General features: G+C 40.1%; 11 protein-coding genes, 2 long non-coding RNA genes, 2 other non-coding genes and 2 pseudogenes across 24 annotated transcripts in view; 9 read left to right on the forward strand and 8 right to left on the reverse strand.

Moving 5' to 3' along the window:
* Positions 1 to 4942, forward strand: part of LOC120620883 (C-C motif chemokine 5) — a 5244-nt gene extending 302 nt beyond the window's left edge. Inside the window, exons 2-3 of the mRNA XM_039885936.1 lie at positions 1019 to 1130; positions 4487 to 4942. Of these exons, the coding sequence (XP_039741870.1) occupies positions 1019 to 1130; positions 4487 to 4574 (200 nt within the window). The 3' untranslated portion in view covers positions 4575 to 4942. The remainder of the gene's footprint in view (positions 1 to 1018; positions 1131 to 4486) is intronic.
* Positions 4943 to 7056: 2114 nt separating this feature from the next.
* HEATR9 (HEAT repeat containing 9) lies at positions 7057 to 26587 on the forward strand. The gene is made up of 15 exons (XM_039885937.1): positions 7057 to 7360; positions 16134 to 16183; positions 17235 to 17413; positions 17654 to 17780; positions 17990 to 18046; positions 18240 to 18296; positions 18976 to 19033; positions 19404 to 19534; positions 22805 to 22987; positions 23379 to 23471; positions 23580 to 23699; positions 24847 to 24920; positions 25383 to 25434; positions 25883 to 25969; positions 26204 to 26587. The coding sequence occupies exons 1-15, from the start codon at positions 7273 to 7275 to the stop codon at positions 26585 to 26587; spliced, it is 1740 nt and encodes a 579-aa protein (XP_039741871.1). The 5' UTR covers positions 7057 to 7272.
* Positions 21253 to 21371, forward strand: LOC120621311 (uncharacterized; annotated as a pseudogene).
* Positions 26588 to 33383: 6796 nt separating the features above from the next.
* On the reverse strand, positions 33384 to 59088 carry TAF15 (TATA-box binding protein associated factor 15). Its single transcript, XM_039885938.1, has 16 exons — positions 58936 to 59088; positions 52666 to 52705; positions 51175 to 51223; positions 51008 to 51092; positions 50821 to 50923; positions 48697 to 48890; positions 47666 to 47687; positions 41135 to 41169; positions 40479 to 40511; positions 39147 to 39256; positions 37999 to 38128; positions 36286 to 36378; positions 35561 to 35642; positions 35360 to 35448; positions 35016 to 35238; positions 33384 to 33715 (listed from the first exon to the last, which is right to left on the reverse strand). Exons 1-16 carry the CDS (start codon positions 58940 to 58942, stop codon positions 33676 to 33678), a joined length of 1335 nt encoding a protein of 444 aa, XP_039741872.1. The 5' UTR covers positions 58943 to 59088; the 3' UTR covers positions 33384 to 33675.
* Positions 54167 to 58929, reverse strand: LOC120620887 (uncharacterized). Its single transcript, XR_005658022.1, has 2 exons — positions 58664 to 58929; positions 54167 to 58549 (listed from the first exon to the last, which is right to left on the reverse strand). It is a non-coding gene; the product is annotated as an uncharacterized LOC120620887 (long non-coding RNA).
* An 8433-nt stretch (positions 59089 to 67521) lies between the features above and the next one.
* LOC120621361 (uncharacterized) lies at positions 67522 to 67652 on the forward strand (annotated as a pseudogene).
* A 426-nt stretch (positions 67653 to 68078) lies between these two features.
* MMP28 (matrix metallopeptidase 28) lies at positions 68079 to 89742 on the forward strand. Of its 4 annotated transcripts, XM_039885941.1 has the most exons (8): positions 68098 to 68524; positions 77951 to 78030; positions 78255 to 78442; positions 83460 to 83684; positions 85671 to 85916; positions 87271 to 87420; positions 87740 to 87907; positions 88759 to 89742. In XM_039885941.1, the coding sequence occupies exons 1-8, from the start codon at positions 68414 to 68416 to the stop codon at positions 89151 to 89153; spliced, it is 1563 nt and encodes a 520-aa protein (XP_039741875.1). In that variant the 5' UTR covers positions 68098 to 68413; the 3' UTR covers positions 89154 to 89742. The 4 variants fall into 4 exon arrangements, with proteins under 4 accessions (XP_039741877.1, XP_039741878.1, XP_039741876.1 ...); XM_039885942.1 differs by lacking the exon at positions 83460 to 83684 and having other exon boundaries at positions 68094 to 68524; XM_039885943.1 differs by lacking the exons at positions 83460 to 83684; positions 85671 to 85916; positions 87271 to 87420; positions 87740 to 87907; positions 88759 to 89742 and adding an exon at positions 81157 to 81582 and having other exon boundaries at positions 68079 to 68524.
* Positions 89743 to 90384: 642 nt separating this feature from the next.
* Positions 90385 to 95254, reverse strand: CUNH17orf50 (chromosome unknown C17orf50 homolog; the record flags this gene model as incomplete). Its single annotated transcript, XM_039886515.1, has 4 exons — positions 90385 to 90718; positions 91095 to 91258; positions 91332 to 91644; positions 95185 to 95254. Coding segments are annotated over 4 exons (582 nt in total), but the record flags the coding sequence as incomplete, so codon positions are not given.
* Positions 94938 to 103999, forward strand: GAS2L2 (growth arrest specific 2 like 2). The gene is made up of 6 exons (XM_039885939.1): positions 94938 to 96074; positions 97568 to 97809; positions 98720 to 98827; positions 99947 to 100043; positions 100662 to 100911; positions 101438 to 103999. The coding sequence occupies exons 1-6, from the start codon at positions 95690 to 95692 to the stop codon at positions 102990 to 102992; spliced, it is 2637 nt and encodes an 878-aa protein (XP_039741873.1). The 5' UTR covers positions 94938 to 95689; the 3' UTR covers positions 102993 to 103999.
* RASL10B (RAS like family 10 member B) lies at positions 103981 to 114712 on the reverse strand. Of its 2 annotated transcripts, none has more exons than XM_039885945.1 (4): positions 114481 to 114712; positions 111373 to 111735; positions 107248 to 107372; positions 103981 to 106486 (listed from the first exon to the last, which is right to left on the reverse strand). In XM_039885945.1, the coding sequence occupies exons 2-4, from the start codon at positions 111586 to 111588 to the stop codon at positions 106216 to 106218; spliced, it is 612 nt and encodes a 203-aa protein (XP_039741879.1). In that variant the 5' UTR covers positions 111589 to 111735; positions 114481 to 114712; the 3' UTR covers positions 103981 to 106215. The 2 variants fall into 2 exon arrangements, with proteins under 2 accessions (XP_039741879.1, XP_039741880.1); XM_039885946.1 differs by lacking the exon at positions 114481 to 114712 and adding an exon at positions 113085 to 114312.
* Positions 114713 to 121370: 6658 nt separating this feature from the next.
* On the reverse strand, positions 121371 to 223798 carry AP2B1 (adaptor related protein complex 2 subunit beta 1). Of its 3 annotated transcripts, none has more exons than XM_039885947.1 (22): positions 223537 to 223798; positions 218640 to 218700; positions 213805 to 213910; positions 209409 to 209544; positions 205034 to 205279; positions 193694 to 193884; positions 191443 to 191664; positions 190788 to 190908; positions 190564 to 190659; positions 184730 to 184845; positions 182776 to 182941; positions 181489 to 181587; positions 175699 to 175958; positions 169829 to 170021; positions 158455 to 158496; positions 157494 to 157640; positions 156204 to 156349; positions 149513 to 149642; positions 133944 to 134028; positions 132952 to 133038; positions 126810 to 126964; positions 121371 to 122032 (listed from the first exon to the last, which is right to left on the reverse strand). In XM_039885947.1, the coding sequence occupies exons 2-22, from the start codon at positions 218674 to 218676 to the stop codon at positions 121958 to 121960; spliced, it is 2856 nt and encodes a 951-aa protein (XP_039741881.1). In that variant the 5' UTR covers positions 218677 to 218700; positions 223537 to 223798; the 3' UTR covers positions 121371 to 121957. The 3 variants fall into 3 exon arrangements, with proteins under 3 accessions (XP_039741881.1, XP_039741884.1, XP_039741882.1); XM_039885948.1 differs by lacking the exon at positions 223537 to 223798 and adding an exon at positions 223348 to 223522 and having other exon boundaries at positions 121571 to 122032; XM_039885950.1 differs by lacking the exon at positions 158455 to 158496 and having other exon boundaries at positions 223537 to 223793.
* Positions 223799 to 225935: 2137 nt separating this feature from the next.
* On the reverse strand, positions 225936 to 226054 carry LOC120621199 (5S ribosomal RNA). The gene has a single exon (XR_005658096.1). It is a non-coding gene; the product is annotated as a 5S ribosomal RNA (ribosomal RNA).
* Positions 226055 to 228725: 2671 nt separating this feature from the next.
* On the forward strand, positions 228726 to 232345 carry PEX12 (peroxisomal biogenesis factor 12). The gene is made up of 3 exons (XM_039885956.1): positions 228726 to 229452; positions 229760 to 230313; positions 231113 to 232345. The coding sequence occupies exons 1-3, from the start codon at positions 229327 to 229329 to the stop codon at positions 231510 to 231512; spliced, it is 1080 nt and encodes a 359-aa protein (XP_039741890.1). The 5' UTR covers positions 228726 to 229326; the 3' UTR covers positions 231513 to 232345.
* A 776-nt stretch (positions 232346 to 233121) lies between these two features.
* LOC120621374 (Z30 small nucleolar RNA) lies at positions 233122 to 233218 on the reverse strand. Its single transcript, XR_005658138.1, has one exon. It is a non-coding gene; the product is annotated as a Z30 small nucleolar RNA (small nucleolar RNA).
* Positions 233219 to 239174: 5956 nt separating this feature from the next.
* On the forward strand, positions 239175 to 249869 carry LOC120620893 (protein SLFN14-like). 4 transcript variants are annotated; one of them, XM_039885952.1, is made up of 5 exons: positions 239175 to 240432; positions 241327 to 242460; positions 243655 to 243783; positions 244735 to 245446; positions 247384 to 249869. In XM_039885952.1, exons 2-5 carry the CDS (start codon positions 241401 to 241403, stop codon positions 248213 to 248215), a joined length of 2733 nt encoding a protein of 910 aa, XP_039741886.1. In that variant the 5' UTR covers positions 239175 to 240432; positions 241327 to 241400; the 3' UTR covers positions 248216 to 249869. The 4 variants fall into 4 exon arrangements, with proteins under 4 accessions (XP_039741886.1, XP_039741889.1, XP_039741887.1 ...); XM_039885955.1 differs by having other exon boundaries at positions 241388 to 242460; XM_039885953.1 differs by having other exon boundaries at positions 239175 to 239703; positions 241388 to 242460.
* Positions 247137 to 258007, reverse strand: LOC120620895 (uncharacterized). Its single transcript, XR_005658023.1, has 5 exons — positions 257637 to 258007; positions 254314 to 254570; positions 253592 to 253754; positions 248006 to 248089; positions 247137 to 247684 (listed from the first exon to the last, which is right to left on the reverse strand). It is a non-coding gene; the product is annotated as an uncharacterized LOC120620895 (long non-coding RNA).
* Positions 256167 to 277932, forward strand: SLFN11 (schlafen family member 11). Its single transcript, XM_039885951.1, is given in 6 exon segments — positions 256167 to 256314; positions 265579 to 266642; positions 267449 to 267577; positions 274775 to 275498; positions 275706 to 275905; positions 275908 to 277932. Coding segments are annotated over 6 exon segments (2814 nt in total). The 5' UTR covers positions 256167 to 256195; the 3' UTR covers positions 276486 to 277932.
* The last annotated feature ends 10426 nt before the right edge of the window (positions 277933 to 288358 follow it).

Below are 288358 nucleotides of genomic sequence, written 5' to 3' on the forward strand. Positions count from 1 at the left end.
TCCCAGATGTCCAGTTGTCCCTGATAGATCCTTAAGCCACTTCATGGCAGGGACCCTCTGATTAATTTTCTGTATCTTCAGGGTCTACACCCCAAGCCTGCATGTGCTCACTGAGTGTGGACTGATACTGGGGATATTGGTAGGCAGGGGCAGCTCAAGCTGACCTCAAAACATGACTGACTCATACCTAACACTAGCAAGGTTTCTAAGAAACTTATAAGCACCTAAATAAAACCCTCTTGGGTTAGTCATATTTTCCGCCATTTCATAGATGGAAAAAAATAGGATTTGGGAAAGGATAATGAAAGCTAATTAAATACCTACTATGTGTCAAATATTATGCTGATTGTTTTACATGTATCATCTTATTTAATACAACTACTTTTGAGTGGCTGTCCTTGACTTGTAGATGGGGAAACAGGCTAAGAGAGGTTAAATAATTTACCGAACTCACACTGCTAGGAAGTGGGGAAATTAGTGTTCAAATCCAGTTCTATCTGGCTCTTAAACTCTCCTACTCTAGCAACTGTCATTTCCCAGGGTCACCCTGAATTAATTGACCAAAAAAAAGTTCTCCTTCTCTGTTACAGGAGTCCTTCTTGCTATGCATCAGCTAGAGGCTCCCAGAATCCCATACATATCTTCGGGCCCCTCTTAGGGGTCCTGGCTGAGCCATGAAGTCTGAGTTTTGGAAACCTCCCCCAACCCGCCCTAGGTCTCAAAGAAACTAAATTCTGAGTCCACTGAAGATCCTAGGAGGGCAAAGATAAAGGCAGAGGGCCCGAGAAAAGTCAGGAGGAGGCCCAGCATGTCCTGAGAGTCAAAGGCATGGGGTTATGATATAGAGGGAAGGATACAAGCTAGGCTCAAGGATTAGGTGAGAGATCGGGGGGATCCTCTCTGTCCTCTGTTGGAATCCCCACTCTGTCGCTGGAAGACAAATAATATAAAGTACGCAGCACGATAGCCAGTGTGTACTGGCAATGAATACAGGGGTCTCCTTCCTTCCCTCTCCCAGATGCCTCGGACACCACACCTTGCTGCTTTGCCTACATCTCTCGCCCACTGCCCCGTGCCCACCTCCAGGAGTATTTCTACACCAGCAGCAAGTGCTCCATGCCAGCAGTCGTGTGAGTCTCAGTCCTGCAGAACCCTCTAGGGGGGTGAGGAAGGTGCACATTTTGTTGCAGAGCCAGTCCCCCCAGGAGCCCTCTGAGAGGATGCCCTATCCACTCTCACCCATTCTCCAGCTGCATAAATAGACATGGCTCTTCCTTCTCTAGCTTCGGATTCCCCAGCTAACACATGAAAGGATTAGACAAGGTGTTCTTGGAGGATACTCCCCACTCTGATGGACTAGGTTAGGTCTCTAATCTTTACGGGTGTGATTTTTACTTCAACATCGTCTGCAATGCCCCTACATGAAAAAATTCAACTCAGTCATTCCTTTCCAGTTAAGAACTCCACAGTCCCCCATATGCACAACCCATCATTAGTGATAGTTGCTTAAGAAATTTAAGACAATAGAGACTTAAAGAATTAAAATAGGGCAATCATGAAGTTTCCTATATAATGGTAAAGTGTTTTAATCCAAAAATTCCCGTGACACTGGCAAAGTTATAGGTATTCAGAGTTGGCCTTTGGTTCTGACAAATCCTTCAAAGTATGGTGGTAATTTTAATATTACTAATTTTATTTCTGAAAACAAATATTTTTCAAAAGAAAAAAGTCCTTCTTTGAACACTTATGGGCAGGCAGAGATTAGTAAACTATCATCCTTGCCCTTAAGTGTCTCATAATCTAATAAAAGGATAAGACAGACATAGCAATAATAAGGGCATCCTGCATAAGAACATTACAAAAGGAGGGAGAGAACACACCCAGCTTCAAGAGTGTGTTCTCTTCTCCTAATTATCAGGTTGAGGGACTTGGGTATACCAGACAGAGGGGATGTCACCAGGGATCTCCTTTGGTTTATGTAGAGTCTCCATGTAGTAAAGCACTTAGAGCTTAGAGTGTCTGCACAATGAAGCCAAAGCGTTTGTGCTATCAAAGGTGGAATGAGTTGGAACAGGGAAAGCCTAGAAAAAAAGGGGTCGAGTTATGAGGCTGTTTTTGTTATCCATGTGATGGCACTGAAGGCTGAACAGTACCTGAAGGGAAAAGGAAAGACAGGGTGAGAAAACTGCAGAGTTGGAATTAGCAAGTCCTGGCAGATGATGTGAAATCAGGAGCAAGAATGAGAGAGGGGTTGAGGGTGCCACTGAGGTTTCAACCTAGTTGACTGGAGAAGTGTGGAGCTTCCTGAAGTCTTGAGGAATAGCTGTTTAAAGAGGAAAGAGCCAAGGTGCCAGCAAGACAACCCTGTGGAACTGTCCAACACGGAATGAGAAACAAAGGGTTGGTAGCTGAGGAAAGGGTGTTGGGCTAAAGATATGACATTCTTTTATAGGAGGAAGGGGTGTCCCAATATGAGTGGCAATCGAGCATAGTCTTGGCTGGCTCCAGAGCTAATCTCCCTTCGTTAGAATCCCAGGTCTGTCAATTGGTAGCTGCATGAACTTGGGCCCATCACTTAACCTCTTTGAGCCTCAATTTCTTCACTTGTAAAGTGGAGTAAAATAGGATTATTTCCCCCACTAGGTCGAAGTGAGAATAATAAAATGAAAGATAAAATTAGAATATTTCCCGGTACACAGTAGGTGCCTGGTGAGTATTAACTTATCATCATTGTTTTTCTCCTCTTCTAAATGTATTATTATATACATAGGTGACAAATGAAACTTGATGAGTAAATGCAATTCATTCACTAACTCATTCAATAAACATCCATTATACCCACTGTGTGCCAGACCCAGGGTCAGAGACTTGGGAAAGCACACGGAAGAGAAAGGGGCAGCAACTCTGAGCAATTCTCAGGGGGAAGGTGAAGGTAGAGGCTCCTAAAGAGACCAAGAGGGAAGAGGGGCAGGAGAGAAGTCAGGCAAGTAGAAGGTCCCCAAAACGGGGGCAAGGAGAGAAGCCTTGGCAGGGAGGGACTGTTCTCCAGTATCGCATTCTACAGGAAGGAGGAGGAAATGGAAGCCTGAGCAACTCTAACCCCAGAAGTTGGTTCCCCAGCCTTTTGACTTCCTGGCCACAGGCCAGGGGGGATGAAAAGAGAAGATAGTGAGTCTTCAGGACTTCCTGTATGACACTTGGTTTAACAAGGGTAGACTGGGTCTAAAGCTCTCTCACCACCCCAAATAAGAAAACAAACAGTAGGAGGCACAAGAGCCCAGAATACCTCTTATGTTCCCTTTCTCTTCTTTGCAAGTCAGGGTGGGAGAGAGACATCACATGGTTCTGAGTGATACTCAGAAAGGGGAAGCAGCTTCCCTGAGAGCAAACAATATGCACGATAGAGCACAAAAAGGGAGAGGGATCAAGAAATCCTCATTCTCCCCAGACAACATAAGCCTTCACTTTGTCTGAAAACATCCTAAAGAAGAAGCCAAAATGAGAAAGGTCCAAATAGGCAGAGCTAGTCCCAAAGTAACATGTTAAGTGGAAGCAGTGCTATCCAGGCCCAAGATCTCCCCTAAATAAAACCAGTCTCCCAGTAACAGATGAGGCAGGCAGCCAAACTGAGCCTATGATTCCCGGCCTTTTATACTTCCAACTTATACTATCAATACCTGTGGAGATAAGGCCTCTGGCTCTCATGGGCCTACGCATTCTGGCCAGTTAATTGCTAGAGGTGCTTTGACATTGCCAGTATCTCAGGACCCTTTGAGCCATGATGTCCTGTACCAGGATCTTATGTATCATGTTGCTCTGATCCACTCTAAAGCAGAGGTCCCACAGTATTCCAATAACAACACATGTATGATACTTTTAAAAACTACTGCACACATACTGTCTCATTTGACCTTCACAATAATTGTACAAAATAGGAATTATTTCTATCCACATTTTAGAAGTGAAATTAAGACTCAAGTTCATGTCCTTCTTTCATTCACCCATGCATGCAAAGGTGGATTCATTTGTTGACTGTCTACCCTGTGCCAAGCACTATGTTATCCAAAGTCACATATTCTTTGTCTCCCACTTATTCAGCCATGACTTGGCTCCTAGTGGACATCTTTTTTTCTCTGCATCTTGAGCACCCAGCACAGGGTCTGAAACAGAGGAAGTGCTAAGAAGAGGACAGTGGTTGACCTGCTCGACCTTAGGCGTCTCAGGCCCCGCATTCCCTTAGCTCTCCAGGCTGCATGTGTTTGTGTGTGGGTTAAAATGCATACAAATCTGCTTTTGGCTTAGAGCCCTTTGAACCAATAGAAGAGGAAATACCTTTCCCTTAAAAGCCACAGATACGATCTTACGAAGCTCCAAAAATGACCTACCCAATACTATCATCATTTCTCTTTACGACTCAATCAGTTTCATTTCCAAAATTGGCTGTCCCAGCACTCACCAAGTCTCACTCTCTTCTCCTCTCCCACAGCTTCGTTACCCGAAAAAAACGCCAGGTGTGTGCCGACCCAGAGAAGAGATGGGTACGGGAGTACATCAACTCTTTCGAGATGAGCTAGGATGGACGGCACCTTGAATTTGTGCAAACTTTCCTATTGCTTATTCCTCTTGTCCTAACCAGCTTAGGGGGCTTCTCCTACTCCCATCCACTCATTGGAGGGCGCAGATAAAAGCATCCCCCAATGGAAGCTTCCAAGAGCTCCTGAGGCTCTGTGTTGAGCACAGAAGTCTCTAAGCTCTGAGCTTCAGGCTCTTCAGCTCGGCATGGCTTTGCAAACAAGAAGGAAGTCAGCATACCTCCAGAGGCAAAGAAGGGAGAAAAACTGGGTTTCTATGGTAACATCCCATCTTAGCCCCTCACTGGGATAGGCTGACTAGCAAAAGTGAAAAATCAGCTTTCTATTAAAATTCTCAAAGCAATTACAAAGTTGGCTTCTGGTTTGATTTAATCCTCAGGAACCCTCCTTGAGCACTAAGCATGCAGGCGTCCGGGGCTTGTACACATCTGGTGTTTGAGGGCCATGGGGGTCATGGTCCTAAACGGTGAGCAAGGCTGGGAGTACAAGCTTTCTGAGAAGGGGCATGGGCAGGACAGAACAGGTAAAGTAACTAGTGGCTTATCCACTCTGAGGGGAAACAGCCACTACATCGCCACCCCCAAGTCCCCAAGAATTTATCTCGCTCCCCACCACAGCACCTCCCTGTTTCCTCAGACCATGGTGGCCCTGCCACCCACTCTGTTCCCCTTCCACCCTAGTCTACCCTATACCTTATCCCCAGTGGGGGATACCCTACACTCTGCTCCTGCAATGGGATTTCAGGTCAATCTCAAAACACCTCCCCGTTCTTTAAAATAAAGAGAATAAATAAAGAGGTGGGAGTACTCCCATCTATGTGTCCCTTCATGTGACTATATATATGACAATATATATTGTCATAATTATAGCTAGCATAACTGAGCACTCATTATGTATCAGGCATTATCAGCCTCTTATATTCATCATCTTTTATCCTCACAACCCTTTGGGGTAGGTAGTATTATTAACCCTGTTTACAGTTGGGAAAACCCTTGGCAAGGAAAGAAAATAACTTGCCCAAAGCCTCAAAGTGAAAAAAAAAAAGAAGGTGGCGGGTAGGCAGGTTACAATTAACATTAAACCCACCAGGTCTAATATGAAAGCTCATGCTTCTTTTTTTTTCCATCTTTAATTTGCAAAATTTCAAACCTACAGAAATTTATAAGAATACACCTAAATACCCTTTATCTGATTCAAATAGTAATATTTTACCATATTTGCTTTATTTATGTGCATGCGTGTGTGTATATATCTCTATATACACATGGTTGGTGTATACATTTTTTTCCTGAATTTGAGAGTAAGTTGTAGATGTGGTAACACTTCATCCCTAAGAATTTCAGTACACATCGCACACTCAGGAAACTTAACATGAACACAATATTTTCCAACTGCAGTCCATGATCTATTCCCTATAATTATCCCAATGTTCTTTATAGCTATTTTTTTTTTGCCCAGGATACAACTAAGTACACAAATTGAATTCAGCTGTCATGTCTTTTTAGTGTCCTTTAACAGGCTTTTTTTGTCTTTAAGTATGTTGATATTTTTAGCAGTTCAAATCAGATTTTTGTAAAATATTTTCTCATTTGAATTTGCCTGATTATTTCCTCATAATTAAATTCAGGTTAAATAATTTTGGCAGGAATATCACATGAGCGATGCCATCTTTCCCAATGCAACATACCAGGGCACATGATGTCAGGTTACTGGTGGTAATGTTAAGTCTGATGAGTTGGTGGCCCATGTTTTCTTGCTACAGTGAGCTGTCTGCTGTGTGCCACGCACTATGCTAGGCACTGGGGAGTAGGGGTGAGAGTGGAATACAGAGATGAATGGGCTATGAGCCACAATCTTAACTTTTAGGCAGTTCACAGTCCAGTGAGAAAGAAGGATGGACCAGATTAAACATATAAACAGATAAACACTTAAAAGGAAGCAACTATACAAAAGGCTGTAGTCACATCGTGGGTAGGGAGACTGCACCTGAATGGAATGAGGCAAGGTGCCTGGGGGAGAAAAGAGATTTAAAAAATGAGGTAACATGTAAGTAGAGTTTGAAAGATTTGAGAAACCATTTAACAGGTGGAAAAGAAAATGAAAGTCCTGACAGGTAGAGAGATCAGCATATGTAAAAGTAGGAGGTATGAATGGCAGCTCCTTACCACAGTTAAGAGTTCAGTCTCTTGCTGCCAAGAAGAGGGGTGTATGTATAAGAGGGGCTTTCTCATCCCTGCCATTTTCCTGATGACTAATCCTAAGAACATCTCCTGCTCCTAACATAGGCTTACATGAGCTTGAGATTCACAAATGCTTTGACTTTCCTTTTGAATTTATGCCTCACCACAGTCCCTCTAGTTAGCCACACAGGCACAACTTTCCCACTTTTCAGATCAGGAAACTAAAGCTCCCAGAGTTAAAATGACTAGCTCAATCTACAGGCCAGTAGATGTTAGGGCTGGGGCTCAAGGATGGAACTAGAGTGTTCTATTTACCTAGGCAATCTGGTTGCTCAGCACTTGGAATTTTCTATCTCCAAAAGCCCAGACACTTAATCAGCACTCCTTGTGCCATAGAAGACAAGTCTCCCTGAGCTCATCCCCCACTCTCCCAAAGGTCCTGTATTCCACCACCACTACCACAACCCTGCCCAAGTTCCTTCTTGCCCCACCAGAAGAGGATGGCCTATGAAAAATCAGCAGATCTCTTTGACATCGCCAGGTCAATGTTCAAGTATCCATGGCTGGAATATCCAGGAAGGACCAAAGGTGAGCCTGGAATGGACAGGAACAGAATCAGGGTCAGGGTCCTAAAAAGGAAAGCTCCCTGGCTCCTGGTCCCAGGCAGGGGTCTAGGTGAATTCAGCAAATCCATGGGAGGGCTCAGGGCAGGGCCTTGGACACTTTGATGGCCCTCAGGGTAAGTCTCAGGGCCCTTTAAGGTGAGATAGCTGTGTGTTTCCTTAGCTTCTGCTCCCTGATCTCTACTCGACTCTCATACCACCAACTCTTCGCATAAATAATTCCCTGTGCCTACTACTCTTTCCTCCATTATCTAACCCTTACTTGGAATGAAGACTCAGCTTGTGTACAATCCCTGGGAAACCTTCCCTGATCCTCCCACCTGTGCCTTTATCTGTCTTCACATCTTTCCCTTTGTTAATCATTAATAAACAGTTCTGTCTCAGCTAATCCAGTGGTTCTCAGGCAGTATCTTGTTAGAAATGCAAATTTTCAGACTCCACCCCAGATCTAGTGAATCAATACTTTGCAGGTGAGTCCCAGAAATCTACGGGTTTTTTATTTTGTTTTTTAAATTTAAGTTGGTATACAATTTTATATTAGTTTCAGGTGTACAATATAGTGATTCAACATTTATATACCTTACAATGTGATCACCACACTAAGTCTAGTAATCATCTGTCACCATGAAGTTTAACAAGCTCTCCAAGTGATTTTAATGCACACTCAAGTTTGAGAACCACAAAACGAGACCAGTGGTTTTCACAGTTAGCTGCACATTAGAAGCCTCAGGGGAACTTTCTAAAATATCTAAAATAGGCCTTTCTAAAATATCTAAAATATCTAAAATTTCTAAAATAGGCCTTCAACAGACACATAAAAAGATACTCAACATCGCTAATCATCAGAGAAATGCAAATTAAAACCACAATGAAGTATCACCTAGCACCTGTCAGAATGGCCATCATCATTAAATCGACAAACAAGTGTTGATGAGGATATGGAGAAAAGGGTGCCCCCATGTGCTGTTGGTAGGACTGCAATTAGTACAGCCACTATGAAAAACAGTATGAAGGGTTCTCACAAAATTAAAAATAGAACTACCTTATGAACCAGCAATTTCACTTTTGGGTATTTATCCAAAGAAATCCAAAACACTGATTCTAAAATATATATGTACCCCTATGTTCACTGCATCATTATTTACAATAGCCACGATATGGAAGCAACCGAAGTACCCCTCAATAGACTATTGGATAAAGAAGAGGTAGTACATACATATAATGGAATATTACTTGGCAGTAAAAAAAGAATGAAATCTTACTATTTGCAATGACATGGATGGACCTGGAAGGTATTATGCTAAGTGAAATAAGTCAGACAGAGAAGATCAAATACCATATGATCTCACTTATATGTGGAATCTAAGAACAAAATAAGCAAACAAAACAAACAGACTCATAGATTCAGGGAACAAGATGATGGTTGCCAGATGGGAGGAGAGTTGTGGAGTGGGGTGAAAAAGGTAAAGAGATTATTAAGTACAAAATGTTAGTTACAAAATAGTCAAGAGGATGTAAAGTAAAGCATAGACAATATAGCCAATAAGATAGTAATAGCTATGTATAATGATAGGTGGGTACTAGACTAGTCAGGGAGATCACTTTGTAAATTATATAAATGTCTAACCACTATACTATACACCTGAAACTAATATAAAATAATACTGAATATCAACTGTAATTAAAAATTTTTTAAAGGGAGGAAAGTGAAGGGAAATAAGAAGTTTGAATTTCCAGGTTAAAACAAATAAATCATGGGGATGTAAGTACAGCATAAGAAATATAGTCAATAATATTTTGATAGCGTTTAACAGTGTCAGATGGTTACTGGAATTATGATGATCATTTTCTTTAGGTATATAAATGTTGAATAACTTTGGTATACAGTGAAACTAATATAATATTGTATGCTAGCTATACCTTAATAAAAATCTTTTTAAAAATAAAGTTCTCACAAAAAAGGTAACTATGTGAATGATAGATTGATGGTGGGAATCTTTTCACAATGTACACACACATCAAATCTACATTGTACAATTTAAATATATTACAACTTATTTTGTCAATTATACCTCAATAAAACTGATAAAATAAAAATAAATACAAAAACACAATACAAGGATCTTCGGAAACATGGTGGAGAGACGTCCACAGATCTCTCCCCTTGAAACAACAATAAGCTGAACATCTAAAACTCAACTAAAAACACCCAAACTGCACACCAGCATATCTGAGCATGGGATGTGTGCATAAGAGATACAACAGGTTAGAGCCCTAGGTGTCAGGCGGTGGACTGGAAGAGATAAAGAAACTGTCTCTCCCAGTATCTGGAGCTACCTGTAGAGGGAGGGGGAGGGGAGAAGGAGCAGCAAGTTCCCTGAACAGCCCTGCCTGGGAGTGCCGTGAGCTCCCCGCAGCTAGCAGCAGGGCCCAGTCATCAGGGCAGAAGGCAGAGAAGCGGGAAAGCAGAAAAACTACAGTTGATTTTTACCTGCTGCAGTTGCAAAACCGAGGCTGAGCCATAACCCCCTACCCCCGAACCAGAGGGCCCCTCCCCCCAAACCCTCCAAGACCAATCACCACAGAGCCCCAGGGGAATCTGAGCAAACGCTACCAAAACTGTTGCTAACATTGACAACCACTGAAACTAAGGGTAGTGAGTGTGATTAAATATTAGAAAATAAAAAGGCATTTTAAAAGCTTTATATAAAGCAGGGATCCAAGAGGCTTAGATACCACCTACTGGAAACCAAAAGAAAAGCGCCTTCTTTGCAACAGGCTAAAAGAGACCTTTATATAATAAATATTCTTTTTGGAAAAAAAGCAGAATACATTTCCATTAAAGCCCAGGCAGAGAAATAGTCCATTAAACACCATGAACAACCAAGATGAAGAAAAAAAAAATCTCCAGAAAATAAGCTTACAGACATAGAAATATGCAATTTAAATGACAGAGAATTCAGGGTGATACTTCTGAAAAAACTCAGTGAATTCTGAAATGAGTTATATCAACAATTTCAGGAATTAAAAAAACACCGAGATGAGCAGAGCAGAGATTGAAACTCTCAAAAAAAAACCAAATAGAACTTCTGGAGATGAAGAACACACTGCAAGAGTTGAAAAATGAAATAGCAAGCTTAGGAAATAGAGTGGACCAAATGGAGGAAAGGATCAGTGATATCGAAGACAGAAATCTAGAAATAAATCAAAAGGAAGAAGAGAAACACCAAATAATGAAAAATAATAAAAGAGAAATTCAAGAACTAGTTGATACCATGAGAAGAAACATAAGAATAATGGGCACCGTCAAAGGTGAGTGAAAGGAGCAAGGACTAGAAAGCATTTTCAGACAAATAGTGGATGAGAATTTCCCAAATCTAAGAAATGAGCTGGAGCTTGGAATTCAAGAATTCAACAAAACACCCAATTATCTCAACCCAAAAAGGCCTTCACCAAGACACATCGTATTAAAATTATCAAAATCAATGAAAAAGACAGAATTCTTAGGGCAGCCAAGGAAAAGAAAATGGTAATTTATAAAGGAAAACCCATTAGATTATCAACAGATTTCTCAGTACAAACTTTACAAGCCAGAAAAGAATGGAATCAAATATTTAAACTATTAAGTGAAAAGAACTATCAGCCTAGAATAATGTATCCAGCTAAGCTCTCCTTTAGAAATGAAGGAAAAATTAAGACCTTTCCAGACATACAAAAATTGAGGAATTATCCACTACGAGGCCTGCACTACAGGAAACACTAAAAGGAGTCAAAAAAAAAAAAATAAATACATAATTAGGAGTAAAGAGACTATCAAGCAAATAGAAGCAGAGGAGTGCAACCCTTACTAAGAACAGGGCATTATAAGTTTAAATAATAAGAAGAGCATTGTTATAACAAGATAGTAATGAATATTCAGCATACATAGGGACAAACTGAGACAACACTGACTGAAAAGGGGAGGATTCAAAGATCCAAATTCTCAAAGGGCGATGGAGATAAGGCACATGCAGAAGACAATGGACGACTGTATCTATATAACTATTCTTTACATATTCATAATGGTAACCACACACCAAAGATTTAGCACTGAAGTATATAACATAAAAGAAGAACCAGAGGCAAAACCCACAAAAGCCAACCAAAATAAAGAAAACCGAAACACAAAGACAAAAAGCAATGGAAACACTGAGCAACCAGAAAACAAAAGATAAAATGGCTATAAGAAGACCTCATATTTCAATAATCACCCTAAATGTAAATGGACTGAACTCACCAATAAAAAGGCACAGAGTTGCAGAATGAATCAAAAAACAAAACTCAACCATATGCTGCCTCCAGGAGACACATCTCAGCTCCAAAGACAAAAATAGACTCAAAGTGAAAGGGTGGAAAATGACATTTCAAGCAAATGCCATTCAGAGAAAAGTGAGAGTAGTAGTACTAATATCAGATGAAATAGACTTCAAACTAAAAAAGGTAAAGAAAGATACTGAGGGACACTTCATAATGATAAAGGGAATCATGCGCCAAGAAGAAATAACACTTATTAATATCTATGCTCCCAATCAGAAAGCCCCGAAATATGAAAAGCAATTACTAACAGAACTAAAGGGAGAAACAGACCAAAACACCATCATAGTAGGGGACCTAAATGCCCGGATATGGACGGATCATCCAAACAGAAAATCAATAAGGAAATAACATCCCTAAACGACACATTAGACCAACTGGACATAATTGACATTTACAGAGCCTTCCATCCCAAAACAGCTGTTTATAAATTCTTCTCTAGTCCACATGGAACGTTGTCAAGAATCGACCACATACTGGGACACAGAGATAGCCTCGACAAATATAAGAGAGTTGAAATCGTACCAACCATATTCTCTGATCATAATGCTTTGAAACTAGAGATCAGCTGCAAAAAGAAATCAGGAAGAACCACAAATACATGGAAATTAAACAACATGCTACTGAAGAATAACTGGGTCAGAGAAGAAGTAAAAAGGGAGATCAAGAGATACATAGAAACGAATGATAATGATAGCATAACAAATCAAAACTTTTGGGACACAGCAAAAGTGGTCATTAAAGGAAAGTTCATATCATTATAGGTCTATCTCTAAAAATAAGAATGAACCCAAATAAACAACCTAACACTTCATCTTAAAAAACTAGAAAAGGAAGAATAAATGAGGCCTAAAATTAGCAGAAGGAAAGAAATCATCAAAATTAGAGCAGAAATAAATGAAGTTGAAAACAAACAAAAAAAAATAGAAAAAATAAATGCAACAAAGAGCTGGTTCTTTGAGAAGGTTAATAAAATTGAGAAACCCCTGGCTCGACTCACTGAAGAAAAAAGAGAAAACACAAATAAACAAAATCAGGGACGAAAGAGGGAAAATTATGACTCACATCGCAGAAATACAAAGGATCATACAAGAAAACTATGAAAAAGTATATAACACCAAATTTAATAACCTAGAAGAAAAGGACCAGTACTTAGAAAAATACAACCTTCCTAGACTGAATCAAGAAGAACTGGAAAATCTAAATAGATTAATTAGCAGTATGGAAATTGAAACAATCATCAAACACTTACCAAAAAATTAAAAGTCCAGGACCAGATGGCTTTACCAGTGAATTCTACCAAACATTCAAAGAAGATTTAATACCTATTCTCCTCAAACTCTTCCAAAAAATCAAAGAGGAGGCAATACTTCGCAACTCATTTTATGAGGCCAATATTACTCTGATACTAAAACCTGGTAAAGACAACATAAAAAAAAGAAAAGTACAGACCAATATCTCTCATGAAGACAGATGCAAAAATCCTAAATAAGACACTGGCGAACTGAATACAGCAACATATTAAAAAGATCATATACCACAATCAAGTGGGCTTCATCCCAGGGGCACAGGGATGGTTCAACATATGCAAATCAATTAATGTGAAATACCACATAAACAAATTAAAAAGTAAGAATCATATGATCATATCAATAGATGCAGAAAAAGCCTTCGACAAGATACAGCATCTGTTTATGATTAAAACACTTCACAAAATCAGTATTGAAGGAAAGTATCTTAACATGATAAAGGCCATATACTTAATGGTGAAAAACTAAAAACCTTCCCTCTAAGATCAGGAACAAGGCGAGGCTGTCCACTTTTGCCACTGTTATTCAATAACATTGGAGGTCCTAGTGAGTGCAATCAGACAAGAGAAAGATATAAAAGGCATCCAAATAGGAACCGAATAAGTCATACAGTCACTATTTGTGGATGACATGATTCTCTATATAGAAAACCCTAAAGACTCCATAAGAACACTACTAGAAACAATAAGCAAATACAGTAAAGTCTCTGGATACAAAATCAACATTCAAAAATCCATAGCGTTCCTATACTCTAATAATGAAGTGTCAGAAAAAGAAGTGGAAAAAGTAATTCCTTTTGCAATTGCAACAAAAAAAATAAAATACTTAGGAATAAATTTAACAAAACATGTGAAGGACCTATATAATGAAAACTACAAGACCCTATTAAAAGAAATTGAAGAAGATACAAAGAAATAGAAAGATATTTCAGCTTCTTGGATTGGAAGAATCAACGTAGTTAAAATGACCATATTACCTAATACAGATTTAATGCAATCCCCATCAAAATCCCATCGGTGTTTTTTTAAAAAATAGAACAAAAAATCATCAGATTTGTATGGAAGCACAAAAGACCCTGAATTGCCAAAGGCATCCTGAGAAAAAAGAACGAGGCTAAAGGCATTATTCTGCCCAACTTCAGATTATACTACAAAGTGACAGTAATCAAAACAGCATGGTTTTGGCAGCAAAACTGACACACGGACCAGTGGGACAGAATTGAGAGTTCAGAAGTAAACCCATATTTATACGGGCAAATAATTTTCGACAAAAAAGCCAAAAACATACAATGGAGAAAGGAAAGCCTCTTCAATAAATGGTGCTGAGAAAACTGAAAAGCCACCTGCAAAGGAATGAAACTAGACTGTTGCCTATCACCACACACCAAAGTTAACTCAAAATGGATTAAGGACCTGAATATAAGACTTGAAATAATAAAATGTATAGAAAAAAACACAGGAACGAAACTCAAGGACCTTGGACTTAAAGAAGATTTTATGAATTTGACCTCAAAAGCAAGGGAAGTGAAAGCTAAAATAAATGAATGGGACTACATCAAACTAAAAAGCTTCTGCTCAGCAAAAGAAATCATCAACAAGGTAAAGAGACAACCATCCGAATGGGAAAATATATTTGCAAGCAACACCTCCGATAAGGGCTTAATATCCAAAATATACAAAGAACTCATACGACTCAATAACAACAACAAAAAACATATGATCCAATCAAAAAATGGGCAGAGAACAGACACTTCTCCCTAGAGGACATACAAATGGCCAACAAATATTTGGAAAGATGCTCAACATCACTAGCTATTAGGGAAATGCAAATGCATATGAGATACCATCTCACACCTGTTAGAATAGCTATAACCAACAGGACAAGTAATAACAAACATTGAAGAGGATGCAGAGAAAAAGGAACCCTCATACACTGCTGGTGGGACTGCAAACTGGTACAGCCACTACAGAAAACAGTAAGGAGGTTTCTCAAAAAACTAAGAATTGATCTACCATATGATCCAGCAATCCCTCTACTGGGTATTTACCCCAAAGACTTGAAAACCCATATCTGAAAAGATATTTGCACACCGATGTTCATAGCAGCATTATTCACAGTGGCCAGGACATGGAAGCAACTGAAGTGTCCTACGATAAATGATTGGCTAAAGAAGCTGTGGTACATATATACAATGGAATATTACTCAGCCATAAGAAGAGATGAAATACTACCATTTGTGACAACATGGATGGACTCAAGATAATCATGCTAAGCGAAATAAGCCAGATAGAAAAAGTTGAAAATCACATGATATCACTTATACGTGGGATATAAACCTAAAAGCAACAAATGAACAGGAGAAACAGAGACTCATGGACATGGACAATAGACTAGTGGTTACCAGAGGGTAAGGGGTGGGGGAGGAGAGGGTAGGTAGATGGTTAAAGGGGGTCAAATATATGAGGGTGGGGAGATGAAGTGGGTAAAGGGGATCAAATATATGGTAGCTGAAGGAAACTGGACTTTGGGTGGTAAACACACAATAGAATATACAGATGTCAAATTATAATGCACACATGAAAATTATATAATTGTATTAACCAATGTTACCCCAATAAACTTAATAAAAAAATATAATACAGTATCTAGGCCATTTCTTCAGAGAATCTGATTCAATTAGTCTTATGTAGGGCCAAGGCCTATTAAAAGTCTCTCCCGTCCAAAATTTGAATATGCAGCCAAGGTTGAGAACCACCCTGCTAGACCAGTGTTTCTCAAACTCAAGAGTACATAGAAATCTTGTTAAAATGAAGATTCTGATTCAGTAGGCCTGGGGTGGAGCCTACGATTCTACATTTCTAAGAAGCTCCCAGGCTTTGGCAATCCTGCTGTTCTGCAGACCACGTTTTGAGCAGCAAGGTACCGGAAGGTCATAAGCCCCTTAAGGACAAGAATTACGCTTTTTGTACCTCCCTAGTGCTTGCTACTAGTGTTCACTAAATGCTGAATAAATAAATGCCTGGATGGATGATTCTTTAAGCCATCTTTGTAACTGCTGTCTCATTTGAACCACAGAACTCAGAAAAGCCACAGCTCCCGTTTACCTGCCCTTGTCCTGCCACCAGGTAAGACCCCTAACTTTTGCCACTCTGGGAGCTTTATTGAAGTAGGAGCATCAGCAGACTGTCCCTTCACATTATGGCCACTTCACAGAACTGTAACAGCCACCCTCAGGGCTACTACCAACTCTGTATGACCTTGAACAAGTCACTTTCCCTCCTTCAGCCTCAGGAGCTTTCTCTGTCACAGGCCAATCTTTGCCCCGCTCCCTTTGTAGAGTTGCTATGAGGTAATACCTGTAAGGCCTGGACTACGCAGGCAGTGCTTAATAATGAGTCATTTTATTAATTAACACAGGGATCCTCATAGTTAGTTGTCAAATAAAAATACAGGGTGCCCAATTAAATTTGAATTTCAGATAAACAATAAATGGTTTTTAGTATAAATATGTCCCAAATGTTGCATTCGTTACCTAAAATCCAAATTTAACTGAACATCCTGTTTTCTACTTGCTTCGTGTTAACTAAATCTGACATCTCTACTCATTGTGAGTTGAAGACCCATCTTCTGAAATCATGACAATCACTTGAGAACTTATTATGATCTTCTCAATTACCAAATTGGGAACCATTGCCTGAAGCCCCTCTTGCTTTGTTGCTCAGAGATCTGTTATAAAGACAGGAAGGAAGGCTTGAGAAGAGATGGGAATGAATTCTAAGCAAATCTTCAGAGAAAGCCCCTGACCCACTCAAAACTTCTCCACTATAATCAGAGCTGTGGGTTCACAATTGTTTAAAAGAGAGATTACTTGAAGCCTTTTTTTCCAATGAAACTATTAAGTTCAATAGGGTGGAGAATGATAACTGCTTCCCTGACACTTAGCACAGTGCCTGGCACATAACAGATACTCAATAAATATCTCTTGAATGCCAGAATGCAGTGAGAAAACTTGCCCAGGTCACACGGTGGGATAGGAGGTAGCTGTGACTCCAGTTCAGATGAGAGACTGAATGATGGGCATCTCTCTCACCTAGTCTCTTCTTACCCTTGCTCTTTTCCTGACTGAGGACTATCCCCTGTGACTGCTCTGCCACTCACATCCCTACCCCACTCCAGATGCCAAAGGAAGAGTTTCCCCCAAGTCCGGAGTGCTGGAGGCAACACCCAAGCAAGCCAAATCGGTGCCTGCTGCTTCAAAAAGCCGAGATCTACACACACTGGCACACCCCTGTGTACAATCAGCAACAGGAACGAGAGACCCAGAAGATGTTGCAGAAAATGAGAGATCACCCTAGGTATGCTTTGCCCCTCCCTATTCTCCACAACCCTCCACACCTTCTAGGAAAAAGAGGAAAGAAAAAGAAGGGGTGTGGTGAGGGCAGAGACAAAGTCAGCCTACAGATGCCAGAGGACCCTGAGGTAGAAGGAGACTCATCTGTCTTCTGGTTCCGCCTCTGATCTGGGCTGAGGACCAGGGGCAGAGGAGAATTTGTGAAGTAAGGGAACCAAGGCTGCCTGTGCAATTTCTCATACAGGTACCACAAAGTGGGAACCCCCATCCAAAAATTTCATCTTCCAATGATCAAGTTGACTACAAAATCTCAGACAAGATACAAGACTTTACATCCTACTGGGGACCCCCTGAAGTGGCAAAGATTAAAGGTCAGGGACCATGGTGGGAGGATGGGGAGACTCCCTTCCTGTGGGTACCCTTACCTTGGGCTCACATCATCCTTCAGCCCTCAATCCCTGCCTGCAAAATGAAGGAAGGGGAGGGAAAGGGATTGAACTGGATGAGCTCCTTTCAGTGTGAAGTTCTACAACTATATTTATCCCTTTCTTCTTTTCCACTGGCTTCCTTGGATGGGCAGGAACTCACAAAAAGCCTAAAATCTCCCAAAGAGGATGAACAGTTCTATGCAGCACAGGTGAGAAGTGGCAAGGGTCAAGGAACATGATTGCAGGTAGGCGTTAGTTAAGCTGGAGAGTAGAAGAGATGCTTGAGGTGGAGGGTGGGGGTGGAGTGTAGTTCCAAAAATAAACTCCAGATGTGTACAGAGGATGATAACTCCTGGGGTGGTGTCCAAGTTCTCTTCCTTTTCCTCTACCCTGATCTTGCAGGCTCTCGGGTGCCTGGGCATCAGTGACAAGTTTGTCATGGAGGCACTATTGAAGGTGGTGAGTCTGGGGCTACATCGAGTTCAGGAGAGGAGGGAATAGAGTCTGAGGTGTGTACAGCATGGGCACATGGGGATAGATAAGGCTTACCAGGGTACAAGGATGGTGGGTCAGATCCAATGAGGAGAGAGCTGCCAGTGTGCAGCATGTTGCCATCTCATGTTCTTGGCTTCTTTAAAGGGCAGCTTAATCTAAAAGGATGGGACAGGGGAAATCTGAAGATCCCCTTTGTCTAACAGAAAAGACACTCAACTGAAAAGCCAGGAGAGAACTGGGACTGAGTTCATTCTCTACCTTAATTGAACCAATGCCCCATGTTTATATGCCAATTTATAGGGGAGCGCATGCATCCTTCTCCATAATCACATTTAAACTTTACAATACTAGGAATAGGTAGTAGTATCTGCATTTTTCTAATGAGAAAATGGATGCTCTGAGAGGGCGACTTGCCTGAGGCCACGTGGCTACTAGACACCAGATAGGTATCAGAACAAAAGTCTTACTCCCAAGTTGTGTTCCTTCCATTGTACCGTTCTGGCTGTATTGTGTTTGAGCACAGATAGGTCACTCTTTAGGACTCAGTATCCTCATTTGTAAAATGAAAAGTTAAACTGAGACTCTTAAAGCTCTGACTTCCATCATCTTATGGCATATTTCCACCACCTGCCTCTTAAATCAGGCCCAAACTAGTCCAAAGAAAGTGAAGTATGAGGCCTGTCGAACCCTGGCCATCCTGGGTGAGTATATCTTCTCCCTGGGTGGGGTACTGGAGAGGTAAGACAGGGGCCAGAGCAGTCACTTTCCCCTTTGGTTAAGGACAGAGGGGAGTGGAGTGTGGCATTTCAGCATTTTGCAGGGTCCGGGAACTATGCTAGACACTGTGTGGCAGAGAGAGGAAAGTGAAGTGAAAAAGGAGATTGAAGGGAGGGAGGAAGAGAGGGGACTCCTGGAATTGCAGTCAAGCTCAGCCAGCTGCTCTGGTGGCCTGGGAGGATGTGCAACACCTTAGGACCTAGTACTTGGAACTTCTTTCTTGAGGGCACAGTGAAGTCAAATGGATCCTGGCAGAAAGGAGCAGCCCCTGATCTGAGGACCTTCCCTGTCCAGGTTGCCTGAATAAGCACGTGATCCAGGCTCTCATCAAGCAGTTGAAGGGGCAAAATGAGGGGCAAAGGATGGAAACTCTGACGGGGCTACGAGTGGCTCTGAACTCCTGGGCTGCTATTCCAAAAGATAAGGTGATTGGGAGATCAATAACTGGGGCAAGGTAGGACAAGGTAATTGATGGTGTTGGCTGGGAGTTAGGTCAGGAAGAAGGTAACCTAGCTCCTAGCTTCGATGGGGAAGACATTGTCCTGGGGAGTTCTCTGAATAGAAGCATTGGTATAGCCACTTACCAATCATGCAACTCTGAAAAGCCAATGTTCAGAGCCACACGGTTTGTCCATCTCTAAAATGGAGATGATAATTACCTATAGCACTGTTAAGATTAAACAAAATAATGTATATAAAGTGCCTAGTTCAACGCCTGTGCTCTTTAAATGATACCCATCATTATTATCATCCCTAAAATAATTTACTAAAGGAAAACCTCTATTTTAAGAAGGGCCAGGGACCAAGAGAGTCTGCTGTCACTACTTGAGATTTTTGCCTTTTAGGGTCCTCCTAATTTGACCCCGTCACTCCAAATGAAATAGAATTCATCATTCATCCATTTACTCAACATGTATATATTAAACAGCTATCAGATGCAAGGCACTATCCTAGGCCCTTGGGATACATCAGTGAACCAAACTCTGCTTTTGTGGAGCTTATATTCTAGTGGGGGAAGAGACATAAAAACTGATTAACTTAATTATATAGTATGTTAAAGGTAACAAGTATAATAGGAAAATTATGTGGATGGGTGAGGAAGATCAGGAATGCCAAGAAGGGATGGAGGTGGGATGCAACTTTAAACATGGATGAGAGGGAAGACCTCATTTAGGTGTCATTTGATGATGTGTGCCTTGCAGACACCTGAGAGAAGGCATTCCCTGCAGAAGGACCAATCAATGCAAATACCTAATGCAAGAGTATGCTTGGCATTGTCAAGGAACGGCGAGGAGGCCAGTGTAGCTGAAGCGGAGTGGAAACAGAGAAAGCAGTAGGGAATGAAGTTAGGTCAAAAAAGTTAACAGGAGACTAGATCATATGTGGCTTTCTGGACTGCTTTAAGTACTTGGGCTTTTATTCTGAGTGAAATAGGGAGCCATTAGAGGTTTCCGAGCAAGACGGTGACACGATCTAACTTACATTTCAAAAGGTTCACTCTGACAGCTATGTTGAGAAAAGATGGGGTAGGGAGGCAAGAGTAGAAGCAGAGACCAAATTAGGGGCTACTGAAGCAATCCTGGTGAGATATAGTGGTGGCTTGGACCATGGTGATTGCAGTGAAGTGGGTAAGAAGTTATTAAATTCTGGATATATAAAAGTAAAATTGACAAGTTGAATGTGAGCTATAAAAGACAGTGTGGAAACAAGGATGAAGCCAGGTTTTTGGCCTAGCAACTAAAGGATAGAGTCACCAACTAAGATGGAGAAAGCTGCAGGTGGAATAGGTTTGGACAAATTATGTTTGAGATGTCTATTGGACCAAGGGAGACAGCAAGTAAAAAGTTAGATAAACAATTTGGAGTTTAGAAAAGAAATCTGAACTAGAGGGAAAAAAATTATGAGTTGTCAGCATATAGATAGTATTCAATATCATTCGACTAGATGAGATCACTAAGAAAAAAAACAAGAATCAAGCCTTGGGGTACCTCGATGTTAAGAGATCAGAGAGAAGATGAAGAACCAGTAAATACTGAGAAGTGGCCAATAAGTAGGAAGGCAACCAAGAGTGTGGTATTCTGAAAATCAAGTGAAGAATATCTATCAAGGAAAGGAGACAAATCAACCCTATAAAATAAGAACTGACTATGGCCATGCCACCCTGAACAAGCCCAGTCTCGTCTGATCTTGGAAGCTAAGCAGGATCGGGCCTGGTTAGTACTCGAATAGGAAACCACCTAGGAAGATCAGGTGCTGTCAGCATAAAAAATAAAAAATAAGAGATTGTAAACTGACAAGGTCATTGCAATCTGTGAGGTCAACCAAAGGTTGCCTCACCTAAAATAAATAAATAAATAAATAAAATAAAATAAGAATGGAGAATCGATACACGAATTTTAACAATGTGGGACTCATTAATAGTATCTTAAGAATTATCTTGGTGCAGTGGTGGGGGTGAAGGCCTGACTGGAATGAGTTTAAGAGAGAATGGGAGAGAAGAAATTAGATACACATCAAGAAGACACAACTTTCCAACTTTTGCTGGAAAGAGTTGTAGTTAGCACCAAGGATAGATTCTAGAAAAAAGAAAAATAACAGCATGTTTCTTGCTATGGGGTAATGATCCAGTAATTAGAAAAATAATAATTTTGAAGGCAGTGGAAAGAGTTGTGCAATAATGTTCTTTAGTAGGTGAGGAGAAATGAGATTTAACACACGAATGGAGAGATTGACTTTAGATAGATGGTCACAGGCCATAGTAACAAGTGGAAAGGAAGAACATATGGGTGCAGGCATTGAAAGTTGGATAGAAGTGGTGGTAGGTGTCTATGGTACTTCTTTTCTAGTTGTTTTATTTGTTCGGTAAAGTAGGAAGCAAGGTCATCAGCTGAGAGTAAGAATGGAGGAAGAAGTATTAGAGGCACCAGAAGAAAGGGTATGAATTGAGAAGGTGGAAGAGTTGCCCAGAGAAAAACAGTATGATTAGTAGGCGGCATGAAGGGTCTACATGAGGTTTGTGTTTATACATTTAAAACAAGATCAGTCATCTTAAATGTGTTTTTCTCCAGGAAGTACAGGCACCAAATGAAGAGTTGAATAAAATGAAGAGAGTGGGTAAAGTTGCTGAGTGAGGCAGGGAAGTGATTATAACAGGACCATGGAATTTAAACTGGGTAAAGAGGGAAGAAAGGGAGGAACCGTGAAACAGTGCTCAATGACTGTTAGTCCTTGTGGAGTCCAACAATTGATGGCATTGGGAAGTGAGCTGGAAAAATAGGAGGCGATGATCAGAGAATGCGATCCATGAAATGGAGATCATGGAGATGTAATGGGTAATGATAGTCTCTCTGGGGGAATTAGTGGCTGACATAGAGTGGAGGACAAGGTTATTGGAGGAAAGGACCTGGATCAATGACATGTATATATATTTTTAACGCCAGGAATTAAGACAGCAGAAGTGTTAGAGTGACATTGATCCATCCACAAGATAAAGTCATAGAGAAATGAGATGATATGACCTAGGAGCAAATAGATGAGAGCAAAAATAAGGGGAAGTAGGTAAAATAATCTGATTTGACATGAGATTCATTTTAGGGAGGAGGGAGAATGGTCTGGAAGCAGCAGTAAATTGCCCTCTTAACAAAGCCTGGCTGAAGATGCACCCCTGCCCATTTTGCCTCCTGTCTTCCCCTCAGAGGACTCAAGTCGGGGATGAAGGGAAGTTGGTGCCTGTGCTGCAGATGCTGATACAAAAATCATCAAATGAAGCAGCAGTGGAGGCAGCCCTGTGCTTGGGTTTCCTGAGACCCTGCAACAACACAGCCCAAGAATTCTTGCTGCAGTGCCTGTGTCAAGGGCCCATGACCCTGAGGATAAAGGTGCGAAGGGCAGGAGGCTGGACTCCCTGCGGAGCACTGGGGATACAGAGGCCAGTACTGATTTCCATAAGGTCTAGACCCTGTCTTCCTTATCCCATAGCAAAGAAGCTTCAGCAGAGAACAATGCAGGTCTTCTGTGTCTGTCAATATGTGTGTGCATGAGTATGGGGTCATGTGGACATAAGTGTACATGTGTCTATGTATATTTGGTTTGTATGAGTATTCATTTATGTATGTGCATATATGAATTTATGCTTACTCAAGAGGCCAAGAGGCAGGAAAAAGGGCCCCACCTGTTACCCACAAGTTCTAGGCTCAGCCCTCAAGTCTGCCTGACCATCCAGATGCATCTTGGCCTTGTACACCCCACCCACCCTGCCAACCCCCATAGGCACTTAGGATGCTGGTCAAGATGATGCGTGTACACTCAGCCACAGTCATCAGAGCCATCCTACACCAATTGTGCCATTCCAGTGTCCTTGAGGTAAGCCCTAAGGCCACCTACTACCCCTTTCCTACTCTAGCACTAAGACAGGGTTAGAGGACGAGAAAGAAGTCTATCTTTCATGCCTCCCCCTCCCCTTCCCCCCAGCACCGCTTAGAAGCCACCCAGATGCTCAAGACCATTGGGCTGGAACAGATCCAAACACAGGGTCTGGAGGCACTTGTATTTGACCTGCTCAGCAAGAAGATATATAATGAACCCTTTTTCGTAAGTAAGACCAAAGTCCCTAAGCCCAGGCAGCCCAAAGCTGTCTCATCTCCCTTCTCTGAGGACCTCCCCTGGCTTGACTCCTACCACACTGCCCCACGAAGTATCACATTCATCCCAACTCACTCTCCGTTTCCCTAATACAGCCCATGTTCTCAACCACCTTCCCTTTAACATGAGGAGGGAGGGATAACTCAGGGCATTTTAAACTGAGGCAGTTCTCTCTCATCCCTCCCTCCTCATGCTATTCAGGTGAAAAACTGCCTCATGCTATTTACCACCACTGATAAGTAACTCCTTTCTCCTTTGGCCTATTAAAATATGATTGCTTCAAGACAAGTCCCAACAACAAATTCTATGGGAAGCTTTCCCAAATCACCATAAACAAAATCATCGCTGCCTTCCTCTGTATTCCCTTGCTTTTATCTTTGTAATAACTCACTACAAAACCAGCCACAGGATTTCTAAAGGTATTTTTCTAAAATGTAAATCCAGTTGTGTCTCACCTCTGCATAAAATTTTCAGTAATTCCCTAATGCCTTCAGGATGTCTTATATTGCCCTCACCACTCAAGGTCTGCTTACCTCTCTAGCTTCATCTCTCATCACTCTCTCACTCAGAGCTACACACCAGCTATGTTTAGGATGACCCTGTCCTGATTTATACCTGCTGTCTCAGCGTAATTACTCAAGTTCCCCACTTTGAAGAGTCCCAGTTTGTTCACCCAGCTAAACTGAACTATTTTATGTTCCCTAAGCTATGCACTCCCTCTTCCCTCCAGGTTTCTATTATATATGTTCTCCCCTCTGTCCGGAAAATCACTTGCCCCCAGTCCTCTCCCTGGTTAACTCCCACTCACCCTTCAGATTTCAGAAGGAGGCATCAATCACCTCCTCCAGGAAATCTTGGTACCCAGACTGAGTTAGGGAAACCTTCTATGTGCACCCTGCACTTAGTTCAGTTGTAACATTTATCACAGTAGTGTAATTGCCTATTCACTTGTCTGCTTCCCCCACCAGACCATGAGCTCCTCCAGGCAAAGACTGTATGTAGCACAAAGTAAACATTCAATGCTTCATTTGTGAAGCAGTTAAGGATATACCCCTGCTTTCCTTCTCTTTGTTGTCCATTCTTAATCCTTCTTTAGGCCATGAGGCAAGCTGTGGCTGAAACTATGGAAGAGCTCAAGATGAAGCCTATGATGATGAACTTGGTGGAGGCGTGAGTGGCTTGGAATGGGAGCTGCCAGGACCAAATCCTAAACTATGGGTCAGAGGATCAGAGAGCTAAGAACCTGATACCAGGTCTCAGCTCTCGCCTGTGGCCCTGGCCTAGTCATTCTTTGACCCCTGGGCTTCTCTTCACCTGTAAAAAGGGGCTGATAACACCTACCACTCAGGGTTGCTATCAAGCTCCAATTAAGAGGAGGACATGAAAGAGACTTGTAAAAGGGAAAGTTCTAGACAGATGTGAGTCCCGATTGCCATTTAGCGCCCCTCGCAAATTATAGTACCAGCCTTTCCTCTCCCAGCTCCTCTCCTGACCTAAGAAACGAGGGAAAAATTAATGAAATTAGCATCACTCATCAGTCTTATGCCCATCTTGCTCTGGGCTGTAATAAGAAATAACCAGCCTTCTTCTCCCTACCCATTAATTGGATCAAAACACACTCCTTCTACACAGGCAACTGATGAACTCAGATGCCACTGCACGTCAGGAAGCCATCGTCTCCCTGGTAAGGCCAGCTCTGCTTCTCTGACCAGATGTGTTGATGGCAGGGGCAAGAGGCAATTGAGCAGAGTTCCTGAGGGGAAGAAATGGCTGTAATATTTGGGGAGGTTGTTTGCTTGCTTGTTTATATTACAATTCCAGTCCCACCAGGAGTTCAGAGTAACCTTTTCTTCAAGATTAGAGGTAGGTGGGATAAGGGACAGGAGATGGGTGTGAGGGGTGTTACTTTGATATTACAGAAACTGTCTTGACTATACTGGGTGAATAATGTGCACTGGAACCCAATGCAGTGGCACCAAAAAGCAAGTAAAGAGATCCCTCAGCTGGGAAGCCACATGTCCCTCTCTCTCCAGGCCAGAGGGTCATCACAAGGGGACTAGAATGGAAAAGAGTATAGATGGGGCATCTTCCTAGGGCTGGCTACTTAGGCCCTCTCCTTCTGCTTCTGCCAGGGTGTCCTGGGGATCCGCAGCCCACAAGTGTTCCACTTGCTCCTGGACATGCTAGATGAGGAAAAGAACCAGTCTGTGAAGAAAAGTGTAAGGCATTCCTGCCCTCCTCTTCCTCTTCTCAAACCCTCCTCCAGACCTTTTCCACCCAACCTTACTTACTCTTTGTCAGGAGGGAGAGAATGAGCCCTCAGACACTGTCCCTTAACCTCATTCCTTGAGGCCACTGTGGCCTGTGGCCAGAGATCCTCTTCCCTTGGGTGCCCCCTCTACTTTAAGCCTTAGCCTGAAGTGCGCCGCCAAAAGGCCTTTATTTCAATGCAGCTACAAGAAACACTCATTCTTTTGGCCTCAATTGATCCCTGGATCCAAAACAAGCTGAAAAACAAGGTTCTCTTAATATATGAGGCACCTAAGACCAACGAGAAGGCAGAGCCTACAAGGTTCCGGAAAAAGCCTGAGAACCCAGAAGAGTTAAATATCCAAGACTTTCGACTTGCACAGCTGAACCCTTTGTTTATTGCAAAGTCAATTGCCGCATCAAACCAAGAGAAAAAGTTGAGTGACCAGAAAGGGTTTGCCTACTACCTCAACTCTGCCTTCCCACCCTGTTTCTCTAAACCACAAAAACACAATTCACAGGCCACAGGGCCCTGGGTGCCAGAGATCAGGAAACAGCTACAGATCCTTGCCAAAACCTCCAAATAGGTGTTCTTTGGGCCTAGCCCCACTCAGTCCCTTAGGATGCTTCTCAGGCTCCTCTGAGAGAACAATCTCTGCTTATTTTCCATTAATAAATATCACTCTACCAACCACTGCAGTTCCTTTCATCAGAGGCTGCACTGAAACACAGCCTTTGTTGAGTGTTCCTTCCACACAGCCACATGTCCTTTTCATGAGGGGAGAGAGAGAAGGACAGAACCAAATCTGCTCTGAAGAGTCAACGTGCCTCCCTAAATCAAGCCCTTGTCTATGCCCAGAATTTAACAACAAAGCTAGAGTTGAGCCTCTGCCGGGGAAGGGGTGGGGTGCTGAAGGGAAAATAGGAGAAAAACTGAAAAGCTTGACTCAGGCCATTTCCTCCTACTGGCCCAACTGCCCCCCCTCCCAGCCCCCACTAGCTCCAACCGGTAGTCAGTAAATAACTAGGCTATAGTCAAGACCAACCACCCTCTCTGCTGTCTCTTCTCCTACACCTGCTTTCTACCTAGCGTGGGGCCATTCCCTTTGACAGACCCTATTTATTCTCTTCAACAGCCTTAGTTTCTCCCTGCTGTTTACTAAAGGTTACAGTTTCCCTTTGCCAGTAAGACCTGCCACACCAATCCCAACAAGCTATGTCCTCCATCAAGGGAAAAAAAAAAGCCCAGACTTTGGAGTCAGACAATCTGAAATCTAATCCTAAGATCGATCACTTACTTGATCTTTGACTTTGGACAAGTTACTTAATCTTTCTGACAGTTACTCACCTACAAAATAAAGAGAATAACATACTATTTCAGAAAAGTCTTATGAGGATTAAACAATAATATAAAGCCTAACAGTGCCTGGCATAACAGTGAACACTCAAATGTGAACTTTTCTCTTTTCTTCCTCTTTTTGTTGTTGTCATGTGAGCCTGTGACAACCAGAGGTTAAAATAATCCTGCTACCCCTATCTATGTCCCAAGTCTTATTGGAGTGACCTAATGAGAGGTCAGGTTCTTCCCAAGCAAAAGACAGATCAAAGTAAAGTAGATGCTCCCTTCCACTTCCTCGCACTCCAGGTTCTATAGTAGTCCGAACAGTTATTCTGAATCCAGCATGGTGTGTCACTCAGATTTATCTCCCCACTCGCCCCACCACTTCCAGATTCATGTTTTGCCTCACAGACTTGTAAGAAAAACAAAACAAGTAGTTTCTCTATTCTGGAGCATAAGCAACACTGCCTGTAACAGCATGGCACAAAGAGCAAAGACAGGAAAAATGATCTTCCTCTCTTGCCCACTCTGCACCTTAGGGCCAATAAGCGATACAACCCAAATTTCCCCGAGCCTTAACAGCCCATGAATACAAAGCAGGCCTTATTAACTACTTAATTCTGACTCTCAACTCCTGTAAAATCCTGCCCACAGATCTCCAACCCATCTTCCTCCATACCTCTGGGTCCCTCCCAGAGGATGTCTTATTACTTGGCTGGATACCAGTCTCTGCTCAGAAGCACCTCAATCCTAATTTCACCAATCCTCACCTGAAGATTTAAGACATCACTGAGCATAAATGTCTTCACAGAACACTCACCATCTAGTACACCACGGGTATACTACTGGAGCCTTCCCAGTACTAAGGCTACCTAGATCCAATGCTCTTAGAAACATGCTTAATCCAAGCTGTGGCTAGTTTCTCTTAAAGGCCTGAAACGCCCACTCCTCTCAGCCACCAGGATCTGCTGGGAATGATCTTTGGACACTATCTAAAATATAAATTCCCCGCTTCTCTCTCCTTTCTAATGGAGTCTTTTCCCCTCTGATGGGGAAAAAGAAAAAGAAACCTCTACACCCTCGACCTCTTCTCAAACATTCTCCTCCATCTATGCTGTAACTGAAATCTGGCTCTCTTGAACAGGCCTCTTCCTGAAATCTCAGGTGTGCTCTTCCACTTACATTCCTTTCCAACGTCACCACTGTCATGCACCTTCATTAACAAAACATTGTTTCTCTGAGGGTCTTGGCTCTCCAACCAGCTACATCATCCTTCTGGTTCACTTCCCTATTTTCTCTCATTCATTGCCTAAACTTTAGTCTTATCACCCTGATGGTATCCCTTTGGACAACTATCCAACACCCAACTCCTCAGACCTTGATCTCAACTAAAAGACTTTTCCCTTCCATTCTCTTCAGCTACCCAATTCCCTAGCCACATCTAGCCCTTGTCACCCCTAGGAATTGCTTCATTTCCAAAATCTTGAACATATACTTTCTGACCCAAATCATCTATCTATCCTTTTTTATCCCTGCTACCAGTTTTTTTTAATCTCATCAATAACATTAAGTTCTTGACTTCCCTATATTCTTCCTGTTAGCTGCCTCTTATTTTTTTTCCTCCTACTCAGCCTGGACTCCATCCATCAACCACCATCCTCACTAGTCTCATACCTAATCCTGAATCAAACTGCCTGTCCCTATAACCAGGCTGCTGATTAAAGCTGGAGAAAAAGCACACATCCACAGACTGGCACCCCAAATTACTTACCTCCTCCCTTAACTGAGCCCTTATTGTCTGGCAATTTTATGGATTCCTAGCCACAATACTTTCCCACTTCCTACAATGGTTATTTCAAGCCTTCTCTGTTATCCTCGAATTTCCTAAAGTATCTTCAAACTTTCTATCATACTACTTCCCCAACTCTCAATAGACCATTATACTTCCTCCTAAGGGAAAAAAAGGCATCAGGGAATTCCCTCAACTTCCTACCCCCTCTGCTATGTGATGTAAGAGATAAGATCTTGAGCAAGTTGTCCAACTCCTCAGTGCCTCTGTTCCTCACTGTAGCCTCTGGAAAGTCCCTTCCTGGTGGCAATCAGAATCATTTATACCATTCACCTCTTCCGTGAAACATTCTCTGTACCACCTTGCCTGATGGTATGGTTGTGAGAATTAAGAGTTAACACATATAGACATAAATTGCTATAACAGTGCCTGGCACACACTAAGCTTCGAATAAATGATAGTCATTTGTTACTGTTAACGTCTGCACCTATCCTTACCCTCCAATTACAATGCAAGAAGCATTCTCCTCTTCTAAGGCAAATCCTCCAAGAGTGTTTTGGATGCCATTCCTTCATGGAATTTGAGTATCAATTATCCCCATTACAAATAGTACAGAAACATGCTTAATTCTCACCCATCTTAAAAAATAACCTCCCACAAACCCATATCCCTGTCTACATGCCCCTCTACTTACCTCACTCCACCTCTAACAACCCTTCATAATCAAGATTCTTAAATAATTGTCCATATTACCTGTCTCCACTTCTCCAATTTCTATTATTATCCTACTTCAGTTTGGGTTCAGAATTCAATTCTCTACCAAAACTGTTTTTGCCAAGGCAGTAGTTCTCAACAGGGGCGATTTTGCCCCCCAGAGGGCATTTGACAACATCAAGAAACATTTTTGATTGTCACAACTTGGGGCTGCTACTGGTGGTGTCTCATGGTAGAGGCTAGGGATGCTGCTAAACATCCTACAGAGCACAGAGCAGCCACCCACAACAAAGAATTATCCAAACCAAAATAGTAGTACCAGGATTGAGAAATCCTGTGCTGAGATAATGTACAAACTCCATATTGCTAAATATAATTGCTATCCTATGACTTGGCCTGGCTGGAGCATTTGACGTTATTAGCTTCTCCTTCTTGAAATCCACTCTTCCCTTGGGTTCCACCACCACCTTACTGGTCATTCCCAGTCTGTTTCAGGATCTTCTTCTGTTATCTTTTAAATATCAGTATTTCTCAAGATTCTGTCCTAGGCTCTTCTCTCTCTACATACTGTCTCCCAAACCATTAGAATGAACTGGGGCCCTTTTTAGAATTCCCAGGTCTCACTCAGTTCATTGTTTTGGAGCCCAGTCATCTTTATATTTTAAAAAACTTAATTCTAGTATTTAGCTAGGATACTCTCATCACTTTACTATTTATATATTAATGACTCTCGAATCTGTATCTGTAATAAATTCATTCAGTCAATATTCATTGATTACTTACTCTGTGCCTGTTACTGTTCTAGCCACTGGGGTAGAACAGTGAACAGATAAGGTTCCCTACTCTTCTGCAGCTCATACTCTAATGGAGAGAGAAATTAACCACCATAAAAAGATCACTTCAGTGATAAATACTTTGAAGACATTAAAAGAGGTTATGTGAGAGTGACTGAGAAGAGGCAGTATTTTAGATATAAAAGCCAAGAAAGACCTGGGAGAAAGGGTGGGAAGGAAGACTATGATCCTCCATTGTAGTAAAAAGGAGTCAGCCATGTGACTGAGGAATCCCTAGACAAAGCATATACAGAAATACTGAAGCAGAACCATATTTGGTACCCTCAAAAATGATGTCCAATGTGGTTAAAGCAAGGTAAGTATGAATGTTATATAATGAAGTTGGAGAGGTAGACAGGCCAGATCCTATGGAGCATCAGTCCCTAACCCTTTTGGCACCAGAGACTGGTGCTCCTATGAGAATCTAATGCCTAATGATCTGAGGTAGAGCTGAGGCAGTGATACTAGTGCTGGAGAGCAGCTACAAACACAGATGTAGCTTCGCTTGCTAGCCCATCATTCACCTCTTGCAGTGCAGCCTGGTTCCTAACAGACCATGGACCAGTGCCGATCTGCAGCCCAGGGGTTGGGGAGCCCTGCTATAGGGCTTTGTAAGTCAGGGTCAGGAATTTAAAGCCTACATACAAGAGAAGTCAAGTTGTATGTCACTGAGTTTTAAAGAGGGATGACATATCGTCTGATTAACATCTTTACGATATCATTTGACTGCTGTATGAAAAATAGATTTTAGAGGGGCAAGATTGTGTAGGAACATCTATTAATGGGCTGTTGCAATTATCCAAGACAGAGATGACTGCTGATTTGTACCATGATTGTAACCAAGAATATAAAGATGGTTTCAGAATATATATTGGAGACAAAAGGACCTGCAGGTACGGGATGAATAAAAGAGAAATAAAGTATTAAGTTTTTGATCTGATCTGATCTGAGAGGACAGTGAAGACATTTACTGAAATGAGAAAGACAAGGAAGAGAGAAACTGGTGGGGGAGAGAAGGTCAGAAGTTCTGTTCAGTCCAGATGCAGTTGACAAAAAAAAAAAAAAAAAAAGCCAACCTAAGTTCTGTACAGTGCATCCTAGTGGAAAGGTCAAGTAGGCAGCTGGGTATAATCCAGAGTTAAGGGGAGAGGTCAGGACTGGAGACATAAATTTGGGAGTCATCACTGTTTAGATGGTATCTAACGCAATAACCTGAATGAGTTTGCCCAGGATAAAAGTGAGTATAAATAAAAACAGGGATTGGAACCCCAAGAAACTTACAACACATAAAGGTCAAGAAGAGAAGTTAGTAAAGACAGAAAGAAGTCAATAAGGAAGAAAATCAGGGAAGCATAATGTTGAATGTCACTCTTTTCTGGGAAAAGATTTACACATCCAACAGATTTACACATCCAGCTGCCTATTGGATGTCTCTGTATTTCAGCATACCCAAAATAATTCATTCCCCTCATCTTGCTCCCAAAGCTGTTCCTTTCCCAGTGTTTCATATTTCAATGAAGAGCAGCACATCCACTCCCTTGCCCCGGCCAGAAAACTGACTCTTCCCTCCCCACTATTTCTAACATCTAGCCAAATTGTCAAATTCCCCTCATTATTTCTCAAATCTATTTAGTTACCTCCTCCTCATCTACCCAGTCTCTATCTGAGCTCAGACCAATATCATTTCTCGCAGGCTTACCATTCAGTTTCCTGTCCAGCCTCTCCACAAGGCGGCCATAACTGTCTTTCAGTTGATGCCACTCAGATCAGCCCACTCTCCTGCTTAAAATCTTTTAATTATTTCCTATTTGGAGGCAGGGGGAAAATGAAATGCAAGGACCTTATCGTAGAACTTATTTACCTCTCTAGTCTTAAATTCTGCATGCCCATCCTTCAACTCCTCCCTCCAATCGCAATACACTACGTACACTTCTCAACCACAGAACCTATTCCTCTCCTCCCTCCCAATTTATTTGTTCATGGCATTAGTTTTCTGCTGAAAACACCATTTCCTTACCCCAGCCTCTTGGCCAATTCCTACTCTTCCTTCCTTAAGACTCGCCAAGCCTTCCCAAAATCCCGTGACTGAATTGTGTCCTTCAAATCAGCCCTCAAAAGCATGTTTACTCTTATCGAAGCACTTATCAGACTATACATGTTGCGTGTGCTTGATGGGCAACATATTCAACATCTGGTGCAATGCCTATCCTAGGCTCTTGGTAAGGGTAGGAGAAATAGTTCTTTAATGAATACCAAATAACACATCATGTAAACTGTTATCTAAACCCTAGCTTATTTAAATCCTTATTCATCCTAACTAGCCCTTAGACCTCCAAATTTCCAATATCTAGAACACTGCCCTAAATAAATGGTTCTCATTTATAAACTGAAATTAAACTGTATCAAAATCGCCCGGTAAGCTTGACGGAAATAAGGATTCCAGTCCTACCCCCACACACCTCCAGTAAGTCCTGATCCAACAAATCTGAGATGAGGCCCAGGAACCTTTAACTGACAACTTTCTCAGGTGATTCTGACGTGCAGTTATTCTTAAACACTACTATTCTAAACAGAGTAGAAACTCAATAAATATTGTTGAAAGTAACATTTTAATTTAATGACATAAAATTCTTTCCTAATTCTTTAGGGTTAGAATCTGCTGTAACTGAATCCTAAGTGTGATGGAACAATGCACTAATGTACAAAAGTCCACAAAACAAGCAGCCTTTATTGCAGTATTACAAAACACTTTCCATTTTGGCAATATTTTACAACGCACTTAGCTTCAAGGATTGGGAAGGAGAGATTTGGAAACTAAAGGAGGAAATTTCAACGGACATTTCTAAAAGAAAAAAATGTACCAACCCTCCCACCCAAATAAAATTCCAAATGTCACTTAATTTCACTACCCAAGAAGAGGCCACGAGGAAAGCAGCAGGCAAAACTCTGGCAATTTCACTATGGATCATGTCAGAGACAAAGGAACATTCAAAACAGTCATCAGTACGGTCGGTTGCGCTGATCATTTCTGTAGTCGTTTCTAGGAATGAAAAATAAAGAGCCAGACTAAATTCTAATTTTGTACCAAAGAGGAGCATTAAACACTTCAGGATACTAGTGACTGGTATCAGTTCAATTTCTGTAAGGATGACACACCATGCCTGATTTCTCTCCTAGAAGGTGCTTAATGAATGTCTAATTTATCAGCTCTGGGACCCATGAAGTTCCTAGAAGCTTTGCTATCACTCTGTCAAAAATTTTCCACCTAGCATAAGAACTCCAAACCACTGTGGCATTTCAGGGGGTCAGAGAATGTGCTAATTCCAGCACTCTGAACAGAAGAGTAGCATAATGGAATAAGCAAACAAACAGTTTTGTTAAGAATTCTGATCTGCCACTTACTGTGTGACCTTGGAAAGTTACTCAATGTTTCTAACTCTGTAGTTAGAAAATAGTAAGGTACATTTACTTCATGGGGTTGACAAAAGGACTAGAACTAAAAAATATAAAAGACACTTTCACAGGATTTGCCACATGACAAGAAGTGTCAATAGATGATAAATTACTAACAGCTAGCAATTACACAGTGCTTACTATGGGCCAGCAACTGTAATAATCTCAATAAAATTCCACGAAGGCAGTGTTATTAGCCCCATTGTACAGATGAGAGTACTGATGCTCCAAAGGGTTAAGTAACTTGCCTAAGGTCACACAACTAGCAAGCTGTGGGGCCGAAATTTGAACTCAAGACAGTCCGTCTCCAAATTCTGTGCTTTTAACCACATGCTATACTAATTCTCACTATTCTGTACTACCTCTGGCACACGAATGCTTAGTATAATAATTGAATTTATTTAATATCACTGGTTATTCAGTTATTTTTCTACCTCTACATCCATGTGCACAACACACTCCCATTAGTATCATCAGTGATTTTCATCTGGAAAAAGTATTATCAAAATCTCCAGAAAAACTGCAGAGGAGCACCAGGTGATGTGAAAAAGCATACCCCTATGAAAGGTATATTCTCCCCCATCACTTAGTGATTGAGAACCCTTGATTTACAGTTTCAAGTTACCTCTTAGTCTCAATTATCTTTAGCTATGAGGAAGAACAGAAACATACACACTCATACAAATATAAAAATTTATGAATAATCCAAAACAAAATTTTAGAAATTGCTAAGCAGGGAACCAACTGGATCTTCTCCGTTCTAAATGACAGAATTGCCAATGGGAAATTCAAGTTCCAAAAAACTAGACAATAATAAAATGTGACATAAAGGGCTCAGACCCTAAAATCTAGGAGCAGTGAGGTAAAAACTACATTTTAATACTCACCTTCCTCCCATTTTGCCTCCATAGCCACCTCGGTCTCCTCCATAGCCACCTCCGCTCCTGTCTCCTCCATAGCCTCCACCACTCCTGTCTCCTCCGTAGCCTCCACTTCGGTCTCCACCATAGCCGCCCCCGCTTCTGTCTCCACCGTAGCCGCCTCGGTCTCCACCTCTGCCCCCACGACCTCTGTAGCCCCTCTCTCCACCGTAGCCTCTTCCCCGGAAATCTGCAAGATAGAAATGCAAACCAATGAGGCCAGCAGAAAAATGTAAAGCTTCCTTAATGCTAGTCAGAAGATAAATACCATGTAGATGCTATTAAAAGGCTGACCCAAAAGGCTGACCTACCTCCTCCTGAGGGACGAGAGTCTTCTGGTCTGGGCTCATTGCACTGATTGCAGGAATTCCTTCGAGCAAAGTTCATATTTCCACATGACCTAAGAAAGAAAAAGAAAATGCTCAATAGTTTCCAATGGATTCAGAACCTCCCTTGCACCTTTAAACTTCAATCCCAACTCCTACTCCCACCAAAGTAACTAGAATACTTACGGATTAGGGCAAACCCAGTCCCCACTTTTGGGGTCTCCACCTCTTCCCTGAAAGCCTCCACGACCTCTATATCCTCCACGGCCTAGGGCATAAGGGAGGAGGGGAAAAATCAGCCTCAGACACTAACAAAGCAGTGTAAAAGCACCAAAGAACTAAGAGCAAGTGCCCACCAATAACTGGGCAGCCCCCCAAATTAACCCATTATGGTAGGCCTCTGTGATTTTGATTTGTAATAAGGGGCTTTACTTATTAAGTGTAAGAAATGTGGGAAAAGAACCCCAGACACACATTACAGTGCAAAATAATGCACTAAAAAACTTTTCTATAATACCCTTAATCTGAGAATCTCAGTGATGAAGGTTATATGAATTTAAGAATTAGACCCAATAGAAATGAACAAGCTGGCAGTAATTGTATCAGAGAACTTACAGATTAAGTATCTAATTAGGTCATTTAGATAATTCCTCCCTGATTTACAGGTGAATAACAAATTGCTATACAGCTTTCCTAAGAGATTTCTAGAACCATCTCTCACTACTCTTGGGTTAATATGACACCTTATTTACCTAATCTCCTACTTGGTAGCTACACTCACTTTAACATAGAAGGAGAAAGACCTTGAGAGAAAAAGAGGTAGTAGCAAATTCACATAATAGAGACAGAACATGGACTCAAATTGAAACCCTTTGTACAATATCCAGGCCAGTGAGCAACAAGTATCTTACCTCGCCGCCCACCTCCACTTCCACCTCCTCTCATAAATTCAGGTCTTCTGGTGGCAAAGGACACTTTAATGATGTTGCCATGGAATTCCTTCCCTAAGAAACAAGAAAATGGTTTTTAAGAAATGCTACTCCACAACTGCATTTCTCAACAAAAACGTTAAACTACCTTGGATATTTTTAATTTCAGAGGAATAAATGACATGTTCTCACAGAAATTCAAACACACTAGTGTTCTCAAAGAGTTATTAGGGCTAAAAAGTGACATCAACTACTGGACAGAGCAGATCTATCACTGGACAAGTCATTTCTTAATAAGTAAAAAAATCCTACATCTAACATTTTTACATAAAAAAAGCCAAGTGCAGAATGTGTGTAGTTTGCTACTATTTGTTTTATAAAGGAAATAAGTGTACGTGCACGCATGCTAACATGGGTGTACATGTTTACCTATATATGCTTGTATATACACCATCTATTGTGCTTAACTCTCAGTAAGGAAAACAAGATCAATGGGTGTCAAAGGTAAAAAGGAAGCTCACTTTTTATTATATACTCCAGGTACTGTTTGAAATTTTTTTACCACACGCAAGTAGTATCTTTAAAAATAATGTGTGCATATGTGCTTACATATATGCACACATACACATAATCTGCTCCCCTGGGACCTTAGAGAAATTCTTCTTTTTACTTAATACTAAATAAGAGAACTGATATATAATAAAAAGGTCTCCAAGGAGTCATAAAATGGTTATAAATACAGGAGTCTTGACGTCCTGATCAAAGCCCTAATTATTGTGGCTGGTAACTTTCCATAATGTCAAGTGGTATGACATATACTTTACATAGAAAGCAATTCATGGATAAGTACTTTAAAAGCTGTACAAAGACCTGGTAAGATCTGACTATGGAGTTAAAAGTTTAAAAGGCCATATGCCCTATGGGCAAATGGCACAAAAATTTTTAAACATACCATAAGCAAAAAAAAAAATTGCCTTATGATTCACTGAAACTATATTAAAAAAAAAAAGGAGAAAACTGAGGAAGAATGGACCTAGCCTTCAAGAACAAAATGATGGCGCCTCATGGATTAGTGCAAAACAATAAAGAACATGAAGGTTAGGACACATAAGGTATCACAATCTCATCTCTGAAGAAGAAATGCAATTATGTTTTAGAAGACATAAATGAATTTATGATAACATGGAGAAATGACTATGTTAAAATGTTAAGTGAAAAGTACATGATACAAAACTACATTTGGAGTATGATAAACTACATGTTAAAAAGCTGGAAGGAAAGGTAGTAAAAAGTATTATCAGTGGTTATCTCTGAGTAGAGGACTATGGTTGATTTACTTCTGCTTTCTCATAATTTCTTATTTTCAGGGAAAAAAAGTCTTATTATTTCTTCTAAGTATGTATTAACTTTGTATCTGAAAATTAACCTAAATTTAAAAAGAATATAAAGTCAAGCAGGCCAATCCTCTACATCTATTATCAGGGTGGCCTCAAGCACAAGGCATGATATAAGGAAATATTCTAGACTAACAAGGAGAGAGCTCATCTCATTTATAAAGGTATATAAAAACTTTGGCCTGTATTCTTAATATCTACAAGTAAACATGAAAATAATCACTGTCAAAACACGTTTTGACTTCAAAACTAGAAAACATTTAGCCAAACTGAATGTTGAAACTATATGAGAGGGGTATACCATCAAACCAGTCAATGGCTGCCTTAGCTGAAGGAGGGTCATCAAACGACACTGTTGCCTCCCCTTTTGGCTTCCCCGTGTCCTTGTCTGTGTACAAATTTATCATTGGTTTTCCAGTCTTCTTGTTTGTCTGAGGAACAGACAAAATGGTGTTAGCATTTTAAGAAAAAGTAATCAGGAACCATATGATTTATTTTTTAAAGGAATTCACACATCCATATTACAAAATACTGTGCACCTAATATACAACATACAAATAAAGTTATCTATAGGTTCTGAAAAAGAAAATTCTAAGACGCATTCAGTGAAAACCAAGCTATAAAAAATGATACATGTATACTGTTTTATCTATGTTTAATTTCTTTAAACTTCATGTAAATATATACCCTGCAAAACAAACAAAAAAGGCCAGGAAGAATGTTCACTAAGCAAATCAATAGATTATCACTAAGGAATACACACTAAATTTGGCTGCAATGGGAGTAGAAGACAAAGAAGAATTTTTGCTTAATCAGCATTGTAAATACTTTACATATTTCATGCATAATTAATTCCTTAAGAAAATTTAAATCCCCAAAGAGGAGGGAAAATGAGTAATTCAGAGACACCAAAAACAGGACAATTGCTAACTGATTTCAGGAAAATGCTACAGTCTATTAACACTGCTCTAAATGCTGCTTCCTAGCTGAAGAGATGAAAAATATTTGCATGAAACAGTGCACATAGCACTTAAGTAAACAATAAAGTTATAAAACATTCCATATTGAGCTAATATGTATCACAGACATGAAATACCAAAATAAAAAGTTGTTACTAACAACTTGAGTTTATATATATTGGTAATCTATAAAATGTCACAATCTTATTTGATTCTCACAATTTTAGAAGCTGGGCACAGACTACTTTTAGAGCCCAAAGACTGAAAGCTAAAGCTACAGAAGGCTGTGTAAAGGTAAACACAAGCAAGAAATAAAATCTTCATGTATTTAGCAAATTTAACAAAGGCCTACAGACATGGATAAGCATATGCACTAGGGAATTTTAAGAGACAAGCCCTACTGTGTAGGCTTATTATATAATCCATGTATCTTAACCAGAATATGTTGATAATTATGAGATTTTCAACATAAGCCATACTTTTCACTCACCTTGATAATTCCTATCTGTTTAAAGAACTCCCCAACTTGATCTGTAGACACACCCTCCCCAAGTCCTTGCACAAAGATTGTGTTGTTATCTGAATTATCAGATTCTGAATCTAAGAGGAAAAAAAATATGGTTAATTTACATATTCTTTAGTTTTACTACATCCTGCTTAGTAATCAAGAACAATAATTTACTTTCCAATATACAACTGTTTCTATGACCAAAAGGAAAAAGGACCAATAAAAGAAAAATCTTATATAAACATGCAAAGTGGTCACAATAGTTATTTGGTCAATTCTTACAAATAAACTTAAGGTAAAGTGGATCAAGTCCACACTATATGAAATACACAAAGCCAATTAAGGGATATCTTACAAATCTCACTCTTTAAATTCAGATACAGGACTAAAGCTCATGAAGAGAAGAAAGTTAGTTTATAAATTAGCACTCCTTTCTTTGGAGAGCTTTAATTCTTTACAGCTAATCTATACTTTAAAGGCTCTCAAGTAGAAATGTCCCCAAATTTGACACTTTGGACTTCCAAGCAAGCCAAGCAGAACTGTTGGTTTCCCATTCATTGCAACAAGCTTTGTATATACCAGAGGGTAGGGGCACCTTGACACACACCTTACCTTACACGCACACTTTTGGATTAGTACAACAAAGTAAGAAAGATGTACAAAAATTCAGTCCATCAAGGGATAATTCAGAAATTGCCATCCATATAGAATACTTTGGCATCTTAATAAAAACAAAAGTTCTGATTTCAATATATATTAAAATTTTTTGGCTCAAATAGATTTTTAATCTCTAACTCATAACTTTCAAAAGGCTCCATTTAGCCTTGAATTTCATTTAAAAATAAAAAACCACATGAAATTAGTGACCTCTGCCCAGAGTCACACAATTCTCTTATGTATGAATTCAGATTTCTTAGGCCCCCTAAGGAGACTACCAATCTAATGTAATATTTTCTTAAACACAGCTTCTCTACTTCTAATTCCCCAATGATACCAATTGTCTCAAATGTGACTTGCAGTAATTAAATACTACTAATTAGCAGTACAAAATCAAGTATTTCTTCACAAAAGAAAAAAGCAGAGCATGGGGAAGCACAAACATAGCAATTTTTCCCAGCGAACTTTCCAATCGATCTCCCTGAATTTTTCTTTCTGATATGTCTTTAGAAGTAAAGCTCCCCGGGTCTGGCAGCACTATCAAATTAAATCTTCCTTCTGTTCTAACTCCTCCAAACACACACACTTTTCCCTTGAGAAAAATGGAAAACTAACATTCTCTTAAAAGGCAAAGTTACAAACTGCCATAAACCTTACCAGCATCTGGTCTGGGTCCATAATCCCTATGACCTAAGGGGAAAGAAAAAAAAAGAAAAAAAAAGCTATTTAAGGCAACTCATTAGAAATCATTTTTTAAAATAGTAATAACCAAGGCATGAAAAAATCAATACTTCCAAAATCCTTGAAAGTCAACCATCATAGATTTACAAAGTAAATATATAAATTAAGTTTTATTAAAAGTTTAAGAAATCAAGATGAAAGTCAATATTTCCTTAAACTTGTCCCAAACGGTACCTGCCACTTTGACATTATGCTAATATCACTTTTGTTAAGCTCTGGTTGTGAAGGCTGATTGGAAAACCCTAGCGATTTTTAAAACACCATGTCAGCTACCTTTATAAAAAAAGTATTGTCAAAACCCAGTGACAGTCTCATTCATTGGTCACCAGACTCTTACATGCAAATTCACTGTGTAGAAATCCATTGGACTATCTGAAATCAACTGTGACTTTTTAATGTTTTCTTTGATATATATACATGTGTATATATATATATAATTTCTTTTTAAAGCACACAACACACACCAGCCTCAACACAGTAAGAAAGGGCTTAGACTGCATCTGCGGGATATTGGTGGCTTTTAGATTTATATAGCATTTCCACTGAAACATTTTGGGATACTCAGCACTTACCACCAAAATTTTTGAAGCCACCGCGGTCACCACCACTGCAGAGGAAAAATTGAAGAAATGATTTCTTCCTTAAGTCTCTAATGTGCTGAGCCCTGGGCTCAATCTACACTTAACTGTCACAAGTAGAGCACCTAGGAAAACAGTAGCACCTCTAACTTTCCAGTAAATTCCATTTCATAGACTTCAAAATGTTGTTTTTACCTAAGTGTTTTCCCCAGGATCTAATTCCACAAGGGTGTCTTTTCAAATGTATTACAGAACATATCTACTATACTCTTTATTTAAAATCTTCCCAACCCCAAGCCAAAGGGATCCTATTCAAATCATAACTTAAAGCTGTGGCACAGAATGAAGAATGCTAAACTAGAGAAAACACTCTTTCTAGGGGAGTATTTTTCAAACTATGAAAAAAGGAAAAAGAATGGAAGAACAATATAAAGCAAGGTTAAGATTTTGATAGCAAAACAGAAGTAAAAACTTAGATACTATGTTCTATTGTGATACCAAAGAGTGGGTTTAATGAGATGATGAAAAAAAAGTGAGGCACAAATATACATGAAAGTAAGCCTGAATGTCTTAAAATCTCAAATCATTCTGAAAACTGATAAAAGGAGCACTAAAAAAAAAAAACCATGACTTAAAAATTGCCCTCTTACTTCATACCCACAAAAATTTACTAGATCTCTTCACATCAGAGCTGAGGTTCATGTTGCCAAATGTTCTATACACCAATCAGTAGTCCATATCAGAGACAGAATACACATACTCCAAAATGTTGCCATTTCACACAAGAAAATTACTTTATTTGACAAACTTCCACATCAGCTGACTCAAGAGTTCTTGCGTACGCAGCTTTTATATAAGAAATCTAAGATCTCTCTTATCAAGAAACTCTTTAAACCCCCATATATTAAAAGCTTGTTTCTCTGGAATGAAGTAATCCTTTAAGATTCATATGCTGACATGGAAATAAAAACACCCAGTTTTCAGATGATATCTCATCTACTACTACTAATCTTCTATAAACCAAGAAAATAATCCAATATACTAATGTCTCTTCATTGCTTAAAAGCCTCTCCTTTAGTGATAACCATGCCCTCTAGATGGTTTTTCTGAGCCATCCTGAGAAAAACCACTCTGGTTAAATGAGAAAGTAGTCTTTCTTTATAATAAGTCTATTCTACTACCTTCATGTAAAAAAAAAAAAAAGCTCCCCTTGCAACCAGTTTAGATATAGACACATGCATCCTAATTTGCTTTTTAGTCTATTTAATTTTCAGGAAACTTAAAAAGGAGAATAAGGCTTTTTCAAGGTTATGTAGACAATATGAAGCTCAGGTCCTTCATCTACATGTAGTTCCCTATTGATTCTCTAGGATGTCTTTCACCACAGTACCCAAGCCCTACCTACACTTCTGAATGACCTGTATATCACTGCTTAAGTCTTTAAAAAGAAGGGGAAGCCCTTCTCAAAGTTCTTAAGATTAAACTGCTAAAAATCTTATTAGGAAGCATGATATCTCAAGTTTCTTTCAAGATGATCATTAGAATTGCAAAAAATGATGAGAAAAGAACTAATGAAATTATTTAGTCCACATTCCTACATCAGGAGGTTAAAGTCCCCAAAATAAAGTAGATTTTTAAATAGGAAATTTTCACAAGTGTTGGCAGAGATACCCCTTAATTATTTTGCTGTCATCTTAACCAAGCATCAAACTGTATATGTGGCCACAAGGAAGGAAAAATATTCCATTTCGCACATCGGCCTACTTCCTACAATTTCTATTCCAGCCAGCAATATAACTTTGAACAATTTTTTAAAAAGGACATACCCACTGCAAAATAAAAGAGATATGAAACAATGACATTTGAATAGGTTTATAATTTCCTATTCCTCTATAGAATGACATTTTAACTTAAGTCATCTTTATTGAGCATTTCCTTTGAAAATACAGGAGTTGAAGATTTGAACACAATAGGCATAAATATGGAAACAACATAGTACATTCACAAAAAGTACTAGTCTTCAAACTAAGAGACTCAAGGTATAGTCTTAACTATCACTAGTCAATCTTAAAAATTTGAACCAGTCATTAATCCTCCCTAGGCATGAGATTCCTCTCCTCTACAAAATAAGGTTCTACTCAAAGGGCCATCCATGGAATGGCAGCATAAGCAGAGCCTGGGATCATCTCAGGAAAAAAAAGACCTTGGGCCTCATCCCAGACCTACTGAATCAGAATCTGCATTTTAATAAGATCCTTAAGAAATTCCTATGTACATTAAAGTTTGAGAAGCACTAGTCTAAATGATCTATAATTCTATGCAAAGCTTTCATCTAAATTCAAATGTTTCGATTATTTTTTCTTTCCTTATTAAGAAATTCCCTATTAATTATAGTATAATCCTTTATTAGGAAATTTATTATATTAAATATAGTAAATAAACTTCAAGTAGTACTCACTATTAAATAGTTAACAGAAAATGGACCTACAATTAAGAATATTTCTTTCAAAACTGCTTATCAAGTTAGAAGTTCCTTTTCCATATACTAAGTTAAGGCCTCACTAGCAAATTAAGACATGAATGTAGGTGAACATCTGAGTCAAGACGTTGCCACAACAAATTTTTCTCCCACAAAAGGAAGCAAATTTGTATACATAAATAATTCCTGAAGAACATTTTAAGGTGAAGTAGTAGAAGTATTTACTAGAGTAGAGACATAATATAAGCATACTCAAAATTTAAAGCTGAGTGCCCTCTGCATAAGAAAACCAACTGAATTTTTGACTCAGCTACAAAAATGGATGTCCCAAGTTCAAAAGCACAATGAGCAGCCTACAGTAAGGTAGACTCTGAGGGATCTTGCACTGTTACAACATAACATATTAAAGAGAAAAAGACAGTTAAATGTCAGGCGCTTATCAAGAAACTTCTTTGACAGAATCTCTATTCCCAATCTTTAATTTTAAAATCTAAATACATCTATTCAAGTACTAAAACTGCCAAGAAGCAAAAGGACAATGCAGGAATCTTCATTATCAAAAAATCCAGTATCTTAAGAGAAAAAGGGACCTGGCTAAAAATTGAAATAGTTTAAAAGAAAAAAAAAAAGAAAAACAAAACCTGTGCTGTGCTCAAGTTTTCATTCTAGTAAATCCAGAATACCATTTTAGGGGTATGAAGAAGACCATCATTAATTGCAAAGATAAATGACTCAATGGATTTAAATACCATTCTCAACAGTAGCTGCATTTATGTTTCACTTTCTCCCATGTCTTGTATGTGTGGTAAAAAGGCTTTCTGGATTCAGAATTTACCAACATTTCAGGAGGCCAGGAATCTATCATTCTAGAGCTGTACCATCCAAAATAGTATTCACTAGCCATATGTGGCTGCTGACCATTTGAAATATGGATAGCAAATTGAGATGTACTCTAAATGTAAAACATGAAATGGATTTCCAAAGTTTTAGTAGTGTGAAATAAAGAACGTACACAAGATAATTTTATACTGATTTCACAATATTTTGGATAAATTAAATACATTATAAAAATTAATTTCATCTGTTTGTTTTTTCTATTGGGCAGCACTGTTCTAGACTATTACAGAACACATGTACATTTTTAAGAGAGCTAATCAAAAACTCTTGTAAAGACAACATTCAAATTTCAAAATAACTTTTAGGCTTGAGATACTAAAACCTGAAACAGCTACTGAACTTGATTGACATACCAAATGAAAAAGTTATGAATGAAGTTCTGGCAATTTTCCAATGCATTCATCACAATGCTGAATTTAAGAACAGAATTTATGGACTTAAGCTTCTAGTCCACTAAGAGGTCAGCAATCAATTTTAGATGACACTTAGAAATTCAATCTTTTTTGCTGCAACTGCTTTTTCAAAGAAAAATATTGTTTGCTATAGTCCCTACAACCTTCATTTCTCTTCCATATTTGGAAAGCTGACAGCTTCCTTTTTCTTTCTCTAGCCAAGCACCCATACAACCTCATCTAAGAATGTCCCACCCACACATCCCACCCGCACCCACAAACTATGCCCCGTTCTCTTCAAATATAAATCCAATTAATGCCAAATATTCTTCATACAGCCCCAAAAGGATCAAATTTTCAACCTTGCTATTTTTTAAGAAAGATGAATAAAAACACAAATGCAAGTATTGATGAAGACTAACAAAAAAGGTCTGGGTATTTTTGGTATTTAAATGTAAAACCGCAAGTGAAAAAATTCCTAAAACTGGGCATTTTTATTCAAATTCAAAATACTTTACGCCATAAATAAGCTAAAAGCACATCTTGAGCAAGATATTGTGACACATGAAAATGATATGAACTGCGAATTTCGGTTATCCATAAATGAAGTTTTATTGGAACACAACCATGTTTATTCATTTATATACTGTCTATAGATGCTTTGATGCTACAAGGCCAGAGTTGAGGAGCTGCAACAGAAACGGCATAGTCTGCAAAGCCTAAATTACTATGTGGCCTTTCACATAAAAAGTTTGCCAACCCAATATAGAGAGTAATCACCATAATCCATATGGAGTTCTAAAAAAAGCCTTTTATGAACATCCCATTTATTGGCTTGCGGGGAAGCCAGGTAGATAGCAACTGGACAAAACCCCTCCTCCAATTCTACCCTGACTTGAATCAGATCAGCATCATTTTGACTTAATACATAGTGGGTCCTACATACAATTTTGTCTGAAGAGGTTCTAAGGCTAAATAAAAAGATATGAAAATCAAAAACTTAGTTCGTGAATCAGTGTATGGGACAAAAATTATACTGAAATACGTTGCCAGTTATAAAAGTGTTTAAAAATGGGACTTCCAGGTTGGTTAACCTATGGACCTTCCCTCTTTTATCAGGAAGATCATTTGAGGTCTTTTCAACACTCTGATTCTAAGATGAGTCATCTCTCAGAAATGAAAATATATTTTTAAAGACTTCCCTTCTACCATTCAGATATTGTCATAGTTTAACAGATGATGTTTAGGATATAATTATAACGTTCTTATGAAGAAAATTAAACATATGATGTACTAGAAAATGTACAGCATTCCAAGGCAGCCAATTATCCAAAACATAGTAACTGGAAATTTAAATACACCTGTTGGTTATCTTGTTTGGGATTCTGTTTGAGGTAGGACGGAGGCTATGAGATAGAGTAAGTGCCATGTCACTTTACATTCTTCATTTATATCCACATTTTGACAGATTGTTTTTTGATAATGAAGAGGCACATGATATATTTGTTTTACGTTAATAATCTGACTTTGACTATCAATCAAAAGGCTCTTAATGGTCAAGTCTTATAAAAGGTTACTAAGTATGTTTAGACTTTAGTTTTGCCATTCTATCAAAAAGCAATGTACACTAAACATAAAGAAATACAAGTCAGTGAGATAAAATTCCTAGCTCACTTGAAGAAATAAGTGCTGTGTGTAACTGGTTGCATTCCTCAGGGTCACCTCGAGACAGACACTCAGTCCCTAAGGAGCAAGAGTGAACTGGTAGATATATTATTAACAGTTGTCAGTTAACAGGCCACTGACAATTTCAATTCCCAAGGAACGCAAATTATCTTTAAAGCTTGTGTATTTTACACACAAAATTTAAAATCTGCAGATTTCTTCTGAGGACAATAAATGTCAACTACTTTTTCATTCTTCTTTTTAGAGCCAAAGTGCTCAATTTAGAGATATATTTAACAGTAATTTTGAAACCAACTTTCGTAACATATGTCATAGTAAATACCAAAACCTGGTAATACTAGCAATGGAGAAAAGAAATGCTGAATTAAAAAAAGTCATTCCTTTTCCACAGCTTAGTCTAGACAAAATACACAATGGTAAGTGATTCTGCACTATTTATATTATTTACTTAAAGAGGGACAAAGTAGTTTGGTTACATAAAATCATACTCTCTTTGCCAACCCTACTTTTATACTCTGTTCTTGCCTAATATTTTCTCTTCCCAAGGGGATTCAAGATTAAGGAAAAGCCTCTCTGCCCGCTAATCTACAATTAACTTACCTTTTATTTTTACATACAAAACATTTGGATTTCCCAAAGTCATCTTTTAAAAGAGTTTAAGAGTCTAGAGCTCTGGCAGGTAACACATAGTTAAGTGGTTTAACCACAACCACAGTAGGGGACTTTTCTCCACTGGTGGTTAATGTATACCATGTAAATTAAGTGCTAACATAAGACTATTCTGAAGTGATTTAGATAACATCTTAAGACTGAAAATAGATTTTGAATTTCTGCCCTCCTCTACAACATAATCTCTTTAAGCTTCTTATCTAAATTAGATGCTGGAATCAAACCAGCTAAGTAACACATACACAAAGAAAAAAAAAAAAAAAAGAAAAGAGAGAATGTAGATATCTATACCTAAAAACTTACCTTGATACTGTCATAGGACCTCTTCCATCCTTGTCATATCCCCCACGCCCTCTACCTCCTCCCTGTGACCCGCCATATCCTCTATTATCTTCTCCATACCTACTCACATCACGACGGTCATCTACAAAAAAAATACATACATAAGTAAATTATTATCATGTCTGACACAGGCTTCTCATAACAGAATCTTAAATGGCTCTTTAGGTCATACATCATGTCCTTTGGAAATGGCACATGGACACAAGAACTCAAAGGCAAGTTATCATAAAACCATCTGGAATTAAATGTATTTAAGAATTCCATCTTTGTTAAATTCCACTGCTAAAGTGAGACAGCAAAACGGTGAGGTGGATTATCAACATTTGATGTGATGATAATGTGGAATAGTTTACATTAGGTTACAGAACCCTAATAAATTAGATGAAAAGCATAACCCCAATCTTAAAAGTTATTACCTTCTTCACCTCAGAAATATTTAAATGCAAATTAAGCATGGGCAAGGAATAACTGGATTTCCAAACTCAAGAGATACTTAAAACATATATTCACTTAAGATATTCAGTGAATGAACTTCCACTTTTACTCATTCATTTATTTGTTCAATTATTCAACAAATATCTATTGAGCACTTACTATGAAACAAGCTCTATCCCAGGCAATGAAGGTACAAAAATGAGTAAGACAGGACCTTTGCCCTTGAAGCATTTTCATGGCATGGATAGATTTCTAAGTATTAGTGGTATATACAAAGTGCTAGAGGAAAACAAAGTAAAGAATGACTAGCCCTTCTTAGATGAAGTCAGAGAAGGCTAATACAGGATCATAACTTCCTCGAAGCAAGCAGACCACCACTACCAAAAGAACTGGAAGCAGCAACATTTGTCAAGTGATCAGAGTTGACTGAGACGGCAAAGGAAATTTATGTAATCAGCCATGGAAAAGTCACATGACCATTCGGGAGTCTAAGAAGTTCAGAAATAGAAATCTAATAAACTGGTTTTGACGGCCATGAGAGAACACTCAAATTCTTACAAACGGTTGAAATCTTATGTAGGTTTTTTATACAAAACTCAGTATACAAGTAATTCTTTAAGCAGAATAAAGAAAAATAAGAGGTCATTATATCTTACCTTGTGTGTGGTGGCTGTAATTTTCCCTTTGTGAATGGTAGGGCTGCTGGTTTTGATTATAGGAATCATGCTGCTGATCATAATTTGATGGCTCATCATATGAACCTTGATGTGGATCATAGCCTGACTGTTGGTCATACGAATCTTGTTGACCATAGTCTGACTGGTCATATGAAGGCGCTCTTCCACCTTGGCTAAACAGAAATCAAGAACTTGAGAGATTTTATAAAAGAATTGTGTTCACTGTAACAAGTCAACTGAGGCTGATATAAAATGCCTGACCAGCTAGACCTCAACCATATTTATTATTTTCTGATGGAAATCTTTTAGTCTTTTATCTACAAAATCTTCTCGCCAATAATCTTCAATTTCACTTTCACTGAAGAGATACATTATGAAAAAAACCACGTGCACCTTTGAAAACATCACTGAAGCTAAAAATCACTATGGTTTTTACATCTCCTTGAATTTAAAAAAAATTAAAGATGCCATAAAGTACAGTAATATGTCTGATTCTTTAACGAAGATACCACAAGTACTGAGTCCTTTTAATAGTTACATGTAAAGGCTCTTTGTCCCTAAGTTTAACAATGTTATCTCAGTATTTTGGGGACTATTTTCTTATAATTATCTTTAGATTCTACAGTACATTCTTCTAATTACTTCAATAATAAATTTTAAAAAACAGTAATCATTCAGATTTTTTAGTCTGAGTAAAAGAAATTTGCTTTGTGATCCCAGTTTTTTTATCTGAAAAATTCAAAAAGAAAATTCTAAGTATGATCTGAGGAATATGACTATCAATTACCGGCTCTCAGGATGGAACACTTAATTGAATCTGAGTTCTAATTTTTACTTTTAAAAAAAATCTCATAACTGAATAGTCACATCTTATTGTGTCAGATGATCCAATCAATACGTCCCCCAACTTCCTACCCAAATCACATCACATCAATAGTCAGAACTCTAACATTTCGCTTTAAAATGGCTGGCACACCAAATCTAACATTTCTCTTTGGTCTACATTTATGTCATACTTCCAAAAATATATCCTTATAAAAGGATTCTCCTTAAATTTAAAACTAACCAACAGGGCTTGAAGAGTTCTTCCTTCTAATGTAACATGCTTTCTGGATATTACTCTCTACATTTGTACTCACTTTCTAATTTCAAACCGCTCTAATTTAATCTATAAGACTGACAATTTGACCTCATAAATCTTTCTTCAACACTTTTAATTAAATTTCACTTAGAATAATTTTCTTCACTGCAGAGAAAATACTAGTGACCTCATTGTTTGCCTCATTTTTTAGCTGTATAACCCAACAAGCTATATGATTTTAACTTCTCTTTACCTTTATAAAATGGAGATAATTACTGACACTATTTTACAGTGGTGGTTAAAGATCAATTAAATTAGAAAATGCAAAAGCATTTCACAAAATGTAAAGCACAATAAAAAGTTGCCATTAAAATTATTTTTTTCTATTAATTTTTATTATGATGACATTGGTTAATGAAATCTAGTAAGTTTCAAGTGTACAATTCAACAGTAAGGCAAATATATATTGCACTGTATGCTCACCATCCATAGATTTCTGTCACCACATAGCTATTATTAAAATTAATAACAAGTACAAACTCCTCAAATCTAAAAGTTAAAGAAACTATACAATCTGTAAACTTGCTGGTAAATATTCACATACCTATATTAATAAAATATATTTTAGGGTATGTGAAATATGTGGGTAGGTTTTGGAACTTTTTTTAACATTTTTGTCCCTGAAAAGGTAATACATTAAAATGGTTAAAAATTAAAATAGACATAAAAGTAAGCAATGAGAAGTCTTTTATAAGCAGGTTTTTATTTAATATCAGGTATAAAGAGAGTTCCATATTTTTTTTTAACATTTAAATCATATTAAAAATTTTACAAATAAGTATCAAATAACAGTACTGACAATTTCTACATTCTTCCTAACACAAAACTATAAAATTCATACTCCATCAAAACTTTTCTGAAAAAAAATGTTTAAAGCTAGGAGTTTGTTGCTGAAATTTGTTTACTACCCAGTGTTATTTCCACTGCCCAACACAGTCTCAGTATTTTTACTGTTTTCTTACCCTCCTGGTGATTCCGTGTTTTGCTGTCCCTGGTTATTATAAGATTGCTGGCCATAGGAGCTCTGCTTTTGATTCTCATAACCACCGTAGGATTGTGAATAACCTAAAGATTGGATGGATATACCTTTTAATAACGGTTCTGATTTTTAAATTTGTAAAGTAGCAAATTTAACAAAACCAGTCCAACCTGATTGGCTTTGTCCATAACTGGAATAGCCGCCATAGTTCTGTCCATATGACGAATCAGTAGTTTGCCCATAGCCAGAATAGCTCTGAAATTTAAGTAAATAAAAGTTTCATCACCCACTTGAGATAAAAATAACTATAAAAAACACAATTTATATTTTAACCTACTTGTGGTGCTTGTCCATAACCTTGATTGCCTTGATTTCCGTAGGAATAACTGTAAAAGAAAAATGTACTACTTGAAAGAAATGTGCTAGGATTTAAAAGCTTAAAGAACCCTATCTTTATTTTCAACTTTCAACTCAAATACAAGCTTCTTTCGAGAAAGTGTCAATCCGCCTGTCTCTGAATTTATACTGAAAGGTGATAATCAAAGACAGTTAACATAAATGAAGTCACTCCCAGACCTCTTGCATGCCAAACATCAAAGTTTCGCTTTTACAATCCCCCACAAATAAACAAAACTTCACCAGAGCTAGAAAATCCAAAGAGATTATGCTTTGGGGTTAGAGATAGGGAATGACTACAAAGCAGCAAGTCCCATAGCAAATATCTGAAGCAGAAAAATGATGGCCTTTTAATTTAATCACTTTAATCAATTTAGCTGTGTTTTGATAGATTAATTTCTTCCTACCATTTGCCTTATATCTACCTTTAACTTTGTAGAAAAGGCAGAGGGTGGCACTAAAAGTCCAACTTTGCACCTCAGTAATTAGAGGCATGTACAGCTTCACAGTACTATCAAAGAATGAAATTATTTTGCATTTTGTGTCGTAGCATAGACTGCTATAAAGTGACTAAATTACCTTCCTCAGATTTGAATTCTTTAATTTTACAGCACATAAGCTCTAACAAGTCAAAAACATATTTTCTGAATACTTGCCAAATAAAAATAAAACATCTGCAAAAAAATTTTTGCCATTTTAGAGCTATCAAGTGCTAACAGAATTTAACTTTCTAAAATCTATTTCACTGAATAAACATTTGCTAGTTGCCTACTATGAGGTTAGTACTATCCGGTAAGAATAAAAATGTCAAATCTGTATTTATGAACCTTAAAACTTGATGACAGAAGATATTTGAGATGCTATTCTGAATATCTCACTGAGCTGCAAAACGTTTATAGTATAAATTAAAGGCTATATTTCTGGTAAGCAAGAGAACTCTACTGCATGTAAACATTCATATTAAAACGGACTTCTTTTTATTGTTAGCATGATAAAGAGTCTTTAAAAAATATTCAACATTTCTATTATAGTACTTCTAGAAAATCTGTTCTCCCTTAAAAATATTAGCTATTACATACAATAAAAAAAATGCTTTTTCTAAGACCCTGTTATAGCTGAATTGCTAAATCCTTTTAATAATTTTTTTTTAACTTTCCCAAAGAAAACTATCTTTAGAATACCTATGAAATTTTATTTTTTAATCTCTAGGGGACATCTGATTATTTACTGATTCACACAGCCTTTAAAAAAAAAAAAGGAAGAAATATGTTTCACAGAACCTATTTACAAAGGCTAACTCTTTCTCCTTGACAAGCTAATATTTAACTCTCTTAAGACATCTAGATACCAAATCTAAAGAGAGACCTGACTGAACTCATCTTTTTTTCTCAGTTCTTTTTCATGGCATTATTAAAACATATGTATACTTTACCTTTGCTGCTCACCCCCAGATTGACCGTAACTTCCAGAATCTAAAACACATAAAAAGAATTTTAAATCTGATTTAACATTATGCTTCCTTCAAAGGCTGACTTTAGATCTTACAGATGAAATGTAATAAGAAAATGTCATAAAAAGGAACTATGGAAAGAAAATCTACAAGTTAAAAATACTGTGCAAGAAGAAATCTGTACAAATATTTGCTGTTTACAGTAACTACGTCTTTGAAAACTACACACATGTCCTGACGGTCACAAGAACCAAGTGAACAAATGTGAAACAATCAGTCAAAAATCCATCCTATTAATAAAAACTCAAAAGCTCAAGTTCTACTATCTTTATATACAAAAAGACATCTATTAAACTTAATCAGGGCCAAAAGGGGGATGACGCACTGACAAGATAAATATCCAGGATAACATTTACTTTGCACATCCTCCCCTGCCCAACATGCAAACCATTCCCTTGTAATGGATTGCTTTGGCTGTGGCAACAAAAGATCTGTGAAGATTTGGTAAGAGTAATTGTTAGTTGTTTAACCACACTGATATACTAACTCATCAAAACCTACTTCTAGTTTCCTTTTTGGCAATAAAAACTACCAAGGCAGGCATGAATTGAATAATATGCATCAAAAAACAGGAAAAAAGTTTGAACTATGAGCTTTTCTCAATACTTCAAAAATGTGTTATATCAAAATTTTCTGAATAAGCTCTATCCTTTAGGATTCTACTCAGAGTCAAATGAGTAAGTTTATTACTGATGAATAAGAGTGATATTATAAGAAATACTTCCAACTGCAAAAAAATGACTGAGTCTCACACTACTGACCATTAGGCCCAACCTCACCCAATTTGAAACAAAACCATTTGTTGTTAGACTGTTATGAAAACTCACCAAAAATCAAATCAGTGACTTTTTCATTCAATTTGTATAAAGCTACAATTTGAAAACACTGCCATTGACTTTAAGTGAGTGACATCAAATTAGCCCCTTTTCTGCAGTAGAGAGTATCTCCAATCAGACTAAACAAATTACTTTTTTAAATCCACAATTATAAGCATTTTGAATGCAATCCTGACACCAACTACTTCTATGAATGTGAAGGACATAAGGCTACCTTAGATGAAAAAGAAAAACTGCATCAATGCCATGCCCATGATAAAATGACTCTAGATTTACAGCTAACCACCAAATAAGAAAAATATGAAAAGGATATAGACTCTAACTGGACCACAGAAATTATTTTTATCTATCAAATAGGGAAGGAAATTAGCTTCAACCAAATCAAAAACTGTAAAGGATTATTGAGGGGTTCGGGTAGAACAAATGAGTAAAACTTAAGATGCCCTGAGGACACATGAAACTTTAAATTACATCCGAAGGCATGAATGTAGAGTCCAAGATCTGTGTCTATCCCTCAGACAAAATTATAGACATACACGACACATAGGTCACGTGACTCTGGCTCAAATCCTGTAAATACTGAGTCCTTAACTATAACTGAGTCACTTCAGCCCTCTGAAATTGTCAATCTGACTTCTTTAGCTGGCTAAATAAGCTTATTAACCAGTAAGTCTGACCCTTAGTATAAATACTTGAGAAAGCACAGATGGTTTATTCTCATCAAAAAAAATCATTTAAATATTATTTATGGCATTTCAAACAAATGGTCATTAAGAATACTTGACACTTGAGCCTTGTATCTGGACCCATCAATTATTTAGAAGCGCTTTTATTTCCTTCTGCATGTTTAAGGTTTTGTTTTTGTCTTCTCATTATTTTCCATTGCAGCCAGAAAAGGTATTTTCTGTATTACTCTTGATATTTGTTAGAATTTGCTCTCATGCTTTTCCCCTAGTAAATATTTTATTTGCATCAATGTCTCCTATGTGCTTAAAAATAACTGTGTATTTTCTAAATGATGAATGAATTGTTAAACCTATATGATGCTTGTTAGTTGCATCGTTCACCTCTTACTGTTTGGTCTGCATGATCTATTAATTACAGAGAGAGAGGTATGTTTTTAAAAATTCCGTTTGACTAAAGAGTTATTTGGTTTGGTTTTGGGGGGTTTTGTTTTGCTTTCTATATTTTGGTTATAATGTTAGGCACATAAAAGTGCAGATTTACATCTTCCTGAATTTCCTTTTAACATTACATAAATACTATCATTCAAAATGTCCACTTTATTCTGTTAACAACCTTTTGGTTGTTTTCCTGGCTAACCTTTTTCTATCTCTATAGTTTTAACATTATGTTTTAGGTATGTCATTTCTGAACAGTATATAGCTAGATCATTTTTTCCCAATGCGAGAATCTTTGTCTTTAAACTGGTGTTTTGTATATTTACTAGTTATTTTATTTATTTCTACCTGCCTATATTGGACTTTCTACTTAACAGGATTTTTATCTTGAAACTCCGTTCCTGCCTTCTATTGGATTTTTACCCCTTTTCCCACTGTTTTATAAGCAATACATTAAATTTCTGTTATTTTAATAAGTTACCATTCATAATTTTATTCAAATTAACATGAATTCTTGGCAAAGTTCAAAATGATTAACCTCCACTAGAATATAAGAACGTTAATAACAATGCCAATCACAGCCCTCACCTATTATTTTGCTCCATTTTCCCCATCCTTTTGCTTCCACTTTTTTAAAATCTCTAAATGTAATCATTTTAATCTTGTGTTCCAGTCATTTGCTTTTTGTTTACTGTTTGCCTCCTCTAGTTTTTTCATCCTACTCCTCCCTTCTGAGTTTAACTTATTTCAGCAAAGACATGAAAGTGGCAGTCTTAGTCTTTTTATTTGGGTAAAAATTACGAGGTCAATGGTTACTCTTTCCTGTAAATTCCAAGGATCATTTCACTATTTTCTGGCTTCTTATAACTTTCAGGTGTATCAATCTTATCATTTCTTTTCCTCTGGTAGGTCTGTTATTGGTATTCCAATACACAGTTTCACATCAGTGTATATACGTATAAACTTTTACGTCTGTTTGCAACTACTGTGTTGATGCAAAAAATTTATCAATTTTGGAAAACTATCAATTATTAATTCTTCCATTTTTTTCCTCAAATTCAGATGTATGACAGGACTTTTCAATCTATTTCTCATGTTCTTTAATTTTTTGTTTTTATCTTTAGCCTTCTGAATTGAATTCCGGGTAATTATATCACATCTTCCACTTCATTATTTCTATGTGCAATACAACTTACCCACTTTTTATATTTCTAGAAGTTATATTTGGTTCTTTTCCAAATCTCTGTAGCCTTTTCTCATAATGTCTTGCTCTGAAAGTTGGTTCCCTTTAGGTTTTTAATCATTATAAATATATAACATTCACTTTCAGGGTATTTATTTATAAGAGGTTCTAATCCCACCTGTCACTCATTTTCATGAAATGTTTCGAGTTCTACAATATTTACTGTGAACTCATCTTTCCCAAGCATATGACTCCTTGTTGACCTAGAGTGTGGATTTCTCCCAGAAAAGTTTTTCATTTGTTTCTACCAAGAACCCCAAAGGTATTACCAACTCAGAACCAATTTTTACGTTAATTACTTGGCTTAAGGTTCTCAGATCCCATAACTAGCCTATGTACATCCAACTGTATGAAGCACAGGTCCACATTATGAATTCTGAACATTTTTGTTTCACTTAGGGCCCAGGCTTCCTTGTTATCTCTTAGGCTGGTACAAAAGTTTTTTCTAGTTCATTCCTTCACAGAAGATAGTCTTTCAAACATCCAGGTCTTACATAAGGGTCTCCACTCCCATTACCTGGCTCTCATGGTCTCAAAGCTCTCCTGTCCTTAGTTTTAGTTACTTGGGCAATAAAATCCCAGATTCTAAATGATGAGACCTATACCCTCCTCCCCAAGGCAACCACCAAGTTAGCTCTGTGCCTACCATTCTGACTTCTACTTTATTTCTGGCAGCTGCGGCTTGCCCTTTTTTTCTAAGTTCTTGCATCTTTAGGTGTTTGTAGATACAGAGGATTTTCAAGTTATCTTGGTCTGACATTATCACTGAAATGAAAAGTATCTAGACTTTGTAACTTTTATATGTATAATTGGTATTATAATTTTAATTTGAAAGGAGTCAGATAATTCACATTTGTAAATAGTACTTGGAATGTCTGAGAGTCTGACATTTACTACTTTATTGATTACATTAAGTGTTTATATGTTATTAGGTTTTATAATTCTGCCCTGTCAGGCATCTGGAGTGGTTGAGTCAATATGATAAATTTCTAAGTGTAGTTTGGAATGTTTAAAGGACTTAACCTAACTTAATGCCATTAGCTGTTGAGGGAATGGACTTTACTGTTAAATTTATTAACTTAAGCATTCACTGAAAAACAAGTCAAAAGCATTACTCCTATTATTATACAAAGTCAAAAGTATTATTTTTTATACACATTACAAAATGTAAATATATAACACTAAAAAGATTCTACTTTTAATTTAGAAACGATGTTATTAAATCATTCTTTTCACAGGTGAAAGCCAATCTTTGATATTTAAAAAAAACCCTCAAATTAAAAGTGACAAACATCTAGTGTCCTAGTAATTTGAATATCAGTACTAACAGGTAAACCAGCTCACATACTAATTTGACACAATGAAAATCCCAAATTTTACAAACAGTAAACCTCTAAAATTTAATTTTCCATAAAAGCTACCTAGTCCTATAAAATTAAGCCATCATTTTATACCAACAATTATGTTAAAAATCAAGACAGGCCAAGGTTTTAATGAGCACTGTTTCCACTGAAAGCCATAAATTTCGCCATGAGAATCCAAGAATTTTTCTTTTTAACCATGGATGGGTTACACATCTGCCTGAGGGTGTACTTCTATGTACTTCTGTGGAGCTTTACCAGACTTCATTCCAAATTATGCACCTGGTAAAATATGTACCAATGTCTACTTCGGGGTAAGGAACTATTTGTTTGAGGATTAAATAAATGGAAAGAAACATTAAAAATGCCCCTCTCCCAAAAGATCAATATTCTGGCTTAAGATCAATGTTAATCTAAGGAATGTTTATCGTTCTTCTGTCCATATCCTATAGTTTGGTCGCTTCTTAGCCTACTGCTTTCTTTTTGGTCACACATTTCCATCCTTCTGCAAGAATGGATTACTGGGGGCTTTTATTTAAATATCAACAGGCTCTCCCTTAAAAAAAAATGTAAAGATTCTGTCAGAAGTCATTTTCATCCCAACCATATGGCTTCAAGGAAATGTTCTCTTTTTCCACCTGAAAAGTGGTATCTAACTTTCATGGTTTCTAGCAAGTGGTTGTTGAGTCTTTGCAGCCAGTGATGCACCCAACAACAGAGGACCTTGTGCGGTCAGCTAGTAACTAAATTATGAGAACACACATGTTCCAGACTTTATATTCTGGGTTAGCAGGATCTAAACTGGCTGTGATTTAGAGACCAATGCCTCTTTTCCTCTTCCACACAATGGGGGGGGACTCTATCAATTTAAATGCTTTATTGAAGACTGCCTTTCTTTGATATGTTTTAAGGTAAACGCCGTATGTACCTACAGGAGCCTGTCGATAATAGAAAAAGCTCTTTTAAGCTCTTGCAGGAGAGAAAAAACTGATGGGAGAATGACAAAGGGTGAAGAGGAAGCTGAATTATATGCAAACACCCCCAAATGGAATTCGGGTAGTTACGACAGAGGGAATGAAGATAAGCAGAATTTCGTGGAAGGCAACGTCCTTTTGAAAGGGCTCCCAGGGCGTCAAGGCCTCCACCTGATGAATGGGTGAGTCAGAAGGCCCAGCTCCACTCCGTGGATGGGGAAACTGAGGCACGAGGCGACGAGACGACTGGCCCGAGGCCTCGCTGAAAGATCTGAGGCGGACGGAGAACCAGAAGCACGGATTCTCTCAGGCTGATGCTCTAATCACGGGCTCCCCCCACCCCGCCCTTGTGATGGCGTAGACAACCTCCGCCTCCGACTCACACCTTGCCCCGGGAGCCGCACGTCGCCTCAGGTTCCAAGGACAGGATCAAAACACAGAGGGCCGAAGCGCTCCCGCCGTGATTTGCAGACGGAAAGCGTTGAGAGCGTGCGTCCCTCCAGTCCAACATGGCGGCGGCAGCGTCCGTCCCCCCACCCCCCAGCCTCCCTCAGAGCCGGAGGCTTTCCCTCGGGGCCTTCCAGTGGGCGGGAAGACGACCCATCCCCGCCAGCACCCTTCTCGCCGCTGCCGCTGCTAGCTGAAGGAATCACCTACCCGACATGACTAACGGCTGCGGCGCGGAGCCCACACAGCCCGCCGAGAACAAGGAATACGAGACCCAAGCGGCGCAGCGGCCGAAGATGTACTGAGGTCGGCGCGGCGGGCTGAGCCCGACTGCGGGGCCTCGGCAGCCAATCAGAAGACAGTGGGCGGTACCATGGAGTCACTGCAGGAGGGGTGGTTCTGTACTAGTATCAGCCTCCGAATCCTGAGGACTTCAGAATCCCTCTCTGTTTGCCCCTCCGCGGACGATACCATTATTGAGAGGGAACTGAGGAGAGAAAGTACCAATGTCGTGATCGGGATGGGGGAGGAAGCCGAACCTGCTTGCTCCGTCCTCATCATTTACAGTCCTATTTCTCATTTTATTGGGTCTGAGAGAGTTTGAGGTTAGGAAGCGAAAGAAGATAGAACTTATAAACACAAACTATTTGGTTAAAAACGGCCTATCTTCCCCTAAAATTTCGAATGGTATGCCCTAGTTCACTCTACTTGGACTACCGCTTGAGCCGCCTGGGGGCGTCAGGAATCGACGAGCTCGGCAGCGCGAAGTCGTGATGAGCTCAGGTGCCTGATCGCTTCCCGGTTTGTTGTAACTGCCTTGTCAAGTAAAAAATAGACTACAAGGTGACACTAAAACACGCGCGTGCATTAAAACGAAATCGCACACAGACCGGCTACTAAGATGAGGTGCGATGGGGTGTAGAGCTTCAGTTTTCAGTGCTATCATCATACCTTACATCATCTCATTTAATTCTCACGACAGGTAGATGAAATGTTATCCTCACGTTACAGAGAAGGCAGAATTCACCTGCTTTAGGTCGCACAGCTAGTAAATGCACAACGTGGAATTTGAATCCTAGTAACCAGATACCACTGCCTGTGGGTTTAACCATTACACTGTACTGCCTAGAGGGAGCTAGAGCTCTGGAGTGTGAGACAAAACTGAATGTTCAAAGAGCACACAAGAACATTTTTTCCCCGAGGGCAAGATGACATCCGAGGCAAACCATAAGTGGTGAGCAAGAGTTGACCAAGTGAAGTGGGGGAAAGTGCTTTGGATTAGTTGCAAAACAAGTAATTCAATATGTTCCAAGTTTACCTGAGGGGAAGGGGTGGCGGGTGAATGGTAGTAAATGAAACCAGAAAAGTAGCTGAGACCTTGTAAAGTACCTGAGAGTCTGTTATCGTGAAGACAGTGGGAACCCCTTATCGGAGGATTTTAAAAGAAGATTAGATTTGCATTTTCAGGCCTCAGTACCAAGAACATACAAAGATGAAAAGTACCTAAAAACAAGGAGACCAATTAGGTGGCCAGTGCAATCATTCTGGTAAGAGATCGTAGCGGCATGAACTTAGGTTGTGGCTGTGGAGATGGAGGTAAGTGAAGAGATCCCCGAGATACTTAGGCAGTAGACTGGACCAGACCTGGTGAACAATTTGGGTGGGAGAAGCTAGCAAAGAGAAATCTGGGGTGAATTCTGGGTTTCCCACTTAGGCAAGTGGACAGATGGCATGTCATTCACTGTGATAAATGACAAGAGGAGGAGCAGGCTGGGGTGGAGGTGAAGCAATATGTCCAGAATTAACGCCTTCAGTTCAGAAAAAAAGCATGAGGTCATCTCTCTTCATTATACCAACAATAATTGTGCCTTCAGCTCTGGATTTAGAGGGTCACAGAGCTCTCTGGACAGGTCAAAACAAGCAAGGCTAAAGGAATAAAAATTCTTTCATGACTAAAACAGTTTAGCTGTTCAGCTTATATGTTGAGGAAGGCAACCCAGTAGAGGAATAAGCATGTGCGATAGATAGCAGGAAGGAATTGGGTTATTGAGAGGAGAGACTCTAGATTGTTCTTTTTAATATTTTAGAATCGGGATTTCTTTTAAAAGGACAGGAACACAAAGTATTGCTCATCATTGACTCCTTAAGTTTATACCACCATTCATCTATTCATTCATTCATTCATTCATTCATATATTCTTCATTCAACTGCCATCTGCTCATTCAACTGACACCTACTAGGTGTCAGGCCCTGGAAGGCCCTGGAAATAAATAGGAAGCACCGCAACCCCTCTTCTCCAGAAACTGCGATCTCAGAACAGGGACAGTATAAATCTGTGATTCCAATCAACTACTAAACATGCTAGAATTGGAGGATGCAAAGGGTGCTCTGAAAATACTGAGGAAGTTCATCTAGCCCATGTGAAGAGTGGAGTGGGCATTAAGGAAGACTTCCTGCAGGAGATGCCTCTTAAACCGAGCTTTGAAGAAAGAACAGGAATGATCCAGGGAGTGTATATCAGGAACAGCGTGCTCCAGGGTTAGAGCTGTATTTGTGAAGACTAGGAGAGAGCAAAGTTCTAGGAATTTAGTCTGGCTGGTCTGTAGAGTTGCAGGAGTGTGAAGTGGCGATAAATGTAGTGAAAGAAGTAGGCAGAATCTGCAGCTTGAAGGGCCTTTGTGTGCCTTGTGGAGGAGGAGGAGTTTGGATTTTAAATTTAAAACCATGGAGAACATCTGAGGAATCTGATCAAAGGAGTGACGTTTAGTTTTCTATATCCACTATCTCTTTTAATCTTCTGGATGCCCTATGAAATAGGTATTGCTGTTAAGCACATTTTGTAGATGAGAACTCTGAAGCTCAAGATGAAATTCTTTATCAAACCCAAGCCTTTGGACCAAGCCAAGTGTTCTTTTTACAGTATTCCTGGTCTCCCAAACTCGAAACAGGTCTCCTCCCAGGTCTTCGCTGCTCTGGGGTTTTATTCCAAGGATCCTGCTCTGCCGCAAAGGGACTCACACATTACTCCTATGCCCTCCTGCCCTCCAGGTTTTTGCCTGGGCATGATTATCTGCAACAGACTTCACCCAGTTATTCTTCATGCTACAAAATCCTGCTCCTTCTACCTCCACTATCCTGTCTCAGTCTGTATATTTAGGGAAAACAGCAGGTACATTTTACATATCAGCTTTAGCAGAATGTATCTGCAAAGATCTTGGTACTGGGTCTGTTTGCCCCTGATCTATCATCATTCGTCAAGTCCTCACATGGGGAGCTGATCCCTGCAGATTGCATTTCAGTTTCAGAGATTCCTTCAGGCGGTAGCTTCCAACTGAAATCAGCCAATGGGTGTCCTGGTGGGACATTAGATGATAGAAAAAGAGAGGAGCAAGGGGTATTTCTTCCTATCCCTCTCTTCCGTGGTGGTGGTAGTGGAGGATGTCTCAGGCAGCTGCTGTTTCCTCCAGAGCTCCAGTTTCCATGACTTACCCTGGCTCCTGGGCTCCAGAAACCCCACTCCTCCGTTTATTTCTCCAGCCTATGGCTGGTAGAGTCTTCTAGCTATTGTTTAAAAAAGGAAAGAAAGAAAGGAAGGAAGGGAGGGAGGGAGAGAGGAAGGAAGGAATAACAGGCCCAAACAGTCACTTCTGCTAAGCCATGTCACCAAACCAAACTTAATAACTAACCTAATTGCAGTTTCAGCCTCTCCCAGGAGTATTAAATGTATTAAACCAATACATTTGAAATTTCCTGATCCATGCTAGTGAAGTAATCTGCCTGATAAGGCCCCCTGCCTTTCCCTAAGGGAAGATGTCTATGCCTGAAATAATTCACTCTTAATTTAGGTCCACCCTCTTTCTTCCTATAAAAAGGTTTGTACAATTCATTGGAGTGCTCTCCTGGTGATTCATGAATTGCTTAATAAAACCAATTAGATCTTCAAAATTAACTCAATTAAATTTTATTCTTTAACTCTATTGATAATTTCTGAGTTGCCTCCGTTCCGTTTGACTTCCCAACCCTTCCACCGCCAGGGTAGGGCCTTGTAGGACCCTTTAAGGACTGTGAGTGAACTTAAAGTGAGAAGGAAAGCCATTAGAGGGAGCCACTTAGAAGTCCTGCAGGAACTGGCCTGGTTTTTACCAGGATTACTCTGGCTGCTATCTTGAGAATAGACTGTAGAGGGCAAAAGAGGAAGGAGGGAAAAAGGTCATTGCTCCCATCAGAGTAAAAATCAGATAATGATCTTTTGCCTCTTTTGAAATTCTGTGGAACTCACAGTTATACCACAAATTTCAACGCTTGCCTCCCTAATTAGAGGCCAATTTATTCTCTAGTTGCGTTGCATCGTCCATCTCTGAACCCCTCAGTGCCTCAAATAGTACCTGAAATAATGGGCGCTAAAAGAAGGGGGGGACCTTGTTTTTAATGAATGAATAAATTTTTTAAATGGCACAACTTGTCTCTCTCACTTGTCTGTAAACTCCTGAAGCTCAAAAACCTTATCTAGGCCTTTCTTATGTCTCCCAAGTGTTCATTGAGTGTTTGTTGAACGAATGACAGCCTGCTCTGTGCCAGGTGCTACAGGCAGTAGTAGCCATCATCATCACCCTCCCACCCCCACCCGCCTCAGAGGCGTCCCTGGAGCCCTGCTCCTCCAGCCTTCCTAGAGAGCAAGGCTTCTGCGAAGATTACCCTGAGGTTCCACTTTGGCAGAGGAATGCTCCTTGTAGGTGACCAGTCTACCCTGTCCTCTGGACAGTGGCAGGCACTTCCTGTTTGGGGTGGAAAGGAACCAGACAATTTCCTGTTAGCAGGTCTTTTGAGCACAGCAGCAGATGCCGATTAGGTCCTGGCCCAGCCTTTCAGGTCAGATGCCTGGCAGTTAGATAGCCTTTATGTGGAAAGGAAGTGGGGCACAGCGCCAAACTGACCAGGCTTTTATTGTGCTCCTTGCAAGTCCCCTGGGTCCTGGTGTGAGTAAAAAACAAACCAGAAGAGGCTGACGCCCAGCAAATCGTGATGAGGGTTAGGGGAGCCAAAGAGCACTGCCTGGCAAGGAGGTGCTCATGTAATTGTCCTAGGGCGGGCTTGTGTATGTTGTCTGGATGTGAGCACACTCAAATGTGAACCTGTGTAAAGAATACATGTGTGTATACTTGTGTCTGTGCACCCACTATCTAGCACTTGATAAAATTTAACACTTAATAATTGTCAAGCTTGCTCCCCACAGCAAATTGGAGCACTAAAAAAGGCAGGAGTTACTGTTGTCCCATTTTAAAATGGCAGAAACTCAGTGGTTAGTTGACTTGCAACTTTTAAGAGAATGCGGGAAAAAAAATCAAGATTCAAACCCAGGTCTGTCTTGCTGCAATGTTTTTTTTTGCTTTTTCTACTTCCATATGAGCCTATGCATATATGCATATGTACAAGGGGGTAAATAGGGAGATATACTTGTGAATGTGACCCAGACTGATGAGCCCGCATCCGTATGTGCTAGAGAGAAGAAATTTCTCTTCTAGAGGCAGAAGCAATTGTTAGAAAGTCAGGGCTTCTGGATTGAATCACAGCTAAAAATGCACAGAGGTTATGGTGAATAATGAATACAAATGATCATACCTAAAGTTCTCACAACTTTGTGGAAAGCCTCCTTTCAGCTCTTCCAAGCTAATCTCATATCCTCTTTATTCCTCTTCTCATTCCTATTATTGTGGTTTTTGGAGGTTGATCATTCTATTAGTGCCTTTCTCCAGACCCCAGAATTCCTTCTGATAAAATCTGCTTTGTGTTATGCACACTTCCTGGGAAGGAGGAAAGGGCAGAGACAAAGCTGATTGTTCCTCATATTATGAAAAGAGAAACTGAGGCCCAGAGGGGCCTTGTCCAGGTGGACACATCCTGCCTGATTCAAGGGGTCCTGGCCAGCTGTTGCCTTCTGTCAGAGAAGAAGGAATGACCCAGGCAGCTGCCAGCTAGGGCAGGCAACATGCCCAAGCCCTGGCATGAGTTCCACAGAAGTCCTGTCCACTCTTGAATGGCTGGGATGCAATGTGGATCTGAACCAAGTCTAATGCAGGAGGGAAAAGAAGCAGCTCTCGTTGAAGAGGAGGTGTGGAGAGGACTGCCAGCCCAGCTGCGTCAGGAACCTGCCCAGTCAAGATAGAGAGGGAAGGAGAAAGCCAGACCCTTGGAAAACCTAGTGCTTTCTTCCTCTTGAACATTGGTATCTAGTATTTAGTGATTAAGTGGATCTGGAGTAGGGCTCTGGAATCTGAATTTTAATATGTACCTCCACATTAAATTTGACTTGAGGTGAGAAAGTATAGTGTTTAAGGGCCTAAGATCTGGACTTACACTCCAGGTTTGAACCCTGGCTCCATTACTAGATTTGTGACTTTGGACAAGTAATATCTTTCTGTGCCTCAGTTTCCTCGTCTTTATGATGCAATAAGAATACTTATAATAGTAGCTTTCTCATAAGGAAGCTGCAAAGATTCAATGACATAATTTATGTATAACACATATATGGCACATGTTAATTTCTCAACAAGTATTTACCATTATTACGGTTCTAATATCTTATTCCCATCCCTACCAGAGGAAAGAATAATGGTATTGAATTAATATAGCAATTTGTCAACACAGTATTGTTTTAGATGTGGATGATCTTTGGACTGAGCTTTGAGAATCCCTTCTCCAAAGTCATTCTCCTCCCATCGCTCTTCTGATAGCCTGGCTGTGGACTGAGCTTCTTCCAATAAACTACCCAGCCTTTCTCATCTTCCTTTCCTCCTTGATCCCTCTCTCACATAGCAAGCTGCCTTCCTTCTTCACCCCATTGAAAGCTATTTGGCTCAGGATGTATCCTGGAAAATAGAAACAAGCAGCAAGCCAGTTGTGGAGCTGTATAGGCACCTGTGTTCCTGAGAAGATCACAGAATTTGGTGCTCTGAGATTTATGACTAAGCTTCAGAAGAAGAAAGGAACTGAAGCTTCTGTTACCCAGGTTCTAATCAGGGAAACATGCTGTCTTCCTGAGAAACAAAGACATCCTATGCAAAGCATAGTTGAAGTTCAATGGTGAGTGTGTAGGTGAAGGAAGCTCTGTTCTGCACAAATTCTTGCAGGCACTTCCAAGTCTGGATGGCATCTCCAAGTGACCATAAGCAGAGGTGGAGTGGGGAGAGGTAAGGATGAGATGAAATAATTTAAGGACTCAAAAGAAGAGCAAAGGAAATCAACTTTCAAACAGCAATGGTACTAGTTTTTGAGGTCCAGGCACCAGGGCTCGCCTGGGATGCAGAGAAAGGCAGGGTCAGCTCTCTAGGTGGTTGAGCCTGTCACTCAGCCCTCCAGAGAATTACTGCTTCCTGCCTTCCCCTCTCCTCCCAATGTAGCTGAAATGGAGAATCCTTGGGGTGTGCTGGAGGAAGGAATGGAGAAACTCTTCCTGAGGTAAAATTTGACAGCTCTGGGTTTGACTCCAGCTTGGTCCACAGTGTCCCTACCAACTGGTACTCAGAATTCTCTGCCCCAAAGCAGTCATATTTGGCCTATCAAAATCCAACTTTTAGTCAAAGGCACTGTATACCATGTCATACTTGCAACCTTCTGACATCCTCCCAAACACACACACACACACACACACACACACACACACACACACACACGGTTGCCTGATTAAATAGAGGATACCAAGTTAAACTTGAATTTCAGATTAATGATGAATAATTTTTTAGTATAGACATGTCCCAAGTATTGCATTGGCACATACTTATTCTAAAAATTACTCATTGTTAATCTGATACTCAAACTAACTAGACATCCCTTTTTTTTTTTTTTTGACAACTTGTATTTTTATTTGCTAAATCGAGCAACACTACCCACTCCCCTTCAGCATCTCCCTCTTCCAGGCTTTCCACAAGACTTTGCTTGAACCTTTAGCTGTGTCACAGTCTGTTCTGTCCTTTGCTGAGAACCTTCTTTCCAGAATGTCCAAATAGTCTGAAAGCTCTCAAAGGGTAAGGCGCAGGCCTTGTCCACAATCTCTGGGGCTTCGTTCTGGACAAGGAGGGATGTGCCATTGAAAGACACCTTTTTCTTTTTAGCTGCCAGAGGAGTGTCTGTTTCTAATTGGTTCGCTCAGGATGAATGACCCCTTTCCATTGGTTGGTTGGGAGGTGGGTGGGGCCTACTGCAATTACGTCACCCACAAGGAACACCTCTTTCCAAGAAGGCTGGCTAATCAAAGAAGGGTCTTTTAAAATTCCTCCACCAGAACGGCCCCTTTTTCTAAACAACACAAAAGCATTGTGTGCTACTAAACCTTCTGAGGCCCTAAGCCTTAGGATAAAAACACCACATTACATCTGCTTAGCACTTTATAGATTCGAAATTACTTTTACAGTACATCAATTCTTCTAATCCACACAACCTCCAGAGGAGGGTATCACTGTGCCATTTTTATTTTACAGATTAGCAAATTGAGACTAATAGAGAGACAACAACCTGCTGGCAGTTACTAAGGCAGATAATGAAAACAGTTTACTTTTGCTCAGTGCGAGTTTAGCTAAGGCTTTCACGTAAATCCTTCCCCCACACCTTTACTACGACTGCGTGGGATACATAAAGCCAGGCACTTTACATTCGTTTTCTCTTAATCTACGAGCAACACTAGGAACTAAATATCATTTGCTCTCATTTTATTGATGAGGAAACTGACGCTCAAAGTAGTTAAATCCTTTGCCAAAGGTCACAAAGCTTGCAGGCTTCCATTTATTAAATGCGTACTTCATAGCTTTGTGCAGTGGCAATATCATAGCCAATGAGGTTTATCCGAGGCATGATTATTGCTAATTAAATGTGTACTTCATAATGCCAAGCACGGTGCTGAGTCTCTTACAGGCATTATTCTCTCATTAAATGCTCCTTACAATGACTTGATGTTGGTATTCTTATTATCCCCAGTTACTGATGAGAAAAATCGGTTCAGAGAGGGTGAGTGACTTCTCCCAAGACCACACAGCCAGCAGGTAGTTGAGGCAGGATTCACAAGAAGCAGATCTGAAACTTAAACTCAATTCTTCTGACCACAGCCCGAAACTCTTTCTCTCACACCCAGAGTCTCTCTCCCTACTTGCCTGCTTGAACGATCAATGACCCTCAGGCCAAGACCGCTCTTATAGAAGTCTTAGGTAGCCACAACCGTCAGGAGAAGACCCTTCTTCTCTCCCCTGCCCCCTGCCTTCCCCCGCCACCCCGACAGATCCGACTCAATTGGAGGTGGCAGGCGAGAGAACGGGTCCTCAGGCACGCGGAGAGGCGGTGCCGCTTGCGGAAGAGGCTCCGGGACCTCTGCGCGTTCCAGAGTGGGGTGGGTGGGGCCGCAGTGCCCGGCTCCCGCCCCCTCCTCCCTCCCTTCCTCCCTTGCCTACTAGGTTTCCAGGCCGGCAATCCACTGAGCAGGCACAGCCGGAGCTGCACGACCTCGGACCAGCTCCCGGCGAAGCGCGGCAGAGAAACCTCCCAGAGCGCGAAGCCCCGGCACTGGCAAACTCCTGGAACCTACTCACCTCGCGCCGAGCTGGAGCATCCGCGGAGCCCCGGGCACTGCGGACCGCGGGGCAGTTTTCCCCGCGCGCCTCAACTCCCCACCTCCCCGCGCTCCGCCGCAGGGGCTGCGGCGAGATGGCCGCGCGTGTTGGCCTCCTGCTGCGCGCCCTGCCACTGCTGCTTTGGGGCGGCCTGGACGCCCAGTTCGCGGAGCGCGTAAGCCAGGAGCTACGCAGGGAGGCGGAGGTAAGGGGTGTGTGCGGGTCGGAGAGGGTCCGCGTGCTCGAGACCGGCCAGAACTTCGCCTTCAGGCTACCCAGCCGTTCCCATCTGAGCTGACAATCTGCCTTACCCTCCCCCTGTCCTCTGCAACCTTCACACTTGCACACAAAGGGCCTGGGGCAGCATTCTCCCCACTTGGCAGGTCTGGGACCACACAGGCACATTGATTTGCATCGATTTTCCGGGACAAGGGCAAGAGGGAGAGACAAGATGGGACGGACAGGCAAAAGTTGAGAGAGATAGGGAGTCCTTGCATCCCAGTTTGGCATGGAGCCACTGTTCCTCACCTCTTAGGCTGGGGAGACTTGGCAGTTCATTCATCAGATGCCCAGAGCCCTCCACGAGTGTCAGACACTGTAGAGGCCCCCAGACTGGTGCGGTGGAGAGGGTTCTGTTGACGGGGCTGGAATACCAGTAACAGAACTGGCTTCCTGGGTGGGTGCTGCCTCTGGGGCTGACCAACTTGGGCAAGTCAGTGCCCAAGCTCAGAACAAGTTACCTCAACTGTAAAATGGGTGAGAGTGGTATACTACTCTCAAAAGAGTTTCTTCTAAGGAGCTTTAAACAGTGCTTCTGGACTGAACTTGAGAATAGGGGGTGGGGAGGTGGAAGTGAACCTTAAAGATTTCCCATTTCATTTTCCTCCTTTGGAGTCAACTGCTTGCTATAGGTTGCAGCTTTTTGCGAGGTAGTAGGGGTGGACTTGGGCATCTATTTTCTGGATTAAGGTGATCGTAATAATATACCAGTATCATTTCTTTCTTCCCCAAAGATGGATCTCTGTATTCTTAGCTCTTCTTAGGAGTAGGACTGGGGTCTCCACTATTTTAAGGAAAAGAGATGTGAATAAATTCTAAATTACTGAGCCTGGCACTCTGCCCTAAGACTCTTCCCCCTGCCCCTTAAGAGCATCATTTCTGCTCTAAAACTGCCAGTTGAGAGCTTCTCAGTATCCTCCCACTTGCCTTCTTTGGAAGAGACAAGCTGAATTTGAGAAGCCTGCAGAATGAGGAGGGCCCTCTGAATCTCCCTTCCTTCCATCAATCAGCCAGTTCCTACTACCGCTCTGGAATATCTGAGAATGGCCCTGCTTCAACAAGGAGGTCCTCTCTCAAACTCCCTCACCACCTCCCCTTCCAAGCACTGGTCTTTTGCTCTGCGCTCTTTACTTTTGCAATTTCAAGAATCACTTTGTTTCTCTGAACTTAGAATCTTACAACATCAAGTGCAGAGTCCTTGTGGGCCCAGGAAAAAGCTTCAGTCTGCCAAGCCAAGTCTTGTTAAAAAGTCCCACTCCACCTCCCCCCAAGTACAGGTCCCAGGCAACCCTTGGCCAGAAAACAGAGACAATATCTCTGCCACCCCTGCCTGCGGTGGCCCAAGATGAAGAGAATTTCATCTTGGGGTGTACTTGAGAAATGTAAAATTTAGCAGATTAAGTCTCTTTCAGTGTATTTAACATAAATGGGGGAGGAGGATTTTTAACTCTGAGAACGAGAAACATTCTAAAAGCATAAAAACTCTGGAAATGTGTTATAGGTGTGTATGTGTCCCTATATGTCTATGTACATAGGTATGCATTTATGTGCAAATTTGTCTGTCAGTATATATATATGTATTTCTGTATATGGTCAATTGCGTGGGTTTCAGTGTATAAAAGGGGTTAATAATAACTATTTCACAAGATTATTGTGTGGTCTCATTAAGATCAGCACAGTGCCAAGGAAAAAGAAAGAAGTCTATAAAAGAAAGTTGCTCTCAATATCGTTGTTAGTATCTTTATCATTATTTTAGAGAACGGAGCTGCAGATTAAAGTCCTGGCTTGGTGACTAGCTCTCCTAAAACAATAACACAGGGCAAAATATGTAAGGCAACTATTTTCAGCATTGGACAACAGGCGGCACAGGGCTATAATTCCTGAGATGGTGTTGCAGTTACTTTGGCTACATTACAAATTGCCCTGAAACTTGGTGAAGTAAAACAACCATCTATTACATTCATAGATATTGTGGAGCACATCAGGGCAGCTTGTGTCTGCTCTGCAATGTCTGGGGATGGAATCATCTGAAGGCTGTTTACTCACCTATCTGGTAGTTGATGTTGGCTGTCAGCTGGGGGCCTCAGTTCTCCACGTGGGTCTATCCACATGGTCTCTTCTCTCCATGTGGGCCAGTTTGGGCTGCCTCAAAACATGGTGGCTGGGTCTCAAGGATGAGTGGAGTGGAATGTGGGAGAGAGAGAGAGAGAAAGAGAGAGAGAAGTTGTGTCCTCTTTATTACCTAGACTAGGAAGTTGCATAGCATCACCTCTGCTGTATTCTGTTGGCTGAAACAGTTGCACGCCCCAGATCACGGGGAGGGAATATTGTGAGAAAAATATGGGAATAGGAGCTACTGTGTGGTCATTTAGGGAACCACAGCCATCCGTATAAGAAAACCGCACAAAGTGAGCCCTAAGATTACTCCAGCTTTTTGCTTGGGTGTAATTCCCTGATTGCAGTGCAGGGAGCTAGACCCCAGCAAAGCACAGCAGTCCTGCTGAGCTCACGGGCAAAGGTCAGAGTTCAGGACATAGAAGAAAAGAAATAATAAAAACAAGATGTATGACCTTCAGCTAGTCCCTTCACTTCTCCAGGCTGCAGTTTCCCCTGTAAAATAAGTTAAATTTCTTAAATGACTTTTAATATTCTCTCTAGCGCTAACATTCTTGGGCTTTGGTGTGTTTGTATGCCTATGCCTTTGTGTGTCTGCTTGCGTGTCTATGTCTGACTGTCTGGATGTGTCTGTGTTCCCATGTCTCTGTGTGTATCCCTGTACCCTGTGTGCATGTGTCCCCTGTGTGAACACAAAGTAATAAAGTTGAGGGCTTTCCAGAGTGGGCTTTGCCTGGGAGGAGACTGCTTACAAAGCTGCATTATGAACAAGGTCATTGTTGCCCACTTAGGAAAACTAGGGCTGCTCACAACTCTGGTGAGTAGGAAGGGCCTCTACTGCTGAGTTGCAATATTGAGAGTTAATGAATGACATAATCACCCTGGCCCCTCTCCTATTCACAGCCAGGCCCTACCCTGTTCTTGGGCGACACAGACTATCCCAAGGGATCCATCTGTGATGCTTTGCTCAGACCTTCTTTAGAACAACCAGGCAGTATGTCTAGGACCTCCCTTCCACTGTTCTCCTGCTCAGCTATCCTGATGTGCTGTACAACAAGGAGCCGGGGAGTTTGCTTCTCCAGGGAGACACTGGAGCTTCTGTAAAACATCCACCCCCAATGCTGTGTCTGTTTCTCATACCCCAGAGCCATTCATTTGACTTTTTGTGAGTCAGAAACTCAAAAGCCCGGGTGTGGAAACCGTTCCCAAGAGCTCAGCTTAGTGACTCATGAGTACAAGATGAATAGAAGTGCAGAAGAGGCTCTGAAGGGTCCCAAAGGACCGTAAGTTGGTGGAAAAGTAGTTGGCAAGCCAGCTTGAAAATCAAGAAATCTAGTGAATCTGGGTGGTAAAAGCAGAAATAAAAAAGAGACAGGTAGTTAATTCTCCCTAAACCCAGCCTTGGTTAGGGCATTATTTTGCACCTTAAACTTAGCCTCACAAGCCACGTGAACACGATGGATCCTGACAGCATGGTTATTGGATGGTAGAAAAAGCACAAGATGGGGTCTGGATGGCGGCTGGCCAGCTAACATTTTCCAACTTTTTTAAAGATGGAAAATGAAGGAGGGAGCAGGGATTACAGTAAGAGGTATTTAGGTTACACCCAGACAGAACTTTGTGAATATGAGACTAGGGACAAGGGAAAGGAGGAGTAGAGAAAAGGAGTCAGAGAGAGAGAAGGTCAAACCTATACCCAAAATAATGGAAAGAGGCTGAGCTGGTCCCACTGCCCTGAGGCCTTCAGTAGACCTCAAGGGTCTGAGAGCAAAAGCAAAGCATCCTGAAAGCAGATGTTTGTCTTTGTGAAGGAACATGCTTCAGTCTTGGTGAATACCTGTGGCTTGTCAGAAATCTGGTTTGAGGTGTGATGAGAGGTCTGAGCCCGGCCTCTATTGAAAGCTGAATCTGCCACCTGAACAGCTTCTTCCCTCTGCTCTGCCCCTAGACCTGCTTATAAAGGAGACAGAAGGAATCCAGTTAGAAAGACCCCCAGTTTTGCCTTTTTCTTATGTGAGGGCCATCTCCCACTGGAGAGAGCAGCTCGGCCCCCTGCTATCTCAGTCTTAAAGCCTCTGAGTCACTCATTTAAATGTGAAACAAAACATCCTGGATAGGTGTCAGCATAGGTGTCAGAGTATTCAGACTCAAGTATGGTTCTGTCACTCACTGAGACTCCTTACCAAGGTACTACACTCCCCTGAGACTTATTTTCTTCATCTTGAAAATGCCTATGTTCTTGCAAGATAATTGTGAAACTCAAAGAAGGCTTAATCCCCTTAAACGCTCTACAATAGTCAAAGGCTCACTGTGCTCCTGACTACCAGAAAACGTTTTTATTTATAGGACACGCGAGGAAGAACGCCAACTATCATCCCTTGCATCTTGACTTGGCTTATAATGTAAAAGATGTATTGGGTGATAAACAGTCACATAGAGTCACGACGGAAGACTAAAATCATAAGGAAAAAATATGACATGGAATAAATCATAGGTAAAGCAACATGGTTTCTGTGTAAGCTTGCCATTTTGCAATTTTTAAATTCCTGGTTTCATTTTTGCTGCTGCAATTCTTTGATATAGAGTGTGTCTGTCACAGCCACTCTGTGGACATGAGACTGGGAGCTGTCCTTCCTAGACTTCCAGCAAGAAAGCTTTGTGACTACAGAGGGGAAAATAATGTTTTTAATGGGACAATTATCATAAAGCGTTCCCAAATCATCTTCCTAATGGATTTTCACAATTCTCCAATAAGAAACATAAGCAGTATTCTTACCCCCATTTTATACTTTAGGGCACAGAGAGGTGAAATAACTTTGTCATAGTTCACACAGATAATCAGTAGTAGACGCAAGGCTGTAATAATAGACAGACCTGGAATATAACTTAGCTCTAATCCAACCTCCTCGTTTTATGGAAGAGGCCCAGAGAGGCACAGGACTTGCTTAAGGAAACATAACTAGCAGCAGCACCAGGAATAAAACTCAAGATACTCCGTCCAGTGCTCTTGCCCTGCCAGACCAGTGACTCAGAGTTCCTGACTCAGGCCTGGATTCATTTTGCTACACCTTATTGCTAGTCTTGCCCTGCTCAGAAATGGCCAGAATTTCCCCTTCCCTCAGGCATTAAATGGGCTGGGCTCTACACACCCTCCCATGACAAGTCAGGACAGATGCAAGAATAGAACCCCCAGAGTTCCGATTCCATTCAGCTTTCTGGGTCCTGGGAAGAACTGTTTTCATTTTACCCAGGCACCACAGCCATTCCTAGGGCTTTTCAGAGGCGACTCCCCAGGAAAATGGCCCCAGCCCTGACCAAGTAGGTGAGGCAGGTTGGCATCAGCTTTTAGGCCCAGGCATGGTGAATCACCGAAGGGGCACAGCCCTCCCACTTCCTCTCCACTCAGCTCAAGCCCTGAGCTCCCCAGGAGAGAAAATGGGTGGAGAACAGGGAACAGAAACCTGGTATTTGAATTGCAAAGCAGAGGGGAGGAGCCTGTGTACTACCTCCGCGAAGGAGGAACAGGTGACCAGCAGTGGAGCTCAGAGAGTCCCTGAGAGAACACAGGCCCCCAGGAAAACTGCAGTTAGGGACAAGCTGGGATGAGAATGAGAGCTCCATCTCCCAGTCCTGTGTCTTTTCCTGGGATCCCTTTGCCACACTGCCCCCTACCCCACACCCCAGCTCTGATATAGACAGGGTTTTTCTCTCACTTTTGCAGGGGAAAACTGAGGCACAGCAAGTGGACTCACAGAAGAAGGTTAGGGAGAGCTCCAGGAGCAGAGGGTGTCCCAAGCCTGCCTCCTCCTCACCAGGCACATGGGTCTGCCCACTCAACAGAACTTTGGAGCACTCAACACTGATGATATCAAGGGGAACTTACTTTGTATTAAAAAAAAAATTTAATATAGATATATTAAACATAAAATAAGTATAGGGGAGTTCTTAAGTCCTTATAAGCCCCATGATAACACTTCAGTGCTTTTATGGAAATATACAATGTCAGATTCTTAACATTTATTTTTCTCATTCTTTCGGTGTCTCTTGGCTGGTGTCCTGGATGTGTGCTCACTGCCTCCTGGGAATCCAGCTATGCCTTGCAACCAACAAGGTCCTAGAGACAAGTCAGGAGAAAGGCTCAAGACTTCTCCTCTGATGGAACCCTAAAAAAGATCTCCACCCTCATCCTACCCTGCACAACTACCTTGTCTTCCAAAGCACCAGGCACAGGCCCAGCCAGGAAACAGGAGACGCCGCTAGTCAATTTCCCCTCCCTCTTCCCCCTCTGTCCAAGGCTTCATCGTTCCAGAACTGGAGCCAACAACCTGATAAGGTCTGGGTGGGTTTGTGGGGAGAAGCACAGGGAGTGCCAGCCTGTTGGCCTGTGACCCCATCTCTCCCAAATCACTTACTTAGCAAAACTACTTCTAAAGAGACATTAATTCCCTGACTGCCCTTAAAAAGCCACTCTCTCCATCCTCACCAGGGGAAAGGGAGGAGGCTAGGCAAAGAGCCAGGCACCTGGCTGGGGTGAGGCAATTCTGGGAGAGAGCACCTGAACTGAGAACAGAAGTGTAACTGCCTGTTCAAAGCAGTTCCCGTCTTACAGATGGGTTGCGTTCCAAAAGTCTGTTATTAATTTTCCCTCTAAGATTAATCAACTAGATCAACTGTTTATTGAGCATTTACTATATGCCAGGCACTATGCTAGATGTGCATTGCTTTATTTAATCCTTCGGAGAATTCTGTGGAATTACTCTTGTTCTCACATTATGGATGAGAAAATGGAGGCTCAGAGAGGTTAAGTAATTTGTCCCCGGCCACCCAGCAGAGTCAGGGTTGGGAACAGATTCTGAATTCCAAGCCCAGTGGCTATTCCATGATGCCACACTATGCTGAGCAGCAAATAATCTTTCAGATAAAGCCACTAGAACTCCTTTAATCCATTATGCATCCCAAAATAGTGTACACGAGAAAAGGGAAAAAAGAAAACAATAGTGCTGAAATTCTAATAAATTATTGCAGAAAAACAATAAAACGAACTTGGAAAGTTCTATTGTCCTAGCATAATGGTTCCTTATGGTAAGTGGCTTTATTGAGAAGAGGACATGGAGGTCATTAAAGATGGATGCAGTGAAATCCACCAAGAGGAAGCTGGATACTTGCAAAGGCTCAGGGGCTTGCAGATCCTGGCTCAGTGGCTTGGAGATCCTGGCTCAGTGTCTAGTTTCAGTCCCATTTTGTGCCTTTTCCTTGAGGCAGCAGCTATGATTGGAGTTGATTGGAGTTAAGAAATACAGAAAAGTGACTAAGAGAAGAAGTAAGACAGAAAATTATTTATGTTTAGGCAACACAGCAAGGAGTGGTAAAAATTAAGAGATGATGTGTGTCTGTATGAGAATAAGCAGCTGAGGTGACATTTTAAAGAAGCGATTCATGGGGCTTAATCAGTGAGAAGGGCAAACAGCTAGCCTACAAGTACATTGTTTCCCCCTCAGGGTAGGACTGGTGACAGGTAAGGACAATGAGTCACACACTTCTCTCCACTGTCTTTCAAGAACTCAGTTCTTGAGAGAGCAGCTTCCAGGTATATGAGGGCAGGCAGTGAGTAAAAGGCACTTGGATGGTGGGACCTTCTCCTTATATTGATTTTCCTAGGAGATCTCATCCAGGTCCACAGCTTCACATCATCTATCTACAATGCTAAGAGAGTCCAGCTTCTCCCCTGAGCTCCGAGATCATACAGCTAGTGCCACTTGGCATCATCGAGTTAATCCCCTCTTCTCCACCCCCGCAACCCCAGCTGTTTCTCCCTCAGACGTCCTCGTACAGTAAATGGCATTACCTTCCAAGGCAAAAATTTAGGAGCCATCCTGGATTCCTCCCTTTCTTTCATTCCCCACAATTAATCCATCATAAAGATGAAAATAAAACTCACATTTCTTACGCTGGCTGACAGTCCACCTCTCTCTTTGACGTCATTGCGTGCCCTGCTGCTTCTCATTCACTGCTCCGGCCTTCCTTCTGTTCCTTACATACACGTCATTCCAAGCTCAGGGCTTTTGCATTCGCTGCTCCCTCTGCTTGAAACTCCCTTTCCCACCTCGTTGCAACGTCCCACCTAGTTATTTCTCATTCTTTAGAACTCAGATCAAACATCAGCTCTTCAGAGGGTCCTTGCCTGACCTTTTGACGTAAACTTTCTTTCTAAATTATTCTTAATCACGTCACCCGGTTTCTTTATTACACCAAAACGCTCTCCTTTATCTGTTATCTGTGCTTTTATTGTCCGTCTCTATCCGTATCAGCACCTTAAGGGACATCTCGTTGACCGCTGTACCTGGCAAAGTACGTAGTACATTGCATGAATTAACAAACGCATGAATGAAAGGAGAAAGTTGCAGGATTCTGATTCAAAAAGTAGTTCTCTAGAGAGTTAAGTGTTTATATAAATCATAGGGTTGAGGGCAAGTGCATTTGTTGTTCTTGAGCCTTAAATACATCTGCATCTGGGGAGAGGAGAATTGTTCAGGAAGAAGCCAGAATTAGATAAGTAATTTTCAGTCCATGCATCCCAGAGCCTGCAGGTGATCAGCTCAACTCCCCATCAAAATGGGAAACTTCCTAGAGAGGTGAATTGTATCAGGAGCAGAGTCGAGGTATATGAATAGTGCATATCTACATAATGCATATTATAATAGCTACTCTGTATGGAGCCCCCACTAGGTGGCGGGCACTTTGCTAAGTACTTTATATTCACTATTGTGTTTCTCACACGTACATACACATACACATAAAAAAAATCCCTGTAAAGCAGGTTTTGTTTCTAATCCTATATTACAGATGAGAAACCAGGGGTTTAGAGAAGTAGCTTGCTAACTGGGATTTAAACACAAGCCAGCCTGACTCCAGAGCCCATAACTCTCCTGCCCAGCATGGCCTGCCAGCTTCCTGACAATGCCATGAGATCCGCAGGGTAGGGACTGCTTGGCTAGTTTTAGAAGTAAGGGAGCTAGGGTTCAGAAATATTGAGTGACTTGCCCAGCTAGTCATCTCTATGGATTTGCCTAACACTGAGTTTACGTCCTTCTGACTTTGATCTCAAGACTTTCTGCCGTATAGCTCATAGACCCTGTTGGGACAAGGGGTGAGACCAGCATGACATATATGCCATGGAGACCAATGTGGGGGAAGGATGCCACACAATAGGAACAGCTGACCTCTCTCTCTCCCCCAGGCATTCCTGGAGAAGTATGGCTATCTCAGTGAACAAGTCTCCAAAGCTCCCACATCCATGCAATTCAGCGATGCCATCAGGTAGGGCGAGGGATAGAGGGGACTTGTGAGTGATGGGGTATAAGCTTAGATTGCCTCCTCCCTCCTGCTAGAAGGCTGGCCTCCCACGTGTTTCCAGAGGGTCATGCTCCATTGCTCCCTTCCGCCCCAGTCCCAGCCTCCTGCTGTCTCCAGGGCAGTTCCCTGCCCTCACTCCTACCACTCACCCTCCTTTTGTGGTCCTTTATCTCAATTCCTCCTGACAGGGAGTTCCAGTGGGTATCCCAGCTGCCTGTCAGTGGTGTGCTGGACCCCGCCACCCTTCGCCAGATGACACGGCCTCGCTGCGGGGTTGCAGATACTGACAGTCAGGCTGCCTGGACCGAGAGGGTCAGTACCCTGTTTGCTGGTCGGAGGGCCAAAATGAGGCGTAAGAAACGTTTTACAAAACAAGGTGAGCACTGTGAAAATCTAGCTAGGCTGCATTCTTCACCGTCCTGAAGCCCCATGGCCAGAAAAACTGCTTGGCCTAAGGCAGGGGAGGGGAGAGCAGTAGACAAATAGAACCTCTCCAACTTCAGGGCCATGTTGGCGAAAACGGACGTTTAAATCATAATTATACCTATGCTGATGAATTTTCATTGTACAAGTATTTTTCAGAGCAAACCTCATCAAGCCCACTTAATTCTTTGATCAGTTTGCTATACAGGGCAGTCAAATTATTGCCAACATTTTTCCTGTATATATTACTGCAGTTATTTTCATTAGAATTGATTCTTTTTCATAAGAATTATTCAACAAAGATATAATTCATCAATCAGTTTTATTTTGTCCATGGCACATTTTTAACAGCTTTATTGAAATATAATTCACATACCATACAATTTACCCATTTAAAGTGTACAATCCAGTGGCTTTTAGTATATTCACAGAATTGTGCAACCTTCACCACAATCGAATTCCAGAACATCTTCCTCACTTCACAAAGAAACCCCATGCCTATTAGCAGTCACTCCCCATTTCCCCTTCCCCCCAGCTCCTGGCCACCATTAAACTCCTTTCTGTCTCCATGGATTTGCCTCTTCTGAACATTTTATCATTTTATACACTACAGATCCTACTGTTGTGGTTTTCCTTCTATAGTTTTGGGGGGTTTTTTCCCCTTTCTCCCCCCTCCTCTTCCTCCTTGTTTGACCAAATCCAACCTTCCAGGGTCAAATGTTACAGATCTAAGATTTATAAAGATATTTATTCTTCTGTCAATTCTTCATCATTTACAAGTTTTGCTCTGTGTAATTTTATTTAAAAAATTTTTTTGTGTGATTTTAACATCTTGATTTTTTTAGTAAGTCTAATTTTCTCTGATCAATTTTTTTCAGTTTTCAAGATTTCTAACAAGATGGGGTTGTTTAGTCAGGTTTTCTTCAATAATTAATTTTACCGTGAGCACTTTGGGCTATTGCCTCTTTGAATTTGCATTAACTGCTTTTACCAACAATATTCATTGTGAACAAGACAGAAGGCGCATAATTTGTTTTTATTTCTTAGCTAATTCAAAAGGAAATTGCGGATATTTCCCCTCAGCTGTTAGAGGATAGCTTTTTCCAGGTGTTTGCCAGTCCAGTCCACCCACTCCATCCCCAGTACTGACTGCTGTGTTTCTGGGCAGCAGAGGAGAAGGACAAGATAGAAGGGAAGAGCAGCGTGAGCAAAGAGACCCTGGTAGAGCAGGAAGAGCAGTGTTCCCGGAGCTGGGGCTCTAGGTTCATCAGCTGTGTGACCTGAGCTGTCACTTTGCTCTGTTTCCTCATCTGAGACACAGGCCCCTTCAGGTTGCAGAAGAGAGATGGACCCTGTTTACCAAGGGGAAAGGCTTGTGAGAATACAGTGGGAAATGGGGCAGCCCCAGACACAGACTCAGCAGTGGCACTTCCAGACTGGAGATGGTCTCATGGAGAATTGGGATGATACTTCCTGGACGTTCAGGATGTGACCTGAGCACTCGGGATGCTTTCTTCTGGCAGCATCTCATCTTTTCATGCCCAAAGGAAAACTCCGATGGAGTCTGTCACTGTCCAATTCGGAGCATCTCTTTTGGAAAGAGAGTTGGGCTAAGGTACCTCCCAGGCAAGTGGCCTCACCCCCACCAGCAGAGCCCCATTTCACTGTCTGGCACTGACCCCTGGGCCAGACAGCAGTGGCCAGATTAGACAGAGAATTTCCCTCTTGGTCACAACATGACCCACGGCAGCTTCACTTCCTTCACCTCCTGGGTGGGAAGACATAACCTAGAAAGAAGCTGTGGGCTTGGCAGGCACTGAGCACTTCCTATGCCTTAGGAAAGAAAATGTAATGATAACAGTTAAACTGAACATTTATGATGTGCCAAGAATGGTTCTAAGTGGATTAACTCATTTAATCCCATAACGACCCTATGAGATAGGGTCAAACCTTTATACCATTATAATCCTTGTTTACAGATGGGCAAACTTATGAACAAAGAGCTTAGGCAACTTTCCCAGGCAGGGCCACATAGCCAGAGTATAGCCAAACCTTCTTGTTGGGAGGATTAAGTGAGATTCCAGATGTGGGAAACCCCAGAATATGGGTAGGTGCTTAAAAAATGATGTGGATTCCTAGGCCAGTGACTTTTCACTATGTGGGTGAATGCTATTCTGATGAAGCTGGGCTCTAGGGTACGGCTGCCAGATAAAATACAGGACTCCTGTTAAATTTTAATTTCAGATGAACAACAAATAATTGTTTTGTTTTTATATACTTATACTAAGAAAATTATTTGTTGTTTACCTGAAATTCAAATGTAACCAGGCATTCTGTATTCTAATTTGCTAAATCTGGCAACCTCATTCCAAGTGTCTTCTCCCCTCTGTGCATGCAGGGCTGATTTTTCAATCTCCCATGCTCCCTCACAGAGCTGGTTGGTGGGGAGCATAGGGGTGCAAATGGGGTAGAAAGGAGGAAGGGAATGGATACTGAGCACCCAGCACATGTCAGGCAGCTTCCCATTGCTATTTCATTTTTACCATGAGGTAAGTCTTATCAACTCCAACTTGCAAATAAGGAAACTGAGGCTTGGAGGAATTCCATAATTTATTATGAGAAGTTGTAAGTAGAGGTACTAAATTCCAACTCTTGTTCTTTCCACAGCATTAGTTGCCTATTGGGAGTCACGACTCCAGCCAACATCCTCCCCAAGCAAAGAATCTAGCTCTTCTCCCGCCCTATCTCCTTGTCCTTTACGGTTCCCTTTTTGAATTTTGGAGCAAATGCGGCAGGGGGCGGGGCGGCATGCAAGGTGCTAATGTGGCCTAGAGATCACCATGGAAACCAGCCCTGCATGGCCAGGAGTTTGGGATGGGGCCTGAAGTGGCCGGCCTGCTTCAAGGACATAAATCTAGAAGACAGGGGAGGGGGCGCAGCCTGCTATCTGGAGGTTTCTTTCTTCCTGGCAGGCACACCAACAACCCACCACCCTGCTCCCCTCACAAGGAAAATTAGTCATTTTCTCTCAACTCCTGTTCCTAGTTGTCCTCTCTATCCTCCCCCCTCACCCTGCAAACACGCGCGCGCGCGCACACATGCACGCACACACACACACACACACACACACACAGTTTCACAGAGAATTTTTATCCTGCAAGGTGTCACCTTCACTGGCTTCCTAGAGTGAGAAAGAGAATTGCCCACCTTCCCCATTTCCTGCCCTTGGAGTAAGGGGCACCTTAGCTGGAAAGAATCAGAAGGAGCTGCCTCATAGTTTTCTAGAAGCCTGAAGGTTGGTGAGGGGGGAAGCTGGGAGTCATTTACCCACAGTGGAATATGAAAGCCCAGCACCCAGTGCCCAGCAAAAACTTATAATGCACTAGAAGCATTACTGGCATATAGTGAACCCTTGGGCGGTGCCTCTGGATGCCTGGCCTTTCCTCCCTTAGAATCCTTCCCTCTTCCCTCCCTGAGGGCTGGTCACTGGCTGGGAGGGGTTGGGTGGCTGCCAGGCCAAACAGGCCCAGGGAGGCAACATTGCCTTGAATGGAGTTTGGCTCAGGGGTGGGGAAGGGACATTCCCCTCCCTCACTTCCACGGGGGATGGGGGAATGGAAAGGGCTCTTTGCTCTTGTGCTAAGACCCTCCCTTCCATCTGGAGAATTTTAGCTCACACAGAGACCCTGCTTTGACCCAAAGGAGCGATGTTTAGGCAAATTTATAAGTCTCAAGCCTTAGTAAATGTGCCTGCTTTTCTGTGTGGTATAGTGGAAAGTGCACTGAATTAAGTGTCAGCATCAGTCTGTGACCCTGGGGAGGTCCCTTCCCCTGGTCTCAATTTCCCCAAAATAGAGGAGAGGTTGTGTAAGGAGATGGCTAAACTTCCATGATTTCAGTCCTGCTGGTTCAGGCAAGGACATGCCCGGGACAAAGGGGCAGGAGGCCTGAACCTTCAGCTGCCCCACCGAGGGGAGAGGGGGCTGTGCCCTCTGGCCTGGTCTCCTAGCACAACCAGTCCTGCCCTGCCCACTTGTTACCCATGCCCCAGGGATTAGGTCCATTTGGGAAACTGAGACTTGAAAGACAACATGATTCTTGTGTGCTTCTGGGTATAGAAGTTCTGCCTTCGAGCTGTGAGTTTTCCACCTGTGACCACGATCTCAGCCCCTGAGCTCACAGAGCTCAGAAATGGTCTGTGAAAAATAGAATAGGGGCCTTCTAAGCACCCTGGTCCTGGGTGTGTGGTGAGCTGCAGCTGGACCCAGACTAGCTGACCTGGGGCTCTGGCAAGAGGCCTGCGTCTCAGGCCTCCGGAAGGAATTGTGGTTTTGGACAAAGGAATAGAAACACTTAACTAAGTGGAGATGGAAAAATTTCTCTTGGTCAGTGACAAAACACACCCTTTGTTCTTATTTATTTTCACCTCAGAGCTTTCTAGAGTCCCTGAGGAAGTTAAGGGGAGGGTAAAGGGTCAGGGAAGGATCCCAAATAAATGGATCTTGTAGTTCCTGGTCAGTGCAGCCTCCAGGCCCTGGAAAGGGAGGCAGCAGGAGGGGTGGAGAGGAGGGGTTAAGGGGCAGCCATGGCTGGGACCATGGTGGGTAGAGGCTGGGATTTGCTGCCAGCAGCAAGAGGTACAGAGTGGTTTTCAGGCTCAGCCCAGGCTGAGGAGAAGAAAACCCTAGACCAGAGGGTCCTTCAGGTCGGAGGCTTTTCCTGGACAGAGGTCGCATCTCCCTCAGGCCAAGCCACTAGACTGGGGACTCATCGGGATAAGTGTAGTCCTATCTGTCTAAGAGCAGTGTCTCCCCAACCAAGTAGGGGGCTTCCCAAGGCAAGGGCTATGTCTTACCTACCAGATTAGGGGCTCCTTGAGGGGTAGGCCTATCTCCCCATCATATGTGTCCCCAGGAACCAGCCCCAGGCTTTGCAACAGGTATGACTGATGCAGCCTCTCTGGGTGGCAGGCAACAAGTGGTACAAGCAGCATCTCTCCTACCGCCTGGTGAACTGGCCCCAGCACCTGCCTGAACCAGCAGTTCGGGGGGCCGTGCATGCCGCCTTCCAGCTGTGGAGCAACGTCTCAGCACTGGAGTTCTGGGAAGCCCCAGCCACAGGCCCTGCTGACATCCGCCTCACCTTCTTCCAAGGGGACCACAACGATGGGCTGAGCAATGCCTTCGACGGCCCAGGTGCTGACACAGAGCCTCTCCCACGTGGCAGGAGGGAAACCCAACTGGGAGAGGTAGTCTGTGGAAGGCAATGGAGCATTCACTCTCTCTGTGACCTTGGCCAAGCTGCATCCCCCTTCATTCTCCTCATCCATAGAATGGGAACAATGTCCCTGCCCTATTATGTACCACATGGCTGAAGGGACAGTGAGATGAGGTTCTGCATGCAAAGTGCTTTGCAAACTCTGAAGAGTATTGTCTATTCTGGGAGAAACTTCTGAGATCCTGTCATCCATTCCTTGCCTCTAGACAAGCCTGTGCCTCTCTTATTCTCCAGAAGTGGATGTTCTGCAGACCAAGGATCTAAAAACATCCAGAGGCCACCACTATCCTACTCCTGCCCGCCCCCTACACACAACCATAGTCATTGCCACAGGACAAAGGCATTCTACACCCTGCCTGCCACAGAAGCGCTTAACGTAACCACAGCCCAGATCAGAAGGTTTTCCTGTTTGCCCCCAACCTGAAGGCTTCTGGCTGTAATTTAAACTACTTTCCTTCCATTTTGCCCAACTTGGGACTTCAGAACCTAAATTCAGACTATCTATACATCCTTTTAATCCTCTCCATTATTGAGGAAAGAAACCTGATCAGACCCCTTCAAGTAGGTACTTAAGCCCTTGTATGGCTTGGGAACATGGGTCCCCACTTTCTTGCCTTCTTCTGCTTTCCATCAGGCCCACTCAGAACAAAGCCCACTTCCAGGACCTGCTGCCAGGACCAGGGTAGGACTGGGAGAAATCTAGGCTTTTCAAGAATCCACATGTAGGACACACATGTGTTTGCATGTAACTCGTTTCACTCATGATATCTACATGAGTGAGATGTTTATATTCATACCACCCAGATGGAACCTGATAGTAAAGAGCGCTGGACTGGGAGTCAGCTCTCTGATTTGGGACAGTTGTTTTGTCTTTTTGAGTTTAGTAGAAAACCTGTCCATCTGTCTCCCAGGATTATTGTGAGAGCTGAACAGAAAGGGCTAACATTGCTCAAAGCACATTCAAAATAAGAGGTATGTATTCCTCCTGCACATGGCCAACTCTCCATGGCCCATGAGGCTCTCCTTTAATGGCAGCCTCCAGAACTTTGTTGGTCTCAGTTGGCCTGGGTTCCAAGAAGGCAACGCTGGAGGGACCCTCAATAGGCTTCCAGGCTGACATTATCACAGTGCTCTTTGCTGACCCATGCCCCTGCAGAAAGTGAATTGTGAGGGGCAGGGCCCTGAAAATTGCATAACTGATAAGCTCCATCTGGGGCATGATACAAGCTTGAGAATCATTGATGCAGCCCAACTCGCTCTGTTCACTCCTATTACAAGCTGGGAGGTAGAGACCCACAGAGGGGCCCTGGCAGAAGCAAGGCAAGAATATATATACTTTTTATTAAATTCTTCATACACATAAACACAGCCAAACCCAGATCAAGAAGCAAGTTTATCAACAGCTGAGAAGGTCCCATCATGCCCCATTCTTGCATAACCATTATATCGACTCCTACATCTTTTTGAAAATCATTCCTATGTAGCATTTGTTATGTGGTAGGGACTAAGCATTACATGTAACATACACAGATACGTTCCTTTTTAATCCTCAGAACAACCCTGTGAGAAAGAACTTCGTTATCATCACTCCCATTTCCACGTCAGGAAGCTAAGACTCGGAGGGGTCAAGCTACTTGCTCAAGGTCACACAGCTAGTAAATGGTAAAAACAAGGTTGGAACCCAGGCAGTTTGGCCCTATGCTGTATGTACAACACTCTGTCTCATAGGTGTCAATACCCCACATCCTGGTCATGTGTTCACTGCTTCTGGCAGACTTAATTACAAGGGAAATTATGCAGCAGAAAACAGCCACACATTCACCCGAATAGCATTTGCTCCGGGCGGTGGGAACTTGGGGGCGTCTCAGGAGGTGACTCATCCTGACCCTCTGCGCCGCCTGCAGGGGGCGCCCTGGCGCACGCCTTCCTGCCCCGCCGTGGCGAAGCGCACTTCGACCGAGACGAGCGCTGGTCCCTGAGCCGCCGCCGCGGGCGCAACCTGTTCGTGGTGCTGGCGCATGAGATCGGCCACACGCTCGGCCTGACCCACTCGCCCGCGCCGCGCGCGCTCATGGCGCCCTACTACAAGAGGCTGGGCCGCGACGCGCTGCTCAGCTGGGACGACGTGCTGGCGGTGCAGACCCTGTATGGTGAGCCACCCCGACTCTCCTCACCCGCTGTGCCCACCACCGGTCCCATCCCTGCAGTACTTGAGTACCCGCTCCTCAAATCGGATCCCCCGTTCTAAGCGCAGGAATCCGCCTCCCGCGTTACGTAGGTCCTTCCAAATTCTGAAGCCTAAGGCTGCCTCCAATCTGAAAAACGTCTGGTTCCTTTCCCCTCCATGCTTACCCTCTGTCAATCCCAGCCAATTCCTGTGCAGTCCTCCTTTGCGTTCCGATTCCGATTCCCAACTCCTGGCCTCGGCGGTTCCTCTCACATTCCTGCCCGGTCACCCGGACCGAATAATCGGTCCCACCTCTTCCCCATTCCCGCTCCTAGCTGCGCTTTCTATCATCCTTCCCCTCCATGACGCTGATGCGTATTAACCCCAAAGCCCGGCCTCTGCCTGGTAGTGGACTCAAACAGGGGATTCTCCCCCTGACTAAACTAACTAGCGCTGCCACCCAGAGACCTGCTTGGACTCCAGGCCCCACACAGCGCCTGGTCTACCTCCCTCAGCGTGTATGGTGTGGTGGGCAGGGCCAGGAGCCCTGAGTCCAAAGTATCTGTTCCATTCCTGATTAGTAGTTGCTTTGGGGCAAAGCATTTCCCCTCTGAGAGCCTTCAGTTTTAACTTCTGAGAAAATAGATAATAATTGAGGTCCTGCTTACCTCACAGGGCTGTTGTACTAGTGGGTATCAACATGCTTTGTAGCTTAAGAAACCCACACAAATGTAATAGTGACAGCTGCTATTTCATGAATGTCTACCATGGGCCAGGCGTTTAACTCAGTCACAACACACTCATGATGTATCTTTTTGTCCACAGACAAGGAGAATGGAGATCAGAGAGGACAGGCAACTTGTCCGAGATTACACAGCTAGGAAGTTACAGTCTAGGATTCAGGAGCTGGTGCCAAATTCTAAGCGTATTGGACTCTGCCTCACTCTCATAAGTGAAGTATAGTGATATAATTTATAAGTGGTATAATTATCACAGCATGGGCCCCTAAACTCTGCCTTCATGCCATCTGCTTTGTCCAGGACTCAGAGAAGAGGACCCTCTGTGCTTCTTAGTTCCAAACCCTTGTTTGGTCCCCTGCTCCAATTTTATCTCGGTAGGTTCCTCTTTCTCAGACTGTTCAATAGGACAGGACTTCTGAGTTTAGGGCTATGGTTAACACCAACAACCAAGGACAGCTCTGAAGCCACCAACCCCCACTTCCCTGCCCCTCATATCAGATGATGAAAAAAGGAACCAGGTGGGGGTGGGGAGAGGTCTTGAGCCCTCAACACACACCCCCAACCTGTGTGCCTCTCTCCCTCTTCTTCTCCATGAAGGGAAGCCCCAAGGAGGCTCTGTGGCCATCCAGCTCCCAGGAAAGCTGTTCACTGACTTCGAGGCCTGGGATCCCCACAGACCCCGGGAAAGGAGTCCTGAAACCCGGGGTCCTAAATATTGCCACTCTTCCTTCGATGCCATTACTATAGGTAAGATGGTGCCCTCCATGCCTTACTTCCTTTTTCCCTCCTCCCCCACATCTCCAGGGGTCTCCAGAGCTGGAGTTCAAAGTTGGAGGCATGAATTATAAAATCCAGAAATTCCAAGCCATGAGCATTCTGCAGGGTAGCAAGCCCAAGCCAAGCAAAACACTGCTTCCTCCTGTGCACTTTCCCCTCTGCCCCAACTGTGCACACTACATCCCTCTCTCAACAGTTCGGGAAGCTGGGTTCTAGGAAAGCACCTCTCCTGGAAAGAAGGCAGGAGGCTGATGGTTACTGCTCAACTCTCTCTTGTGTCTCTGAGCAGACAGGCAAGGGCGACTGTACATTTTTCAAGGGAACCACTTCTGGGAAGTAGCAGCTGATGGCAACATCTCAGAGCCCCACCCACTGCAGGAAAGGTGGGCTGGGCTGCCACCCCACATTGAGGCAGCTGCAGTGTCTTTGGAGGATGGAGACTTCTACTTCTTCAAAGGTACCGGCCCTGGGGCAGATGAGAAAATTGAGACCTAGAGAGGGAAGGTGTCCTGCCCAAGGTCAAAAGATGGGGAGGCATCTCGATTCCAGTCTGAACTTGTGGCCCCAGGAAACTCGATCAGGAGATTCCTTCAGTGGTGGATTGGGGAGGTGAGGTGTGTGTGTGCGTGTGTGTCAAAGTTGTCCTAGAGAGGGTGGGACAGTTTCAGAGCAGCTTCTAGAAAGAAGCAGAGGATCATTCCTGAGCTCTGCATTCAGTGGAAAGTCATACCTTCCTTGGAACCCTGGCTGTGTGAAGTGGAACATGTCACTTAACTCTTGGAGCTTAAATTTCTTGAATGGGGAAAACAGCCTCTCAGGTTCGTTGGGGTAGGAGGGTGAAAAGAACATGATGTTTGAGGAGTGTACAGTATATTACTTCAGTAAACAGTGCCCATTCATTCATTCAACAGATATTGAGTGCCTTCTGTGCCTAGTTCATGGTTGGGATACAGTAGTGAACAAAACAACTCCTTGCCCTACTAAAATTATTAGTGGTAATGGCACTGAAGAAAACCCATGGCCTTCTCTAGAATCCAGGGAGGAGATCCTGCTACCCAAGAAGTGGGTAGATAGGTCCCTTCAGGGCTATCTGCTCTTCGCTGACACCTGCTGGACATTTAGGCCACAACAATTCCCTCCACTACTGTTTATAACTAAGTATTAGTATGATCCATTTTAATTATCATGAATACTAACCACCTTGGACTCCAACACAAGAGGGAGTAGGGGAATCTGTAGACAGAGGTGGGATGGAGGACCAAAGGGTGATAGCTGCCAGCTCACCCTGACTCTCCCAATGCCCTACAGGGAGTCGATGCTGGAGGTTTCAGGGCCCCAAGCCAGTGTGGAGTTCGCCACAGCTGTGCCGGGCAGGGGGCCTGCCCCGCCACCCCGATGCGGCCCTCTTCTTCCCTCCTCTGAGCCGCCTTGTCCTCTTCAAGGGTGCCCGTTACTATGTGCTGGCCCGAGGGGGATTGCAGGTGGAGCCCTACTACCCCCGAGGCCTGCAGGACTGGGGTGGTGTACCTGAAGAGGTCAGTGGCGCCCTGCCCCGGCCAGACGGCTCGGTCATCTTCTTCAGAGATGACCACTACTGGCGCCTCGATCAGGCCAAACTGCAGGCGACGGCCTCGGGCCGCTGGGCGGCAGAGCTACCTTGGATGGGCTGCTGGCATGCCAATTCAGGGGGTGCCTTGTTTTGAAGACGCCTCCGCCTCTTACTGAACTGTTGGTGCCCTCATGGCCAACATGTGTCTCCTGCCCCAGGGACAGAACCTGTCTCAGAAGCCTCTGTGCCTCCCTGCAGAAGACCCAGCAAAGAAGTTTGTCTGTGTTTGTTCCCTGAAGAATGTGGCATTGTCTTTGTGCTGTCCCTACCACATGGAGGTGGGACTGGGATCAATCCAAGGAGAAGCCAAAAAGGGTCCCAGACTCCATGGCCTTTTCCTCAAGGACTCTTCTCCAAGCTTTGGAGATTTCATTTCTTCTAAAGGTGCAGTTCCTGTCTATGAGGCTGCAGCTCTGTGCAACCAGGAAGGATGCAAATCTCAACAGAGAGATTGAGACCACTTTACAAGACTGTCGCCTTCCCCTTAGGACCTCTTGGAGAATTGTGACATATTTAATCAGAGGCCCTACCCCCAAGAAGCCTGGTTGTGTTGGGTACAAGGGTCTCCAACATCAGAGGCCCTCAGGGGGTTCAGGACCCAGAGCAAGAGAGAGACTGATGTAGGCCTTTTTGTGGGAGGCTGAAATAAAGAGGTGTCCCAATGGTGGGCCGGGATGAACAAATCAGCTTACCTTGGAATGGTTTCACGTAGGAGCAGGTGGGCATGGATGCTGGGGGAAGTGGAGACCATATTTTTCCTGCCAAGCCATAACCAGAGGACTGTGTGTGTGTGTGTGTGTGTGTGTGTGTGTGAGAGAGAGAGAGAGAGTGAGAGAGAGGGAGGGGAGGGAGAAGGGTCCTTTCCTCAAAAAGCAAAATGTCCTTGCCCCCTCTCACCCCCCAGGCCAAATGGAGAATCATGTGTGGCAGGGAGAGGACAGGGGCCTCTTTGGAGGTCTGAACTGCTGCAGACGCTGGGGGCTCTGCAGTCTGGGGGAGGCCTTGTGCTCACAGTGGCCCCATTCTCCAGGCCACACACACAGCATTCCAGAAGCTCCTGCTGGCTGGCCAAGAATAGCTGGGATTTCTGGAGAAAGAACCAGCTTCCCCAGCCACCCTGTCTTCTGCCTCAGCCAGTCTCAGCGTTTTAGCATCTGGTTCTCTAGTCCTCCCCGCTCTACACACCTGCCAGTGCCTCATTTGTGCACTCATTGACCTCAGCCAGACCAGGCTTCCAGGGGAAGAAAAGAATGGTCTGGCAAGGCTAAGCCCTCAGCTCCCCAGGGCATTCCTGGCTCTGTGCCATTGTTTTTGGGTTTTTTTTTTGTTGTTTTTTTTTTCCTCTGCGAAGTGGGGAGAATGGCCTTTGACTGCCTTAGATGCAAGTGCTTTGTTCCACCCTGTCCTGGGGGAGGAGGAGCAGAGGGAGGAGGCTCTTGGCCTGCCCTTTTCCCTCTGGCTTGAACCTCTGGGGAGGGGAAGGAGGGTCAATTTCATCACCCTTCCCAGAGCCACCCTGCCCCCACCTAAAGGCACTGACATTTTGCTTAGAGGCTTTATTGAATGATTTGAGGAAGGGGGGCAGGTTTCTCAGGGGAGTAAGGAAACCTGGAGGTTATTTCCTCTAGGCGATGCCTCTGCCCAGCTGGCTAAAAGGACCTGAAATACCCAGAGATGAATGTGAGGCTGTGCCAGGGGACACGAGTCAGGTGGGCAGTAGGCACTGGGTGCTGCAGGGTGCAGGGTAGCCCTTGGGGGCACTATGGAAGGAATGGGGCTCCTGGTAAGGTTGGGCTCTGCATTAGGTGGGCGCTAGATGACAGGTGGGAGCCCCGCATCGACAGTGGACCTGCTTGCTTAAGTGGGCGCTACGGGAGGGCAGTTTTAAGAAGGAGCAGCTCTGTGGGATGTGCTGGAGAGCGCTCCGCGTCAGGAGATAGAAATTTGAGGGGAGTTTGGAGTCAGGCGAGGATGGAGAGCACAAAGGCTGTGAGTGGGGGCGCACCGGGTCCCCCTCCCTAAGCCCGCACCTCACCTAGATCTGGGTGCTCCAGAATACAGTGCTCCACGTAGGCGGGGGGGCTGTGCAGGTTCCTGCATTTCTTGCAGAAAAGGATCTCGCAACGTGCACATCCCCCACCGCGTGGTGGCCGCCGCCGCGTCTCCAGCACGCACGGCTCCTCCGGAAGGATCCGCTTCCTGCGGGCGGAAACACGGACGCTCAGTACAGCGCGCCATCCCCTCCTGCCAGGGCCCCGGCGCGCGCCTTCACCTGTCCACCGGGGCCGCCAGGCCGCCGAGCAGCGCGAAGGGGCTGAGCCAGCCCCAGAAGCCGCTGTCCGCGCGCCGCAGCAGCGCCACCTGCTGGGTGCTGGACTCCTGGCGCAGCGGGCTGTAGGACACCGAGCCGCGTTCTCGTCCCTCGCTGCTCTCCGCGCCCCCGCACTCCGCCTCGCTCTCGGCTGCGCTCTCCTTCAGCGGCCTCCCCTCGTCTTCCTCCTCCGACCCCTCCTCCGCTGCCTCCGCCTCCTCCTCCCTGGCCCGGGGCTCCTCCAGTTCCTTCTTCCACAAGGGGGTCTTCACGCCTGCGGGCGGGCGGGGAGAAAGTCAGTGCAGGCCCACTGTCCCCGGGGCAGTTGCCCGCAACCCGACTCCGCAAAAAGTCAGGCGCCTGAAGATGGTGCGTGCGAGCCTGCAGGACTCCAAGAGAGGGTTACAGTGCCCAGGATTTCCCGTGCGAAGGAGGGCCTGCGAGGCTGCTCCCGATTTCCCAGGTTTCTGCACTTTCTAGCTCAGGACTCGGGGCAAGCCACGTTGCTTCTGTCAAGCTATTTCCTGGTCTGTGAAATGGAAAAAAGTAGTGCCTATCCCTAGGGTTGTTGTGAGGCAGGTATGAGATCGCGTCTGTATAAGGCGACCAGCCCAGGGCTTGGGGAGCGGGAAGCAATCAACAGGAGGTAGCAATGAGGGTTGCGAACCTGGAAAAAATGATGGCTCATCACCTTCTTTCTAATCGGCTGTAGGGCTATTACTGATCTCTGTGTAGTCTGTCAATAAACATTAAGTGCGCTGGTTGGAATTCTAATGGGTGGTTGTTTATATATATGTAAACATTATATGTACATATATATATATATTTTTTTTTCTTAGATGGGACTTCCTTCTTCAAAGTTGGCCTTGCCTTAAGGAAGCCCAGCATCACCTATGCGGGGTGGGCGGGCGGGTGCGCACACAGTGCCTCGGTATGATTAGCAAAAAGCTCTTCTGATGAGCAGAACAATCGGGAAAAGTGCCCCCTATGGGCAGACCAATTAGAAAAAGGTGTCTCTTCCTCCTTCCAGGCTTGACCCCAATTGCCTGATAGATTTCAGCCACCTTTTACCCCTCTTGCTGGTAACTTTTGTTCAGGGCACAAACTCCACAACTCCAAGCAGTAGTCCCCGCAGGCAGGCAGTTCCTGAGCTGACATGGAAAGTAGCCTGCCTTGCTGGGAGGTGTCCACTCTCACCAGCAAATACTGGCCCAGCACCATTGTGTGCCCTGCTATCTGCTGGATCTGGGGAGCTAGACTTGTAATGAAAAGAAGGGGGAGGAGGGCAGGGAAGGCACAATTCCTGGGGTTTGACCTGGACAAGTCAAGGAAAATTGCAGTTGATCCCTGCCCAACCTAAAGAGGTTGAAGACAATGGGGAATGATAATAAAATTAGCATTCTAGCCCACATGTATTGAGCAGGAACTGCATGCAATCACCATTCTAAACTCTTCATACATTGTGTCCCCTCATCTTCACAACCCTCTCAGGAAGATGATGAGGTAGGTCACAGAGGGGCCTATGAATTTCATCCAAGAGTTTTGGAAAGTTTTCAGGAAAAGTTGCTTGAAAGATTCAACCAGTTCTTGGTGTGGCTAATGGTGGAGAACCAGGGTCCACTGTACTTTTATTTAGGAGAACATATTAAGGAGCCTTTTAGTTGTGAAAGGCTTAGACCTAGTGCACAACCAGAAAGGGGTGCCAGGAACTTTTCAGGAGGAGGGGGAATTAGGATTTGGGGTGCCAGGCTATAGAGTCTGAGCTTTGGTAGCATATGAAGATCACAGATTTCGCAAAGAGTCCAGGGCTAAACTCACGTCTGTGGACTCTATTGCTGTGTCTATTTCATCCTCACCATACAGTACTCAACTAAATACCAAGAGCCATGGTCTTCCAGCAATGTAGAGCTGCTGAGCTTTCTAACTTCGCTGTATTTTAGGATGTTTCCTCTGATAGAGGGAGACCCACTTAGGAGCCATTACAGTCATTGTGGCCAGAGAAGACAAAGATCCGAACAGCAGGAGGTAAAGATGGGGGAGCAGATATCAAGAATATTCATGGAAGAAAAAGGAGAGGGCTTGGACATGGATGGGTACTCAAAAAAAGGCTGGACTGCTACTCTGGGGTTACCATGGTGATGAGCTGGTTGGTCCACCCTGGAATCAAGAGGTCATGTCCCTCTGGCCCCACCTCGCCTCCAGCCCACTCACTGTGCTTATCCATTCTTCCCAAGGCTGTGCTGCCCTCTTTCCCTGATCAGAGCCTAGGATGAGAGGGAGTAGCCAGAACCAATAGAACTTGGTTTGGTCTCTAGGGCCTCTATTGGATCACAAGAGGCAGGTCTGGAGTCTGGAACCTAACCTGTCCATAGGGTTCACTGCAAAAATAGCTGCCTTTTGAGCCTCCAAAAGCACTCAAAACCCAGGTGTTCCCTACCTTCCCTCACAAAAAGGCATTAAGGGGGAGTAGAGGGAGGCTTTGGCCCCCAATAGACTGGGTTGGAATCTCAGCTCTACCACATAAATAGAAAAGGTGTCTGACCTTCGGCATGCTATCTCTCTGACCCTCAGTCTCCTCATCTGAAAGTCAGCTATAGTGCTACAGTACAACTTTTTCTGACCCTTAAAGCACTACGTTTATTTGTATCATTATTTTCTCTCCTCGCCTTTCTGTTCTATCGGTATCTTTTCTCAGCTCTCCTTCCCACTCCACCACTTCCAGCTCATTGCCTTAACTCAGGGGAAACCCGGCTGCTGTGTCATGAAGACACTCACTCAACCCTATGGAGGGGATCATATAAGTGAGGATCTAAGGCCTCCTACACACTTCGGTTTTTCTTGTTTCCTCATCCATAAAATGGGTAAAATAATCACGGCCTTGATGCCTTTATAAGGTCATTGAAAGAAAATTCCCTTTTAAAGGTGAAGAAAAGCCCTCCATGATCTGAGACCCTCTTTCCTCTCTGCCTCATATCCCACCTCTCTTTGCTATTCCTGAAATATGCCAAGCATGCTCCTGCCTGGAGCTTTTGCACTGGCTAGTCCCTCTGCCCAACAACCTTTCCCCCAGATACCTGCAGGTCTTACTTCCTTACTTCTCTCACGTCTCCACGTCAGTGAGGCCTTTCCTGACCACCTTATATAAATCTCCACACACCTTCATCTCCTTTAGTTACATCCCTGGAATTTATCACCATCTGACTTGCTATAGATTTATTTGTTTGTTATCTGTCATTCAGCAGCCACTGACATGTAAGCATGAGGTCAGGGGCCCCATTTATTGCTCTATCCTCGGGTCTATACTAGTGCCTGGCACACGATCGGGACTCAAGAAATATTTGTTGAAGGAATGCAGTGCTGTGGCCCTGGGGTGAGGTACTGCAACTGTACCTCTAGAGGAATCGCCTAGTTAGATTTAGGGATGGAGAAGGTTCTCCAAAGAAAGTGGGGATCATGGAGCCTAGACAGGGCTGCTGGGAGAATAACTGAAAGCCGGGATCCACCTTGTCTTGACGGTCTGATACTTTCCACATACATTATTCCTTTATTCCTCACAACACTCCAGAGAGGTAGATATTATTATTCCCATTTTACAGTTGAGGAAACTAAGGCACAGAGAGGGTAGGTAGGATACAAAGATCACAGAGGGATTTAGCAAATGGTACAAAGCTAAACTCAAGTCTTTGGATTCTATTGCCGGATCTATTTCATCCCCATTCTACAGTGCTCACCAAAGGCTGTGGGCACAACACCCCCTGGCCCTGCTCCCCACCCCCCACCATTCCCTAGAAGCTCCCATCCTGCTCAGCCTCACCTCCCTGTTCTATCGCCTCCAGGGCAGGCTCTGGCAGGGCAGTCTTCGTCTTCCAAGAAGGGTTAACAAGGAGTGTTTATAGCAGCTGCTGTCTCCAAGGAGAGAGGAAAGCAGAGTGGAGAGGCCCACAGCCACTCCAGGCTCCACTGCCAGCGGTAGGGGGTGAGAGGCAGCTAGCCTGACCCATCCAGCCCTGGGGGGAGAGAGGAGGGTCCTCACCTCCATCCTTCCTGAAAAGCGGCAAACTCTGAGCAGACTGGCAGCTGGAGAGTGAGGTCGCTGCGGGGCCACCAAGTAGGAAAAGTTTTGGCAGGGACTGAGGAATGTGGGGGGATGGGGACCAGGCCGGTCTGGTGGCAGCGGCTAAAGCCTGTGGCAAGTAGCAGAGCCGGCAGTCCTAGGCTCTCAGAGGATAGACGGGAAACCCAGAGTCAGGGAGAACCAGCCAAGAAGCAGCAGCAGGAGAGAACAGGTGCCCACCTCCTTCCTTATTGAAAGTTGAGCCATGTCCCAATCTGGGGGACGTGGGAGGAGGCCTGAGAATCTGGGGCCTCCGTTGCGCAGCATCCGGCCCTTTAAATCCAGCGAACAGTACCTGGAAGCCATGAAGGAGGACCTGGCTGAGTGGCTTCGGGATCTCTATGGGCTGGACATCAACGCGGCCAACTTCCTGCAGGGACTGGAGACGGGCCTGGTGCTGTGCCGGCATGCCAACACCATCACCGAGGCCGCCCTGGCTTTCCTGGCTGAGGCACCTGCCAGAGCCGAAAGGATTCCCATGCCTCGGGCTGGGGTTTCCTGCAACGGGGCCGCCCAGCCGGGCACCTTCCAGGCCCGGGACAATGTCTCCAACTTCATCCAGTGGTGTCGCAAGGAGATGGGCATCCAAGGTACCCACACTGGACCCCCTCCAGACCCTTACTTTGCAGGGTGTCCACCTCCTCTCTGAGGCCCAGGCTGCATTGGGGGTCAAAAACTGATGTCCTCCTTCCAGATTTGCCTTGGGCCAGCTCATCCCTTTTTATGCCTCAGTTTTCCCATCTCATAGTAAATCCTCAAAAAAAGAAATGTGTTGATTGAATGATTCATTCATTCAACAAACACATATTGAATACCTATCTCCTTTGTGTCAAGCACCATGCTGGGTACTGAGGGCCCAGAGCACTGAGACCCAGTATCCAAGGAGTTCATGATCTAGGAAGGGAGACGGATGAGTAGCTACATAAATTATAGCCTAAGTGATAAAAGCTCAAAAGAGAGGTGTGTGTGTTGGGAAGCCAGGGGAGGAAACAGCCACCTGATAAGGTGGAATGTGAGGAGGCAGGGGAGAAACCACATAGAAGGTGGTTTGAATTGAGACTTGTGGAATAAAGAAACTTTCAGGAGAAAGGGAATTCTAGGCAGAGACGAAGGCACAGAAAAGGCACTGTTTTGGGATAACTAGAAGCTGGAGCTGGTGAGGGCATAGGCCTAGGGTGGGTACAAGAAGGATAGGGAGGAGGCAGTGGACATTCAGGAAGGGCTAGTCGTGCTGGGGCTTGTGACTCAGGGGAGCGACATGTCAGGATCCTTCATCTCATTGGCCTCGGACCCAGCAGCGGATATTGCGACATCTTCCATTCCCAAGGCAGTGGGGGTGAGACAGAGGGAAGGTCAGGCGTGGCTACTGGCTGGTGGCAAGGCAGCGAGGGGCAGGACTGGAGGGTGGATCAAATCCAGTGTTTTATAGAGCACTTACCACATGCTAGAGTTGTCTGCAAATATTAACCACTATCCTCACAACACCATGAAACAGATTCCATCCCTGAGGCTCAGGGACTAGCCCAAGGTCACACAGCTGGTGGGTGGGACAGTCAGAGTTCCAATGCTAGGAGTCTGGCCCAAGAGCTTGTACTCACCCCTGCCTGGTTATAGCTGAGTGGGGGAGGTTGGCAGGAGTGGGGGGGGGGGTTGAAGTTTGAGATGCTTGGTGGATACTGGAGATGGGAGGGGTGGTCCAGAAGCAGGACAAACTGCTTCTCCCTCCTAGTCTGTCCTGGCAACTGAGTGGGGAGAATGGCAAGGTGGAGCTAACCCCTCTTTCACTCAGGCGGGTAACTAGGCCCCAGGTTCTTTTGCTTGGCTATGTCACCTCTTCCCACCCCCATGAGCTCTCCTGTTAGACAGGCCATCTTGTCTGCACTCAGTGCATGAGCAATTCTACTCAGACCCTTCCTAGGGGCTGGCTTGGCTTGGGATCCTCAGACCCAGACCTCCCTCCATGCCTGCCACCTCAGTCCAGGGATAGCCGCCAGGACTTTCACACCCGCTTGGCTCCGGAAAGGTCAGCAGGGGGTTCAGGCTGCCTACCCCTCCCTCTCCCCCTTTCCCGTCCCTTTGACAGAGGTGCTGATGTTTGAGACCGAGGACTTGGTGCTGCGCAAGAACGTGAAGAACGTGGTGCTGTGCTTGCTGGAGGTGGGCCGCCGAGCCTGGCGCTTCGGAGTTGCGGCGCCCACTCTGGTGCAGCTGGAGGAGGAAATCGACGAGGAGTTGCGGCAGGAACTGGCCCTGCCCCCGCCGGACCCACCGCCACCTGCGCCCCCCGTGCGCCGGCCCTGCCACTTCCGCAACCTGGACCAGATGGTGCGGGGCTCTGGACACACCCCTAAGCCCACTCCCGCCACCCCGTCGCCCCGCTTTCTTTTGCCACTCCCTCCTCTCCCACCTCTCTCCCCTCTCCCCTTCCCTTTCTTGTCCCCTTTGAACTCCAGTCCCCACCCTGACATTAATCCACTACGTGCCTTTGAGTCATGTCCCAATTTGAGCCTCAGCGCTAATCACATATAGTAATGGTTAAGCCACTTACTATGTTTTTATTATAAATCCATCACTCTGCACCTCTCTCATTTAACCCCTGGTGGAACAGTTTTTAAGAACACAGACTCTGGCGCCATCTCTGACACTTTGGATCAAGTCTGAGTTCCACCGCTTCGCAGCTGTGTGACTTTGGTCAAATTATTTAACCTCTCTGTGCCTTGGTTCCTCTATCTGTAGCACGGGGATAGTAACCGTACCTTCTATGGCCGACATGCATATTAAATGTTAAAGCGCAAAGTGCTCAGGACAGTGTCTGGCACAGAGGGGGCTTGTCATAGGAGTTAGCCCTTACTGTGATTAGCCCCATATTTACCACCGAGGAATTGCGCTCAGAGAGGTTTCTTAATTTGCTAAGGCCTGTGACACAGTGGAGGCAGGTTCTGACCCGAGCCCGTCAGATGCCAAGGTGCGCCTTCTTCATCATTACACCCTACCACCTCAGTCAGCCTAACCTTGAGGGCACTGGATCACAGGTGACCACTCAAGGCCTTGTTCTCACTGGCATTAAAAGTCTTCTCCACTCGCTTCTCAGCCCCTAACCCTGATCTCAGCAGAAGTCTCGGGCTGGCTCTGGCGGGCAGGCAGGCCCCTCATTGGGCTTGACCTAGTGTGTGTGGAGGGGTAAGCTGGGCACTTGTGCAGAGGGAGGGCTCAGCCCATTGCTTACTCTTCACAGGTTCAGAATCTCGTGAGCCACTGCACGTGCCCAGTTCAGTTCTCCATGGTCAAGGTGTCTGAGGGGAAGTACCGTGTAGGGGACTCCAACACCCTTATCTTTATCCGGGTAAGTCCCAGGAGGATGGTGGAGGGACCCCAGAATCAGCAGAATAGGATTTCCTTCCATGGGACCTTGCCCAGGCCTGACAGCAAGGGCAGGCTATCACCATTCACCTCAACTTGTCAGGCCTTGGGACTTGCTTTCCCTCCCTTGGATAATTCCAGAAGATCCCTGACAAAGTTGGCAAGTCAATCCCCTCTTCCCATTAGGGCAGCCAGAACCACCACCCCTTCACCTCCACCTTAGCCTAGTCCAGAGGGGTCCCCAGGCAGGAGTAGGTTATGAAGCGTACTCTCAATTTTCTTCACCTCCACTTCACCCACAGGCTTGGTCAAAGCAAAGTGCCTGACAGTTCCATGTTTGTGTTCAGGGTGTGGCCCAGCCACACAGACCCCATAATTCATATGCCTGGCTTGGTACATTCTGCAGAGTGAACAGTAGTAGAGGTCTGAAATGTGTCTACCTCAACTTCCCCACCCCTCATATCTGACTGTTCCTCACCAGAAACAGTATGTACCCGGCAGTGTAGATAACAGCTCAGGGGCATGGCCGAGCCTTTACCTTGGGCACAGGCCAAACCTAGGGGTAGCCAGCTCCCTGAACCCTGACCCAGACCCTAAGCCAAAAGCCCTGTGAAGTAGGCTGGGGCAAGGAACTGTGGCCTCACTTTTCGACTGAGGAAATAGAATCCTGGAGAGGCTGTGACCCAGAGTGGAGTGGGGCTAAGTTTCCTTCGACTTCTTTGACACACACACACCAAGGCAAAGCCAGGACCCCATTTCTGATACAAGCATTTGCAGGGGCAAACCCTATTACAGTGGAGAGAGAAAACAGAGGGTTCTAGGGCCAGACTACGCAATGCTTGTGAGATCCCCTGTTTCATTGTGGGGCAACTTTCTGTTTGTCAGCCTGGCTTCCACCCATGACAACATGTGTTATCTGATGCCAGTCATGGAGGACAGTCAGGCTGCAAAATATGCACACTCCCAACTACACACGTGTGAAAGGGAGCATTTGCATGTGCGTGTGTACATGGATGGGAGTGCATGCTGGAAGCCTGCAGGCTGGTCTAGGAATAGGGGACACCCTCCACTCTTCCATCAACCTTACCCTTGGCCCTTGCAGGTCCTCCGGAACCATGTGATGGTGCGTGTGGGGGGTGGCTGGGACACACTTGGCCATTATCTGGACAAACACGATCCATGCCGGTGCACATCCCTCTGTGAGTCTCTTGAGAGTCCCCTCCCTATGCTCTGGGCCGGGGGCTGGAAGGGGAAGGTCGGTCTGATCTCCAGGGGAAAGGGTGGGGGGAGAGGATGGAGAAAGGAAGATACTATAGAAAGTACCATGTGGTACCCGCTCAGCCCTAGAAGGAAAGCAGAGGAGCTATGATGCAATACCAATTATAGTCACAAGATGACGCCAAACACACAGAGAATCAGCATTTGGTCAGCGTGCTTCTTGGCAGGACTTAGGTCTGCTGATATCTACCGTGGTGGCACCAAACATGACTTGAAGGGATCTTTAGTCCTCCAGTACTCTCCATCAGTACCTCACGCCACCCAAATAAGCATGCAATCTAAGTAAAAGATGTGGATTTGCAATACAAACACAGTTTTAAACAAGTCATTCCCCACCACCAGCACCCCAGTTGAGTCCTCTGACCAGACTTCATCCCCTAAACCCCTATAAGAAAATTCTGGCACCAGTGCTGTCACTGTCACTGTAAGTACCATTGTCTGTAGTGTGGAATGTGGAGACTGGGACAGCTGGGGGAGAGGAACCATCAGCAGGAATTTAACCCTTTCGTTCTCTTCTCTCTGGGGGGCTGTTTTGGTAGCACACAAGGTAGGCAGCTCCCTGAAGACCCCAGTTCCACCGGTGCAGCATGAAGTGAGGGTGCAGGATGAGCCCTCGCAGCTACAGCCTACGATGACCATCAGCCGCTCCCAGAGCCCACTGTTCCCTGTGGACTGGAAGACATATACCTCTTCAGGCAGAAAGCTGAAGCCCCCCACCTCCTCCTCCAGACCCTGCAGTGAATTGGGAGCAGGGGCAGGGGTGCTCAGAGAGACAGCAACATTCCTGAGGTACAGGGGAGGGACAGGGAAGGGGCTCTTTCTTCGTTGGAGTCCACACTCAAGACAAAGGGAGCGGTCTCTCAGCAGTGCCTCTACCCCAGCAAGGCCTCAGGTGTTCAGAACCGAAAAAGCATCCAGTACCTTTGGGATCATCTAGTTACATACTTCATATGCCCTCCCATTTCACAGATGAGGAGGAGGCTGAATCTCATAAAGGGAACAGACTTACCCAAGGTCCTTCTTCCATTTCATGGTAAAGCAGACACTAAGACCCCCTGTCACCCAAGACTGGTGACCTGTAGTTGTGGGATTTGCAGTAACCCTACACAGTGAATGAGGGAGAATAAATTTAACAAGTACCTTCCATAAGGAAGACTCTTGGGCAGGTGCAGAGAGAGAGAGAGAGAGAGGGAGCATCTGTTTCCTTCAGCATGAAGTCTGGACCCCTTCGAGTTCTGTCTGGGGAAAGCTATCTTTTCCCAGAGCCAGGGACTGGGTTAGATGACTCTACCAGCCTTATGATTCTCTCTTTCAGGTGCCAGGAGAAGCCACTCACCCCATCTCAGAGGCAGCTGCCAGCTGGGGACAGCCCACCCAGTCCACAATCTTTACCTAGATATAGAGGCCAAGACCCACAGTGCATGTCCTCAGGGAAGAGAGAGGACAGACACCCCCCTGAACTTCCCAGGGGAAGGATTCCTACACCTTGGCTTCATGAGGAGACAGACCGCCAGGGAACCCATGCCAGGGCCCCCACTCCTCAGAGACTCCGAGCTCCTGAGGCCACTGCCAAAGGGACACCAGCAAGAGGACCATCTCCCCTGCCTCACTACTCCAGCTTAGCCAAGCCCATGGGCCCCAGGCAGCCACCCCGGGGTGAAGCTGAGGGCGCTTCCTCCCAGTTCAGGGAGCCAGCATCTGTTTGTTCTCCATCCCCTGTGAAAGGACTCACCAAAATCCCTGTCTGGCGGTCCCCTGCCCAACCCCCAACTCCAGGAAGAAGTTTTCCACGTACTGCAAGTGGAGGTCCCACAACAGAACAGGGAAGAAGCTCCACCCCACTAAGGGCCATCACTGGGAGCCTGGCTGGGTCTAGACTTGAGAACTGCTCTGTGGGAGGGAGGCAAGGAGACCAGAAGCTAGATATCTGGGTGACAGCAGAGGCTGGAGAGTCCCTGGACCCGGGCCCACAAGACCAGGAGGAAAGGTACATTCCCCTACCCCTGGAAGGGACCAAGGAGCAATCCTACCATAGCCTTGAGGAGGAGCTTTTGGCCAATGTGAAGCTGCTAAAGGTGGGGGCTGCTCATTCCCAGAGCCCAAGGTCTGGAGTCACCCCTCGTAGTGGAGTCTATGTCCCCAGCCTGGGTGGGCAGTGGCCTGAGCCTGGGGGTCTTTATGACCAAGTCATCCAAGAACTGGTTCAGGGCCCGCCACCCCTCATTAAAGTGGACCTGGGAGCCTGGAAGGCAGCCTCTACAGGCTCCCCTAAGCTGGCTGTTCCTGAAGGCCCAGGAAGCCCAAAAGAGAAACTGGGAGCCAGAGAGAGTGGACCATGGACAAAGGCAAGCCTGAGTTCCAAGGGCATCAGGATAAGGAGGGTCCCAGCTCAAGGAGGGCAGGACTGCTCAGCCTCTACTGTGTCTGCCAGCCTGGAGGACTCCACACCATCGCCCTTCAACCCCAATTTTGACAAAGCCAAGGCATGTCTGGGCAAGGGCAAGAGAACACTCCGGAAGCCCCAGAGAGTACCATCGATCTACAAGCTGAAGCTGAGGCCCAGAATTCGGCCCCGGAGAGACCATAGGCCCGAGAAACAGCCTTCAAGAATCCCTAAGCCCCTGGCCTACCTCTGCCTGGGTCCAGCCAGGGTGCCCACTAGGGGTAGGCTGGCGAGAGCAACAGTGCTGGGTAGCAAGGGAGGGGAGGCAGCCCGGGTGGACAGAGCCTGGGCAGGGGAGGAGGAGGAAGGAAAGGAGAGGAAAGAGCCAGCGGCCCCACTAGAGAGCAGCTCTCAGCCTTCGGAGGGCCTGGGGCTTCAGCAGCTTGGTCAAGTTCCACCCTCACCTGAGGAAGAGTCCTGGGTCTGAGGAGTGGCTTCTCACCCCTGAAGCCTGTGGATGTGGTAGGGGGGTGAAGTGAAAAAAATACCCATGTATCCATTGGAATCGCATCTGCAGAAACAGAAGAAAAGGTTCCTCTCCTCAATTCAGGGTCTTGACCAGGATGGGTCAGAAGACAAATATAGACTCATTCTACCTGATTGAGCAAAGGGGCAACCCATCACTCCCATTCCTACTCGAGTTAGGATAGGAGTTGTGGGGACACCCTATATCTTATCACCCTCTCCAACTTCAGCTCCCCAAACTCCTGTCCTCTGGCTATGCCCACCATTCCCACAACTCTTTATTATTTATTAAACACATGTGGGTCTGTCCTTGAGCCCCCAGCTCTTGAGTCCCTCTCTGTAGCACTGTGGTGGTGCAGGAAGACGGAGCCTCAAACAGTGGGAGGGGAAGGAAACGAAGGGTTGGAGCTGGGGGTAAAGGAGTCTTCCTCTCCTGAGGTTCAGCAGACCTTTCCCAGAGCGCCTGTTTCTCCTGGAAGCAGCTGGTGCATCAGCACCATGGACAGGGACAAAGGGCCACCCTACACAAGTTTCCTGCCGGACTTCAAAGCTTTGCTCTGGGGTTTGGGAACTAAGATCAGAGTCAAGAGGGATGGATGAGAGTGTTAACACATCTACACCCATGAAGTTATGACAGAGGGGCCACAGAGGCTCAGCAGCAACAGGGACAAAAACAAGCAGAAGCAGGGATTGAGTCCAGTTATGAAAGTTTGCTTGAGAGAGTGGCAGAGAGAGATGTCATGCTTCCCCTCTGGATGGTTTTGATCAGTGGGAGGGTTCAAGGGTAGGTGGGGAGTTGAGTCCCAAACTCTTCCCCTTAGTTCTTCTGGTTTACTTGGGTTTTGGGACTCGGCCACCTCATCACCCCCACCCTCCTTACCTGGCAGAGCTCAGCAGACCCTGTAGGAAGCCCCTTCCCTCCCACTGTAGGAACTGAGCCGACACTGTGGTACAGAAACGAGGGAAAACACTCCCTGATTTTTAATCTGACTTCCGATCACAGCGCAATGGGTGTCACACACACTTCCAGACCCTGTGGTGGGAAACCCTGGGTGGGTGGGGGGAGGCAGGGAGGAGGACGGAGACTCAGAATCGGGGTGGAGAAAATAGAAATCAAAGACCTGGGGTGAAGCGGAGGGGGTGAGGAGGGCCAGCCAGGCAATACATTCCTATGGCTCCCACAGGGGCAGCCAGAGGCCTGGGTCCCCTACCCCCACCTCAGGTGCCTCAGAGCTGGAGGGGGTGGTGATGGCGATGGGGCAGGTGAGATGCTGCCATCCCTGACCCTGTCCCCTTGGTGACCCAGGGAGCAGGATGCAGGGGATGAAGGGGGAAGGCCCTCTTCCTTACCCTCCCAACCACAGTGTGGGGAAGGGGAGCCACCTCCTCTGTTTCAGAGGGAGGCTCAGAGAGGGCAGGCAGGTTACTTGCCCAAAGTCATGCAGCACAGCAGGGACTATAACCCAGGAATACTGTACTGCCCAAGGTCAGGGCAGTCACTGTAGGGCTGAGCTACCCTGGTGGGTGGAGAGGGAATCAGCTGGGGGATTCATAGCTTTTCTCTCACTCGATCTGGACAATAAACTCCTCACCCACAACCCCTCCCCCAGACTCCTCTCCATCACTGCTCTGGGCCACCTGATTACCTGGTCTATACAATGCAGCTCGGCTAGGTCGAGGCTGGGTTGTTCTATCTGCCCCTCTTCTGACAAGGGACCTTGCTCTCCTCTTACTAGACCAGGGCTGAGGGCTCAGCCTCAAGGAGGACTCGGCCAGGGGGCAGGGGACATACAGCATTTCTTTTGCCGTCCAAGTCCTCCAAGAATTCCTTAGGCGGCTCCCGGTGCTTCATTATTTTTGTTATTTCTAAATCGGTACAAAACTGACAGTGATCAGCTCCAGTGACGAGAGGTAGAAATCCGGCCAGGTAGCCGGAGAAAATGGGGTGGAGTGAGTCAGGGTATAGGGTCAACTGGTTTGGAGACAAAGAGGCATAGATCCTGAGGGCATCCATCTGGGGGTGGGGATGTGGGCATATCTTCCCCAAGCACAGGGGTCCCCATAATTCTTTTTCTGGCTCTACCCTTCCCCCAGACCAATCAGGATAATCTGAGTTTCGAGCAGGCAGAGTCTGGAGCATCATATTGGGGTGGAATGGGGAGAGAGTCTCTTCATTGGCACAACCTGACCCCCCGACCTCCACCCCGGAAAACAGCCTGCTCACCACAGCTTCTCAAAACCAGTATCTCCCAGTCTGCCAGACCACCCAATGCAGGAAGGAATAGAGGGATGGAACCTGGCATCATGGAAATAAATATATAAATTTGGGGGACTCCCTTTCCACACTGTCAAGAAAAAAAGTTTTAACCCAGGGGGTGATCTGGCTTCGGGGTCAGGAAGGGGGTGAGGGGCACCCGGCAGGGACGGACCATCTAGTTAAGGCTGGAAGGTAGGTTGTTGTGTCTCTAGGGGCTGCTGGGTGGGGAGGTCTCCCTGGAGTAGGGAGACCTCAGCCTTCTCCCCCTGACAGATCTGGGACCTCAACCCTTGGACCCAATTGTGGTCCTTGGGCCACCCGCATCTCTCTGTCCTGTGCCGGTGGTGCTGACAGTCAGAAGGCTGGCCTCACAAAGAAGCTGCCTGGATTTCCGACAAGGGGATGGACGAAATGAGAGCCCTGTGAACGGAGCTAGGGGCAGGGAGGGGGACCTGAGGGTGGAAAAGACAGCTAAGGACCTACAGACAGGTGGGCAGACATATGGACAAGGGAAAGGAAGACATGGCGCAATGACAGACACACTCCGGAGAAGATGGGTGGGGCCCAGCCAAGGCAGCACCTCCCCACCCCCACCCTCCATTCCTCACGCTCACCCCCAATCCCAAAAGGCTATGGCGCCTCTTGGGGCCGGGCCGGGTACTGCACTAACTACAGCACTAAAAGGCGGCCGTCCCAGGAAGACAGATGCAGGAGACAGGGGCGGAATGGGCATTTATGGGGAGGCTCCCTCTAGCCCTCTGCCTCTCACGTAGGTGGGTGGCTGCGGGGACGTTTCAAGCCCGGACCATCAGAGTTATATTGCTGCCGCTCCCGGCTCAAGCCCCGCAGTCCTGTGGGAAAGCCGTTGGGGGCCTTCGGGGCTGCAGCCAGCCCTTGGGGCGGGCAGGGCGGGCGGAGCGGGCGCGTGTCACATGATGGCGCAGCGGTTGCGGCGCAGCGCGCCCTGGAAGCGCAGGGCGGCGTGCACGTGCTTGCAGCGGGCGCAGCCAACACTCTTGAGCAGCTCGCTGAAGAGCAGCAGGATATGCCAGTTGTACTTGGCCGAGCACTCCACGTAGCCACACTTCCAGGTTTTGCGCACCAGGTGTGACACGTTCCAGCGTGGGATCACGCGTCCGCGCTGCAGATCCCGCTTATTGCCCACGATGATGATGGGCGTCTCCGAGGTGCCGATCACCCTGTGGAGTGAGGTGGGAATCTCAGAACTCTGCCAGTCTCGCAATCACTGGACTTCAATGACGGCAGGTTGTGCCTGGTCAATAATAGTACTAACATACGTCTGTTCAGTTGCAGCGCTAAACTCTAGAGGTATAGTCTCTAATCCGCATGATCCAAAAGGTGGGTACTATTGTTATCTCCATTTTATAGAAGAACCTGAGGCTTACACATTTACTGGTCCAAAGTCATGCAGGGGTGGTTCCACAGAGTAGTGGTTAGCACGTCTGCTTTACACGCAGAAGGTCCCAGAAGGTCCTGGGCTCCAGCCCCAGCAGAGCCACCGCCCATACCCTGGGCGAGCCAGGCCCTGGGTGAGCCAGGCCCTGGGTGCACAGCCAGCACAAGCGTGTGGGAGGAAATGCCCGCCTTCAGAGATCCAGTTCTTAAGGGGAGACGGCATCCATCGATAGGTCGGGGGTGGGGGTGGGGATTAAAAATAATAATAATAATAAACAAAATAAAGTCATGCAGCTGAGTAGCCTTGACAGTCTTGTTCTCGGAAACCCTGCTCTTAACCAATGTACTAGACTTAGCCACCTCATAGGTCCTAAAATTAGTTAACAGAAATGGGGACAGAAAAATGTTGTGTATGCGTGTTTGAGTGTATGTGGGAGAACCAGAGGGTACTTATCTGTATCCCCCCACTGCACCCTTTTCATGGGAACTAGCTAGCACTGGGACATCCACTGAGGTGGCAATGGACTGTATCCCAGGCCCTCACCTTGTCTCTAGGATCTGCTGGCGGATGGTCTTGACGTACTCAAAGCTGTCAAAGCAGCAGATGTCGTAGACCAGGATGTAGGCGTGGACACTCCGGAGTCCCCTGCAGCAGGCATCTGCCCACTCCTGCAACAACCCCAGTCAGTGCCAAGGTCAGAGCAGCCGTAAGGGCTCCCTTTGCCTCCAGCCACCTCCAGCCATAGACTAGCAGCACACTCCCCTGCCACTGCAACCCAAGTCTTTCACACCCACCCATTCCCAGGAGGCCAAGTCCAGGGCAAAATGGAGGAGCTCAGTGCTGTGGCTTCCCCATCCCCAAGCCAGGATAGGGCAGATCACACTGTCTGACCTCCAGGGCCATTGCACTGTCCTGTGCACATCTAGAGATGATATCTTCCTTGGCTCGTTTTGTCCCCCAATCCATCCATCCTATATATCTTTGTTCGAGTACATATATTAAGTGCCTCTAAAAGCCTAGACCTGTTGAAATCCTATCTTACAAGACTCAGTTCAAATGCCTCCTCCTCCAAGAGGCCTTCCTGCAAGCAGGGGACTATTCCCTTCATCTCCTGTGATTATACCTTGGTTAGAGCTGTTTCCATCACCAGCTCCCCACTTCTGCTGTGAGCTCTTGAGAGGGCCAGAGTCAGACCTGCCTCATTTTTACATACGTTCTCCTTGCATTGGGTTGGCTCCTAGCAGGCTCCTTAACTGTCCTTCCTAACCTGGTGAGCTCTCCATGGTTCTGAACCCCACCTGGTCTATGCTGAGATCACTAAGACTCCTGCCTGTAACACTGCCCTTAGACTGCTACCTGATGTGCCCCTTCTGTATGTTCCACCCTGCCCTAGGGTTGAGAAAGAGAAGGCTTGAGGAGAAAAAGACTGAAACTGGATGCAAAATGGGGGCTGAAGTAGAACAGGGCCCCAGGACAGCTCCAGGGAAATGGAACTACCTGAATGCTTGTGGCAAATTCTTTAGCTGTAGCTAAAGATGAATAGACCCCTGGAAAGGCTGAATGCACTAAAGAGAAGGTTCCTTAAGAATTAATTAGCTAATTAACTTGCCAGCAGATGGTAACTGCAAGAGCATTTGAAGGCAGCCAGTGTGTGGAAAGAAGTGGGTCCCTGAAGTTGGGGGAGGCAGAGGCCTTCAAGAACAAGGGGAACCAGGGTCTTCTCTTGAGGGACCAGGTCAAAAGATGAGCAGGAGGTGTAAGCATGTCTCCTTTGCCAGCTTGTGAGTTGAGCCAGGGCAGGGACCGGGCATGAAGGAGGACTACAGCTGGTTCTCCACCTCAGAGAAGGAACAAAAGGGAAAAGACTTCGGTGGCAGTGGTAGAGAGTTAAGTCTGACGCCAGAAAAGCACTTCCCAACTCAAAGGCTTAGAAGCTGCTGCAGTGGATTTCCCCCAGGGAGATGATGTGGCATCTTTTCTTTGTGCTGAGTTTTAACTTTGGTGCAGGGGGAAGATGCTGAGGACATATCTAAAACTGTAGGAAACCATTAACTGGCTTCTCAGGCCAGGGAAGATTCCATTTCGCTGGACACAGTAACCTCCTTGGGACTCACATGTGTATATGGTTCCTGCCCCATCACACACAAGGAGTAGAGATCAGTGGGAAGTGGGAGGGATGGGGAAACAGACAGAGAGGCTCCCACCCTCTTCCAGCTCTGTGCTGTGGAGAGGGAATGACTGCCAACCTTCAAGGGTGACAGCCCCACGTTTCCCACAACATGCCATCTCAAGGGGGCCTCTAGGCTGCCTCCCACCAACTCCTCTCCGGGGGCTTCAAAAAGGAAGAGGAGGAAGGCTCCCGGTTGGCTGGCTTGTCCCTTTGCCCATGATTGAAAGGAGGAAGCAAGAAAACTCAGCTTTCCTTCCAGCTTGTTCTGTGCAGGGTCCCAGATTGTAAAGGACTATCTTGGGGCTGTGTCAAGACAAAGAAGGAGCAATGAAAACTGAGTCTAGTTCCAAGGACAGAGGAGCTGAGGGAGGTTTAGCCTCCTGGGTCTCAACCATGCATTTGCTGCTCATTCCTTTGGTGGGTTGCATACACCTTCTAAGCTCAGCTTCCTTCTTTGATAGGAGAGGGGTCTGCAGAAGGAACGACTGAGCCTCTGACCCAGGAAACCCTACTCTCCTGGTCTGGGTTTCACCTGGCATTGGGAAATAATGTATTTTTACTTTCAGATGGTGCTATCAAGATTCTTTTGTTTTATATTTGATCTTTGAGACTTCCTGGGTCCCCTCTTAGGGCTTTTCTGCTCAAACTCTCTTATCTGTGCTTCAGGAGTGAAGTCTTAGATGTCCTTGGGAATCCAAAACTCAGGGTCAATCAAGAAGAAAAGGTCAACAATCCAATAGAAAGATAGGCATAGGTCATTAATAACTGTCAGAAAAAAAATACAAAGGCCCTTAAACATATAAAAAGATGCTCTCGGCCTCACTTATGATCAGAGATGCGAATAAAAACTACACCGAGACTATCATATATCATCTATCAGATTGTCAAAAATCCTAAAGTTTGACAATACACTCTAACGGCAAGGCTGTGGGGAAACAGGCGCTCATGTGCACTGCTCGCAAGAGCACAAAATGTGCCGCTTTATAGAAGGGGAGGGGATTCTGACACCTTCCAAACTCCGGTTGCATCTGCGCTTTGATATAAGCAATGTCATTTCCAGAAATCCATCCCACAGATATGGTTCTCTTTTTACAAAAAGACTACGTACAAGGCTACTCATTGTGGCATTATTTGAAACAGTAAAAGACTGGAAACAACCCACTTGTCCAATAAGAGGGGACTCCATAGTACGTCTCCCCAGCAGAATGCAGCACATTTGTGGGAAAAGAATGAAGACAACTAGATACTGACATGGAAAGATCTCCAAGTTATAATGTTCAGTCAAAAAAACAAGGTATAGAACATTTTATTATTTTTTTTTAATGGAAGAAAAGGAGTGGAATAAAAATACATTTTATTTGTTTAAAGAAACACTGGAAGTATGAGTTTAAAAAAATGAGAATGGCTATAGAGAGTGGGGCAAGAATCAGGGTAAGACTGAGATTCCTCTGGGTGTACCTTTTTACCACGTTTGAACTTTTCTATTGTTACCTATGCTGAAACTGAAATTAAATTAAAACTAAAAATAAATACACGACAAAATGTGAAAAACACACAAAGCTCAAAATACACAAAATGCAGGACTGGATCAAGATCTGTGTATCTGTTCAGGCTACTGTTAAAATCTCCTTTGGATGGGAATTAGAAGACCCTGACCCTCAGACCCACTGCCCTGACCTCACTGTTTTCAAGGCGTAGATGTGTGAATCACGGTTTCGTCTTTGGTGCTGACCTGAGTTGGAAGAAACAAGTGTCTCTGAGGCTAGGCCAAGGCCCTCCTGCCCAGGGGTTGCTGAGACAGTGCTGAGCCTGAGCCCCTCGCCAGCCACCAGCCCTAGCCCTGCCTGAGAGGTTGCTGTATTTGCACAATTACTACTGACCAAGCTGTGGCCCTTGCCTTCCTACCTCCACCACTCTGCCTATCCTTCTGGGCGAAACCTCTGCACACTGGTTAGGGGCTGCCTTCAGCGAGCAAACGTGTCTTAGGGCTCAGCTTCCCCCTGCACCCACCCCCTCCCAAGCCAGAGTTAGAGAGAAGAAGGAGGACCTGGTCCTGCAGGCTTGGGGAAGGAGCACTGTAAGCCAGGGCACTGGGAGCATCTGAATCTGACACAGGAAGGGTGCCCAGTGGGCCAGTCCTGAAATCAGGGACAGAGCGTCACTTAAGAGAAAAGGCTTTTGGACAAGAGACCTATCTCTGAGAACACACTTTTCCCAGGTCCTGACATTTTCTTCTGCTGTCCCTTCTACATATCATTCTACCCCAGTGCCCACCACAAGGCCTGGCACAAATTAAACACTCATCAAATATTCGTTGAATTAACTAGTGCACAAATGAATGGATTCTTGGTCTGGGCCATGGTGCAGCGCAGAGCTCTCAAAGCCAGTGGTGGAGGCCTGGCAACAGGGTCAGAGCCTGGAGAGGGCTGGAGTCCAGCCTCTTCCACACCTCTCCATTGCCCCACGCCCCGCCCCGCTGTCCCTGTGGACCCTCCTACCTGCAGTGTGTTGACAGGGAAGGCGCTGATGGGCGGGAAGTCGAGGATCTGGAGGTCGTGCACGTGGCCGTTCATAACGACGGCAGGTAGGTAGAGGCGGCGGGCGGTGGTGGGCACGCAGACCTCGCTGAACTCGTTGTACAGGAACTGGCGCACGATGGCACTCTTCCCCACGCCTCGCGCCCCCAGCACGGCCACCCGGTAGGTGGAGACCATGCCTCCCCTCCCGCGCCGCCACCGCGTCCTCGCCGCTGCCTGGGGCTCCCCCGGGCTGCATATTCCAGGGGCTGGGGGCTCAGCCACCGTCAGGACCAACCATTGCTGCCCCTGCTCGCCCTGGGCCCTCTGCGGCCTCCACCTGGACTGTGGGGACAAGAGGTGGACTTAGTGGGCCGGCTTTGCCCTGGGCACGTCCTGCACTTTTCCACCTCGGGCAGGGCCTTTGCTGAAGCCGTTACTGCCTCTCGGAATGCCTTCCCTTCCCCTCTCGGAATGCCCAAACCCCCGTCTCATCTACTGAAAGCCTCTCCATCCTTGCTTCTCCATTTTTTCCTGCCCTCGCACTAGCGGGAATCAATCTCTCCTGACTTGTATTATGACCTGACTCTTGGCTGACTGAGGCAGGCTGCAGAGCAGAGTGGAAAGAGCACTAGAGCCCAGCTTCCCCCCAGAGCCTGGGACAAGCCAGTGACTCCTCGGAGTTTGGGTCTCTTCGTCCTCCGGGGTGAGACTAGGCCAGTGTGTCTCGGTGATGGCATTCCTGGCATTTTGTGGAGGGAACTGAACAGGAGATTTTTACATTCCCGGCTGCCAGGAGGTATCTGCCAGCAGCAGCAGCAGCCTCTCATCACCCTGATGACCCCACATGCCCTCATCGAGAACCCCTGGCCTAAATGACTGCCTGGCTCTGGAGGGCAACACTTGTTGTTGAGCACTTGCTCTGTTAGCACAGGTTATCCTCAGTGAATACAACATCCTTAAGGGCTAGAATAGGTGTTCCCACTTTAGGGAGAAGACTCCAAATGAGAAGTATACCCAGTCACACAGCTGGGAATGGCAGCTACTCTTCTACGATGTCACAGTACGAAGTTTAGTGATTCTAGCTGGTGAATGCTGACTGGCAAAGGGCTGGTACTCTGGCAAACTCCCGGGGTTCAGAGGGCCTGGCACACAGCAGGTGTGCTAGCAGCCAGGAAAGGGCTGCTAGAGTTGGACCTTGCTATGGACTCATTAGCTCCTTGCTTGCTCAGTTTCAGTGACTTTAGAGCTTGAGTATTTTCCCACCTGCCCAATCTGAGCTGTGCTCTGCATATATGTTAAAGTAGGGTCAATAGCCCCTACTTTGGAGATAACCTACATAAGTCTCTTAGCTAGGTGCCTCTTCTTCTTCTGTTGGAGATGGTGACCAGGGAGGCTAGTACTGAGACCTGTCTGGGGAACTATCCCGGGAAGGGTGACGCCAGTGCCTGCTAAATGGGTCCAAGGCAGATGAGTTTGCTGGATTCCAAGAGGGCCATGCTTTGCAGCCTGTATGTATGTTTCCTGTGTGGATGCATGTTCTTTCCATATATGCGCAGTTCACAGAATGTCCCTCAGTCTGTCCTGGTTCAGAGGACCCAATCCACCAGGTACATATATAGACAGCATAGCAAATAAAGGGCAGGATTTGGAGTGAAACCCACCAGGGTTGGATTCCTGGCTCTGTCACTCACCTCAAGTGTGACCTCAGGCAACAAAATTCACAGGCTGTGGTAAGGTTGTGCAAGTAAAACCCAGTGCCTGGCACAGAGCAGGTGTTCAATAAAGAGTGGCCATTGTTACGTGCGGGAGCCCTTCCTTCATCTACGGTTTTTCATGATCGCAATGAGACATCTTAGCAATCCTGGGATGGATCACTATCCACTGTTGCTCACATGTTGTGTGTGTGTGTGTCTTCTCCCCATTTTACTGAAGGTAAAAACAAAAGCCAAAAAACAGAGACCTGGGGAAATGAAGACCATATAGCCGGTTGAGCTATGCAGTGTCCTTTCCTCAACAGGTGCTTATCTACTTATATGAGCTCCCAACTGAGAGAAGTACCAGTCTCTCTTCCCCATAAATCCCTCCAGGCCCTCAGCCCCTCGGGCATCCCTGGACACTTGTCAGCTTGGCAGAGAGCCTCAACTGGGTTAATTATATAACCAGCACAAGCAGGTGGGGAGGGGGGCATTCTAGGGGAGGAAGAGAGAGGGCAAGGAATCAAAGATGAGTCCCCTGCCTCCCTCTGGGTGTGGCAACTTAGAAATATATATCTAGGATGTATCCTACCAGCATATTCTCCTGGACACTAAACTCCCTGCCCAGAAACCAGTCCTTTTTGGAGAACAACAGGGAAATAAAAGCGAGGCACAGTGCTGGAGCCAGGGAGCTGTGCAAAAGAGGCCCCTAGGCTGGGGCTAGCCTCCTGGAACTCACCAGGCCCAAGCGTGGCCCTGTCCATGACTTAGAGGTGACCGGTATCCCCTCCCTCTTCCCAGGCAATGTCCTGGATGGGTGAGGGTGAAAGGGGGCTGTTTGGAGAAGCAGGGCCCAGCCCCTGAGCAGTCCCTCCCCAAGGCCTGCGCTCTGCAGTGAGTCTGCAGACAGCGCCCAGGCAAGAGACTGGGGGACACACACAGGGGCCAAAGCCAGTTTATTTTCCCCACTCCTTGGCCTGGACACCTGAGTCCCTGCCCCAGACTAAGGGTGGGTCCTTTTAGTCCCGTGCACCAAGTCACACGTCTGCCAGCTGTTTGTCCCCACCACGTTCATGTGGGAGTGAGTGGGTGGGGGCGTCGAAGGATGCTGGGCTCCCCATGACCTGATTGGTAGGAGTTGGGGGGGCGGGGGAGATGCCGGAGCCCAGCCTGCTCTCCCCTCCAGCATCTAGCAGGCAACCCCCACCACCTTCAACCCTGCTCCAGCTCTCACGTGGCCGCCTCGAGCGGCTTCCCCCGCCAGCCTGCCGGCCCCCTCCTCCCTCCTCGCCCTGGTCCTTGTCGCCCCGGCCGTTCCCCCCTCACCTCCCCCGAGCCGCCCCCGGCCCGACCCAGCCCGGCCCCGCCCGCGTCCCCCCCTGTCAATGCTTACCCTGGGCCGTCCTAGCCGCCCCCAGCCCTGGCCGACCGGCCGGCGGGGCCGCGCTCCCCCCGGGCTCCGGCGCTGCCCCCCGGCTCCCCGGCCCGGGGGGAGGAAGGCGGGGGCGCCCCTGGCTGCCCAGTCGGGGCGGGTTCAGAGGCAGGCACGGGGGGCAGGTGCGTGCGCCGAGGGGGTAGGCACTTCCAGCCCCTGCTCTCCCTCCGGAGCGCGCCGCCCGCTGGCGCTGGAAGGAAGGAGGAGGAGGAGGGAGCGCGGGGCGGGGCGGGGGTGGGGGGGTGCTCGGCTGGCATTCCGCTGGGTCCCTGAGCCTGACACCTTCACTTGGACGGCCCTTGACAAGTTTAGTTCTTCTTTAAAACCTAGCTGCGATCTTCACCTGCCTCCGGACTCTCCCTGCGATATTTTTAACTCTAACCTGGAGGTTTGAGAGAAAAGGACTAGAGAGCACCTAATGCCTTTTTCTTCACTCTTGGGACAGACCAGCTCGGAACAAAGCTATCTCCTGCCAATGAATGACCTCCACACCCTAAGACTATTGCTCTCCTCTCCTCTCAAGACTGGGCGATGCCGGGAGTTGAGAGCAGAATCACGTGTGTATTTATTCTAAAACATTCGTTATCAGTGTTATTCATCATCAAGAGCTAACATTTATTGAGCATACCCCACGTGCCAGATGAACTTTGAGCTTTGCCTGCATCCTCAGTTTCATCCTTACAATTCTCTGATGTACAATGTTACTCCCCTTTTACAGATGAGACAGCTGAGGCTGAGAGAGGCTGAGTAATTTGTCTTATTGAAGTGCAAAATGTGGAATATGGAGATCGGGAGTCCCTAGCTGGGCAGCTGCTGACGAGCTGGGCAGCTGGGGACGAGTTTGGAATGGTGCTCACAGTCCAAAGCAGGAGACCAGACGCAAAACACACAGCCAAGTCAAGGTTCTGGGGGAAAGCAGAGGAAGTGGACCAACTAGTGAGAAGAGATAGTGGAGGCAACTTTCTAAGAAGGAGCCTTGAAAGAAGACTTAGGGTGGCAGGGTGGGAGATGTTGTGGAAGAGGAGAATTTGTAAATGAGAGAAGTTGGTAGCAATTACAGATGCTTGAAAGTGAGTCCAGGAACCAGACAGGTGTTCCAGGGACTGAGAGGAGGTCAAGAAGTTGGTTGAGGTGAGGTCACAAAGGCCTTGACTGCTGGGTGAGGAGTTTAGATTGAGCCCTGTGCTGGATGGGAAGGCACTGAAGAGTCTTTAAGTAGGGCAGCAACCTTGTCAGAGTTATAGTTTAGATGCCTGGAGGGCAGAGAGGAGGAAGAGAGGGAAGCTCTGAAAGGTCTCCTGTTTTTAGCCCTAGGATCCAGCATCCCCCACTATGACTTTCTATTACTTGTGGGCTCCTGTTCCCTCCCAGAACCCAGTAGTCCTCCTCCCTATGGGCTCTGCATTTTGGGGACCTTCTCAATTGCTTTCTCTCCCTCTTTGCCTGGACAGAAAACATAGTGGTTATGAGCCAGGGTTCAGAATCAGATCTGGATTTAAATCCTGGCCCTACCACTTACCATGAGACTGAAGGCAAGTTATTTGAACTCTTGAAACTCTCTTGCCTTGTTTGTAAAACGGAGATGTGATCTCCAAAGCATAAATGGGCTACAGTGTGTAAAGCCCTTAACATAGTACCTGGCAGGAAGTAAGTTTCAATGTGTGGCCTTTATTTTTTCTTTTTTAGAGACACACCGCCATTCGTAGGGGAGCTTGACCACCACCTTAGGAAAGTTTCCATTTATTTCGGGTGGGCTCCCAGGGGCATTGGGTGGGAGAAAGGACAGGGCAGCAGCTAGAAGCAAATACAGGGCGGAGAAGGATAGGGCTTCCTCATGGAGTGCCATTTTTGTTGGGAAAGCAGATTTACTGGCCCCATGGGATCACAACAGGTCACGGAGCACCTCCTAAGTTGATTTAATTGTCCAGGGCACAATCTATCTCCCCATTGTATCCGAAAAATTTTAATCCTTACCCTGCTTGACGACCCTAGGCTTTATGTCTACTTCCCCAGGCCATGACCTTCTATTCTGATTCTATTTCAGGCCAAGGTGGAGTGGAAATAAGAAATCGTGCAATTCTCGCACTCACACCTTGGATCTAGGCTTCTCAGAAGCTTCTCGACTTAGCAATACTAGCGGAACACAAAGCTACAGGTTAATTATGGGGCCATATACTGGCCTCCAGTGGTAGGTCATTCATTCATTCATTCATTCATTATTTTTATTTATATTAAAGCCTACAGCACCTGGTATTCCTAGGTGGTCTCCCATCCAGTGGTAGGTCATTTAAATATTTATTTTTATATAAAAACCAAACAGCCACAGTAGTAACATAAAATGCAAAATTTGCTTGAATTTAAAATTTGCTTAAGTCATTTTGGATTGTCACTTTGGGCTAAGAATGTACACCGAGGGGGCCTGTTAATTCACTTCTATCATTAGGATTGCCTTGGTGAGAGTTTGAGAGGTCTTGTCCTTGGGTCTGTCTGACCTTGAGCCACAAGTGGCTCTGGTTCAGCTGAGGATGCTGGCCAGCTACAGTGCAAGCTCAGGCTCAAGGAAGCAGATGTGTTGGCCGCACTTCAGCATCTGAGGCCCAGACATGGAGTGGGACAGAAAGGACAAAGACCTGAACCTGCCTACTCTGCCCCTGCTCTGTCATAGATAAGGACCACACTAGCTTCCAGAGGCTTTTAGGCTAGATCCTGAAGCCTCGACTATATGGGGAGATTCAAGTGAACGAAACAAGAGAAGGGAAGCCAAAAGCTAGATTTGCACATCGTTCTCTACCAGCTACATAGTGGGAGTGAGTGGCGTTTTCTCAGTCCCAGAGGGTTGGGGCAAGCCTGTTTCCAAAGGCTACCTCTGGAAATGAGGTCCATCTGTGTCTAACCAGCCTCTGAATTAGTTTTCCCCTTGTCGGCAGCATCCAGGATGGTGGGGCAAAAGCTAAATGAGAAACTGAGATGGCAAGTTTGAAACTTTTCAAGAAACATCCTTGTTGCTAATTACATGTCTGGGGGCTGGTTGGGATTCTAGGATTAGTGTTCAGGAGATAGAAATGGGTAACGGGGGAGGTGTGATCTTTCCCAAGTGCCATACCAGGTATTAAAATAAACGGGCTTTTGCCTCCTGGAGCTGGGGGTGGCAGGGAAAAGAAATCTGGGTCCTAGCAAAATCAGAAAAAGCATCAACGCATGAGGTACGAGTTAAGAAGGCTCAAACCTGGAAGTCCTCAGCTGTTTCCTGGCCACAGAAAGAGCATACTTGAGATCTCAGTATTTCCTAGTTGCCACTCTGAGGGCAGAGGATCGTGCAGTCCGAGGCCAGTGTGCCCTGCTTTTGGAGATGGAACATATCGCTATCTTGGGAGCTTAGCAAGGTTGGCTATTGGCTATTGGTCATTGGCCTGGTGGCCAAGTGCAGAGGGGAGGGAGGGCCTATTAGGAAACCTTTGGTGGAATGAAGGAGAAAACCAGAGGTAGTGGTAAGGACAGAGTGAGAAGACATGGCTTTGCCACATCTCTCCTGAAAAAATGGGGATAATGCTCAATTCATGAGATGAACAGATATCACGGGCATAAAAGTGCTTTGCCACTTTTCAACTGCCACGAGAACACGAGCATCACTATAGAGGAAGTAGGCAAACAGGTGAGTCTCTTTGGCAGTGATTCTCAGCCCCTACTGAGCATTAGAAGCACCTGGAGTTTTTTAAAATGCAGATTCCCCTAAGTCCCCTACCTTAGTCTGCCTGAGCAGAATCATCAGCCCTCTATGAAAGCTCTCAGTTGATATTTTAATGGGCACCCAAGAGTTGAGACCTTCTGCCCTAAGGATTCTCTTGGCCCAAACTGACATGCTTAGCTGGCAAGCCCAATTAGAGCCCAGTAAGGCCCATACCTCTTCATATCTTTGACCCTGAACTTTAACAAAGACCGCTCTGACCCCACTCCTCCCCAAGTGTTATGCCTATCACAGCTGGGGCTAACTGCTGCCCAGAAAAATGGAGACATCCAAAAGGCTCCTAGCTGCCATTCATTCTAGGTATTTGGGTCCAAGTATTAAAAGCAGTTACTGTTCTGAGCACCTAAGTGCTGAGCACTGTCCCCACCTACACCCACTGGATTGGTGAAGAGATTCAGAGTCTAGTCCAAAGGCATCTTAGCGTTGGATCCCTCCACTCCAGATTGTAGGAGACTTCAGAGGGTGCCTGCACATCGAAACCCAGGGGCAGGGCCTCTATCTTGACAGCTCTTGGGTCATGTGCTCCCAGTGACACAAATGCAGGTGATGACTTGAACTCCTTGGAAAGCTTGCTTTAGAGCAGCATTAATCCTATTCACTGGGGAACATGCAGGCCCTGGGACCAGGTCTGAAAGCCTGTTATAAATTGAGAGATTAGTGAAATGTCCTGAATAACAGGAAAGCGATGAGAAGCTCTGCTGTGCTCCTTCAGCCCATGGGACCATCTGCCTGGAGCCCTAGCAGGGGATCTGCCAGGGAAGATGGATTAGCCCCTCTGAGCACTCCCTGCTTGAGATGCCTTCGGCGGTGGTGGAATGCAGTTTGGTTAACAGGAGCCTCCAAGAAATGGACACGTGGAGACCCACATATGGGATTCTTCCTGTCACTCTTCATTTTTCATCTGGCTAAATCCCTGGGAGGGCTAGGGCAGCCAAAAGAAAAGTTCTAATAGGGCGGTTATCAATGCCCCATCCTTCCCCTGGACCATCAGTTCTGAGAACAAAGTATGTGTATCGCAAACTTAATTTTGTGGAAATGAGTTTATTGAGGAAGACACAAGGTCAAGCTTCCCCCAATTCCCACCCTCCCCAAGAACAGATCCCAAGAACAAAAGAATGATAAGCATTCTTAGGGCACTTACTCCCCCCCCCCTCCCCATTTCTCTCAAGTCCCAAGCTCTGCAACACAGACACACTGAACAAGCTCGGGCGAGGACAGACACTCAGGGAATCTCTGACCAGCAAGAGTTCTGATTGTGTGTGCTTCCCTTGCCCTTTGTATGACACCAGCTGACATTACAAAGACATACTGAGGCAGAGGAGAGGGGAACGTAGGGCAATCTCCATTCTGTTTCCCCAATTCAGCCAAGTTTGAAATGGGCCAAAAGGGAAGCTGTGGTGGAGGCAACAGGTTCTGTTTCTTCAAGGAGAGAGGTCCTTTTCCGAAGAGCAGAATCCCTCCCTCAGTGCTGGGAGCACAGGATGCAGCCTCTCCAAAGAGCGCAGAGTTCCCGGTTTGGCTCGGTCAGGTCAGTGAGGACAGCAGCTGTTACCCACCACTGCTGGGAGGCTGAGAGAAGCCTAGTTTCAGGGGCGGAGGGACATATCCTGATAAAAAATTGTTTTCTGTCTGCTTACCCTGACACACACTCCTCCTTCTGGAGCTACAGTTTGCTTTGAGATGAGAACACTGTTTATAGTGTGAATCTTCACTGCTTGTATCCAACTGACTCTATGAATGATGTCCCAAACAGGGAACTTTATATCAACCTGCTTTTCTACCCCACACACCACCAATGTACTCACCTCCCACACATAATCCTGTGTTACTTCCTAATCTCCAGGTGCCCGAGGGATGGTAAGTGCAGGACATAGCCCCTTTTCCCCAGTAATTCTTCACTTGGAGATTCTCAAGGTTTAAGAAACTGCTTTGGGGGATCCATTCCCCCAAGCTTTGCAAGTGGTATGAATCAGGGTCATTTCAGACATAAAAGGGCTAGGGGGCAGTTTCTGCTCTTGTTTTCTACATTTTCTGCTCTTGGACTCACTCATCGGTGTAAGTCCAACACGAGGCCTTTGGACTCTGAAGTACCTCTGATTTGAGTAGGGGAAGCTGAGAAGCAGTCTTCATTGTGGACCCTAAATACTGGGCTCCAGGCAATGCAACAAGTGCCCACAGATGAAATAGTATGAACACTGTTAAACAGGTTGGTGTCTTGGGCATGAAGCATTCATTCATTGACAAATCATACGCAATGTGCTGAGGGCCCTGATTTCACATCTCCCAATCTTTTTAGAGATGACAAGAACTGCTTGATCGTCTGAGATGACCTCAATCACCTTGGAGCCTCAGTAACATGAGTAAAAAGCAGATCAGAGAGCTGAAGGAATAAAGAGAATCCGTGACACTTCTGAGCTCACTTCATCTCTGCGCCCACCCCAGTGGCCTCCAAAACTACAGCTCAGCTTGAGGACTGTATGGGAAACATAGCCACTCCTTCATTCCGGCATCTGGATTTACCTTCAAGTGACTGAGAAGACACTCTGCTGCCACCTGATGTCAATGAACGGAGTGCCAAAATCAGTATACGACAAAAGCCACAAAGAAGCAGGCACAGAAAAGGCAAGAGAAAGGCATTGAGGAAAAAAATATTAAGGAGACACGACTGTAGTGAAAACAACACTGACGAGGATTTAGTCCCCCAGCTCTGCTACTTAACAGCTAGCAGGCCTCAGGCAAGAAAACCCTTTTTGCCTTTTACCCTTTTCCTTTTCAGAAAAGCAGGACTGGAAACTTAAAGTCTGTTTCAATTCTAAAACTATGATTTTAGATCTGAATTGGACCTGAGAATTAAGTTAAATAGAGGGCAGGAGATATGGAGAGGGCATTCTGGTTCCTGTTCCCCACATCTCTATTCAAATTCCATAATAGTGTTATTAGTCAGGTCAGGGGAAAGGAATGTAGTAAGTTCTTATTTTTCTCAGCTTTGGTGCTGCACCCGAAATCGCATTCAAGGAAGACCACCATTCCCAACCGCGGAGCAATCAAATGAGATGATAATATGGGGTAGGGGAAATCACAAGGCAAAGGAGTTTGGAGGGGGAAAAAAAAAAAGTGAAAATTCTTATGAGTAGGGACAAGGTTTCCACACATAGGAAAACCCTCGACAAGGTGGGCAAGCAACTGTGTCTCTTCCTCCAAGGCTGTGCAGTTAGCGATGGTCAGTGGTTTTAACACTTTCTAGCGGTTACACTGTTCCCTCAATTTCTCATATGTACAAAAATATAAAACAATAAAGTGCAGTTTATGTTTCAGTGACACTTTTCCTTGCTTTAATATTTTTTGTCTTTTTCTGCTTTGAAATGAGCTCTCAATTACAAAATATCAAACTACACTCAAAAATGCCAGCCACTGGCACAGTATGGAGAAGCCCACAAGTAAGGACAGATAGCAGCAGCAGGTGGCAAGAGGTGGGAAGTGATTAAAGCAGTGGTTACAAACGTTCACAGGAAGCTAAAACTATCCAACAGGTTGTGCCTTAATGTTAGCACAGGTTATACTAATCACTACCTTGGTGGGTGGCCTCAGTATATTTAGGTTCAGATTCTACACGGCAATACAATTTCTTCCAGTTAAGAGTTCTTGGCTTGCACCGATCACAAGGTGGCCAGAGGGCACTGGACCAGTCTATTAGTTTTTCAAAATGCTGTCATAGACCTGATAGATATACTGCGAGACTTCAGGAGCTCTACATTTCAGCGACAGCTGTTGGGACAAAAAGAAGAAAGATTATCATGGAGACTAGCATTAGGTACTGTGGGTTTTAGAATTTCAATTTAATCAATGTCAAGTTGTGCTGTGTTTCCATCTACATTCTATGTGGGTCTATAAGGTCAGGAAATAATCCATACTAAAACCATCAAAGTATCTGACTGTAAAACAGGTGCTCCACTGCTTTGCTAAGAGTTGTAGAGATTATTCCCAAATGAAAGTGGAAGGGCTAAACCCTTAACTTGTTGGTGGTCATTTCAGCTGTCTGCCTCTATTTCTCCATCCCAATTCAAGAAGATGTACCATCAAGTAAAATAAAACTATAAGCTAGGCAAGTCCAAGGTAGTGCCTTTTTGTATATTGAGAAAAGCATATACAGTCATGGAGGGAAAACAAGCATTAACACAAAAAGACATTTACTTAGTATAATTGGACAGCAATTCATGCCATCAGCTTCATCTTCTATTTTCTTCCTCTTTAGATAGGGATATCGCATACTTCTGATAAGCACTGTACTTCTCTATCACCCCCTCTTCTTCTAGCCTAACAATTACCAAATCAAATTATTAAAAAGATTTTAATGTTGAACACATATTTTCACTTAGTAGGTCAATAAGCACAAAATTTAAACCCAGATTTGGAATCCTTAATTGTATTAGACTAGGCAAAATATTATTAATAATGTAAAAGAGTGGAAGCATTCAAATTACATTTAGAACTAGAAAATTTTGTATTTGCTTTCTGTATTACTGACCCATTGCCCTTATTTATTAAGGCAGATCAATAAAAGTTGTCTTTAATGATATGTTACCATGAGATTTTAGATTACTTTTTATTAGAGACTCTAAAGAACTAGAGGATGAGTTAACAACACAGAGGTGAGACTATTTTTGGAAAAAATGTGAAGATATTGGTTAATCTTGAATTTCTTGAAAAAATGCTCACATCCTTAAAACTTAAAATGAAAATTTTAAAATGCAAAGAAACCCCCCAGAAATCAAACAGAAGAACATCAAACAGGCTCTATTTATAGCTTTAACATTAGGTCTCTAAGGCATTTCCAAAATTGCTGCTTAACATTAATCAGGAAGACAATTCTGATAAATGTAAATAACAACTAATTTAAGAATATAAATATCCATAGAAAACAGCTCCATACTTTGGTCAAAGTTGCAGCTATAGGCATTCCCTGACTTTTAAAGCCCCTATAGAGGTGATTCTGTACCACTTCATCCAGAGCCTCTCCACTGTTGATGCTGTGGAAAATTCTCATGGAACAACATGTGGGTTCAGAAAAGAAGAGAAAGCTCACAAGAGTAAGAACAGCCTAAAGGAACTAACTCCCAGACTGAAGAGGTGTATGAAAGGGTACTTTTTCTCTCCCAAAATACTGTCCAGTATTTTTTCACATCTTTGTAACAATACTCGAAGTTCTACCAGTTGGAGGTTCATTTTTTGTTCATGATTGGTAAGGAAATGCTGCCTTCTTCGACAGAAGTCCAAACTGCAAAGGTTGGAACTAAGCAGGTAGGGGTGTGGGGAGGTCATGGGACTGACCAAGTTTGGACTCTGAGAGAAAAGGAGGAAGACTCTTTTTGCACTCTTAGATCACCCTCCATTCCCCCAACCCCTGCCAATCCTCCAAGCCATCCCAGTCTTTAACAAAGGGTCAGGCTTAGATTTAAATCCATTCCTTACTTTCCAAACTAGTGCAGCTAAGATAAGCTAGAATGAATTATTAAAAAATATTTTTTTGCTAAATCCTGAAGTAAAAACGAAACATACATAACAAAGAAGCTAAATAATCTGATTTATAAAACATAAGCTAGGGCTCTGGGTCTTATTTTGTACGATTCTTAAGGGAAAAGAGGCCTTACCAGCATTTTAACATTTGAAATGCTAGCCTGCTTATGTGACACATCTTTAATATCAGCCATTCAGGAATACCACCTGTAGACAGACCCATCCAAGGGAACAAGAGTCACCTCTCTTGCCTAAGTAAGCCAAGGACTTACACATTCATGTCTGGTTTATAGTCTAGAACACACATTTCTTCACCTGGGACAAGTTACCTTTCCAGGTGAGATGCAGCTAATTAGATATAGCCTCATCTTTATAAATAAATATACCTTCTTCACGAAATACAGTAAGGAGGGGGGAGTAATTTATCATTCTCTTTTAGGTGACAAAGGGACCATTAGTCCTTATGCATTAGTACTAGCTCAATCAGATTTCTTTCCTCCTTAATACCTAGCTGAAATCAGATCAACAGTATAATGGGTGTTTAGGGTGATGGAGGAAAAGAAATGGATCTGAGTGACTGTGACATCTGGAGCACAGTTTAGGGGAATGGATTAGGCCTGTGTCAGACTGATGGAAAATGTAAATGGTTTTGTGGGCAGTAGGAACCTAGTTACTAGATGGATGGAAAATAGGAAAGAGGGCAAAGAAATATAAAGAAATTTACCATTTACAAATATAGGGGAGGGAGGTGGCTGTGGCTGTAAGAGGACACCATGAGAACGGGATCTCACGGGGCTGTTACAACTGCATGCAAATCTACAATTATCTCAAAATAAAAAAATTTTTAAAATATATAGGGGAGAAAATGTCCTTCCATGAATGAATGGATAAACTACTGTACATCCATATTGTGGATTACTACTGGTTGAGAAAATAAACTATCGATACATGCAGCAACCTGGATGTCAATAGTAGTTAGAAAAAAATAATCTCAAAATGTTACATGCTGTATAAATTTAACTTACATAACACTCTCAAAATGACATAACTATAGTAATGGTGACCATATCAGTGGTTGCCAAGGGGTTAGGGCTGAGGTGAGAGTCTAAGTATAACGAGATAGCCAGAGGGAAATTTTTGCAATGATGGAATAGTTCTGTGTCTTGACTATGGTGGTAGTTATACAAATCCATACATGTTGATAAGATTTCATGGTACTGAACACTCAACAATAACAACGAAATAATGTAAAAACTGGTGAAATCTAAGTAAGGTCTATAGTCTACAGCATTTTATCAATATCAATTTCCTGTTTGAAAATACACAATGGGTATGTAAGATGTTATCAATAGAGAAACTGGGTGAAGACACATGGGACTCTACCATTTAAAGAACTTTTTGTGAGTCAAATTATTTCAAAATAAAAAGTTAAATTTTTATTTTTAACTTAAACTATGTTTAAGACAGTGATACCAAGAGGTTCTTCTAAGAATTCTCATTATCCTTATAATGAATAGAAAATAACACGGTAGGAAGTATTAAGAGATACCTGAATTCTAAGCACAACTTACCTACCAACAAATAACATGGTTTTGAATAAGTCACTAATAATTCTTAACCTTGGTTTCCTTATCCACAAACTATGGATAACCATGCTTTTTTAACTTAGCTGAGGTGGAAGACTGTATACAATAAAAAAATAAGGATGATAAAAAAAAAAAAGACTCCCCCCACTCAAAAAAAAATTTCTAGGAAAGTAGTAAGTGGAGCTATTTTACAAGATCTTGATTTTACAGTGAGAATCTGACCCTCCAGGAACAGCACAGAGGGGTTTTCCTTTCTTGGAGAACTCAAGGTAAATGACAGGGCAGCTTCTTTCCAAAAAGACTAGACTGGTGGTAGGGGAAGTGGGTGGGAAGAGTGTACATTTTATGGGGGAAGCTTGAAGCTTCCCAGCTCACAAGTGCTTGCAAAATCTAGTTTGATAGGACTCAGCAGCTCACACACACATGCTCGTCTAGCTTACTTCAAGGGAGGGAACTAGTGGGGAAAATGCCAAGAATTTTCATTTCTGAGTGGTACTATTCCCTTGATGTATGCATGCTAATGAAAACAGACTTGGCTGTTAAAATTAAGGAATGGGTTCACAGAATTTTCTTAGCTAAATGGCTAAAAAGCTCCCTTAATCTACTGACTACTCAGCTTCCTCAGTTATTCAATACTGAATCTTATTCTCCCGTCACTTTCTGGTACCCTCCTTCAAAACAGCCTGTAAAAACCTCGAACATAATGGAAGAATAAGATAGTCCCCCATTCCCAGTGGTTTTTCTGTTACTTTACAAAATACAAATGACACGCAGCATCCTACTAGGAGATCACATTTTACAATAGCAAATGAATGCCCAGTGCCTAGGGTAAAAATCTTTGTTGCTTAAAAAGGCAATTTGCTCCTGTCCTAAAAATACTGCCAGAATTTAAATTTCAGTCTATTGTAGTACTGAAGGAAGTTTTCCAAACTAAAGTTCATTTACAGGCTGCTAAAAGTATGTCCCATTTTGCCTTACCTTTAGTAACAACCATTTCAGGACAAACAATATTAAAAAAGGTTCATGTGCCTATGACTCTGATATCCTTATGAAAAAGCAGGAAAGCAGGAAAGAAGGCCTTCTTGAAATAAACTAGGTAAATAATCCTCTTAGCAGCCTGTTATAGTACCACATGCACAGACAGGCTAGATAAGTATTAATCGATACTGATAAAGTTGCCAAGTTTAGCAAGCAACTCTATATATACCAGGGGGAATCTGAGGCACTCCTTGCTGCCAGAGGCACCATGCCTATGGGATGGGGCAGACACCACAGAGAGGTCTTCCAAAGAGGCAAATAAGGACCTCTTTATTTGACTGCCTGTTTTGGGCATCTGGGGTCTGAAGCACCTCCTCCAGGTCTTTGCAGGGTGCTAAGAAAAAATGAAAAAGCTCTTACCTCCCTCCTCAAACCCATCTCACCCATTCTGAGAAAGGTCTTACCGTGTAATTGGGGTTTCCTGGCTGGATACGTAGCTCAGCCAAGATCCAAATGCCATTAGTGAGCTTCAGGGATTGGTACAGCATGTCCTGCCCTTCCACATTCCTCTTGGCAATAGTATAAACATTGTTGTTTTGTAACTTGCTGGAAACAGTGTCTAGAAACACAGATTCAAAATATCAAACAAATGCATGCTAACTCTCTTATGACACCCCTACAGACCATGTGTGCTAAAGTCCCTTGACAAGTACCGTTCCATGTGCATACACACATACATTCCAGAAAGCTCTTCTTCCATAATAGCAAAGGATGAGAGAGTGGCTCTTGAAGTATCTGCCTATCACATTCCAGGACAGAAACAGAATAAGATGCAACTAAGCATTAGTGTTAAGAATTAACCTGTGGAGATTACAGTAGGTCAAAGGAGCTGGTAATCTTAAACTAGGTGCTAGAAAGGTAAAATGCTTTGAAGAGAACAAAGACAGAAATGGGTGTGTGGGTGTACCACAGTGACTGCCATGTTGGTACTGACTTCTGGAACACTGGTCCCAGAGTCACAGAGATCCACAGAATGATGATCAAATCCATACACCACTTCCTGAGTTGCTACTACTTCACTGTGAGCCACTCTGGCCTCAACTGCTAGGATCGGAAAAAAGCAGAGTTGCAGAAATCTTTAAGTCAAATTTATTAACCTGGATATTTACGATTTTTTTTTTTAAAGCAGGCAAATTATTTCTTAAGACTGTAGGGAATACCATGTTGCAAATCAATAATGAAACAAATTGTCTCAATCAAAGACTTTGAGAAAGACGGAAGTTACACAAAGATGATTACTACAAGGCCGTAACCCCAGCTGCCGTGGCTAGTCATGTGGTGGCCTTCACAGTCATCAACCCAGGGTAAGAACAGGTGAGTGGCTGGGGCTTCCCTGCGACTACAGCATCAAAGAGACATAACGCTCTAGAATTATAAGTTGTTTCTCTCTCCTTGCTCTCTTACTGCTAATATAAGAGAGATTACAGCATCAGAGAAAGAGAAACTTTAAGAACAGAGACAACAGACAATGCTCTTTGTTGAGTTTATTATGTTCATTTCTGATGAGAATTCAAATTACTCATGCCAACTTCAGGGACTAAATTCTTTCCATATAAAAATCTGTCCTATTGTGCACTCGAGGAAAAGGCTGCCACAATGGACGGTCTTTCTGTTCTCCGAGACAATAAGCAGTCTGAGTACAGGGATTCTGGAGTTTTTCATCAGTGTGCTTCCCACGGTATCTGGGACACAATGGCTACATGCCATCAGCACCTGTGAAATGCATGACCAAGGTGTTGGAGATGCCTATATGTACGTAGTGCCACAGGCATTAAAAACTGTCTACTTAGCTGTGGGCTAATTTTGGAGGTAGCTCTTGCCCTGATATCTTTCTCCCATGTTCAAACTAGTGAAAGCTCAGGGGAGGAAGCACTAAAGTCCATTCATTAAACATTTGTGCCATCTTAGTTATCACTTAACTTTTCCCCTTTAATTTCCGAAGAAGGTTTTCACTAACACCAAGCAGAGGTGCCAAAAATTGTATCTTAGGCTAGTATATGCAACACTGTTGGAGGATGGAGCCTCAATATTACTTTTTAATTACCTTCTGAGGGGTCGGGCAGTTCTGTCACCCTGGTTTTCACAGTGAAGAGCTCTTACAGCTTAGACTGGGTTACTAGGTAATATCTCCAGCTGGAGTTTGGCTAGTACCTTTTGACAGGACTGTCTTTATAACACATGGGGCTTGCTTTAAGTTGTAAAGCCATTCCTAACTTTCAAAGCTCTTGCTCGTTTCCAAGGAAGTGGAAAATACACATAACAGAAGCTTTTATTGAAAAGCCACCCTGTTGCATAGGCACAAACACATTCTAGACAATATATATAGCAAGGCCCAAACAACTCATGATTTTACTGCCTATGTAAGGGAAGACAGACTAGAAAACGGAAGCATACACACATACACACTCATCCCTTCCAAAATTTGAAAATGTGGCAAATAGCCAAGTAGAATAAGTAAGTTGAACTGATGTAACTTTAATACTTTTGGAAGCATTCTGGCCAGGAACCTGGCTCTGCTCCTGAATGGCTGTATCATGATTCCTACAGAATACTGAATGAAGGGAGGGTTCATAACATAAGTATATGTGAGTCAATTTTTATAAATCTTAGATATTAGGTTTGAGCTTGAAGATGTATAGATGGCGGGATAATCAGTCTCTACTAACTGTACTAGATAAGAATGGCAATGGAAGCCAGATGGAAAAAGGCTTCCCAGCCAGACTGGGATAAATTTTTTGACAAGATATTAGTTTTTATTTTATCTTTTTTCACATATCTGAAACTCCTGAGAAACAAGATGGAATCTTATAGTTGTGAGACTTTGAGAATGAGAAGGTAACGTTAAGACAGAGATGTGCCCCAAAAGAGAGTAAAAAAAGATGGTCAAATATGATTATGCAGTTGACCCTTGAATAACACAGGCTTGAAATGCGCAGGCCCACTTATATGTGGATTTTTCAATTGACCCACACGGTTCAAACCTGCATTGTTCAAGGGTCAACTGGCAGTTGGGAATCTATATATGGGGAGAGCCGACTTAAATTATTCGCGAATTTTTGACTGCAAGAGTGGTCATCATCCCTAACCCCCACACTGTTCAACGGTCAACTATACTTGCTTCGAGATGTGATTTCTTCGGGTTTGTCTGTCTTCTTCCCCAAATTTGGCTCTTTCGGTCTGGGGCCTAAAATCTTAGGAGGTGTGGATGTGGTCTTTCTTCCTTCATCTTCCTACTTTAGCTATGATCACATTTCTTCTAGCAGAAATAAAAGTGAAGACAATACTCAGAGAGTGAGAAAGGGAGCATCTGCATTTGGGACCCAGTCATGGTATTCATCAGCAAGTTCAAAATCACTGACTGCTGAAAAAAACACTTTTTGCCATTTGAGCAACCTATAACAAACTATATTTAAGTCCTGGCTGGCAAAGCATTTCCATTTATGAAATATTATGGAGGATGGGGAAAACTACAACAAAACAAAGAAACAGAACTCAGCCTCACCTAGTCCTTATGCTAGAAAAAAATATTTGACCCTTACCACAGTGACTAACTAGTGAATATATGAACAACATGTCTCTGAGCTTTCCAAAGCATAATAAACAACAAAAAAATAAGTTTGTAGACTGCTTGACAGAAATATTCCTTTCTGGATATGGCTGGAGATGCAAGTACTCTTGTGCACTTAAGATAGTGGTCTTAGATATGTACCAACCCCAAACACAGCTATAATGGTAAGCTGCAAAACAGATTCATACAGACCTCTTGACACTAGTAGAGATAACCAGTGCTAGGAAGCAGGGAGACCCATATGTTAGTGCCTTTCTGGTCTAACATTTTCTAGTATTTATACAACTAGTGTTGCCACAAGTACCTCTATCATATACACCTTTCTATTAAGATCTGATTAATTATAGGCTTGGTAAGAGGATGTCTTCTTTCTTCTCTAGAAAGAAATGGAAGAAGCAAAAGTAAAAGCTCAATGCTAGGTTAGTAAGTCTTTTAAGCCTGTGCCTTCGCACAGTCAGAGAGTTACTTCCATCTGTCAAATGTCTACTCTGACACAGAAAAGCTATTTAAAGTGTTGGTGCTATTGTGATTAGGGTAGATCAGCTGGAAAGGATGGTATTTTTTAGCTCTCAGCTAGACCCAGGGTTGAATCAGAAGGCACTAAACCTGGAAACATTCATGTTAATAGAGCCTTCAAGACTGGAAGAAAATGTAAAGGCCAGGGCACTCCAGACCTACTGGTGGAGGCAGAGGAAAAGCTAGAAAGGATTAGTTACAGGAAGCAGTCTTCCAAGATTAGCAGTGATTAAGTGTGGGGAAATGATGACCTTGTGCTCCTAGAGAAAACGAAGTGGCTGTTTCTCCTTCTGCTCCATGTGCTGCACTGCCATAGAGCAGTGTATTACCGGAAAACCCATTTGCTAGTATTTAGAGCACCCAAGGCAAGGAGGAACTGGCATGAAGCCATGGCACAACTGATCAAAACTGAATTTGCTCTGAGAAACTGTTCCAGGCTATACCAGAGAACACAGCCTCACCTGGAGAAAGACTAGACACTTCTTTGGCAAGATCCCAAATGTACACCAACGTGCAATGGGGTTCACATCTCCAATCTGGAAGCAGGGAAATCTTTCCTATTATTTTGGCAGGCCAAACTAAAGCCCTCAGTTATTCAAACTTCCCCCCGCTCCCCCAAAAGCATGTCTCTTTTATACTGGATGTCTGAAACCAAATCTTTTATTTCCAATTACTCTGATCTTTTTCTGTGTCTCTATAGGCTGGTGTTTCCCAGATCATTTCAAGGAATGTTGATGTTACATAAGATATTAATAATAAGCATTTTGTAATTTTAAGTGCCAGTCAAACAAATTCAATCAACATTGAGTTAAACAGCTTTCTCCAACATAAGACTTTTCAGCTTTTAGTGTGCTCATGTGCAATGGCAACTTCTAAGAGAGGCACATCATACACTGTATTTTTCAACTAAGCGACCACAGAAACAGGTGTCCTCAGGAGCATAATATATGAAATGTTGCCAAAGGACCAACTACTACAAAGGTGATTTAAAACAAAGGGCCTGGTCTTTTCCAAACTGCGTACAGAGGCTCTTTTGTTAACAGGATCTACTCTGGCTCTCACCATTAGTAGCCACTGTGGACCTAACGGCTTCCTAAAGGACAGCTTATTATACTGTGAAGAGCTGTCCAACCTCCCACACTCATCAAGAGGTTTGTAGTAACTGACCAGTGAGCCTCAGAGACAGACAGATAACATGGTCATCTATCTAGAATATGACACAAAAAACTCAATTTGAGTCATGATTTTTTTGTGAAAACACAGCAAAAACTCTAGTTTAGTAGATATATAATCGGGGTGAGAAACTCACACCAAGAATACGTTAGAAAGAAGGCAGATATGTAGGATTCCTAAAGAGAATCAACTAACTAGTTATAATGGAAATTAAAGACATCTTCTCAAATATCTCTTCAAGGGCTCAGAAGAAGACCTATAAGAAAAGGTTTGTCTGAACAGAGGATGAATACGTAAGAGAGCCCCAAAAACTGGAAAAAAAGTTGGAAAGAAAAACTCTAGTGAGTTTTTTTGCCTCTCTGTATTGCCACACTGCCTTTCTCAGTGCTATGCTCTAGCTACAATGGGATGGCAGCATGTGGAAGACGCTTATGAGAACCACCAACATATGGAGGAAGAAATGATGGATAAATGAAGAAAGAGGAGATATGTAGCAAGCACGAGAGAAAGAGAGAGAGAAAAAAGGAGAGGGAAGGAGGGAAGAAGGGAAATAGAGAGAGAGAGAACACGCTAGTGAGGAGGGAGGGGGAAAGAGGGAGGGGGACTAGGACAAAAGCAGGACTCTGAACAGCTTAGCGACCCTTCCACTCCTGAGAACACTTCAATGAAACAAAGCCCTAGGGACTGACAGTGCTATTGTTTCTCCTCTTGAGTTGCCTCTTTGATTTTCTGTTATAGTAATAAAAACAACTACAAAAGGGTTTGGAGCTTTTAAAAATCGTGATTAAAGAGGTTAGTCTAATGATAAAAGCTGACACAGGGCAGGAAAGAAAAAGGTTATCAACTAGGCTTTAATTAACTATGATGTATTTTTGTTTAATAACAAACACAAGATTCTAAATAAGGATCTCAGAAAGAGTCACCTTTCCTCCTATATCAAAGGCAGATATAAAAAGAAAAATAGTTCTTTTAATTCTTGGGAGAGTACACATCTTCTAATGCCATTTCGATCACCTGATGCTCACAGGATGTTCAAATAACACAACTGACACATGTTCAACTACTGAAAAATTGGGAAGATGGAATCATTCTAGTTTGTTTCTTACATCTGTTGGCTTGTAAGTTATCTAGCACCTATATCAAAACATCCCAAGTTTTTAAAGAGAAGTTTGCTAAGTAATATATCTACCATATACCCACTATAAACAAAGTAGATGTAAATAAAGACATAATTTTCAAATACCTAATTTGATTTACTAAGATAAAAATGAAATGCAGTCATTACTCACCAGCATTTAAATGACATTCTTTAATCTGAAACTGAAGTTCATTTTCATTGGGAATATCCTTCCATGTTGCAAGGAAGACCTGGCGTTCTGTATAGGGAAGGAGAAGGAAAGGAAGGATGTGCATAATATTCGGATTTCTGACGCCTTGCACCATTTCTCCTTTGGAGTGCCGGCTCTTGTAATACAGCCAGAAGTAGACTGGGACTGGAGCCAATTCTTAGCAATGCAGAGGTGCTACACTATAGGTCAATTAATCCTTCATCAGTAACACTGGATACACCAGAAAAAGAGTTTACATCTAGGGGTTAATTTTGGATCTATTGTTTTCCTAGTTGGTAACTTTGGGTAAGTGTGTAACCTTTCTGATCCTTAATTTCATCACATATAATTACATCTGTCCTGCCTACCCGAAAAGCCATTATAAGAACCAAATCAATTACGTGCCAATATAATTTAATATGTACCAATATAAACTAGTTTTATTAGATGGTAGTTTCATTAAGTAAGAGAAGGCAGAAATGTCAACAACTACATGAGGAATACTAGTGGTTTATTTCATATGACTAGAATTATAATGAAAAAGTGTGAATTATTACAAGATTACGAATATGCGACAGAGACACAAGTGAGCAAATGCTGTTGGGAAAATGAAACTGACAGGCTTGACTGACACAGCATTGCCACAAATCTTCAATTTCTAAAAAAACGTAGTATCTGTCAAGTGCAATAAAACAAGGTATGCCTGTACTCTGTATATGCCAGGGTGACAGGGTTATACAGATAACTGGCATTGTGATTTAGAGATCAACAGCAAAACAAAACCAACTGTGACTCAGGCAAATAAATAATTAGCAATTATTAGAGCTTTAGAATAACCTTACCCCATTTTTTTAATCCTCAAAATAACTTGTATTTCTGGGCTCTACTCTGCCTAACATTCAGAGGAAGGGCAAAGGTATATATTTGGCAGAGGGACAAGAGGACGTACTTACCCATTTTGCCATCTTCTACAAAAAGCACATTGAGTGGGATGAGGCAGCTGAAGTAGAAGACATCAATATTGTTTTTCACAGCCACCTGCCAGAAAAATAACAAAAAAAATTAGTACATCATAGGGAGCCAGGTAGGAAGGAAAGAACAGTTATGTGTCTAGAAATATATGACCCTATTTCCTTCGTCTTTTAAGACAGTGCATGACTCCCCAAATCAAGACAGGCCAGCCCATATATTGCAAAGAATATCCCTACTCATTCTACTGTCAGAGAACTGTGACGACCTGCAACGCTCTCTCTCTCTCTCTCTAGGAGGAGCCCTACGAGGGATGAATTCAAGGCATAACATCTGTACTCGGAATAATCTACTGTTATTTTTTGTTTCTATGGTTATTAGTAGTAGCTGCTGTTACCACTAAGTACCTATTAATAATATTTCGAATCCTCACCATTACTATTCCAAAGTAGGTGTCACTTCCCTCTCATTTTACAGACAAGGAACTGAGGTTCAGAAAGATCTAGGGTCACATTGCTAGTACACAGAAGAACCAGGATCAAATGCAAACTTCTGACCCTAAACCTTGATTTCTTTCCTTTCCATGATAACTGGTCATACTGCCCCTTATCTTTTTTAGATACTGGTTTTAAAGTTGTTTCTTTTGTAAAATCTTATTACCTAAGTCTTATGGTTGGGCAAAGCTCATGGGTCAAACAATGGTAAATCTGATGACTATAAGAAAGAAAAAGGCTTTGAGTGAGAGAAAAAAAATGAGTTTTCTTCTCACAATACAAGCTTCTGATTTAGGTAGGCTATGATTCAGCCATGGCCTATTCTATTCAGAGCATGCTGTTTATATTTTTTAAAAAGCTATGATAAGTATTTTTATTCAGGGGCAATACTGATTGGCATATATATTCAGAAACAGCAAAATTAAACTGTGGCAGATTATAAGCACCATATACTGTAGGAAGGGAGAGTAGGAGGAGAATTGCTTTAAACCACCACTTCCTACTGGTTTCTGTCACTAGTGACTTTCCTATTTATGCTTTGGACCCTGGAGGAAAACATTTCTCTGGGCAAGTTCTACAATCAGTAACAATGTCTATTTTTCTTTCACAGTGCTCTAAGTAAATAAAGGGGAATATAAAGTGCCTATCTAGCACCACTATTCTACCTCTCCCCACCCTCCTTTTGGGACAAATGTCCACACTTCAACAGCATATCTATCTCTTAATCAAAACTCTGGCTATGAGCTCCCAATAGCCACTTTCCAAAGTACTTCTGTTTTGTTGTTGTTATTGTTTTTCATTTATTATCAACCCATCTTCTTCACCTTAAACCATACCTTTATATCTTCCTCCATAATTTGGTTATGTTTACTTGACAGTCTGTTCTCTCTCCCAGAAGAATCCATCAAATTACTTTCCTTATAACTTGTGTTTTTAACTTTTCAATTATCAATCCCATAGGAGATTCTGACCATATCACATAATCAATGCCCAAAATGCCAAGACAGCAGGATTCTCAAAACGCTTGAGAATGGTGAATGTAAGCAGAAAAAACCAACCTCAGGAAAAAAGGGACTTATGACATTATTTTAAATGTATTAGAGCACTACTTCTAAAGATTTATATCAGAGTGGGCTTCTGGGAAAGAGGTATTTTCTAATTAATCTGGTACTTAGCAATGAGAGGAGAACTCTTATTTCAAATAAGGGCATCAAGAAGATCTTGAAGAGTGCCAGGCTCTCTAAAGGGAATTTAGAAGTGAAAAACTAGGGTGGCATGGATAGGCTACTGTGGGTTACATAAAAGTCTTATGTGAAATGAGAGTGATTATCATTTCCATCATCTTTGAAACTAAAGTCATATTTCATAATGTGCCATTCATTCAAATATTTATTAATGTTTACTATGTCCTAACCATTTGAGATATAAAGAAAAATACAGACAATATAATCCTTATCCTCCAGGGGATAATACTGGAAGTACTTAATCAAAGACTTATATTAGAATACTCTGGAGAGATTTTTCAAAACGGATGCCATGCCAGGGCTCTATCCTACACTAAAGAATAACGATCTCTAAATCTAGAATCTGGCATATATTTTTGGGAAAAAGTTCCTAGGAAGATTAACCAGATAAGCAAGTAATTTAGAACAATGTTACTTAAGAGGTCTGAATCAGCTTATACATACATTGTTTTTCTGAGGGAATTCTTATTCTAATCGGAGCCCTTTAAATGGAACAGACATGAAACGCTCCCCTAGGTTAGCAGTAATAAACCATTCTGCCTTGAAGAGCTTTTGAATAAACAGATGAAAGCCATGGACCCTCTTCCTGAAAAATGTGCATGCAACATTTTGACATACAATTTCAGGGGTTTTAGGCACCCTGCCAACTACTCTTGGACTTCTGTTCTAGGATAATTCTGAGAAGCTGGACACCCAATCAGAGGCAGCAGACACAGTGGTTCAGAACACGGACTTGGGAACTGGACCAGACAACCTGATCTCAAAATTTGACTCTGTCACTTACTAGCTGTGTGACTTTGTGTAAGTAGTACTCAGTTCAGTTTCCTGTCTGTAGAATGGAGATAATAATAGTACTGAATGCATGAGTTGTTATAAGGATAATGAGTTAATATCTGCAAAGCACTTAGAATGATGCCTGGCTTACATTAAGTACTATAAGTAGTGTTTGTTAAAGAAAAATGCCCTCTTCTTTCACTATCTTCTGTTTTACCTGTTTTACTCAGAATTTTTCATAATTAAGGATAATCACATTAGACTTATCTGAAATCTTACACATGCTCAAATATAGTACTACTATACTAAAAAGAGATCAGAAGATTTAAAAAGGCTTATTAGCAGACTGCTAGCTTAATGATTCTGCTTGCTACTGTGCCCTTGATAAAATATCTCTTTATAGAATCAATTGCACACTGGTCACTTTTTGGAAGGAAGTGTTTCATATCGTTTACATTAGTTTTTCAAAATCTGCATTTTGCAGCTCTCTTGGCTAGAACTGCATTCATTTAAAAAATATATGGTTCTCTTGGATCTGGTGGCCCATGCCTACCTATCTAACCTATTTCCTCTACATCAACCGTATCAAAATTACTTCTTGTTCCCCAAACACTGAAACTCACAGTTCTGTACCTTTTTACGTTATTCTTTCTGCTTAATACATTCTTCTCCTGAACCTTTAGCTGTCTGGAAAATATCTCTTTAATCTTGAGTCAGTTCAACCTTGAATTTCTCAGGAAAGCTCTTATCCCTCCCCAAAGCACCCAGTGCATACTGTTCTACTATAGCATAAAATAATTGTATGTTTACATCTGCCTCACTGTTAATACAATAAGCTCCTTGAGTGCAGGGGCTCTCATTTTCACTAGCATACTAGTGGCTCAATGAATATCTATTGCATGAAATTGAAGGGAAGATGTTGAGAAAATGGAAAGAAACACTGGTTTTTCACCCTTTTTTCCTACCTCCAAATCATTCATATGCATAACAGTCCCGACAATACCATTGCTCATTGGGTAAACTGATACTCAGTGAGGCAGGAATGGGGAGTATGGGGATGGGATGATATGTGAGCTCTTTTAGCTTCAAATCACTGAGTTAAAATAATATCAATATGCTAAGGAAGAATAATACAGGTAGTAAATCACAACCTAAGAATTCGGATTCTCCAAGAATATGCCTATCACTCCCCAGGAGTTAAGGCATAAAAGAATCAAGGGAAAAACACAGTTTAAAGCCAGTTCAGTTCTAATCCAGATGGTGGCTACTTTTAAATAGAACTGAGTCAGCTTTAAAGAGTATGATATTGATTCCTTCAGAGGGAGGAGGGGAGTTCCTTCTTTTTTTTGAAATTCACTATTCCAACAGGTATAGAATAGGAAGACACAATCCAGACAAGTTGGAGAACTATTTTCCAAGAGTTTTAACATCAATACCTAGTATGTCTATGGGAAATCAATTTTACATATGTGTGTGTGTGTGTGTGTATGTATATATATGTATGTGTATATATATTCTCCATCCATCCAACTGCCTACTTAGTATCTTTACTTGGATAACTAATAACTCAAATGAACATGTCCAAAACCAAATTATTGATCTCTCCTCCTCATCCTTAAACAGAACTTGCAGTCTTTCTAAACTCAGTAAATGGAACAGTGCAAAGCCTTTTATAAATGGTTTCCCTGCTTCTGCACTTGTCTCCACCACCCCCAGCACCTAGCTTCCCCAGTCTATTCTCAACATAGCAGCCAGAGGGATCTTAAAATGTAGGTCAACTCATAAATATTTCTCTGCTCAAACCTCCAATGACTTCCTACCTCACTCAGAATAAAAGCCAAAGTTACAATTGCCTGTAATCTGATGCCTATTACCTCCCTTATGTTATGTGTAACTGCTGGCTCCATGTCAGCCACAGGCGCTGTCGTTCCTTGAACATATCAGGCATGTTCCTCTCTCATGGCTTTTTGCATTTGCTATTTTTTTTGTCTGGAATTCTCTTTCTCCAGAAATCTGCATGATTCATTCCCAGTCTCCTTTAGGTCTTTGCTTTTATCAAATATTATCCTTTCAGGTAGGTTTTCTATGACCAATGTATTCATAAAATTATACCACCCAATCTCCAACCTCAGGACTCCTTACCCCAATCTCTGCTTTATTTTTCTCCACTGCCCTCATCTGACATACTATCTTACTTAACTGTTGGTTTATTGCCTATGCCCGTGCCATGTACCCCACCTCCAGGAAAATATAAGCTGAATGAAGGAAGAGATTTTTGTATCTTGTTCACTACTCTATTCTCAGCTTCTAGAACAGTAACTGGCATGGAATAAGTACTCAGTAAGAATAATGATTGTAAAATATTCTACTTAAAGTTCCTAACAACCATTTAGGTTTAGTCAAAACATGAATTTGGTATAAATTTTCCAAAAGGACAGTACTTCTCGAGTTTTTTTCCTAGTGTACTTCCCTTAACAGAATAGGAAAGTAAGGACATATATAATGGGGTGGAGGTAGGAGGAAGGGTCAGGATTAGGGGTATAACATGAAGTAGCTCACCGTAAGAACAAAATCTTTTTGAAGTTGCATGTCAGTCTATACACATCTATATGTTCTAATGTGTTTCTCCCTTTACCTCTGAGTAAAACTCATGCTCCAGGAAAATGTGTCACATGTATTCTTCAGCTTCAAGCACTTCCTAGCAGTGTATTTTTAAAAACTGTGGGTCACAACCAAATGGTGGCTCTTAAAATTAATTTAGTGGGCTGAAACTAGTGTAAAAAAATACAATAACAAACACCATAGTGCATCTCATGAAGAGTAAGTAATAGTTCCTGAAAGTGTTTCAGTTTTATTTACGTGTTGGGTGTGTATACTGTGTAAAATATATTTCTTAATGTTAAGTTGAAGTTCAAAAAGTTGAAAAACCATAATATTCACACACCAAATAAAAGCAAGCAGGGAAGAAATGGGTTCATAGAGCTAAGGAACAGAAAACACACCTCAGCTTCTGCTTTGAGGATGCCTAAAGCAGATCATAGATGGTACCAAGTAGCAGATAGCCTAATCCTCTGTTCCTCTGGTCTGTCACGTGCAACATGTGGCCATAACAATATTAACTTGCCTCTCAGAGACATCAACAGGAAGAACAAATAGAAATGATTCTGAGGCATTTAAAAAACACAAAAGGAGGCTATAAATGCTTAATAATAATAATGATTTTTAAAAGTTACTTTCAGTGGCTGCTGGGGAAAGAGCAGCCTGTCACCCTCAGCCTGTAACCAGCAATTAGTTTCTTTCCATAGTATAAGAAGGCTGCTGCAGTAGCTGCAGCCTCTTTATGGTGGCACAGCTGGAGACGAACAGGCTAAATTAATATTCTAACCTTCTTCCAGTGTACTCAAAAGTACTATAAAAAGGTACGAGATGAACTCAGTCTGAACTCCAGCAAATGCAGCCTCTCACCACAGATAACCACAGGAGACACTGCCATAAGAAAAACCAAGGCAAGTGGCATACGGCTCACCTTTGAGAGTATATCATCTACTCTTTCATGATGTCACTTGTGACCTTTTCAAGTCTCTGAAGAATATATTTTTTTTCCTCCTCTCCATTTAGCCTTTGGAAAGATTATTTGCAGGCTGGTCCAAGCTGAGACCAGGCAGTGATATCAATTATTTCCAGTTTTCTGAAGAATGATGATTCAGATGTATTTTCAAGCACCATACCACCTAGTCAACAGATCCTAGGGGAATGGCTCTGAGTGACAGGTTTTTAATGGTGCTGGCTCTAACTGTGTGATATATGTCATCTAAGACTCAAGCAGAAGTGGCTCTTTCTGCTAGTTGCTAGAGTTAAATCCACCTGTAGCTCTGCATTCCTAGTCAACACCAAAAAATAGCTACCATCTTTAGGTTCAAATATGGTCTTCCATTTCAAACCCATTTGATGATCAGCAAGGAAGCCAGTGTGACTAGAGCTGAGTACGTAAGGAGCAGCAGATGGAGTCAATGAGGTAAGGAATGGGTAGATCGCATAGGGCTCTGCAGACCATTGTCAAGATTTTGGTTTTTCCGCTTACAGAAAATATCAGTGCAAGTTCTTCCAGACTGATATAAACCTGAGTATAACAGGGCAATGGTATCGTAAGAATTAAGCAGCTGTCACAATTCTGAAAGGAGCATAACTATGTGGAGAGGGTCACTGGCATCTGTGTGTCTCACAAGGAACCCAGACCAGGGAAAATAATGCTAAGATATACTGAATGTGTGTGCAATATATCTGGAGTAGCATGAAGCTACTCCAGGCAGCTTCCTCATTTTTAAAAAGTGTTATATGTTAGGCAAAAATAAATCAGGAACTTACAGCAAATGTACATGTGCTCTCTTCCTGTCAATAGAGAATCCACCTGCCATACTAAATTGACCAATCTAGTTACTATCCAGAAACCTTTATTACAAGCCCTAAATTATCTCTTGCTCCAGCAGCCTACAACAAAATTACTCTATATAGTTTCAGTTGCTAGAAACAGCCAGTAATATTTTTACAGGCCTTTCGGCCAGCCTGGCAGATAAATTCCCAAAACCATAAGGTCTTAACTTAAACGGGTTTTGCTAGATCTGCATAGGCTCTAAACCTAAAGTTATCAATCTCTTTTTCTCCTTTTAATGACAGCTTTGTGTAGCTTGCTAGGACTGGCTGGTGTGCCCGTTTGTAGATGTCGCACCTTAGAATACCATTTACATTAATAACATGAACTGTTTGCTGTGTAAGGCTTATTGTTAAACTTAAAAACACATTTAATGTATACTGTTCTGGATCACAAAATGGAGAAGATAGAACAAGTAACCTATCAGTTAAACTGATTAGATATTCCACATCCCAGTCTGGTTTATCATGAGGTAGAAGACGCAATGGAAACTCAACAGAAAAAGACTTCAGTAATGAGAGTGAAGGAACATTATTCATTTTTAAAATCTGGAGTAAAACTGATTTAGAATCAAATCTGGGTTCTAGATAATAAGCATACAGTTTCAGATTAGTTAGCAGCAAGTTAGAAATCAAACAGGCTTACAGGTGTGCCTATGTGCTGATCTATATTATCAATCTTAATGTGGACAAAAGGAGGGCATGAGACTGCAAAGATGACTGTGCACATCAGCAGGTCGCTGTGCATAGATGCTGTTTCTGGGTAGTTTTGCTGGGGAACAGGTCTTAAACAGAGCAGACAGAAATGATATCAGGAACACACAGTGAGCTATGGAACTGAGAAGTATTTTGCTTTCATATTTGGAATACCTGCCTTCCAAACTCCTTCAATGGTTCCTGGGAAGAAATAGTGCCACCAAACCAATAACAATGCCACTCATTTACATACTTTCCAAAAATGATTAAATAATATTTTCCTTAGTCTCTTAACTGTCACTGATTCTGAGTACATTTACCAGTGCTTCTATTTTGAACTGATTGTTCTTAAAATTAGAATAAAACTGACATCTATATATAGAATATACAAATAAATGTCCTTCTATAAATTTAGGCTTTCCTAAAGTGAAATAAAAGGAGAAATGAATTCAGACTGAGTATATTTTCATTATAGGCCCACATGACTGATTTTCAGGTCTCATGAGCCTTGATTCAGAGAGAAACGTCTGTAAAGCCCTAGCTGTAAAGCCAGGATCTACAGATAGAATTTAAAGACATACTTTAGTTCAATATAAATAACTTCCTAGCAGAGTTTTAGAAAGATGAAATGGACCATTTTAGGATAGTAAATCATTAGTAGTATTCATGTAGATGCTGAAATGCCAATCAATGCTCATACAACTCCTAGCTTACTATCATGATATAAAGATGACTGAGATTTTTATAGATGAAAACACACAACTTTTACTACTTTAGAGTGCTTTGTGAAATTCATTATCATTTACTCAAGATTTGCAGCATGGGCTTGTTACTTGGGTAATCTGATCTTACAGGCCCTTTTTTATAATGCACTTGTTCTTAGTTTTGAGAGCTGAATTCTGGGTTTCAGGAACAACAGTTTCCTCTTGCTGAGGCCAGATTTATGCTCCATTAGACCATTCTGCTTACAGACCATCAGAAGACAGAATTCTTATCTACTGCTTATGTGTGGTTATTCAAAAGCAGGGCAGTTGCTACTAACAGACATATTCCTAAAAGATAGACCCAGAAGCCAGGAGATGAGTGCTGGTTATATTAAGATAAAAGATACAGCCTAATAGAATCTTGATATCTTGACAAAAAGGATGAAGAGTGTTCTCAATAAGGACAACTTAGTAAGAAAAGGAGTATCATATTAGTATATAAGATACTCTATTTCTCAGATGAGATTAAAGGATATGTTTACACTCCTGATGTGACAAGAAAAATACATCAAGTTTGAAGTAGCAATCACAAAAAGTAATTTTCCCTTTTTTTCCTTAGGCAGTCAAATGTTTTCATTTTTGATGGAATACTTTAGGTTCTGTCTTGTCTACAGGGGTTATTTTCAGCACTGGATCTAGCTGTCTGACCTAGGAATCTCTTATAGCTCCCATAAGATCCAACACTTCAAGGGCTCAACGTCTATTCAAGCAGCATGTGGTCTCATAAAAGCAACCAGAGTGCACAGTCCTCAATTGTGGATCTTGAAAGACCAAAAGAGGCTTTAATACTGAACTTGTTTGGCTTGCACGACAGTCAAAAGAAGTCAGCAGATGCCCAGCTGGCTGCTGAAAGTCTTCCATTTGGAAGTATTTACCAGTTTTTCTGGTACAATAGCTAGAGCTGTGGGCTTTCTGAGTGTGAACGGACATATGTAAGACATGAAATATCAGGGACAGGCACCATCTGCAACTGATTTTCTCACATGCTGGGACTGCAATGTAGGAGTAGCAAAGGACAGAATTTTCTTAGGGCCATACAATGGCAAAAAAAAAAAAAAAACAAAACACCCATTTGGCTGACAAAAATTTTAAATATATGAAAAAATAGGACTGTAAGATTGTGTCCTTTCCAGCCAGCATTTCAGCATTTTCTGCCCCAATCATTCAAAGGTAAAATGAATAGATCTGATGTACACTGCCTTGTTTTAGAAGAGATAATTAAAGAAAAACGAGACATTATTTCTTTTTCCTAATTAATATTCATCCTCTTATTAAACAACTTATATAGTGTTTAGAGGTGATAGGTAGATAGAAAGATAACAAAAACCATATACAGGAAAGGACCAATCTTATCCATAGGTTCACCTCTAAGGCTCCTAATTATAAAGTAGTATAGAAGGAAGAAAAGAAGAATTTTTATAAAGATGCTACCAGACTTTCAGGTAAAGATATATTGAAAATCACATGTAAATTTTGCTTTCTCCTGGAAAAAATTCTGCTGTAATTAAAGAAAAAAAATTAAAGGCATAAATTCATAAAGATAGGGAAGAAAAAAAATATAACAGAAACAAAATGTTAGTAACTGTAAAACAGATAGATTAGCAATAACATCACAGAATTCTCAAAGGTTTAAGACTGATAGCACCTCTGAAACTGTATGGTGGGGAAATGAGGGGAGGAGATGTTAAGGAGAAGAAGATTAAGATGATATTAGAGTTCTAGAGCTCCCCAGCACCATTCTAAACTACCTTAGCCCTTCAGCTCCTGCATAAACCTAAAGATTGATTCTTTTAGAGATAAAATAGATGGTACTTTGAAGAGGGCACCAGGCATGGCTGAGGGGTGGATAGTGGATTAAGTGAATTTAATCGTACTGAATGCTAGACTCTCCAGCCCTCTTTCTTAACTTAGCTCTCTGGAGGCTGGCAAAAAGCTTTTACAAGAGAGTCAAAGACAATTTTTGGACGAATTAAGCCAATCCAAAAAGAAAGTGCTGATATAGAGGATTTCAGCTGCCCTCAGTGATGGATTAACTGGAGCTCCTAACCTGGGCCTCATGGTTTAGAGGGCCATACTCTTTTCCTCCTCTGACCTCCCTGCAACCCATGGATAGAATAATCCACAGGGCCAAAGAGGCTGCCCAGCTAAAACACACAGAATGTCCTACATAGCCACAGCACTGTTTCCGGGGCCGGTTTGAGATACCTATACTAGTCACTTTTCCTGAGGGTCAGTAAGCATATTCTCAGGCCCAAGGGATGGATGGCCAAAGGGAGCAGGTGGGATAAAGTAAGAGTAGGCTGTAAAACAGAGTTTTCCAGTTGTTCTCCTGAGAGAACAGATGGGGAATTTTAGTAAAGAACCAAATGGAAATCCTGTAAAAGTACAATATCTGAAATGAAAATTATACTAAATGGATTTTTTAAAAAAGGTTGTAGCCTATAGAAGAGTCAGTATACTTGAAGACAGGTCAATGGGAATTATCTGACCTGAAACAGAAAGGAAAAAAAAAGAAAAAACAGCCTTAGTGACCTGAAAGACAGTACCAAGTGGTCTAGCGTATATGTAATTGGAGTTATGGAAGTAGAAAAGAGAGATAACAGTGGAGAACTTTGAAGAAATAATGGTAAAACTTTTCCAAACTTAGGAGAAATTATCAACTTATAGATCCAAGAAGTTCAGTGAACCCTATGCCAGATGAATACAAGGAAAACACTTACGTACAGAATAGCCAAGCTACTGAAAATCAAAGATTAAAAAAAAAAAAAGAAAAAAAGAAAGAGGGGAAGTCCATAGATCAACACTGTCCAATATAACTTTCCACAATGATAGACATATTCAACCTCTGTACTGTCCAATCTAGTAACTACTAGTCATATGTGCATTTGAAATATGGCCAATGCAATTTAAGAAATTAAATTTTTAATTTTAATTAATTCCAATTTATATAGCCACATGTGGCTAGTGGCTTTTATATTCAACAGTGTAGCTAAAGGGAAATATATCAACCTGTCATATTGTGTACTTTACTGATTCAAACAGTAATAATAAAAACAAACAAAAAAGTTTAAGATACTGAGATAAGAAAAACTTGAACATTGGATATTTGATGTTAAAAAATTCTTATTGTCTAATGTATTCGATAGTTATTGTGGTTATGTTTTTAAAAAGAGACTTTCTGTTTTTAAATATATATATAGTAAATATTTACAATTAAAATGGTATAAATATCTGAGATTTGCTTCAAAATAATATGGAGTATACGGATAGGGGTATAGATGAAACAATATTAACTATAGATTGATAATTACTGAAGCTGGATGATGAGTACACAGGGACTCACTACACTGTTCTGTTTACTTTTGTACTGCTAAAATTTTTCCATAAAAAGCTTTTAGAAAGCAAAACAAAAGGAGAAAGAGATGGAAAGTAGGAGGGGGAGAAAGGTACTGGTCCAGGAGGGTTAATGTCAAAATGGCAAGACTTAAATAGAAAGAGAAAATGAAGGGAAACCACAGAAGTTTTTAAAAAATTCCCAGAATTGAAGGACATGAATTTCCACTTTGAAAGAGCCCAATGAGTACCCAGCACAACAGGTGAAAAGAGACTCATACTGAGGCACACCATTGCGAAATTTTGGAACATGGGGGATAAAGAAAGGATTGTACAGCTTTCATTAAGAAAGAGCATGGCACAGAAAAGGATCAAGAATCAGAATGACTTCAGACTAGGAGGAAAATGATTTCTAACCTAGAATGTTACACAGAAACTTTCCAACAAGTGTGATGATAAATACGACATTTTAAACCATGTGACATCTCAGAAACTTTATTCTCTACCTTCTTGTTCTCAGGAAGTTATTGGAGGATGTTTTTCATCAAAATGAGGGAATAAACCTAGAGAAGAGAAATACAATTGGAGAATGACACAGAAGAGAGGTGAAGGGAATGAATCCCTAGAGTGAGGATGAAGGGAGATACCAGGATGGCTGCTATGTCTCAGGTATTCAAGGAAATCAGATCAGATGGGAGCAAGTCATCAAAGACTCCAGAGGGGATCCCAAGAAAGTGAAACTGATAGACTGTTTTGAAGAATCTGATCTCACTGGAATTCAAGATTGAATTATAGTTAAAAACAATTATAGTTAAAATTATAGTTAATTTTAACACAAAAAAATTAAGCAAACGAAGAGAGACAAGTATTAACCAGTAACTTACAAAAAATTTTCTGGAGGGAAAAAAATCACACTTTACTATGTATAGCTCAGCTTTAAAGAGTATATACCGTCATAATAGTGTAAACATTGAACACTGATTAAAGCAAATTCTAAGACAGCTTTATCATGAAAAAAGGATAGGAAATACCCATGTAGACAATGGAAGTGAGTAGGGAGATGTAGAGAAATATTTAAGATGAAAAAATCTAGAAGTTACAATACAAGCATGTTATTTACAGATAGAGAGGTAAATATAAAATGTAGAAGGAAAAACTGGGACCACGTTTGGAAGAGAAGGCTGGAAACTGGGTTTTTCTTAACTATAGAACTAGTTAACTCTTTAAACTGTGTTTTTATAACTCTGATAAAATTAAAACTTGAAAGAACATTGCTATCAATGTTCTCATGAGAGTTTATGGCTCAGTGAAAAAGGAAGCGAAGCAGCTGTGCAAAGACTGGGATGAACACACGTAATGTCATGATTTTATTGTCTTTTTGTAGACATCAACTTAAAAAAGCAGTCACTTGCCAGGTTTCAAGTTTGAAGAAGTATACTGGGAAAATATTTCTAAATAACTAACATAAATGAAATGAAAAACAAGAACATCAGAGTCAGAGAAAACTCATTTAGAGATAATAAAAAAAAGGTTTTTGTTTCATTTATGGCCTAAGCTCATTGAAGTTAAGATGTGAATTAGGCAGAATGGAAGCTGAAAATCTAAAGTAACCCACCCACCACTTTAAGCTAGCCATTAGTTTCAACTTCCACCAGGAGACATTATATAGAGCTGATAATAGGGAATAAAAGTTTTTCTCTTGTCAAGTTTTTGCTTATCTTCTCCATTGGGAAATTCCGATTAATGCCATAATTATGACATCCCTGAAAGAAGAGAATGGGGGAAAACTTGGAGAATCAGCAGTTGACTACAGATGGAAATTTTTTTCCTAGTGGAGCTGAGATGCTTTATTACATTCCTCTTAGATGGAAAATGTTTAAGTTTGCTTTTTATAATGTCAGATTCGTAAAAATGAAAATTTGCTAGTTCTAATACCATATCAATACTTTTGAAAGAGGGGTTTAGACTAAGATTCAACATCTCTTATGAGGGATCCTACTTGGGATATTCATTTCACTGAATATGAAATGAAAATGCAAATAGGAGAGTAAACTGACATTCATTTATTTACTGTTTCTTTTTTAAGAGCAAAAAATTTGCCCTGGTTTCTGTGACCCAAATTCCCTTTCCTACTTCTAAAGTACAGCATTCTTGCACTCATGCTGACTGTCCTCAAATATTAGGCTTGAGGCTCTGTGGGCCAAGTGGAGGTTAGATTTCAACAAAAAGGGAGCAGATGTAGATTTGGGTTAGTTAGTTACTTACTTAAGGATTCTGTGCTGGAAAAGCCCCTTAACACATTACTCTCATCATAGTAACAGCCAATTCCATCTGCACAGTAATCCTTGTTTTGTTCTTCTAGTCTGAGCCAAGTTATATTGTGACTCACTCATCTTCACTCTAAATCATTACACCCTTTTCTGAAAAAGAGGCAGTCAACTACTGCAGCAAAAAGGTAGTTATCGTACTGGCAAAAAGGCTTGTTTTGTTGGTATTTAAACTACCAAGGAATGTTAGCTTTAATTCCAAGTAATTTTACTGTTGATGTCTCACCATCAGTACTAGTTATCTTACATTGGTATTTCCAGAAGATTAAGCAATGGGATCCCACCTTTCTTCACTGGAAAGTGGAAGGTTGGCATTTTTCTTTAATCATTTAAAACATGTTTCATAATCTCATTCAGACTATCTTATCATTTCAAGTTCTTGGTAGGAGGGTAATACCAGTCCTCCTCTTTGCTGTGTCTTCTGACCATCCTTCTCAGTGCATATTTTCCTCTTTTTAAAAATTTTTGTTAAATTGTGAGCTCGTTTTCAGTAGAGATTTTCTTTTCAGTTGGGAGTCCTGAGGGCCCTAAAGTTTAGTTTCACCACTCCCGGGCCAATTTTACATTAGTATCGATTTGGAGACTATTGCACCTACAGCCAGTATAAATTTGTACTATATACCCATATATTATGCCACAGATAGCAGAATATTGGGCTCTAGATTTTTCACAAGAGGCTGCCCAGAACTCTAGTCAGAGAGAAGCTTTTTCATCACTTGCCCTAGTGAAAATGTTTTTCTAGTTCCCTTTTCAGGAAAGTTGCCTTTCCAGGGTTTCGGCTCTATGCAGGGATCAGTTACAGTTCCCATCTCAGGCTGGCCTCCGGCTCTCTCTCCTGTTCTTGTGAACATGAAACCCCAAACTTCTAGGGCTTATAGCTGTAATAATATCCCATCAAGGCTGCTACAGCTTCAGCTCACAAGCTTACTACTCTGCCTTCATGTTGTTGGAACCCCAGAAGGCTTAAATTTCAAAGAGAAATTCAAAATAGATGAAAAGTGAATAATACTCTAAACTAGTACTTAAGCATTCTAAAAAATTCAATATTTTCAAGATCAAGAGGCTATATAGACTTGACAAAGTTCTGAGCTCCTCTAAGAATCTGCTGCACTTATAAATATGTGCTAATAGGGGATATTTAAATCCAGATAATCTAACTATATATAGTTGTGTGTTTTAAGATAACCTCCAAATAATTCTCTACTGAGATCTATTTTTATGTAAATGACATTCAAATTTGCTATAAGTCTTAAGAAAAAAGTTCTTAAGATCTTAAAAACGTTTCTAAATGTTTGTTGAGTAAACGAATGAATAACTAAGTCAATGCATGATTTTTTTCTTTTAATAAAAATAAAACTCTCCTCCATGGAGTTACTTCAAATCTTATTCCATAACCAAATCTAATATGCAGAAGAGAGAGGGGCTGCTTTATATACAAATGAAATAAAATTGGCAAGATACCAACTTGTACCCGAGTGAAGTAAAGTTCTAACCTGCAGGTTATTCAGAGGTTCCATCTTCATGACTGGGCCCAAGGTGTTGAGAGGCAGGGAGACATCAATGCTCTGGTTTGGCATCAATGGTGTATGGATGGCCAGAGGAGTGCTGGGGATGACACCAAAGCTAGGAGAGAGGATGAAAAAAATCCTAGAGGTTAATCAGGAGGCAGGATTTAGCCACGTCTTTGAGTTTCAAGGGCTTGTTACTCCATGTGAAGGAAACATAATTTTTCTATAATATTAAATGAAGGAAGAACAGGACCCAAGGTACTCAATTCTAATTTATTATAGCACTGGTTACAACATAACCTGTTTTCCATAAAATAGAGAAGGGAGAAAACATTTGTAAGCATAGGATGGCTTTGCTAGTGTTTCAACTCTGAAAGTTTCTTATGTTTATCATGCCAGGATGGACAGGTTTGGTAAGTATCTTTTTTATACATCTTTTCTTACAAGAACAACCTTCTTGTAAAGTATGATAAATTGGTATTATTTCACTAATTTAATAACCTGATTGGTCCAGAGAATTCACTGGTAACTCATTTTCTTTCTTTTTCGTTCACTTGCATAGGATGCAATCACTGGGAAGGAGCCAGTCTAAGAAAAGCAGAATTGATTGACTCAATCACTCCAAATGACTAGGTTAAATTGTAGACCCAAATCTGACCACTTTCTAAGCATAAGTCAGACAATGAGTACCCATTAGTTTGACTTCTCAGAGAAACCTGTCCAATAATAAATAATACAAGAATTGTAAAGAGATGAAGAAAGCCTAAGTCTAAAGTTACATAAAACCCAAAAACATATGAGGGAGAGTAGCCATGTTTTACATTTGAGAAACTAAAAAATAAAATTTCAAAGAGATGGAGCAGGAAGGAAAAAAGTGGACTTACAGGTGTAACAAATACACAAATCCCTTCCACAGGAAGGAAGATAGGGATATAATATTTATAACTATATAATTTATGTAGGTAATATCTCTTCAAGAGATGTAGGATGGCAGAAGAAACATTTTCCTTTTCCTCTATATTTTAGAGCAGGGGTCCTCAACCTCCAGGCTGTGGACCAGTACCAGTCCATGACCTGTTAGGAAGCGGGCCTCACAGCAGGAGGTCAGTGGCAGGCTAGCAAGTGAAGCTTCATCTGTATTTGCAGCCGCTCCCCAGAGCTAGGATCGCTGCCTCAGCTCCACCTCAGATCATCAGGCATTAGATTCTCGTAGGAGCACCAATCTCTGGTGCCAAAAAGGTTGGAGACCACTGCTTTAGAGTATTAAATATAATAAATGAAATTACAAGGAACACACATCACTCATTTTGGTGTAACATTTATAGGTCAAAAAACCACTCTGCGTTTTTTATTTTTTTCTCATGATCAACAAACTCTTGTCAGTAGTCAATACTGGCACAGAAACATGGTAGCAGCTCAGTTCCAAATATTCTAATTGCTCTTCTTGGAAATGATACAGAGGAAACAAAGGAGGGAAAAATTCCTTACAAAGCTACAGCTTCCTATTCTGCAAAACTACAGGTTAGAGAAAAGCTGCAAACTTCAAATTATGTTTAAGTGTGGCCACAGTACATGAGGATGAGCAGAACTGGTGAGAAGTTCTGGAGGTACAGCAGGGAGGCCCAGGGAGTTCTGAGGAAACCAGTGGCAGTAGAGGCTGAGAGTAAACATCCCGTCTTAGAGAGAACCCCATTCCAAGTGTAAAGTGCTATGAGTAGGACTAAGATCAAACAGGACATCAGAGATGAGGTGAAGAAAGAAGGGAGAAAGTCCCTGGGGGGGCATGGAGATGACAGAGCTCAAAAAGTACCACCTTCCAAGGGGGAAACAAACACCTTAAAGACAGGGCTGTACTCCTTGGAGGCAGAGATGGCAAAAGAATCCATGGAGCTCAGGGCAGAAATAAAGTCTTCTTGAATCAAGTCAGGTTCTGAGAGGCAAAGGAGTGTGTCTATACCACAGAAAAAGAAGGAGAGTTCTTGAACATCGAAGCCTAAAAAACTACCCTGGCTCATCTTCCTCTCCTATAGACACCTCCTGCTGATAGCTAGCCTGGCAAATTCCAACTCATTCAAAGACAAGTATAAAAATGGAAGATACTATTCAAAGACACTATTCTTAAGAAGTGGAAAAACAGCAGTATAACTTCCTTATTAACAAACAAAACATACTTGAAAATAATTTTCCATTGAAACAAATGCAATTATGAAACATTTATACATGAAATTAGGGGAAAATACACTTAATGAAGCAATTGCAGCTACCACAGGACATACAGCAGTGAAAAGAAGTACCTGGGGGAGAGATGGCCAGACAATAGGAGAAGGTGAAGGAGAGCCAATAAAACTCAGAAAAGAAATAATAATAATAATAATAATAATAATAATAATAATAATAATAAATTATGTTAGAATAAACTAAACTACATTATGAACATAAAAGTAAAAATACTCAACAAAATTTTAGCAAATCAAATCTAGCAATTCAGAAAAAGATAACATATCCTGACTAAATAGGATTTATCCCAGGAATACAAGACTGGTGTAACATTTGAAAAATCAATGTAATCTGTCATATTAATAGATGAAAAAAGAACCAAAGGATCATCTCACTAAATGCAGAAGAATATGACAAAATTTAATACCCACTCATAAAACTAAGCAAACTAGGAACAGAAAGAACGCCTTCAATCTCCATGAAAAACCTACAGCTAACATTGCACTTAATGGTGAAAGACTAAATGCTTTCCTGATAGAATAAGAACATGGCAAATACGTCCCTTCTTATCACATTTATACAACCATTCACTGGCAATCCTAGTTAGTATAATTAGGTAAGAAAAAGAAAGGCATAAGACTGAAAAGAGAAAAACAAAACTGTCTCTATTCACAGATAACATGATTTATCTATGTAGAAAACCAAAAAAATCTACAAAAAGGCTACTAGAATAAGTGAGTTTAACAAAGTTGCAAGACACAAGCTCAATATATAAAATTCAATTCTATTTCTATATACTAGCAACAATCAAAAATTAAAATAAAAAATGCTATTTACTATAATATCAGAACTATAAAATATTTAAATCCAAAAGATGTGTAAGGTCTGTACATGATGAATAATAAAACACTGCAGAGAGAAGTTAAAGACAACCTAAGTAAATGGAGAGATAGAACACGCTGATGGATTAGAGGACTCAATATTGTCTGATATCAATTCTCCCCCATTTTGATCTACATGAGTCACTGTACTCAATCAAAATCCCAGCAGGTAAAAGACCTATACAAGCCAAAACAATTCTTGAAAAAGAATAAAGTTGGATAGTTTATATTATCTGATTTCAAGACTTATCAGGGGAAAAAAGTTTACTTTGACTCTTACTTTACACCATATTTTTAAATTATATCAAAATGGATTATAAAAGTTAAATGTAGAAGCTAAATTTATATAATACTTCTATTAAACAACATAGAAAAAATATTTGTAACTATGGGTCAAAGATTTCTAGATAGGACACAAAAAGCATAAGTTATAAAGTGAAAAAACATAAAATAAATTTTATTTATATAAAACTGTTTTTTTGAAAGACTTTGTTAAGAAAATAAAGGCAAGCCACAGACTGGCAGAAAATATTTGCAAGACACATATCTGACAAAGGATTTGTATGCAGAATATATAAAGATCTTTTACTACTTCATAATAACACAGTCAATCAAAGGGGTGAGATCTGAGCAGATACTTCACCAAAGAAGATATAAGAATGGTCAATAAGCTTATGATAAAAAAAATGTTCAACATCATTAATCATTCTTGGAAATGCTAATTAAAATGAAATACTACTATAAGTATATCTATAAGAATGCCTAATTTGGTAAGGATATGGAACAGCTGAACTTTCACACTTACCATATGATCCAGTAATACCATCGCCAAGTATTTACGCAGAAAAACTGAAAATGTATATTCACGCAAAGACTTGCACATGAATATTCACGGCAGTTTTAGTCATAAAAGATAAAATTGGAAACAATCCCAAATTCTATCAACTGGTGAGAAGGTAAACAAATTGTGGTATAGTCATCACTGGAATACTACTCAGCAATAAAATGGAATGAACTAGTGACACATCTCAGCATTATGCTAAGCAAAAGAATCCAGATGCAATAAACTCCATACTAGGTGATTTCATTTACAAAAAAAATTATAGAAAGGCATTATTATAATGACAGAGATAGAGCTACAAAGAACAATAAAAGAGACACCATAGTAAACACATAGTAAGAGACATTAAGAGTAAAATGGGAAAAAGCAAATAATATAAAATAGAAATGAGAGAAAATGATCACTACCATCCATGAAGCACTCTTGCCAGAAGATTAAGTCTAAATCTGATCAAGCCTGCAGATCTGTCTCTACTATACAGATATAATCGGCAAATCTAGATCGTGGGTAATTCCACAGATAAAAGACTTAATTTCTTCTACAAATAAATTTCGAGGAAAAAAGAGAGAGGAAGAGGAACCTATGGGTTAAAAGAGACTTAGGACACTTAACAAATTAGCATGTATGGGGACCTTACTGGGACCCTGTTCAGATAAAACAAATTGTACAAAAACAGACGACTGTAAAAGTCCACTGGTTGGATATTTGATGATATTAAAGAATAGTGTTGTGGTCATAGGTGGAAAAAAAGTCACAAGATATATACTGTAATATTTATAGATAAGAAAAGATTGGAGAGAAAGATAGTATATACAAAAAATAGACAATGAAAAACAAATAAACACAATTCTCTAAACAAGAAAATCTAAAAAATGGAATAGCACAAAACTTTAAATATATAAACCCTGAAAACTCTCCTGAAATAGAAGATTTCAATATACATATTGAAAGGATACACCTTATTCCAGGAAAAATTGACCAAGATTGGTCAACACTGGGAATACCCTAATAAAATAACCAGGCTTCAAAACCACAGACAGCCAGACAAAATGATCAAATCACTTATATGGGGGGAAAAAATCAGGCTGGCAACTGACTTTTCCACAGGAACATTCAGTGACAAAAGCCATTGGAATAAGATATAAAACACTTAAATAAACTGAGTCAAGAATTTTCAAGTATAAAGGTCATAGTTTTGACCCTGCAAGAATTCATGGATTGTTGTTCCCTTGTGAGCCCTTTTTGAGGAACTTACTAGAAGACATCTAGGAAATAACAATGGAAACTTACAAGGACTGACAGTAAGCACAAATCCAAGACAAAACAAATATGGGAATAAAGGTGAAAAAATAAAATTTAGAAATGCTACAATTCATAAAAATGAGAAGAAAAAGGAGCGAGTGGGTACAAAGTAGAATAAGCTCTTGGCCTCACCTATTATAACTGGAAGTTGAAGATGACAAATCAAGAAGTAGAAGTTTAAGCATACTTAAGAGCGCAAAAGTAAATCCAAAGAAAGACAGTACTACTGACATTAGGTAATGGGGGAGGGCAGAAAGTATACGTTACAGTAGGAAACCAAGAGAATACACACACACACACACACACACACACACACACATCAGGGACTAAGGATATTTTATAAAGGAAAAAGTGTAACCATCAGAAAAAAAAAATACACTTTTCTAAGTATCAGACTATTTAAAAATTTTTCAAAAGGCAAAGACAAACAGAAATGAAAGTATGAAGGTAGGCTCTACAAATTGCCTTTATTACAATATAGTCTCCCAACAGCCTTGGCCTTTAACACGGCCAGTTCCCCAATAAGTGGCTAGACATATGACTGGTCTTGACAGAAAGAAACAGATACTTTTTCTAGATACTTAAGTGATTTCTAACCTGCCAAACTTTCAAATCTAGGGTACAAAAGTTATTTTCAAATGACTACAAGTAAGACATTACTGATGCACCTTGTCACTGGCAAATTTTATTGCATCTACTTTAAGGGTCCAATTAACTATTTGTTAGAAATGAGTTTGAATATCTTGTATTTATGAATAAATAGACCTGCCATCCAAGTCTAGCTGGCAGTTCGCAGAACCACAAAATTTTAATAAAAACCAGTGATGTCTCAAAACTACAGAACATCAACATTTAACTTCTTCATGCTCTACTTAATAAAGCAGAGGATTTACTGCTAAAAGTAGATTGTCAGACTATGTTAATCAGACTATTCAGTTAATCAGGTATATTGACTATCTTCTCTATTTTTGACATCAACCAAAGTCCATTCATTTTTTTCCCACCAAAATATGAACTTCGGACACATTTGTTTCGTTCACTACTCTAGCTTCAGTACCTGGAAATATGTCTGGCACACAAATGCTAAATAATTATTTGTTGAATGAATAAATGAATTTCAATTAAAAGTTTTTTGCTTGTTTGTTTTTTAATAAACTTCTAGTAAAAACATTCTAGTCCTAGAATCCTTTAAGAAGGCATTAAATAAGTCCTGGTTTCCCCATTCCACATGGATGAGTTCCCCAACAAAATTCCCTAGGGCCTCCAGGGTTGAAGCTGCCAACTAAATAGACTGCCAACTGAACAGAGCCAATATTAACTCTATATCTAGCATCTGCCAACATGAGAATTTTTACTATTGTTAATGTAACATTCTCCTTTTGGACACAAGGTACATTGTTGTCTCAGGATCAAGCTAGGGACTCAGATTTGTTACCTATTCTTGTTAAACTGGATTGCAAAGTCTGTCATGTGCTGCAGAGCTTTGTTGGTGAAATTCATTTCCATATAGATGTGCCCTTGGCGATGAGTAAATGTTCCGGAAATCTCCAAGCCTTTAGCCTTTACTGCAGGCAGCCAGACCTGAAACACAGTACAAAGCCCAATGGAATCAGACAAGATTTATCTCAATGCTATTTGTTTTTGAATAAAGATAAAATCTCACTTCCTTAGGCAATTATGATTTTTTTATATCATAAATATCAAGTCGGATGCAAAAGTCTCTAGATAAAATTATATTTTCTGAAATTGAGATAATTCTCATTTAAGAACCAAAAAACCAAAAAACAAACAAACAAACGAAAAAAAAAACCAGTCTATGAGAAACCCTGGTTTATTTTCCATTTTCTGTTCAACTTGGTCATTTTACTGCCTTTGAGCACTGCTATCAAAATGATATACAAGGAAAAGAGACATTCCAATGAGTATAATGTGGTTTTTATTGTTAGTAGCTTTGGTAAAAGGCTTAAAAGGGAAGAAACTGAATTTACTAATAAAAATGCATAACTATAATCTTTGGAGGCTTTTTTTTTTATCATTACCAAAACCATTATTGGTGATCTCCTTAAGGGCAAGGACCATGTCTTGTGTATATTTTTAACTCTTGCTATAGTTTCTGGTAAATAGTACCAAATGTCGCTTATATAATCTGAATGAATACCTATTTTCTCTATATAATTCATTCATTACCCATCCCTGGCCCCAAAACTTTTAAATTTCCATCTGAGCATGACATCAAGCAAGGCTGAGACTAGAAGAGCACCAATGACACAAACCTAAATCAGAACTCTAAAAAGGTACACTAAAATCCATGAAAACCAGACTTCAGCAATGGTACTCTAGAATCCACATGAAACACTGATGGAAAAGAGAAATGGAAGGAATGAGAAGTAAAAATATTACTTCTCTATATTGTATTTTCCCCCTGCTGTCACACTGTATATCAAATTTACACTAGACTGACTTCAGTGCTGAGAAACTAGATATTTCTAAACATGAGAACAAAACTCGAATACTTAGTATTTCCAATTTTAAGTCTTATTATATAAATGATTAACCAAGATGCTATAGTACAGTGCTTCCTATTACTAAATTTGAGGACAACTTTCACCTCAAATTCTCCAAAACAAGGGTCCAAATCTTGAATTTATTATCAGTGGAAGTAACACAAATATTAGAAGCTTGGTAATTTGGGTCCTGTCCATTAAGACAGTGTTGTTTTACTTACAGCTTTGGGAGCCACATATCCACCAGGTGCCATGCCTATCCCTGTGGAGAGTTCAAATAGGTCATTCAGACCACTGCTGACCACAGCAGGAGTAGGTGAAGGAGCAAAGGTTGCAGGCACTGATGATGGGATGAAGGATTGTCCCACCTGCAGGAAAAAAAGGGGGGAGGCATCAGGAAGAACAGATTAACAGTCCTTAAAATGTTGCTATATATTTTAGTGGTATTGACAAATCAATAAGAACACATCATAATTACAATATTCTTAGGAGCTGCATTAGTATATTCTTTGTCCTTTTAATCATCGTTGATAAGATACACGCTTTAGAAGTTCTATCAAGAGAGAGTAATCAGTAGGATCAGGAACACAGTGATCCAAGATTTTTTGTTTGTTTCCAATTTTAGCTTCCATGATTCTGTGCAAAAGGCCTATAGGTACCCTAAAGAAGGAGAGTTTGTTTCTACAGAAAGAAGGAGAAGCACCCAACTTAGCAGTTCCACTTCCACTTAGGTCCAGGCAAATCTTACTTCCCCATTTAAGCATAAATATCTAGCAGGAAACTCTCCTGTGGGAGAAGGATATTCACATCCCCCAAACTTATAAGGAGAGTCTTTCATTCTGAACCCGAATGACTCTCAAGTTTTTTTAGATGACACCAGAGAATAAGAGCACTCTCAAGTCAAGATGGGAAATTCCATTTCCTTTAGCTCTTTAATGTTAGGAAGACAAAGATTTCTAGACACCAGAGCACCAATCCCTAAAGATGCCTCTATACCGTATGTGGCATATGACCCCAAAGATTCCAAGTAATCCTATGCTACTTTCTACTCTTCATATACTGCTATAAAAGTTCTGGTGTACAGTGCTAGACAGCAGCGGTGGCTGGTCTGAGAATGTGTGCATAGCAAAGCCATCAAACGGGGCAGCGCATCCCATGGTGAAAAAAACGGATGGCACTTACTGCCGGACTTCCTCCAATGCCCCCGCCAAGGTCACTGCCAAGCTGAAAGAGAGAAAGGAGAGAGAGGAGAGAGAGGTAGAGTTCATTTAGCTAAATACTAGATGCCCATATAGAATCTGTAAATTGCTCTACCAAGTTGCTGAGAATACATGCTACTCAACTTGTCTACCAGAGAAATACTAGATTGTAAAGAAATACATCCTAGGGGAACTGAGTGGTGATTGTGATGGTGTATACGGGTTTCGAGAAAACTTGGAAAGAAGATGGAGCTGGGACATCTTGGGGATGTTTCAGATCCAATCTTTCCACTGGGGTACACAGGCACAAACCCAAACAGAATCTAAAGGGTTTTCAAATTCCAAGAAGTCCTATCTTCAAGCAGTATATTTTGAATTTTTTTTTCTTTTAAAGGAAAATAAAGGGGGAAAAAATAGAAAAGCAAAGAAAAACTAAAATGTGCTTTGATCTACAAAACCTGCTGCCCCACTGGGAAGGAGGGAACCAAACCAGTACTGAGTTGCAATTTCAAGCTTCAAAAATTATAGGTAGAAGGAGAGTGATTTTTAGAAGTTAAAACTTTCCTAAGAAAGAAAACAAGCTGGGACAGGAAAGTATCCTACTTAGGAAGTGGGAAGGCATACAGTGCTTCAAATCTCTCTCGTAGTCAATACTACTCAGGAGAAATGCTGTGATTTATTTAGAGATCATTAGAAATGATGCTAACTATTGGAGAATTAGACTAACTCAATTAGCTAGGTGACAGGACAATAATCCCACATGGTCTTAGTTGTGCCTTTCCCGTTCTCAGGGCTCTTATATAATTCACCCTGAAGTGAATCTTCAATGACAAAGCGTTAAAGAATTGAAGCTGAAAATAGTCGGCATGAAGAAACATAAAACACACATATACACAACTAATGGTGCTGTTTAAAAAGCAAAAACCACTTTTTTTTTTTTTTTTTTTTGGCTACAGTTCCACGCCCGCTTCTTCCTTAATTCTCACTGTGCATCTAAAATTCCTCCTTGAATCACCAAACATCTTGTGTCTGCTTTACAAAGCAATGTTTCCTTTACTGTCTGTCCTTTAGTGGTAGAAACGTGGAGATCCTTGTGCTGCTGTTGTGTTAAAAACAAATTGTATTGGTTTTCAGGATTTGGGAAAGAGGATTTATCCAGCTTCTCAAAGAATAGATATATAAAGCAGGGTGGCTAAAATCTAAAAAAAATCTGTGTAGAAAAACAGTGAGACCTCTGACAAAATTCTGTTTCCATCATGACAAAAAATAACCCAGGTAGGTGCTTCATAACTGGCATTAATAAGTACATTCTGCACTAAGCTCTGGAGCATTCGAAACCTCAGGAGACAACATGTCTGAAATCTGGTTCCTGAAGGCTACTTACTAGTTGGACATGGAACAAAAATCACATGCATAAACGAATAAAAAGGTCATCACAACTAAGATGTTGAAAAACTGGAACAGTATAAAAGCAAATAGAAAAATATTACACATCTGCTTTCTCCCCGGTTCTAGAATAGCACACACCTGCAGCATGACATCTGAAAAGCATGAATCTCCTTTTATTCAAACAAACACTGATATAAAGTGTACTGGAATACAGGCACTGCTGGAAATGTAAAGATGTCAGGCAATGAGGGGAATACATAGATGAATAAGACAGGTTTTGCAAACTGGCAGAAGAAATAAAACAAATGCAAAACAATACAGAATATATGGGAAGTTCTGCAGGGAATTTCTGAAGGAAAGAGCCTCCTTTTGGCTGAAAGATAATGAAAAGTTTCAAAAAGGTGGTAGTGTGGGATTATAAAAAGTAAAAATGGGAGATTATTTTTTTAAATAGCTGAAGGCTGAAAAAACATGAGTAAAAGCATGATCAAGAAGAATGAGTATAGTTCAACTGAATTGGAGCAAAGGATAGATATGTGAGGGGTTGGGGGATAAGTCATAGAAAATAAGTTTGCAAAGAGAGGCTAATTACAGGAGGTCTTTAGTTTTTAATTTTCCTTCATAAAAACCTGGAAATTTCTTAAGGCTAAAATTCTAGCTTTCTAAGAATACTAAAAACCACTTCAATTGTGTTCCATTAACCATGGTTTTCAACCTTAGATACACAATGGAATAGACCACCAGTATGTGTATGGGGAGGGAGATTTTAAAAAATACAGATGCCTGAGTCTCACTCCCAGAGATAGTAATTTAATTGTCCTGGAGTATAATCTGAGCATCAGAATTTTGAAAAGCTCCCATGTTGAAAACCACTGGCTTAGAGAATTAACTATTACTTGGACTAAAATAAGATTCATCTGTTCAGAAATGACTTGGGCTAACTCTTAAGTAAAATAAAAAGGAAATTAGAACTTGAGTAGAAAGAAAAACCCCTTCTAAGGAAGGAGAGGATGCAAAATGCCTCATTTGTCCTGATGCTTTCATCTAGTTTTATGACTTTCTAAGGCTTACTCCTTCTCCCAACGATCACTGTCCTCCCTGTGGTCAGGGTTACAATCTAAATTCGAAAGAGATGGAATTATGAACCTGGCTGACACTCAATGGCAAGAAAGAAAAACGACACTAGAAGAGAAATAGCAGCTTTATCAAATTGCTAAATTCAGTAAAAGGCATCAAGAAAGGGCACTCCACCAGTGGTGTTTAGGCCAAAGCCCTATTTAAGCCCAATTATAATCTTTATTTTCTTAGATATCATTCTCATTTTTGAGTATTATATGAACATTATCTTAGCTGGAAAAGATCTGAATGTACTCTCCCCTCAATGCTGCTCGTGAATTTAATTCAAAACCAAGGAAGAAACTAAAAAGAAATCACACTACTTTTATGTTCAGTACAGCAGATACAACTCAGCTAGAATTAAGAACTCTGATCTTACAGACACAGGATCCGAGGGATATTAGAGACACATAGCCGGAAATATAAAGGTTCACCTAACTACGCTATGTTCAGAGAGTAAAGGGAAAGGAAAATTTCAGTATGTTTTCTAACTTGCAAAATTGAAGCTTTTTCAGCACCATTTCCCTTGACTGAAAAAGATTCTAAGGGAAGTTACTATCCTCCTCTCTGAAAATATGACGAAGGTGACAGTACAGTGATGAAATCAGTGACTAATACGGAGATGACAGCAGGATGGAAGCCAATTACCCCGTGAGTGGCCTTTCCCCATCTACAGTGACAAGCAGGGTAATGCTTGTCAAAAAAAAAGGGGAGGGGAGGGAATAAAGGAAAGGGAAGAAAGGAACAAGAGGGAGAGGAGAAGAGGGAAGGGAAGAGAACGGGAGGGGAGGAAGAAAGCAACGAAGCCAAATAGAATCCAAGAATGTTGTTTTCATGTTGGCCTGAACTAGCCATTTCAGTTCAGTTGCTAGATTTATCTGTTTGGTAATACAAAATCAGTCGAACTAGGATTTGTAAAACTTGTGAGCTGGTAGGAGTCAGAAGTTCAAAAGAATAAGTGTGTAGGGAATGGCTTTAGTCTCAATCTTAGGTGTCTAGATACTATGTTTTAAGCGTATCTCGGAGCTGTCCACTTCCTACTGCTCCCAGGACTGCCTTACTAAGACTGCCAGGAAAGATGTCAACTATAAGCTGACTAAATCAGAATACAGGAAAATGAAGGAAGGAGAGGTGTCAATTTCAGGAAAAGACTATTTCAAATGCTGAAAGTTGAGCAATCTAAATTTCCTGCTAGTGGTATAGTTCCCTCAGTCCCCAATCTAAATCGTAGTAGCTGTAGTCATGAAAAGGCATATTTGGCTACTATCAGAGTGGCCACTTTACCATGCTTGAAGTAGTACTGAATGGGGCTCAGTTCATGTTGAACTACACAATGTGTCCTTACACTGTTAATTCAGCAACTGGATAAAAAACACTGAATTTCATGGTGACGCATTATAACTTATGGGCTAAAGGGATTTTAGCATGGTTTCATGAGCTCTGCAGCACAGTCAGGATGAGCAAGAAGGTTGAGAGCTGAGTTCGTAGCTCTAATACGGCTAGATACCAAAAGGAAAAACCCTCAATTAAATGGCAATATGTTATATAGCAGAAATATAGAGAGCACTCAAGACTAAAGTTCTGTAAGAAACAAGTCTGCCTGACTCTAAGAAAAGAAAAAAAGAAAAGCTTTTAAAAAAGAATGTCAACTGAGATGGCCACTGAGTAGACCAAAAAAAAAAAAATCCCAGAAATGATCACAATGACTGCTCTGGATTAGCCTCTTTGAGGTACATCTGACCAGTCCAAACTATAGCTACCTCTTCTAAAACTGTGGAGTTCTTTCAGTATAATGAAGACATATTCTTAATTAGAGGTGTAGATCTTAAACTCAGACATTTTCTTTTGCTCCTGTCTAGTTACTAACTCTTTTACTTGATGCTTTCCAGAATGGATTTAATTGAAAGGAGAATAAGACTTCAGGTCATAAAGATTACTGATAAGCATGATTATTCAGGAGTCAAAACAGAATGATGTAAAAATAGTATACAATGATTCTGATCACAAACAATAAAACATACTAAAATCTTATTGCTATCAAAAACATCAATTTGTGTTTTTCTGTTTAGGGTTTTAGATTTTAGAAGGCAGACACCATCTCCTAGGTGAAAGTATGATTTTCAGCTGTTGGGCTGCAAACTTTAATGTGATGTTCAAAAAGCTATTCAGAAAAGCACCATAAACTATAACTAATCATATTGGTGAAAAGAATCTGTAAATAGCAAAATAGCTTTAATAGCAAAAGCTATTAAATTGATGGCTAAGAAGAGACTTTAATATGGAATAGCATAAATGACTTATAGCATATAAAACCAACAGAACACTCCTTAACTTGAAGAAAAAAAGGCTTCTATCAGCAGAAAAGTAGGGGATGTAATAGACTAACTACTCCCTGAGATGGGACAGAGAACAGAATGTGACACAAGTTCTTAAAGTGGCCAATACCAGTTTCTTAGGTGAGATAGAACTCAATGTGGAATATCCACAAGAAAAGCTCTGCATCCTGTCTCATTTTCCTTTGTAGTACTTACTACCTGACTACATACTTATGTGTCATCTGTGTCCCCCAACTAGAATATAAACTTGTCACAACTATATTCCCAGTATATAGAATAGAGCCTGACATAGAATATTTATTGCATAAATGAGTGTTTTATCAACCATATAAGCAGGACTATTTGCAATATTATTTCTTGGGGAGATTCGTTTCTTAAAATTAATCATTTTATTGGAAAAATTATCACAAGATAGACAGAAGGCTGACAAAATTGTTTCATCAACTGGTCTAGTGCACCATATCGGTATCAACCTTGCCAACACATATGAACAGAACCAACTGGGGGTGGCGGGAGGATCACCCCCACCCCAGACCAAAGGCTTTTATAGAGAGGAAATGTATTGTCTGAGTGGTTTTGACAGCCAGTTTTCAGCAGAAGAATGCCCTTCACATCATTTATTTGCCCTGAAAGTACTAGTGCTTTATATCACAACTCACTGCCAAAACAGATAGGAAGATGTGATTTCATGGCTCTACTTAAAAGAGGGTAAGATGAACAATCTCATTCCTTTTGCTGCAAGACAGATGTGTGAATTTATCCAATTCCTCTTTCCATGCATGTATACACATCTACAATCCTTCTCAAACTAACTTTCTTTTGTTTTTGTTTTTTACGCCTACAGCACCTGGTCTTCCTAGGTGGTCTCCCATCCAAGCACTAACCAGGCCCAACCCTGCTTAGCTTCCGAGATCAGACAATATCAGCCGTCTTCTCAAACTTTCATGTACCTCCTGGTGGCATGCTAGCCCAAACTCATACACCCAGGGAAACTGTGAGGTAAGGCATTGAGAGGCCTAGGGCAAACATATCTTGTGTTTTCTCTTAAACATTCATGTAATTTTATATTCTAAACCATAACACATCATTGTTTAGTCTGTGTTTACATTACTTACCATCAAGTAAGACTGACATATAATGAGCCAAGTTTATTCCGCAGTTTCAAATGCACTCTGTACTCTGCTATATACTCCAGGGACTGTGTACCCCAGTTTGAGAAGTACTAAAGTTAAGTGAGACTGGACTCTATTCTAGAAGATGACAATAACAAACAAATAGGAGGAATCACAAAATAGTGGAAATAATATAAACTTGGAAGTTTTTAAAAAGTCCTGGGTTCAAATCCCAACTCTTGAGACTTGCTATGTGACCTTCAGTTTTCTGTAAAATGGAGCTCAATACCAGTCACCTTGTAGGGTTATTCTGAGGATTAGAAATTATAAAAGTTCTAGCATAGGGACTGGCACAGACATAGACATTTAATAATTGATAAGTATTTCCATAACTGCCAGAGGCCAGCCCTGACTAAATTTATGCATTGATTAAAAAAAAAAATAGTGGTTACAGAAATGACATTGAAGAATTTACCAGGCAAATGTCGGCCACAATTCACAATGATCTCTCTATAATGCCACTAACTCTAAAACTTAAGCTCTTAAATCACTGCAAAGCTATTCCAGAGGACAAAATATAAAAATGTGAAACTAATATGTACAATGGATTCTCCATGGGCTAAAAAACCTCAAAACTATTACTAAAATAGTTAAAGACTTAAAATATCTGAAAGGTAAAAACCTGAAAGAGACAGAGGGGGAGGTCTTGAAAAACATACAGTGGAGTCAAGAAAAGGCAGTTTCTCCTCTATTCCTCTCCATTCCAGCTGGGCACACTGAGAGCACATTCCTTTGGCAGGAAATCCTTCATCAGCATAAAGAAAGGGCACTCTGGATAATGCTTCCTTTCTATTTTCGATGCACAATAGCACCATTTATCTAAATAGAATAATACACAGCACCTTGGATGAACAAAGGGCTATAATTTAGCCACGGCCTCTGCTGACAGCCTAAAAGTAAAGGCAACAAATAAGCGCAGTTCAATTATTACTTTAGTGAGCCTCACACATGTAAGACTCATTAGTACAGGCTGTATCTTTATAACATGTGTGCGAGAGTCATGTACATGGGGATCAGGTCACCTCTTATACTACAAACCAGAAGGGTTTGCACTGTGAGAAAAGTCACACTACCCAGAATGAGCTGTTTCTTAGGCTCAGTATCAAAGGTGTCAGAATACATACACAGCTTTTAAAATGAACAAACAAAACCCCCAAATAACTACTTTTGTGAGCCTACATCTAAATAGTACAATATTGTGTTCTATATGTAGAACAGATAGAAGTTCCATTATCTGAATTAATTCCAAATCAACGTGATAGTTAAGTTCTTACTAAAAGGAGGAGGAAACTCTGTAGACTTCAAGCAAAAGATAATGCAGCAGTACCCCCTTTTCCACAGGGGATACATTCTGAGATCCCTAGCGGATGCCTGAAACTGCAGATAATACTGAGCCCTATATATACACACTGTTTTTTCCTCTATGCACATACCTATGATAAAGTTTAATTTATAAATTAGGCACAGAAAGAGATTACAACAATAATTAATAAAATAGAACAATTATAATAATATACTGCAAAAAAAGTTATGTGAATGTGGTCTCTCTCTGATAACCAATCTAATAACCAAGATAGCAATTAAGTGACTAAGGGGTGGGCAGTGTGGATATGCTGGACAAAGGGGCAATTTATGTCTCAGGCTTGAGATTTCATCACACTACTCAGAATGCTGCACAATTTGAAACTTATGAATCGTTTATTTCTGGAATTTTCTATTTAATATTTTTTGACCACAGTTGACTATAGGCTGTAACTAAAACTGGAACTACTGTATTTCCTGAATAATGATTCTAGAAAAAGTTACAACTCACTAAATCTCAAAATTTCACAAGTGAAATAATGAAAGAGGGTGAACAAGAACTAATGGGAGGATAACTAGGATATAAAAAGGAAAAAATAACATCATCTAGTGAATAGAGGAATAGAAAATGTGTAGACAATCCAAAAAACAAAACAATTTTCAGTCTCTAATTATGGAGAATGAGCAAGGGTAAAAAGGACCCTGGGATTGAGCAACTAAACCTAAATTGGTTATATTAAACTCCTGGCCAATTTCTGATAAGTTGGATCACGTAACAGCAAATAACAATGGAAAAATGTCCTGTGGGGTAAGGGGTAGGAGGGCAACAAAGGTAAAGCCAGAGAGGTCTACTGTTGTAAGAGGTGCCAAAGAAGCTCATCAGAATATAATTCTTCTGTGGGAATTACTGTCTTGGCTTACGGATCAATTTTTAATATCTCTGCCTAACTCCAGTTGTAATTTCATTTGGCTCAATGTTTTCAACCTAAATGCAAAATTAAAATAACCTAGGTATCTTTTTAAAAATACCAATGTTTAAGTCCTGTCTCCCAGAAAATCTGTTTAATTGGTCTATGGTTGGGCCCAAACACTGATAGTATTTTTAACAGTATGGTACTAATTATGCAGCAAGGAGTTGAGAACCACAAAGCTTGAAATAAAAGGTTAATAGCTGCCATGCTACATTAGCAGTACACCACTGACCTCTACGGGTAAGGTTCTATCAGAAACCAATGATAAGAGCAGCAGCCAGTCTAGAGGCCTTTATGGCTAGCCTTTCTGAAATGAAAACTGACCTAACCCGAAAGCTGCTTGCTAGGCAACCATGTAACTCTCTAACCCTGGTTATATTTTAAATGGGGGTCTGGGTCAAATTCTACCACTCCTAGCAACACTATTCTTCCTAGAGAATAAAAGAAAGAACTTTACTAAAATAATTTCAAGAGTTTCTTGCTCTCCCTCAATTAATTTGTGGCAAAAGAGGACCCCTTTTTCTAGGAGTGTTTACTACTGAAGTCAAGAGAAAAAGGCACCTGGGCTTACCAGCAACTATAATGCAAACATCAAACAGAAGTGGTTCACAGTGGTTACAGATATTCTGTATCTTTTATATGCAAAATGTGGTTTAGGAACCTGGAAGCTTGTTATAAATGAAGACTCTTAGGTCTTACTCTAGACCAACTAAATTAGAATTTGTCTTGTACAGGATGTCCAGGAGATTTATATGCACATTATAGTTTGAGAAGAATTCATTCAAGAAATGACACTATCTATACAGATTAAGTAAAAACTTTGAGGATTAGTTTCCTTTAAATTAGATAATTTGCACAAGAACAATAAAAGCATTCTAAAAGTGGCATAGTCTACTGCTGCCTTATAAACTCATCTTCCACACAGCCAGATTTAGGCATTTCTTGTGTTGTTCTCCTAAAAGGAATCTTGGTTCTCTGAGTAAATGTACATTTGATCCTGTACAGATCCAAAGCAAAAAAAAAGGGAGGGAGGAGGGCCTTGTACTCCTTATCATTTTGATTTCTGGGATATACTTATATTCCAGAATAAGTTGAAGAAAACTGCATATAAATACTTTCTGGGACTGTAACACCAAGTATAACATTTTAAATACTAAAGTCAGAAAAAGTTAAAATTTAGAGTTACACAGGAACATTATTGGGCCTACACAGCAAAGGCTGTATAATATTTAGAAATCAGATTTACTCCTCACCCCCCAAAAAGAACACCTTTTACCAAAAAAAAAAAAGAAAAGAAAAAAAAAGAAAAAGAAAAAAGGCCCATGTGTGACACTGGCTACTACAAGCTAAGAAAGTTCCAACAGCTTCTCTATCTGAAGTAATACTTATAGGAATTCTAATGGATGACTGAATAGCTATATAAAATAAGGAGAAAACTCATTGGTTTTAAGGGCTAGCGAGAGCTAATACAAAGCCCAACAGAAATAACATGCCACTTTGCATCCATGCTAACGTGGGTCAAGAAACAAGATCACAGAATCCTGGGCCAGGCAACCTCAAAACATAGGGACTCTTTCTCCTCTCCATACTTCAAACTTAATTCCTCCCTCTTAAGTTCAATGGGCCACTAGGGAAATTAATAAGTAGAGTTGTTAAGGCATAAACTTGAGGAGAATATAACATTTAACTGTGGTTGATGTGTCCATAGAATAAGAAAAGCTATTTCAACGTTTATAAGGGATTTCTGGAAGTTTCCATGAATAGTGAAATATTTGTCAGTCTCCTGAGTCTATAAGGAGGCTATACAGCAACGCAGAATGATACATAGAAGCTACTGTTCTTATACACCAACTCCGTTCATTAAAAATATGAATATGAAAAGCAAATGCTTATATTTCCAAGAGACACAACAGAAGTGCTCATTTGTGTCACTATAAAAGCTAGAGTCCAGAGCTTGGTCGGTATAGATTCTGAAAGCAGTGACTTTCCATTAGTAAAATGTGCAACCCACAGAGGTATGACAATAATTACTCTACCAGCCAAAGAGTAAATGTACCTGTAGTGGCTGCCAAAAATCCAAGACAAAATACTGCTCATAAAGAAGAAGAGAAAATGCTGGTTTATGTAGCAGAAAATATGGTTGTTTTGTTTATGTAATCTCTTGAGAACACATATTTGGCATCTGCCTTCCAATATGATATAGGGAAATAAATCAGTTTGTTGGGCATCTTAATAGTCGTCAGGTTGACAAACATATCTATAAGCATCTGTCTAAAAGAGCCCATCTAATCCCATCACAGTTAAGTACCTAGTTTGCAGGGAGCAATGTGATGAGACCTGCTATTTTTCTGGCCTTCTCTACACAGCTGGAAGGTCATCCTTAATATTTCTCATTTACTTTGCAGTACAGCAACAAAAATAATTTTGGTTCCCATTGGTGGTACATATTCATAGATACTCTGGACTTTGGAGCCTTTTAAATGAGAATCCTGGAAGCTAATTAAATTGGAAGTACGACATGTTTGGGGAGGGAAGAAGGAGAAAAAAGAACTAATCAAGCAGTACTTCCCAACTGTAACAAAGATACATTTTTTAATACGAATGGCTGCCTCAAAACCTTTTAGAGTTACACAGGAAGCCAATAAAATATTTAAAAGGCAAAGGTTTGAAAGCCTCAGAATAGGATGATCTCTATGAGGTCACTTAAATGCTGTTCAGGTCAAAAGAAGAATTATAGGGGCTATCCAGAGTAAGGAAGCAGGAACAATAATAAGCTCTGAAAAGGACATTAAACATTAAGATTGCTGAATAAGTTGGTTAAACATCAAATAAGTTGGTTAAACATTCTATTTAGAGGCAGGTCAACAAAATAATCCTGTACACTTATATCAGTGGTACCCCATACCACTGATGGACAGTATTATTAATTCTCTAAAGACAAATAATTCTGTCCTTTATCAAAGGACTTTGCTCTGCTTATCAAGGTCTAATTCTAAAAAGCGCTGAATAATTTAAAGTTCTTTAGCATATTAAGAATTAAAAATAAAAGAAAAAGGAAGAAAGATGCTTACCAGACTATCTAATCCTCCTCCCAAGAGATCCACTGCTCCCACCTGCATGGAGGATACCTGTGGCACGTTGACTGGGGGACCAAGGTCAAGGTTTAAAAGGTCCCCCAGAAGGTCACCTTGAGAGGGGATAACCTGAGGCTGTTCCAAGTTGGTGGCAGTGGTGGTGCCAACAGGGCTGTCACCTGCATCAGTGCTGTAGTCATACACACACAAAGAGGGGAAAGGAGAAAAGTCAGTTTCACCCAGAACATAATTACAAGGCAACAAGTGAATGTCAGATATGTAAAACACTGGAGAGAAAAAACCTCTTATTTTATAATCATTTGTTGATGTACATGAAGGGACGACAGCAATTCTTATTTTTATCAAAATATAGTTGCTAAAATGAAAATAAATGTATGCTATATAACCTCATTAGTTGATCAATTTTAATTGAGCACCTACTCTATGAGAGAGCACCATAATGAGAACTCTGGGGAAATATTAATATACATACATATATATATATGTATATATATATTTTGTCTTCAAGAAACTTATGCTCTAAACAAAAAAAAAATCAGCATTCACAAAATGACTAAAAAGCACATTCACTGTGCAACAGCTGAAATCAGCATTGTGTGAATGTCTGCATATTTACAGGATATAGATGAGAAACAAACAAAACCAGGTGGGACTGATTTTAAAGGCATTTGAGAATGGTTGTGTGACTGACTAGACTTTGAAGAAGAATGGCATAGTTATGAGAAACTATTGATCAGAGACCCTCTGAAAAGGAAGGGATGGTTTATGCAAAAGCACAGTAATGAACGATTTGACTAGATTGGTGAAAAACTTACACTGGCAGGGGCAGGGATTGGAATTGTTAATATTTAGGGGAAGAGAAGATAAGAAAAAAAATAATTTTGAAAACTAGTCTGGAGAGTCAATTTTTTATATGACAGGCAATGCAAAATCACTTTTATTTGTTGAAGAAAGAACTAAACATAACATTAGAAAAACATTATTCTAGCAGCTGTGTGCATAATGAACTAAAGTTGGGAGAATGGACATGAAGATCAGCTAACAGTAATCCAAACTGCTACTGCCACTACACTGTAAAAATAAAAAAGAAGTGGTGAGTTCCAAGATATTAAAAGGGCAGCACGGAGGGAAATAATCTTTTCAATAAATGGTGCTGAGTCAACTGGATAGCTGTGTTGGAAAAATTGAGCCTGGACTCTGAAACCTCACAACATAAATAAAAATTAAAGAGATAAATCCGACATAAACGTGAACCTGAAAATCTAGGAGAGTATCTTGATGACCTTGGAATAGATTAAAGTTTCTATAAAAAACAGTATTAAAAAAATACTGATGAACTGGACTTCATTAAAATTAAGAACACGTCTTCTTCAAATGAAAAAATTAAGAGAATGAGAAGGTATTCTCCACAGACAAGGAGAAAATATTTGCAATACACTTATTTGACAGAGGACTTAAGACAACTCATTAGAAATAAGAAAAAGATCAGGCACATCACAAAAGAGGATATACTAGCAGTCCATAAACATGAAGAGGTACTTCATCTTTACTCATCGGGAAAATGCAAATTAAAACTTCAACCAGCTACCACTACACACTCACCAGAATGGCCAAAGTTTAAATGGCTGACAACACTAAGTGCTGCTGAGTACGTGAATCACCTAGAACTCTACAGTACAATCACATGGGGAAACTGGCAGTGTCACCTACAGCTGAATATACATCTATGACTCAGCAATTCCACTCCTAGGTGTATACATGAGGGAAATGAGTATAAAAGTTTAACAAAAGACATACAAGAATATTCCTAACAGATTTATCCATAAGAGCTCCAAACTGGAAATAACTCCAAAAGTACATCAATAGGAAAAGATAAATTGTGGCATATTCGAAAAATGAGATCCTATATACCAATAAATAGGAACACACAACTGATGACGCAACATAGATTAGTCTCACAGACATGCTGCATGATAGATGCCAGACACAGAAGAATAAATATTATAAGGTTCCATCTATATGATGTTCAAGACCAGGCAAAACTAACCTATAGTGATAGAAGTCAAAACAGTTGTTCTCTCTGGAGGGTGAGTATTGATAGCAAAGAGACATGAAGAAGTCTTCTAGGGTGCTGGAATTATCCTTTATGTGATCAGGGTGGTGGTTATATGAGTGTATACATATGTAAAAGTCTACTGAGCTGTACACTACAGATTAGTGCACTATTAACACTAAGATTATTATAAATAATTGTCGATTTAAAAAGTGGGGGGAAAATCCCACAAAGAAAATTCCAGGTTCAGTTGGGTTCACTATAAATTTTTCCAAAAAAGAAAAAAAAAAGAAAAGCAAAACTAATCTTAGATAAATTTAAAAAAGAATAGAAAATGGCAACTGAAAAAATGTGAAAGTAATTCAGACTGCTTATTGAATATTAAGGAATAATTAAGAAAATATTAAAATCTAACTTTATTAGGCTTGATAATATTTTGTGTTTTTGACAAGTCCTTATCTATTACAGTTACCATTTAAAGTATTTATGGGTGAAATGACATGAAGTCTGAGATTTAAAAGACTCTAGCTCCCCATCCCTCGTAAAAACTGTGGCAACAGATAAATGGTAAGAATGGCAAAATAGTGATAACTGTTGAAACTGAGTGATGAGTATATGAGAGTTTTTTATAATATTCTATCTTGCATGTTTTCTAATATTTATATTAAAGTTTTAAAAACGCATTTTAAAACTTTAAAAATTCCATTAATAAATAAATGTTGTCTTAAAAAAACCTAGGTAGGTTTGACAATACTTGGAAACAGGACAAAGAAGAATGAAGAATCAAACTCAGAGAATAAACAAAAACTAAGAAGCAAAAGACTAGTGATGTTCCTTATAATCATAGAGGAACTGGAGGGATAAAGGGAAAAATAATATGCTGTTTTCAATTTGTTTAGTTTCAAGTAAGAAAAATAAGTAGAGAAGTCCAACAGACAGCTAAGGACAAGGGACTGACAGAGTTAGAGAAGTAGATTTGGGAAGAATTTCAAATACATATTTTAAGTGAAATCAGCAGAGTAACAAAGAATAAGACTAAGATCAAATGTTGGCTCAACTAGTTACTAGTTGTATGATCTTGGGCAAGTGGCAACTTTTCTGAGACAACGTTTCGCCATCAATAAAATTATAACCAAAGAAGTAAATAAAATAAAATTGTAACAATGTCACTAAAACACATGGTTCTATTTTAGGGAGGATCAAATAAAAACATGGTGTAAACTATAAAGGCTTGTAATAGATCAGTGGTACCTGTGTTTAGTAGATAAGTTCCCTAGGGGAATACATAGAGATGCACAGAAAAGAAGGTTCAGAATGAGCCTTGTGATAATAACCAAGATTAGTGATCGGAGAAGAGAATGAACACAGAACTGCAAAGATTAAAGAGAGAAAAATAATCTAAAAAAGATAACTTAGGAGAAAAAGTGTCAAGAAAACCAAGATGTGAAGTATCCAAATGAGGACAGGAGTGGTGGTGCAATATAGCCAAAAATAAAGTCAAAAAGGGAAGCAATTTCATATACACCTGGCAAGAAATGTATGAAATCTTCATAAATGGTATATCTCTGCAATATGAACATCTATCATCTTATGATGTGTGCCATGTAGGAAATGTGAAAGAACACAGGGATTTATCAGTACCTCTAAATAGAAGGCAGAACAGGTAACAATGCATATTTTCCTTCACTATAATAGAAAGGGAAGAGTATTATAAGAAGACAAAATGAGGTGAAAAGTACATGATTCTATACATTCTACAAGTAAAAAAAATGGTAAACCGTTATTATGCATTCTTTCTAAATAGAGAACATAAAAAATTAGCATGAAATTGTTTCCCATTGTGAACTGCACAATTGTCATTAAAGCAATATCTTTAAAAGGTGAGATTTTTCTAAATTAGACAACTATTTACCATCTCACCCCTACAGAGCAGCTGACAAGTCTAAGTATAGAAAGCAATACAAAATGAAAAAGTACTTTTTAAATCACTTTCCCAAGTAATTTAAAAATATCTAGTGAAGTAAACAGTTTTAAATGCTCAGAAGAGGCAGAATAAGGTCTTACATACAGTGTTGCTGTATTTCACGTCAGAGGCATATCATTTAATCTTATGCTGCTGAAGAGAGCTAGGTAATGTCAGTACTACAACAGACATGCCATTCGAGGCAATATGTTATCCCTATTATTTCAAAAAAAGTTTTTATTTCTACATTTGTGTTTCCTTTAAAAACACAAAACAAGCATAAATGACCACATAAGGCAGGGATCCTCAACCCCTGAGCCACAGACAGAAATGGTTCATGGCCTGTTAGGAACCAGGCTGCACAGAAGGAGGTGGACAAGCAAAGCTTCATCTGTATTTGCAGCTACTCCCCAGCGCTAGCATCAACGCCTCGGCTCCACCTCAGATCACCAGGCATTAGATTCTCAAAGGAGCATTGGTCCCTGGTGTCAAAAAGGTTGGGAACCACCAACATAAGGAATTGTCAAGGTAACAAATTAAAGGCTATTAATAAGACCTTATGTAAGAGATTGTTTCTTCTTACATAGTTTAAATACTGGTTCTTTTCTTGTGTTCTAGAAAGAGTTGCTTTTGTTTCTTGATTTGTTTCACTTTCTCCCTCCCACTTGAGGGTCAAAAATTATCAGGATAAAAGTAATTTAAATGGCATATAGATATGGTTACAGTGGCAAGTTAAAACAGAAAATCCATATCTATTATCGAAACTTGCAGCACAGACTGGGAGGTGTACTTACAAGTTAAATGGTCCTATCTAGAGAATGTTAAATATTATAAGGCCTAATTCTTACGAAGCCACAGTCTCTTTCAAGTGAAAATTACAGCACCTGCCCTGAAACCAAAGATTCAACTCAACTAAAGGCTAATGAAAGATTACTAATTTTCTTGGGTGTTTCTTCCTTTCTGTTTATCTGTTTAAATAGAGCCTAAAACGCTGACTACACTAATTTGTAAATAATTCTTACCCTCTGGCTACTCATATACCACTTAAACGGCAAAATATATTAGACAATGGTACAAGACACTCATCAATAGAAGTGCAATTACTCTAACCACTCTGGGGTCAAATTCTACTTAGATTTAAGATTTATTATGATTAATGAAGGAAATTCTGAAACGATTATAAGATACCCACTATAAGAGCTTATTAGAGTACTGCTCCTTCCAAATTAAAATTTTGAGATAGGTAAAAAGCCAAGAGTTCCATGTTACCTGAGAGCCTATTCATAATAAAATTTCTTACTGAGACAATCAATTTAATTTGGTAAAAAGAAAGAAGTAGAGGTCACTGAAAAACTATGTCTATATAGAACCTAGGCTGCTTTTATAAACACTCCTGCAAATACTATTTCATTAACAGCTTAACAGCATAAGAGAAGCAGTATCTGCTACCATTATCCATAAGCTTCAACCAAAGTTACAGTAAAGGATAAAAATAGCTAAATGTACAGGTAGGCTTTTTCCAAGTTTTCAACTCTGGGAAGATTTCTAGCCTCATCTTACTGGAGACTTAGGCAACTTTTGAACTTCATCAGTTTAGAAGATCTTCATCATAATTTTCTAAACCATAATCTTACCTACTCCCAGATTTGAACAGTGGGGCCTTTCACCTATTGTGTGTGGTTACTGATACTCAGATGGAGGCTGTAAGGGCAATATAATAGGTTTACAAAATGCATAGCAGGTTGTCTTCTATGTATAAAAGCATGAGGAAGACCAACTCTGCCTAAGCAAAGAGTTACTCCTCAATCAAATCTAGTTTCACCTGCTTACCTCCCATGATGTATTGGCAAGTGTTTGCGATGGATTCCATGACTTCCTTCCACAAAAGCATTGGGAGGCTTGTGGTACACAGAGGCCAAAGAACCAATGTGACAGATTAGCTCATCCAGCAGAGTTGGCTCAATAAGATCTGTCTCCTCAGAGATCAGTGGCTTCTCAGACAAGACTACTTCTTTGGCTGTGACAGGGTCCGTTGAGAGAAGGCGCCAATAAATATAGCCTCGATCTCGAAGGTCAGGATTATCGGAATCCTAATGGCAAAGGCAGGAAGGTTTGAATGAAACTTTTCTTCATACAGAAACCCAAATGCTGAATTTATTATAGAGGCAATGTAGTGATTTATACAGAGTTGATGATTAAGACTCAATTTAGACTTAATATAGTTTTAATATAGTCATAATTTTATAATCTCTAATGTTTCAAAGAATTAAAAAAAATTGAGATGGGTTAATCCTAAAATTCAAATTCAAAGGGGAGTTGGGAAAAGTAAAATAAAGTTTAATCTAGTGAAAAGTAACTGCTTGAGATGGCTTTGGGACATAAAATTTTTTTAACTGCTATAAATATTAGCAAGATTATTCATAAAATATATCATATATATTTCACCCATACTTCCTTTCTTCATTTCTATGGAGACACTGGCTAGGCCCTGGAAATAGAGAGATAACAACCAACAGTGCCTGAATTTAACGAGCTCACAGAGTATTCATTATTATAATGAGATATTATTATTTTTTTTTTTAAAAAGCTGTTAAAGAGAGCATATAACTGCTTCCAAAAGAGGTGATACTTGAATTTAGTGGTCTTGTTTTTCTGTGGTAGTTTTAAAGTAATTTTTACATGTTCATGGCTAAAAAAAATGATCATCAATGCCACATCATGATTTAGAAGTATATAAATATAAGTCTCCCCCAATCATCCAATCCTAGCCCACCTTAACTCCCAACCCCAAAATAGCCATGTTAACAGTGTGATATTTATCTTTCTCAACAGCTCCCATGCAAACACATATTTATTTTATACAAAACCAGTTTGACATTATATACACTGCTCCGCAAGTTGCTTTCTGTATTGCCACATACACCTGGTTTTCCTCTGTATATGCAACACTGCATATTATTTATTAGTGCCTCATTAAAGGACATTTTGATTGTTGCCTTTTTCTCCTTCCTCCTCTCCTCTATCCCTCTCTCCCTCCCCCTTCCATCCACCCATCCATCAATCCATCAATCAATTTATGTTTGTGATCATAATAAATATCCTGGTATCTACCTCTCAGAAAAAGTCTATATGGTGGCATTTATTTATGCACAAGTTGTTTCAATGGTATCATGTTATTAAAGGCAACGATCAGTCTGTTTCAATTTCTGATTTAAAACACACATACAAAAATATTTTCTTTAAACTAGGTCAGTTTGAGGGCTTCCATATGAGTTTATTAGTAAATAGATGAACTGATTCATGATTTAGCCACTTAAAGCATATATTCAGCTCAATACAGCAATGACCCTCATAGTTTTGACTACATAGTTTTAAATGGTTTTTCTTAGTCACATATCATTTAACTTGCACACCTAATGAATTGCTGGTTAAAAAAAAAAGAATACTGAGATAGTAGCAAGTTAACAGCATAAAAATGGTAAATTTTACCTCAAAATAATCTTTATCACATTCATAGGTTACATTATTCTAATAGGAATGCATATATGTATATATATTATGTAGCATATCAAAATGTTTACAGTATTTGAAAAGCCAAAGTTTAAAAAAGCAAACAGTGATAATATTCATTTTACATGATTGTTTGGTTTGGTTTGGTTTGGTGGGGGGTAAATTGCTCCTGAAGAAGTGTTTATAAACAGTAGACTGAAACATCCTTGCTTTGATTTTCATTTGGAAACAAAGCATGAACATTATAAAACATAAACAAATTGATTTTTTTAAAAGAGTGGAATACAAGTTTCTTAAAATATCAGGTCAGAAAAGCAACACCCACCTCTGTTTTTGTTGATACATAAATTAAAAGTTCAATTTTAATCTATATATATATGGTCCCCAAAGCATGTCATTTAAAATTCATAGACCAGCTATGCTTTTTATTACACAATTAAAATGAACACTGCAAATCACAGAAGTGGAGAAATTTAGTTTGTCATTATAGATTAGTAATATTGTTAAAGGTATTAATATAAACTTTATATTATAGTTTAATTATATACTGGTCAAAATAAAATATCTTTTACTTCAAATTTCTCATATATCATGCACATATTTAACTAAATGGCCAAAAAAAATTCCTGTGGGGATTCTATTCAAAATTACATATTTCTATGAAAAAAGTTTGAGTCCCTCACACATTTAAAATACTGCAATAGGGCAAACTGCTCGAGATAGAATCACTGGATCAAAGGGTAGACACTGACTTAAGAATATAGTCCTATGAGAAATAAGTGTAAATTTTCCAAGACTGAAAGTCAAGAGTAGGCAAAGACTTCCACTGTTTGAACTCTGCTGTTCTGCGGGCCGACTCATTAGGCCAACTCTAAGCTGACCTTCATTGCCTCACTATCACATGAAGGCCACAATAAATCAAGCCAAGATTTGTGGTGGGGGGGTGGGGTATGATATTAATGTGCTACTTACTATATGTTTGGTGACTCGGAAAATTTGCTTTTGGACCTACTGTACTGCTAGCCCCATAGGCCCTTGTCAGATCTCAAGAAAATAGCTATTAAAAATTTGAGCTTCCAAAACAATTCTTAACAGTCAAGCTCTAAAACAGTAATTCTTAATTTGTAATGTGCATCAATATTTTATTAACACACCAGGAAAGCCATGAAACTGTAGATTTCAATGCCAAATCACAGAGTTTCTCATTCATTATGTCAGAAGTGGGGCCAAGGAATCTGTACTTTTAACAAGCAGCACAGGTGATTTTTATAATGGTGGTCTTAAGTTCACAGATAGAAAAACTAAGATAAAGACTTCTCTTCCATGTACAAAAAGCAATTACTACAGTCTGGACATTTCTGTGTATATTCTTTGCTAAGTACTCTAAAACTATCAAAGCAAAAAAGATAAATCTTTGAAAGGAAGCCACGATTCAAGGGTAGGTTTTCTTTCCCCCTAACTAATAATATTTCTAATTATACCACCATTTTATTTAAAACCAGAAGCACAAAGATTTCACATATATGTCACATGAATTCTCAACACAGATAAAGAATAGAATCAATTACTCCACTGTAGAGATAAGAGAAAAGCAGTATGAAAAAGGTATTTGCTCAGTTGTGTCTTGAATCAGTGGATGTAGCAGAAATGGAACCCCACTACCCAATTTGAATTAACACGATTCAGCAGATCACACTGTCCTCAACTTAAACTGATACTTACAGCCATAAATATTAGTTTCTCATTTCACAAACTAAAGAAAAAAATCCCAATATCCACTGGAAAAGATTTACATAAATGTGCTTATTCTTTTATGCAAACTACTCAGATCTCATCAACTGGACCAAAAAGTCTAGAGAAACTGCTTAATAATTATTTAAGCCAAATATGAAATCATCATCCATAATGATCTTAAAACTCCTAAGTTCATTTATATGTACTGGTTTATGCACAATAGTGCTTCAGGCACGGAAAGCAGGGAATAAGTATTCTCAAAGTCATCCTTAACCTTCAGACTAGAGAAGTCAGCATAGCACAGTGAATAAGGGCAAAGACTTTGGAGCCAGGTTACCTGGATTTCAGTCCTAGCTCTGCCCTCATACCAACTGGACCTCTCTGTCTCAGTTTCCTCATCTATAAAATGGAATAGTAGCAGTATCAAATCCTTATTGAGATTGAATTAACATGTAAAGTACTTACTAGAATGTCTGGTACATAGTAACCACTATACAAATGATTGTTGTTATTAAGATTCTATACTAGTCCTTGTATACAAAGTCTAGTATCAGGACTGTCTGAACCTTTATTTATACCCTGCCCTGTTCTAGAAATTCAGCAAAGCTTACAAAATGCCTCTAAGGCTAGAGAGCATAAATTAGAAATAGAAACAGAAAAATGCATGCCCAATGACCTACACATTTCCTACAGAAGATCTTTAAAACTGATTCTAAGGTTTTGAACAACTGATATGAAAAAGAAATTTAGTCAGTTAAGCCATTCAGAGGGGCAGTTAATTACACAACAATGTATAGGAGAATCCAAAACTGTCCCATACCAACTGGGGCAGAAATTTGTTTAATAGAGCCTCTTAAAGAAGAAAACATATAATGAATAAACAATGACTTTGACAACAGATCCAACTAGGATAGTTTCTCAAGACAACCCTTATTATGGCTGACATCAGTATTACTGAGCACAAGGCAAGTCTATAAGGGGTCAAATACAATGCAGTTTAGATACCTAGCTCTCTACTAATCTTCTAGCTTGATTCAGTGGTGAATTTTAACTATCTGTAAGAACAGAGAGTTCTTGTATTCTTTAAGCAATACTCCCTAAACACTTTACCTCAGGCAAATTTTGATAAATACTGGGAGGTAGTAAGACTGAGTTTGAACTCTGATAAAAATAAAAAATACAGCTCCTCCTTATGTTGCCTGTTAAATAAGGATAATAGCCATTAATAAGCCAATGGAGGCACAGTTGAGAACTTGTGAATACAATGAAACTTACCATGGACACTTGCCTGATTATAAGACTACCTCTATCTTTTTAAAGATGAGCAGAAAGGAAGGAGCAAGGCAAAAATTCTCTTTAGAAAATTTTTAAAAATCCATCTTAATAGAGATACAGATGGGCGATCAAGGGTCTAGACTAGGAAGTCTAGAAAACTCAATTCAATACAGAAACTATTAAATAAACACAATATTACATAAACTGCCTTGATGTATAGAAATTACTTTGCTTCAGGCAAAAGAAGATGCTTAAAAGGGAAAATTTTAAAAATACTTCAAAGAGCTCTTACAAATAAACTTTAGAGGATGTGAAATTAATAACAAGATGACAGCTCAAACTAGGCAAAGTACTGCAAAAGTTTAAAATTTTGATAATATACCACTATAATATGAAAAAAAATGGAAAACTGAGTATCTGAAGCCTGTTCCATGTGTAGATACACACCTTAACTCTTGACAGCCTGCTAAAGTCAACCTGTTTTCAAATTCGATTAAAAACATTACTAAATCATGATAGATTGGTGATCATTACACTTGTTACACTAGGAAAATTAATTATTTTAGTTTCTGTGGATATAAAATGGTGACCTGATCGCTAAGGCATTTGCCACATTCCTAAAACCAGAACCCATCCTAAAAGAGGACCAAAAATATCAAATAATTAAGGGAGCAGCACAAGCATGTTAAAATTAGTTTAAAAAAAAAAAAAAAAGCTACTACTCAAGAAGGCGGAACACGTGAGATCTTTCTCAAGGCATTTAACATCTCTACATGGCACTTTTATTTCAAAACTGATATTAAGTCACCCAGAAGGAGGTACTGTGAGACTCAATGTCATTTTAATACCGGTATGTCCTTTAACACAAGTCTAAATTCAATTTTCATAAATTATAAAAACTAGAGTCAGTGAATTCATTTAAAAGCCATACAATCAGCTAATTTAGTGGAATATGTATAAGAGATGCTGTTTTTATATTTTAACAGGATCTAAAGACTGAACCCTTCCAATTAAAACTTCCCCAAAGGAACTTTCTTGGGGAGTTTCATAATTTCCTACAATTTAAAACAAATCAATCCAAGCTTTTCCCAGATTTCTTACCTGTGTTGCCAAACTCAAGACCTGCTGTACCAGCTCCTGTGTTTCTGACGGTTTCTTGAGAAACAGCTTCACTATGGCAGTAAGCAGAGTGAGTTGCACCTAAGCAGATATAATTTAGTAAAAGATATTTGCATTATCCATACCATCATTTCCAAAGTGGCATTTCTCCAACTATGAATTACTATTACTATTTTGATTAAGAGACAAAGGTTAAAACTGATTCAATAGCAACAATAACAGTGAAAGGTTTTCATCAACTGAAAACTCACCAGCCTCCTATCTCCAAACTGCATTTCTGGCATCAAAAACAGCTTCTTTGTCTCTGGTCCAGAAAATCATTTGTATTTCTTAAAATATATGCTAACACTGTGACGGCAATAAAACTTGTTCCTGACCAAGTCCCTTATTATTTAATTCCACTAAAAGTTCAACTCTGAGGGAATCAGGGAATCATCTGCCATACTGAAGCAAAAGCCAAGACAGCAGAATTATGCCAGATCATAGCCAATTAAGAGTAGGCTGCTGAAACACAAAGCTACTGGCTTGTATGTGTTCTTTGTAAAGGCCTATTAAAATTACTATGGTGGATTACATATATTAACCTCAATTTGCAGTGAGTATAAATGTCAAGGGGAAAAGCTTTAATAATTTATCTGCTTCTCTGGACCTGTAGCTCTAAGGTCAGCTCTCTCAATTTTGGTAGAGACAGAAAATGGGAAGAAGTCTAACCACAGGGAATCTTTTCAAACTGCACATGCCAGCCCTCTCCTCAGCCCCTATGAAAACCCCACTGCAATAAGCCATAACCATTACTAACAGGAAGGGGTAATTATTTTCAAATAACAGAAAATCAGAAAGTGTTAACTACTACTCTAAACCAGTAGTTGTTAAAATGTGGTTCTGGATCAGCAGCAGCAGCAGCAGCAGCAGCAACAACAGTAGCATTACCCTGAATTCTGTAAGAAATAAAAATGCTCGGGCCCACCTCAGACCTACTGAGTCAGAACTCTAGGGATGGGGCATATCAACCTGTGCTTTAACAAGCTTAGCAGGTGTTTCTGGGGCTCATTAAAGTTTGAGATCTACTGGTCTGAGTTAGACAGGTTTGTTCCACCAGAAGTCAGCGCAACTAAAAAAGATCACCCTTTTGGGAGAAAAATGAACATAACACTATACGCATACAAATTCTTCCTCCACTTCACCCCCTAACAAAACTGCTGAACATTTATTTTCCCTGAAATCTTCCCCAAAAGATCTATGACAGAGCATATACAGATGAGAACTTACCTGGGTGCTTTCATCATGAAAACCCTCCAGGAAGCTCTCTAGTAACTCATCTGCATTGTCAATTCTCTCAGCATATTCTCCCACAATCCAAATCATAGCTGCTCGAGCGTCTGGCTCATCCAAGGAGTCTAAGTTCTCACACAGAGTGGCAATGATACTTTCATATCTGGTAAAACAAAATGAACTATGGTTACTGAGGGCAAAACTGAGAATTGCATTTAACAATGAAGGCTAAAGGCAAAACCACAGACAAGGTACCCTAAACTAAACCACCAAAATATAGGTGTGTTGTTTTTTTTTTTGGTCAAGAGAATGTACAGGCTTTAAGCCGGAAGATTATAAATGTCTTAAATTTCCCTTCAGTTATGTTTGAATAACTAAACCTTAAACTTTTATAAAAGCTCACCATTCTTTTCACAAGGAAAAATTAACCTGTGGTGTAAGATAATACCACTACCTTATATTTCTAACAATCCCTCTTGTAACTAGATCAGAGAATTTTCTTATCTATTATTCCATTTTGCTTTCATGGCAGAGGAACAGAAATCCCACTCTACTTTTAGGAATGGAGTTAGACAACTACAGAATCCAGACTAGAAATGGAAACTCTGTCTCTTAATCCACCTGTCTCTGCTTTTTACAAAAATCTCTATTTTCTTTCTTCCCAAGGCACCTGCGCTAATAATTTGTTTCTCCAAAGAAACAAGTAATTCAAGTATTTATAATTTTAAGGCTCTATAGCTCTCACTTTTATCACGTTGAATCCATCTCCTTAGTTAATGTAGTTTTAAACATCAAAATGACACTGTATATTAGATATAACAAATAAATAGTACACTTGTTTTGCGCTATTTCCACTAGTTAAATCGAGTTTTGAACAGCTCTTTCTTAAAATTAAACTGTTATAATCCCTTACTAATATAAGCCAGAAATGAACACATTTCTCTACCAATTATATTGTGATATACGTCTCCACCCTTAATTAGGAAGTTTAGAAACCCAACATTCCTCTTTTCTGAAGAGTGACAAAAGTATATGGTTCTTTTTCCAAAAGTATCGTTTCTAATATTAAAAAATATATATATTGCTTAATAAACCACTACTTTGCTAAAATAATTTTTCTAATTTTGAGTTTTCTAATCCACCACTAAGCTAACTTACTGCAAGTGGCTTCATTTAACACTATCTTTAAAGACTAATCAGAAGCTTCAGCACGAGATATCTCTATAATTTTAAGGCAAAATGATATTTAAGATGCTTACGAGATCTGTTCTTATTTCATTCTTTCATATTCCTTAATTGCTTGCTTTCAAAATCAAATCTAAAAACTTATTTTTGCTTCATAAACTAAGAGGCCTCAATGTGAAAAATGTGTGGAGTGATAACGTAGATTTTGCAGCTACATACATGGGAGACGCTACAATACTTCAGAAAAAGCCTGAGACCCTGATAATTTATTGAAACCTGGTCTATAATTTTCTACAAAGTACTAGGTAACATGCAAAGTAAACAGGGCAGGTGTCACCTTCCTGGTTTCTACAATAGGATGACCAAATAATTTATCATTTAAACAGACACTGCTGAGAGTGAAAAGGGACACAAGCATTAATTGTGCCTGGTACATGCATGAACTAGTATCATACTCAGACAACCTGGAATATGTGAGTATCCTATTTAATAGTAACTACCATCCAAGAACCTGGTTAACTTCAATATATGCCCATCAATAGTACATATTCAGACAGAGCTTCAATTCTCCTAAAAGTAATAAAGCAGGGTGAAAAATCAGGTTTTAATCTCTGTGCTAACCACCTTATAAGTTTCTGATTTTTAATTATCCTATTATGACCAGTTCCATTACAAAGAATAAGTCTTACCTAGCCAACTTCGAAATGCCTTACTTAAACATTTCCTAAATGATTTGAGGAAGAGGAGTAGAAGCATTTGGACATACTTGTTAGGGTACTTGCGGAAAATGTCTCTGATGACAACAATCGCCTCTTGGACCACATAATTTACTTTGGTCTGGATGAGATCAAGCAATGTGCTTACACAACGTTCTGCAGATTGCTGTGAAGAGGAACATAATAAATGAGAAGTGAGATGATCTATCCAAAAATACCTTAATATCAAAAAAATTTTGAAACATACAGGTGCATCAACTAAACTAGACTAAAAGATCGGGCACTTAATTTGACTAAGCTATACAAGAGGCTGGGCTATCTAATGGAGATATACAGAAATTCTAGATATACCTCAAATTTTACTCACTACAAAATATATTGACAGATGACTCAGTTCAAATGAAAAGAATCACCTTGGATAGCCAAGAACATAAAAATGAGAATAGTAAGTCAAGGTAGGAGGGAAAAATAAGAATGATAGAATAAGCCAAGGCAGGAGGCCTTTGTCTGGAGTTCATGGATGAGTGGAGACAGCAGAAGGCAACTTTAAACCTCTTGAAATGAAATTGCCAAATTTCACATGTGCATATGGCTTTTTTTTTTTCCCTCCAGGGAGAGGGTCTTTCATTGTATTTTCAAAGTTATCTGTGACTTAAAAAACTCTAAGAAAAATTTGCCATCTTTTGGGCTATATAACTATGGCCTTAGGTAAACTGCAATTTTCCACAGCCTAGAGTTCATCTATAGAATAGAATTTAATCTATTAACTTTTCATTAATGAAGGGAATATGGGAGAATACGAGAGACAAAACTAATGTACTGAAACTATATGTCATAGTTTTTAAAAAGAGAATGGCTCCAGAATAGAAATCCTAAAAATGAAGGACTGATTTATCATATATTACAATGTACCATGATGGGTACATTGCCTTACTTAAACATTTCCTAAATGATTTCCCAAATAAATAGAGACTTAAGAGACACATTAACCAAATGCGATATGTGGATCTTGTTTAGACTTTGATTTGAAAAAGCCAACTATAAAAAGAAATTTAGACACAACTAGGGAAAATTGAACATGGACTGGGTATTCAATGAGATTAAGAATTACTATTAGTTGTTGGGTATGGTAATGGTATTGTGACAATATTTTTTTGTAAAGGACCTTATCTATTAGACATACCCACTGCACCACTCTAGTAAAATCATACCTGGGATATGCATTAAAATACAATTGCACTGCACTCTGTTTTAAAAGGAGAGGGGGAAAAGATAAAACAGGATCAGCAACATACTGATTTTTGTTCAAGATGGATGATAGGTAAATGAGAGTTCATTTGTCAATTTTACTTAAGTATAGACCTAAAAATTTCTGTAATAAAATCTTTTAAACATATTATAATAATTTAAACCATTCCAACCAATTTAATAAAAATTAAATTTCGTTTGGAGGATATTCATATGAGGTCATATATATATGACGTTTCTGTTGTACCATGAAATGATTCTGCCATTTTTTATGTATTTTTTCCATTTTTGGATTCTGTTTTATTCATTTTCAGCTTGAAATTCCTGTGCTGTTACCGCAACAGCAAAAAAGTTGAAAAAAGTTAAAAATACATGTTGTGATAAGTTACAAAGTATGTAAGATATAGGCTGCTGTTAAGAATTATATTATCATAAATTAGATAATACAAATAAAGTGCTTACCACGGGGTTTGGTATAAAGCTAACATCTAGTGAGCCCTTAGGATTATTATTATAATAAAGACAAACAAAAAGACATTTCTCATAATGCATGAATATCAAAAAACATTTAAGTCTGAAACTATAATTTTCCAGCAAACAGTCATTGCAACTATATTGCTTTCGATTAAAAAAAAAATTACTACCAATAAAAGACTATGGCACAAGAGTGAGAATAAACATCCAATCATTGTACACACAAAAAAGTCCAGAGAAAGAGAGAAGCACATAGATATAAAATTCAGCATATGATAAAGACAACATTTCATAACACCAGGGATTATTCTGGTGATTGATCCCTACACTCATCTTTCACCAAAATTATTTCCAATTATTCTAATTACTGATTAAAAACATCTTTAAATGTAAAAAAAAAATCATTGCCATACAAGTAGAAAATAAAGATGAATTTTACATAACTTTGAGGTGAAGCACAATGTTCTAGGTGTGCTATTAAAGATACTATTGAGGAAAAAACATGATAGAGATCATTACATAAGAAAACGTAAACTTCTGTGTATCAGAAAGTCAAATGAAATCAAAAAGAAAACAAATCGGAAAAATAACTGCTAATGAAATGAAGAATTAATATCTTTAATTATAAAGAACTTTCAAAAAAATAGAAGAGATAAACCCATTGGAAAAAGGGGCACAGGACATAAACAAGCAATTTCAAATGGGTAATAAGCATTATGAAAAAAATGTTCTCTTCAAATAGAGATCATAGGTTTGGCTACAATTCTCCTTATACCATTATTTGGAAAAAGAGCAGGAACAACTTTAAGGTCCTACAATAAGAGAAAGGCTAAATAAGTTATGAAACAATCACATATTGTGTCTATAAACCACTAAAAACAAAGTAAAATGTTATCAGCAACATGGAAAAATGTCCATGTATGAAAAATAAAAAAAAAGACTAATAAAGTAAATGGCCTATATAGAATGATGTCATTTTTGTAAAAAACAAAACCAAACAAAAAAACACCTGTGTATAGAGGACTATATAAACGAAGATTTAAAATCATGTTCATATCATCTCTGGGAGGGTGGAATGGGAACAGGAGAAAGCGGAGTGTTCTATTTTCATTTAACTTGTCTTATTTTATGATTTTATGTAGTAAACACATATGGCTTTTCTAAGAGAAAAAATATAATTTTTGTTTGTTTTCAAATTAAGGGATAAGGCACAAATCCATCTCTTATCTTGATCTATAAAGATTTGAAATGGTAAACACCAAAGAAGATTAGAAAGTGATGAACTCATGGTATCGGCTTAGTGTCTTAATCTCTCTCAAACAAATATCACTTGATTTTATGTGAAAGACTAAGAAAGGCCAAGGTTTGTTTATCTCCTCCTTAAGGAAAAAGGTATATATATGTAAGGGTATACAATTTTAATTTATCAATCGTACCTTAATAAAGCTGGGGGAGGGGAAGTAAAATCTATTTAAAAAACAAAAAGAAATAGGCAAAAGTTACTGGGGAAAAAAGTACTTGGGATTGCTTTTTCAGTGCTATTTATTGACTCAACAACTTACTGCTTAATCTTTAACTTAATATTAAGCAACTTAATATAACAAAATTATATATTTTCTTCACCTAAAGATTCTTATAGCAACATAGAACGTCTGTATTTACAGTCATGATAAAAATATAACTGCAACTCTTAAAGACACCTAACCTTTCCAGCAGGCCCTGTTCTCTTAGCTAAGCACTAAACTAAAATTCATTTTTTTCTCATTCATCATATCTTTGAAACCAACTATACATTAAAAAAAGGGGTAAGACGCCCTGAAAGAAAGCAGCGGCTCAGTTTAGAATCTATACAGAAAATTTATTATAATTCCCTCACTAGTTCTTCCCTTTGTCCAACAAATGCGTTAATTAAAAACAGCATCAGTACCTCTCCTGCCCCAGTAACTGTTTGAACTAGACAATCCTTTCCAACTCATAACTTTCATGATTGAAACAGTTCTAGGAAAAGTTCTAAGGCAAATCCAGGCAACTTGAGATCACCAGTAAAAGAGAGCACTAGATAACAGGCAGGACTCCTGAAGACTGATCTTAAGTTTACTGAGAAAGTTCATTCCTTACATACTCCCACCAGGGCACCTTAAGTCAAAGCAAAAAGTGAAAGCCATCATAAGCTTATCTTTTCCAGATGATTATGGACAACTTTTCAATTAGTCACAATACACAGCAGTAATAACCTCTGGGATTTAGGTGCTTTGAGAACACTGTCTAGTAATTCCAAGGATAGAAAATCTTTTATAACTTTGGAATGGGACGTAACTTTGTATGACTCTTTAGAGCTTTGTCAGAGAGGTCAATAAGACAATGACAGTCTGGAAGTGACAAAGCACAAAATGACTCCTATACTACCAAAATCTCTCTGAAAATTGTCTATGTTAACAGTAAGCAGGTGGCTATACCTTCATAAAAAAAAAAAAGAAAAAAGAAAAGGTAAGTATGTGAAGTGTGGTGATGAAAAAAGATGTAATGCACCAAGATTCAATAAACAGACTTTCCTATTTCTAAAATGGAGCAACAGAAGTGAACAAAATATCTGAAGCAACTGAACTAGCAGAACGAGGAGTAGAAACCAAGATTAACTTCTTGGTATAACTACTAGTCTACTAAATGATTTATCAATGTTAACTTAACTTCAGGAAGCAGTACTAACTTAAATAAAAACAAAGGCAAATTAGGAGCTTGGCTTTCATAGATGCTTCTCTGACACAGAATCTGTTTCCTTCTGTTCCCATGAAGTACTAGTCATACTATACGAATTATTTTAGTATCCTTGAGAAGTCATAAGGTCCAACCCTCTGCCTCTACACAGAATTGTATATAGTCAAGTAGCAAGAATATGGAGCTCTGAATATACAATAACATAGTGAACAGAGGCCGTCACTAATTTTAACAAATTTATGAGTGGGGAGAAACAAATGGAGGACTGGAGACTGAGAAAGAAGTGCAATGTAAGTTGTAGCCCAAAATACCTACTGAAAGGCTATAACCAAGCTAGAAACAAATCTGCCTTCTAAGACCACAGAGGGGTTCAAGAGGACTTAAATTCAAGAGGACTTCCAAGTAAAGATCACCTCCCTGTCCTAAAGCAGAAACCTGCCAGCTAACAGCCCTGCCTATATGCACAGAAGTCCTCATCAACTTTTCTGTTATCTCATTGTTAAATATAAATGGACTGCACTTTGCTATATGCATGGTATACACCTCACTTAAAAACTGTGTATTGACATGCAACCATCACTATATAATAGTCCAGATAATTAAATTCAAACAAAAGAAAAAACTGTAATTCTTATCCCCAAAGATTCAAGAAACTATCGGAATCACACACAAAAAAGGAATGCTATGAAAAGAGTAGCAACAGTAAAAAGAGCAATGAAGAGAGGCTGTATTGGAATGATGGCTGTGCAGAGGGCAAAAAAAAAAAAAATCAGCAAGACAACAAGAAACTGGAAGAAAAAAGGGTGTAGAACAAAAAGAGGTTTATAGATTTGATATTATGCTTGAAAAGGTAGAAGAAGATAGGAATGCAATGAAGACGCAGTGCAAAAAAAAAAAAGAAAGGCCATTATAGAAACTCCATAAAAAACAAGTCTGCAAAAAAATATTATTTGCACTATATTGGCCCTATACATTTAGTCATAATATGCATAGTAAGTTTTGCAAGCCTATAGTTGACAGAACAAAAAATACAGGTGTATTTTCTCAATTTACAAAGATAATCAACACAGGAACAAAAAAACCTCATGGTATATGGGAAAACAGGAGAGGAAAGAAGTAGAAAAGGTAGGGTATATGAACTAAGCTGCTCATCTTACAGGAGAAAGTTAACAATGTCTATAATTGGTAAATCAGTAAATAATGGCATAAGCATATTATTTAGAGAGGTATGAAAATATCTCTAAAGAATAACTAAAATCAGAAACATGATTAAAATATTCCCCTCTGAGAAGAGGGACTAAAGATAACCGCTTTTCATTAAAAATCCTTAATATTTTAATTATGTGCTTTATTATTTTGATAAACTTAAAAAATGTATTTTGAAGAAAGGAGTAAAGAGAACACTTAGAATCCCATAACATGATCACAAAGACCATCAGACACTTGCCTCCACCTTGATGGCACATCGTCCAATGGCCCGCACTGCTTTGCGAACAAAGTCAACATCCACCTCTGTGGCATATTCCTTCAGTTCTGCGAGAACCTGTTAAAAATCCAGGACGTGGACAATCATTAAAGATTCTTAAATTGTAATTTCATGGCCTAGCTTTTTCTGAAGGCTAGACCTTAAGATCTAAGTCATTATAAACATGAGTCCACTTAAAGTCTGACCTGAGCAATGTTGGCTTGGGATGCCAAACGAATCATGATGTCCAACTTCTCAAGTTTAACATAGATGGGATCATTGTACTTCACAAAGAAGACTTTAATTTCCTGCTTCAAGATTTCAGGCCTGTGATACATAGAAACACAAGATAAGGAAGGTGAGGCATATATGGATATATCCTTCTGAGTATGTATTAATATCTAATCTACACCTCTCTGCTCTCCTCCCATTCTACTCCTCCCCACCAGGGGAAGAAAACAAACACACAAACTTCCCCTACACCCCTTTATTCTTATCAGTTCAATTTAGCAGACTTTTTATCACTTTAAAGGGTAAGGGTACATGTTGTCAAGAATTGCTGAAGAACAGCAATCTTGCTCTAAACTACGACTAAACCATATTAAGTAGGTGCTAGCTAGTATGCTATTAAGAGATCCTTGAGAAAAACAAATCGAATTACAGAGGAACAACACGCATTTATTATAGGAATACTCCAAAATCAATTGTTAGCCTCCTGATCATGGGGCAAGTTGCTCTGCCATACAACATTTTCATTTCCGAACACTAAAAAGAGCTCAACACTGGCCTCTTTAATAGTGATATTATTAAGTTTAATTTAAAATTACAAACACTCTAATCACCAATTCATTTTTTCCCAACCTTTTCTGGACAATTAGGTTGATGTTCCTCAGGGCAACGTACTGCACCTCTGGCTCCCCAGACAGCAAAGTGACAAGTGGAGGGGCCAACTTCTTCAGTAGCATATTGTAGTAGTCAGAGTCCTTGGGTAACAACTCCAGAAATTTCATTAGAACTTTTACTGCTGAAAGCACCACTGCTGAGTTGGCATGAGATAGGCGGGGAGTAACCCGCTCACAGATGCTGAGGGCAGAAAAGGAAAAATCAACATCTTGAATTACAATTTCTTTGTTCAATCCAGTTTATATGGCAATGTGTCAGAGTCCCATGGCCCAGGTATCAAGAAATTAGAGAATCAGTTAGAAAAGTCAAAGCTCCATGCGTAGGTAAAACTGGGATCCAACACTGCAGAAGCCTCATTCCAGCACACTACAGGCAAAGCAGGGACGTAAGAAGACTCTAGGAAATCAGCAATAAGGGATGTTCAAACTGGAAGGAAACTACTCAATACCCAAAAAACTTGAAGCTCACACCATTTACCTTCCAGTTTTACAGTCCTCTCTGTCTCCCCATATTATGTAAGGGCTCCCTGCCTCACAGCCCATTTCTCCTTAACCTACAGGAAGTCAAATTAAGCATTCTGAGAGTTATTTTCATAGTGAGAGATAGCAACCAACTGTGACTGAAGGTTTCACTGTTAAGATGCAGGAAGAGGTAGGTTGACAGGGAAAACCACGGTACCTCTTGCCTTCAGGATAATAAAAGAATCTCTAAAAGGGTTTTTGCCTGTTTTTAAACAGTACACCATTACAATATTCTCCCAACCTCTTCCCCTTCTCCTAATCCCTGCTACCTACACTTAGATGCCTCATGTAATCTTTAGTATTATCTGTAGAGGATTCTTCAGAACTTAACCTAATTTCAATAGTTCTTGAGCAATGTAAGTGGCTACTGACTATATTCAGTTAAGAATACAAGATAACTAGGCTGTGTTTCTCTCCCTCCCTTCTGTATCTGCTTGGCTAACTCCCTGACCTCCTTCAGGTCTTTACACGTCTTTACACAAATGCCAACTTCTCAGTAAGGCCTGACTACCCTTTTATAAAATACAACTCATCCCCAAATGCCTAGAATTTCTTAGATCTCTTCTCTACTTTATCTTTCTCTTTAGCACTTATCATCATTTGACATATTACATATTACACATATGTATTACATATATTTCTGCTCTATACCTCAAAATAAGTGTTTCATGAGGGCTATGATTTGTCTGTCCATTGCTTATCCTCAAGGCCTAGAATAGTACCTAGCATACAACATGGGCTCCATAAATGCTTCCTGAGTGAATGAATAAGTGTGAGATGTCAATGACTGATCAATGACTGACAGAAAATAAATTCTACTTAAAGTTCTTTGCAGAAAATAGCTGTACTTTCAATGATGGAAAGAAATTATCAGAGTGAAATTTAGCTAAGTCTAGAGGGAACGATTGCCCAGACAAATGAAGAGCGCTTACTTTACAACAGCTTGAACAACAGCCAGGCAAGGAAGGTTCTTATCTAATGAAAAGCCAACATTTGCTCAGAAGCACTTGGCCTACTACGGTGCTGTATACACAAAATGCTCAATAAAAATGGGTGATAATTCCAGTTCTGTAAACTAAAATGTATGTATGTGTATATGAAATTTAGTTGTCAATTTCTGACAGTCACAGAAAATTTGCAACACTACAATGGTAAACGCCTGAGCAGAACAATCCAGGTGTGTCTTCCAAAATCTCCAAATTCAAACTGACGTGATTTCTATAGCTAAAGAAAGACATCATATATTTTGCTGGCTCCAACATACTCTCTCTAGTACTGAATTATAGGTATAGCTCAGCTCATGCCACTTGCTATATATCTAATAGAATGAAAAGTGTGTCACTATAGTGAAAGACACCCAAAAACCTTTATTTGTCAAGTGGCCAGGAAGTGCTAATGGGAGATGTGAGACCCTGGTAAGGGAGATTTTAGCAAAGCATATCTGTACTTCGTTTCATTTTCAAACAAGAAATGAAAAACGCACATCTCTTAGGAAGAGCTATTTTTGCATTGTTTACTCTACTACCTAAAATGTTTCTAGATCCAGTGAGAAAATACTGTGGGATAGTAATATCTATCCCATAAGCCATTGTTCTTCCTCAACCTAACAGACCCCTATTCTAATACAGACACTAGAATATATTAAACCAATCAAGACTCCCAGATACTATCCAGAAAACTGGACTGACCTCTGAGCCTCCCGGTCATCCTTAGGGTTGTAATTAGACAGGCAGTCCAGGATGAATATCTGACCCCATTCAGTGCACTCATTTAGGGCTGTCAGCAGCTTATTAATGTTCTGTGGATTCAGATCAAGTAAGTTGCTGTTTGGGTGAGATTCACTGATTTCAGATAATGCTGCTACAGCATTAGCCACCACCTAGGAAAGAAGCAGATATGAACTTGATTTATCAAGAACAATACAACTACAGACAAATACTTAATCTTCTCTGGATCACTTCATAGTTCTCAACTCATAACCATTCCTGAATATTTTAGTCAGCTAAAAACAGATAAGCTGTTTTCAAAATATATATTAAACCACCAATGATGGCATATATAGCTTCCTACTGGGCAGACAACCCAGAATTAAAACAATTCATATAGTAGCAGAAAGTCACACATAATTTACTATTAAAACATTAACTATTTTAATAGTACTCAGAGCTGTCAATAGAATCAAGACATATAAACAGCTAAAAAAGCAGTGAAGTTTAAATATGAAACATGTACATTAGGCAATGGGGAGAAAAATCTAGGCCACGTAACCTTACAGGTGTGTGGGTGTGCATGTATGGGGGAGGGGGAGGTGACACCATTAATCATATCACGAATCCTGGAATAAGAAAATCTGAGCTTGAAATCCTTGTTCCCTATTATATACTGTTGGGACACCACATAATCTCTGAAATTCAGTTTCTTCATCTGAAAACTGGGAATAATTAAATCTACCTCACAGATTAGCTTTAGTTTGAGGGTGAAATCAGATGACATATGTATAAATTCTTTCTACAAAGCCTTATGCAAAATGAAGGTGGTGATATTGTCATAATTCACCAGGACTAACTTGCAGTTTTTCACATTAACATCTCTGAAATTTTATAACCAGAGGCACATCAGTTTAATAGAAAGTATTTCTTCTTTCTAGGTAATACAGAAAATAATAATGCATCTTATAATAAATGGAATCTTAGAGTCAATGAAATATGTATTTCGGATGTATCCTTCTTTAAGACAGTATGATAAATGAAAAATTGCTACTGAATATAAGAAAGTAAACTTGTATCCTGACTTACACATCTGGGAATCAATTACTTTATAAACATTCATTGTTTATAGATTTGTTATTTTAGAAATAATTTATAATGTTGATAAGGTATTCACTTTTTTCTTGCAAAAATACCCTCAAATAACCAAAAACATAAACAAAAGAAAACCTATACTATGGCCCTGTACAAGTGAATTTAAAACCACATTTTGAAGTGAGGCTCCCAGTTGTTACTAAAGATTACAAGGTAATGCTGCATATAAATATTCTCTAAGTATAAATGAGATGTGATGGGAGAGAGCAGCTTTAGTAATTAATGTTTAAAAGATTCTCAAAAATGTCAATTCATTGTTAGTTCTTACTAAAGTCCCATGCTAAAAGTTTGAGAAATTAAGAGTTGTATGATTATCCTTTTGTTAGCAAGGGAAGAAACAATGCCACTATTTAGCTGTTAATTTTAATATCCACATTCTCTGCATAGTCTGCAGATTATTGCAGCATATGATTTTACCTGGAAGATACATATCTAGAGAATATGATTTTTTAATCAAATAATATACTTATAACAATATTCATTATTATGTTAAGGATAATAATGCCACAAATGAAATCATCTTCAGCTATAATTTAACAAAAATTTCAAGATGAAAAATCAAAGGCTCAGTTGGTTAATTATGATTTATGGATATAACATTTTACTGTTATTAAAACAAATCAGGAAGAATTATCTAGTCTGCCTACCACATGATAGCATGTATGAGGCTCTTTCTGACTTAATTTTTGTTTGCTAACTCTACCATCAAACATGAGATTTAATTAAAAATAAAAGTCATTATTTAGTGAAATAATAATTCCGTCCATCATTTCAGTGCTTTACATGCAGGGAAAAGATGTTTTACTTCCCATGAACAATACACTTGATAGACTTGCTTATAGTATAAAGGATCAAAATGTCATACAAAAAGACCGAATGCCTGTTTTCATTTACTGCTGCCAACACATGCCAAATCTTTGTTACCAGATGTCCAAAATAAATACCCTATACAACTTACCATTTCTGCCAGTCAAACCCTACTGTTACAATGAAAAAAGTAAATAAGGTCTGTTGATAAGAAATGTCGAAGAAAAGGTAAGAATTAGAGGAATTAGAAACATTAGGGAGGAAAGAGAACAGAAGGATGCTGAAGAGAATGAACAATCAGAATTCTTTTGTTATTATAGTAGGCAGTTAGAAATCAAACCAAGTGTATAATGCAGCTAAACAAGTATATGTTCTGAAAAAAAAAGTATATGTTCTGGTGATAAAAAAGGCAATTTCCACGGATTATCACACTAAAACAAGAAAGGAAATAGGGAAAAGTCAGTCTAATTAAAAGATCAGGAGATCAAATTATATGATTATGTTTAGAAAACTTTGCTCTGAGACAAAAGACTACTGCCAGTCACTGAGACAATGACCGACTAAAGGAAATGCATTCCCCAATAAAATTCTACTGTTCCTCTAAAATTCTTTTATGTTCCTTCTATTCTACCTGTCCACTTTCATCTCCTAACTATCACATTCAGATTGTTGTTTTCAGAAACAAATTGAGGTGGGCCCACAAGGAACTGCTTAGAGTTCTCCTGGTCAGTAAACCATGTTTCTTTAATGGAAACTTAAAATAAGTTAGACACATTGACTCTAAAGTAGACAAAGAAAAAGACTGACTTCAAAATAGCAACTAGGTGGCTAGGGTATACAGGATGATTCACTTGTCAGTGTTTATTCTCTGTTCCTCTTAAATTTTGTACAACTACATAGTATATCTATTTTCTATTTAAAAAAATAAACCTTTCCTTTTTCCAAAAAGCCTTCTCCAAACAATAATATCACAAAGGAACAAAATCTGATCCTTGAAGTAAATGCTTTGATTTACTGGTATATTAAAACAAAGGTTATCTCTTTCACTTGAACCATCACTTCGAATTGGAACTAACACATGTAACATTTTTCCCCTCTAGAAAATTGACATTTCTTTTAGGGGAAACTATCATAAAGAGAATAATGGCCTTTTAACTATAATCTCAGAAAAATTAGAGTTCCTAAGAAAAAAGGGATTTCTAAAGCAAGTTTTACTTTAAAAGTGAATTTATAAATAGGGTTAGAAAAATTCAGTGACTTGCTTAAAGTCAACATAGCCAGAAAGGGATAGTGCTTGAATATGAACTCAAGGTCTTATCTGATTCCAGTGTCTGAATACTAATCATTCTACATCCAGCATTTATAATGTTCCAAGAGCTGTGAACTTCAACTGGGGGAAAGGAAAAGAAAAATGTGAATTGGGGGAGGATAATATAATCAAAACATTATTTCCAGGCAAAGGTAACATGCAGACTTATACAAAGAAAGAAAAATTTATTCCTCTACTTTATGTATTTCAGAGATAATCATATCCTGGCAGCACTTAAAAAGGCAAGATTTACTATCCAGCTATAAAATCTGATTTATAAGCTACCCCTATCTTATACATAGAAATTCTGAGGACATAAATTTGACCCCTTTTTCTAAAAAGCAAGCTGGAGCAGTGGATATGATTAGAATAAAAATGACCCTGTGAAAAAGAACTCTAAAAGGAAACCTAGATAGACATTGGGAGCAGAATATCAGAAAGATCCTTTATGAGATACCTCTTGCACATTCCCATCCCTTTGAATAATTTTCATTCTGCACTAATTTCACTCATTTTCACAGCCTCGGAATCCAAGAAAGATAGCACTTGCCAGTACAGTGACTTCCTCTTATTAACTAAATTACTACTTTGAGGACTTTCATTTCCAGCAATGACCTTCACGGGTTTCACACACACTGAACAGATTAATGCTTCTGTTCTCCTGTTCAATTTACAATCCTTTTGGCTGGTGCCCCTGAAGACTTGAATAAAGTGAAAGTGGTAAGCAGACAGACCAAAACTATTATGATGAAATATATAGGTGGTTTACATAATCTTATCCTCCTAAAATCAGCAACAGTTTGGAATCTCACTTTCTCCTTTAGGGAGTTGTCTCAAGTGACATGTTAAAGGAAAGGGCAAGATGTTATTTGTTCTAAGCATGTTTCCATCATTATTATCTCTTTAAGGATACAATGACTACATGATACAAGTTAATTTTTTTTCCTTCAAAAAAGTAGAACTTAGAGTTCATGCTTTAATATAAGATGTTGTCCAGAATACCAACTGGTAATATGACTATACTACATTCTATAATGTTCTGTTTTTTCCCCCATCTTCTTCCCCAGAATGAAGAAGTTGAGTCAACATATCTCATTATGGTAAGAAAGTCTGAATACACGGTTAACATGGTTAATCTATAATATTTACAAATAAGTCTTAATAAAAGTCATTACTTAAGTGGCTTAAGGTGTGGTCTGACAAAACACAAATATTCTCAAAGCCAAAACACCACAAATAAATATCAACAAATAGACAAAAAGCATTCCTAATAATCAGTTACTAGGCCCATAAACCCTAAAATTACAGTAAAGCATGCCATTTATTATCTCCCTTTTGGGGGTAAAATAATCCCCTGCCAAATTAAAGCCTTGACTTCATCTTAAAGAAGACACTAAGAAATGAACCATCCATGATCTTTAGGTACACAACTAAATTACTATGTACAACAGATCCAGTTTTCAGGAAGTTGCTGATGAAAACTGCTTTAAAGGTATATCCTTGAACAACTACCTTTTAAAAGTAATTCTTTTCATTCAGTTATGTAGTAAGTAATACTGTAAATAGACTTAGCTTCATTTGTGGGTAAGCTACCCTTAGAATTGCCCTAAAAAATAATATCTGGCTTTAAATAACATACACAAAAGAATTAAATCTTTTAAAAATAAACTTGCCAAAGATTAACCCTTCTAAAATCATAAATATCCAGCCCACAATCACTATACAATACAGAACATAAATGTTTGTTATTATTAAGGACTTAACTCTATACCAGGTAAAGTATTAAGTGCTTTGCAAGCCTTCTATTCTTTAATGGTTCACAACAATCCTATGATAGAAGCACTATTTATAATCTCCATTTGGTAGATGAGGATACTGAGAAGATTAGGGCAACCACACAGTAAGAAATGGCAGAACCAGGATACATACCTAAGTCTGGTTCCAGAGCCCGAGTTTCAACCACTATGCTATAGTATTAGCGAAGGAGGGTAGGGGGAGAAAATGCCAGTTACTAAGTACTTTTCAGTTTATGAGATACTTTCATACAGAGTGAGTCAACTCTATATAAAAGAAAGTAATTAAATGCAATTTGGTATCCTGGACTGAATCCTGGAATAGCAAAAGAACATGTGTGTTGAAACAGGTGAAATCCAAATAAAGTCTGTACTTCAGTTAATAATAAGGTACCAATGCTAATTTTTTAGTTTTGACAAATGAACCATGGTTATGTAAGAAGTTAACATTAAATGAAACTGAGTGAAGGGTATATGAGAACTTTCTGTTCTATCTTTGCAACTTTTCTGTAAATCTAAAATTACTCCCCTCCAAAATGAGCTTAAAAAAAAACAAACAAACCCTAAGTTAGTACTAATTGATAAAACAAAAATTAACTTAAAAAAGTGAGAATACACAGAAAAAGATTTCCACAAAGTTTATTACAAAGGAAAACAAAAAACGTTTGCTTCCTCCATAGAAACAAAAGAGCACTCAGATCAACCAGTGGGAAACTCAGGAGGTGAGTGCAGTCAGCCTTTTATTAAAACAACTTCCAATGATTCCACTTACTCAACACTCCAATCCTGCAGAAATTAACAGTAGCTCCTCTTTTAGTACCAAATATAACATTACTCACTTAGGAATCCCAGACAAAGACTCATTGTATTATCTCCTACAAATACCCTTATCAAGTGCCTACCCATATTGACACACTCACACATGCCTAAAATTCTACCAGCTCTGGAACTCCTTTATTTGGCATGAAGAGCATTATGCATTTCTAATTTCACTTATGGATAATATTTTAATTTTATAACTCTCCTACTCATTAATATATATTTATGGATAGCAGAAGTCATATAATTAAAGTACTAAAGTGAGGTCATTAAGCTTTTCTGCATGTTCTAGGCCTATCTTTAATAAACAATTTCACGTTGCCCACGAGGACATCAAATAATTTGATAAAAATCCTTCTCAAGTTTTCAAAGTGATCTAGAGAGACTTGAGTTTTTAAATATTTATCATCTCAGACTGACAACAAACTACAACAAAAGTCCTAAATAAAAATAACGATAACTGAAAAGTACATGTTAGATCTGTTCCTCAAGAATAGTTGCAGTTTATGAAGCATTTACTGTATATCAGGCATTATAAAATGTTAAATAATTATTCCTGATGTTTAACATAATATAGTAAAATAGGCATTATTACCTCTATTCTACAGATGAAGAAGATGAAGCTCGTGTCAAATAACTTGTTCAAGGCTACATTTCTAGTAAACAGCCAAGACTCAAAACAGCAGCCACTCTGGCCCTAAAGGTTCTATGCTATCTCCATAATCTAAATGTTCACAACCTTAGCACTACTGACATTTTGGGACAAAAAATTCTTTGTTGCAAGGGGCTGCCTGTGCACTGCAGGATGTCTAAAGTATCCCTGGACTCTACCACCAAGATGCTAGTAGCACCCCTCCCATCAGTTGTGACAACCAAAAGTGTTTTCAGACATTGCCAAATGTTCCCCAGGAAGCAAAATCGCCCCCAGTTGAGAACTACTGCCATAATCCCATGCTGTTTCTACGTGCTAGCTAGCACACAGTTAAAATACACACTTTTTCTGAGAAGAAAAATGTTATTTTTCACAAACAGCTTTCTAGAATAAATTCAAAATAAAAGAAAATGGCAGTTTAACTAGAACCTTTGCTAAAGGCTATTCTGGGCCAGGTTGACGTTATTGTAAGAGCATGCTACTTGTGCAGAAGAACACTTCACAAATGAAAATATATGTTTTTTCCTAAGTCAGTAGTTCATTCTTTAGCAGAGAGGACAGCAGTGGAAGACAGGTATTCTCGTGGGTAGTTCTCAGAATGATGGAAGCAGAACAGAGAAGGTTTAAGGTTTAGAAGACAAAGACCAAGAGTGAAGTCCCTAAGCTATAGGGACTTAGGAGAACTGAACACACAAACAAAAAGCACAGCATATGTGGTGGGGCTGTCAAAAGAGTCTCTAGACTAGCAGATTCTCACATAAATGTTAACTATTAACTGAAATGTTAACTGAAGTTGGAATACCTCAAAATGCCTCAGAGAGAAAAGAAAAACCATAGTAAAGAGAGAAAATCCTCATATATGGGTGGAAAACCAGAGAATAGTCACTAACACTCAAAAGTACATTTTCCTTGCAAATATAAACTTGGTGAGAGAAAAAATTTTTAATTCTGATATTTGTGAAGAAATCATGGAAGCTATTTTCCTATAGCTCAAAAGTGTTTTCTCATTCTGACTACAGGTTTTCTTTCAAAGTAATGGCCTGATAAAATCTGCATCTGAAAATAAGTTTAGCTCTAATTCCCCCAGAAAAGACTTTATTGCATGAGTTTATACAGATAATCAAAGAAATAAGAACTTTTAAATTAACACTATAGCAATGTTAACCTTTGCCTAATATCTGCTTCATAATTATAGTAGCAGCAGCCATCATCTCATGAGCTCCCATAAGCCAGACACTTTAACAAGTATTTTTTATGCAACAGCTCAAATAATACTCCCAGCATCTAAGATGGTATCATCCTTCATCGTACAGAAGAGGAAACTCAGGTAAGTTAAGCTAGGACTTAACAGTGAGAATATTTTACTTCAAAGTCTAGCTTTTCTTTCAAATAGTAGCTCACTGAAAATGAGCTTTAACTAAAGTACAAATGGTAAAAAAAAAATAATAATAATAATGCAGGAAAATGAAGTGTGAGTGATCACTCCAAGAAGACAGGAAATGAAAATATAATAAAATTTTATTGCTTGTTGCAAGGTACATTACCAGCTGCAAACAGCCTGGTCAACATAACCCCAAGAGTAGTCAGATATTGGTCAACATTCTACTCAGATTTCAAAGTCGTCTCTGCAGATGTTCTACTGCACTGACATCTAGGATGCCCTTTTGAAGTGAGCTACAGGATACTAAGGCAGAACTCCCTGAAAGCATTAATTTCTTTTGCTAGAGATTCTAATATTTGCTGGTGCGGTGCTGCCCCCATGTGGAGCAACTTCTGAAAAAGTGGAACAAAATTACTTCAAGAGCAGTGAAACAGGACTCATACCTATCATCAGAGTAAAAGGATTAAGATTTCCATATTAAAACAGTTCTCAGATAATCAAAGGTTTTTATATGTTCAAAATTTTAACCACTTTAAAAAAATGAAACAGTTCTAATTTTATTGTATACATACATCCATGAAGGTAGTAACCAGTAATGCATATGGGGACTCAGAACTAGGTTAGAATCCTGGCTACAGTACCACTCGCTGTTTGACTTTGGGATAATTTTTTAGCCTCTCTGAGTGTATATTTCTTGACCTCTAACATGGAATAACCTCTACTTCACTAGGAAGATACGAGAAGTAAATTATTTTAAGTAAAAGCATCTATCACTGTGCCTGGTACAGAACGCACTTAAATTTAATGTCCCCTCACCTAATGACACAGGGTCATCATAAGCCTTAGGAACTTCTCAAATGTTTGCGTTATTAAACCTTACATCCCACCACTAGACTTTGGACGTTACTTAACATTCATGCACTCATCCGTTTCCTATCAGCAGCATCTGATCCAATGATCTAATGACAGTTGAAATATTTTTTGGTAAAAAGCAGGACATACAGTTAAGATCGAAGTAGGCATTGTGTGTCTGTGTGTTGGATACCTCTTAATTCAAGCTTTTCAGTTCTTCACCAAAACACAAGAATTAAGAGCTCACAAAATTATTTGAATGTGAGCAGATGAAGTGAGGCCAGTGCAAGAGTAAGGCAAGCAAGGCACTCCAGGCACAGAATTTAAGGAAGCATCCTACTCTCGGCACCCAAGTGTGAATGCCTCCTTAAATTTTGCACTGTGGGTGCTTTGCTAGCAATAAATCAAACATAATCATAGGAAGTTCTGCTACTGAGAAGTCTAACAAGAATCAGAAAGATTTTCTATTTAGGGCAGTAGGTCCAACAATTTAATATCTAATGCTGACACATGCTCTAGGAAAATCTGCAATAAAAATACAATAAAACAAAAGGCATTCCCCAATTTACTAAGTAACATTAAATTTCCTCTAAAAGTTCTCAAAGATACTTGTGAAAATCTCCCCAAATCACCTCCTCACCTGTTGTAGTAATAACAGATTAGGAATTATTAAGAACATTAAATTCAAATTAATTAAATTCAAATAGAGACTCATTCATGTGTTGCCTGTTTAAATTACTTATACATAGGTACCGTTTGGAGAAAGAAAACAGGTAAATCAAGACTGGCATGTATTAATAATTATTGAATCTAGTCACGGTAAATGGGTTCATTTACTTTGCCACTCTAAACATGAATGTGTTTGAAAATTCCCACAATAAAAGTATAAATAAATAAAAGGCATACTTATATCACTTGAGTACTATGGACTGGGCGAAACCAGCCCTCCCTCCACAATGCAAACCCTGAATAAATCAGAAAAATTAGGTTTGTCCCAGAATTGTTCCATCCTCTCAATTGACCTGGATAAAGATCTCTAAGTGCTATGTGGGTACCAAAAAAGAAAAAAAAAAAAAGTGCTTTTACTAAGCCCTCAGTTAGTTCCTATCCCTGACCATCTAATTTTATAGGTTCTGACTTGAAGAATTTACATTTTTCTACCCAAACTGGAATTACCTATATGAGTCAGAATTCATTTTCACTTCACTCAACTCTACATTCTTAGCCCCTTTGGATATTTAACTAATTTCCATAGGGTACATGATATCCTGCTCATCTGGATGCCCAAAACTTAGGAATATAAAGCCCAAACACTTTCCATCTTCTCATCTGTCCTCAGGTAGAAAATTTCAAATACAGTTGCTCAGAATAACAGAGTGAATCAAAAGCCATGCCAAAACCATAACTTGGTACCAGGTAAACATTCTGTAAAATAGATATTACTGCCTTATAAATTTATTTCTTTATGAAAATTATTAAAAAGTGCCACATGGTACTAGCTTGAAGGAAAAAAGGCAGGGCTGAATTGTCTAATATTATTGGGTGATACCCAGTCAGAAGTCATGGTTTAAGCACATACACACCCATACCCACTTCTATGCCTTGGAGGTGGTTGAAAGATTCCTGATAGTTAATACCACAGTAATTTTAAAAAATGTGGTTTGCTTCATCCTTTGATCTTGATTTTAAACTTGAAAGATAATGAACAGAAGCCAAGGCTACCCAAAGAATAAGATAGACCAAATGAAATGTCAAAGCAGACGTATGAGCAAGTAAATTTCAAGTGAGAGACGATGTCTATTTCGAGACAAATTCCAATTCTCTATTTCAAAAAATTTTTTTTTAAATTCAGGGGTTACCCACTGATAAACTGTTAATGTTAGACTACTCTAAGTAAACAATGCATTAAGCAAAAAAGGAAAAAGAAAGTGGCTATATATTTCTCCATCTTCTTGTAATGATACTTAGAGCTCAATTCAGTTACTAAGAGTCAATGTACCACGTGGGACTTGGCTTTTCTTTCATTATATAGGCAAAGTTTAAAATGTCAGTAAGAGAAATAAAGGTCCCAAAACTAGAAGGTGTTATAATATGTTCTGGCTGCCAAACATTTATAACATGATCAAGTTGGCTAAAAAAGAATCTTGTCCTAGAATTCCCATACAGAAGAATGTATTATGATAATTTGGCAATAAATATAACTTTGATTCAGTTTCTATTCTCATACTACCAGAAAATACCACAAACATCTATCTGAAAAAATAATCTTAAAAAAATCTGATGTAAATTTAAGGTAAAACCTCTTTAAGAAAATGATGAAATAATGGGTTTGTTTCTGAGCCAATACAGAGGTGAGTATGATACAAAGGTTTGCTTTAAGACCTTTGTATTTCACCTCAGAAACACCCAGGGTAGGAGACAGACAATCTGTGAGACACAAAGAAGTCACGCTTCCCACAGCAAACCTATGGTTCCATGGCCCAAAGGTAAGATTTGCCTTTTAAAGGGATGAATTTTAAATATCGTTCTCTTTAGAAAAGCAGAAGCTTATTACCATTGGATTTGAATCTGCTATGAGATCCCGCAGAGAATCCAGAAATCCCTGATCTTCCACCATTTGGGCATTGATATCATGGAGTTTTGCCACGCAAACTGCGGCTGTTTTTCGAACATAGGGATCTTCATCCTTCAGGCACTTGCGGAGGGGCTCACAGAGATATTCTGTGATCTTGTCCACCCGGATGCACCCCATGGTTCTGACTGCCAAGGCCCGAATCAGAGGATTGGGATCTTCACAGTCCTACAAAAAAACAACCATTGACAGCTATAGATGTACATAGTGACTAAAAGTAAACAGTCTAGTTTGCATAAGTCATGAAAGAATATTTCATTAATGCAAGCTTCCAGTTAGAGTCTACATCAGAACCCAAATCTCTCATGCTATTCCTTTTCTAAGTACAAATCTTAGCTGCCTATTTAAGAGTTTAGATTAAGAATTCATTTAATTGTTTTATATATATGATAAAGAAATGCCCAGCATTCTTTCCAGGTCTGAGCAAAAGCCTAGTGAGCCGGTGTTACCAACCCCATGGCCATTTGTGGACGTGCCCTAAAAACAAAAAAGGCCTTTGGGCTTACATTCTGGTACAGGAAAGAAAAAAAATGAGGAATTAGAAAGATGTGTCCCACTCCACAGTTAGTTCGCCAATAGCAAGCCAGGAGAAAAAAGGGCTTGGCCTACAGCCAAAAAGCAAAGTAGAGCACAGAAGCTGGCTTGGGCCTGACATCTCTTGAGATTCTGATTAACATACATTCTCCTTTACTAGCAAGTGCTCTTCCAAATACAGTACAAATAGAATACTTAGTAAAAAGGTATCCTCCTTAAATTGCCCTCCTTTAAAAAATTTCAACATTATAAACCTATATGTGAGCTAACTTCCAAAAAATGTAAACTAAACTCTTCCCAATGACATAGTCTATCCAGACAGAATGAAATATTCTGATTCTGTACAATGTATTTAAACATAGGAAAAGAACAAAATTTCCCTAAGAAAGCTATTGGTTATTTTTCAAAATGGTTTAATAGAAGCTAATTTTAGAAATGCTTTATCTATAAAAATGCAGACTAAATTCCAGATGAAAAAAAATAAGTAAAAAAATATATTAATAGGAACCACCTCATTATGTTCATCTAATGAGCAAATATTTGACTGAATAGTCATTAAGGAATTTTTTTGCATTAGCTCACTTTTTTATTTTCAATTATACAGTACATTGGTTAGACAACTATATAGTTCATAAAACGATCCCCCCAATTGCACCCTCCCTCCTCTGACCCTCCAACGTATTAATGCTAACTGCATTCCCTATGCTGTGCTCCCCATCCCCATGACCATCCATCCACTACTAATTTGTACTTTAGTCCTTCACCCCATTCTCCCAGCCCTCCAAACCCCCTCCCCTTTGTCCGACAGCAAATTGTCCACTATATTTGTAAGTCTGTTTTTGATTAGTTTGTTCTTTTTATTCCCTAGATTCCGCATATAAGTGAAATCATACAGTGTTTATCTTTCTCTGTCTGACTTAAATACCTTCTAAGTCCATCAAAGCAATATCTTTTTCCATCCTCTTCCTTTTCATATGTAGGGGTCTTGTTTTATCCTTTCAGCCACTCTATCTTTTGGTTGGAGTACTTAATTCTTTTTCATTTAAGGAACTTATTGATAGGAATGTAGTTGTTACCATTCTTTATGCTTGTTCTTGATACATGTTTTTCCTTTTTAAAGAAGTCCCTCCAACATTTCCTGTAATACTGGCCTGGCGGTGATAAATTCCTTTAGTTTATTTTGTCTGGGAAGCTCTTTATCTGTCCTTCAAGTCTAAATGATAGCTTTGCTAGATAAATTACTCTTGGTTGTATATCCTGGGTCTTCATCCTGTCAAATATTTTTTGCCAAGCCCTTCTGTCCTGCATAGTTTCTTTTGAGAAATCAGCTGCCAGCCTTATGGGTGTTCCCTTATATGTAATGATTTGTTTTTCTCTTGCTGTTTTTAATTTTATTTCTTTGTATTTAAACTTTAGCATTTTAATTATGATGTGTTTTGGTGTGGGCCTCTTTGGCTCCCTGATTTTTGGAATTCTCTGAGCTTCCTGGGGTTTTATGTCCATGTCCTTCACCAGGTTAGGGAAGTTTTCCATCATTATTTCTTCAAACAGCTGTTCAACATCTTGATTTTCTTCAGTTACTCCGATCAGATGGATATTTAGAGCCTTAATAGTGTCCCATATCCTTCTTAAATTATTTTTATAGTCTTTACATCTTTTTTCTTGCCATTCTGATTGAGTGTCCTGATTGGCTTTCCTGTCCTCTAGACAGGGCATGTGATCCTCTTCTTTATTCACTTTGTTTATTCCTTTGTTTATTCTATTTAATATACTTCTCATCTCAGATAATGTGTTCTTCATTTCGGATTGGTTCCCTTTTATAATTTCCATTTCCATTTTTATGTTTTTTATCTCTTTGTTGAAGAGATAAAAAAATTTATCTACACTTCCAAAAGTTCATTGAGCATCCTGATAACCAGTGTTTTGAACTCTGCATCTCTTAGATTACCTGACTCCATTATATCTGGATCTCTGTTCTGTTCTCTCATATGGTTTCTGCTTCTTTGTCTTCCCATTTTGGCTGCCATGTACTAAGCAAAGCTCCTAAGTCTCCCAGTCTTATTAGTGTGGATTTGTGAAGTAGGGTCCAGTGGCACAATCCTGAGAGAGGTTTAGCTGCAAGCCAAACTTAGCCCAAGCCTCTACCCCTCCGGGGCCACCTGTTAAGATTCAGCAAGCAATCCTCAAATACTATGTTTATAGTTGCCTCAAAAGGCCACACCAGAAACTGAGGCCAGCTGTCTCCAGTGTGAGTCTAGGTGCTGCTGAGCAAGGAGCACCTGACTCACTGAGGCTATACCAGGATGTGGCTTGGGTGGAGCCCTGAGTTGGGGGAGGCGGGGTTTAAGGGAATTCTCTGGGCTGAGCGACTTTTGTTATCCAGTTTGATGGCGTCACAGCTATGGCGGCACTGTGTCTGCGCACTAGGAGTGGGGAGGGCTCAATAGGGAACAATGGATACCACCAGCACTTCTGTACAGAAGGAATCTCGCCTGAGCCCTCTGACAATATCTCCCTGTAAGTCCCTGGTGGCCCCTGCATGCAGCCAAATCAGCACTGGTGCTACAGCAGCCTCCGTCTCACTCAGTCGCTCAGATCAGGCAGCCCCGCATCCTTGCCCCATACAATCTTCTGCCATTGCAGGGTAATTTCTTGGACTTCTCCCTAGTTGTATGACTTGTTCATCAAGATCCCTGGTGATTTTTCCTTGCTGCTGCTCCTTGTTTCCGTCACAACTTTGATTTGGTTGCCAGAGGGATGAAGAGAGCCTCTATGCCATTTTTTTCTCTCTCAATATTAAGAAAATTTTTAATGGTCAATTATTTAAGATGTGACAATGGTATTATGGTTATGTTTCAAAAAAGAGATCTTATTCTGACAAATATAAGGATGAAATGATTTTTCATCTTTACGATGTTTGGGGTTTGCTTTAAAATTATACACTAGGAAAGGGGGTGAGGGTCAGGAAAGTATGTATGGGGAGTATAAATTAAACAAGACTGGTCATGGGTTGGTAACTATTGAGGTGGAATTTATTATACTATTCCCTTTAACATGTTGGAAATTATTCATAATAAAAAATGTAAGGGTGTGGTTCCATAGTGTAGTGGTTAGCATGTCTGCTTTACACACAGAAGGTCCTGGGTTCGCGCCCTAGGTGGAGCCATGGACCATACCCCGGGTGCACCAAGTCCTGCGTGCATGCCACGAGCATGTGGGAGGAGATGGCCCGCCTTCAGAGATCCAGTTAAGAGGAAATGGCAACATCCATAGGTTAGGGGTGAAAGTGGGGGCAGGGGGGAAATTTAATCAAATGTTGTAAGAATTATTATTACAAAATAAAGTAGTAGCTCCTGTAGTTTCTACTACTTCTGACCTGCAAGCATAATGTCTACAAAGATAAAATAGAAAAAGCCCCAGATTACTGACACTACAATAATATGCCCAACCTTTGACAGCCTTGGAAGTATTTGTCAGCTCACAAAACAATGAGGTTTCACCTGGTTTTCTTCTTCCATCTGGCAAGGATGCACTAAGCCCAGCTAACAGAAGGCTCACCATATGGTCTGAATTGGATTATAAGTGCTGGCATACAGAATGCCTAAAACACGAACATTCTTAGTCACTGCCAGTACTTCTCTGGAGGCCCTCTTTTGGAACAGAGATTGCTTATTTGCAATGCAGATGCTGTATCAAGAGACACTTCTAAAAAAGGTTATTTGAGGTAGAAGAGATTGCTCTTGAGTCTTTGGAGAAAAGCTACCTTCACAAAGCTGTTGACGGCCATGATGGCCATGTCTGGCTGACTTTTGGCGTAGTTCATCAAGTAGAGATACACAAGCTTTTTTAGTTCCAGGTTGTCAGTCTGCATACAGTTCACTACATCTGGAAAGAGAGAGCTGAGAGAAGGGAAAGTGAATTAGATGTTGGTGCCAAGCTGTTGGATAAAACACGAATAAATTGCCTTATTTTACAAAGTGATCTGATGCAAGGACAAATGTCCGCTAAAATGATGATAATAATTACAGAAATAATGTAATTATTAAATAATGAATCACTAAAGAAATTGTAGTACTGGTCTCAAAATCTCTAAAAATAGATTTTTAAAACTTTTTATCATGAAAATTTTCAAAGTAAAGAAAGGAGAGAAAGCAATATAATGAACCTCATGTATCCATCACCCAGCTGCAAACAAATATGAGTACATGGCCAATCTTGTTTCATACACTCTCCCTTCCCCATTCCTTACCCCATCTAGTTTCTCTGGATTATTTTTAAACGAATCCTAGATATCGAATCATTTCACACATAATATTTTAGTGCATATCTTTAGGAATTTTTTTTAAAATCATTACCTTTATCACACAGAAAAACTAACAATTTTCATATTATTTCATTGCAGTTGCAAAGCATTTACAGCTGTTGTACTTTTTAATGCCTATATTTATCCATACTTGACTAATGGGAACTTATTTGGTTAGCTCCTGAGTCCTTATTATAGGACCCTCTATTTTCAATAGCTTCCTTGCTTTTTGGCAGAATAAGATGCTCCACCCAGATTTATTTTGTATAGTTCTAACTCCACAACTGGAATCAGTAATTTCTCTAAGACGTCCTGATTCCCCTTTAGTAAAACTTATTTATTTTTAACTTTACACATTCAGACAAATGAAAATTTCAATGTACTCAAATATAAAAGAAGTTTATACTTTTCCCAAGTTCAAGTCATTTCATAATTTACCATTCTCCTAAAGCCAAAGAATGAAATTTATGTTTCCATTCACAAAGTAGCAATGTTAGTTTGGAAGGGCTGAGTTTGTCAGATTTTTAAAGCATAATCTGTATCTTTTAATATAGGTTAACTATATTTTTTAAAAAATATAGGTTAACTATAATTTTATGGGAGGTTAGCAATTAACCTCTCCCCTAAGGCTTTATCAAAGTACCTTATACATTTTAAATACTTCTAAATATCTTTCTACTAGTACAAAAGAAAATGAGAAGCAAATGTCCATATATTTCTACAGAAAAGAGAATGACAGATTAACTGATCATATGGTATAGCTCCTGCACACACATAAAAACAATATACAGAAAGAGAAATTATTTACAAAAAGGAAAATGGACTGCAAAGTCAAAGAATCTACCATATCTCCAATGAACAAATGACCTGCCCTGGCAGGCAAACTACTTGTTTAACTTGCATGAGTGCACCTCATTCAGTTTCATGTACACGTAGATATTTAACAAACTACTAATAAACACTCTCCAAAAATGAGTGTTCTTTCCATTTCCTAGGGGAATAGCTCAGGTGCAAAAGAGCTATAAAACAAGTAAATACAGGTGAAATATTAACCAATAGTAAATTTAAGGTCCTAAAAAATTTCATTCCAACAATCTGCACAAGAAGATCTTGATCAAGAATAGTCAGTTCTAGAGGTAGACTGTTAAAGTACCAACCTGAACCTGATCAAGAATAGTCAGTTCTAGAGGTAGACTGTTAAAGTACCAACCTGAACCTGATCAAGAATAGTCAGTTCTAGAGGTAGACTGTTAAAGTAACAACCTAAAGCTAGAAACCTGAACCTTCCCAGATGGTAGCCATTTGTCACACGTGGCTTGCAATGTGGTCAGTCCGAACTGAGATGTGATGTAAAACACACCTGTATATTGAAGCTTAGTATGAAAAATATAATGTAAAATACCTTATTAATAATTTTTATATTAATTTTATGCTGAAATGATACTATGTTGGGTATAATGGGTTAAATAAAATATATTATTAAAATTAATTTCGTGTATTTTTTACTTTAATTTTAATGTGACTACCAGAAAATTTAAAATTATATACGTGGCTTGCACTGTATTTCTATCAGATAGTGCTAAACTTGAGGTTATCTGCAGTAGAGACTGAAATATCATAATGTACAAATAGCTAATCTCTATTTATTGTTTCTTCGAGCATCTTTTTAGGCACAGCAGAAATTTCATCTCCATCAAGAAGGGTTCTGCAACTATTCCTATTTACATGGATCTCTCTTTTACGGAACTCTTATTGCTTTTAATGTACACTTTCAAGTACCTAGAGTTAATTACTTAACTATTTTATAATTATGAAAGCTAAAAGACATCTACTATCCTTTTGTTTGAATTATATAATATGTGGTACAGTGCTGGGCACAAAACAAACAATCAGCAATAAGGAGATTAACAAATAGCATTTACTAAGCATACAAAAGGAAATTCAAAGAGTTTTAAAATATAGAAATAAACCTGGTAAAACCACAAAAGCCCCACCAATGAAGTACGCTTTTACAAGTTCATTTATACTGATGCTCTCAATCTAGATTTATTCCTTGGCAAAAATAAATAAATAAATGGTTTTCAGTAACTAGATAGATCATGGGTAGAAAACCTACAGCCTTAGGCCAAATTCAGCCCACCACCTACTTTTCTGACTTGTGAGCTAAAAGTGGTTTACAACATATGAACACTCACAACTGATTTTGCTGCTAGAGAGAATACTAACTTTTAACCTCAATTAAGCAAAATGTTATCAACCCAAAAAAGAATCCCAACTTCTCATTAGGAGATGTATAGTACCAAAAAAAACTGTCCTTAAATATATTTTTAATTTTATCAACAAAATATTTGTGGGACATTTCTTCTCTCTTGTTATATAATTACCTACATAATATCCTCAAATTTTTGCCTCAGGGCCTGCTAAGTCTAAAAAATTTACTATCTTGCCCTTCTCAGAAAGTCTCTGTGTAGGAGTATTTTAATAACTTTTTCTTATAACTGGATATCCTTCTTTGATACATTAGAGCTAGACAAATGGTTGTTTTTGTCTCTTAAACCACAAATGGCAGTTTCTTAAAAGTCAGTTGCAATGTGGAATCTGAAACCATATCAATAAACTTTCTGTACTTGGTTGCATTAAAATCCATTCATTTATCACTTATTTTGAATGGATCTTTTACCCATGCATAATTTTGTTACATATGCACTGGTCATCTGGAAAATATTGGTTCAATGACTTAAGCAGATCTTCTCGATGTTGGGACATTTTCATTATATAACAGCAAATAATCACATTCATTAATTTCACCACCAATCTCATCAGAAAAGTCTGTAAGTACTGGGAAGTTATCAAATTCAACAGGATACAAGTTTTCCAACATTCTAATTTTACTTTAAAGTTTGAAATTTATCTGTCAATTTTTTTCCTTTGAAGTGAGATTCTCTTTGTTCATTTTTGATAAAATGTCTCCCAAATACCAAAATCTAATTAATTATAATAATTCCTTCACATAAAAATGGTGTTCCCAATTCAAACAATCATGCGAGGGCTTTTTTTCAAGTCAACCATCACTTTGCTATACAGCAGAAGTGCTTTATGCATAATTCCTATTTCATCATACATATTATTAAAAATGGTCAAGGTTTAATAAAATAAACTTTTAATGCTTCATAAAGGACAGTCCTAAGTGAAACTGCCCTTTTTTTCCTGTAAGTATATGGTGGTGAAAACTATGACTACTGTTACAGTAAATGGCATCACTGACTTGATTCATGATACGGTATCAACACAATGAAGAAGGCAAAGAACACCTAAGAATAGCTTTGGCTTCTTGGAACCCCTAAAAGGCTCTTGGGAATCCCCCAGGGGCCCGCAGATAATCCTCACTCATTTCCAAATGATCTTGCCAAACTATAGAAATAAAAACAAACAAATAAACCCGAATGGATTTTGTTAACAACGATTTTTATCTTGACTTCAGCAAATGAATGTAGAATTGTAAAGCTGAGAGCATTGACTTTGCCAATTAAAGAACATATGAACCTCTGCTTCTCAGTATATGCTAATCATCTTTTAAAACTACCTCAGCAACAGATTTGTAACTGTGCCAGTTTTCAGGTTTTATATTTGTATGCGACAAAATCAGACTGGTTTCACTCTTCGAAAAACAAACAAAAAAACACGTAAATCACAGAATTAATATAAAAGCAACTATGCTTCCTGATGATGTTATCAGGAACAAACCCATTCTTATAGGTTCTGTAATCATAACACTTTTAAATGAAAAGCAGTAAATAAAAACCACAAAATAGGGTATGGGTCTAAAGTTAGCAACAGTAGGAGTAATTATCCTTACCTAACATCCTTCCCCACAGTCATAGCAGCAATCACTTTCTTCACAGCCTCTTTCCTCTTTTCTTTTTTTTCATTGTTGAGTTCAGCCTTTAATTCAAAGATTTCTCCTATAAGAACAAATAGATGAGTTCCCGAGATCAAAGAACTAAAGCAGAATACTGCATTATGTAATGAGTAACATCACAACAGCTGACCAGAGGCAGGGCAGCAACTGAAATAAGATTATTTAAAAATATATAAAGTAGGCACGATTCAAATCCCTAGAATGTTAACTGACCTATTCATAAGGACACCATCTTTCGGGTTATGGCCAGAGAGGAAGATGCAATCCAGCTGTTAGGAGTGGGAAAAAGCAAATCTCATGATCTCTTACTACAATGGAGAGAAAATGGCATTAGAAGGATGATCTCTCATCAGAATTTCAAGGTCCTAGGGAAAAAATAAATGTAGACAGAGAACAGGTTCACAAATAAGTGTTTTCAAACCCAAAAAGACTACAGATATCATCTCATTCACCCACTCTCAACTTTACAGATAAAGAACTGAGGCTCAAATGCCTCAGAGTGAGTTAGAGACAGAGGGTCTCCTGAATCCAGAGGTTCTCAACCTTGGCCACATATTATTACCTGGAAGCACTTAAAAATAACAATGCTTAGACTCCGCTTTGACCAAATAAATCATTATGTAAAGGAGTAGAACTCTTATGTTCATATTTTTTTAAGTTCTCCCAAGTGATTCTAATGCACAACCAGGGTTGAGAATCACTGCTCTACTCTAATTTAGTACTTTAAGAAGTCAAAGGGGCAAGGAGGGAGAAGCTAATGGGCTTTAAGACTCCATCCTAGTCAATCAAATAACATAAATAATAATCTTGAGAATAGTACAATCTTCAAGAATAGTACAAACCAGAGTCATTTCTAAAGGTACAATCTTGAATAACTGCTCAGGCCCTGCACTGTGAAATGTCATGGCTGTTACTACTATTTTAAGGCCAAGGTTCATTTACCTTTAGAAAGGTGGAGCTGAAATAAGATAACATACTTCAACTGGTTTTAAAAGAAGAAATACACCACTGAGCCATGAAAAACAAGTTGACTACTCCCACTTCAATCTTCCATCTATACCCTTAAACTCTTCTACAATAGTGCCTCATTTTCTACCCCCTTTATGACTGTTTTTATGTTCATTTTAACCAGACATCATTCATCTTCTAGAAATATCTGGGATAGCAAACTATGTGATCTGCTGAAGCCTCTAAATGGGAAGGATGAAACTGGTAAGAAACACAGAAGTTGAACACTAAAAAAAGCATGTTACCTCAATACCCATTGCCCACAAGGTAATCAAATTAATGTTACAAAAAAATGTTTTAGTCTACAACTGCAAAAAAAATAGTGCAACCAAAACAGCTGGAGCCTGTAAAGAGTCATTCTCCTCTTCACCAAGTCCTCTGCTGCCAAATCCAGCTCTTAAAGCTCCTTCCATTATTTACTTGTGGAAATAGTAATAGACAAGCAGCAGGATTTCAGAAACTCTAAATTGTGAATAGCAGCAGGAGCTGAAGTATCAAAACAGGATGTAACTGAAATTATTCCAACTCCAATAGCAAAAACTTAAAGAATATGTTCCAGTGGCAATTCTGGTGGGTGGTGCAGGAAGTAAAAGAAACACAGTCTATCCATTTTTTTAAAATGTGGTATTTACCCAGCCATGATTCATCGGTAAGTCTCAAAATTTTATAAATTCCTCAACAGAAAAAGGTTACCAGGACCCATTACAGAGAAGGTTTGAAGAGTTAGGTGAGTTTTTAAATTATAACTTTTTATGTCATTATAGACAATATCTTGGTCATCAAAGCCCACAAAATGTTAACAGAATACATACATTTCAGAAAGAGAATCAGGAAAAAAAAAAGCTGAAAAAGCAAGGGGTCAAAGGCTTTTGTGAGGTATAAGCAATAAAGATAGAAAAGAAGAAGATGGGAAGAGCCAAGAAGGGGACACAAAGTGAAGCAAGGTATCTCAAATACTTTATTAAATTCTTATATTTTTTTCCCTCCTTGTCCCCTTAAACAAATGTACCAAGTATTGCCAGTAGCTAACAACAGTTCTCAATCTTGGCTAAGCACTAGAAAAATCTGGGGAGCTTTTAAAAATCCTCACACTCCGGCCATATCCCAGACCAATGAAATCAGGATATCTGGGGCGGCGGCGGGGTGGGGGGCGGGGGGAGAGACAGCGGGGAGAAACTGGACATCAGTATTGTTTTAAATTTCACTGGGCAACTCCAATATGTAAATTGAAAGCCACTGACTAGTACATAGTTGATATAATTAAGCAACTAACCATGGAGTTTCCTGTATTATAATAGAATAACTTGTTTACTCTTATATAATTCCAAATGACAGAACCAGACAGATGTGCTTGTGCTTTCTAGAAAATGTTCTGGTGCTCCTTGCTTAGTCCAGGCCACTATAGTGTGCCACCCCCCCTTTTTTTTTTTTAAATCATTTCAATCTTACAGTTGCAAGATTCCCCAACTGTTAACATTATGCCACATTTGCTTTATATTTTTACTTTCTAAATATATTTACTTTCTAAATATTTACAAGTTTTTTCCTGAATTATGAACAGTAAGCTACAGACATGTCTCTTTGGTTCTAAATGTCATTGCATAATCTCTAATAACAAGGAATTACCCTACATAATCATAACACGGTGATTAAAATCAGGAAATTTAACATTGATACATCATTATATAGACTTTACTGAAGGATCTTGATAATGTCCTTATAAAAATTTTACATCCATTTCCCTTGAGCCAGGATCCAATTCAGGATCACGCATTATATTTATCATCATGTCTATTTAGTCCCATTTAATCTGAAACAGTTCAATCTTCATCTTCCAATGATTTTTTTTTTCTAAAGCACAGGCCAGTTATTCTATAGAATGCCCTCAGTTTAGTTTTTTCATGGCATTCCTTCATAATTTCATTGAGGTTATGCATTCTAGAAGGCATAATTCTTAAATGACAGTATGTTCTTCTCTACATCACATAAGAGGAAAATGATGTTAATTCGTTCCATTATTGGTGATGTTAAAACCAAATACTTGGTTAAGATGGTAAATGCCAGGTTCTGACACTATAAAGTTACTATTTTTTCCACTGTAATTAGTAAGTAATTTGTAAAAGAATGCTTTTGAGACTATTTAAATATCCCATTCCTCATCAAATCTTTACCTGTTACTTTAGGATTCAATGATGACTCCTGCCTGAATCAATTACTACCAGGATTTATGTGTATACTTGTATTTATTGTTCAATATTTACGATTCACTACTATGATCACTTTTTTAAATTCTCAAATTATCTCAAATTTGGCCAGTAGAACCCCTTTCAAACTATGCTGCTCCTTGATATGTGCAATCATTTTTTGAGCACTTCCTTGTTTTACATGTTCATGTTCACCTTGTACTTTACCTTGACTCAACCCTGGAATCAGTCACTTCTCCAAGGAGTCCTGATTCCTCTTAGTGGGAAATGATATTTAGAAACCAAGATCTGGGTATTAGGTGTCCTTCTGCATCTATTCTAATTTGAAAGAAATTAGGATATTTAATCCAAAACTCCACCAATGTTCAGGTGTTGAGAAAATGTGACTCGTACATAGTAGGCACTCAAATATTTACTGAATAAATGAATAAATCAAAGTAGAAGGACTCTCCAGAATGCTCTTCAAGACCAAACTTAGTTAAATCTGGTCATAGTCAGGAGGCTGAAGCCAGTAAACATTACAGGGGAAAATCAGAAAGATAAATTTGGGACAGAAAAATTGTCATATTTTAGCCACCAGAAAAGAGGAGAAAAGGTACACTTGAGGAGGCAAGTTGTTGGAGAATAAAAGGAATGGTAGTCAGTGTCATGCCCAGAATAGTTCAGTAAACATCAGAACTACTAGATACAAAAGCACGGAATTCTGAGCCAAAGGAATAAGTAAAGCTCAGCTGAGGGGCACAACAGGCTGAGAAGAGCTAAACCGGTCTATTTTGATGGGAGGGCCATCCACAGCACTAGAAATGAGCTAATTTTTACAAAAGATGAGGAGGTTGGACTTTCCCAAGAAGAATCCTTAGTTCCTAGGCTAACACTCAAATGTAAAAACCAGTATCATATTTCTGTTTACAAAGATGATGAGGTTAATAAATTTGAAGCTACTTAAGTAATCAATGACCTAAAAATTATAATATTGACTTTAGAGGTTTCCTGTTTTAAGTACAAAAAAATTTATCTAGACAAAGCCTAGTCAAATAATGATGAAGTAGATCTATTTGGAGGGATATAAAAAGATCAAGTTCCTATGCATTGTTTTACATGATCCTTTTTTCTTTAAAGATAAATTTTAAAAAATCATATATATTAATATATGTATGTATATTCATAGAAAAAAATTGAGGATACATATGAGTTTCCCTCAGAAATAGGAATACAGAGGGAGAGAACTTTCATTTTTACTTTTTACATATCTATATTTAATAGTACTCCTTGTTATGTTTATTTTCCAGTAAAAAAATGAGAGAATAAATGTGCTCAGATCTATTAACCTTCAATGGCTCAATGTTGGAACCCTTTCTTTCACTAAAACTGAAACTTCAAGTCAAATTAAAAACCTATACTTTAATAAATTCCTCAATACACTTTCTGTAGAAGTAGCAGACCCCCAATGGAACTGTTCACGACATGTATGTCTTAGAAGCCAGGACTATTCTATGTGGGACAATCTTATACCACAGCTTCTGAAGAATCTCAAAGTTTTGATCAGGTTCTCATTCTTACCTTTTTTATTGGTTGTGAAGTATTTGGAGTCAGTCATGGTGTTTGGAGCTTTAATGTGAACCTATAGCGAGAGAAAAGAATTCCTTTACTCAAGTTATTCATGTCCAGTAAGCATTCAATTAATTTTAATAACATTTATATACAAGACTTTTAGTATTCGAAATTGAGTAACTTCTTCCTTACCACTATTATTGGCGAGTCAAGGGTTACAAAGATAATTAAGAATGTAACTCTTGCCTTAAGGAGCTAATTGGGGCAAAATCTAAAAGGCAAATGGAATGGAGCAATAATCTGAACCTATCCTGGCTTTGTGATTTTATCCACAATTATCTTTTCAAAGCCTCCAAAATCTAATGCTAGACATTCCTGTAAATACATCTTCAGTTAGTCACTCAAATATTTAAGAAAAAGTTTGTTTTGAAAGATCTCTCCATTACTTTCCATTCAGGAAAATCTGATTTACTTCTCTGCCTTAAGGCAGTCACTCTAAAACCTGTATTCTGAAGCAGTGTAAGGTCAAAGGAGAAAACAATTCTGTCAATCTATTCACCATTACATATAACTTTTAGTAAAAAGAATCTCAAAAAAAAAAAGCCTAAATTAGTAGAATACTCTTTCATGACAAACATCGAGAGGCAAACATGCTTTATGCATGGTTTTTTTAAACTAGTTTTCATATTTTCAACTATCTACACTTAGCCTGACAGTATTCCCAAAGAGTATCAGTTTAGTTTAAAAAAAGGCAAAAAACTGAGATATTCATTCAGTCACATTACACACAAAAGATGATCAGAACTGGCATTAAAACTTAAAAGAACACAGATCTCAGCCTCAATTTTAATTCTTCTGTTCCAATATTCAGAATTATCAAGCTGACACATGGCTCAACCAGTAAAACAAATAGGGCACGAACTGGTCACACAATGAAAAAATGTTTTCTGATTTGAGAAACTCTTAAGACTTTGTCCAATGTACTTGACTTCTTTGAATACTTTAAATTTTTCTTTGAATAATATTCCTTCTGCTCTGAAAAATGAGTATCCTCTTCCTCACCACCATCATCAGCAAAACTTATTAATCGAATGTAGGACAGATGCCCTGGTACCTGCTCATTACTGTCAAAACAACATAAGTGAGAATATATTTGGCAAACCTGAATAAGAACACATTTGGCAAACAATAGTAAATATGGATCTGAGAGAAAAGACCTAAGCACTAAACAAATCAATGTAATTAAGAACAGGAAAAAAAGCCAGAAAACATGAAATAGTGAAAAAAGCCTGGCTCAAATCTCATCTCTAGCATGTGCTATTTGGACAGTCTAAGGGAAATGAGACTCATTTGCTATCTTTCCAAGCAATTACTTACTATTTATCGTTTGATCTTTATACAACAGTGCTTTAGATTTTACCAGAATTTCACTGAATTATCTGTTAAGAAGTGAGCTAGAACTCACAAACATCATCATAGAATGAAATTTGGTTTTGATAGTATTTGTCATAATTAAAAATTAACCTGTAATAGAGGCTTGCCTTACAGAATATTTTCATAATGCCTTTCTAGCAAAAATTCAAAGAATGTTAAAATCACTTAATCCACTCAAAATATAAACTAAAAGTGAAATAGGCAAATTGAAGAAAGGAGTCCTTCACATAAAAAACGTGGAATAAATCTGAGGTTATTACCTAAGAATTTACATATACAAAGAAAAAGAACAGTATACAGAAATGGTTACTAGAGCCTGACAGAAGGGCCACAGCTCAAGGCCATTATGGTGTGTTTAGAATGTTCTTATGCCATTCGAAGTCCTATAGGATCATCGAAACTTAAAACTTGCTTAAGATTTAAAAACAAAATCTGCTTGGAATTTTTCACCCAGTTTCTTTGAAAAAAGGCACAAAAATCCATCGTTTGCCAACGCTCTCATACACATACACACATGTTAAATTCTTAACAGTTTTCAAGACAATCTGTTAAACAATAAATTAACCTAGTCTTAAGTCCTATCTTTATTAAAAAGACCCACACATTTCATTACTCCCCCTAACAAAGTTCATTTTCAAGGAATATATTTCTGTCCTATTCATTGTATTGTGTTTCTAACCAGAAATTAATGTACCCACCCACAAAATCTCCAGGAACAGGAGAGAATTAAGTAATCTTAGATCCTAAATTAAGAATACCTGCTCTTAAAGAGAAGGGAGAAACATATCTGTCTCAACTCACACTGTTGTAAACACCAATAATGAAATATCCCTTATCCCATATTGGCAGAAAAATACTGTGTCAAGTTAGTTCCTGCCTTAAGCCAAAATTCCAAGAAAAATGAAAATAGTCTAAACAAAAGCAAATAAGAGGTAGTGGTTGCACGACACTGACTGTTGTGCATTTAAAAAGATTAATTTCTCTGGTCAGATAGAAGAGTCTTTGCTGAGGGTCACACTGAGCACCGAGCTGCTTCAGGGGCGTCTTTAGGTGTCAGTAACATGAAAGAAGATATCAAGACCAAAATCAAGAGCTAACAGATTGCCTCTTTGGAAAGCTGCTTCCCCAACCAGAACCAGACCAGGAACTGCTGGCAGAACTACCTAGACTGCCACCGCTGTAAGGCAATGACCACTAAAGGGGATGATGTCTCCATGTGCAAATGGTACCGGCATGTGTACAAGACCCTCTGCCCCATATCCTGGGAAGATCTGAGCTGGTTCTACTTCAACCTTCTCTCAGGGAGGTGAAAGGGGTCCTGGGTACATCCCACCCTGGGATCCTGAATCATGGCTTAACTAATGATAATTACTTGTTGTTAAAGTTTTGTTTTGTTTTTTTAAAGAAAAAAAGGTTAATTTTATGTTATGTGAATTTCACCTAAAAAAAAATTTTTTTTAATGATACTCTTAATCACATGCCAGAGATGGACATAACCATATTCTCCAAATACAGGATAGTGAAAACTGTTGTCTGCATTAGGAGCCAAAGAAAAAGCAGCCAAGATAGAGCCCAAAAAGCAAAATCAAGTATTTGCTGAAGAGACTCAAAAAATCAAACTCTTGGAGGAAAAAAAAAAATACATTGTTTCTTCAGGAGAGTCCCAGGAAAAAGCAAAGCCATCATGGAGTTTGAACTCACCTTACCTTTCTACCAGATCAAACTAGACAAGTTCTGGAAGTTCTGAGGACCTGCGACATGGCCTAGGGACATTGTTGAACAACAAAGCTGCCAGTCAAAGCACACAAATCACTCTTACTTGTCCTAACCCAGAGTGTGATGTCACTGCATTTCAGAGAAGGCTTTTCTGCACAGGATTATACATCTAGATTTAACATAACCTAGTTTCTACTAAATATAGATTGTGGAAGTCCCTTCTCTCTTTCTATTCCTTCCTCCCTCCAGTCGCCCTAAAGAGAATAAGGCCAAAAAAAACTTAATAGGGTCAATACTATACAGTAAGAAAGCAGCTCAAAAATTTTACATGCAAGTTTTAACTGAACTACCAATAAACTCTGGAAAACTTAAACCTAGAAGAAGAACATGTCCTATCTTATTCAGTCTTTGTTCAGCTTGGTTCAAACCTGTGCCTAAAATGAAATATTTTAAAATATGGATCTGTTTAAGAGAAAAAAAAAGAATTGGACTTTATCAAGTATCTTAATTCACAGAATGTTAGCTTTATATTAATTTTACCACTCAACTTTCAGTAAGTCTGTTTGCAGAACACACTACCCTTTTGCTTCCTTGGATGTTTAAACTGTTAAGACACCTGCAAACAGTTCTCACCTTACAACTACACTTAGTCATCACTGGAATGTGTTACACGTTTTCTTGTACAGCTACATCTCCTTCATCTGCTGCTTTCTATTATTACTTTGTAAGTGTACCCTGAGGTTAGCAAGAGAAGTATGCCAGGAAGGTTATGAATAATTTAAATTATTCCTCACTGAGACCACCTTCTTTGTCATTCTGCCTTTTCTAAATTTACTGCATTTTCTTTACTCAAAAAAAAAATTACATTGATAACAGTGTTTAGTATTTTAAAAACACTTTTTAAAAGTCAAAGTTTAATGAAGCATCCACACTTTATTCACACGGCTTCACAATGAAACAGCCAAGAGTTCAGCAAAAGACTGTTCCCCAAATAGAAGACTGCTTTGAAAACAAACAGCATAAATAAATTCTTTGGATTCAAAGAATTTGGAAATAACAGGAAGTTCCAGTTTCTTTGCCTCCGGCTTAATCTACAGCCTTTCTCAAACCAGACCATTCCTGCTAAATCCAGGAAGAAAAAATTCTGAGCTAAGATTTACCCCGACTTGCTTCTCCCTCTTTCACATCAGGTCAGATCTGGAGGTTCGTCTTCCCTCCCCATCAGGAATTTGTTCTTTTCCCAGGTGGTCACGATTCTAGGGATTTGTTCCTCCATTACAAGGTGGGGAAGAGGTGTCTCTTAATCTCAAATTACAGGAGACCAGCGAGTTTTGCCTATCAATGGGCAAATCTTTGAGGGAATCCCGTTTCCCCTTTACTAGCTGGACATGTCGCAGGCTCTCAGTGAACGACGCCAAGCTGAGAAGGTTGGTTCACTCCTCGGCCTTCAGCCTCTACCCGCCACACCCCTGGCCGCTGTCGTTCCTAACCCCCTAACTTCGAACATATCTATCCCCACCCCCGGTCTCCCCCAGCTGCCCGCTGCCACACCCGAGGATTCCCTCACCCGCTACAGCGGTGGAATCCTTTTCGTCAACCCTCTTCCTCACAACGGTCACACCCGACGGGCTCACTCCATCCTCAACGGTCACGCTCCTAGGATTTCCTCTCTTCTGCCCGCCTGCAACCCATCCTAGAGTTTCCCCCATCCCCATCAATGAGAGACACACCCCAAAGTTAGCCGGCTTTAACTCACCGGAGGCAAGGGCGGGGGGTGGCGGCAGCAGCCAGAGAGCACGGCCCGAGTGGTGTTGTAATGGTTTCCTGCACGTCACGGCTCCTTTTCCAGGTCTAAGCCACTGCGCAAAACTCACTTTGCCAGGAACAAAGATGGTGGACAGGAAACTCTGGCGACAGATAACCTCGCCGCGTGACGTCATTCCCGCGCGCGGGAGAACCAAAAGTAGGTGATCTCTTTCGCCTTGAATGTGGAAGGATTATTTGATACGTCGGGAAGAGAACTGAGACCGGCGGCTCAGATGATGTTCAGTGTCTAGCGGAAGGGATATGTTAAACAAGCTGACATTCTCTGAATGTTTCCTCGCACAGTTCTCTAAAAACCTTACACGGAGAGGGTGAAATACACTGCTCCTTTCTTAAAGAAAAAAGAAAAAAAAAAAAAAACAACTCTGCTTATTTCCCAGGCCAGTTCAGGAGTGTGGACAATGGTGATCAGCCCACAACTATGGCAGTGGGACTAGAAGAGAGTGGTGCAAGGAAAAAGACTGTGGTGGTATCAGATCTGAGTTCAAAACTCTGCCCTGCACGTGACTGGGAAAGTTACTTAATGTCTCATCAACCTTAGTCTTTTATCTGTGAAATGAAGTCTCAAATAACTTCTTTTGGGTTTGTGAATCTTAACCAGTATAAAATATGTAAAGCGCCTAGCATGTAATAGGTGTGCTTATACAAAGGTTTCTTTTGTTAACCACAACCTCAAAATCTTTGTACCTTCCCCTCGATTTTGCTGTGAACCTAAAACAATTGCTCTAAAAGTCTTTTAAAAATGTGTTGAGAGAGCATGGGGCAGAAGCTGAGGAAACCAAAATTCCAAAGGGACTGTGGAGTAGTCAGAGAAGTAGAGGAAAGGAGACAGTTTGAACATTTAAGGGGGCTTTTAGAGCTCCATGAAAGTAGGAACTATATTAGTCTGTTCATTCTCCTATCTTTGAGACCTAGCCTCCCACTCCGAAATTTGCTGAATGAATAAATGTAGTAGTCAGTTGCCATAGAGATAGAGAAGGGTTGAAAAGTGTCCAATGATTTAGCAACACAAAGGTCTTTGATGTCACTGTTGAGAACATAAGTAGAGATATGAAGGAAAAAGCCATGCTTCAGACGTTTGAGGATGAATGAGGTGTGGAAATGAAATCAGGAGTTATAGATAACTCCACAAGAAAATACGGCTGAAAAGAGAAGAGATATAGGATAGTATATGAATGAGAGAATAGCAATATATATATTTAAATATATATAAACTTAATATATATATATAAACTTCTATACGCACATTTTCTTTACATTATCCCTTTGACAATTTCATAGGTCCAATTATCTTTCCTAACCATATGACTTTATCTATCTCTAGCCTTGACCTATTCCTCAAACTTCAACACCGAATTGCTAACCATACACAATTACAGAATTGGTAATTCTGTAATTATGGCCTACCCAAATTAAGCAAATCATAAAGGGATGGAAGGATAGGGAGGTTGAAAAACCCATTCCAACTACAACTCTCAGAAGACAGAGGTGGATTGTATCAAAAAGATGTCACCAGAAAAATCTTAAAAGAACTTTGATTCCTATCTCTTCTCCATTCAAAAACTTTCAACAGCTCCTCATTGCCTAATATTTCTGAAACCTATTCTTACCCATTTTACCCATCTCTGCCTTTCCTTTAGTTTTCTCATCTATAAAATGAGAAAAAAATAATAGTCAATCATAAATTGTTACAAGGATGAATTAGTATATGTAAAGCACTTAAAACTATACCTGCACATAGTGTGGACTATGTAAATATTTGCTATGATTTTGATTATTTCAATAAATTACTATCAAATGCTCAAAGCAGAATCCTAGAGGTTATTCTTCTCTGCCTTAACTGACACATCCAATCCATCTCCAACTGTCAATCCTACCTTCAATATATATCTCAAATTCACCCAATCCCCTCTATTCTACTTCATTAGTCTAAGCCAGGGTTCCCAACTGGTACCGCCAGGGCCATGGACTGGTACCGCCCATGGCCTGATAGGAACTGGGCTACACAGCAAAAGGTGAGCAGCAGGTAAGTGAGCGAAGCTTCATCTGTATTTGCAGCCCCAGCACTAGTATCACCGCCTCAGCTCCACTTCAGATCATCAGGCATTAGATTCTCATAGGAGCATCATTCCCTGGTGCCAAAAAGGTTGGGGACCTCTGGTCTAAGCCACCATCACCTCTTGCCTGGACTACTAGAAACCTCAACTCTCCTCCCAACCATTATCCATACAGCAGCCAGGTTTTTGTTAAACTTTTTTTGAAGTATAACATTCAATAAAGTGCACACATCATAAATGGAGAGCTTGATGGATTTTCTTTTCTTTTTATTAATACCTACAGCACCTGGTATTCCTAGGTGGTCTCCCATCCAAGTACTAACCAGGCCCAACCCTGCTTAGCTTCCGAGATCAGACGAGATCAGGCATGTTCAGGGTGGCATAGCTGTAGACTTAGATTTTCATAAAGTAAACCACCATATAACCATTATGGGATCATCTTTAAAATATAAACCTAATTATGACTTTGGTGTATAAATCCTTCAATGGCTTCCCATTGCACTTGGACTAAAATCCAGGTTCCTTCATATCGCATATAGTCCTATCTACCTCTCTAACATCATTTTATGCCTTTCACTTATTTCCTCGTTTCCCCTTTTGCTAGATGTAACCCTCAAATACACCAAGCTCTTTCCCATCTTAGGGCCTCCACAAATACTGTTCCTACTGCCTAACATTCTTTTTTCCCAAACTCCTCACATGGCTAGCTCCTCATAATTTAGATCTCAGTTTAATTGCAATCTCCTCAGAAAGGCACTCCCTGATTACCCAGTCTAAAAGGTTCTATCCTCCCAGCCCCCACTTTCACCCCAGCCCTTACTCAATATATAAATTATATGTTATTTACTTATTATCTCCCTCCCTGACTAGACTATAAATCCCATTAGGGCAGACACACATCTGTTTTTATTACTACTTTAAACCCAGCACATAGCATAATCCCTGGCATATAGGAGGTACTCATTATTTATTAAATAAATGACTGTCCACAGGCAAAGTACTAAAACTAGCATTTAAGACCCTCCATAATGCACCCAAATCCACTTTTCAATACACTTTCTATGATTCCTTTCTATGGCTCTAGGGTTAAAGAAAACTGAACAATTTCCTCCTCATGTCCACTTCATGCTGCTCTGTTAGCATGGGAAGCCCTGCCACTACTATGACTTCCCCCAAATGTACTCAATTTTTGAGGTCCACCTAATCCACAAAACTTTCTCAGTGGACATTTGCTATGAGAGGTACAGGAGGTACCAGGTTGCATCACTGTATTAGAAAGCAAATGACAGAGGGAAGCTGAGATAAAATGAGGTTAGAAATATGTTATTCTCTTTGGTTACAAGCCTTCCATTTAAGATAATTTGAACTGTGTTATTTCTCCCAGCTAGTAGTTACATCTTCCACTAAACCCACACGTTAACCTATCGGATGGCTCTTAATATCTTTTAACATTAAGTACAATCACTTTTTATGTATCTTATCTATTAAACTATAAACTTGAGGGTGGAATTTCTGGTGAGGTGTTTGTTGGCTGTAATGATTGACATGTTATTTTTGACTACCTTTCCTTTCTCTCATGTAATAACTACTTTTGAGTATCCTCAAAGGATATTAATCAAGCTGTTTTGCCCTCCTTTGGCTAAGAGTGAAACAGTGTAAAGGAAATCTCAACCAAGGTAGGTCAATAAGAATTAGAATCATAAGTACAGTGACAGGAATTTGTTAAAGCTCATTCTTTGCAACAATGTCACCTGGATGAGACTTTGCTAATTCTTGCTAGAGATCCCCAATAGGATTTTGTAAATGTGTAGTTTCTGTTCCTTCAGAGCTGGCTTTCCTCATTTTGTTAGCTACTCCATATACTTCTAACAAATTTTTTTAGTTTAAATTAGCCTGTTTCTGTTGCTTTTAACCAAAAAAAACTGTAATTAATACAAATGTTTAATTTCCCACTTAGTTAATGCTATTTCTCAACTTAGTCTTTTTGCTGCCCATTCACTTAAGAAAAGCCTGTATATATAACAGCTACCATTGATCAAACACCTAACATGTACCAAGTGCTTAATACAGATCTAGTATCTCTAGTCATTAAACTATGTAACATAAAAATTTTGGGCCAAAGTGACTTTCTTCGGCAGTATTTTGGTAGAGTGAAAAACACTTTTTAGAACTATAAGCATTACTTGCAAGATCTTCTCTCCTATTGTTAAAACCAAACTTTGTTTTCGAGGGTTCTCATTATGTAAACTAATTATCAATCTTTGGGCAGTGAATAATACCATCTGTTTGTAGCTATTTAGCCCAGGGGTGGGGGAGGAGTTTTGGAGAAGACCGATTGAACTTTAATTCTCACCCAAATTCTATAAACTGCATCGGCGAGTCAATCAAAGCAAAGTAGCATACGAGGTAAAAGCATTTTGCAAACCGCAAGGTAAATTACATTAACTTTGGTACACAATGAAAACTATCTTTTCTGTCAAGCCTCCCCAGTAGAATTCATCAGGATCACTTCATCTTAACACAGCATTCGTATTGCTAATATGACACAACTTACCACAACAAAAATAGGAACGGTTTTTATCTAGTGTAGCAAGTGCCTAGAGTTATGCTCGAATGTAATCAAACCTAGAATACAGGTAAGCTACCAGCTTGGAGGATAAGTTCTGAGAGGCCGCAGGAACATTTCTCATTCTAATCATCTTTCCTTGTAATCGGCGGCAATAAAACTAAGGCTTCTATCTCCAGCTACGTCGCTAAAAATCTTTCCTGGAAGGTGGCAAAATATAAATTCACCACCACCCCTGTCGCGCGCGCACGTAGTCTTTCCATCTCCACATTCCTTTTATTCCTCCACCCCTAACTTGATCGTCGCGGGAACATAGGCCTCAGCAGCGGTTCAGAGCTCTAGCTTTCCACCCAGAGTGTGATGCAAAACCAGCTAAAACTAAAACGAACCGAGACACTCCCTCTCCATGCGAATCACCAAGAGCCTCATTTAATTTCAGCGGGGGCGGAAGCGGAAGTGCTAGTGGGGTAACAGCTTTCTACTTCCGGTGTCGGGACTAGAGCGTCTCTCCTCCGCCGCCGTTTTCAAGCACCGCGACTTCCATTTCCGGGAGCGGCTTCTGTCATAAAGCTGAGACCTCTTCTTCATACAGTGTCGTGGGTCCTTTGCGTCTCGTCTGGGGTCAGCGCGCAAGGACGGGCGCGGGCGGGGGTATTTTGCAGTCAACAGCTGGAGCCAGTCCTTGCGTACTGGGCTTTTCACTAGCATCTCTGATCTCTTAGAGCCGTCGGGTTTTTGACCCTTCACGATTGGGAGTCTCTGATTCGCAGCCTGCAGGACTGCACCTGGAGAAGACAGCAATTCTTCGTCCACACCTGTCCCCCATAGTCACGCTCTGCCCAGTGAGGTGCAGCATTTAACAAGTCACCCCTTCCCTACACACTTTCTCCTACTTCTGCGTTAACTTCGTTAACTTCCTTGAGACCCTTCCCCTCGGCCTCTAGGTCTTTTCCCCCAGTTCTTATTAAAATTGAGAGAAGCTTCGGGTATCCTGCAGAAAGATTACCTCTACGACTGAGCACCCATTTGATACCAAAAACAAGTTCATGCTTACTAGAGAGTTTGTGGGCGGATTGAAACCCAGTGCACACAGGAAGCTATGGCTGAGCACGGAGCTCATATCACAACTGCTTCTGTGTTGGATGACCAGCCATCCATCTTTGAGGTGGTAGCACAGGACAGTTTAATGACGGCAGTGAGACCTGCTCTTCAGCATGTGGTCAAGGTAAGGTATAAATTCTTTGAATGCTTATAGGGACTGGGTAAAAACCAAACCAATAACTTGGGTTTATTTCGTAGCCTAGGTTTGAACTACCAATTAGCATATAGTTCATATCCTATGACTTAATGGTTATTGAGTCCCTGTTATGTGTAGAGCCCTGTAATAAGTACTCAGCACTAAAGAGAGGATAGGGTAGACCCCAAAGGAATGGCTTATTTAATCTCAAAGTGTAGAATTTACAGGGGGAAAGGAAATGTAACTACAAGACATAGTAGTTGTGAAATGGAATGTCATTTATAATTTGCTTTAGGTTCTTGCAGAATCAAATCCTGCCCACTATGGCTTTTTTTGGAGGTGGTTTGATGAAATTTTTACCCTGCTAGATCTTCTGCTCCAGCAGCATTATCTTTCTAAAACCAGTGCCTCGTTTTCTGAAAACTTTTATGGCTTAAAGCGGATCGTAATGGGGGACACACACAAGCTTCAGAGACTGGCCAGTGCTGGTCTCCCAAAAAAGCAGCTTTGGAAGTCAGTAATGTTCCTGGTTCTTCTTCCCTATCTGAAAGTGAAGTTGGAAAAGCTGGTTTCTAGCCTGAGAGAAGAGGATGAATATTCTATCCATCCCCCTTCTTCCCGCTGGAAACAATTTTACAGAGCCTTCCTGGCAGCCTACCCATTTGTTAACATGGCCTGGGAAGGCTGGTTTCTTGTACAACAACTTCAATACATCCTAGGAAAGGCTCAGCACCACTCACCACTACTAAGTCTAGCTGGAGTTCGGCTAGGTCGGCTTACAGTTCAGGATATACAAGCTCTGGAGCACAAACCAGCTGAAGCCAGCATGATGCAGCAACCAGCCAGGAGGTAAGGCCTTAACATTTTCCCCAAAACTTTAACAAACTCTAAAATCTTATACTAATTTTATGAAATTCACCTCCTTCGGTCCACCTTGAGGTATTTCATAAAATGGTAGAAAAATTCTTGTATCCATAAAACAAGGATTGCCAACCTGAAAACCTTCATCATACAGCTACATTTTTGTGCACACTAGCTATGTGCTAGGCCCTGTGCTAGGTGTTTGCTTTATGTACATTATCTTAAGCCTCATCACAACCCAATGAAATAAATGCATTATCCCCATTTAACAGCTGAGGAAACTTAGCCCTAAAAGCTAAGTACCTTTCCAAGGCCACATAGCTAAAGGTGGCAGAGCTGAGATTCAAGCCAGATGAACAAAATTTTCAAGACTGTGCTGTTAACCACGATGCTATACTGCATTTAGTGTTCTCCTAAAAGTTCAAATGCATATTTCTCAATACTGCTAAGTTATTTTTTTAAATGAGTTGTTTTTCTAGATATACTGTCTTCCACCAAAAAAAAAGTCTGTGTAATCAATGTCTCACTAATCTTTCTTGAAACAAAGTAAACAAAACCCTAGTCATTAAAAACAAAGTTTAGCTCCTACGCTCCTAAAATACTGTAAATCAGAATGAGGGAATCATTTAGAATACAACCTTAAGGAGACTGTCAATCTAGCAACCGTTCAATTCTCAAAATGAATTGGCGTTGATAAGCATAAGAACTACATTTATATTAACCATTCTGTGATTATACCTAAACAAATACTTTTTCTTTTTGCCTCCTTGTTCTATTCTCCCAACAGTGTTAGTGAGAAGATAAAGTCAACTCTGAAAAAAGCTATGGGGGGTGTTGCCTTATCCCTCTCTACTGGCCTTTCTGTGGGTGTATTCTTCCTGCAGTTCCTTGACTGGTGGTACTCATCTGAAAATCAAGAAACCATCAAATCATTGACTGCTCTGCCTACTCCACCACCACCTGTGCACCTAGACTACAATTCTGATTCTCCCCTGTTACCCAAAATGAAGACTGTGTGTCCACTGTGTCGTAAAACCCGAGTCAACGATACTGTGCTTGCCACCTCTGGCTATGTGTTTTGTTACCGCTGTGTATTTAATTATGTGAGGAGTCACCAAAGTTGTCCCATCACAGGTTATCCAACAGAAGTACAACATCTAATTAAACTGTACTCCCCTGAGAACTGAAAAGTATTAGCATCTTACCTCGAAACAAAATCCATTGCACTATAAGGCCACAGGGCTGTTTTTCAGCATGTTACATAGTATCGTTTGATACTTCTCAGCCTCAAATCATAATTATATCAATTTTAAACAACTGTATTTCTTTAAAAGGATATACCATTGATCTTAACCTCTAGCCTGTTCTCTAGACCCCTAGAGTTGACCAAGCTGATTAGAGTAAGAGAATAGGGATTGGCAAGGAACATGAGGGTCTGTGTAGAGAAGTAGATAAAAGAGGATAATTAGTGCAGAAGCTTTTTCTTAAAGAACAAAGAGGTATAGAAGCTCTCAGGAAAAACCCAAGTTAGACCTCAAAGTGGGTGGTGAAGGGGAAGCAGGTCTTTTCTTGACAAGAAAGGTTTATCTGCCTCTGAGAAAGAAGTTTTATCAGTTTGCAAACAATGTGAAAAGTGGGCTTGCTCTTTACAGAAGCACATTCGAAAAACAACAGCTCCTTCCATGTACTGTGACCCATTTGTTAAGTAATATTTGTTGTAGTTTATCAACTTTTAAAGATTCCTTTATGAGCCATATAGCTCTTTCTTGGGAAACTGGTTAAAGGAAGATAGGGGTTGAGTGTATATATAGTCTGAAGATTTCCGTGTGAAAGCAAAGCTAATAAGCAATAAAAAGATGAAGTAAAATACTGATCTAACCGTGTGTAAAGAAAAGACCTTTTAATAAGTTCTTTCTGCCTGCTGTTAAGAGTTTGCTAAACTGACATGAATTATTCTGGCTATTACTAAAGTTTCTATGAAATGCTTAAATACATTTTAAGAATAAATGTTTTTGGCAAAAAACTTCCATGTTGTCATGATCATGTGGAAACTTAGAGATTACTTGAGGTGTTTAAAGTAAATTTTCATTCGGACCACCTTTGACTTTTTTGGGTATTTTTGTATTAACATTTTGCTGCTTTTTGCTAATCCAGTAATGGTGGGGGAGAGATCCTCTACTCCAATAGCAAGAATTCAGCCTTTTTTGAAATATCTTGTATCAGAAATACTATTGAAACACTTAAATTGCCTATGTAGAAAATTCATGCCACTGGATTGGCAGGTTGGTGAAAAAATACGGGTAAAAAAAAATCGTCATGACTGGAAGAATGAAAATAATTTGTAAGTGCCTCTGCTGTGATAGGTGGTTGCCAATACTTTAACTCATTTTAGCAATTCAAAGCACATTCTCTGATAGCACAAAGGTGATAAAACTAAATTCTGAAATGGAATATCCTATTTTAAAATATTAATGCTTTTATGAATCATAAGAGGAGCATAATGGACATTTACAAAAATTTTTGTTAAACAGCAAGGTTTTACCACAGCAAATACCACAGTTAAACATCTTTAATACAGTAATAAGTCAATAAGGGAAATGAACCAGAATCAAGATTGAAAAAATGGTAGTCCTCCATGAAGTTATCAAAGCCATATTTTTTTACTTCAACCTAAGAAGGAAAACATGAAAGTATCAGTAAAATTCAAAAGAACATAAAAAAAAGCACTCTTATACATAATAAAACCAGTATCCAAATAGATTAGAACATACCAATATGAAAAAACACAATCAGAATCAGCTCAGAGAGAAGATTAAGTGATCATGCCCTGGTCAATGCCAACACCGAAGCAATGGCAATACCAGGTCAGACTATACTTCACTCATCATCGCATCACTGCATTTCACCTCTTTCTAAGAGCATTTCACGTGCTCTTTTCATATCCAAAAAAACTTAGGTTTATCTATGAAAAAATAAAGCTGCTTTTTAGATAAGTTTCAACCATGATTTGAATAATCCTCCACAATGCTTTAAGCCACTCTGCTGTACAAAAATGCAAATTTGAAAAAGTTTTGTTCGGGGGGAGCTTTTTGTTTTTGAAATACAGAAGCAAGTCTATAAGCATTTACAGTTGATAAACTTGTTTTTTTCATGAGCCAAAACACTATGCATGATAAAATTTCAGGGATGCCTGTGAAGGCATTTATAGTCTAGTACTAAAGCAAAAGCTTTAAAAAGATTTTCTAAAGATTATAAATTCCTTTATAAAGGAATAATACATAATTTGATTTACAATTCTGCTGCAAAGATTAAAAAGTATACACATAAAATGTTTATACCCAAATCTATCTTAAGAGTCCAAGACCCAGAGAGGTTATGATTTGCCAAAGGTCCTTAGCAAATTAACAGCAAAGCTGGAAAGAGAACTGAGGTCTGATAATCAGATTTATCAGACAAATTTTTATGGCAATTTTTCATTGCCAGCTAAATATGTTTTAATTTCATTTTTCTCCAGGCCATGAACAAGATAAAAGAAGCAACGCAAAGCCTGGATAATGCAAAGCAATTCACACCCTGAATAATCAATTTCTGAATGAGAAAGCTGACTGCATTTCATTTATCTAAATGACACCTTCAGGTGCTATACTATCACTGACATGGAAAAGTACTAGGATCACAAACAATGTCACTCTCCCCAGCCTTTCAGCATGGTATTGTCAGTAGCTAAATAACAATTCTGGAGACACCACATGCTTCCTCCAGCCATCTGTAAATGTCAACAAATTCATACTCCATAGTTAAAAACTGATGGCTGTTGGTCTGTTTGCGTTCAGCAACTAAGCTCCATGGAGGGAAACTAACAAAGTGCCTGTTTTACAGGAGCTATGCTTGAGTCTTTATCTTATCATCCTGTACAGGTGAAATAGTACACGTTAAAAATGAGGAAACAGGCCGAGAGAACTTAAATAAATTTGTCTAAAAGCATGAAACTTGTGAAGAGAGCTCTAGTGTGTTCCAGCCATACACAGCAAGCATATTCTGAGAACATTCACTCCATGTGGAGTGCCTCCCCCACCCTTTCAATGTGGAGAACGCATCTTTCAATGTCGAGAATGTGCAATTAGTTTTAAAACTTTACTCAAATGTAACCTCTGTTAAGTGGTCTATAACTCTGTCATCCCCTCCTGTGACTCCCACAGCACTTTTTCCCACCACAACAGGGATCACATGCCAAGTATTTACCCATTCACGTCTCCCACCTCCTCCTCTCTCCCACCAGCCTCATCAGAGTTCGTAAAGAACCAGGTCTGTCTTACCATTACACTCAGAATGGTGCCTGGTATATAGGAGGAGGCTCAATTAATAAGAGTTTAATTCAGTCAATACGCGAGCTTCCCTACTAAACTCTAAGCGCCTAGATTATAAAAGCATTAGCACAATTTATAAAGCCGACTTACCTCTAACATTTCACGTAAGTAAGACCATACCTCAAGCATCTCTAAGCCCTGCTTCCCCCAGCTTCTACCTCATGGCGCGCTGCACGGCGTCCAGTGCAGGACAACCATTGCTTATACACAGTAGACCCTCAAAAATAATAAGGTCCAAATCCCACCAAGTTCAGGAAAGACAGAGAAGCCGTCCCTGCGGATAAACGCGAGAAAGGCCGGAGCAGGGCTCACATCAGACCCAGGTAAGAGTCCTGAGCTCTCTTTCCAAACTCCTAACTCCTACGCCCTCTGCTCGGGCCAGCGGAGGCTGAAGGAAGCCGATACTCCGCCTTTGGGTTCTGGGCGATACCCGCTCCCATTCCCGGCTCCATATCCACTTCCGCCCTACGGCCCCGCAGGCTCCCCACCGCCCTGTGCGGCCTTTCCCGGGGCAACCAATCCCGAAGAGGCCAGTGGGTCACATGGGCCTCAGCCTTGAGAAGGGGGCGGGTGCAAGGAGCAGCCAATCGGAGGGCGAGGCGAAAGTCAGGGGTGGAGCGGGCGGGCAGGCAGAAACGCTTTTTCCATCGCTTCTTTGCGTGGCTGACTGTCAGAGTTAGGCCACCAGCTTTCCAGCCTCTGAGCAGTTCCTACCCGCCCTCGGACCACTCGGTGACTGTTAATGCTGAATAGTTCTGCCGGTGCCTTGTTTCACAAATAGGGAAGGGCGACTGAGGCAGTTATGCCCTGGGTTTCCGGGAAGAACTATTGATTGAGTGATCCAACAGTGTTTATTGCACTTGTCCAGATTCCCTCGAGGGCTAGGCGTTGGGGGCGTGGAGGGAGGGGAGACTCAGGTGCACGTGTCCCTCTCCGTTCAGGGTGAATTTATTGGCTGCTCGGGCGCTTGGACACTTCCTAGATAAGCAAGAGGTGCCGCAAGAAAAGTGCATCTAAATATCAAAGAAGTGCAAAAGAGAGCAGGAAACATTATCTGGGAGAGGTGGCAATTGATCTGGGTCTTGAAAGATGGGTGAGATTCGAGAATTAGGAGATTCTGGGAGAAGGAGTAATTTAACTCCCAAATCAAATAAGAAAACATGTAGGAGCTTACCAAATCAAATAAGAAAACATGTAGGAGCTTACCAGGAGGAAACAACAATATAGATGTCCTTCAGCACTAAAAACAAATCACAAAATAAAAATGCCTGGGACAAAACCCAGATTTACTGAATCAGATATTCTGGGTTTGGAGCCGAAGCATACATATTTTTAATAAGAGCCCCACAGGTGATACTGAGTCACACTAAAGTTTGAGGACCAGTGATAGTGTTAAAGAAAAGGGGTGGCAGAAATTTGAAAGATAGGTCAAGACTTTGTTAAAGATTGTAGCTTGCTGGCTGTGTAGTTTAGACTATTCTGGAGAAAGAGAGATTTGAAGATTTCAGAGCCTGAGATGACATAATCAGAGCTGTACTTTAGAAAATTCAATGTGCAACTGTGTTTTTAAATAGAATGAAGGAAGGCAAAGGGATGCTATTGCAAGTGATTGCTATGGTCCAGGTGAGAGCCAATAAGAGCCTAAATTAGGACTGTGGCAGTGGAAATGGAGAGATGGTATATAATAAGCAGCAAGGAGCAGCCAATGGATAGGAGAGGTTAGACAGTGAAGAGAATTTGCATGAGCCGTTTTCTCTGCCTGGTTTTCCTCTTCTCCATCTCTCTTTCTCAGCCTGGTATTCTTACTTACAGGTTCCAGCTCATACACCATCTCATTTATGAGATCTTATCTTATTTTCACAAGCAGAGTTATTGTCACACCTCAGAACACTCAGAGCACATTGTTCATACATTGCTAGCTCTCCAGAGTGGCACTAGAATGTAGTGATCATGCACATGGACCATATTTGTAAGCACCATAAACTCTGTTCCTCAGTTTCCTCAAAAAGGGAATAATAATAGCACCTAATATTATAGCACACAGAACTGTTAGATAAATTGAATGAGAACAATGCCTAGAACATAGAGTGCTCAACTGATGTTATTATATATGCTGTATTACAATGGTTTGATATGTGTTTTCCCTCTCTAGATTGTGAACAGGATATGTGTCTTATTCTTCTGGCTAACAGTATGGATGCATGACAGAATTATGGTAAATGGGTTTTAGAATCAGATAGATAGTGGTTCAAATCCAAGCTACTTACTAGATGTGTAACCTTGATCTTTACTACCCTGAACTCAGTTTCCTCATTTATAAGATGATGAAAATCATGCATGTCTTACAAGTTGTTATGAGGACAAATCAAAGTAATCAAAGTTGCTTGTCTGGCCCAAAGAAAGCAGTCATTAAATGACAGTTTTTATTTTGTCATGTAGCCTTACAGCATAGCGCCATGTTCAGAACACAGTAAGTGCTTAGTAATTGATTATTGAATGAAAAGCTGACATTATATGCCAGGCACCATGCTAAGCTCTTTATGTATATCATCTCATTTCATTCTCACCAGAACTGTATGGAGATTAGTTTAACCAAGGTCTCAAATCTAGAAAGTGACAGAGCTAGGATTTCAACACCCTAGGTGCTCAAAAAATAGGTGATCGAATAAAAGAATGGATGAAAGTTAGGAGACTTACCAGAGTCAGGTAGTAGCATGGCAGAATTAGCATTATTGCTCTCTAGATCATCTCTATGAATGAATTGAGGGTGAGGTAGAGGCTGGTATTTGTCATTTTGTGTCTAGTGTGCATGAAGGCTGTGTACACCGACACAAAGGACTTCTGATAAATTGAAATTCTTAGTGAGTAAATACATCTTAAATACATTGGGGGCTCTAGTTCTTAGCCCATTGTCAACAGAATGGCCACATCACTTTCCCAGGACCTAGGAAAAAGCAAAGTTGGTTTTGAGGTATCAAAACCAAGATGTGAGAATCTCCCTGGTGTGATAATCTAACTATTCATAACCAGGGGACTCAACTAAGGAACTTTGAAGAAGGAAGAGAAACTATTTGCTTATCTTTCACATTATCCCTGCTTCTCCAGATTTAGTCCTTTATAGTACATTGAAGAAGAATAAAAAAGAAACAATCTGGTTTCTGGTTCTCCTGTCCAAATAATGATCTTCCTGTTGAGCAGGAAGAAAAAGGGGAGATAGTTAGGTGGATTTCTGATTTTGAAGACTCAAAAACAATCTAGAATCCCAAAATGAAAGGCAGGAGAAGGAGTAGAAACATTTGTATTAGACAAATCTGACTTTGAACCCTTGCTCTTCCACTTATTGGCCATGTAATCTCAGTTTCTGTGTAGTATGGAAAGCTCCCATCTCGATGCCTTGCACCCAAATGTACACGTTCAGTAAAAGATGGTCATTTTTATCTTTCTTAAGGTAAGTAATATCAGGGATTTCGATGCAAGAGAGGCTGGGAATTAAGGTAGGTTGTAAAACTAAAAGTGAGACTGAATTTGGAAGTGAAGTGAATGGAAATAGGTTAAAGTTGAAGCTGAGGGCAGGCTTTCGGAGTTTATGGTGTTGCTGTGTTAAATATTCATCATAGTATCTGTTCTGCCTCCTGTCCTGGAAACTCTGTTTAGCCAACATGCACAAAGGGTAATATACCAGCAAAGCAGAACTTCATAGGAACAGTAACCTCGGCAAATCAATCAATCAAATCTATTTTTTATTATAAAAAAGGTCGTTTCATCATAAGCAAATTGAGTAGAAACACAGACTTGTTTGTTGGTTCAATTTAGAGGGAGACAAGTATATCAGTTTCCTGTGACTGCTACAACAAATTATCACAAACTTGTTGCTTAAAATAACAAAAATTTATTTTCCCACAGCTAAAGGTTTGAAATCAGTTTTATTGGGCAAAAATCAAGGTGTCAGCAGGGTTATGCTGGGGAAGTGGGGAAGGGATACAAGGGGAGAGAGAATCCGGTCCTGCCTCTTCTACCTTCCAGTGGCCGCTGCATTCCTACACTGTGGCCACATCACTCCAATTTCTGCCTCTATGGGTCATGTTGTCTCTTTCGTGTATATCAAATCTCTCTCTGCTTCTCTCTTATAAGAACACTTGTAATTGGATTTAGGGCCCACCCAGATAATCCAGCATAATCTCCCCATCCAAAGACTTTTACTTAATCACATCTGCAATGACCTTTTTTACAGGTTCCTAATAATAATACTAATAATAATTGGTGGCCATTATTCGGCCTACTATAGGAAGCTTTATCCAGTTTAACCAGCATTCCTAAGTGAGATAGTTCACCTGTTTATTTTTTCGTTTTTTAATGATAAAAACAATTCCTATTTTAATGGTAAAAACAATACAGAAAAAGTTTTTTTTAAAAAAATGAAAGGAAATTAAACAAAAATAATCTGTCATTCTCTCACCCAAGGATAGCCAGCACCTCATCAATGTGCATTTTTCTAGGCTGGGTTTTGTGTCCAATAAAAAAGAAGAACAGGAAAAAGAGAATAAAAGTAAGTAGAATGGAACAAGCAATTTTGAAAGGTAATGGAATAACTTAATATTGCTCATAATGGATACGTGCAGAGCGGCCTAATTTAAAATGAATGTAGAGCTTTGAAAAGAAATTAATGAGGACAGAAGGTGCTTATATGATGTGTGGAAATGACACTTGGCCCCTTAGAGGTGAAAAGTTTAGCTTTAGCCCCTCACTTGAAAACTTCTGAATTTTCCCATTACTACCTCATTCACTCCCAGAAGTCAGACCTCGGCTTGCTAATCTACCCTGTCACAGGCTTTACTTGAGTCCTTATCAGCCTTCCTCAGTGGGTCAATGTAATGAAAACTGGGGGAGTCTGGCAGAGTTCCTGCTCCTCCCAGGCTGATATCAAAAGGGCAACAGGGACTGTGACAGAAAGCAAACATTCAGACCCAAGCCAGATGTGGAACTGAAACAAGAGAAGAAGCAAGCGCATCAGGTAAAAAAAGTTTAATTTGAAAAATCTCATCCATCTCATCTTAGGTGCAGTTTATGTCTGAGGGCATGAAGGGCTTAGTTATATAGTAGTTAAAGAGAAACTTGTAAAGGAAAATGAGTGAGAAATTTTGAGAAGAGTGGAAAGGATGTTCTTTTGAAGCTAGAATCTCAGAAAATGATATCTATCACAGTTGTTAGCAGCATCTAGCAGCATCAGTAACAATGAGACTTGGGAGCCATGAGAGTACAGTGTGCTAGATCAAAAACAATTGGATTTTTTCTGTGAGCCCCAGCAGATGGAAATTACAGGGAGACAAATTACAGTTGAACATAAGGAAGCCATTTCTAACAGAGTTGTCGAAAAATAGAAGGACTAATTTGATAGTGTGAGTTACTCATCATTGGAGGTGTTCAAGCAGTTGCTGGAAAGCAATTTGTTGAGAGTTGGGAATATTATAGAGAAGATTTAAGAATCAGATGGATAGTTGGACCCAAAGATCTTTAAAGTCCCTTCCAACACTTCTGTGATTCTATCATGTGAATAGAATGTTATCAGAAATTTCTCTAAGGGGCCATACAGTTACATTTACCTGTAGGAGATGCTCGCATATGGAAAAAAACAATTCATCAGGTTGAGTTTGGTTTACCTGGTGGATGAGAAGGCAACTGAGAGCAAACTATGACAGAGGAGGGTACACATCCTGCTGAATGCCTGCTTTTTTTCCTTTTGGTGGGTACAAACAACACTTATATGGCCTCTGCCTTGCAAAGATCACACAGAAGAAATGGGTTCTTTTCTTCTAGAGGAAGAATTTTGGTTTGGGTTAGTAAACATTTTATTTTTTTAACAAAAGCTAAGAGAGTCATGTCTGAAATATTTGCTTCAGTGCCCTAATTTTGACCGAGAGTGCTCTATTTGTGAAGCAAAAGGGGATTGGCCACAGTTTAATAACCATGTCCTTACATTCATATTCTTGTCCAAGTCTTAGAGGTTCTCACAGCACTGATAGAACTATTAGGAGGGCAGGAAAGCACCTGCTTCTGTATCACACTGTATATGAAGAAATGTACTTTTAGAATAATGTTTGAAGAGATAAAACAATTTCTGCATTTGGTGTTGATTGACATTCTTTCAGGAGTAGAATAAAGCTTTAAAAATGTATAAAATAATAATACCAAGTTTATGTTTGTTTTTATAGCAAGATATCTATATCACATATACTCTCAAACTATACTCCATTAGTTCCCTATTGCCCCTCTTTCTTTCTCCTTTGAATTATAAATAGGAGGATCTTCTGACTTTAAATTCTGCTTCTACACATTCTCTAATAACTTACATTGGTTCCTGTGCCAACCCATGTTCTTTATATCTGGGTTCACTGTTGGCGCTTCCTAATTTTAAGTAAAAAAATGGCCCAAAATTCCAGTGCTATAAGTTTTCTGTTATGGCAAAATATTAAGCATTTACCTTTACCTATGCCCATTCATGATGGAAAAACTAAGGATCTTGACAAAGTTGTTAGAAAACAGTGATATCAAAGATTATTTCCATGTTAAAATGTATCGCCAATAACTTAAAACTTTGAAGAGAATATTGTAATCTCTTGAATTCTTGTTAATGTAGAAGAAACATTTCTGTCCTGATTATTTATTGGAATCCATTTCTGTTATTGTTTGGAGCACAGAGGGGTTGCTGAGATGGAGAGTCTCAAGACCAATACAGAAATGCTCTATCCTGAGGTAATTGTAGAAGTGGGCAGAGTGACTTTTGGAGAAGAGAACAGGAAGAAGATGACCAATAACTATTTGAAAAGAACTGAGAATTCTAAAATCATCCAAGCTACATGTGCACTCTTAAATTCTGGAGGGGGTGTGATCAAAGCGGAGATTGACGATAAAACCTACAGTTACCCATGCCATGGGCTGGGACAGGATCTGGAAACTTCTTTTCAAAAGCTCCTTCCTTCAGGTTCACAGAAATACCTTGACTACATGCAGCAGGGGCACAATCTCCTGATTTTTGTGAAGTCATGGAGCCCAGATGTTTTCAGCCTACCTCTAAGGATTTGCAGCTTGCGCTCAAATTTATATCAGAGAGATGTGACTTCCGCTATCAACCTGAGTGCCAGCAGTGCCCTGGAGCTTCTGAGAGAGAAGCAGTCTAGAGCCCAAAGAGGAAGATCGAGGGTGAAGGAGCTGCATCCTCAGAAAGTTCTTGACAGAAACATTCAGGAAGAGGAAAATATGAAGACGTCTGCCTCAGAGTTTTTTAAAAAGGACAAACTCATGTATAAAGAGAAACTCAGCTTTACTGAGTCAACACATGTAGAGTTTAAAAGGTTCACTACCAAAAAGATTATCCCTCGAATTAAAGAAATGCTGCCTCATTACATTTCTGCATTTGCCAATACCCATGGGGGATACCTAATTATTGGGGTGGATGATAAGAGCAAAGAAGTGTTTGGATGTAAGAGAGAAAGAGTAAACCCTGACCTATTAAAAAAAGAAATAGAAAACTGCATAGAAAAACTGCCAACATTCCACTTCTGTTGTGAGAAGCCAAAAGTGAATTTCACTACCAAAATCTTGGATGTATACCAAAAAGATGCCTTGTATGGTTATGTCTGTGTGGTTCAAGTGGAGCCCTTCTGCTGTGTGGTATTCACAGAGGCCCCGGATTCCTGGATTATGAGGAACAATTCTGTCACAAGGCTGACAGCCGAGCACTGGGTGGCCATGATGCTGGATATTCAGCCAGGTAAAGCAGAATAGCAGCCATTATCCAGTCGGTAGGGAGAAACTCCCTTCTCTGCCTTCTGTGGGCATTTGGTCACAGATATTTCAAAGAATTAAAATGATTAAAAAGCTGTTTTGCTTACAAATATTCTCCCATTACAGGGTTCCTTTTTCTAATATGTTTACTAATTCAAAGAATATGAACTCCTTGAAGTCAGGAAATGCTTCGATTTCAGTCTACTTTGGGAAAATTATAGCATGCCATCAGCCATGAATTAGTGGCATTTCCCTTTTATGCACTGTAAAGGCCTGTTGAAAAAATTTTGCAGGCTGATATTTTCAGTCACAAACGTTCATCAGTAATCTCTAAGGATGATATTTCAGAGAAACAGCATTTAAGAATGACTCTTCACTAATTCTTTCAAGGGAAATTTGTTGACAAATTTGAATTGTTTCAGTAACATTAGGAGCTAATGCCTTCAACCACTTTCCCCAAGTGGGGAAAAACTAACTGATGAAAAAGGAGATGCTGGGGCAGGGAATGGGAATGGGGACGAGGACTCCTAGTGTTTTCACTTCCCTTACAGTTTCGCCCTGCCTCACAGAATCAGCCCTGGTGATTTCTAATTAATCCATAAAGGACTCACCGGCTGAACAAAGTTTATCAGTTTGCCTTCATGGTCAGTATTTAATTTTATTAAAGAAGCTTGGATCAAGAGTTGAGTGATTGTATTGACTTATTCTCTCTCATTCTGAATTTGTTTGAGTTTACTTTACATACACACATACACCAAACTAGAGATCCTGCCACTTTCTATTCTATCTAAACTTTGGATGGGAACTTAAACAACTATAACAGTATAAAAAAATACATACTGTGCTTAACTTTTTCTGCTCCTGCTAGAAGCCTTTTCCTCTTAGAGATGACCCAGAATCAGAATATTAAAGTTGGAAGGAACCTTAGGGATCATCACCTCACCCAGTCATGACAGAGAGGTAAAATGACTTGCCCAGGATGAATCACACAGTGACTCAGAAAATGCATGGTCCTCCAGGAGTCCCCAGACTTCCTCTCCTAACATCTGTGAACTGTTTGAGGCATAGAGAATGTAAGAGCAGATCAGGCATGATGCAAATCACATGTCAACAGTAGGAAGAACAATTAAAAAGTTCTGTTTCTTTTTTGTCTGAAACAACTCTCCATATATTTGTTTAGCTCCTTCTAGTCTGGCCACAGACTACAGCCTTCTCCCGGTTTCACCAGCTTCGTCTGCACTAAGAAGTCCATCATGTCCCATAAAAGTCCTGAAATTTAAAGGGGCTCTACAACAACGTTTGTTTCCAGGTATTTCTTTCTTGATTTCAGCCGAGGGGGCTTCTATTTACTTACTTACTTACTTACTTACTTACTTATTTATTTTTATTTATTTATTTATTTATTTATTTCCTAAAATTATGTTGGGAGGAACTGATAGCAATTAGTCCAAATTTTTCTCCTCGGAAAGAAGGTCAAATATAGGACTTAGCAGACATAATGGTCCTGAAAAAGCTAATTTTTATTTCCCAGTCATCAAATTCACACAATATTTCTGTGTGCTTTTTTAGGCTTCTAGTCGCTTATGGTTTTTGTTCCCCAAATTGGAGATAATTTAGGAGTTCTCCTAAATTTTAGGTCTATAGCACAAGAGACTTGCCCCCTGGCTTTCCAATGCAGAAGGAGGTGAGCCATGGGGTTCTAAAGCAGAGTTTCTCAACCTTAGCACTACTGATATTTGGCCACGTAATTCTTTGTTGAAAGGGGCTGCCCTCTGAATTGTAGGATGTGTAGCAGCATTCCTGGCCTCTACCTTCCAGATTCCAGTAGCCCTCCTCCAGCTGTAACAAGAAAAAAATGTCCTGGGTGGTGGGGGTAGTAAAATTGCTGCATGTTAAGAATCATTGTTTTAAATTAAAGTTCTTAGTTCTCTCAAAGCCTCAGGCACACATGCGCACGCTCACACACCTCTTTAACAGGAAGGAGTAACTGCCTGATTTCCTAGCAGGAGTGGACCATTTGGGGTTGAGAAGAGGGTGCTAGGAGGCTGTTCTGTGAAGACCTCTCCCTGATTGCCTTCCCTGTATGAGAGCAGTCAACAGTGGGAACTTCACAGTCCTGGCCTGTGAAGAAGGGGTGCTTTTCTTGCAGACAAGGAAACCTATGGTTCCATGGCTAGACTCATTTCTTTTATTTATGTTGCAGGAATACTTACAATATGCTTTTGTACATTTTAGTAACTTCTATTCCTTGGATTTTCAGTGACACAGGAAGAGATACAATTTAAACCAGAATCACTCTGTAAGAAGCTATTCTCAGATCATAAAGGACTGGAAGAATTAATGAAGATGCAGATACATCCTTGTTCTCAGGGGATTGTGATATTTTCTAGAAGCTGGGCTAGTGATGTTGGCTTAAAAAAAGAGCAGGATGTCCTGTGTGATGCTCTCCTAATAGCAGTTAATAGCCCCCTTGTACTCTTTACAATCTTAAAACACCCCAGTAAGAGTGAAAGCCTTGAGTATGCCCGAAATACTGCTCGTCAGTTAAAGCAGAAACTAGGAACTGTTGGTTACACAGAAAAAGTGTGTGTCATTCCGAAGCTGATATACCTGCCCACCACACAGTGTAGACCTTGTGAAATCCCTGTATACTACCCCCAAGCCTACCAGCTTGCTAATGAGGAGGAAATGGAAGACTTGTTGCAGGCCCTTATCGTGGTCTCACTGTGCTCTAGATCTCTTTTGAGTGACCTGCTGGGCTATGAATTTTTCAACTTCCTCATAGCAGAGCAGTGTGAGCTGCTTTCAGAGAGCCTTCATGAGACACGAGAACTGTTCATCTACTGCTTTCCAGGAACCAGGAAGACAGCCCTAGCCATAAAGATCATGGAGAAAATTAAGGACTTATTCCACTGCAAACCAAAAGAGGTTCTCTATGTTTGTGAAAATGACTCCTTAAAGAATTACGTGGTGTAAGTGTTTCACTAACTAAACACAATAAATGTATTTAGTTAGTCTTTCAACAGTATCACAGAAGTAATTTGTATGGTTAATTTAAGATTTTGCCTTAATTGCATAAGTGCTAGAGCCCAAACTATGTTCACATTTCCAAGTTATTAGGTAGTTGAGCTATAAATGAGTACTTTGCAATTTTCGGGTTTAAACATCTCATTATAAATTAGCCAAGTGTGCATAACATTATATAACTAGAAACTTTTTTTCCCATACTCTGTGGCCTGAAATTTTAGTAGAAACAAACCTATCTTTCTTTAAATAAACTTTTTGCTTGATATTTAATACTTTAAAGCCATAAGGTATTTCCTTTAATTAGACATACATAACAGAATCTTGAATTTAAATACCATTTGATTTTGTTTATAAAATATTTTCATTTGTTTAAATTGTTATGAATCAATAATTTTAGAAAACATGCAAATTTGCTTCTGATTTAAATCTTTAGCTTTCAATTTACTAAAAAAAAAATTGGTTGCTTTATAATCTGGCAAATGAAGGCAAACTCATTTGAATTTTTGGTTCGGTTTACTTATTTATTCAACAAATCTTTTTGAGCACCATGTCTATGTGAGGAGCTGTAGATATTTAGTGTTAGAGAAGAAAATATATTGAAGACCTGGCCATAAACAAAAGAAAAAATAAGCAATGTGAATGTGGTGTAATTAGTATGATAATAAAGATATGCTTATCTTAACTGGGGTGAAGGTTGGTCAGCAAATACTTCCCAGTAAAGGAGATCTTTGGGTACACTCTTAAAAGTCAGTGAGAGAAGTGAATAAAATGAGGGCTTTTTTAGGCAAAGAGTATATAGCAAGTACAAAGGCATGGAGACACTAAAGAATCAGAAGGGTAGGTCTGATTGGAGCAGTGACGGGGTGTTGGTATGTGGTAGGTGATGATGTTGCAAAGGAGGCAGATGCCAGATGATGAAGGATGTCGTAAACTGTGCTAAGGGCTGTGGTTTTTAATATGCTTTATAGGTAAGTTTAAAAATACCTCAGTCAAAAGGCAAATTCAATCTAACAAATATCTATTGAACCCTATGTGAAGGGGATACAGAGAATGGCTACGAATCAGTGCTTTTCTTCAAAAACGGTACACAGGCCAAACTGGAAGAGAAGAACATGAATAGTTATGGTTCAAGGAGTAAAGCCCAGGGACTATATATGTAAAATCAGAAAACCTGTAGGAATGAGTGATATTATATTACCTGGATCCAAACTGAAGCAACAACCAAACTTAGTTGTTTCTTGCCTCCTCTAATTTGTTCCTCCTCCTCTGATATGTTGAACAAAGTGAACAGGTTCATAGCCACAGAGAGATACAGCCCTGTAGATTTGTTACCCTATCTGATATGTCATGGAACTTAGCAACCTCTTGATGTTTTCCTTACTAAAATCTAAAGAGGTTTCTGGTTTTGTACTATAAGTAAGTGGGGAAATAGGATTTGCTTTAAGGGGAATTTGTATTTGCCCATACCTCTTTTACATATAAAAATTATGATATGCCTCTAGGTGGCTGTTCTCTACCTCTAAAAAGGACAGAAAGAAATGGTAGTAACAAGTGTAAATTACTTTTGAGATTTCCTTTAGAAGTGAGGAGCTTGTCTTTAGGGATTGTCAAGATGCAGAAATAGACTAATAGAAATAATAGTCTCTTATCCGGGTTTATTTCAGAAGTTTCACATGCAGATTTAACTAGATAACCCCAAAAAGTAGGGTTTGCAATTATGTATTCTGTCAGGTAACTTATCAGTAAAGCAGTTTTGTAGTATTCAGGACACCACTGAATCAGCGGATCAGCCTCCAGATGAGAACTAGCCTCTGATTCCAATCCAGAGAGTAATGAATGCATGGTGTTTCCTAAAATCCTATTCTCTCTCTTATCCTTACAGCCAGCAAATCACCTGCCAAGCTGTAACTCGGAAAACCTTCATGCGAGGGGAGTTCCTAAAGATTAAACACATAGTGATGGATGAAACTGAGAAGTTCTGCAGTAAATATGGTGATTGGTACATGAAGGCTAAGAACATCACCCATTCAAAAGTGAGGGGGGCTGCAAGTGAAAACGTTCCCCGTGGGGTTCTCTGGTTTTTTCTGGACCCTTTCCAAGTTCAGCATGCTGATGTCAATGGTCTTCCCCCTCCATCTGCTCAGTTTCCTCGTAAAACAATCACCAATGGGATCCACTGTTCTCTGGAAATAGCGATGGTCATGAAACAAGAAATGAAGAGAATCAAAGAAAATCCTCTCTTCAATATGTCTCCAGACATACTGTCATTGTTCAGGGAAGCTGCCTACGAGGAAGCAATATGTGCTCAGGCTCTGCCTGGGGTGTGTGAGACGGAGACTAACCTGACAATAGGGCAAATCGCGAATCGTGTGGCAGAAAGATGTCATAGCCTGTTCCAATGTGGCTATTTGCCCAAAGACATAGCAATTCTGTGCAGGAGAGTGGAGGACAGAGGGCGTTATGAGCTTGCCCTGCTAAAAGCAATGGAATTAATTGAAACTCACAGAGCAACGGAAGTTGTGTTCAGCCAGGCCTCTGATGTTTTGGGCAGTCACATCATTTTAGACAGTCTTCAGCAGTTTTCAGGCCTGGAGAGGAATATTGTGTTTGGGCTCAGTCCAGAATGTACCTTGTCAGAGGAAACTCATAAGCTCTGCTTTGCCTCAAGAGCCATTAAACACCTCTACCTGCTTTATGAAAAGGCAGCCTTCTGAAAATTATTTCAAGCAATATAGGAATCCAGAAAAAGCAGAGTCCCTTCTTCCAGGCAGGTGGCAGTTACTCCCTTTCACGTGTACAAGTGAGGAAATCAAGGCAGAGTCAGTATGGCAGAGAGCCACAGAAATGTATCTTGGGACCCTGACACTCTATGCGCAGAGTTCCTATCTGTTTTCCAGTACACTTCACCTCCTTCGTGTATGACAGACATATTTGGTCACCTTCCTCCAGTTTTCTTAGCCTAATTTGGCTTCCATCCTATCAAACAGAGAGGTTCTCCTCATACAGAGAACTGATTTTGTGCCATCCCCTGCTAATGTATCTTCAGTGAGTCCCTGCAGTCTTCAAACCAAACCAATTTTCAGGGCTTTCCATGAAACACCCTGACATACTCTTCTAACACATTCTTTATTATACCTCCATTTCCCAATGTTTCTAATGCTCCCAGTCCAGGTGGACTATTTTGAGGGTGGGGAGTAGGGTGCCCTCCAGGCTACTTACTTTGACTGGGTATCTCAGGACAGCACCTTTGTTGGCACGTCATACTGGCTATGGGACTCAAGCTTTATAGGCTCAGAACTCGATTTCCTCTGTATCAAGTTTGGATCAGTCTCTTGAGGATGGCTTTATACTAATAAAGTTCACAAAAGACCAAGGCATAAAAGAAAATGCTACTCTGACAATTTAGAGCGAGGATTGTAGTAATAGGTGGGCCAGATGCTTTTGCTAATCAGTACATTTAATAGTAACATAGGAAACCAAATTATACAAGCAAAGCTTTGCAGCAAGGGGAGTTGGTAATCTGATTCAAATGTATGAAGTCTTCAGGCTATGTTAGACTATTGCAACCGTCTCTAAAATAGAAATATTTCTACCACTAGGGCTAGACAGGTCAGGTTTACAAAAGAAAGCAAATTTAGAATGCTAAGAGTGACTAGTTTTTCCATAATCTCTGCCTTGGATGAAGTTTTTTTTCTCTCTTAGTTTCTAAAGTTTCCAGGTTGACCACTAACCTTCCCCTCACTACTCCCAACACATAACAACATTTTTCTCATATTCATTCTTTATGTCTTAATACTTTCATCTAGGCTAGAAAGTGCTTACACCCTGCTACTGGCCTGGGAATTGGTCTCACTATAAGAGGTCTTTGCACATCCCTGATCTTTTCCATGATGATTTGGTGTTAATTTTATAATCCAGTGAGAGGTTACAGAGAACCTGTACAGCAATACTACCACCTACACACCCATACACATTCTTGGCTTCTGGCTGTGCCTATGCCATTTTCTCAGCCTTCAAACCTTTTTCTACTCCCTCTACCTGTTGAAATCCTTTCTTGTCAATCATGTCTTTATTCAAGTGCCAACCTTTTCAATTAACTTTTTTTCATCCCCCAAAATTAAACTTGGTTTCCCTTTCTGCTGCTATTCTATGGCTTAAATTTTTTAAAATGGGAATACCAAACTCTTTCTAAACTATGCCAGAGTAGTTGCTGGCATAGCAGAATCTATGCAATACCTTCCTATCATGTCTTCTTTCCAATGTATGTGCAATATATTAGAAATAAAATCAAAGGTCCTTTTCTCTAGTCAGCTCCCAAAATAGTTAAGCTAATATTATGCTCTGCAATGCAATCTTATTTTTCCATAGGTTTTTAATGCTTTGGAAAGATTCCTATTTCCAGATTGTTTTTAACTTCTAGAAAGGTTAAAGACAACTTTATTGATGCTGGAGAGGCCTGAATGCAGGACGAAGAATGGAAATATTCTTTTGGCTATAATTTTAGATAAAGCCCATCAACTTTCTGAGAGGTAGGAGAGCAGGTAGGGCTTAGAAAAGTACTCTTAGCTGCCTTTTTTAACTGCTCGGCCACCAGGCAGGCCAGTCTGAACCTGGACATGGATTGGACAGAAGAACCTCTCTCCTACACTTGCTGCACCAATTACTTGACATTTACTCCTTTTTACTGTTCCTTGGGCGGGTGGGGGCCGGGGGAGTGGTTCGGGTAATTTTAGGTGGGAGAAAATAAAGTTCAGCAATTAATATTTTTTTGTCTTTATTTTTTTAACTAATTTGTTTTTGATGATGTAAAAGATACCAGTGCGTTAACAACTGGATAATGGGAGATGTGTGAATTCTTTAAAAATAATTTAAAGAGTCAAAGTGGAAGAGAATTGGAGAAATGGAGAGTACAGGGAACTGCTATATTTTAGTCATAAGCCTCAGTACCATTTAACGTTTTAAACTATATGCATGTATTATATAATTTTTGATATGGTAATTGATTTTTAAAATTGTTTTAAATACTGAATTTGAGAGTCTTTGCCAACTTTTAGTCTCCTGAAACAGCTCAGTCAGGCTCGAAGTAGAAGGCCTAACCCAGTGGTTCTCAACACTGGCTACTCACTATTTTTATCTGGAGAGCTTTAAAAAATACCAGTGATCTGGCAGACACTAGAGCAATTAAATCAGCATCTCTGGGCATGTGCTTGGATAGTGGTATTTATTAAAAATTGTGCAGATGATTCTAATATGCCACCAGGGTTGAGAACCATTAAGCCCTTCTCCTAGTCTTCTTTCTGTAGACAAATAGATGTGTACACATTTCTCTTCCCATTAGACTATGAGATCTTTGAGAGTAAGGATGGTCACTTACACATCTTTACTTCCCCAAAAGCAATTATTGTAGTGCCTTGAACATAGAGTGCTCAGTAATTATTTGTTGAATGGACTTGCCACTTTCAGAAAATCAGAATTTATTAGGGACAATGCTTCTATTCAGTGAAATGAATATCTAATTTCAGAGACTTCAAAGAGATCAGTGTGGAGAATAATCAACACGGCAATAATTAATAATAAGAGAATAAAGCAATTCGATGTTTTTAGGCAACAGACAAAGTTCATGTTGATGGAAATTCATTTGGTTTGAGTTTGAGATTAGGAACTGGTAGGGACTAATAATAATTGACTAACTTACTTATACTTAGAATTCCAATTTTTTTTCTACAGACCCTTGATGCAATGGATAAAACAATTAGTTTAATAAACTAAATTGCATCCTGTGAGATGCTTCTAAAACTTACTTTAAAAAAGAAGGGTAATATAATTCTCTTGTGTAAATTTGAGAAAGGGAGAAAGGCAAAATAAAAAGTTCTTGTTTTGGGGCATAGTTTCTTTTTTCATTTTGCTTATTTATTTCTATTCTTTATTGATTCACAAAACTATTTTTACATAGTTATGATCAAGTTATACAATCAACTTTCTTGACCACGTGGCTTTATTTGGCCAACGAAATGTTAGTAATTGTAATGTGCACAGAGACTTTACACATTTCAGCATTAGGTCTGCTCTCCTGGGCTTCCACTTTTGCCATGTGAAGACTATGCCTTGGGCAGCCTACCAGTCACTGAGGAATGAGAGACGTGAAGCAGACTTGAACTCCACTCATGGCCTGGAGCCAGGTTCAACTGATCTTGACCAAATGAGCCAAAACCCAGGTGACTTGCATTGCGTAAATGAGAAATAAGTGTTTATTACTGTATGACTGAGATTTCAAGATTGTTTGTTTAGAGGCAGTAGCTGACTAATGCAGGCATTTCGCCACGTTGTAGCATAGTCTTCAAAATTAGCATTTTAAGTGGTTGCACAATTTCCCAGCTAGATCATACAAAATTTCAATAATCATCCCTCTATTAATTTGGGTCACTAGCAATTTAACACTATTAAAATTAAGCCAGGCACATGCTCAGTTATATTTGTATATTTATATATTTGGTATACTTATAAATCCCCAGAGAGGAGACTACTGGATCAAAAGGGTGGTCTAGATAAAAGATTCACCTTATTCATATTGGTTTGAAGTGTGATGGAAAGTGTGTAGAAAAACCCCTATCACTGTACCTGACAACACAGAGATTTGTTCAGACTTAAATAAGAGAACAAAATGCTGACATCAGGTTCTGATGGCAAAAAAGGGGGGTCAGATCTCAGAAACAGGTGGCTTAGAACATGTTGTTTCCGCATGAAGAGTAAAACCAAGGCTATCACTTTAACCGAGAACCTTAACTTGGAGAATTAGGCAGAAACATGTATTATGTAACCCTAATATTATATAAGAAAAAAATTCTGGTCACTTGAAAATGATGTAGGGTACTATCTCAAAAAAACAAAAGACAAGATGCATCTGACCATCAACAGGACTTTTTCTGAAGAGAAACTATGGCATGGAGAAGCCCATTTAAGAAAAGAGGAAGTATAGGGTAAACTAGATTTTCTATGAAGCTGAATTTTCTCAGTTCCCTCAAGGTTTTGAGAAGGCCAAAGATAAAATTATCTTTGAGAAGCTTCGACTTGAAGCTTCTCAAAAAATTTATAATAACCACATGTTACTATTTATTAAGATATTACTATAACCAGCTATTTGCTAATGCTTTGCATACATTCTCACAACTCTGAGGTATATACATATTATCTCCATTTTATAGATGAAAAAGCTGAGTCACAGGGAATTTAACTTTCTCAAAGGCACATATCTAATAAGTGGCCAAGTAATTAAAACACTTAAGTAGAATCCTTGATGTGTTAAGCTCAACTCTGAGAATAAATATATCAATACTCTGAAAATACTCTCCAGAGCCAAGAATACTCACATTTGCTATCAGGAGCCTCTGTCAAGTTCATATCTCTAGAAAGTACTGGCCCTCATCATAAATGAAAACAGCTGACTACACTGTTTCTTTAATATTTGTCACTTCTCCCAGAGCCCCCTGATCATCTGGGAAAATCTGAGTTTCATCTTCTGCAAAGCTCAGGATCATATTCAGGTCATATTCCTGACCTGGCCAAGGTCAAGCGCTCCTAACATGAACTGCCAGATCCCCTCCAAGGCTGCTGCATCTTGTGGGTTTCAGAGTTCAATATCTTCAGTTGATAGAGGCAACATGATTTTGAAATAAATGGAATTTTTAAATGTTGTTGCTTCTTTCAATTTCAGCCTAAATTGTAAGTGAAAAATAAGGACATGGCTATTGTGCACTTTCTCTTCTTATTGTTAAGTATCTCAGGCCATTTGCAGTTAAAGTCCATCTTCTTTAACTGCATTAATCAGGGAAGACTGTCTTCTTTGCCCCATTGTACAGCCTGGAAGAGGCATGTGTTAGAGGGCAGCAGGGAGGCTACCAAGGGGTCCCTTAAAATAGGGCCAGATATGGTAAATAAACCCCATCAGTCAATAGCTAATCCATCAAAATACCTCTACAACTCCATTCCTGTACCTTCTGGTATATAGTATAAGGTTACAGCTAACATATAGTAAGTGCTTACTATGTGTCAGACACTGTGCAAAATGTTTTAAATACATTATATCTTTTTACCCTCCCAGCAGCCTTTGAATTATGTATAGGTAGGATAAAGTGGTGTTAAGAGCATGAATCCTAGGGTCAGACCGACTCTGGCTTTGAATTCCAACTTTATTCTTAATTGGCTGGATGACCTCAGGCAAAGTGAATTTCCCCCTTTAAAACTCAGCTCTCTCATCTGTAAAACAGAGATAAAATTCATACCTATGCCTTAAGATAAAGATGAGGATTGAATAAATAATACATTTAAGTGAAGCCTGGCATGTAGAAAGCTCTCGATAAATTCTGGCCCTATTTAGCTTTAATTTATAGTTGAAGAATCTGTAGCTTAAAGGTAAATACCTTGCCCAGGATCATAGAACTAGTAAATTCTGACTGCAAGGTCTGACCCCATGTCTGCCTGACTCCAAAACCCATTTCAGCCTCTACACCCTTCTGCCCTCCTACACATTTATGTTAAAGGCATGAGTCTCCATGTCGACAGTAATTTATGTTAGTTATTGTTGAGACCAGGATTGGGTATTCTTAGAATATTTGTGATATTAAGCAACATGGTTACTCTTTCTAAAATTTTTCTACAAAACCAATTAATTACTAAAATGACTTACATAACAGAAATGTTTAGAGAAAAGCGTGTTCTATACTAAGAAACTTAAATATACCTTTCATTACTAGGTCTTTGTGACCTCACAGAAAGATTGAAAAATAAACAAAAGAAAATTCATCCTCATTCTTACCACCATATCACACAGCTGTTATTTTTGCTTATTCATTTCCAGTGTTGGTCCATTGGCAGATATATTTTAGCAGAGTTGTAATCATAGTGTACATTCCATTTTGTATCCCGTTTGGTTTGATTGTTCTGGAAGCCATTCCCAGTCTGTAGTCTGCCATACAGCACATGAGAAATTTTCCACACTGCAGCCTAGGATGGTGCGACTCAGTGCAGAAGAGCCTCTCATGCTGCATTTGGTTTCTCTGCCCTGCCCTACACCTACAGAAAGGAACACAGTGATAGGCAAGTAAAAAATAAGAAAGCTCTTCACCAAATTCCATGAAATATGAGGGTGGGGTGGAGTGAAGATGTTTTAGGGAACTCAGCAACAAAGTAACATAAATAGGACAGAAGCCTTCTTCTTGCCTGGCTTTCTTTGGTGTTTGTGCCCTCCCTGAAAAATGGCAGTTACCAGGAGCACAATCCAGGAGGTCTGTAAAACAAATCTCTCTTTGCTTGTCCAAAGCTACCTAAAGAGTTTTCCAAATTTGCCTAATAAGAATCCCCTGGTGTGATTGTTAAAATTCCAGATCCCTGGGCGCCTCATCAGCTCTAGGGCAGGTGTTTGAGACTAATTCGGAGATCATATGGGAAACATTGTATTGAATTGTGAAATGAGTGGGGTCCGTGTTTGGATAACAGGAAAAACACCCATTCACTACTTAGAGTCCCACCCAGGAATGACCAGAGCTTCCATTTCACCAAGCTTTGGGGTACCCCTGAGCTTTGAGGCACTCATGTACTAGTGTGGGTTTCAGAGTCAAATGTGACAAGGTTCAAATACAGGCCCAGATGTGATTTGGGCAAGTTAACTGATCTTTCTTATGTAAAATGAAAATAATATTATATCCTTCAGTTGTTGTAAAGCTTAAATGCTTTGTTTCCTGTGCTTGGCACAAACCGAAGTGTCAACAACCAGTAGTTACTAAAATAAGTTCTCCGTGCCTGGTATATGATCAAAGACTCAGTGATTGGGAGAAGTTACTTTATCAACATTGTTTCTTGACTTTTCTTAGGCTTAGTTTCTTCCTAGGCATAACCAAGTTACCATGAAATGCTTAGCACAGGGTTTGACACAATACTTAATCCTCTGTGAACATGGTTATTAAGACATCCTCTGGACCCTACTGGGTTTTTCTCGCTGGACACTTTTTAAGTATGATTTTTCAAAAAATGCTATGTCTCTGGGGGTAATTTGTAGGTTGTAATACTTTTCTGCAATCAGATAATTACCCACTCTGTTTGACACATGTAGGTAAGGTCACGGAGTGATAATGCTGGCCATATTGGAAACAGATTTGGTATAAATTGGATTCGTGCAGTAGTCTGTAATACAAGTAATTTCTGTGACAGTCTACCATGAATAGTGGGCCTAGAGATTGTGATAATAGGAGACAGTAAATGGTCGTCCAGCAATTCCTGAACCTGGCTAACCATTGAATCACCCAGGGATCTTAAAAATATAGATTCGTTGTTTGATTTTGCATGTTTGGGAAGGAGCCCTAGAACCTGCATTTTTAAAAAAAGGTCTGCTGAAAGGTCCAGCTAAGATTAAGAACGAGGTTGTAATGGTTGTTTTTTTCTTTTTGTAATGTAAGTGACTGACTTAAGCTTTGACTGCCAGGCATCCACTTCAAAGAGGCATCTACTTCAAAGACGACTATCTCAAATAGCCAGGCCACCTCCCTTCACTGAGGCTCCTTTGTTTTAGAGATCTTGATTGGTTTCATAACTGACCATTTGGGCCGCTTTCCTTCCTGAATTTTAAACTCTCGCTCTTACGTTTTTTGTTTTTTTTTTCTTTCTTTCCCGCTCTGTGTTTTAAATTCACCAATCACGAGACCATGAAATCCTGGGCTCCACCCTCAAGCCCAGGAAAAGCGAAACCCCAGGCCAGGGCGCTTTCTCTCCACCCGCAACCTCGCTGTGTATTTGCAAGTGTGATGTGTAATTTCCAGGTCCTGTAAGTAATAACTTTACGTTTTTCAAAGTTACTGATGGTTATTGTGGAAGGACGTTTTGCAATAATAATAAGAATCACAAGGACTGGTTCGAACAACATTGATTATTGACAGGCTGAGACCGGCACAAAACACTGGTTCATGACATCTCAAACTCAATTTCCCCTAGTGCACAACACCTTTTCTCATTGTTAGAAATGATTACTAAATCCATAGTGTAATAATTCTTGCAGTCTATAAGGACGGACACCAGAAAGAAACCGTACAAGAAACCGAGCAAAAGCTCAAAGGAAGTGTGATTTGTGTGGGCTGTGGAGGGAAGCCGCAGGTCAAAGTGCTAAGTAGAAGGAACAACAATAACAACAGCATGAGCCGTCAACTCAAAAACAGGAAACTGAGCAGAAATTTCAGCTATAACTGTTGGGATTTTAGAGGTTACAAGAAAAACTGAGAAAGTCAATGAGATGTACTGCTTCTCTACCTGGCTCTAGCATTGTTTTCTTTTTCTTAACTTCATTCCATATTTCTTTAACTCAGGCTTATTGTTCAGAATAACAATTTCACCCTCTCCATCTTCTTTACAGTTCCACTCGCCACTGGACACTTTTCAAGAAACTATTATTAAGTCTTTAATAATAGTTTGGTATGTATCCAAACAGGCTTTACTGTAGCCTTGTTCACCAAGAAGTTTAAAGTGCTCCTTGTGATACACAGTTCCTTTAGAGTCAAGCCAGAACTAACTAGCTTTTTATTTTATTAAAATGGCAAATTTTTATTGATAGACAAGAAACAGCTTTTTTCTTTCTTGAGGCCAGAAAGGCAGGCATTAAGAGGCAAGAGCATTCTAATTTAGTCTTCTGAGAAATCGAAACCTAAAAGATCTCAGCTTTCAGAGAAACCAACTTTAAAAAGGGAACAGTCTAAGTTCATCTTTCAGAGAAATCCATTCCTCTTGGGCTTGCTTTTCTCCAGGGGGCTGAGATTTCATTTCTTCCATCTGAAAGTGACCATCGTCCTCAGTCAAGTGGCAGACACACGAACAGGTCAGAACTCCAGTTTTCACTAGCACCCTATGCTGAAGAATCTTCTAATTTCCAAGGTAAGTACAGACTGTCTGGAAAGACCCACGCTGTGCCTGTTCAACAGAAAGGATGGTCTCAAAAAGAGATTTAAAAAATCTCTAAGATGAAAATACATTATGGTTATAAACCTTCTAGATATATCTTGCCTATATATTTAGGCAAGAGAGGCTGAGGTGGACACAACCACGCTTTTCTTAAATAAGTGAAATAGACAGTGAGAACTAATCTGTAGATGGACTCACCTTCTTTCTCAGGCCAGGGACGCAGGATGCGGAATTCCAGACCAGACAACCTGGCTGAGGTATATGATGTAGACAGTGGTGTAGCAGCGGTCACCAACCTTTTTGGCACCAGGGACTGGTGATCCTATGAGAATCTAATGCCTGATCAGGTGGAGCTGAGACGGTGATGCTAGTGCTGTGGAGCTGCTGAAAATACAGGTGAAGATTTGCTAGCTCCCCCACTGCTGTGCAGGGGGTGTTAGAGACCCCAGGTGTAAAGGGTTATGGAGTGTTCTGATCAAACGTTCTGAGGAACTTTCAAATGGGACAGGGAGGAGCCAGAGTTTTGGCGGGAAGGAATGACTATTCGGATTCTTTGTCAGTTTTTCATAATATGTACTTTCGTTTTCAGGAGAAACTTAAGATATATTGACTGGGAAGCTCTGACCCAGTTTGATTTTCCAGATTACATGTGGTTATTTTGTTTACCAACATTAGAAGCACTGGAAAGTGAACTTGCCCAATTTATGTTGCTTCTTTGAATCCTTTTGGTGATGGGGGGCACAAATGAATAACTGAATACTTCAGCAGGTTACTAGTTGAGAAATATTTGCCACTCTATAATAGGAAAGCAATCATCTGTAACAACATATTTATTTTGCTAGAAACAGGCTGTGCTGGCTGGAAAATTACTGCTTGGCTATCGCCCATGGGAACATAACATTCTAATAATAAGCTTTCTGCTTTTGTACCCCCGCTTGCACAACCTACCTGTGGGTTGACAGTAAATAGAAGAAAAATAGACTTTTGTGTTCAGACAGAATGAGGAATGGGGTTTAGAGCTTAAAAACCCTGTACATCTACATTTTGGGGCTGCTTAATTTGGGGTCTGCGTACCCCTGGCAGACCCAGCTGGCTGAATAGAGTGTGTTTCCTATAACTCACTGGTTTCTGGTGGTCCGTGTGTCTATCGGGGGCTGGTGGCTACAACAAGGCAACACCTATATATATATTCTGGACATTTTCTCTAGACATCGCTTGGCAGACACATTTTTACAACAGATGTTTTTATTCAGCCATAAGTGTAAGATGACTTTTTAGATCCAAGTTAAATGAATTATTTCTGTATGTATATGAACAACAAAACTATTGGAGACCATAATTACAGCACTGAGGTGGGCGGGGGGAACACATTCCAAGCAGGCCATAACTTCTCTGGCTTAAGTCTTCATCTGTGAAAATGCAAGATAGTGTAATACCTGGGGGCAGAGCCAGGTTCGAGATGCGGGTCTCCTAGGTCCAGTGTCTGTTGTTTCTTTCTGGACTGTAACTTTCTCACCCTACTTCCCTATTCCATTCTTCCTCTTGGGCCCACATGCAAAGGCACTGCTCCTCTTACCCCCGGCCATTCCTTACGCCGCATTTCCAAACCAGCACACACTCTCATGCAGACATACACAGGCTCTGGCCCCGGTACCCCAAGCTTCTCCTGTGGTGCCTCTGTTGTCCTGCAGGAGCCTCGGGGGCGGGGCTCGGCTGGAACGTTGCTGAGGTCGGACGCTGTGCGGCCGGTGGAAGAGGCGAGAAGCGCAGGCACAGGGCTGACAGGATGGAAGTGCGCAAGCGTGAGGCTTGACGGGCGGGGAGGGAGAGGGAGAGTGTGGGAGAGCCCCAGCGCGAGAGGAACTCCGCGTAGTGTTACCGCAATGCTTTCCAATGCTGAAACATCTTCCTGTTATGTTCTTAATGCTTCCCTAGAATACTTTGTAAATATCAAATTTTGTATTCATTGAGATAATTTGGACTTTATTAATTGCAAATGTAATGTTTTGCTTCATGGTGTTTCTTGTACAGTCTGATATTCTGGGACCAACCCAATTTGGTTTGTATGGTGTGTGCGTGTGTGTTTAATAACAGAATTAAGTAAGCACAAAAATAATATGGCAAACACTTCTTTTGTTACCCCATTACCTCAAATGGACAACTGTTGGTATTTTGCCATAGTTACTTCACGTCTTTTTTTAAATTTAGTAAATAAAATATTGTAGATAAATTTGAAGTTCTCTGCCTCCCATCTCCAGTTTGATTTTTCTCTCCTTTTCTCAGAGGCAACCAGGATTCTGAGTTTATTGTATGTCTTTATAGTATTGTTAGCACACAGTTTTACATACACATTTCCAGAAATAATATGTACCTTTGTTGTGTGTACGTGCTTAACTTATTTAAGTGGTATGAATCTGCACCTTGAGTTTTTAATATTTGTGTGTGCGTGTGTGTGTATTTTAGTTTATTCTCTTACAGTATTTCATACAATTCCTTTTAATAAATATGACCACATTTTGTTTCCCCATTCCTTGTTGATGGACAGGCTATTCCAAAATTTGGTTTATGAACAGTGCTAAAATGACTGTACTTGTCTCCTTGAACACATCCATTCATCTGTTGAACAACATCTTGGTTGCTTCCAAGTTTGGGCAATTATGAATAAAGGTACTACTAGAAACATTCATGTACAGGTTTTTGTGTGGACGTCAGTATTCAACTAATTTGTGTAAACACCAAGGAGCACAATTAATGGATCATGTGGTCACAATATGTTTAATTTTGTAAGAAACTGCTGAACTCTCTTTTAAAGTGGCTGTACCATTTTTCAAATTGTGTTTTGATTTTTACTATTTTAATAGATATGTAGTGGTATCTCACTGTATTAATTTGCAATTTCCTGATGATGTAATGTGGAACATCTTTTCATATATTTTTTTGCCATCTGTATCTTTGGTGAGGTGTTCAGATGTATTGCCTATTTTAAAAATTGGGTGGGTTGTTTTGTCGAGTTTTAAGAGTTTTTTGTGTATCTTTTGTCATATGGAAATGTTTAAATTTTCATCTAGGTAACCTCTGTTTCCATTATGGTTTGTAATTTTTCTGTCTTGTTTAAGAACCGCTTCTCTTTCCTGGGTCTAAAAATGTTTTTAATGTGTTGAGGTGTTTTCTCTGGCAACATTTTATATATGACTTTTGCCTACCTATTCTTAGAAATTGACCTGTATTTTGGGTGGGGTTGTTGTCATATGTTTTACAAAATGAATGCTATAATCAATACCAAGGAGATTATGCTAGAATAGTTATACTATCAAAAAGTTCTGAAAACTTTCCTGCCCTCTGACCCCTCCCAGGAGTGGGAGGCCTAATAATTCAGGAAACTAGTTTGCATGATTATTAAGAATTTAGGTTTTGATAAGAAGCACTAGACTTTAAAGTCTGATATCACTGACTGCAAAACATCATCCATGTGATTCTGAGCATGTTGTCTAGCCTGTTTCCTCCTTGGTAAAAAGAAGATAATAGTATTTGTTGTGATGAGGCAATGAGATAATGTATGTAAAATTTTTGGTGCAGTGCCTCGCTCAATAAAGAAGCTATTTCAGCCTATAAGGAAAGGCACAAGCATAACCCTTCCTAGCATCCTCCCAATTTTTATCTGGACTTGACTTACTTGGTCTTCTTACATCAAAATTTTTGATCCCAGCTCTTGATAGGAATTTCTGCCTATGGCCACTCAAGTTTTGGCATAGACCTTGGTTCTCTCCCCAAATTTGGATCTTATATCTCTCTTTCATTGTTTGGCTTAGCTTTTTTTTTTCTTTTCTTTTCTTTTAAGTATACTATATTTTAGAGCAGTTTTAGATTCACAGCACAACTGAGAGGAAGATGCAAAGAATTCCCCTTGCCCCACCCACCACATACATAGCCTCTCCCACTAACAATATCCCCCACCAGAGGTACATTTGTTACAATTGATGAACCTACATCAAAATATTATAATCATCCAAAGTCCACAGTTTACATTACAGTTCATTCTTGGTGTCGTACATCTATGAGTTCGAACAAATATATAATGACATGTATCCATGATTTTCACTGTCCTAAAACTCCTCTGTGCTCCAGCTATTCATTTCTCCCTCCCCCCAACCCCTGGCAATCACTGATCTTTTTACTGTCTCCATAGTTTTATCTTTTCCAGAATATCACATAGTTAGAATTGTAGCCTTTTCAAGTTGGCTTCTTTCACTTGGCATAATGCATTTAAGTTTCCTCCATGTCTTTTCTGACTTGACAGCTCATGTCTTTTTAGCGTCGAATGATATACCATTGCATGGATATACCACAGTTTATCCATTCACCTACTAAATAACATCTTGGCTGCTTCCAAGTTTGGGCTATTATGAATAAAGTGCTATAAACATCTGTGTACAGGTTTTTTGTGTGGATGCTACCTGTTTTAATCTAGGGTGAGAAGCAGTCTCAAACAACTCCTGGTAAGTAGGCTAATTTTGGTTCCCATCCATTTGGGTTAGGGGAGAAGAAAAACAATTCAAATAATGGATGTGAGTTCCCATCAATTACCAGGTCCTTAAATTTATTATTTCTAAATATCTTTCAACACTCTCCTCTTCATCTCTACTGTCACTACCTTAGTCCACATCATCTTTTCTTATTTGGACTATTATTTGAACTACTGAAATAGCATCCCAAAAGGTCTTTTCCATAATTACTCTAGCTTCCTCCAAACTTCTCCATGCTGCAGCCAAAAAGAACTTTGTAAAAACTGTACATCTATTGCTGTGTTTTCCTGCTTAAAATCCTACAATGGCTTTCCATTAGTCTCAGGATAAAGTCCCAAATCCTTAAAGGGACCACCAGACAATGTACAATCTGGTTCCTGATCCCTTTTCCAGCCTCACCTCCTACCTCTCTGTCCCTCCATCTCTGTGCTTCAGTCAGTCCTTTGAATTTGACATACTCCTTCCTACTTCTTTCTGGAAAGTTTTTTACCACCCTTCTTCACCTAATTTTAACTCCACTTCATTTACATTCTTCATATCTTAACTCAAAATTTTACTTTTCCTGAAAGCCGCCTGTGAATTCATCTCCCTTCCAACTGCCAGATAAGAACACTGGTTCCATTCTAAGCATCCCTGGCATTCTGAACCTTTATCTGTAGTAGTCATTTATTTAATATCTACCTTCTCTAAACAGCTCCTCAAGAGCAGGGACCACATTTGTTCACACTTCTGTGAATTTAGCACAATGCAGGCAAATAATAGATGTCCACTAAATATTTGTTGAGTAAGTGCAGCATTATTAAGAATTGGGACAATCCAAATGTTTAACAATTGAGAAATGTCCAATTAATCGATATGTATCTATTTGATAAATAATGTTGCCTCTGAAACATATATATAACAACCTCAAAGGTTTATAGAACTGTTAATGATAAAAACAGAATGCAAAATTGTTTATTTGATGCTTACAATTTGTAAAAACCTCTAATATTATTAAGACCATAAGAGATAAGGGAGAAGTGGATGAAAGGATTATCATGTTTGTTAGGGTGCCTGTACCACGGGGTGTGAAAGAATTCACAAAGTCAAGAAGTAAAGTAAAAGGTTTATTCACTTTCCAAGCAAGGAAAGGGGCCAAACATTAAGAGTAACGCTGGACTGGAAGAGGAAGGGGCTTGAGCTTTTATTGGGTTATAGAGGGTAAGGCAGCTGGTGTTTGTAAACAGCTGTTCAAAGGTAGCAGAAGCTTGAATTTCTTTGATATTATCTGAAGCAAGGCACCTGGAATGTGATTGATTAACTTGAGGCTTGCTTGTCTTGGTATCTTTTCCCAGGTCTGTGAATTTAAGCTTGAGATAAAGAAAAAAATTAGAGGGGCTGTTAGGATCTGCTTGCATTTGTAGGGTTGTTTTGGCTAATAGCCAGGGCTAACTCTGGCAGGGGCTCAAAGACCTATAGGTTGTATATTTTAGCTGATAGCAGAGCCAGTTCTAGCAAGTGTCCAAAACTTGTTAGATACTGAGCTGTTTGTCCTTTTAATGTCATTCATGAAATATATAAAACAAAGATAAGATGGAATTTTGTAGCATGCCATATTTTTTCATGTGTCAAACAATGTATATTTAATAATGTAGAAATATTATTTTGAAGTTTAAAAAGTTCTCCAGTAAACCCAATGGAGCCAGGTACTTTCTAAAATTCCCTTTGATAACTGTCCTGATGTTTTAAAAACTCTGTAATTGATTTATCTGAGTTCTCAATTTTTTGTTAAACTAATTTGCTTTTCTGCCTATTTTTTAAAACCATTTATGTTTTCAAATTTCAGTGGAACAAAATCTTATTTTAAAGAAAGAAATCTACCAGAGTTCCCTTTTTTTTTTTTTTTTTAAGGTCTTAAAATGAAAATAAAAGATTAGGAGCTCTCAAGATTTCAATGCCAAACAAAATAATCCAGACTTATTAGCTTTAGAAAGGAGTTGCCAATATGAAAATATTTATCCAAGGAAATGAATTAACATGCAATACTTGAGGAAAATGTCCACATGAATAAATATTAAAACTTTGACGTTCAGATGTCTCTCAAATGGCACTTTGTATAAATAATCTGAGGAGACTTTTAAAGGTCATAAAATATAGAATGAGATAGTTATAAATGTAAATTTTATCACAAGGAACATATCAGACAGATGAGTGAGATTGTGAATGACTTGGCCTTTCAAATAATTTACTGCTCAGAAATAAAATTAACATGGCTCTGTATGTTTCCTTGTCACACCGGCATCAGCCACTCTTTTGTTTGTTCAGAGCTTTTAAATAATAAAGATGCTAGTGGCTTGTCTAAAATGCAAAAAACAAACAGGCAAAACAAAACTCAATCTTGTTAATCAAATAATTGCTTTGTAATTTTCCTTCCGCCCTTACATTTATTCTTGTTAGTTTGTGTTCCTTTGTGATCTAGTTTTTTCTAAATTCTTTAAATTTTGAAGAAAACACTTTTTCTCTTTTACAAATATAGGCATTTAGGGCTATGGATCTTTCTCCACGTACTGCTTAAGCCATATCATGGTAATTTCATGTGACTTAAACCATATATCTCCAGCAGACAGATTCTTTGTGTCTCTCACAGCACTTAGTGTGCCCACAGTAAACACGAATTGGATGTTTCCTGAATTAATAAATCAGAATGAAATGTTTTGATCACATTCTTCAGCCTATAGTGAAGCAAAAGAGAAAAATGACTGTGCAGGTGGCAACACAATCCTAAGCATTTTAAGAGCCCTCTCTTCACCATGGTACTGTTGAGTTTTATTGGTTTGCTCAGCCACTTCCAAATTCAGGTTCTTTGACATCATAAAGATGTAGAATCCATTGATACTTCTTTTTCCCCATTTATCAGGTCCACCCCCTGCCCTGGTCATCTTCATTTCCCACCCTATCCTAAGAATGCATGCAGTCCAAAGTTCAATCACTTTCTTACTAATGATCTAAATTTATACTCCCTACTCTCCTTTTAACTTTTTTTGGAGGTAAAAATTTTAGTTTTTATGTTATGAATAATTTAAAACTTACCAAACTTTAATAGAAGTCAATTAAAAATATCGTATGGAAACTTCAAATATGCACAAAAGTGGAAAGACGACTAAGATAGTGAATCCTCATTTATCAATCACCTACCTTCAATAATCATTGCTCTATTGCCAATAAGTGGTACCACTAACCACCCAGTCACTGAAGCCAAAAACCCAGTTACTAAATTTTAATCTTTTTCCTGATTCCTATCTGGTCAGTTCAGATCCACGTTAATTTTATTTCCTATCTCTCAGATATGCTCAAATTCTCTTCATCCCCACAGCCACTACTGTGGCTCAGGGCATCATCATCTCACAGATTACTGCAAAACCCTCCCTACTGCAACTGTTTTATTTAACCACGTTTCCTTTTAGATGATTAGCTCTGAGAGGCAAGGCTATGCTCATTCTTGATCTACCACTTAATCTCTAATCCCTGCATTTAGTAGGGACTCAAAAATATTTTACAATAAGTTAATGTATTTTTAAATAATGTACTATGTAATCTTAATCAACGTGAGATACGAGTTTTCATGGTTTCTGTTACAGAATGAACATGGAAAACCATAATTCATCTTTGGTGGTAGAATTATCCTACCCAGACTTAGTCATCAACGTAGGACGAATAACTCTCGGTGAAGGAAACAGAAAGAAGCTGCAGAAAACTCAGAGAGAGCAAGAGGCAAAGAAAATTACACAGGCTGCATGTGCTTTATTAAACTCAGGAGGAGGAGTGATTCGGATGGCAATGGCAAACAACGATGAGCATCTTGTGGAGATGGGACTGGATTTAGAAGACTCTTTGAGAATCCTTATTCAGTCTTTAGATTTGCAGGCTTTCTTTGAGACTAAGCGGCAAGGAAGGTGTTTTTACATTTTTGTTAGATCTTGGAACAGTGGCCCTTTCTCCGAAGACGGTTCCACCAATCCCCGCATTTGCAGCCTGAGTTCTTCATTATATCTTAGATCCGGCACCTCTGCGATTCTCATGGATTCAAGAGAGGCATTTAATTTCCTGAAAACCAAGAAAAGTAACGCGAAAACCTTTGAGGAAGAACCTTCTTGTAAAGTTCGCAAGGTTGAACATCGGCAACTTCATAACTTAAATCCTGCTGACCTAATTTTCCAAAAAGACCAGCTTGAATATGGTGAAATCCTGCCTTTTCCTGAGTCTCAACAGGTAGAGTTTAAACAGTTCTCTACAAAACACATCCAAGGGTATGTAACGGACATGATTCCAAAGTACATCTCTGCGTTTGCAAACACTGGGGAAGGCTATCTTTTTATTGGAGTGGATGATAAGAGTAAGAAAGTTCTGGGATGTGCTAAAGAAAATGTTAACATTGACCTTTTGCAAAAGAAAACAGAAGACGCAATCCGCAAATTACCTCATGTCTGTTTTTGCCAATCCCAGTGCCAGATAAATTTCACATTCAAAAGCTTGGATGTTGTAGCCAACGGAAAGCTGTACGGCTATGTTTGTGTGATCAGAGTGCAGCCATCCTGTTGTGCAGTGTTCTCAGAAGTTCCCAAATCATGGATGGTGAAGGGCGAGAACATCTGCAGCCTGACAACTGAGGAGTGGATAGGCATGATGATGGACACAGATCCAGGTAAGAGGAGGAGAGTACCTCCCTCCGCATCTTTCTACCTCTTTAGCACCTTCGTATTAAAACAGGTTTTCCTTTGTTTCCTGTGACTTTGAAATTCCCACACCCACTCAACTCTGTGGTTTTTGAATCTCCAAGTATCCTGCTTTCTATATATAATAAAATTTTGTTGGGTAATTAGAAGCCCCAATCAGTGTCTTATAATAGGCAATTTTTTTCACATCAGAAGATGAAAAGAAAATTTGGGGGGAATGGGTACCTTGCAGTACCTAGCTCTTATTGGCTCGTTATTACATTTTCGAGAATTTTGTGAGCCAGCTGCTAAACACAGTCATTATTAAAAATTGAGTCATATAAACTTACAATAAAATTATATAAAAAATAAATGCAATAAATAGAAACCTCTTGCTGATTATTTACTACATTTTAACACTGTCTTTGCTTACGAGGTTACTTACATCTATTGTATCTATATGGTGGAAACACTATAAAATGCTGTGCTACTATGCATTTCTTCCCAACTCTTCATTTGGTGACATCACATTGGCAGCTTGAAATTGTCCATGGTGGGAATATTTACACCATAGAAATGAGCTATATGTACAGATATGTTTACTAAACAGCTATGCTACATACCATAAAAGAAATACAAACAAAATGCTACCTAGATATAGAGAGTGAAGAATTGTATTGAATGGGAAATACCTTCAAACTTCCAAATAATGTCTCTTCCAAGTGGAAGCCTTCTTTCAGTGGTGAAAAGATGAACTAACATGTCAGAATAACATGAGTTTTCTTTCTTTCTTAAGATCTTCAAAGCTTTTGCGAAGACTTTGAATCTCAGCTGAGTCTGTCTAGCAGACCTCCCCTTACTAGACCAGTGTACTCCAAGAAAGGCCTGGAACATAAGAAGACTCTCCAGCAACATTTATTTTCAGGTAGTAACTATGGTTTGCCTACTTGACATCAGCCAGTTTCTATGCTAGGATACAGGGAGATATGCTCGTTTTTTTAAAATCCTGAAAATATGCTCTGCAAACCTGTGTGTACAAAGTGAAAATGGTACAATTATATTGGTGATGAGTAATTTACAAATGAACCCTTGTTGACACCCCCTGTTGGAGGCAGTACCACATATAAAAATTCAGGAACATTGCTCTTAAAGACCATTTGGTCTTACAGTTCTCAAATTGCACCGATCATCAGTATTTCTGGTTATTTTTAAAAGTACAATGTACCCGGTTCCCCACCCTAGACTTAATAAATTAGAATATCTGGGGATAGCACCTCATAGTGTGCATTTTTATCCAGCTTACTTACATGATTCTGACATTCATCCAGATTGGAAATCTTTTATCAGAGGCATACATTGCGCCAAGAGCAAAAAGTTGCACATCTCTGCCAGATTTTCCAGAGGAGTGGCTGTTATGAATATAAAAAAGAAGAAAGATTTATATGAAGATGTAACACAAAACAAATAAAATGAAGATCAGTTTTGAACCCGTTTTGGATTTAGGAGAAACAGCATAAAATAATGATTCAGAACCAAGGATAGTGCCTAGTTTCTGCTCTCATCCCCCTCTCCAGAACTTGTTAGGCTTTTTCTAGGAGTCCATGGATGTCCTCGTTCTAGACTTCTAGAGAGAGAATAACCTCTTGCTCAAGTCTATGCAGTAAATCAATGGCTTATCGGGCACTAGAATCTGATTCATAAGTGTCCTGTAAATATGTAAATATCTATCAAGGACCATTAATAGATAATGACTGTCCAATTTAAGATTTATTTTTTTCCCTTACCTAACTGAGGCCTTTATTTTTATTTACATATCAAATTTATATTTTAAAAATTATCTACAATAAGTAGTATTAAATAAAAGAATAAGCATAAGCATTGGTAATTGTTTTCTAAACTCAGTAAGCTCCATTTTAGTACATCTTATTAGCATAGAATAAATAACTAAAACACAATACCAGACTGTATGCTCATAGAGCAACAATCTATTCTTATATAAAAATCAGTTTTCCAGGAATTGTACCAAACATGAAGAATAGATATTTCCAACACTATTTAAATTGTTCCAGAGCCATAGAAAAAGAATGAAAATTACCAAGTTATTTTTTTAAGCAGGAGTAACAGTAACTGCAAAACTTGACAGAGAGTACAAAAAAAGGAAAAACTCAAACTTATTTTACTTATGAATGAGGATGCAAAGATAGAACCCCAGGAATAAAAAGAGAAATCAACAATAAGAGAGTATTGTTACAATTCACCATTTCTACATATCTATGCAAAAATATATGATGATTGTCTAATACATTGAAAAAGCATTTGAAAAAACAACACACATTCTTGATTTAAAAAAAAATAGGAACCAATAGATACTTCTTTAACATTATATTTATATCTATATCTATCTATTTCCCCCAAAGATCATCATGTTACTTAGGAGATATCAGAGACATTCTATTAAATTCAGGAACAAAACAAACATGTGCACTACTACACCTTTGGTGAAATTATTAGTTAGCCAATAAAATTAGATAAGAGAAAAAAATTAGAGGGATAAAAATTAAAGAAGATAGGACTATATATCTGGAGAATTCAAGAGAATCAATGAAAAACTACTATAAACAAAATAATTCAGAATGAAAATAATTACATTAGATACCATAAGAAACATGTAAAAATTAATATGCAGAATTCAATATCCTAATATAACAATGAAAGAAAATACTTTTCAATAGCAACAAAAAGTTAAAATATCTAGGATAAACCTCTCTGAGAAAGAGAAAAAACAATATTGAAGGACACGGATGAATACCTGAATCAAATGGAAACACATGATACTCTTGAAGAGATGACATCATAAAATTGTCAATTCTGTTATTTTATAAATGTAGTGAGATAGCAATAAAAAGATTAATCTAGACAATCTTATTGTAAAGTTCCAGTGGAAAAGTAAATAAGCAAGAAGAGCCAGGAAATAACCTGAAAAGGAAGAGTAAACAAGAGGGGCTATCCAGATATCAAATCATTATAAAGCTTCTAATAAAAAAAAGTTGTAGTAGCGTATAATTAGACCAAAGGTACAAAATAGAAGGTTTGAAAGAGATGCAAACAGAATTTAGTTTATGATGGAATTGACTGCTCAAGAAAGTGGAGTAAAGTGGATGTTTCGATAAAGAGACATTGGGATAACTTGGTAACAATTTATGTTTAAAAAGATGGATTCAAAAAAAGATAAAAAGATGGAGTCACACTTTATGCCATGTACCAACATAAACTCTAAATAGATCAAGAATTTAAAACAAAATATTAAAGCCCTAAGTGTTTTAGAAGAAAACATAGGTAAATGCTTTTATAACTTTGGCATGAAGATTAGAAAAATCAAGATTCAAGATCCAGAAACCATGAAAATAAAGATTAATATATGTGACTGCATAAAAAAAATATATATATATATATATTTTAATTTTATTTATTTATTTTTTATGGCAACATTGGTTAATAAAATTCAATGAGTTTCAGCTGTATACTTTAACAGTAAGGCATATATATATTTACACTGTGTGTTCACCTCCCATAGTTAGATTTCTTTCTGTCACCACATATTTGACCCCCTTTACCCTGTCTATCTCCCACCTCTCCCCACCCACTACCCTGTGCTAACCACTAGTCTATAGTCCATGTCCATGAGTCTCTGTTTGTTTGTCCTGTTCATTTGTCGCTTTTAGGTTTATATGCCACATATAAATGATATCATGTAATTTTCAACTTTTTCTGTCTGGCTTATTTCACTTAGCATGATTATCTCGAGGTCCATCCATGTTGTCGCAAATGGCAGTATTTCATCTCTTCTTATGGCTGAAATATTCCATTGTGTGTGTGTATAGTGTGTGTGTGTGTGTGTGTGTGTATACACACACAACAGCTTCCTTAGCCAATCATCTATCATAGGACACTTCGGTTGCCTCCATGTCTTAGCCACTGTGAGGAATGCTGCTATAAACATCGGTGTGCAAATATCTTTTCGGATATGGGTTTTCAAGTCTTTGGAGTAAATACCCAGAAGAGGGATTGCTGGATCATATGGTAGATCAATTCTTAGTTTTTTGAGGAACCTCCATAATGTTTTCCATAGTGACTGTACCTATTTGCAGTCCCACCAGCAGTATATAAGTGTTCCTTTTTCTCTGCATCCTCTCCAACATTTGTTATTACTTGTCCTGTTGATTATAGCTATTCTAACAGGTGTGAGGTGGTATCTCATTGTGGTTTTGATTTGCATTACCCTAATAGCTAGTGATGTTGAGCATCTTTTCAAATATTTGTTGTCCATTTGTATGTCCTCTAGGGAGAAGTGTCTTTTCAGGTCCTCTGCCCATTTTTTTATTGAATCGTTTGTTTTTTTGTTGTTATTGAGTCATATGAGTTCTTTGTATATTTTGATTATTAGGCCCTTATTGGAGGTGTTACTTGCAAATATATATTCCCATTTGGATGGTTGTTTCTTTACCTTATTGACAATTTCTTTTGCTGAGTAGAAGCTTTTTAGTTTGATGTAGTCCCATTCATTTATTTTAGCTTTTGCTTCCCTTGCATTTGAGGACAAATCCATAAAATCCTCTTTAAGTCCAAGGTCTTTGAGTTTAGTTCCTATGTTTTTTTCTAGGCATTTTATTGTTTCAGGTCTTATATTCAGGTCCTTAATCCATTTTGAGTTAATTTTGGTGTGTGGTGATAGACAACAGTCTAGTTTCATTCTTTTGCAGGTGGCTTTCCAGTTTCCCCAGCACCATTTATTGAAGAGGCTTTCCTTACTCCACTGTATGTTTTTGGTTTTTTTGTCAAAAATTATTTGCCCATATAAATATGGGTTTATTTCTGGACTCTCGATTCTGTTCCACTGGTCTGTGTATCCATTTTTCTGCCAATACCATGCTGTTTTAATTACTGTTGCTTTGTAGTATAATTTGAAGTCGGGCAGAGTAATACCTCCAGCCTCATTCTTTTATCTCAGGATGGCTTTGGCAATTTGGGGTCTTTTGTGCTTCCATACAAATCTGATGATTTTTTGTTCCATTTCTTTAAAAAATGCCAATGGGATTTTGATGGAGATTGCATTAAATCTGTATAATGCTTTAAGTAATAAGGTCATTTTAACTATACTGATTCTTCCAATCCAGGAACACGGAATATCTTTCCATTTCTTTGTATCTTCTTTGATTTCTTTTAACAGGGTCTTATAGTTTTCATTATATAAGTCCTTCACTTGTTTCATTAGATTTATTCCTAGGTATTTTATTCCTTTTGTTGCAATTGCAAAAGGAATTATTTTTTCCACTTCTTTTTCTGACACTTCATTATTAGAGTATAGGAACGCTATGGATTTTTGAACATTGATTTTGTATCCAGAAAATTTACTATATTTGCTTATTGTTTCTAGTAGTGTTCTTGTGCAGTCTTTAGGGTTTTCTATATAGAGAATCGTCATCCACAAATAGTGACAGTTTGACTTCTTTATTTCCTATTTGGATGCCTTTTTTCTATCTTTCTCTTGCCTGATTGCACTCACTAGGACCTGCAATGTTATATTGAATAACAGTGGCAATAGTGGACAGCCTTACCCTGTTCCTTATCTAGAGGGAAGGTTTTTAGTTTTTCACCATTAATTGTAATGTTGGCTGAAGGTTTGTTATATATAGCCTTTATTATGTTCAGGTACTTTCCTTCTATACCAATTTTTTTAAGTGTTTTGACCATAAATGGATGTTGTATCTTGTTGAAGGATTTTTCTGCATGTATTGATATGATCATATGATTCTTATTTTTTAATTTGTTTATGTGGTGTATCACATTAATCGATTTGCATTATGTTGAACCATCCCTGTGCCTCTGGGATGAAGCCCACTTGATCATGGTGTATAATCTTTTTAACATGTTGCTGTATTTGGTTTGCTCGTATCTTATTTAGGATTTTTGCATCTGAGTTCATGAGAGAGATTGGTCTGTAGTTTTTTCTGTGTGTGTGTTATCTTTACCAGGTTTTGGTATCAGGATAATACTGGCCTCATAAAATGAGTTGGAGAAGTATTGCCTCCTCTTCAATTTTTTGGAAGAATTTGAGGAGAATAGATATTAAATCTTCTTTGAATGTTTGGTAGAATTCACTGGTGAAGCCATCCGGTCCTGGACTTTTACTTTTTGTTAAAAAATATATCTGTCATACACAATTGTGTAAACTCCCTAGTACAATCAACAAATGAGGTTTTTATTTTTTTTAATTTTATACTTCCTTTGGTTTCTAAAGTTGTATTTTAAACATACCTTTATACTATTCTATGATATGTGTTTCTTCCACCTTTTAACATCTCTAAAATCTGGATGTATCCCATAATGAAAACCATCTCCCATTTGCTATCACCCAGGTTGCAGGCATAATCAAGTTGTATGAACACCTAGTACAAGTGAGAAAGCACCAGCAACAATGAACAGTAAACAATTACCAATGAGATATGGGTAATTTCATTTAAAATTACCACTATAAATCTTAATTCTGGTTTGTGATCTGACATCACCACATCAGGATGAAAACAATCTCTTCATCACCCTCCCTCCTTTGGAACATATGATCATTGAAATAAGTTTAACACCCTACAGAGCGAATTTATTCTCATGTCGCATAATCATTCCTTGCTCCCTTGTGGCAAAAGGGAGGCTCTTATGATGCCTGCAGTCTCCCATTGATTTGTATGTGAGTGATGCTAGAGTTCTACTTCAGAAGAGATAGGTAGCTCAGAGCCTAACATCAGGGTCTCCCAGTTTAGGACCACAGCCACAGGGGATTCTCTGCTAATAAAAGATTTAACATGGCCCCACTGCCTCCACAAATATTTAATGAGCACATTCTTCCTGAGAGGGCTTCTGTCTCCATCAATAGAGCCTGTTTGGGGAAATTCTGAGATTCAAATACTTTGAGAGTAGGAAGGGAAACAGAACTAACAGGTCCCAAGCAGCTACAATGAACCAGATATCTTATGCTATTTCATTTATTCCTCACCATGGGAAATGTGCTATTTTTAATGTGTTTGTTTGTTTGTTTGTTTGTTTGTTTGTTTGTTTTACAGATGAAAGAACAGAGTCTTAGAGAAACTAATAAATTTCCCAAGGTCATAAATATAATAAGCACAAAGGTTTAGATGAAGTGTGCCAGACTTTCCAGCCTTCTTTTCCTTTATCGTAAGATAATATTTACGAAAGAATATATACAAATCCTCTGGGACCCAGAAGACTACTTACTCTAATCCACCAGTGGAGAGAGGCTTACAAGGTTTTGCCCAAGTTTGCCTTTGGAAGTAATCACAGATGTGCTGTGATTATTCATCCAGTTCTTGAGTGTGTCATTGGAATAGATGTATTTATCAACTGGCAGAATCCTGCTTTGACTCCCCAATCCATAAAGTAAGAAAAGGCATAGTCAAAAAATCTCAGCACCTCTCCCCCAAAATATAAAGTCAATACCACATCTTGAGGAAGGAGGTAAAGAGACTACACAGGTATTAGTGCCACCATTGAAGACTTGAAAAATCCAGGGGCGATTATTCTGGTTATATCCCATTTAAACCATCTATTTGGTCTATTCACAAGATACATGGATTTGGGAAAATGAGAATATATTTTAAACTTAATAAGGTGACAATGCTAATTAAAATGGCTATTCCATATGATGTAAGAGTATATATTCTTTTTCTGTCTTCTGGAAGAATTCATTGAAGTTATTTGGATTATTTCTTCCTTAAATATTTGCTATAAATTACCCTTGGAGCCACCTGGGCCTAGGGTTTTCTTTGTGGGAAGGCTTTAAATTATGGATTAATTTCTTTAACAGTTATATCACTATTCAAATTTGTTCCTTGTTCCTATTTTGATAAATTGTATTTTTTAAGGAATTTTCCATTCAATATAAATTTTTAATAAAATACTTATTATCTCTAAAAATATATATACAAAAATCTGTAATATATCATGAGATTAATTATAATTAAGTATAAGTATAATAAATAATTTTATTAATTAAAATTAATTATAAAAATAAATATATTGACCTCAAATTCATAATTCTTTCCATATCTAGTGCCATTGGAAGGTTTGCTATGTACTCCTGAATCCCTTTGGAAGGAGCTGTCCTCAGAGCATGAGGGTCTGGAGGAATTAATAAATAAGCAAATACATCTTTTCTCTCGGGGACTTTTGATCCTTTCTAGAAGCTGGGCTGTGGACCTAAACTTGCAAGAGAAGCAGGGAGTCATCTGTGATGCTCTGCTGGTAACACAGAACAGCCCCCCCATGCTCTACACCATTCTCAGGGAGGAGAATGCAGATGGGCAGTTGTACTGCACCCGTACTGCCTTTACTTTGAAGCAAAAGCTGGTGAACACGGGGGGCTACGCCGGGAAGCTGTGCGTCATGACCAGGGTCCTCCATCTGAGTCCTGAGAGCAAAACAGAGTCCTTTGAAGGTTCAGGGTCTCTAATTGATTACCCCAAGTCCTATTACCTTGCAGACATCCAGCAAATGGAAGCCTTGCTGCAGTCCCTTGTGATTGTCTTGCTCAGCTTCAGGTCTTTCCTGAGTGACCGGCTCGGCTGTGAGATTTTAAATCTGCTTACAGTCCAACAGTATGAGATCCTTTCAAAAAACCTCCGCAAGAACAGAGAATTGTTTATCCATGGCTTACCTGGCTCAGGGAAAACAATCATGGCCATGATGATCATAAAGAAGATCAAGAATAACTTTGGATGTAAAGAAAATGAAATTCTCTACATTTGTGAGAACCAGCCTCTGAAGGACTTTATTGGGTAAGCAGTTGGATTTCATTGTCACCAAGTGAGGTTCAGTCTGAATTCACTCCATATCCCCTTCCACCCAAATCACCATGCTCTTTGAGAGATGGATGGTAAAATGATCTGTAACAACAGTCCTATGCTCATAGGAGTATGATAGAGTAATTTTCCTCCTTTATTTACTTGGAGAGAACCTAAGTGTGTCATTTTTCATTTTTACAGTAATAAAAATATCTGCCGTGCAGTGACCCGGAAAACCTTCATGGCTAATCTTAATGTCGAAAAGATTCAACACATTATCATCGATGAAGCTCAGAATTTCCGCATGGAAGATGGGAACTGGTATGAGAGAGCAAAAACCATTACTCAAAGAAGAAAGGGTTGCCCAGGAATTCTCTGGATCTTTCTGGACTACTTTCAGACCATCACACGGATTATGACAGTGGCCTCCCCGAAATCTCAGACCAGAATTCAAGAGAAGAGCTCAACAGAGTGGTCCGCAATGCAGATCCAATAGCCAATTACCTACAGGAGATAACGCAGAAGATCAAAGAAATGCCGCCACCTAACATTCCCCCTGGGTCCCTGGAGATACTCCATGAAGCTGAATGGGCTCAGGGTGTACCAGGCAGCTGTGAGATTAAGTGCTTGAAAATGACAGAGATAATGACCTATGTAGCAGAGAAGTGCCAGTTTTTCTTGAGGAGTGGTTATTCCCCTGAAGATATTGCTGTGCTTTTTAGCAAAACACAGGAAGTGACAAAATATTACTATAACTTTCAAAAAGCAATGAAGAAGAGAAGAATGTCTCAGAACAATGATACATCTATTTCGGCCAGTCGCATCTTGCTGGACACTGTTCGTCGGTTTTCAGGCCTGGAAAGAGACATCGTGTTTGGGGTCGATCCAAGGGCAGCTGAGCCAGCCATTTCCAACAATCTTCTGCTCTGTCTGGCTTCCAGGGCCAGGAAACATCTGTATATTCTGATGCTTTCTCCTTGACAGGAAGACCTCAATCTAAGAAAAGTTGATAGAGTTAAAATATTCCTTCTGTCTCTGCAGTTTCAGAAAAAGAATGACTACTCCGAATCACAAAAGCATTATTTCTAACAATAGACCCTTGTAAGATAACTAGCTTCAGAGTTGTTGCTATATCCTGTGAAAAGAACATCTTTGTCCACACTTGGAACAGCAATAAACTATATGACTGTATGAATTTCTTTTTATAAAGTGCTCAAAAATCTGCTTAAATTAACAAAGGGTAATATGAATTGGACTATTAACCTTAGAACCGATTTTATGGTAAAAGTCCCATCGTGTCAAATTTCAAGCTACCTACGTGACATCAACAGGCTCCTAACATCCCTGGGAATTTAACAGGTGGCTCTTGTGAGCCAGTATAAGCCAGCTTCAGTACATTGCTGTAACCAAAACCATTCTAGCAAAATTTGGTGTGCCTTTTTCTCATTTCACAATATGTTTAGAAAGAAAATATTAGAACAACTGAACACTGTAAATATTTAAAATTATAATCCAATAGAACATATAGAATCTATATATCATAGGAGCCTACCATGTGTCTGGGAAATGTAACACTTAATAATCAACACTGAGATGTAACCCAATATGTATGTTGGACTGTAAAGATAGAGAATCCATTAGCAGCCACACAAAAAGACGGAGTCACTTCAAAAAAATATCAGCCTTCTCAGAAGAATGTTTCATGTCAGAAAAGAGTAGACATACACCAACAAAAGAGCCCTGGAAAGAAGTGTGAGCCATAATATGTTAGCTTTACTGTGCAGCCATACAGTCCTTTAAGAATGAAGAATGAAGATAAACAATTTTGTATATAAAAGAATTCAGGGAAGACCAATCCCATGAATCCTTCCTGAGGAACTTAGAGAATAAACTTCATCCAACCAAGAAATGATCGTAGAAACGTTGGCAAAAAGATTGTCAAATAACAGTGACTATAATGAACTGTAGATCTAAGATAAAAAACAAAGTGGGAGGTAAGGATGACAGAATAATATGTAAATGATATATACTGTGACATTATAGAAATTGCATTTCTAAGGGGGGAAAAACACAGAAGGAGAAGAGAAAATGGAAAGCTTCCTTATTGCCTCATAGGTCATATCTGACAAAAAATTACCATTTTAAACTGGTAATCTATTTGTAGAAAATTAAGTGTATATAAAATTACAAAGAAAAACAAACACACGATACTATTAGATGGCAGAGGAGAGGGAAATGATAGGAGAAAGAAAATTTACAAGATAACTTTATTAAGGCCCATGGTAGGGAACTGTCTAACGAAGATGGAGCTATGAGTATTATATAAAGAAATTGCATGTCCATTTTATTTTCCCCATGAATCTCTCTTATCTTCTATTCCTCTATCTCAAAATTTTGTTCACTTCCTAGGGAAAGTGATATAAATTTTGTTTTGATTTGTTACTTTCTTCTAACCCACCCCTTCATGCTCTTCTACCGTTAATGGTCTCAATATTTATTATTTCTTTTTTCTATATTGTAATAGACATTTTAGGGGAGCACATAACAACCTGAAATTTAAAAAAATATATGCAATTTTCCAGCCTTCCTCGAAGCCAGTTGTGGCCATAGGACCAATTCTGGCCAAAAGTATGTAAGCAGAAGCTTCTTGATGGTCCTGTTTTTAAGAGAAATGATGTATTTTTCGTATGCCAATTCTATTGGGCAAGGGAGTATTAAGAAGTGCCCCCAGGGACTCTCCTAGGCTATTCACATTGTTCTTTATGCTCTACTATGTAGCAGCAAATCTTAATAATCAATGTGATATTGTGCTTTATAAGAAATATATATTTGCCCAAAGCTGACAGCAAAAATTCCCTAAATGGGTTATTAGATATAATCATGGTAAGGTTAAAAGTCCCATGTTAAAAGTCCATGAACTGCCACCTCGCGGTTCTCAGACTGGTCCATTCTGGCATACACTGCATCCTGTAGGTAAGAACCCCAGCTGAGGCTAAAAATAGTTCTTTAGCAGGCTATGGCTTTATGCTATAAAGCTAGCTGATTCTGAGTGATGAATACATGGTAAAAACAGAATCTTCTCTGGGTGTGAGCTCATTGCTGTACCATTGTGGTATACTGTTGTAAGGCGAGTTATTTGTTTGGACTCAATGTTTTATGGCAATAAATAAGGCATTCTGATAAGTCCACTGAGGAATAGAGTGAAGAAATGCAATGGAGTCACTCTAGTCAAGCTGCTAAATTACTAAAATCAGATAGGTTGAGGCATGAAGAGATAATTCTATTCTTGTTTTAACTAGCCTGGAAACTTAAACTTTTGAAGTTTCCAGTCCTGCATCAATGCCTGGATGTACATCAAACTTCTAGAAAACCCTCTGATTATCTCCTGAAGGACTAGGGAATGTTTATATGTCCAGATCACCTCACATCCATTGTCCAGACCACCGGATGTGATCAGACCTGGCACCATCCTCCAGAGCACCTGACACCTGACTGATAACTGTCCTGGACCAATCCTGGAGCTGAGAATGGAAGACTGATTATTCTCAAGAATGCACTTTTTACTGTAAAAGCTCTTAACTTCCCCCCGCCTCCAGAACATTTCTGGGTTTTTGCCTAGTTTCCAGTTTGCAAACCCAAGACCTTTTGTCATTTATTTCTAGCCAAAACCTCCAGACTCTTTTTGAGTTAGTTAACAACATGAATGGTGATGCTAGCAGCAGCTTTGTGGGCAGGGAAGGAACACTCATATCTGAGTAAATATTTATTCCTGTGAGCCACCATGTTTGTGCGGATTTCTGTGGGGAATGCTGCTGTCTTGATTCTACACTGACTTCTATTTTCTGCAGGATAAGCACTCAGCAGCGGTGGTAGCCAGATCAGTCTTGGTAAGAGGAAATCCATTAGCCCATGCATTATCTCTATTGTAGAAGTGCTCAGTTACTAGAGGATTCCAGAGTATGGGACCCCAATTATAGACCATACTTCTAATGGTAGCTTAAAATCTCATAAAGAAAAAATTAGGCCCAAATGGTTTCACCAGCAACTTTTATCAAACATTTCAGGAACATATATCCATTTTTATACAGAATATTCCAGTGTATTGAAAAAAAGAAAACACTCCTCATTTCACAAGAAAATTATGAGGAAAATATCCTAGGCCATCCTAACTAATGAATATGGATACAAAAATTCTTCAGTAAATGTTAGCAAATCAAATGTAGCAAATGTACTAAAATAATACATCATTTATCCCAGGAATACATACAGTTTTTCAAGAATATGATACATTTATCCTAAGAATACAAGGTTTGGTTTAACATGTGAGAATCAACGTAATCCACCACATCAATAGATTAAAAGAAAAATACAGAAAAAGTATTTAATGTTATTTAACATGTATTCAAGATCCAAACACGCAGCAAACTATGACTAGGAAGGAACTTCCTTTTCCTGGTAAAGGACATGTTCAAAAGCTCTACTAAACATACTTAATGGTAAATGTTGAGAGCTTTCCATTTGGATGATTGAGGTGCTGGATAGCTTAGGGCATCAAGGCTGAGAAATAAGCGTTCTTGCTTGCAAATCCCCAGTAAGTGGAAATCACTTTGACTTCTTTAACTTTTGTGTTATTTGACAACATTTGCTATAGTTCTATTTTTCTACCCTGCCCCTTCTACTTTAGCCCTACAAGGCCTGACACACTGCCCTGCTCAGCCCTTCACACCATCATTGCTCACAATGTTCAGGCAATTCTGCCATGTTGCGGTGTATGTGGAATTTAGAACTTGGAGGCTCCTGGCCTAGGTTTTCGCATGGGCAGCCTTTTGCTCAGTGAGGTTTCCCCTCTTTGACTTCCCAGTCTAACACGTTAACCTCTCTTAACAGACACACAGACAAATACACACACACACACGCATACTCATTCACTCACCGATACTGAGAGCCTTTCTATTATATCTCCTCATTTTACAACCATATAATCACTTTGAATTCTCAGCCATTCTTTGTACTTGTTTGTTCACATACTCAAGGTCTTTTCTGCCCTGTCTGCCACTGAAGTCCCAGCACTGAGATCACCTAGCATCATATCACACACAGGCAGGGGCAGGAGCTGCCTCATGTCTCTTAGACAGGAGGACTTCTGATCAGATATCCTGAATGCTGGGCTAGGAAGTGGAGAAGGCCTGGTAATCCAAGCACTGGTCAGAAAGTAACCCACAAAAATCCAAAGAATATTCCTGGGCAATCTTTTGTCCTTTGAGTGATTTTTTTTCTAATAGCAGCCCTTGTTGTCAATGTAGAAATTCTTAGCTTCATCAATGATGACATGTTGCATCTTCTCAAAGTGACTTCTTCCTGAAGGTTTCCTGGATGTTTTACTTGCTCTTTAAAATGTAAGACACAAATGTAGGTTTTCTTAATGATATAAAGAAAGCAGATTCAACTACTAAATGGCTATGTAATACAAGTTATAACATTGTTCACATCATCCAAACAAAAAGCAGTGGCAGTCATGATTATTCAGGAGAGAACGCAAACAGTCTACGTCTCGTTTGCTTCATCATGACCAGGTTGCACACCTCACAAGCGTTTATTATGGTAATCATTTAGTAATATATATGTGTATGAAACATGTTGTACACCTTATACATGATGTTATATGTCAATTATATCTCCATAAAGCTCTGAAAAATACCTGACAAAGGTTATATATTATATGATTTTACTTACCTGACATTTTTTGAAAGGCAAAACTGTAGGGATGGAGAACAGATCAATGGCTGCTAGAGGTTAAGGGTTGGACGAGAGTTTGACTACAAAGGGGCAGCAGAAAGGAGCTTTTTTTTTGATGATGGAATTGTTCTGTATCTTGACTGCGGTGGTGGCACACAAATCTATACATGTTTAAAAACCCTTCGTCTGCATATTAAAAAAAATCCATTTTATGTTTGTAATTTTAAAACATTAATTCTTAAAAGTGCTTAAAAAAAAAAAAGTTTGGCTTTTCCTGTATGTATATAGAAGATTCACCTTTTGGGGTCACAAGCCCAAATGTGGAATCTCACTAAAAACTATGAACCTTCTCCTCAGAAAAAAATCAAAATAAATACAAATTTGAATTTTGAAGTCAAGGTAGTGGGAAGAGATGTGGATGAATCCAGATTACTGTGCTTGGCAGGATGGAGGATGGTCTCTCCAACTGATAGAGATAATGTGGAAGAAATAGCAGAAAAGGAAAACAACGCAAAATAATATACAGAGTATAAAGAAGAAGTAGAAGATTGTCAGAGTGGGAGATTGATTTCGGAAACGCTCAACTTAGGATACCTGTTGTACATCAAACTGTCCAGCAAGCAATTGGATACATCAGTAAAGTTTGGACTCAGAGAAATACTGGAGTTATTTTCTATAAAAGTGGGCTAAACTAAGGGCACCTCTTACTACTATTTCTATTTAAAATCATTCTGGAATTATTGGCCTATGAATGGAAACAAGTAAAAGAAATACTGTATCTAGATACAGGAACAATTAGTTCAAAATTAGTTTTGCTTTTGCATTAATAAGATTATTAAGTAATAAGATTTAGTAATAATCTTATTAATGTTTGGAAATGACATAATTTTAAAACTATGAGTTTTCCTACATGCTAGCAGTTCACAATCAGAAATTGTAACAAAAAGATATCATTCTAGGAATAAAATTTAATATATATAGTAACAATATGGATAAAACTGAAATAATTGAGATATATACCATATTTCATTGATTATAAATGTACTTTAATATCTCTTAAATCAAGATATGTTTTATAGTTTAGTTGACAATATTTTATTTTTTAATAGTTAATGACATGATAATGCAATATTGTTTTCTTAAATTTAATGAAATATGTTAAAAGAAGACTTGAATAAATGGTAAAACATTCTACGTTCATATATGAGAAAATTCACTGTTGTAAAAATGACAGTTCTTCCAAAATTAATCAACTTCTTGTAATTGTCATCAAAATATTTCCATATTGTTCTTTCCTTTTTGGTGAAACAAAATGATTCTAAGCTTCTCCTAGAAGAAAAATGCCACGATGATATCATTTGGGGAAAGTGTACTCTGGTATATGTTTAAATACAAGTTGGCAATGTTCATTTAAATTTACAAGCAGTAGTTAGTATTTGGAATTTATCCTTAAGGAACACCTCGAGGTATTTGTAAAAATAAGTATATTGTAACATTGCTTAAAATAAAAATAAATAAATAAAAGGTGGCTGGTTAAAAAATAGCAGGGGTGTTTGCAAAGTTCTATTTTTTGATCTATGTGGTGGTTACACAGGTTTCTCTGTGTAAGTTATAACTCTGTTCTATGTACTCTCTGTATGTATAGTACATGTCACAATAAAACAGCTAAAATTAGTAACATCCATGTTAAGGAAGTCTATGAAATACTATACAATCAATAAAAGAATCAGGTAAATCTATGAGTAAGGTTGTGACAAGATGTTCATATACATCACTCAGATTCAGCCTTGTTGCTTATAGCTATAGTGTATTCATTTTCACTGATAAATAATATTCCATTATGTGGATACACCACAATACGTTTATGCAATGTCATGACAATAAGTAATTTTTTTTCTTCTGTTTGGGGCTATTACAAATAATGAATCTGTGAGCACTGTGAGATATTGGCATATCTCCAATTATATATACCTCCTGATGCACGTGTACACATTTTTCTCTAGAAATTAGAAAGAATTGCTGAGTGGTAGAGTATGCAAATAACCAGCTGTACAAGGTAATGTCAAATTTGCTTTCCAAAGGAATTAGACCAATTTAACATCCCAGCAGCAATGTATAAAATTCCTGATTACTCACAACCTCTTGAACACCCGATTTGTCAATTAAATGTAAGACGATATCTACTTGGGGTTTTGATCTGCATTTTACTTGTTATTAATAGATCCAGTATCTAACTTCTTTGGAAGTATGTGTTTCCTTTTCTGAGAAATGCATCTTTATAACTATTGCCCATTTTTCTAGTGGATTGTTTGTTCTTTTTAAATGTTGTATAAATTTTTTATGTATTTTTAATACCAATCTTTTGTCATCTACATAGATTGCAAATATCTTTTCAAGTCTCCAGTTAAATATTTTCACTCTCTTTATGGTACCTTTTGAGGAGCAGAAGTTCTTAATTTTAATGTAGCGAAATTTATCAATCCTTTTAAGTTTAATTCTTTTGTGTCTGGTTTAGGAAATCCTTTCTTACCCAAACGACACAAAATTATTCAGGTACATTTTCTATTAAAAGTTTGAAAAGTTTATTTCTGACATTTAAGTCCTTAAAGCTTCTGTAATTGATTTTTTATAAAACATAAAACAGCAGTCTAATTCTATTTTCTTCCTAATGGATGAACAACCAACCTATTCCCAAGCAACTACCCATAATGAATTACCTGGAAAGTGACATGTTTGCTGTTCTCCAAAAAGGTGGACCCCCAACTGATAGCTGAGTTGTGTTGCAAAGTCTTTCACTTAGTCCTAGAACTACAAGTCTTGGCTTACAGATATTGATTTCACATTTCAGGTCAGCTCAGAAAAGCCTACTGATTATCTCGGGGTAGGGGGAATAGTGTGGAGCAACAGTTTTTAGTTTTTAATTTTTAGTTTTATTGTATCGAAACAAACTATTTTTATATTTGTAAAATGCTTATATTAAAATATAATTAGGAGGTATGAAAGTTAATGGATATAGATTTCTGACATGATTCTGAAATGGACTTTGTTTTTCTGTACTTTTGAAGAGATACCATTGATTTTCTTTTGTCTAATTTCTTCCAGGCTTTCCTTTTCCAAAGTAGTTGCATATCATCAACTCTGCTCTTTGGCTCATTATTCACGGTGCGCATCACAAGCTAACTCTCAAAAGGAAAGAGGGAAAAGAGAGGGACAGTCATGGTCTGGCCGTCTTTTGGTTCAAAAATGGAAGTGGGGCAATGAGAAAGGGAGAATATTTAATGCAGAATAACAAACAAGATGGAAGGGCAGGGAAAAATGGCAGTGTGTTAAAGAGGACACACAGGTTTGAAGAGACCTAGACACGCGAGCGCCCCCTGGCCAGACTGCGGCGGCCCAGTCCCTGCAGGCCCCTGGTTTCGTAGGCGGCTTCAGTTTCCCCAGCCCGGGCCACTGGGACCTCGAGCTTGGGGAGAAGGTGGGAGAGAGATTGCTAGGAGGGCTCCAGCAGTCCTCCGGCCTATGGGCGCGGAAGTTGGAAGTGAGATGTTGAAACATCTATTCTCCAGAATTTTAAGAGGGCCAAGAAGACAGGAGGGAGCCCCGGGAGAGGAGCAGTTGAAGTCAAGAACTAACTGAATGCTCCAGAGGTCCCCAAAAGCTGCTTACGCCCGCGGGGCGCGGGTTCGGGTCATTCCCCAGGCAGCCGGCTCCTCGCACCCTTCGATCCGCTGAGCCGCCGCTTGGGTTCCCTGCACAGCCCTCGCTCCGCAGCAGCGCGCATCACAAACGCGGGTATGTGCGGAGAGTCCCGCGCGGAGCCGGGTACCCAGCCAGACCCTTTGCGAGCTGCCAGAACACGTTTGGTAATAAACTTAGAAAGAACAGACTGAAAACTGCGGTCTTGGACAAGACCCAGAGTGTGATGAAGTCTGCAGCGGACAGTTTCCATTTTCTTTCACCGAGACGCCGTCGCCTAATCCTGCTGGGGTTCTAGCAAACGGAGACACTCCGGGCAGGCTTCGATAGAGCCGTTAGCAGCAGTCATCACTCCTTTACAAATCAAAGTACCCTCAAAAGAAAGGAGGCAGACTCAACTTAGCCCAGTTCTAAGGTGGAGGGAGGGCAAAGGCGGAGGTTTAACTCTGTCCGCGCTCGACGCAACGCTCCCTCCTCCTCAGGTCCCCGCAGAGAGCCGGGACTGCTGCTCTGGTAATGCCAGCCAGAATCCAGGGGCTGGAGGCGTAGGGGTTAGAGACCTGAGGACGCGCCGGAGCCTGGGACGTCCGGGTAGGGCTGGAGGATGTGGAGTTCCACCCAGATCTCCCTCCTTGGGTGAGGGCGAGGACTGCCAATCTAAAAACAAACAAACAAACAGCTCCCCCCCCCACCGCAAAACAAAACAAAACAAAAAAACCTAGAAAACATAGAGAAGCCAAAAGACCTTCCCATCACCTCACCCCATCACCCCATCTATCCACCAAAGGTAACCAAGGCTACTGTCGTTGCATGAGACGGGGTGGGTTCCGGTCCACAGAAGCGAACCTGTATGGCTGTCCTTTCTCCTGCGCGGTACCCCATCCCGTGAGGTGTCACCGAGTTCAGCTGATACAAGGACTGGACCTTGCAGGGTCAAGGCCGCTGCTCTGGACTTGTGAGGATCGATCTCTTTCTCTGGGAGGGAGGCGCGCTGCAGCGGAGAAACCTTGACGGGTAACGAGTCCTCCGCGCTTCTTTGCGCTTCTTTGCTCAGACCCAGGTCTGAGCGCTGCCTTGGGAACTCTTTTCCCTCTCGGGAAAATTTTTTAGGAAAAATATTTCTCGGTAGCTACTTCCGGCAGGTGGGCAGTGGAGGACCCGGAAGCAGGGAGGTTCGGAATGCCAGACAAGCTGAGGAGGGAGAGGCACGCAGCATCACAGCCAAATCTTACCAAATCGAGCCTGGTAAAATTTCCCCACAGTTCAGGAGCACGAGGAACTTTAAAGGAATCAAGTGCCGAGGCTCCTGAAGGTGAAGTCAGTGAGGTTGTGGACTGAGGACAAATACGGTCAGTGTCCAGTTCACTACAAGCGTCCATGTTCCGCGGATTGCTTGTAGACCCCCCTGGTTTAGCATCTCGGTCCTCAAACCGTAACAGCATCCGAGAGGGCGGCTGTTAGAGCATCCAAGAGCATAATCCCGTAATCCTCGTATACCCCATTAAGTAGTTTACTAGAGCACCCATGGCCTCTGTCAGCAGAGGCTAGCTAGGCTGAGTGATTCCTTGCGCCTTTTGCACATGGCTGTCTAGGAGCCAGAAAGGAATCCTTGAAGACTAGTGTGGTAGAGAAGGTATGCTGGACGGTGGGACTTTTGATTGGCTCATGAGGGTTCATCCACCTATCGGAGTCTCAGAGCGGATACCGTTAGAGGAGACAGTGGCGGTGCCTAGTGTTTGCCTGGCTTTGCTCTACCAGAAGGTGGCGAGAGTATGCCTGCCTAGGTGGAGAAAGAGAAACTGATTCTACTGAGTCTGTCAAGGCCCGAGGTGAGAGTTCTTATGGCCAGAAGAACAGGAAAGATGAGCAGCTAAGGATAGTGTCCCGTTTCAGAAGTGTTCTTTTAAATGTCATAAGGCTCTTCATCTCTTTTGTTTAAATAAGAAAATGAGCCAAGTTTTAGTACCTTCTTGTAAGTGGGAGATTGAACTGTGATGATCTGCTGTTGGCCTGATTATGAAAATTCACAGATGTTTAGGTCCATCAGAAAACAGAAATCAATTTCAGCTTTTATTGTCATGGCAACAGGACATTAGGTAAACAACTATTCATAGTTACAGTATCTCTCAAGACTAATAGACATTTAACAGGCCAGAGGAACAGTCTTGGAGGATTCCTTTGCCACCATATTAAAAAATAAATCTACAAGGGCAACTTCATAGCATGGAATACTTTCTGCTTTTATGCACCTGAGAAGAAGAGTGCGTTTTCTCTTATTTCGCTAATATAATTTTCACCGGCAGTTAGGAGGGTCTGCTGTTTTCCACACCAAGCACTAGATTTCCACTATGAGGGCACGTGGCAGGCCTGAGAAATGTAAACTGCCGATACTCAAGGGAAAGGGCAGGGTATGGAGGTCATTATCAAATGAATGTAGGGGTACACAAAGGTCTTCATCTGGAGTGTGCAGAACTTGAGTCTCTGTAACACTAATCCTATCATATATTTAGTTTCTATGGAAAAAACTCAGTAATAGCGGGCACATAAATTTACACTCCTAGCAGGTTATTGAGCTCATTACATTATAATAAAATATTTTTTACTTATTTTTTCACAGTCATTCATCCATACAGTTTTTAATAGCTTTATGGGGTATTTTTGACAGATAATAAACTGCACACACATTTAAAGTGTACGATTTGAAAAACTTTGACATGTGAAACCATCACTGCAATCAAGACAGTGAACAAATATATCATCTCCAAAAGCCCTTTTGTAATCTCTCCCTCTCACGTCTCCATCCTCCGCCCCAGTCCCTAAATGAATGATTGGCTTTCCATCACTATAGAAGAGTTTGCATTTTCTAGAATTTTATACAAATGGAGTACTATAGTATGTACTCTTTTTTGTCTGGCTTCATTCACTCAGAATAATTCTGAGATTCACTCATGTTATGGGTACCATAGTTTTCTTTTTTATTGCTGAATAGTATTCCGTTGTGTGTATAACCAAAATCTGTTTCTGTTAATGAGCATTTGGATTGCTTGCAGTTTATGGTTTTTACAAATAAAATGTTCTGAACACTCATGTATAAGTCTTTGAAAGGACATATGTTTTCATTTCTCTTGGGTAAATATTTAGGAGTGGAATAGCTGGGTCGTATGGTAAGTGTATGAAATTACCAAACTCTTTTCCAAAATGGTTGTATTTTATGTTCCTACCAGGAGTCCCCTTTCCTCCACATCCTCAGCAGCAGCTGATATGGTTAGTCATTTCGGCCATTCTAATTGGTGCGTAGTGTTATCTCATTGCAGTTTCAATTGGCATTCCTCTAACGACTAATGATGTCAAATATCATTTCATGTACCTATTTGCAGACTATATACATTCTTTGGTGAAGCATTTGTTCAAATCTTTTATTG

This window comes from Pteropus medius, unplaced genomic scaffold (assembly GCF_902729225.1).
Source record: "Pteropus medius unplaced genomic scaffold, Ma_sr-lr_union100, whole genome shotgun sequence".
Classification (NCBI taxonomy): domain Eukaryota; kingdom Metazoa; phylum Chordata; class Mammalia; order Chiroptera; family Pteropodidae; genus Pteropus; species Pteropus medius.

What these genes read in the sequence shown, in the direction of transcription:
- RASL10B (XM_039885945.1), bottom strand. Translation starts at nt 111,588, where the DNA reads ATGGTCTCCACCTACCGGGTGGCCGTGCTGGGGGCGCGAGGCGTGGGG. An exon ending in TCCCTGTCAACACACTGCAG is followed by an intron (nt 107,373 to 111,372) that starts GTAGGAGGGTCC and finishes GGGTTGTTGCAG; the next exon opens with GAGTGGGCAGATGCCTGCTG. An exon ending in CAGCAGATCCTAGAGACAAG is followed by an intron (nt 106,487 to 107,247) that starts GTGAGGGCCTGG and finishes CTCACTCCACAG; the next exon opens with GGTGATCGGCACCTCGGAGA.
- TAF15 (XM_039885938.1), bottom strand. An exon ending in TCTGGGGGTGAGCAGCAAAG is followed by an intron (nt 51,224 to 52,665) that starts GTAAAGTATACA and finishes TTTCTTTTACAG; the next exon opens with TTATTCCTACGGAAATCAAG. An exon ending in GGAGGCAAAATGGGAGGAAG is followed by an intron (nt 33,716 to 35,015) that starts GTGAGTATTAAA and finishes TTTCATTCCTAG; the next exon opens with AAACGACTACAGAAATGATC.
- PEX12 (XM_039885956.1), top strand. Translation starts at nt 229,327, where the DNA reads ATGGCTGAGCACGGAGCTCATATCACAACTGCTTCTGTGTTGGATGAC. An exon ending in CTCTTCAGCATGTGGTCAAG is followed by an intron (nt 229,453 to 229,759) that starts GTAAGGTATAAA and finishes AATTTGCTTTAG; the next exon opens with GTTCTTGCAGAATCAAATCC. An exon ending in ATGCAGCAACCAGCCAGGAG is followed by an intron (nt 230,314 to 231,112) that starts GTAAGGCCTTAA and finishes TTCTCCCAACAG; the next exon opens with TGTTAGTGAGAAGATAAAGT.
- AP2B1 (XM_039885947.1), bottom strand. Translation starts at nt 218,676, where the DNA reads ATGACTGACTCCAAATACTTCACAACCAATAAAAAAG. An exon ending in CTTCACAACCAATAAAAAAG is followed by an intron (nt 213,911 to 218,639) that starts GTAAGAATGAGA and finishes TTGTTCTTATAG; the next exon opens with GAGAAATCTTTGAATTAAAG. An exon ending in CCGTCAACAGCTTTGTGAAG is followed by an intron (nt 205,280 to 209,408) that starts GTAGCTTTTCTC and finishes GTTTTTTTGTAG; the next exon opens with GACTGTGAAGATCCCAATCC.
- HEATR9 (XM_039885937.1), top strand. Translation starts at nt 7,273, where the DNA reads ATGGCCTATGAAAAATCAGCAGATCTCTTTGACATCGCCAGGTCAATG. An exon ending in CCATGACCCTGAGGATAAAG is followed by an intron (nt 22,988 to 23,378) that starts GTGCGAAGGGCA and finishes CAACCCCCATAG; the next exon opens with GCACTTAGGATGCTGGTCAA. An exon ending in AGGAAGCCATCGTCTCCCTG is followed by an intron (nt 25,435 to 25,882) that starts GTAAGGCCAGCT and finishes TGCTTCTGCCAG; the next exon opens with GGTGTCCTGGGGATCCGCAG.
- LOC120620893 (XM_039885952.1), top strand. Translation starts at nt 241,401, where the DNA reads ATGGAGAGTCTCAAGACCAATACAGAAATGCTCTATCCTGAGGTAATT. An exon ending in GATGCTGGATATTCAGCCAG is followed by an intron (nt 242,461 to 243,654) that starts GTAAAGCAGAAT and finishes ATATTTGTTTAG; the next exon opens with CTCCTTCTAGTCTGGCCACA. An exon ending in TCCTTAAAGAATTACGTGGT is followed by an intron (nt 245,447 to 247,383) that starts GTAAGTGTTTCA and finishes TTATCCTTACAG; the next exon opens with CCAGCAAATCACCTGCCAAG.
- GAS2L2 (XM_039885939.1), top strand. Translation starts at nt 95,690, where the DNA reads ATGTCCCAATCTGGGGGACGTGGGAGGAGGCCTGAGAATCTGGGGCCT. An exon ending in ATGCCGGTGCACATCCCTCT is followed by an intron (nt 100,044 to 100,661) that starts GTGAGTCTCTTG and finishes CTGTTTTGGTAG; the next exon opens with CACACAAGGTAGGCAGCTCC. An exon ending in GAGACAGCAACATTCCTGAG is followed by an intron (nt 100,912 to 101,437) that starts GTACAGGGGAGG and finishes TCTCTCTTTCAG; the next exon opens with GTGCCAGGAGAAGCCACTCA.
- MMP28 (XM_039885941.1), top strand. Translation starts at nt 68,414, where the DNA reads ATGGCCGCGCGTGTTGGCCTCCTGCTGCGCGCCCTGCCACTGCTGCTT. An exon ending in CTTCGATGCCATTACTATAG is followed by an intron (nt 87,421 to 87,739) that starts GTAAGATGGTGC and finishes GTCTCTGAGCAG; the next exon opens with ACAGGCAAGGGCGACTGTAC. An exon ending in AGACTTCTACTTCTTCAAAG is followed by an intron (nt 87,908 to 88,758) that starts GTACCGGCCCTG and finishes AATGCCCTACAG; the next exon opens with GGAGTCGATGCTGGAGGTTT.